This window comes from Danaus plexippus, chromosome 19 (genome assembly GCF_018135715.1).
Source record: "Danaus plexippus chromosome 19, MEX_DaPlex, whole genome shotgun sequence".
Lineage (NCBI taxonomy): Eukaryota > Metazoa > Arthropoda > Insecta > Lepidoptera > Nymphalidae > Danaus > Danaus plexippus.
In genome coordinates, this window is record NC_083549.1 from 6,397,162 (window position 1) to 6,675,913 (window position 278,752).

General features: G+C 32.0%; 18 protein-coding genes and 3 long non-coding RNA genes across 56 annotated transcripts; 10 read left to right on the plus strand and 11 right to left on the minus strand.

Annotated features, from left to right (window-relative positions):
* Window positions 1-14,690: 14,690 nt before the first annotated feature.
* On the minus strand, window positions 14,691-17,294 carry LOC116768121 (NAD-dependent protein deacetylase Sirt6). Its single transcript, XM_032658768.2, has 6 exons — window positions 16,969-17,294; window positions 16,763-16,890; window positions 16,255-16,497; window positions 15,552-15,725; window positions 15,270-15,393; window positions 14,691-15,042 (listed from the first exon to the last, which is right to left on the minus strand). The coding sequence occupies exons 1-6, from the start codon at window positions 17,032-17,034 to the stop codon at window positions 14,707-14,709; spliced, it is 1,071 nt and encodes a 356-aa protein (XP_032514659.2). The 5' UTR covers window positions 17,035-17,294; the 3' UTR covers window positions 14,691-14,706.
* Window positions 17,295-17,548: 254 nt separating this feature from the next.
* On the plus strand, window positions 17,549-30,094 carry LOC116767845 (nuclear cap-binding protein subunit 1). The gene is made up of 10 exons (XM_032658339.2): window positions 17,549-17,712; window positions 17,802-18,583; window positions 18,827-19,245; window positions 19,539-19,676; window positions 19,960-20,063; window positions 27,998-28,245; window positions 28,448-28,691; window positions 28,766-28,881; window positions 29,253-29,441; window positions 29,693-30,094. The coding sequence occupies exons 1-10, from the start codon at window positions 17,673-17,675 to the stop codon at window positions 29,804-29,806; spliced, it is 2,394 nt and encodes a 797-aa protein (XP_032514230.1). The 5' UTR covers window positions 17,549-17,672; the 3' UTR covers window positions 29,807-30,094.
* LOC116767844 (mucin-2-like) lies at window positions 20,090-25,650 on the minus strand. The gene is made up of 2 exons (XM_032658338.2): window positions 25,428-25,650; window positions 20,090-23,364 (listed from the first exon to the last, which is right to left on the minus strand). Exons 1-2 carry the CDS (start codon window positions 25,458-25,460, stop codon window positions 20,239-20,241), a joined length of 3,159 nt encoding a protein of 1,052 aa, XP_032514229.2. The 5' UTR covers window positions 25,461-25,650; the 3' UTR covers window positions 20,090-20,238.
* LOC116767846 (fructose-1,6-bisphosphatase 1) lies at window positions 30,074-33,547 on the minus strand. The gene is made up of 6 exons (XM_032658340.2): window positions 33,230-33,547; window positions 32,846-32,990; window positions 31,594-31,700; window positions 31,033-31,259; window positions 30,616-30,794; window positions 30,074-30,296 (listed from the first exon to the last, which is right to left on the minus strand). Exons 1-6 carry the CDS (start codon window positions 33,403-33,405, stop codon window positions 30,120-30,122), a joined length of 1,011 nt encoding a protein of 336 aa, XP_032514231.1. The 5' UTR covers window positions 33,406-33,547; the 3' UTR covers window positions 30,074-30,119.
* Window positions 33,548-34,447: 900 nt separating this feature from the next.
* Window positions 34,448-36,948, plus strand: LOC116767940 (mortality factor 4-like protein 1). The gene is made up of 6 exons (XM_032658521.2): window positions 34,448-34,598; window positions 34,664-34,781; window positions 34,982-35,094; window positions 35,327-35,407; window positions 35,835-35,925; window positions 36,259-36,948. The coding sequence occupies exons 1-6, from the start codon at window positions 34,571-34,573 to the stop codon at window positions 36,830-36,832; spliced, it is 1,005 nt and encodes a 334-aa protein (XP_032514412.2). The 5' UTR covers window positions 34,448-34,570; the 3' UTR covers window positions 36,833-36,948.
* On the minus strand, window positions 35,100-38,579 carry LOC133319373 (uncharacterized). Its single transcript, XR_009753007.1, has 2 exons — window positions 38,295-38,579; window positions 35,100-35,401 (listed from the first exon to the last, which is right to left on the minus strand). It is a non-coding gene; the product is annotated as an uncharacterized LOC133319373 (long non-coding RNA).
* Window positions 38,580-42,465: 3,886 nt separating this feature from the next.
* LOC116767939 (tropomyosin-2) lies at window positions 42,466-61,571 on the plus strand. Of its 26 annotated transcripts, none has more exons than XM_032658505.2 (10): window positions 42,466-42,593; window positions 45,255-45,405; window positions 46,149-46,274; window positions 53,048-53,181; window positions 53,604-53,721; window positions 55,859-55,929; window positions 56,614-56,689; window positions 56,839-56,901; window positions 58,604-58,673; window positions 60,599-60,974. In XM_032658505.2, the coding sequence occupies exons 2-10, from the start codon at window positions 45,292-45,294 to the stop codon at window positions 60,910-60,912; spliced, it is 1,086 nt and encodes a 361-aa protein (XP_032514396.1). In that variant the 5' UTR covers window positions 42,466-42,593; window positions 45,255-45,291; the 3' UTR covers window positions 60,913-60,974. The 26 variants fall into 26 exon arrangements, with proteins under 26 accessions (XP_032514396.1, XP_061379490.1, XP_032514405.1 ...); XM_061523506.1 differs by lacking the exon at window positions 56,839-56,901 and adding an exon at window positions 57,280-57,342; XM_032658514.2 differs by lacking the exons at window positions 56,839-56,901; window positions 60,599-60,974 and adding exons at window positions 57,280-57,342; window positions 59,265-60,321.
* LOC133319374 (uncharacterized) lies at window positions 50,536-51,918 on the minus strand. The gene is made up of 2 exons (XR_009753008.1): window positions 51,838-51,918; window positions 50,536-51,576 (listed from the first exon to the last, which is right to left on the minus strand). It is a non-coding gene; the product is annotated as an uncharacterized LOC133319374 (long non-coding RNA).
* Window positions 61,572-66,033: 4,462 nt separating the features above from the next.
* Window positions 66,034-71,294, plus strand: LOC116768265 (tropomyosin-1). Of its 2 annotated transcripts, XR_004353366.2 has the most exons (8): window positions 66,034-66,188; window positions 68,165-68,329; window positions 69,035-69,294; window positions 69,511-69,628; window positions 69,740-69,841; window positions 69,992-70,169; window positions 70,468-70,861; window positions 71,077-71,294. XR_004353366.2 is itself a non-coding variant. In XM_032658953.2 (7 exons), the coding sequence occupies exons 2-7, from the start codon at window positions 68,216-68,218 to the stop codon at window positions 71,157-71,159; spliced, it is 855 nt and encodes a 284-aa protein (XP_032514844.1). In that variant the 5' UTR covers window positions 66,035-66,188; window positions 68,165-68,215; the 3' UTR covers window positions 71,160-71,294. The 2 variants fall into 2 exon arrangements, 1 of the variants encoding a protein (XP_032514844.1); XM_032658953.2 differs by lacking the exon at window positions 70,468-70,861 and having other exon boundaries at window positions 66,035-66,188.
* A 371-nt stretch (window positions 71,295-71,665) lies between these two features.
* On the plus strand, window positions 71,666-91,612 carry LOC116768264 (synaptotagmin-4). The gene is made up of 10 exons (XM_032658952.2): window positions 71,666-71,934; window positions 79,523-79,648; window positions 79,974-80,146; window positions 82,068-82,219; window positions 86,551-86,685; window positions 86,943-87,056; window positions 87,469-87,580; window positions 87,895-88,022; window positions 88,430-88,622; window positions 88,758-91,612. The coding sequence occupies exons 1-10, from the start codon at window positions 71,883-71,885 to the stop codon at window positions 88,872-88,874; spliced, it is 1,302 nt and encodes a 433-aa protein (XP_032514843.2). The 5' UTR covers window positions 71,666-71,882; the 3' UTR covers window positions 88,875-91,612.
* Window positions 91,613-93,136: 1,524 nt separating this feature from the next.
* LOC116767973 (tumor necrosis factor alpha-induced protein 8-like protein) lies at window positions 93,137-122,235 on the minus strand. Of its 2 annotated transcripts, XM_061523485.1 has the most exons (6): window positions 121,881-122,234; window positions 110,556-110,629; window positions 97,275-97,408; window positions 96,022-96,180; window positions 95,845-95,942; window positions 93,137-95,446 (listed from the first exon to the last, which is right to left on the minus strand). In XM_061523485.1, the coding sequence occupies exons 2-6, from the start codon at window positions 110,566-110,568 to the stop codon at window positions 95,275-95,277; spliced, it is 576 nt and encodes a 191-aa protein (XP_061379469.1). In that variant the 5' UTR covers window positions 110,569-110,629; window positions 121,881-122,234; the 3' UTR covers window positions 93,137-95,274. The 2 variants fall into 2 exon arrangements, with proteins under 2 accessions (XP_061379469.1, XP_032514467.1); XM_032658576.2 differs by lacking the exon at window positions 110,556-110,629 and having other exon boundaries at window positions 121,881-122,235.
* Window positions 122,236-122,917: 682 nt separating this feature from the next.
* Window positions 122,918-137,720, plus strand: LOC116768262 (OTU domain-containing protein 7B-like). 5 transcript variants are annotated; one of them, XM_061523517.1, is made up of 9 exons: window positions 122,918-123,105; window positions 130,317-130,375; window positions 132,903-133,025; window positions 133,540-133,690; window positions 134,296-134,546; window positions 134,716-134,957; window positions 135,313-135,518; window positions 135,628-136,065; window positions 136,317-137,720. In XM_061523517.1, exons 2-9 carry the CDS (start codon window positions 130,333-130,335, stop codon window positions 136,606-136,608), a joined length of 1,746 nt encoding a protein of 581 aa, XP_061379501.1. In that variant the 5' UTR covers window positions 122,918-123,105; window positions 130,317-130,332; the 3' UTR covers window positions 136,609-137,720. The 5 variants fall into 5 exon arrangements, with proteins under 5 accessions (XP_061379501.1, XP_032514840.1, XP_061379503.1 ...); XM_032658949.2 differs by having other exon boundaries at window positions 122,919-123,105; window positions 133,528-133,690; XM_061523519.1 differs by lacking the exon at window positions 130,317-130,375 and having other exon boundaries at window positions 122,919-123,105; window positions 133,528-133,690.
* Window positions 137,414-143,985, minus strand: LOC116768261 (mucin-5AC-like). The gene is made up of 8 exons (XM_032658946.2): window positions 143,806-143,985; window positions 142,811-143,731; window positions 142,585-142,686; window positions 142,270-142,341; window positions 141,743-141,846; window positions 141,192-141,247; window positions 139,861-139,948; window positions 137,414-139,397 (listed from the first exon to the last, which is right to left on the minus strand). Exons 1-8 carry the CDS (start codon window positions 143,890-143,892, stop codon window positions 138,011-138,013), a joined length of 2,817 nt encoding a protein of 938 aa, XP_032514837.2. The 5' UTR covers window positions 143,893-143,985; the 3' UTR covers window positions 137,414-138,010.
* A 183-nt stretch (window positions 143,986-144,168) lies between these two features.
* LOC116768117 (V-type proton ATPase subunit D-like) lies at window positions 144,169-145,530 on the plus strand. 2 transcript variants are annotated; one of them, XM_032658763.2, is made up of 5 exons: window positions 144,169-144,558; window positions 144,645-144,883; window positions 144,956-145,037; window positions 145,121-145,258; window positions 145,341-145,433. In XM_032658763.2, exons 1-4 carry the CDS (start codon window positions 144,292-144,294, stop codon window positions 145,247-145,249), a joined length of 717 nt encoding a protein of 238 aa, XP_032514654.1. In that variant the 5' UTR covers window positions 144,169-144,291; the 3' UTR covers window positions 145,250-145,258; window positions 145,341-145,433. The 2 variants fall into 2 exon arrangements, with proteins under 2 accessions (XP_032514654.1, XP_032514653.1); XM_032658762.2 differs by having other exon boundaries at window positions 144,177-144,558; window positions 145,121-145,226; window positions 145,341-145,530.
* LOC116768118 (uncharacterized) lies at window positions 145,529-146,790 on the minus strand. The gene is made up of 4 exons (XM_032658765.2): window positions 146,496-146,790; window positions 145,897-146,066; window positions 145,748-145,828; window positions 145,529-145,684 (listed from the first exon to the last, which is right to left on the minus strand). The coding sequence occupies exons 1-4, from the start codon at window positions 146,731-146,733 to the stop codon at window positions 145,601-145,603; spliced, it is 573 nt and encodes a 190-aa protein (XP_032514656.1). The 5' UTR covers window positions 146,734-146,790; the 3' UTR covers window positions 145,529-145,600.
* Window positions 146,791-147,052: 262 nt separating this feature from the next.
* On the plus strand, window positions 147,053-148,087 carry LOC116768119 (NADH dehydrogenase [ubiquinone] 1 alpha subcomplex subunit 13). The gene is made up of 3 exons (XM_032658766.2): window positions 147,053-147,211; window positions 147,335-147,555; window positions 147,744-148,087. The coding sequence occupies exons 1-3, from the start codon at window positions 147,109-147,111 to the stop codon at window positions 147,879-147,881; spliced, it is 462 nt and encodes a 153-aa protein (XP_032514657.2). The 5' UTR covers window positions 147,053-147,108; the 3' UTR covers window positions 147,882-148,087.
* A 434-nt stretch (window positions 148,088-148,521) lies between these two features.
* Window positions 148,522-151,726, minus strand: LOC116768092 (very-long-chain (3R)-3-hydroxyacyl-CoA dehydratase). 2 transcript variants are annotated; one of them, XM_032658728.2, is made up of 6 exons: window positions 151,235-151,726; window positions 150,970-151,089; window positions 150,645-150,765; window positions 150,066-150,268; window positions 149,626-149,765; window positions 148,522-149,302 (listed from the first exon to the last, which is right to left on the minus strand). In XM_032658728.2, exons 1-6 carry the CDS (start codon window positions 151,427-151,429, stop codon window positions 148,978-148,980), a joined length of 1,104 nt encoding a protein of 367 aa, XP_032514619.1. In that variant the 5' UTR covers window positions 151,430-151,726; the 3' UTR covers window positions 148,522-148,977. The 2 variants fall into 2 exon arrangements, with proteins under 2 accessions (XP_032514619.1, XP_032514618.1); XM_032658727.2 differs by having other exon boundaries at window positions 150,066-150,271; window positions 151,235-151,721.
* Window positions 151,727-157,934: 6,208 nt separating this feature from the next.
* Window positions 157,935-165,309, minus strand: LOC116768267 (alpha-(1,3)-fucosyltransferase C-like). The gene is made up of 2 exons (XM_032658956.2): window positions 164,250-165,309; window positions 157,935-159,438 (listed from the first exon to the last, which is right to left on the minus strand). Exons 1-2 carry the CDS (start codon window positions 165,191-165,193, stop codon window positions 159,171-159,173), a joined length of 1,212 nt encoding a protein of 403 aa, XP_032514847.2. The 5' UTR covers window positions 165,194-165,309; the 3' UTR covers window positions 157,935-159,170.
* Window positions 165,310-170,149: 4,840 nt separating this feature from the next.
* LOC116768266 (alpha-(1,3)-fucosyltransferase C-like) lies at window positions 170,150-176,464 on the minus strand. Of its 3 annotated transcripts, none has more exons than XM_032658955.2 (3): window positions 175,893-176,464; window positions 175,193-175,571; window positions 170,150-172,163 (listed from the first exon to the last, which is right to left on the minus strand). In XM_032658955.2, exons 1-3 carry the CDS (start codon window positions 176,104-176,106, stop codon window positions 171,893-171,895), a joined length of 864 nt encoding a protein of 287 aa, XP_032514846.2. In that variant the 5' UTR covers window positions 176,107-176,464; the 3' UTR covers window positions 170,150-171,892. The 3 variants fall into 3 exon arrangements, with proteins under 3 accessions (XP_032514846.2, XP_061379609.1, XP_032514845.2); XM_061523625.1 differs by lacking the exon at window positions 175,893-176,464 and having other exon boundaries at window positions 175,193-175,360; window positions 175,485-175,626; XM_032658954.2 differs by having other exon boundaries at window positions 175,193-176,461.
* A 26,156-nt stretch (window positions 176,465-202,620) lies between these two features.
* Window positions 202,621-214,086, plus strand: LOC116768034 (adipokinetic hormone/corazonin-related peptide receptor variant I-like). Its single transcript, XM_032658649.2, has 8 exons — window positions 202,621-203,332; window positions 206,985-207,106; window positions 209,857-209,962; window positions 210,785-210,989; window positions 211,707-211,857; window positions 212,263-212,450; window positions 212,648-212,718; window positions 213,308-214,086. The coding sequence occupies exons 1-8, from the start codon at window positions 203,033-203,035 to the stop codon at window positions 213,419-213,421; spliced, it is 1,257 nt and encodes a 418-aa protein (XP_032514540.1). The 5' UTR covers window positions 202,621-203,032; the 3' UTR covers window positions 213,422-214,086.
* A 27,962-nt stretch (window positions 214,087-242,048) lies between these two features.
* LOC133319408 (uncharacterized) lies at window positions 242,049-247,950 on the plus strand. The gene is made up of 3 exons (XR_009753028.1): window positions 242,049-242,184; window positions 246,774-246,869; window positions 247,821-247,950. It is a non-coding gene; the product is annotated as an uncharacterized LOC133319408 (long non-coding RNA).
* The last annotated feature ends 30,802 nt before the right edge of the window (window positions 247,951-278,752 follow it).

Sequence of the window (278,752 nt, forward strand, 5' to 3'; positions counted from 1 at the left end):
CGACGCAGCCGCTTGCCCCCAGCACGTGTGCCCTCTCTGCTTTGCCAGCAGCCTCGCACAAGAGGCAGTTTGGCGCTGCCTCGCACTCGGCCGCCTTGTGACCCGAAGTCCCGCACCGGAAACATCTCCGGCTACGGTCCTCCGGGTGCTGGCACTTCACCGCCACGTGGCCGGTGTCAAGGCAGCGGAAGCAGCGCTTAGGCCTCGCGGCCAGCAGCACCACCCTCGCCGACACCCAGCCGACCATCAGCCGCCCGGAGCTGCTGAGCTTCTTGGCGGCTGCGACCGGGACGCGCATCCATACGGACGCGTCGCCCCGTGGCCCGACCACCAGTTTACCCGCCCGAATGTCCCCAACCGAGCACCCTCCTTCCTTTGCGACCGCTTGGATGACGTCGGCGGTCGCTACGGACTCGTCCAGCCCGGCGATGCGGATCTCCGCACTCCGAACCGGACGGGCGACTTTCACGACGTCTGAGGGCAGGACGGACCTCAGCCGCTCAGCGAAGGCGTCCGCCTTTTCCTGCGCTCCCTCACCGTCGATGGTGAGGACGCGCGCACCAGTTTCGGCTAAGCGGAAACCGAGCCTGGGGATGCCGAGTTCCCCCAAGTCGATCGCCGCCTTAGCCTGCGTCAGCAAGCCGACATATGTCACCCCTTTCTCCGCGGCGTCCGCTGCTAAGGTGAGCGTGACTGCCGCGGTGGTCGGTGAACGAAGCTTCACCTTCCTCTTCTTCTTTTTCTTCTTCTTTGGGGTGGCTTTAGCTGGAGTAGCCACCCCCTTCTTCTTGCTCGCCTTTCGTGACCCGTCTGTAATGTGCGGGCCTTCGGCGGTAGAGGGACTGGATGTGGCCCCTTCATTTCTCTGCGCCGCCTCTTGAGCAGCCAATGATGGCTGCTTTGTTTGATGTCGCCTCCTGGCCGGCGCAGGGCGGGCCGCTTTCGCGGCTGCAGCGGTTGTTGTAACCGCAGCGATGTCTGCATATGTGGGGGCAGCCGTCACCTTTTGGGGCTCTGGGCCCTTCCGCTTCGGTGCCTCTATGGCACCTGTTACTTCTACGGCCAGAGCAGGCCGTCTTCGAGGCTCCGGCAGAAGGCGGTCCTCAATGCCGGCCAGCCTGGCGTCCAGCATTGTGCCGAGGGTCTGGAGGTTTTTTCTCGAAACCTCGTCCATCAGCTGGCGAATTTCTTTTTCGGCCGGGCGGTAGGCCTGTCGGCGCAACTCCTCCATCTCTCGGCGCAGGTCCGCCACCTGTGCGAGGAGTTGCGTATTTTGCGCCTCCAACCGCTTGATCTCCTCCGAAGAGGAGCGCTCCCTCAACTCCGAGACGGCCGTCCTTATATTGACGACCGCCTCTTTGAGGCATTTTGTGAAGGTGCCCTTCAAATTTCCTGACCTCGTGGCGACCATCAGAATGTTCGCCAACGAGGCCTCGACACTTTTAGTCAGAGCGGCATTGGTTTGCGCTGACACATTCTCAATTGTAGCAGCGTTCGGTACAGGGCTTGCGCTCCTTGACGCGCTTCTCTCTTTCGCTCTCTTAACTATTTCGGCCACATCCTTCTCGGCCTGAAGCCGAAGGGCCTCCTCCTTCGCCTTGTTGTAGGCAGCTTGGGCCGTCGCGAGGCCGACATACTGGCCAGGCATTGGTGGCCGCCTACGTCCCTTTTTAGAAGTGGGTGCCGCCCCTCTGCTCAAGGCGTGCATCCCGTCACTTTCTGTTTTCCTCTTGCGAGGCCTGTCTGCTCCGGTCATTGATGACCTTCCGGACTCCAGCGACATAGCGCTGAAGGCCGAGGAGTCAGAGAGATCGTCGTCACTATCTCTATCACTTCTGTCCAGTCCGATTGGTAGCCGTGTGAGTAGAACGCGCGGAATGCGCGACGCGGCTCCGAGGCCCAACTCGCGCTCAAACTGATTGCGAGCGTTGGTCTCTTCGACATCGCTTACAGGGTCCGGTCTCGACACGGTAAGGTGCGCCGAGCCCGGCCTAATGCCCAAAGCCGAAACGTTTTGCAAGTCGGAATCCGTTGTCATATTGCCATGGTCGTTACTTCTCCTCTCTTCTTCTCCTCCGATCGTATTGGTGGCACCCCCCGTATACATGGGCCGACCCCCCGCCGAAGCGGGAGTGTGGGATTCCCCGGCAATAATACCGGGACCCACCCGGGGACTATTTTTCTCAACACGATTTTCCATTTTTTGTTTTGACCCTTTGAGGTAGGGCCAGACCTGGTGCCCTTGGGACGAGCCGCCTGCTCGCCATGCATCCCAAGGCCGGGCACCAGAACCAAAGATTAGGGGCCGTATAAGCCCATCCATCAGCATTCATCCATCACACATTCACAAGCCTTTCATTCTACGGGCTGTTCCCCCAGCCCGGACCGAGACCCCAAAACGAGGTCAAGGTCCCCCTCCCCGTGACTGACTGCACCGGAAAAGCCGGTGGGCGATGGGGTCGTCACGTCCCGACGCCGGATCAAATGTTAAGCCTGCCATAGCCATATTCATCATTCTAGAGAAAGAGCTGGGACTGGTTTTAAGACCCATTGGCATTCTGGTCATCTGGTATTGACCAGAACAGAATGCTGTATACCTACGGCTTTTTGGATCTAATTCTACATTATAGAAACCTTGATTTAAGTCTAAATGTGTATAATATATACAACCTGAAAGAGAGTCGAGTATTTCTGTAATATTCGGCAAAAGAAACTTATCATCAACTATGGAATTATTTAATTTACGATAATCGATTACTGATCTCCATTTTTTATCGTTACTTTCCGATTTTTTAGGTACTAGTAGAATGGGACTTGACCATTCACTCTTACAAGGTCCAATAATTCCTTGATTTAACATTTTATGTAATTGCCTTTTTATTTCTACTTTTTGAGAATCGGGTAATCTGTATGGTTTTACATAGACTGGATCTACATTGGGTTTTAATGTAATTGTATGTTTATAGATATCAGTCACAGTCAAGCTGTCTCCGGGTAAATAAAAGATATCACAGTATTTCGCACATATGTTTTCGATTGATACCTGTTCTTCCCCCTTTAGATATTCGTGTCATTTTAAAATAGAAAATAATTGATTTACGCGTTCCGAATCATATTCGATTTTCCAAACATACATATATTATACTCACTCGCACTATAAATGTTAGGGCTTACGTCACTCAAACAAAAATCTCCGTCGGTTGAATTTATTATTCGAATCGGTATTTTCCCTCTAATTGGACTTACTAACATACTGGCTAAGTAAACACCTTCCGATAACTCTTTCGAACATACCACACAATCATCTTTCATATCAGTATTTATAAAATGTATAGATTCCGATCGCGACGGAATATACAAAACCTCATTATTAATATTACTAAAAGTAGGTAAATAAATTCGATCATTATTTGAATCAATCAATGAATAATAATTGTTTTCATAATCAATTATCGCCGCATACTTTTTGCAAAAGTCATCGCCAATTATAGCAGAAACTTTAGTAGGTAGAGTATCAAATACAAAGAATTTATGTTTAAAAGATCCTTGGGGCACTTCCAAATTAAGAAAGACATATCCAATTGCTTCAACACTACCTCCAATTCCGCTAAACTCACATTTCTCTTTATGGAATGGAATGTTATAAGTATAAACAAGTTTCGATTCTAGCGCAGAATTTGATGCGCCGGTGTCAATTAAACAATGTGAAGCAAAACAATTGTTAAAAGTAAATTGAACTAAACGCGAATGATTATTACATGAAAATATATGACCTTTACTCACGAAAAAACTCATTATTATTATCAACAGATGGGGTGGGTTGGGACTGTGAATTATTTCGATCGATGATGTTTACATCACTTTGATTTTGCCCAACGTTTAAGCTATTGTTTTTATTTTTCATACCTCTATTCTGGTACGGGCGGGGGTTACCACGCCATGATCTACCTCGCTGTGTGCCACGCCACGTTGGTTGTTGGCCTCTGCTCATACCACCGCCGTGCTGTGGGTGGGCACGGTACCCTCGATATTGATTACCTCGGTAATTATAACGTCCCCATATTCTTCGATGGTCAACTCATTCTGCTTAAAATTCAGCAATCGTGTTTGGATGGCCGTAGCAGATTTTTTCGGCAAAAGCTCTTTTTTCATATCATGAATTAAGTCTGAAATACTAGAATAGCTTGGATGTAATTTAAGTTTTGCTGATTGCGATAAACGATTTTTTAACACAAAATTTATTAATTGGGGCTTAGAATCGGCAGTAAGGGTGGTTTCATAATATTCAACGGAATCTATTAATTGTTTAGTTACAGATAAGTCGTCGTCATTCATAACCGGTAACAAACTCAGAGCAACTTTAAAATCAAATTTTTCCATGTTTATAGTTTCTATAGTCTGACCTGAATTACTAATAAATTCTTTCGAATCGGATGACGTTGAAGAGTATCTAACAATATCTTTATACAATGAAAGAAATTGCTGTGAATAATCGACAATCAATTCACTATCGCTAGCACTAATATTACCACAATTTACTTTTTTTTGCAAATATGAATTTAATGTTAAATATTGGCTATACAAACTATTTGCTTCGCTTAACTTAACAATGTAAATGTTACCCTTTCTACGCTCAGGACCAATTTTCCTTAAGTATTCTTTAAACAAATTTTAACTCTTGGCACAATATTTTTAAATCATCTGCCATATCAATATCAATATAAAAATTATACATATTACTAAAATTCATTATTACTAATTACGTATTTTGAAGTTATACAAAAATAATATGAATACTTTAACACTAATTATCTAGTTATTACAAATATATCGCTACATAATATGTATTATTATTATTATATAAAACTATCAAAGTCCGTCTCTACGTTGCATCCCTTATATAGGCATGTTCTGCATTCTGGAGTCACGTTACTCGCGCACTGTTTGGACAAATCACAAATTTTTCTTTCTTGAATATTAACAATTTTTAGACGCGGCTCCAATCCAAAATCACTTCAATTTATGTTTCTTGTTCAGCAACAGCTGGAGAACCGTGTAGGGTAGCCCGTTGACGTCTGAACGATGCACGAAGTACATATTGATGTATACCCTGCTGGACCCAGCGATGATGCATTTTTCGGTATACTCTCCATACAACGTAGATGATAAACAGACTCGTCAACAGTAATATTATAAGTAAAAGAATGTTTGTGGTGGACGCATGGAATTTCAATTCTTTTATATATGCATTATTTTCGGCAGCTACAGAATTTTGGTTTATAAAAATGTCCTCCTTTTCTACTTTCAAATTACACATATTTTAAACTACAGTGACCATTATTAACTTTGAACTTTGGCGAGTTTGAATTTACACGTGTCGGCAATTTAAATTAATGGATCTCGCGTTACCGATGCGCATACTGCGCTGGCAGGGTCGCCATATAAGGACGAGGGAAATGAAACGCCCGAATGTTGATATAAGACTGCTTTATTAACGTTACTGGTGTGGGTTTTATATTATGATGGCACTAAACATGTGTATATCTAGATAGATACCACATCATTCTTGATATCGACATAAGTACCAGAATCCAAAAAATAACTAAAAATCGGTCATTTATAAATACGACATCACGGCGGATTTCCCTGTTGAATAATTTTAGATAAAACTATTATCACTCGGTAGTAGAAACGAGAAGTGTCGAACATTATAATGATGAATGTCCTTTGTCTTTTGTTTTAAGATAATTGGGGTTTATATTTATGAACAGTAGAAAAAGAACAGGACCTGCAGGAAATAATAAAATTATGTTAAGTTATGTAAGTATTATAACTCAGAAAAATAATCACACTGTATTGACAGTCAAAAATGATAGGTGTCCAAATGACTCTTTAAATTATCTTCTGCTTCTTAAATATTTGAAGCACGAGAAAATTTATTGTAATAATGTCTCGTTTGAGGAATTTTTAAAAAATTGCAGGTAGTTATGATTCGCTGTAAGCAAAGCAAAGCTCAAGCAAATTTTCTTCATAAGCCAAACCAGTTAATTTGAATTAAGTCTCATTAAATGCATAGTCTCATTCATAGACCGAAAACTGGTGTATTCACGACACTCGACTCCCATACACTATTATTAAAGTATATGTGAAAAACAAGACGAGCACATTTCATCTGGACTCTAAATTCTTGCACAGGTCTTATGGTAAAAGGACAAGATTTTTTGAAAAACATTTTCGGAAATTGGTATATAAGAAAAATGGTATATAAGGAAAATTGGTATATAAGGAAAATTGTATATAAGGAAAATGGTATATAAGGAAAATTGTATACAAGGAAAATTGTATATAAGGAAAATTGTATATAAGGAAAATGGTATATAAGGAAAATTGGTATATAAGGGAAATGTATATAAGGGAAATTGGTATATAAGGGAAATTGGTATATAAGGGAAATTGGTATATAAGGAAAATTGGTATATAAGGGAAATGTATATAAGGGAAATTGGTATATAAGGGAAATTGGTATATAAGGGAAATGGTATATAAGGAAAATTGTATATAAGGAAAATTGTATATAAGGAAAATTGTATATAAGGAAATTTGGTATATAAGGGAAATTGGTATATAAGGGAAATTGGTATATAAGGAAAATTGTATGTAAGGAACATTGTATATAAGGAAAATTGTATATAAGGAAAATGGTATATAAGGAAAATTGTATATAAGGAAAATGGTATATAAGGGAAATTGGTATATAAGGAAAATTGGTATATAAGGGAAATTGGTATATAAGGGAAATGTATATAAGGAAAATTGGTATATAAGGGAAATTGGTATATAAGGGAAATGGTATATAAGGAAAATTGTATATAAGGAAAATTGTATATAAGGAAATTTGGTATATAAGGGAAATTGGTATATAAGGAAAATTGTATATAAGGAACATTGTATATAAGGAAAATTGTATATAAGAAAAATTGTATATAAGGAAAATTGGTATATAAGGAAAATTGTATATAAGGAAAATGTTATATAAGGGAAATTGTATATAAGGAAAATGGTATATAAGGGAAATTGGTATATAAGGAAAATTGGTATATAAGGGAAATTGGTATATAAGGGAAATTGGTATATAAGGAAAATTGGTATATAAGGGAAATTGGTATATAAGGGAAATGGTATATAAGGAAATTTGGTATATAAGGGAAATTGGTATATAAGGGAAATTGGTATATAAGGAAAATTGTATATAAGGAACATTGTATATAAGGAAAATTGTATATAAGGAAATTTGGTATATAAGGGAAATTGGTTTATAAGGGAAATGGTATATAAGGAAAATTGTATATAAGGAAAATTGTATATAAGGAAAATTGGTATATAAGGGAAATGTATATAAGGAAAATTGGTATATAAGGGAAATTGGTATATAAGGGAAATGGTATATAAGGAAAATTGTATATAAGGAAAATTGTATATAAGGAAATTTGGTATATAAGGGAAATTGGTATATAAGGGAAATTGTATATAAGGAACATTGTATATAAGGAAAATTGTATATAAGAAAAATTGTATATAAGGAAATTTGGTATATAAGGGAAATTGGTATATAAGGGAAATTGGTATATAAGGGAAATGGTATATAAGGAAAATGGTATATAAGGAAAATTGTATATAAGGAAAATGGTATATAAGGGAAATTGGTATATAAGGAAAATTGGTATATAAGGGAAATTGGTATATAAGGGAAATGTATATAAGGAAAATTGGTATATAAGGGAAATTGGTATATAAGGGAAATGGTATATAAGGAAAATTGTATATAAGGAAAATTGTATATAAGGAAATTTGGTATATAAGGGAAATTGGTATATAAGGGAAATTGTATATAAGGAACATTGTATATAAGGAAAATTGTATATAAGAAAAATTGTATATAAGGAAATTTGGTATATAAGGGAAATTGGTATATAAGGGAAATTGGTATATAAGGGAAATGGTATATAAGGAAAATTGTATATAAGGAAAATTGTATATAAGGAAATTTGGTATATAAGGGAAATTGGTATATAAGGGAAATTGGTATATAAGGAAAATTGTATATAAGGAACATTGTATATAAGGAAAATTGTATATAAGGAAATTTGGTATATAAGGGAAATTGGTTTATAAGGGAAATGGTATATAAGGAAAATTGTATATAAGGAAAATTGTATATAAGGAAAATTGGTATATAAGGGAAATGTATATAAGGAAAATTGGTATATAAGGGAAATTGGTATATAAGGGAAATGGTATATAAGGAAAATTGTATATAAGGAAAATTGTATATAAGGAAATTTGGTATATAAGGGAAATTGGTATATAAGGGAAATTGTATATAAGGAACATTGTATATAAGGAAAATTGTATATAAGAAAAATTGTATATAAGGAAATTTGGTATATAAGGGAAATTGGTATATAAGGGAAATTGGTATATAAGGGAAATGGTATATAAGGAAAATTGTATATAAGGAAAATGGTATATAAGGAAAATTGTATATAAGGAAAATGGTATATAAGGGAAATTGGTATATAAGGAAAATTGGTATATAAGGGAAATTGGTATATAAGGGAAATGTATATAAGGAAAATTGGTATATAAGGGAAATTGGTATATAAGGGAAATGGTATATAAGGAAAATTGTATATAAGGAAAATTGTATATAAGGAAATTTGGTATATAAGGGAAATTGGTATATAAGGAAAATTGTATATAAGGAACATTGTATATAAGGAAAATTGTATATAAGGAAATTTGGTATATAAGGGAAATTGGTATATAAGGAAAATTGTATATAAGGAACATTGTATATAAGGAAAATTGTATATAAGAAAAATTGTATATAAGGAAATTTGGTATATAAGGGAAATTGGTTTATAAGGGAAATGGTATATAAGGAAAATTGTATATAAGGAAAATTGTATATAAGGAAAATTGGTATATAAGGGAAATGTATATAAGGAAAATTGGTATATAAGGGAAAATGGTATATAAGGGAAATGGTATATAAGGAAAATTGTATATAAGGAAAATGGTATATAAGGAAAATTGGTATATAAGGAAAATGGTATATAAGGAAAATGGTATATAAGGAAAATGGTATATAAGGAAAATTGGTATATAAGGAAAATGGTATATAAGGAAAATGGTATATAAGGAAAATGGTATATAAGGAAAATTGTATATAAGGAAAATGGTATATAAGGGAAAATGGTATATAAGGAAAATTGGTATATAAGGGAAAATGGTATATAAGGAAAATGGTATATAAGGGAAATTGGTATGTCATCCCTTATGAACCTCCGTAAGTGAGACTGCTGCTTATCTATACCTCTATAAGCGACAGTCGATTTCTTTATATTATTTAGGAGGAACTATAGCTACAATAAAAATACATACATACATACATAAAAGATACACACGTACAGTAACAAATGACAAAACAAATTTATTATCTGCTATTTTATGACTCATTCTTAACTTTCGTGGAACTTTCTACCATTGATTTGTATTGATTTCTCGCATTCTTTTCGCATTATTTTTGAATGGACACGTGTGCCTGTGTACCTTGGGACTTACTCAGTTTATATTTAATCGATTGCGAAGGAAAGTTGTGTTCTGCATCATGCCAAAACGGAAAATTACAGTACTGTCATTAAGTGATAAACTTAAAATAGAGAATGAGTTTGAATCTGGAAAGTCGCGAAATGAAATTCAGAGGGACTTTAATTTACTAGAATCCACCTATTATAAAATCAAAAGACTATAAAGTCTGAGTGCTCTGACGGATATAGAAATATTAAGAGGGCTAGAGTATCTGAATTCCCTCATATTGAAAAGTGCCTTTTGGAATAGATAAAACAAACTCTTGACAAGAACATTCCCTTAGATGGACTTTTGTTGAAAGAAAAATCAAAAGAGATTGCTACAAAACTGGGAATCCAGAACTTTTCTGCTAGCAACGGCTGGTTAGAGGGTTTTAAAAGACGTCATGATATAGCTTTCAAAAAAGCAGCTGGGGAAAGTAAATCTATGGACCAAGGTGTGTGTAATCACTGGACTAAAGATCTGCCAAATCTTTTAGAAGGGAATGAATCAGACGATATTTACAACGCGGATGAAACGGCTTTGTTTTTCAAGTGCCTTCCGGATAAAACATTTACCTTTAAAGGCGAAAAATGCCTTGGAGGAAAACAAAGCAAGGAACGCCTTACACTTCTCCAGTGTGTAAACATGAGTGGTACGGACAAACTCCCACTTCTCATCATCGGGAAATCAAAACGACATAGATGTTTTAAAGGTGTCAAGACTCTACCCGTTGATTATGCCAATAATACAAAAGCTTGGATGACCAAAATATTATTTAAAGCAATCTTTTTTCCAACCAATGTTGAAAAAAGTTGACAAACAAATGAAGATAAACCGTAAAAAATTCTGCTATTCATTGACAACTGTGCTGCCCATACGGACTTACCAACACTTGCAAACGTAAAAGTAATGTTTTTACCTGCTAACACCACTAGTAGACTTCAACCATTAGATCAAGGCATCATTCACACTTTCAAACGCTTTTATCGCAGAGAAGTCGTTAAACATATTCTTACGAGTCTGGAAGAAAACAGTAGCCTTGACATTAACGTACTTCTAGCTATGAAATTTGCTAGAAAAGCATAGTACTAGTCAGTGACGTTACTGTTAAAAACTGCTTCAAGAAAGCTGGGTTTTGGAAAAGTACAGATGAGCAAGACTTGCAAAAGGAAAACGATGTTGAAGTTGGACCTAGCAACGAGGAATGAACTAAGCTTGTGTCTCACGAATCCAATTTCTTAATGCCGAGCTTCTAAGATTATGTTCAAATTGACGACGACGTACTTCCGCTAGAGAACTAACTGACGACGATATCATTAAGAATTGTGTAAACACCTGTATTGCTGGAAATTACAGTGAACACGAGGCACAGATTCCGGAAACAGAAATAAAGATCATTCCAATGAAGCTAGCTTTAAATGCGTTGGAGACGGTCCATCAGTACTTTGAATACGCGGCGGTTGTTGATCAAGCAATATTTGACAAAATTTATGAGTTAGAAAAACACATTCAAAATACAATAACAGAAACTCAAACGAAATTGACGGATTTTTTAAATTGTAAATAAGTTCTAAATAAAATAATTATATAGTGCATGAATTTTTGATTTGTTTTCGTAAGCATCTTGTTACCTACTCTTATAAAGTACTTATAGTACGACTGGGGTTTAACTGCCCATCCACCAGTTTTTGTTTTAGAGAGTGAGTTTTCTCGTCAGAAGCCTGAGCAACTTACGCCCAATTTAACGGTCTCTTAATGGTACATAAGTTTACCGGATTGCGGCTAAGATAATCTGCATGGGACAAAAAACAACCTTTTCTATATTCTAGGTTAGAACCGAATTCTTGGAGGTATACCCACCACCGAGCCACCCTTGGCAACAAGTCTCTCTTACGTTGGGTAAATTTTAACGCGTTACAGTCAGTAACCACGATGAAGTGTGCAACCACGAGATAATGCCTGAAATACTCTAATGCCTTAATCACTGCCAGCGTCTTCAGTTCGTACGAGTGCTACTTCCTTTCAGCTCCCTGAGTGAGTCTACTACAATAAGACAGTACTCGTTTACGATTTCCCTTATGCACTCTCATCATGACGACTCCGTAACCAATCGAGCTCGCATCTGTGTAGTATTTCTATTGGCAGCGTAGGATCATAAATGGCGAGTACTGGCTCACTTGTAAGACAATCTATGATGTAGTCACGAGCGGCCTGTTTTTCAGCACCTCAATGAAAGTTAATTTTTAGTAAGTGCCGCTATGCAAGCAGCCCTATGGGCAAACCCAACTATATACCGCCTAAAATAGCTAGCTAACCCCAGAAATTGCCTTACTTGCTTAAGATTTTTTTTTTTGTTCGGTTGAATCAATTAAGGCACGCACTTTCTGATGACTTGGCCTATCCTGACCTTTACTAATCGTACGACCCAGGTAGGTAGGTTCAATAGTGGTAGCTAAAAACGAGCATTCCTTTATTATTTGCTTTTCAAGCAAATCTGTTATTATGTCACGACCACGGATCGTTTCAGCGTGTGAGAGTTGATATGACCGATTATACACAGGAATGCTGGATTTAAGTTTAATTGACATGCTGCCTATGTTTACGGTTGATGTAGCAGTTCCCGTAACAATGTACCGAGAGAATTCATTAATTATCCTCTTAGTAACCCTCTCTAAATAGTTACCTACCAGAGGTGTATCAATTGTCATCGAAACATCAGACTGAACAATCATCACCATTCATTCATAAAATATGTGCATGATTCGAGCCTAGATAACTTAACGCCCTCACTATTTGATAAACTCCCTGACAACCGTTCGATTTTGGGTCTCTTACTACACAAAGCTTCTTTTTGCCCCAACTGCCCACAGAAAAAGCACCTGATATTACTCAGATTACGTTTACGTGAATACTCCAGAGATCGTCTATCTGTCGTAACGTTTCACAATTCCGAACGCGAGCATAGTTGTCTCGAAATACTAATTGTATTTGGTTTAACATAGATTGAAAAGAATTCGACTAAATCATTCGGAAATAGTTTAGCATTTGTCGCCGTAGCCCTAATATTTGGATCAGTAAGCAAAGTAACGACCGGCGTACATATTACGCGTACGTTGGATGGTGATCGGAATTCTTAGTCATAACTTCAAACAATATTCCAGCAAAATCTGGTACTTCAGGACATAAAGGTTTGAATTCCTTCTTAGAATTGGTCCAACTACGGTAGCTAGACACCCATTCATTGAGCCAAGATTTCGCATCCCCTAACAAACAATTTCCTATTCGCGAAAGGCATTCTAAATCATTCCAATTGTTTAAAACTTTCGCGCAATCAACTTATATGCACCAATCGTCAAAGTTGTGTAGATTTGGGTCAAAGTTCGAAATATAGTAATACCGAGATTTTTCAGCCGTACTAATTGATCTGATGGCACTAGCAATGCAATCGGTAACACTCGCCTGTACTAATTCCAACGGTATACCCGCGTCGCCTACTTGTCGTGATCGAGCGAGGTCTCGGATCCTGATGATGATAACATTCTGAATGGTAGCTTCACGTCAAGTCACATGCGTCGGAGAAACCAGATGCCCTATCGACGATAATTCACGCATTCTATAGGGTACACGACGATCGGAAACGCGAGATATATCGCGGACGCGCGTTGGTGTCTGCAACTGTCGTGATGACTGCCTATTACAAACGCTACCTTTGTAACGCAATTCCTCATAGTCGTGTGAATTCACCGACGCGCGGCGCGGCATGGACGAAGCCCTTGTTTTCGCCTCTAACGTTTTAAGACGAGACATCATTGCCTCCATATCAAGTCTCAACATGTTATTCTCATCAAAGGATTGCTCACGGGAACTATTACCCTGACTCTAGCTACGATCACGACGAGGATTACTATCAAGACCACTGCGGCTACAATTGCGTTCACGTTCAGACATTTTAGTAACAAAATAAAATAATTAAATAAGTATGATCGCTAGAAATTAACGTATCAACAAACAAACGCAATAAAAGCTTACTCACCGCTTAATCAAAGTAATTAACACAAATTAATATTCTCGATAATAACGTAACACGATATTTAAAATAACTCAGTGTCTAAAAAAAAGTTATAATGAAATATTTAACAAAACACAAAAAAAAATGATGTGTGGGTAAATTGAAATAACAAGGCCTTACCAAACGGGGTTCTCAAGGTACGTATCGCACTTCTGATCTTAGAAACAAGGTAAGAATTGACTTTTTAAAAAATAACATTCGATACAATTCCACCGCAAATTTATTAAATTTACACAAAAATAAAAACAATTCTAAATGAATAACTTTCAACTATCTTGATTTAAACTAATCGTTAAATGTAATCCGAATATAACACAATCGAAAGATTTAAACACACTTCTAAAATCTACTAACGACTAAACTATCACACCAACGCGCGTTACGAACGAAAAAGAGCCCTGATGTCCTCTGACAACTGCTTATATGTCGTTTGAGTCTCTCCTACCCTCTCATGTTCCTACATTGATTCTCTCCTACCCTCTCATATTCCTACAATATGGTATAAAATATATATGGTATAAAATATATATGGTATAAAATATATATGGTATAAAATATATATGGTATAAAATATATATGGTATAAAATATATATGGTATAAAATATATATGGTATAAAATATATATGGTATAAAATATATATGGTATAAAATATATATGGTATAAAATATATATGGTATAAAATATATATGGTATAAAATAAATATGGTATAAAACTAAATTATTATTCAGTGTACTATTAATCATGTTTGAAAATACATACATACTTAAATTATAATGGCTAAGATTTTCGCGTGTATACGTTTAAAATTAAGCCGTGTTTACTATATTTACACTGTAATCGAAACGGCGGGAAAATTTAAATATAGAATAAATATATCGAATAGTTTTCCAAAAACCTAGTTTTATATATAAATTGTATTGTATTAAATATACTTAATAAAAAATATAGTTCTTGCTGGTTTTATGAATAAAACAAAAAAAAAATATTAAAGTTTATAATATTTAAAAAGCAAGAATCTCTTTTGTATTACTAAGATCTTTGTCGTCTGCTTCCAGTTTCATCATTTTCGTGTTATCATCATTTTTGTTCACATCCGTAATGTTTCTCTTCTTTATTAGAACACGTTTCTTTTTAACACCTTTACATTTCGCTTTGAATATTTTCTCCATTTCTAAAACGTCCTTTCTGCTTATCGTCCAATCTATTATAGATGTTTCTGCCTTTATCAGTAAATTATCTCCTTCATTATGTTGTGGGATCTCTATTTTCATAATGTTCATGACTTTCTCTAACACGTCATCCACATAGTAGTTTATAACTAAATCCGCTTTGTTATCCTAAAATTTATTTACAAACATTTTAATTCAGTGTCATGTAACCATCAAGGTATGTTAGCACACACCTACATATATACAAACTGTGATAATTAATTGATTCTTCATTAAGAAATTACTGTTATCGCATACATACATTTTCAATAAAACTTTTTTTATAATATTATATATAAATACAGGATGTCTAAATCATCAGTAAGTTTTCACCGAGTTACATCTGTGACACTCACATGTTTTGTCGGCTGCAAATTGCATATAACCAATTTTCCACCATATTTCACAGTATCCAATGGTAGGTTACCGCTTGGCACAATTTGTAGGGTTGTACCTAAACATATACTCAAGTCAGCGACACTGGAACAATTAAAAAGAAATGAAACAAATCTTAATTAAGATTTAAATATAATTGAACTTTAGTTAACAAACTAGAACTTATTAGAATGATATTAATAATAACACAATATTGTCTTAAAAATTTGGTAATAAAATCCATTTCAATTCCTATATATCACCTGGAATGCCACTCGGCCATTAACAAATCATTTTCCGGCAGACTGTGCTCCCAATCCAATACTCCGTCATACAAACGACCTCTACAGGGTCTACCACCGGCATGAGCGGAAGCACAAGGCACTCCGCTGCATTTCTTACCAACCGTTTCAACGGGACTGCTTCTTACAAACTGTCTGAAATTATAACAATTACAAGTTATTATAGAAGTCAATATTAATCAGTTACGGATATTGTTTGTGGGAAAAATCTCAATAGATTTAAAGATAACTAATATTTTCGTTTTATTATTTTGAACTACACACTTTTGATGTTTCGGGTACTTTGCAGCATTCTCGATCACGGACGGACAAGATGAGAATTTCTGTTCAAAATAATAAAATAATGGAGAGTAATTAGAAAATATTAGTTTTCTTTTAATGATATTATTACTTAAAACATTTTTTCAAACTAAATTAATTATTATAATGGTGTCTAAGGTTTTTAGGATGTAACTGGATTTTATATTAACATTTTTCTGGCAATTCAATTACTTTACATCATCTGTGATATATGGCTGGAGAGACGGAAGTATCTTATAAATCTTATGTTTGTATGTATGAAAATAATTTTTAAATCAGGTTTTTCAACATTAATCTCGGTAAATAAACTATTTGGATGTTCAAATTAATGCCGATCTAAGATTGAGTTATTTAAATTACTCACTTTTTACACAGGTTACATTCATCAATGAACATATTGCCATGCAGTTCCGACAGGTATTTCCTTGGTAACCCTGACTTCAAATGCAGACCGTCAATGTTTTGGCTGATTATGTACTGAACTTTGTTGCATTCGACTAGATTTTTTAGTATCATGTGTGTTTTTGTTGGTTTAGCATCGGTAAATGATATGTTAATTGAGGGCTTCTTACCCTTCTTTTCTAACGTCCACACGCCGTTTGGCCCTCTGAAATATTGTCAAAAATCAACAGTTGTTGTAAAGAAATGTTAATATTATTGATTATTAAAGTTAAACATTTTTAATAAGAACCAGGATATAAATCTGTATAATTAGGTAGTTTCGAAAACGCTAGTCACATTGCTTTTTATTAAAAATTCTAAAGGAAGAATAATTTAACAAGAACTAGTTGAGAATTTTATTGACTGATAAAAAATGGATTTGTTTTAAATATATACAACTTTCATGAAAGTAAATCAATGATAGATTTTACCTGAAATCTGGAATCCCAGCTGTGGTACTTATACCAGCCCCAGTGTGAACTACTATGTGTTTACTTGTTTCTATAAGTTCCGCTAAGATTTTACACTTCTCATTTAATTTCTCTATAGAGTCAAATTTCTAAAAGAAACATATTTTTGTCATTTATAAATCAAAAGTTTGTTAATATCAATAGTAATATAACATTTATTAGCTTACCTCAGGTATACCGAGAACTCCTTTATCTTCATATGGCGAAAGGCCCTCCGCATAATTACAGGACATTTTTATTCTTATAACAAAGTTACAAGATATATGAATATTTATTCATTAAAATGTATTTTTCGAACCCCACAATACTTTTAATAACATTAAATAAAAGTTATAAATTATGATTTAAATCGTAGTTGTAGATAGATGATAAACTTTTTGAATATAGCAAACTCATTCATAAAGTCAAAATAATTGTTCTATATTAAAATAAAAAAATCGATTTTATATAATTCTCAAACAACATTCTTAGTCTTCTTTGCCTTTTTGTACTTAATACTCCCCACTTTTATTTAAGTATTACCACACGTTATTTAAAATAAAATTGCCACTTAATAAAAAGGAAGCGACAAGTTATGATTATTTAAAGTTATATCTACATATGTGTAAAAATAATGCAGTTTGAATGTAAAAAAATGACTTAAATTTTAGTCAATGTTCTTAATGATATAAATTATGTTGATCAAAATACAATTGAAGATTCATTGTTATTTTAATGGAGCATCGAAATCTCTTCTGATACGTCAAATCTGTGAAGCGTCAAAATTTTACGGCTTGAGTCTTGACGCTTATGTCGTTTACGTTTGCATTTTATTTAATGATAGTTTTTGTCCTCATTCAAAGTATTACACTTTATTTATAAGTTAACCATTATGAATCGTAGAAGGGCACATGAAGAAGAAGACGGTTATGGTAAATGAAATGAATTTTAGGTTAATTTTTATATACGAAAACTGTCTTAGTTGCGGCTTCATTTAATGTTTTCTTATTTGAAATTACAGAACGTCTGCATAGAAAACGCCGGAGGGTTTCAGAAAATCAAGAAATTGAGGATAGATTAGAATCCCTTATTTTAAGAGTAGGAGAGAAAAGTAGTTCTAGCTTAGAGAGCAATTTAGAAGGCTTGGCGAGTGTGTTGGAAGCCGATTTGAGTACATTTAGAGTGAAAATATTACGTATTTTAACAGAATGTGCTATACGAATGCCAGAGAAATGTACTATTTATGCAACATTAGTTGGATTGCTAAACGCAAAAAATTATAACTTTGGTGGCGAATTTGTGGATTACATAGTCAAAACGTTTAAAGAAAATCTCAAAACTGGTAAATGGAACGCAGCCCGTTATTGCTTGAGGTTTATAGCTGATCTAGTTAACTGTCATGTGTTGGCTGCATCATCTCTATTGACATTGTTAGAAACATTGGTTGACTGTGCTAATGAAGATGGTGTGCCACAAGTCCGACGTGATTGGTTTGTGTTTGCCGTACTTGCTACTTTGCCATGGGTTGGTAGAGAATTGTATGAAAAGAAAGAATCACAATTAGATCACTTGCTGGTAACCATAGAGGTGTTTTTAAACAAGAGAAGTAAAAAACATTGGCCAGCTCTAAAAGTATGGTCGGCAGATTCACCGCATCTTCAAGAAGAATATTTGGATTGTTTGTGGGCTCAAATCAAAAAGTTAAGACAGGATAACTGGTCAGAAAAACATATACCTAGGCCTTATCTTGCTTTTGATTCTATATTGTGTGAGGCCTTACAACACACACTACCTACAATTCAGGTAAATAAATAATTTTGTAGAAATATATTTTTTTGCATTTTGTTAAGACTTTATTAAAGTTTTTAAACTGTTGTTATAATATTAACCTTTTCAGAATATTCGTAAATCAAATAATTTTTTTTTTCTCTGTTCAGTTATATATATATTTTTCTGTAATGCTATCATGCATAATGTTGAGCATCAACAACAAAAAAGCCCATTGCTCAAGAGTTTTAATTAATTTATGAATATTTTTCTTCATAGCCTCCACCTCACAATGATGGCGACACATATCCAATGCCCCGAGTTATATTCCGTATGTTCGACTACACCGATTGTCCCGACGGCCCTGTACTGCCAGGTGCCCACTCCATAGAAAGGTTCCTTATAGAGGAACACCTCCATAATATCGTTGAAGCATACCATCTAGAGCGAAAGGAATGTGCCGCTCAACTCCTATGTTTTCCGTATAAATCTAAAATCCCACTAGAGTACTGTATCGTTGAAGTTATATTTGCTGAGCTGTTCAATTTGCCGAGACCGAGATATTTGGAGATATGTTATGGATCTATTCTAATTGAGCTCTGTAAGCTGCAACCGTCCACGATGCCGCAAGTTTTGGCACAAGCTACTGAGATTCTTTTCATGAGAATCGATACAATGAATATAGCATGTTTTGACAGGTAGGACGTAGAAGTGTCTAAGTATATTGTTAATATTTTTTATTATACAGAGAAACTAAATCTAAATATTTTAATTTCAATAGAAATCATTTTTTTTTTATTCTAATAATGTTATTTAAATGTGTTCCAGTGTCTTCTCTTATTAAAATACGTACACACTAATTAAGATTATTGTTTATAACTGTTTCTTATACAATCATTAAAATTATCTATGTATTTATATTTAGAATAATGAATGCTGGAGTATTTATATATTTCTGGATCTAATTTCTTTAATAATTTATATTTTATAGATTAGTGAACTGGTTTTCGTATCACTTGAGTAACTTCCAATATCGTTGGTCCTGGGAAGATTGGGAGGGATGCGCTCAGCTAGACCCTGAACATCCTAAGCCGAGATTCATCAGGGAGGTGCTCGGCAAGTGTCTTAGGTATGTCAAAAATTTTTACAACTCTATAAAACTTTATTAACATTAGCCAAATTTAAAACAGTTGATTCCATTTTGAAGCGATTTTCAAATGATTTATTAAATAATTACTAATGCTATATTCATGGGCTTTATGTTATCTTAAAGCATATCTTACAAATATATTAATATATATAAATTATCCTTGAGAGACAATGAAAATATTCAAGCATTCTCAGTAACAAGTATGTTGTCAATTTTATATTTTATTTTAATATCGAATCATTGGAAAAAATTTTCATTCAAGGTTGTCATATCATCAAAGGATCAAAGACATGACACCGGAATCGCTAGCAGCATACGTCCCTCTCAAACCTGAACCCATTTACAAATATGCCATGGAAGGAGCGGGTAAGTCATAGAATAATTTAATTCAATCATTTACAAAACATTTAATTACAGTTAACCTACTTATTAAGTATATAAATATTTACACTGGATGTAACAATATATGCACAAGTGTCTTAAATGCCTCTAACATTGTTTTTTCGTATACCTGATTATAAATTAAAGCAATAAGTTCAGTCTATGACATAGCCATTAACTCCAAGAAGCTGAACGGCGCTTTGTGGGCCATTTCTACGTCATCATCAAATTCAGTGTCATCATCGCGTTCATCATCATGATCATTATTGTCATCATCATCATCGTCATCATCATAATTGTCATGATCAGATTGGCTTTGTTTATCGTCTAATAAACTGAATATATCTTCAAAGTCGTCTCCGCTTTTAGTAAAATTATCATAGCTGTAATCTTGATCGGTCTTGCTTCCATCATTTTGTTGTGCATCATCATCAAAGTTGAAATTAATTATTTCTTCTATATTACTTGCTGATGCGACTGTACCTGTTCTGCCTATAAGGCTCTGTGAAGTTATTTCTTCAGTAATAGATTCTGATTCGTCTACTTTTTCTGTTGTTACCGTATTATTTTTCTTCTTTTTACATTTAGTTTTATTTTTTGCGTTTCCATTTGGTGTTATTTTTATGGAAGTTGAAGATTTTTTGATATCTTCATTGTCTTCTGTTAGTGACGGATCTACTTTGGAATTGTTGGATTCACCAAATAAATTATCGTCTTCGTTTGATGCTTGGAAGGGTACAACACTATTTGTTTCATATTGGTCTACAATCTCTTCGATAGACTGATTAATTTGTGATGTTGCTTCGCTTGCTTTAGTGACACTTGATTCTGTTGTAGTGGTGGACGTTCTGTCCGCGTGGTCTTTTTCTCTAGCCTCGTCAATCGGTCGAGGAGTAGAGGACATATAGCCCTGGAAATTAGAACCTTTCCTTCTGTGCGATGATGTTGTTGATGTCAATGTTGCTGTTGACTGGTTTCTTTGACTTGTATTCCATCGATCGTGTTTGACTGACGTCCCTTTGAGTATTAATGTCGACTGTCGGAAGCGATTTTGGTTTCTAGGTTCCGTAGACGTTAGTTTTTTTGGTAAAACTGTTGTTTCTGAAGATGCTGTTGTAGTTGTTGGCTTGGTTGTTGTTGATGTCGTTGTAGTGGAACTTGAAGTTGTTGTGGGTTGTGTCTGGTTGTGTGATTCTTTGTAAGTTTTCGTGGTTTCCGTTGGGATACCTGTTGCAACGGAACTTGCTTGAGATGACAGATCGTGTGCTGGTCTTTTTTTAATGTCCTCAGGTGCATTCGTAGTTGTCGATGTTGTTGTTGTTGTTATTCTCTTGTGCTTTTTAACCTTTTCTTCTTTTTTTAACTTTGGTGGCGGTCGCGTCCTTTTTTTAGTCGGAGTTTTCGTGGTTGTGCTGGTGCTTGGGATCTTCTCCGTTGTAGGCGTTACCTTTTTTGTGGTTGTTACTGTAGTAGACATCGGAGTTGTTGTTTCAGCAACACGTACAGTCTCTGTTTGTGTCACCATTGGTGTTGTTTTTGTAAATGCTCCTAAAATATTTGCCCATTCCATTGTGTCCATTTCATCGGAAGTTAAAGTCTGTGCTGTTATAATATCAGGAACTGTTGTACTAACGTGTTGAGATTTTGGTGTTTCATGTTTTTTTAACGGTTTTTTTCCATGTGATGACGGTTTCCTACTTTTAGTATCTTTCTTCTTATTGGTTAATTCTACATTGTTTGTTTTGTTGTTTTCCGCGTAACCAACTGTTATTGGTCTAAATGCAGTATCCCCAAATGAATCAGGATCAGAGAACTGAACGTCCATGACTTGGGGGCTGGGTCGAAAATCTGTCGGTCTGTTAGGTCTATTTGGCTTGGACATGTGCAGATATTTTAATGGTGGCATGGGTTTAAACGGTTTCTTATCCATCGTAACAAAAACTCCCGGTGGTGCATTGTATACTGGTGGCCTTATATGGTCTGAGAAATAATTCGCCTTATAGGGCTTATGTTTGTTATGCGTTATCGGATAATTCAGAGTGTCCGACGCATGTGTTGTGTTATCAAAATTTTCAAAAGAAATTGGTTGAGTCGCTTCTATCGAAAAATCTCGTATGGGTGAAATTGGTGGTAATGGAGTTGGTAATACAGCTGGGCGTGTCGTCTTCGGGCCCTGGGCTGGCCGTGGTTCCGTTCTTTGGTCAAATGGGTACAACGAAAATAGGTTACTGTTCGCAGTCGTGAATGTACTTAAGTCCTGGTACTGCTGATTTGGATTAAGTGGTGGAAGGATTGGTGGTGCTTGAATTGGCACGTTAAAGTTCGGTTTGTAGGGATATGGTATTTGATGATGATCATTGTGAACGCCACCATGATTTATCTTCGGGTTTTGGTAAGCAGCTTGTGCACCATATGGGTTATGTTTGTATTTTGTGGGTGGAACATTATAAGCATTTGAATTTTCGTTAGAGAAAAACGATGAGAATAATGAGTCAAAACCTTGGAAGAACTGTCTCCTACCGATTTGTTTGTCGGGTGCTATATTTTTGTGAAACCATATTGCCCTCTCAGGTCTTCTGGTTTGAATTTTCGGTGTGTCAAATTTTCGGTATTCTTGGGGCTTATCTACTATTCTTCTTGGATAATTTTCGCGCACTGTATAGGTTATTATAGGATTTTCTTGGACCTTTTTCGGTTTCTTAGGTGTCTGAGATGAAACGGAAAATGTTAACTCATAATGATATTTCCCTGGAGATGTTTCGTGATCTCTCTGTCTCACTCTCTTAACTGACCAGAATGCTCTGACGCCTTGCTTGCATTTATCATCGATGCAGGTTTCTTTAGATTTTTCGTCTTCAGCGAAGGAGAATCCTTTCTTATCTTCTAAAAGTCGTCCCTTCGCCATGATGGTGACGTCACCAACAACCGGGTCTTCTTCCGGTAATCTTTTGAATGGTGCATTTTTTATTTTGTCCCAAAGCCCTTGGTCCTCGGTCTCTTTCGAATCGTAATTTCCGGTTTTGCTGTCAGATGTTTCGATGTCAACTTTTGTCATGAGTTGTTTAATTTTGTCTTTAACTAGGGTCAGGTAAACGCTATGTCTAAGAGCGTCTTCCCAGTAATGTGCTGGTACGGCTGCTACCGACGGCGGAGTTTCCGTCACAAAGGTCTCATGTAATGTTCCGGCCCGACTTTCACGTCTGTAGTTGGTGTTGTGATGCCATTCATCAAGCGGGATAGGAGTCGGCCGGAAATCATAGTTCTGCCCGCGTATCCCGACTTGTGTCTGCAACGAAATAATTTTTTTTTTATATATAATAATAATAAATCAGCACTAATCGTATATGAGATTGCGATTAGTATTGTAATTGCTGTTAAGTTATTCTAATATGCGTTCGAAAGTAAAATGGCGGTTGGCGGGAAAGTGCGCTAAGATAGCGTGCAGCTATCGTTGCGTGTTCGACGAACGAAACATCCCTCGCGATTTCCCATCTCGTTAATACAATAAATATATTTAGAACGTACTCTTTGGCTGCATATTTGTTGAACGGATGACATTCATAATTAAATAGATTTATAACTTAATTATGCTATATTAAATGTTTTTTTTTTCTGACGGTACTTCGATGGTATGTTAGCGTTTTGTAACGCTTTATTTATTTTCATCTAAGATAACATCTGCACCTAGATGCTTAAGCTCCGTGGAGTTGAATCGTAGTAACGAAGACGAAATTTGCATTTCATTTTCATGTCAAGGGTGTGGTTATATTTACGTTTTTTTTTCTTCTTCTACCTCTGTCTCTAATTTAAACTTTGATTCCCGAAAACTCCGAATCTATTAAATCAGTGTAATAAATTTTTAGTACATGTCTAATTTAATGTCAGTAAGAAAAAAAAATATTTAAATCAAAGAGCTTTATTGTCTCATTTTATTGCTATAAAATTTTTCATTAGCACTGAAACCGTGGAATATTTTGCCAATGTCAGAGCTTACGTGTCATTGATTGAAACGCACACGTTTCAATTTCTTATTTAAGACGTCACTATTCAAGTAATTGACGTAGGAAATTAATTTTCACCAATTTTCATCTCGATTATAATTGACTGAAAATAATGTACCACGTTCCTAATTTACTGTCTCTTATAGTATTTATATAGAATTTCAGATTAATCTGTCAGTGTTTCATCTCAACACACGAACTCATTATTATAGTAACAAGCATTCAGAGATTAATATACTAATATACAGTTAAAAATATATATTTTTTCATTGGATGTATATCACCGATTTTAATTAAAAATTGCCCTAGTTTTATGGGAATAACGCAAGCAAAGACAATGCCCTGAGGCCACTCGTATCTTGACATGTGCCGTGTGATTGGAGGCGAGACTGCTCTGTAAAGCCTGATTTGTAACAAGTAAAATTAATACATCATTATAGTATTAGTAAAATTATGTTTGTAATGAAGATATTGCACCAAGTGTTGATGATTTCTGGATCGAATAATATGTATAAACAAAATTGAACCGTGTGTATAGCATGAAGAAAATGCTATATATATATAGTTATAATAAAAATATCATTGAAGTAAATCCGTCTGTTTGTTTAGATTTTCGGTTTCTCAGTAAACTTAGTCTGAAAATATTACTGAGGGATAAGAAATTTGCGATCTAAGACTTTCGCAAGTATTCATTTAAATAAAACTAATATTTTTCGGAATTACTACGCGTATTTTGTTATTATAAAAGCTACGGTTACTTTTCAGCGACCGTGGTCACGGGCTTCACGGCTTCGTGGTGACGTGAGATTCACATCTCGTCTGCCCGTGATCACGGTTGCTGAAAAGTAACCGAAACGTCGGGATTATGTAGTTTTTAAAATAATAAAATACGCGTAGTAATTCCGAAAAATATTAGTTTTATTCGGATAAGAAATTTTTTCTTTTTTATAATAGTAATATCAGAATAAAAAAAAATAAAAATTTCATCGTAATGTAAATTCTTTAGACAAGTAACAGATCGACGTGTGCTGTATCCACGCCACGAGTGTTTCTCTCCCAGCACGGAAATGGGAGTCGCTAACAAATATTAATCACAGAAAACAATTTAAAACAACACAAACAAGTCTGCGTCAATACGTAACATATAGACGTCAAAATACCTCCTCGCTGAGATAGATTAATTATAACTATTGGAAAAAAATTGTATTTAAATAATTATTGTATTGTTAAAGATATTAGGAATTCGTGAAAGATTTGGAAATAAGAAATGTATATATAAATGTATAAATAAACACGCACACACGCACATATAACAAAATATTTATAAATATTCCGTATGGGTACTCACAATGATGATGATGACACAGAACAAAGTGCTCATATTAAACACGCCTCGAACGGACCGCAAGCTACGTCGAACTGACGGTTTAAACTGAGAGTTACGTTGTGTTACGATTGTGATGCACTATTGGTTAGATCAAATATAAAGGCTTAAATATTTTTACATATGTATACGAAAATGAAACATACCAGCCTCTACACACGAACGATTAAGTCGGGTGACGGAGGTTATGCCAAAACAGCGATATATTTTAAACAATTATATAATATATTACATATTTCAGTTCAATAAAAAAAAATTACATCTATTGGAGTTGATGAAAACGTATTCTTTGTTTGGATACGAAATTTTTTAACTAAACAGTTAAATATCCAAATAAAATAAATCGTATCTAATACAAAACTTCTCATCTGTATTGTGTTTCTTAAAATTCTCATTCACGCTAGATCTGTTTTGCGGGTAATGAATTACAGGAGGTCATGTAATTGCCAGGTGTGTATTAAGTTAGAAGTAACATCCTCTTGAGGAAATGCGTTTGATTTTACTATAGCTATAAGGATCTACGCGGTGTTAGTAAGATACTGTGGTTTTCCTTTGTTTTGTAATCATTTTAATTTCGTCGACTAGCAGACATACTGTAACTTAAAAATATAACTGTATAATTTAATTCGGACATTTAGTTTTGCGGGCGTTTTAAAGTAGGTATGTTATTTTGACTAACTAAATTAATAGCTGAGGTTTTATGAATAAAATGAAAACCGGATGTTTAAATTTAAATTAGAAGATATAGATTGCAAAATTCATCAATAAGCAAGATCGGACTCGCAATCATCGGGATATCGTACGAATAGCTTTACCAACTAAGCTGTCCCATCCTATGTCCTTATCCCAGACAGTATAAGCTGTCTATATACTTGAACAATCCATATTTTTTTCACTCACAAACTTTCCCTTTGGAATCCATCCAATCCATGAACAGGTCGATGTTGTAATACACCTATTTTCACTAATGATACATGCCTTGATGTCACGATATTGGATCATTAATATTTTAAGGAAGTCATTGTATAGTTTGTTTGTTGTCTGCGATTTTTTCAAAGAAGAATTGTTGTTATTGTTGTTATATAAACAGCTCTAGGACATGCGAGTGAAATCGTCTCGCACTTTCAGTGTCTCGGGCGGAATGCTTTGGAAGAAATGATATTTACGTTAATTTATACTATTGGTTTTTGGACTGAAAAGACGTTTTCATTAGGTATTAGGCGTATAAATATAAAATTTGTCTTGTGTCAATTTTTGGGTTTTAAAAGAATTAGTTTCGGGAGTAGGCCCCTGAACTGTTTTTTGTGACTAATATACAGCCACTTTCAAAAAGATGTCTCTTAAATGACATATTTAGTATGGTATCTATTATACGATTTAATTTTATAATTTATGTTACAATTCTAAGTGTTTACTATAAAAAATCTTATATAATATATACCTACAAAGTTAACATAGTATACAGAACTTTTGAAAGACATACTTTTAATTTCTAAATAGTTTTTCAAAAAGGTTAATTTATAGACTTTTTTAAATAAGTAAGTATTAAGTTTTTGTGCTGTAGTTTCTGTGATAGTTTAATTTAAAAAAAAATACATTGAATATTGCTTAAGTTTAGGTTTAGTCGAGAAAATTTCAGGAAAGGCAAAGTTAGCTGTCCCTAAGACTGAGAGTTCAACATAAAGTAGCTAAACTAGTGGCATTATATCGAAAGAGAGTGGTTTTAATTAATTCTATTCTTTATTCTCAAAGGTCAATGTCATAATCTGCAGATTGACTAATGCTCTGACCATTACAGTATTACGCCATGCTGTGCATAGTGTGCTCTTTTAAACACAATAAACCAAAAATATCTTATCTCTATAAGGAAAGCTATTAAGAAAAACTATCTATCAGGCCATTACACTTTAGTACTAATAATATTAATTATTAGATAAACACCTACAGACCTAAAGTTTACATTCATGAACTAATAGTATTATTAGAACTATAAACTATAAGTATTGAGTTGTATATAGTAACGAGTCCTAATGCACTAGTTGATAATTCCAGCCAGAATGCCTTAATTCCCACAGCTACGTGGTAACGTTACCAAATCATTTATTTTTACATTCACAAGCCATTAACTCTGTGAATTATATCTGATATAAATCACACTGAAGTATTCAATTTTTTTTTTGTTTTATACTGTCTAGTATTATGCCACATTTTTTAACACCTTTGTTGGAGACACTAATGTGAATATCAAAGATTGTGTTTCGCTCGAAACATTTTTTTCTACTTTTGGCTTTTAATAACTGTTTGTCATGGATACTATTCATAATATCTGTAGTTTTTTTTATTATTTAAACAACAAAGGAATAAAGATAACTATCCAAATAAATAAACAAAAAAAAAGTGGAAAGTGTCATATTCGTGAACCGTAAACGTCTCGTATAATCGTTTTTATTTTGACGATGTTTTATACAGCAGTACGAGCAGAATTCTTGGAACTGATCAATAATAATAATATACTTAATATCTATCTCTCGCAGCCTCTCTCCCAGGAACAGAAGCTGCTCATCAATTAGTTGTCTGCGTCCGTAATAAATGTACGCCCGAAGAGGCGTTGAACGTGCTCCGGGAACTACCGAACCCTTTACGCGAGGGTGAAGCCAATGCCGCTCATACAGCCTACAACCCGCTCAAGATTGACGTGTTTGTCCAAACGCTGCTAAACCTCGGCAGCAAGAGCATCTCCCACAGCTTCGCCGCTATATCTAAGTTCCATTACGTTTTCAAGGTATATATCCAATATTATTACGAGCTCTTTGTCCAAACTGCTGTCTTTAACTAAGAGGTTCAAATTTAAGGTATATCATATCATTGAGTTCGTCAATGTGAAAAAATTTTAATGTTTTGTTTCGACTAATTAAATTATTTACATCAATTTAAGTAATGATTGCTTTCTGTTTATTAAATTTGAGTGAAACTGTTTAAAACAGATTCTAGCGGAGTCAGAAGAAGCCCAGATCTGTGTTCTTCGCAACGTTTGGGAGTTATGGCAGAGGCACAGTCAGATGGTGTGCGTTCTGGTCGATAAAATGTTGAAGACTCAGATCGTTGAATGCAGCGCTGTCGCTACGTGGCTGTTCTCTAAGGAAATGGCGCCATACTTCACCCACGGATATCTATGGGAGATATTACATCTCACCATAGACAAGATGAACAAACACGTCTCCAAATTGAGTAAGTTTAATTTCGCCGATGGCGAAATAAAAATATTTTTGAAGCGGATTACGAATTTGGTGATGAATTCACAGGCAAGGAATTACAAGAAGCAAGGGAGGCGTTGGCGAGAGCCGATTCAAGCAGTTCCGAATCAGAAGACGAGAGCGGCAGCAAGAAGAAGAAAGACCAAGACAAACCCACGGAAGAGGTAAACATATAAATATTATATAAAGATTAAGTAAAATTAAATCTAGCTACCGACGAAACTCTCAATATAAACGGTCAAGTGGAGACTAACTGAGCTACCAATTAAATGAATTAAAGTTAAGCATCCATATTAGTGTTTAGTAAAGTAAAATAGTCACGTGACTTAAAAAACGACCAAATATTACAGTATTTGCTAAGCATTTAGTATCTGTACTTGTCTTGGCCAATTTTTGTAAGTCCAAAATTAGTGTAATTTCTCATTTCTATGTCACGGCAGTCGTTTTTTTGTCTGCGGCATATATTTTTTTTCTTCTCAGAATTCCATTATAATAAATTACATTCCAGATCTACATGTATCAATATTTTTTCCAGGCGGTGGAGCGTATGGAGGAACGCCTGGAGATGGCGCACACGGACCAGAAGCGTCTGTTCCTGATAGTGTTCCAGAGGTTCATCATGATCCTGTCCGAACACCTGGTGAGAGCCGACACCGACGCGAGGGATCCCCACACCCACTGGTACAGGGCCACCCTCGCCCGGCTGCGACAGGTGTTCCTGCTTGTGAGTATCGGCTTACATACAGTCGCCATGAGATGGTCCCTCATACAGAAGTTTCAATTTTTCGTATGAACCAACCGGTATAAACGAATTTTATACACTTCATCTGATCCTTGGTACCTTTAATGCTTATGCATTCAAATATGGACTTAAGATATTTAATTTTAATGTCATCGAGTATATTAGAAATTAATTTATTAAAAATATAAAACTGCACTAAAACTTCCAGAATAATTAAATGTATTGTTTTCCAGCACCACGAACAGGTCCAGAAGTACAGCAGTACGTTGGAAACGCTTCTGTTCACTCAAGACCTGGACCCACACATTCTGGACGTCTTCCATCAATTCGTAGCTCTCACCGCATAATCTCATACAACCGCAAAAATATCAAAAAAACTACGAAGGTCATCAAAATTTCATAAATTATTTTAAATCAATAAATAACCAGTTTAAAAAGAACTATGGTAGTATGTATTGGGGTCATCCATTGAAAGAGGAAGGAGATATGATAATACTACTGGACTGACGCGTGCTTATAAGGAAGCGCTCGCTAACAAATACTTATGATATTCATCGCGGCAGTTAGAATTCCCGACGGAAACCAGGTGATGAAAGCCTTACAATAAATGTAAATAAATTTGAATGGAAAATATATCGATTCTGTTTTATTATGAAAGACTCATTCAAGGAAAGACAGCAGCTCCTGAACGTCGTGCTTGGATCCCAGGTAGCACGGGGATCGCTGGTGGATGGAGGTGGGTTCGATGTCCAGGATGGGTATGTGGCCGTTGGAAGCCAAGCCACCCGCCTCGGTTACGAGGAACGCCATCGGATTGCACTCGTACAGCAGGCGGAGCTGGGGATCGAACCATAGTTCGTTCTTAATAAAACACCCTACACATTGTGTATGGCATAAAGCATTCGAGACGCTGGTGCCAGCGAAGCTAGGTTAGGTTAGGTTAGGGAGCTGTATTTTTTTACATATAATTTAAAATGGACCGGTACTTTTAACTTATACAAAATTTTAACCATACAATGATTTTTATGTCCATCTAAAAAATAGTAAATAAGCAATATTGAAAAATATTACTCGGAAATAAGATCACTGCAAGCGGTTACTAAGAGTTGGAAGAGAAGGTAGCTGATGTAAAGGTATTTTTTGTATCGGAACGTACTTTTCCCTTGGGCGCGGACGTGGTCGCTGGGTACATAAAAATGCCCCCATACTTGATCGTCCTGTGTACGTCAGCTACCATGGACCCCACGTATCTCGCACCGTAAGCCTTCCCTGTCTTGGGACGCTTCTTCTCTTCTATGTAGCTCTTCAGCCCCTCCGACCACTCCGCCGCATACCCTGGCCAGGTTTTAATACAGAATGTAAGCGGAGGGACGCACATTGTATTTCACAATCACGATGGACGTAGCGAAAGTTTTTGTGCAATTTCTTTTATAAAAACGTACTTCTTATATATAGACATATTACTTGTTTTGAAACCTAAATATATATATATATATATATATATATATATATATATATATATCAAGGTTGACATTGACGAAACTGTCATATCGTAACAAATTTATCAACCTACCCTCATTTATGGAATATATTTTTCCTTTCTCTGGTATTCTCATATTGGGGTCTGTGAGGATGAATTCTCCGATGGAGGGGTCGTACATGAAGCCATTGACTCCCTTGCCCCGTCCTATACCGAGCACCATCATGGTTGCCGAGCCATACAGAGCGTAACCAGCTGCGACCAACTGGTTGCCAGGTCTGAGAGCGTCGGCCTCTATAGGCTCACCTTCAGATGACTTTCTAAAATAATTTTTAAATATAGACGATCAGTACGGAACGTATTTGATATACGTAGTAAGGTTTTTATGCAGGCTTAAGATCTCTAGTCTCCATAAATGTACAAATTAAATTAATAAAAAATATGTATATAAAAGTAATATTTGGTGCTGAACATATCGTACCCTTAACACTAGTACTATTTTCTAAACAAATAGTCGGTTCCCATTCATACAACTACGTTGATAGAATCGAGTGAGTAGAGTAAATGACAAAATGTAAACTCTCTTTATTTATTGAGACGAGAGACGCCTCGTAAGCATGTATATAATGTTGCGCTCAGTTTCATCAAACCTACTTGTAAATAGCGAAGATTGACCCGACAGAGACCAGGCAGTCGATGTTGGAAGAACCGTCTAACGGGTCGAAGCACACTATGTATTTGCCGCGTCTTTCCGTTTCCACCTATTAGTAAAATAACATATAATTTTATATCAATATGAAACATAATAAGATGATTTATATGTTATAAAAATAGTGAATATTTTAAGTCTGCTGTCGATGCGCGTAATGTTAGGTATTTATGAAATAAAAGTGACCTGTGTTGAGGGGTTTTATTATATTAAGTAATTTGAATAAAAAAATTGAGTTAATCAGATTAGTACTTTTCGCGTTAGTCAGTGACAAACATACATACTCTCAATTACAATTTCAATCAGATTTGATGTAAATTTTTATTTCGACAATTACATTTAAGAGCGAAGGTATAAATAAATTAAATTAGAGGTATAGATAACAAAAATAATACAATTTTGATGATAGTTAAAAAATATACGGAAGTGAAAAAAGTTTACCTATAAAAACTATTAAATCATTGAGCTGATACAACATCTTTAACTTTAATATTTTTTATAAAGCGTCCCGTAATTAATATTTTTATACTTACAATAATAAAACATAATAGTAACCTGATGTGATTAATTAAGTTTGTAATATGTGTTATCACATATACATTAATATAATGAGGTAAATATTATGTTGTTGGACAATGATAGCCGGATGTGAGGTCCAGCGAGGTGAAATTTCGTCATAACACTTCGACTTTGACCGATTATGACTATGAAATAAACGAATTGTGATATTTTAACCGAATAAACAAGATATCTTCGGTTATTTTCTTAAATTTGTTATTGTAGACGCGTCTTAATTACACATGACATTATATCGAAGTCAAGGTCATCGGCTTTCCAATGTATTTTCATAACAGGATTTTTTTTTTTAATTTTATAAAGCACCCTTAAGCAAACGTTCAAAATATTAAACTCAGACATTGCAATATATTCTTCTTATTTAATTTTTTTATATTTGTACAAGGTTTATCAGACAAGTATTATTTTTAAATAATTTTAGTAATTTTATTTAACTATGAAATATAACGAAACAGATATATATAGTTTGTATAAAAAATAACCCAGTTCCGACTTATTCTTTAATAACAAACTTGTTTTCTTCAGTTATATATAGACATTAATATTAATTTCCTTGAATTATTTCTATTTCGTTACCTACTATACTTTTTTTAGCATGAAAACAAAAATAAAGATGCACACCTGAATAGCGGTTGTGTTTTCTTCAGAAACAAGCAGGCACGTTGTGAAAGATGACTTGAGCATATTGATAAATAGATCATTAGACAGTACATCGAGTTTCTTAACTTCCTCGCCTTGAACGTTTGTGTTGCCTGAGATTCCATGGCTGTCAATTTAACAATAAATAAGATTAAATTTCTCAAAACGGTTGCTCGAAACGCATTCATCAAACAAAGAGCAACCTCGATACCTAGTTAATGATATTAAAGTATTTTTAAAGTGAAAGGTAACATTTATGTGTAAAGTTCTTTTAAAATATGTTCCATTGTTTAAAACTAGTGTACTAATTGCACTTAAAACTATAGCGTAAAAGCGCTACATAGTTGAACATAGTAAAAAACTAACAGTTTTGCAATGCCGGCTTTCCTCACAGCGGATTGTATAGCCTTCACGGCTGTTTGTATTGAATTCAAAAGTTGTGTCAGGTCTCCGGTAGCAGAGGGCGCCGTCCGCTGCTGTGCCAAAACCCATCGGGTCAAGGTCATAGCGTTCACGTCAAACGCCGGCCCTTGTTGCGACATTTTAATTTAATATTATTACACTATCACAAAATGGCAGCACGTTGTATTGACGGCGCGGCACTGGCGGTGTCGTTGTTACCACTCAAAAAATAGAATGTTATTATCATTTATTAAAGTTATCTAGTCAGTTGTACTACATGTTCAACCAGTTTTTTCGTAATAAAAGCTTTAATATATAATGGATTGTATTCCGTAGGAGTAAAGTGCATTTTTGGAAACACTGAAAAAATGGGCGTGTGTCTGACGCAAGTTTTTGAATGTTGTGATGTTTTGCTTATTTAAATACTAGTTCTTCTCTTATACCAGATATATTGAGCTTAATAAATTAATGTGGTAGCAAGGCGGAGCTCTGACAGGTGATCTTTAAAAAATATCTAATTTAGAACATAAGAGAATTATCTTATAAGTTTAAAATACAATGTAATAAAAATTTTACATTAAGAATTTTCATATATTCGATGAAAGATATCCTTTAATCTACAATTCACAAATATGCGGTATAAATTTTACACATAGTGTGCCTATACCAACTAAAGGCCAAACTAAAAATTTTAAATGATTCATGAATTATTAAATTACTACATTTCTGAAAAAAAAAAACTATTTATGATTGGAATGAATAGATGTTTCACATAGTTTTTGATGTTTATTAAAGAAAAGCACACTTCATTTATTTGTTAGCGAAAATATAGTTATTGTGACAATTCATATCTTTTAACATCAATTACTCTTCGCATACATACATATTTCATTGATTTTGTTATTCTCATTTATTTTTATGATGAATTAATATTTTACATAAAATACTTTATAAATGCAACAAAATATATATTATTATTTTGCCCTTTAAAGTATCTCCAAGAGAAAATAAAAAGATTCAAATATAATTACAAAGACTAGCACTAATTACACCGAAATATTAAAAAAAAATCATATTTTTGTAATTTTAAATACATAAACATATATTATTTATTCCTTTTGTACTTGTGAGAGTCATCGGAGAAATAATTTACAGCCACAATTTCTTTTTAATCTTTAACCAAATTGTCAAATATAATATCAAATCGATCTTTATATGTCAGACGTCAGTTGTCAAAAAGGCTGTAATTGAAAGTTTTGAGTTTTTTCGAGTCAGTAAATAAATAATAAAAGGATTGTAATAAAAATGGCACCGAAACTGAAATTTGCTGAAGGTAATTATGTGATATTTTAATTAGGTTCTGTTTAAACACCGCTAACGATTTATGTCATGTTTCAGGGGAAAAAGTGTTGTGTTTTCATGGTCCCCTCATATATGAAGCCAAATGTCTTAAAAGTTCAGTTACAAAGGACAAGCATGTCCGATATTTGATACATTACGCCGGTTGGAACAAAAAGTGAGTTACTAATGGTATTTGTATCCCTTTTTACAATTTGAATCCCGAGTAATCGCCATTTCTGTTATTGTCACTCATTTCCGCTTTGGAAGTCTTTGTTGTTGTAACTTATATCTCTAACGAGATATGTAAATTCATTCAAGATATGAATTTACAAAATTTGATATAAATTACACTTACATATATTTGTTGCCTTATAGTTGGGACGAGTGGGTTCCTGAGAGCAGAGTATTGAAATACAATGAAGCAAATGTCCAACGACAGAAGGAAGTACAGAGAGCACATTCTGCACAACCAGCCAAGACGAAGAAAAGTTAGTACAAATTTATTGTAATTATATTACTTTATGAACAAAAATATACACATAAGGTCTGATGAGAAGCTAAGTATTAAGTATAATTTTACAAATTAAGAAACATGTCATTGAGGTATGAGACTGTGACCTAAAAACTAACAATGTCATATTTTGTTGCATATTCCTATGAAAATATTTAAGTCACTTATTAAATTATTATGATTAAATAAACATATTCTATCATCTTCAGCGCCGGCGAAGGGTCGAAGATCAGAGGCAGCTGCAAATTCTACACCAGCCAGAGAGGAATCCAGAGCTTCAACACCTGCTGGTAATAAAATACTTTAATATGAATACCCAACACTATTAAAATTATATATCTAATATACATACAGCACAAAACAATAATGAGTTTCTATAGAAAATTCTATGTTATCAAATAAAAACCGCAGAAAACCCAAAAATATATCTTCTTATTTAAATTTATTGACATAAAATTTGATTTAAAGTTTAAAATAATATACCTATGCATGTTTAAAAATCGATAAGGTCTTAAAAAATTTTAATATTTTTCTTAGATATTTTTTTTTTCTCTATTTTCCTAAGATTTTCTTGTTCAATCTATGAATTTTATGTTTCACATAGTTAAATGGACCAGCTTTTTATGTAATATGATAAAAAAATTATTAAGATGCCTATTTAACTGTTTTTAATGCTTAGTAAAATTGAGAGATGTGTTGTATTTAATATTTTTGTAGGAAAAGATGTTGAATCAACTCCCGCCCCGACTAAAGCCTCAAAATCTCAGAGTAAGGACATTCAAGCTGACTCCGGCTCGGATCAGCCCAAGTGAGTATTGTTTTAAAGTATTTTATATAGATAACAATGTTTTTTATAAATTGTCATATTTTTATATAGTGGTCACTTAACATCAAGCAGACACTGATATGCATGTTTACCAGAAATATAGTGTAAAAAAAAAATTAATAAAAATGATCCAAGATTAATTTAAATCTTAATATATATTAAGATAAGTTTTATTCTCGTCGTTTCTTGAAAATCTACATAGGCTTTACAATACCCTTATATATTTATATTAAGAGGTAAATAATGTCAGATTTTCTCTCACTTGACAAAACAAAAATGTTGATATAAAATGTTAAAATTATTTCAATTTCACAGGAAAAAACGAGGACGTCTCGATCTATCAATAGAATCAGAGGAGCAATACCTAGCGAAGGTTGAGGTCAAGATTAAAATACCAGAGGAATTGAAAGTGTGGCTCGTGGACGACTGGGACGTGATAACGAGACAGCAGAAGCTGGCTATATTACCAGCAAAACTGACTGTATCCCAAATAGTAGACAACTATCTAGCATTTAAGAAGTCAAGTAAACTGCACAATCAGGCAAAAGAATCAGTATTAGTTGATATAACGGAGGGTATCAAGGAATATTTCAATGCAACAATTGGTTCACAATTATTATACAAATTCGAAAGACCTCAGTATAGCGAGATACTACAGGAATATCCGGACACACCGCTGTCCCAAATATACGGATCAATACATTTGTTGAGATTGTTCGCCAAAATGGGACCGATGTTGGCTTACACAGCGCTCGATGAGAAATCCTTACAACACGTGCTGTCCCATATCCAAGACTTCCTAAAGTACATGGTCACAAACAGATCTACGCTATTCAACTTGCAAGACTATGGCAACGCTACACCCGAGTATCATAGGAAAGTGCAGTAACGTTCAAAATACTTTTTAAGGGAATAAATTGTATCGACTGAATCCTGTTTTAAATGATTTGTCTGTGTGTAACAAATATGTCTCGATTATGACAATACAAACACTACTACCAATAATGTCTTATTATATTCTCAACGTAGTGATAATCTTATCCTGTTATTGTGAGAGAAACAGAAGAAATCACTTCGAAGGTTGTCATAGAAGTGAATTACTTGGGGCTTAAAAGTTTTACAATCTCACTATTTATCGTTTATTGAAAGCGAGAGAGTTTAAGAATAAATAAAAGGTCGCACATGACTCATGCGTAATAAACTTGATTTTTTACAATGTTCAGCACAAACATGACCTACATGTGAAAATGTTTTTAATAAAGATTACAGAACTTAAAAACTCCACGATAAAAAAATTATTATTTGTAAATAGCAATAAAAATCTATTCAAACATACATACGTATAACATTTGATCAAATCAATGTATAATTAGTACTAATTCCTAACAAGAGATGGCGCTAGTTACATCAAATATCTGAAAACTTGTTTGTTCGAAACATGAAAATACTCTGTCCGTTTTCAATACAACTCTTAAAATACTTGTATCAAAATGTCATACTGTAGTTCGATTCACTTTGAATAGAAAATCAAGGATTTAAGCCATATGGTTCCACTTAAATACTCGGTCGCTAGTTGAATTTATTGTATATTATGTATTTTATTGAGATTTCTACGTTCAATTAATTAAATACATTACTCGGTCTGATACACGTTATATAATGAAGTCATTGTACTATTTCCAGGTTATTTTTTTTTTATTTTTCTTAATTTGGTTTATGACACTCCAAGAGAACTGTCCTTGCTTGACCTAATTATAATAAATAAGCGTATCCATTTTAGTACACACAAAAGAAAGAAAGAATATCATACTGGTGTTGCATCACAGCGACTCGTTCGTGTTTTATCACAATGTGTCAAGAATAAAGCATTCGTGTCCTGACTTCTGAGGCAATTGTTATCAGCCTGCTTACCTTTAAAGGCAGGGTTATACAAGGTCAGTGGTCGCTGGTCGGTGGTACGCGACAGGGCGGCGGCATTACGACACTACCACTTATGGATGAACTACGAACATATGGCCTCTGACGACTCGTTTCTCGAACGATTTCAATTTTCAAGTCATTTAAACTTTAATGTCACAGTAATTACTAAATTAAGACAATATTGGGGGTTACATAAACATTATCATGTCGTAAATATGTTCTTATTAATATACTTCAGTAATTATTATTACAACAGTCGATTACAAGGGATCGGCCTAAACGTTTTTGTCTTATTATTTTATTTTACAAGCAGTTGGATAAATGTATGCTAAGAATTCGTTTTTGATATCCTCTACAAATGAAGTGAAACTTAATAAAAACTCTTTATATTGCAAACTGGATTTTTTTTTACTGTTACGTCTAGATCTTACCTTTTAGCCAAGGCATTCAAAGGTTCAGACTTCAGATGGTCGTGTGAACGTGCTGGCTTCAGTGTGAGTCACCGTAGGTCTGAGCGTGTGTCAAGTAAAACATGGCCCTAAATGTATTGCAAGGTTGTATCTGAGATCTAATGTGTTGAGTTATGGTAAATATGTATGCTCAGTGATTTGTCATTGCTTTGTACCTTATAACGGCGCGTCACAATAAATGCTTTGTGTTGCACATTTAGAATTTAAATTTTATAAGGAAACTACGACTATATTCGTAGCATTAAAATAGTATGTGAATCGAAATTCAAATGAAAAATTCATCGACTAAGGAGGATTGGATTCTTCAACCTCCATGGTGCCGCATTCCGGTTGCTTTCCAATTAAGCTGTCGTGTCCCGACTCGTGTCGATATTTAATGTAACATTCTGTATGAATTTTAGTTCAAACATTTTACTATTACTCTAAAACGTAATTAAAATTAATATCTAAGGATACTCTCTCATTTTTTATTTTTACTCTATGCCGTCATTCGCATTGGAAACGTGGAATATATTGCCTATGTCAACGTTTTTATTCGTTGGACGAATAATCTTGAGTACAGTGTGGAGAAACCACGAAGAAATACTTACTCATTATTGGTCACTGATATGATTATTTAATCAGAGTATTTTAATTGGACATTTATGTTTGTCCAATAATTCTGAATACCTAGATCATATAGTGATAAAAACATCTTTAACTTTTCCGACGATAGTTAATATAATAAGAAATAACTCCGTGCTAATTGAAGTTTTCTGTTACTTGTTTTTTATTCTAGAAATTTCGTATCAGCTGATGCAAATTTCTTAGAGTATAGACCTATAACTTGTAGTTGAAATCTAGGATTTATATAATAACACAAGACATCCATTAGTTCATCATACTTCATCCAATCGATTGAGCAAAAAATATCTCTACAGTCAAAGAAAACGACTCCAGACCCCGTAATAACAGCCGACTACAAAAATAACTCTGAACGTACCATCGCCATCTGTTTCCTCTCACAGTTTAGTTTTATTTATAGCTTTATAAATACTAGTATATAATGTTACATTATCTCGTAACTTTATAATTTCAAATAACTTTCATTAGTGAATACATATATGACACATTAAATACCTAAGTTATTTAACATGTATTCGAACGTAAGGAATTCGGTGCAAATAAGGTAAATGTAAAACAATATGATTCACACTAGCTTTCATCTTAAAACTGATTCATGGCGAGGCTTATTTAATTGATATTTATTCATGAGGTCACAAAATACTGTAAAAATCGAGTCATATTTAAAACATTCGACGTATAAAGTTCACTTAATTCTTTCATTTTTTGTTTCGCGGCTTTCGGCTGTGTCAATTTGACACATCGTTTAAAGAAAATTATCTTCTACATTTGCTTTGTTTCCGATTTATTTGACAGTTAAATTTGTTTACAAAGGAAATAATAATTATTATTAGTTAGCTAAGAAATTCCTAAATTTGTGTAGTATCTATTTAAAACTTGGTGATCTTTTTCAAATTATGATTTATTGTAATTAAATAAGCATTTTTAGCCACTGGTACAGATACAATATAGATTTTAATCAGTAATTAATATTATTTAATTATTTATAGAAAGATTTATTGCGGGGTTATAAAAACCGCGTAACATGATATTCACAATTTTATGCGTATAACAGAAGTCAGAAGGCGTAAAAGAATAAGCATTGATGATACTGACACTGACTATAATTTTTTTTTACATTATATTTATTATCTGTGACTTTAAAAAATATTATGAAGGTTCTTTTTGTATCAATAGATAATATGTGAAAATAGGTTTAATTGTGTTTAAATTTAAATATGAAAAATATGAAGAAAGACATATTAGTTCCTATTTTAATTATTTTTCATTATTACATTTTATTTTGTATCCCTTTATTTCAAAGCATTGATTCGTGAAGTTAAATGCATAAGTTTTGAATCGTTAGTTAAAAATTCCATAATTTTTTGGAAAATGACATTTAGATTTTTATATTTTTAATTGCTGTAAAAAACCAACATATTATATATAATATACACCTGTTGTTTTTACAATCAATTGTAATGACGAGTGACACAATATATTGTTAATAAAACGTTGTCTTGTTTATTTAAGACTCGCTCCCGGACAAACTTAGTTCTGTCAAAAGTCAATATAGCAATAAAAAATTCATACTATATTACAATATTATTATAATAGGTGATTATCATTTTTTTAATGTTAAAATTATATTCAAACAGTCCAATCAACTTGAACGTATATGCCATAGAATATGGATTGTTGTTTATATTGACGGTGATAATTGAGGACAACTGTTTGATAGAAAATATTAACTTTTTTAAAAGAGTTGTTTTGACGATTGTCCACACAATTTTTGTCTTTTATTTTATTTATTTCTTTTCTTTCCGTGGTCCTTATGGAACACACAAACAAAAAAATGCTCAAGTAGTCTAGTTATTTTCAAGTAACGCGCTTAGCAGCATTCATTTTCATTCATATAGATAAGTTTTCGACATATTTCATAGTGTGGAACTTTCAAACTGTAAGTTTGTTTGTGAAACCTTGATATCTCGACTTCGGGCGTTACTTGTCAATGTTGTCACCTCTCCATAGAAGGTTTTATACGCTCTTAGTATAAGTACTTCATAATTTCATACCAATTAATTTATTGGAAATAAATTATTGCAATTAACGAATGGATTGACACAGCTGTTGTATACGTGATATTAAAAACTTATAGAATGTGCCTTCATTTTTTATTATTAAAAAAAATATTTTTAATTACGGTTTTCTTATAAAAATATATTGAATTACGTTTTGATATCGATTTTATTTGGTTCTAAATCGTAAAAATACGGTTCATTTAGATGTTAGAGGTCCATCACTATATAATGTTGTGAAATTAATTAGATGTGTTCAAAGAATATCTTAATCGGTATAAAATAGTATATTTACTAATTAAGTTAAAACAGTAATTAGTGGAAGCAAGCGATAGAATAAAAGTGGGTCAATTTTATTCTCGCACATGACTCATATTATCTGCCGTTTTGTTTAAATTTCAATATAAATCGTCTGTTTAAACGTAATTCGTCTCACAATTACATATAATTACGCGGTTATAATAGTTTTCATGAAATACGTAACACTTCACTGCTATTATTAAATTCAGTGTCAATTTTAGGAACGTGTGATCTTGCGTTTGAACTATCAAGTAATATGAACACGACATATTTACGAAATGTAGGTATTTTAATTAAATTTAATAATAATCGATAATTTTTATGTTATACATTTATTCGTATTTGGTATCGTTATAATTTTTAGGGATGGCACTTGGCAGTATTATATATATTAATTAATATATATTCTAAATATATATATGTATGTATTATCTGTAGTTTTTTTATAAATCAAAGTTCTTTTAGTTATATATTTACTGTTAATCGCGTTTTTAACTGATAATATGTTCTAAAGACTCTTAATACACAGTTTATAAGTTAGTTTATGAGTTATTTCATTAAAGTTTTCTAAAACCAACATACAATACAATTTTATACAAAACTTTATTTATAATCTACTAACTAATAGACAGATATATTATTTTCTTTGTATTCACTATTATTAGATAAATATTCATATATTATATGTATATAATACAAGATATATTTAAAGTTACATTATTTTATGTAGTAATTAAATTATTATATAACATATAACTTTGTGTATTTATTTAATATATATAATTGCCGTCATGTAAAATATAAAATACGAGTCCTTGAACGTATTGTAAAGTGGGTTAATTTGCTACCGTTTCCTAACCGGTTTTGAACGACTCGGATAGCTTCCACAAGCTCCTCGACAGGAGCTTATTCCTAGGAATGCTGGTAGGCTTATATTATATTAAGTTTGAGACACGTTGGAATCGCAATAGATATAGAAGTAGGCAATTTCAGGGAATTTTGTCATAAGTCATATTAAAATTAGCATTTCTTAATGATATTTAGTTATAATTATATGTCAGTTCTTAATAATTTTGATATTACCATTAAAATTAAAAGGCGTAATTAATAAGGTCTTTGAAAAAGACGTGATTACAGGATTATGTTCACAATATAATATTTTATTAAGAGGCGAAGCTTGCGCTATACTGGGAGCGGGGTTCTCCTTAAGCGGCCAGGCGACACCGGAGACCAGCGGACGTTCTCGCCAGTCGCACCACAGCACGCGTCGACTCGACATGTAAGTACCAATGTGCAGTGTTGTGAGTGAATTTATATAGGTGATTTTTTTTTTTAATAAAGTTCCGTTCGGTGAGTAAAGGTTGAGTGCAAGGAGGTTCTAGTCGAAGGTTAAATGGGTTTTATTATATTAAACGAATAATTTTAATATTATTCATTTATTTTTTAAATAATTATTCTTATTTTTTTAAAGAATGTGAACCTTTATTTACTGAGTTATTTAGACGTAATTTTATATTTTTATACGATTACATACCATTTATTGCTTCTGTGCCTGTTTCTATTTTTAAATATCGCGGTGCTCGGTTACGTTCCCGGTAGCCAATGGGAACGTTTCTTGTTAGAGTTTTCCCGCGCTTTGGCCAAATGCCATATACTGACCAATGGCGAGACCGAGCGTGAAGCAAAGACCGCGGGTTCATGTTCCTATAGAAAATCTTAAATTTATAATATCCTCCTTAATCTAGCCTCTTCCGATATTAAACAAAACGGTTTTAAGTTACTGTTCAATGGCAAAACTATTTTTGTTGTGATATTTTTTATTATTATTTGTTAATTCCGTTCATGAATTATTTTTCCATGTTCATTTTTATGTTGCAATTACATATTAGATTGTCTTTCTATTTATTCAAAAAATTCCGTTTGGTTTTTGCTTGATTATAATTGCTTAGTTAAAAAAATGAAAGAATTTTTATTTATAATATCGTATTCTTTTAAGAAAAAGCGTTTTATTCTGAATAAAGAAATAAATTCAAAAATGAAGAAAAAAAAAATCTATTTTATAATGTTTTATCTTCGATGCTAATAATAACGCCTATAAATAAAAATTTCGTCACAAATTCTGTAACATTCTTCAGAATCGTGCCAACTATTTCAGTTGCTATACAAATAACTAAAGACTGGCTGGTGGCGCGCGAGCAAAGTTTAATGATTAGACATTAAAAACCTTGTTATAGGTTCTATCACTTTACCTATTTACCTATGCGATAATTAATACTGTTTGTCTTATGCTATAATTTTTTTTTATTATACAACTTGCAGCCAGTTTTACTTTGTACAGTAAAAAAAAGGAAACGGAATTTTAAATCAAATGGTCTCGACTATTCCTTACAGCTTAAAAATAAGAATATAGTGGAAAAATATATACATACTCCTTCGATTACAACACGTTATATATATTTTAGGTGTAATAAATTCATTGATAATAAAAATGTGTGACAAAGACTTATTTTATACGTTCTGTTGGAAAGGTTTCGTAATTGTTTACGAATTCTATGAAGCTATCTCAAAATATAATTGACTTTATCATATTCATTGCCTACCTTATATGAGAATTTATGTTAAAACCGCGGTATAAACAATGGTCCATAATTACACAGAATAAACGACTAAGGACAACAGTGCTGCCAACATAACAAATATAAATAGTTTGTATTATTTGTTAGCTGTCAACTATAAACAAATATGGCTACCACAATAAAGTTTATTTAAATTTATTGTAAATCAAAGTAGGAAATGAAATTTAATAAATAAAAACGCTGGATAATATTCTTATTGTTATACGGAATAAGGTTGAAGATTTGGCATCCATTTTGTTTTGAAAATAAAAATAAAATTACACCTTTGTTGGTTAAACTGAAACGTGCTTTAACAGCTGTACGGTAACAAAAAGAATTTCGATATACACAGCCATACAATAAAGTACGTTCTTTAAGACAAGAATAATATAATTTATAATTTAGTGATAAAATATTTTTAAACAAGGATGCAAGCGGACATTCAATGTATTAACATTACACGGTATTATTATTACGATGGCATGCCAATACCTCGGCTAAGGATTGCACGGTTACTTAGGACCGGTCAGAGCCGACATTTTTGCGAAATATGAATCACACAAAGGAATGCTTTCCATTTGGTTCACGATCGCGGATGTCCGATATTTTTCTTTTTAGTAAATATCTGCAGTGGATACCAAGTTTATTAAATTATTTCTTATGGTAATAAATTTTATTTAAACAATATTTCGTATCGGTAATTTTGTTTATTTATTTCTTGTTCTGGGTATGTAAATATTTGTTCTTTAAAAAAATACATTCTTATTATGTTTATGTAATATAAACAAGTTTAGACGTTCAAGAAAGTAATAAAAATCTAGCTCTTTCATTTTGGGTTCACTCCCATTGGTTAGTTATCCTAAAAATACAAGAACACTAGAAAGCTATGAAACTTTGCTAAATTATTCCTAAAGGCGAATATTCAATTATTAGTATGTCGTTATAAAAAAGTTGGCTATAAGTGATAGAAAAGGTTACTTTAGATTATTGATAAATCTATTAATGAAGATTTTGACTGTTAACCTAAGTATTGTTGGTACTAATTAAAAAAGTCAATGTAAAGATTGTATTTAGTTTTTTTTTTCCTTTTTTAATGAATACATTATTTGTTTTTTATCTCAAATCTCAATCATAAATTATTATGCGTCTTTATAGGTTGGATAAGTTGGAACGCGTTCAATGGCATAACATTTTAAAATGTTTTTTTCCTGTATGAGCTTTAAATCCAACAATCTTAGTGTAGCATTGATGTTAAGTTCGTAAAAATAACTTGATCGGACATAGACAAAAAAATGCGTTATATTATTACCAATTTTTGTGTTTAGTTTTCATCAAGAGGAGTAAAAACAAAAAGCCGCAACCATGGACGCGATCAAGAAGAAGATGCAGGCGATGAAGCTGGAGAAGGACAACGCACTGGACCGCGCCGCCATGTGCGAACAGCAGGCCAAGGATGCCAACCTTCGCGCTGAAAAGGTACTTCCGGAGTCATTTCACTACTAACACAAGCATGTCCCCCTAGTCTTTGTAAACATCACTTCAACAAAACCAGTATAAAATGAACTTGACAGATTTATTAATACCTCCTGACTTAAGCTATTCTCCTGGTACTTTCTATTTATGAAATATGAAATGTTTTCCTGGTATGGGCAATTTATTAAAATGATGTAATTTGTAAATGATCTATCGGATAAAATAAATCGAATTTTTTTACCGATTCTCATCTTTTAAATAACACTTATTATACTAATTTATTTAGGGAGACTTCTTTTAAAAAATTCTTTCTTACTTATGCGCTCCTGGTAGGATTTGATAATATGTATAATGTATACCCAAAGGGAAAAAAGTGGATTTTTTTAGTCTCTAATAATATTGTTTGTTCCTTTATGATTTCCTGGTACTTGAAGTTTACGTAACTTGAATATTTTATCAATATGGTTTTAATTAAATGGCGCCTGCATGTATAATCAAACAAATTGTTTGCCTTGTGAACAGGATAAGGCTAATAAGGCTTGTTTACAACATGTCTTGAATAAAGGCTTTTTCCATTGTCTTGTAATTAATTGAAAATGTTTTAAGTATTGTGTCAGGATACTGTATAATTTGTATTTATCAGATGTTTTAGTGATAATTTTTCTCTTATTGTTTTATTATTTCCATTTTCAAAGCTTTATTTTTAACTAAGTTTTTATTATTATGTTATTATTATCTGTGCAAAGGCTGAAGAAGAAGCCAGACAGCTCCAGAAGAAGATTCAGACCATTGAGAACGACCTCGACCAGACACAGGAAGGTCTCATGCAGGTTAACGCCAAGCTTGAGGAGAAGGAGAAGGCACTACAGAACGTAAGTCATTTAATAAATACATTATATTTTTCCCTTTGACCCGATTTCCGAACGTTTCATTTTATTCTATCAACCTTGACACGTTTCTACGAAAATATAAATCATGTCATTAAAATAAATAAATCGAATGTCGTCAATGGCGATTATTTATAAGAATATATTAAAGTATAAACAGAAAAGGTTTGTTTCTTACATCGATTGCATATTATACACTTCTTTGGATGTACTCGGGTCTTGTTTGTGTACCGTTATTTGATAGTTTTTGTATTCGATGTTTTGTGATGTCTCCTTTTTGGTACCGAAACAATTTCGTTTCGATCTAACGGAAGATATGAAGCAGGAATATATTATTAAAAATAATAGCAACAGTATATTTGACAACAAAAAAATATCATTTAAAAGCATGACGTACCTATTACGTATTTTTAAATCGGCCAAGAAAATTAATTAATACAGCTATTAATTCAATTATTTCATAGTTACTTATGAGCTATAACATTAACGATCGTTATTTTATAAATTCGGTCATAACTACTTCATTATTTCATAGAAGTCGAAGTAATTAAAAAAATATACATTAAACACTATAAATTATCTTGCTGTACTGTATAACATTGTGTAGACATTTGAGTAATTAAGTTCTCGAACCTAATTGATAACATTAAGTAATACAACTGGACCTTTGCCATGTTACAAACTAAGAGTAAGAAAACAAAATATAACCATTCAATTGAATTTACTATGAGTGCCATTCTTACATAGACTATACATAAAAATTATACCAAGAATGCTGAAGAATAAAGTGGTATTGTAAACGATGAAAATATCGCATTCAGACGTGCACATGTTTATGTTAGCGTGGGGTAACGTTACGAGCCGAGCGGCGCGTGCGTCAGTTATTATTAGAGTACACCTAATATGGGCTCGGTGCCCGGTCTTTCGGTAAAATTAGACGACTACGGATCAACCGCTCCCAATTCAGTTTATGTATCGATTTTTATCGAAGTTTTACCCTTGAATAATACTTATCCATCCACAACTATTTAATTTTTATCACTTCACGTGGATTATTTTAGTTGGTTATTATAATTATCATTGATTATTGCGACTGGATTTAAACTAAAGTTAGATTACCTACTTCTATTAGATGGTGTAGTTGCGTTTTACACTTTCCCGCGTGTTAAACCAAAACAGTTCGAAATGTCGGTAAGCTTCGAATAAAATCCGAGAGATGGCGGTAGTCGACGACGGCAGCGCCACGTTATTGTTATTGTAAGTGACACTGACAGCGAGTCAGTAAAGATGGCGGCGGGCGCTGCGCGGCCGGCAGGAGCGCGCGGTGTGCAGTAATGTCCGCGCCCGCGCCCCACGCCCACGGGCGCGCCCCCGTGCGGCGCAGGGGGCACCAACACCACCCGCGGCTCAGGGGCGACCGGACACCCGCCCCCGACCCGCAACCTCCGTCCGCGGTGACCCTAGACAATGTTGTGCCTTGTGACAGTGTTAGTGAATCTCAATCGACAAGGACGAATAGTGACGATGCACTTTCGAATCGAATCGAGGACTCGATTGATGATGAAATCGATTTCGGTGTCAACGTCGAGTCTAACTTCAGTTCGGACGAAGAGTTTTCTTTCCACGAGGAGCGTTCGGCCGGCGACGGGGCGGAGGTCGTGACTCTGCCCTCTGACATATCTGATGACGACCCAGAGACGGTGGAACTCGCCAAGTTGCGGTGTCCCAGCGAGTGTACCGAGGTGTTAGCGGCCAGAGAGAACCGCCGCCGCCGAAGATGTGCGGACTACCCCGGCCTAGCGTTCGGCAGCTCCATATTCTCCTCCGACACTATGATGAAGTTTTCTATTATTAAGAATGAGTTGCAGAATATAAAGAACACGGCGTTAAAAAGGGTAACGACCTACAAATTTAGATTTTTTTGTATGTGTGTGTTCACGTCGGGCGCCAAATGCGCCAGGGGACTATTTATAAACGCGTTCTATACTAAATGTCTTGAGATTGTTCTATTAAACGGCTGTAACCCGCGCGTGGCGATCAGCTGAGCCATTGACGTTTCGTTTTACTTGTTTACGCTTTCGATTGCAATCTTTACCGCTAGATGTCGCCAGTTTGGCCTAACATAACGTTACTTTTAATTTGGACCTTATTGCATATTGAAATAAATTTATTTGGATGAAACTAATACCATTTCCAGCGAATATAATATCTGATGAGCCTGGGTAATAAGATTCTCATAGAGCACATTTTCCTTTATCGAAATCTCTACTGTCCTACTTTATTAATCAGATAACAGAAAAATCTTATACAAGCGTCGTGAATTTTTCTTACTCATAACGATTTTAACATCTTAAACGATGATTTTAAGTTATCCGCAACTTTCTTTTTATCTACGTCTCGATTTTAGTGATGCACGCTGTACATAGAACTCAATTTATATATTGATTTATTTATAGATACATTTTACATTAAGAATTTATAAGGAAAATACATGTTAATGTATTGATAAATTGATATTCCAAAACTAGTCCGATCGTTTTATGTAATTATATAATTTTCAATATATATGTAACATTTAATAAACCTTACAAATGGTTTTTATTAGTACGGTTTTCATATAATTTAAAATACAATTAATTTTAAACAAGCATATGATTATTAGTTACGACATTCTAATTGCTTTAAATCGACATCAAAATATTGTTAAGAATCCAATAGACAAGGTCGTTGGTAAAATAATTGCTTGAAACAAAAATGCCTATTAAATTAAAATGAGTACACTTCGTAGGAATATATCGTTTATAACATTTCCATACTACTGTTAAGTAGTTATATTTCATTATAATGTATTTATATTAGGCATTAGGTTTTTTTATCTCTATTGAAATAAAAGTATTAAAACCTTTTTTGTCTTTTGTGAATAGTGACATTTAATTTTTATCTGTAGTAATAGATTGTCAAGTACCTACCTACGCAATATGTCATACTATTTTACGTCTTGGTAAATTTAATTCTGTTACTTATTATCTTAATCTGACCTTTACTCATTGTAGAAGCCACATAAGTTTGACAGGAGATTATACCGCGTTTTGCATAACGAAGAAAATGTTCTATATTCAAAATTGTTTGTTCTTATTATGAGGGAATTTTAAATAACTGCACGTAAATTTCATTCCATTAGTTATATCGCAGTGTTACAGATATAAGCAATATATGTCGTCACAGAGCTGTAATGTTACCAAGGTTAATTGATATATCCTCTGTAGCCTCAGTGAATCAGGTCATGCTCAATAAGTAAAAATGAGATCATTTTTCGTCAGCCCACCTGTTTAGAAATCGTACGGTAAAATTTTTACTTTATTTAACTCTGTTATAATCATAACATTACATGAACACTACGTTTCAAGTAGTTTCGGAATAATTATTTACCAGAATTTTAAGTAGACGCATACTTTCTAAATTGCGTCATACAATGAATTTGGGCTACAGAGCACAGGCCTGTTTGTGGTTTGTTCATTAATATTATCTCGAAACTCGTTACACACTCGATTCCTTAATAGTTCGCAAAATATTGGCTAGATGGCGCTGAATTAAAACGACGGCCTAGGTGATAAAATACATATTTTTATTCAATGTGTTCTTTTGATTAAAGAACAATGGGATAATATGAAATGTATTCTATGTAGAGTGTTATAATGTATAGTTCTATATAAATAATTTAAAACACAAACAAAAACTCAATAGATCTATTTATGAGCATAAAATTTATAACCGTTCCCACTATTGTTATTCATAAATAAAATACTATTATGGAGTAGCATCCGTAGTTTTGTGTGAAGCCTTTGGACCGTTTCACCCACCGAATATTTTGGCTTTTCTTTAGTCCCTACAGGATATTACTTCCACACACATTTAACAGGTGGAGCTAGTGCGAGCCGCGAGGTTGGCTGTGTGTGACGTTTACTGTTCTTTTAAAGTTCGCTGTCATCGGTCACTTGTTAAATAATGTTAAATAGTGTGGCAAAATAATTAAATTATTATATCTGAATCATATCGTTATCATTAATAATCGTTATCATTTGAAGTCGTTGCATACAAGCGTGTCATTAGTGAATTGCGATAAAGTTGCAGCGTCAAGTTGGTGGCGGCCATTTTATTCGCCGGCTGTGATCATTCGTGCTTAGGTATCGCTGTGATACGAAGCGGTAACGAACGGGCCAGTCAGTTGGTATTTTCGCGAGTAGAGCGAAGGTGTCTATAGTTTTAGCTTTTAGGCATTTGTTATAAGAAAAAGTAGTCAAAATGACGACGAATATGCAACAAGGAACCATTTTAGATGTTCTTAAAAAGAAAATGCGTCAAACTAAAGAAGAAATGGAGAAATATAAAGACGAATGTGAGGAGTATCACAAACGATTACAAGTGGAAATAATGCGGAGAGAAGAAGTAAGATATTATGTGCAATTTATTGGTGTCGTGTTATGTGTTTTATTTTAGTTAATACGTGTCTGTATAATGTGTTTAGAAAGATTTTACTGTGATCCTAGCATTTATCAGTGGCTCTGTACAAGTTACATTACTATCTACCTATTATAGTGAGTAATGTCCGGCCATAGTTAGGTGTGCCGGCGACGTACGCATATTTGCCTCTCTTTTCATTTCATCTTTCCGTAATTTGTCGGAGCGAGAGAGATGATTTTTATTTCTTACATATTGCTACCGTGTTCCGTTTGTCGAGAAAGATATGTTATTCGTTAAAAAAAAGCGTAGATTAATGCAATATTAATACGGATAAGTGTAAATGAATCGATCTTTACATAATTTAGCGGTACACGATGTGCTAGTTTCTGTTACAAGTAACAGGTTTGCGTTGGAGGTCGTTCGCCAGGCTTGTGTGCCACATGATGTAGACCGAGCCGGTTAGTGTGATACTCTGGACCCTTCAATGCATTTCTCTTATTCGGTGAGCCTCAGACGTCCCCAAAGGTTCGCGCCGGCGCCAGAAAGGCGTGTCCGATTCCTTGCTTTTATCGCCTCATGACGTAATTTTTAAGCCTAAAAACATAACACATAGAAAATATACGAATCTATAATTGAATCCTGAATCATATACGTTTTCCTTCCCGACGTTAATGCCATTTGCTTCTGGCTAATTATTAATTTTGAATAATTTTATTTCCTTGAAAGAAGAAGCGTTATCAGGCTCGTATATCGAGGTGATAAGGAATTGTTCACAGTGAAATCAGGTTGGTTACTAATCTCACATATTCACGTTGGATTACATCACCTGAAACATTGAAATAAATTTTTACATTTCTTTACTGTTATAAACAAGTTCCAGAGCGAATGCTGAGGGCGTTCCATTCAAAAATATTTGTTTATAGTTTAGAGGCTGAAGTAGGAAAAATGTTAACACAAAATTTTTGCAGGTTATTAAATAGTGTACGTAGTTACATCTATCGCGATGATGATTTCTAAAGGAAGATATTTCTTTAGTTTTCTTAGGTATCCCATTAACGACATGCAATGTTCTACAATGTATACTAACAGTACCGGACGTAGCTAATTAGCGAAACGTTTAGGATTTCAAACTCGATAATGTTTTAGATTTGTTTTTTAACTAAAGTCCTTGGTCAGCTAGGAATTCGTTCCCTACGAGGTCCGGTAGTTGATTGTTTGGGAGAGCCATTGTTGAAGTTTGAACAAAAAGTTTTGAACAATATGTCCGCCCTTCCATACATACATTACTTAGTGTAGTGATGTGTAACCTATAATGAAACCTTATCGATGCACGGATCAGTTAACAAAGGAAAATTAACTGTCCTTACTTTACGTTCTTCGCTACCAAACTGAGGTTGTTGACACTAAATTCTGAGCCGAAATCTCCACTTACTCACACTGTATTGCTTCTAATGCCTCGAGGCATTTGAATACGTTCGAGTTCAAGGCGACTATGGAAATATTTGATTATCATTCAACACATACAGGATTGTGTTTTTTTTTATCGTTAAGTCGTTTATAAAATGAATATATAAAACTAGATTCTATATTTAGAATTGTAATAAAAATAAGAAACTGGGACTCGTTCTATCTTCCCGACAAGAAGGACATGATGTCAGTAACATGTGCGGATGCGAATACAAACGACACTGGCGAAATATTTCAAATATCCCATTCCCTTCACGTATGATCTTGACGTTTAACTATGCAGTGTCGATGTTTAACATATAAAAGTAGCGAAAAAATTCATGTACGGTACAATCGATAACTGTAAAGTCACATGACTTGAACATCACTAATGAATAATTGTCACGTGATAATCAAATTAGCCGCGTTTTTTCATTTTTTGTACTTTTTGTTTTTTTGTTGTGACGAACATTCAGAATATAATGCATCATTATGTTCTATACGGATCTGTGGCCGTGCACATTACTTTCTGATCGTGTGTTGTAAATGTAAAACAGTACATTTATTAACGCTTATTCGGTAATGTATTTGTGTTCGTCATCGATTGTACTGGACGCACTTGATAGGAATACTTGATGATATGAACTCTGTTTTAATTAAAAAGTTCTTATATTTTAGGTAAAGCTTATATATGATATAGTCAGGTTGAAATGCTCGTAAAAATACACATGAATAGTATAAAAAATGGTTATTTAATCAAACGTTTCAAGTAGGTTTTATATATTACTAAGAAAGTATCATATAGCATTGAGTCAAGTGGTGCGTGACGATGATGAGGCATATATTTCCAGGCCGAGTCCGAGGTCGCAGCTCTTAACAGACGCATCCAACTGCTGGAGGAGGACCTTGAGAGGTCTGAGGAGCGTCTCGCCACCGCTACCGCTAAGCTCGCCGAGGCCAGCCAGGCAGCTGATGAGTCCGAACGGTGAGACCTTTGCCAGCTTATAAAAAATATATATATTTTTGAAATTAGAATAATGAAGTTTCTAACAAAGAAATTACATTCGTTTAACTTTCGAATAGAGAAAAATTATATGTATGATTAGGAATCGATTGTACACGCAAGAGAAATTGTGTGGCAATTATGAATACATTTTGTACAATGATTATATACTGAATAAGTTTCTTAAATATTAAAGTCATATTGATTTTATTTTTAATATTTTATTTCAATATGTGCATGAGTGTTGTGTTCTTAGAAAACATGTTTTCATGTGTGACCTCTTTATCTGTGTTAATTTAAAATTTTCCCATATTCTAACTTAAATCATCATATTTTTCGTTTTAAATTTACAAAAAAAAAAAAATCGATGTATAACACGCATGTGTTTGCTCCGCACTAACCAGAATACGCAAGGCGTTGGAGAATCGTACCAATATGGAGGACGACCGCGTCGCCATTTTGGAAGCTCAACTGTCACAGGCGAAGCTCATCGCTGAGGAGTCTGACAAGAAATACGAAGAGGTGAAGACATGTCCATCATGACGTTACCTTACCTTAGTGTTGCTATATTAAAAAAAACTCAGTTCAAAAACGAAATATTTTTGGTCATAAGTATTAGTTCCGTAAACATTTTGAATGCTAAAGATTTCTTTCATATAGCAACAATATTAATTCTAATCTTATAATGCACCATTTCCTTAAAACGTAAATTTATTTTTATCTTCCCTTTAAATGGATGGTTAATTTTTAAGTAAATGGTGTAAAACTAGTTTTAACTGTAACAGGTATCCTGTTTAATCGTTGCTTATAAACAGGATGCTGTGTCCTCTATAACTTCTTCCCCAGCAGGTATTCTCCAGTGTTCCGCTTTGATCGTTTCTTGATTGTGTTGTCGTTGCATGTCTTCTTGTTCGGGTCACCCTTGATATTATCACTTGTTATATAATTGTTTGTTACGGCCAGCGCCCGCAAGGTTTTGGAGAACAGGTCGCTGGCTGATGAAGAACGTATGGACGCTCTGGAGAACCAGCTGAAGGAGGCCAGGTTCCTCGCTGAGGAGGCCGACAAGAAATACGATGAGGTCCATTTATGTGGTCGTTTGTTTTTGTTTTGCTTCTGCCGCAATTATATCCTGACACCTCAGCTCAAATATTAAAAGTCATATTAATACCGTTTTTCTAATTCTATCGCGTTTTGTTGTGTGTCGTTGTATTATTCCTATTGAGTCTGACTCTCAAAGGACTTCCCACTAATATATAATGAGATACTGTTTTGTGTTGACTAATTTTTGTTTTCTAAGTTTTTTTTTTTACACTAATGTAAATCCAATCGCGTTTTTTCCGCGCATGATCCAACGTTCATTGCTATCGATAAACTTCAAATTAATCATTACCCTCAACAAGATAAGATATCCTTATAACCTTGGCTTTTTTAATGAGTTACGCTGTATCAATTTAAAGCGACAGATGTTATGTGTCCTAATTCCTCTCGAATGACCCCGTGTGAAGGCCTCAATGACCCAACATGGCGACCGTCCGATCGTACGTTTCTTTCCCATAAAAGGACTCGCAAGTCCACGAGTTCGTTTCATAATACGGCCATATAGGGTTGACCTTTAGTACCGAAATCTGATAACGAGCGTCGTCTAAAGCTGTTTGTGTGTTCAGGTCGCTCGTAAGCTGGCCATGGTTGAAGCTGATCTGGAGCGTGCCGAGGAACGCGCCGAGGCTGGCGAATCGTAGGTCCCATTGTATTTACGTAGAACGTTAATGTTACCTTATACCGTATTTTAACATCTCGGCCCGTTTATGCCGAGAGGTTCGGACGTGTCGGGTATCAAGTAACATTGGTCGTACGCTGTACCACGTTTTGCATGGTTGTTGATTTTTTTTTTTTTGCATTAACTCAGCACTTAACCCAGGTCGTTTCGGTTTCTAACTTGTCGTGCTGCATGATACAGGTCCAACGGCTGCGGAGATCTCCATTTGGGAGTCTAGTTTATAATGTGTTGTTTTTTTTATAAGTAATTAGTTTTCCATAACTTAGTATTAGGTCCCAAGTGAAAGCGACTCTAGCAATATTCAGTGTACTGCCAGGGTCGTTCTCATATAAGTTAGAAACAAGGGTTGCCCCATCTCATGGATACTTGTAGTGCTATTAACTATCGTGTACGTGTCTGTACTCAGTACCTGTCTTCAGTGTGTGTTCCGTGGCGTAGGCTAGTCTGAGCCGGTCGATATGTGTGGTATAGGGAAGTTTTCGTTTTCAGATATGCACCGCATTACACCAGAATTACTGGCCGTATGCGTGCCGCACATATGCAAGCGCACACATCACATAAATTCAAAACGAACGCACTAGATAGCACGTAGAATATAATCATTAAAATTTTTACTAATAGTTTATTAAAAAAAATTATATATATAAATATTAAATGTTATGGGACAACCCTCGTTTACTAGCGCTCTCGGCCTCTCGCTTTGTGTGATCTCCGGCCTGTGGAGCCAATCCATTCTCCCCCGTTCTCCCCTCCCCCCAGCCTCCCTCCCCTCCCCACCCCCGGTGCACTCCATTCCGAACTCTATCGTATAAGCACAAAGCACATAGCGTGTTGCCGAGAGCGGCGTGTTGTGTGCGCGTGTACTAACGCGGTCGGTAGGTGGCGCGCAAGCTCGTGCTGATGGAGACGGACCTCGAGCGGGCCGAGGAGAGGGCGGAGCAGAGCGAGTGGTGAGTACGGTGACGGTGACACTACCACATGTGACGGATGTATACACACACACACACAGATACATATACAGACACATATACACACACAGACATACAGAGAGAGAAGACAGGATCACGCACACATGTAATGAGAGAGAGAGTCATAGAAGTAAAAAAGTAATATGAAATGATGAAAAGTAAATAGTTTCTACGATCTGACACATCTTGTAGTGTTACGTCCGAAATATTAACGAACACAACGATATTTTAATTTTCAGTTTCAGGTTTGTTGACTTTGAACTACGTATATATAGCCTGTAATCTTAAAATATAGTTAAATAAAATATCGTTGTAGATGGCTTAACTTATTTTGCATGCTTCGTCAATTTTTACATTTTACTGCGAAGAGAATTGTTGTAATAATTACACAAGGAATAATGTAAGCATTGACGAATATTTTAATAACTCGCATGTTCTTACACAATAATCAATGAGCGCACTATATTTATTTGATTTAATTGAAAAGTAAGTGGGACATATTAATTTGCAAGTCACTACAGTGACTGTCATATATAATTGATGAAGCAATATCAATTCTTCTATAATTCCAATGAAAAAAAAAATAATGATAAATTTAAAAATAGAGCCCAATTTCAATGTGGCGTCCAATAAAGATGCGTTCTGATTATATATCTCTGATTCCAGCAAAATCGTCGAGCTTGAGGAGGAGCTCCGCGTTGTCGGCAACAACCTGAAATCCCTCGAAGTCTCCGAAGAGAAGGTATGAGACTCTCCACCAGTTAGTCATAAGAGCTAGGCTAAGCTAATTATCATGAAATATTGATTATATTTTATGACGCACCAACCAATCATGACGTGAAAGAACATTCGATATGAGAGTTAGAAATAATTTATTGTGAACGTTAACAGGCCAACCAACGCGAAGAGGAGTACAAAAACCAGATCAAAACTCTCACCACCCGTCTAAAGGAGGTGTGATGTTTGGGAACACGAATGTTTGCGAGTGTCGTACGCTTGCTAACACTATTGTGTCGCTGTCACGCCCCATTTATTGTATAAAGCATTGACTAATCGACATTCCAAATTTGAATTCCTCACCGGCCAGTGATGTCCTAAATTTAAATAAGGAAATATTTTATCACTAGTCTAAGCTCGGTGTTCGAAATTCAAAATTCAAATGTTTATAATAAATTGGGTGTGCAGTACCGATTTAAATATAACGATGGCAGACGAGTTACTGTTCTGTTAACAGTCATGTTTGTGTATAGTATAGTTGTTAACTAAGTTATCTACAGTGTAGATACAGCATGGAGTTTAGTTTTGATATTCGTTAACATAAAATAATCACAGGCGACGCAAAGGGAAGAGACATACGAGGGTCAGGTGAAGCTGCTCGACGCACAGCTCAAAGAGGTAACTTCGAAGGAGTTTGGTTGTAGTAGGAGTCGCTATCTTGTTAGACACACCCTCTATATAATCTGTGCTAATATTGTATGGGTTGGTCCAGCGGTTGGTGCTTCATCTATGTTTATCTCGGTCTATTGTTATTTACTTTCTGTATTTATATTATTTATACATTGCCTGTGTTGTGATCGTACGCTTTTTGGGATTTATAGCGCTCTTTGAGTTCAGCTTGGCTGGAGTAGTATAGTATTTTTTTTTATTATGTATATGACGTCCATCGAGGTCGATTCTCCAAGGAGGTTGTCCTTTGTGAGTTTTCGTCTACACTATAATTGTCCCCTGTCTCCGCTCGCTACCCAATTGGCGTACCTTTACAAGTCTGAATGCGTGTACATGTAGTATGTGTGTCAGGCGATGGCGTCCCGTGATCACGTCGAGGATAAGATACACAGCCTCACGCAGAAACTCACGCAAGTAAGTGCTTATCAATTTGGTCACCATGGAGTATCATAGCAGATGTCATAATTAAAAAAATATCTAAATTGCCAATTACAACAGGACATTTGAAAAAGGAAGATTAATGTCCTCTTTATTTCTATGATAATTTTTTAAACTTATTAATTATTAGGTCTCACAAAAAAGACACTTTCAAAAATTACTTTTGTGACTTTTCTTAGATTTCAATGATATTTTTATGTCATTCTAAATTAAGCAATAAATAAATATGAGCTTATGTTATTACAAAAATTGCATTCCTTAAACACGTTAGGTATACTGTTTTTTTTTTTTACCGTAATATTCAGCCTCCTTGGTGACCAGTTTCCTTCCTTTCCATTATTTATTATATTTAAATATATATCTTGTTATTAGTGGAGGGTATTATTTTGTGGTTTAATTTGTAGATCAGTTCAGCACATAGAGGCTTTGGTGAAGGTAATGCATGTTGTGTGGCTTGTACATTGTTGATTTTAATGTCTATAGTTTTTTTTTTCCTCACTAAAATTACGTTTTGAAAGAAAAAAAAAAATTAATTATTAAAATTCTTTGTTGTAAATTCTTTAAACTAATTTTTGATTACTAAATATTTGTAAAAATTTTAAACATTTTTATTTTTAAACTAAAACTAAATTCAGAATAGTGTTGCATGCACAAAAAAATTTGTACGATCTTTTTCTTTGCTATCATTTTTTTTAAATGGTATCGTTGCTATTCAAAGAAAAAGGTCGTCCACTTGTAGTGCTTATAATAATATTTTATTATAAATTTACAGGCTGAGGCTCGCGCTGAGTTCGCTGAGCGCTCTGTCCAGAAACTGCAAAAGGAGGTCGACAGGCTTGAAGGTAAATAAAAAATATATTATCTGTCCGAGAAATACAGATTAAAAAATATATTAATATCAAGTATAAAATGATTTGAAAAGTTTTCAAGGTTCCGCAGTTATTATTTCCAGTACAGCAGTCGGTTGAGTGATAGTTGTTTATATCTCTGAAGTCAAGTTTTATTAAAATAACCAAAGCTTGGACATAACCGCACCGATACCATCTCGAGCTGTGTTCTTGAGTTTCAAAGCTGTACTATAGATTTTTGAAGCTTTTTTTTTTTTTTACTTTCATTACGCTATTTCTAGCTTAATATTTTCTTATTTCATAGTAACATGTATAGATTTTTTTTTTTTCGTATGGGCACAATTGCGAATATTACTGTGATTTTTATTTTGTCATATATTTTCAATTGTGTTATGTTTATTAGCATGGAGTTCTCGTCCTGCTAGAGTAGTAGATGTCTTTTTTTTTTTAATCGATGTTTTTGCATGGTTTTATATAAATGTTGTTGCCTGAATTCGCCTCGAACAATCTTTATGTTTATCAAAATAAATGTCAGGACTGTTCGTTTTATGTGTTGTGTGACTGACGTGGGCGCGTCGCTTGCAGACGACCTGGTGGCCGAGCGCGAAAAGAGCAAAATCCTTCAGGAGGAGATGGAGGCCACGCTCCACGACATCCAGAACATGTGAACATTCCCCTACCCTCCCGACTCTATCGATATCGATGAACTTTACGACCCCGCGACAACCCCTCACTATATGGATGTCATTCCTGACACTTGTCAATTTTGACGTCTGTCAAACTTGACAATTGTCGCTATGACATTTGGTCACTTGTATATGGTTAGGTCGGGCATACGTCATTATTTATTGAATGTTTTTTTTGATACTTTTACAATATGACTAGGTATCGAGCGAGGCGGACGGGTGTAACTGTAAAGTAATTGCCAGCCGCTTTTTTTTTTATGTCTGAAGATCGAGCGTTCGCTACGACACCACTGCCATGTGCAATTCTTTTTATATATCGTACACAGTTTACTAATACTTCTATATATTTTTTTTGCCATTAAGTATACCTTTCATTCGTCGTTTCTATTAAGTATAATTTTGATATTTATAAGGCATCTCGACATTCCGTAACCGGGACCAAGGTAGTCGTGAATACTGTCAAAATTCATAGCAATTGAAAGACAAGCTGTAAAGACATTCCTCAAGTCATTCCTACTCAATACCGACGTAATATACGCTGCACTGTTTGCGGTTTAATAATGAGTTTTTTGTATTTTTTTTTTTTTAATAGTAGAGATTTTTTTATTTCCGAGTGAAGGTAACGCTAAAGTAATGATATTTATGCTTAATGAATTATAATACTTTAATTTTCTCGTGTCATATTCCGGCGCTGTTATTTATTGAAGTAAATACGAATGATGACATCAAATGAAGTAGCTTTTGTAATTCCAGCTGGCATTTAGCCTCCGCGGAGGTTCGCGTTATTCAGTAAAGTAAATAAAATGTTATAAAAACACGATCGAGGGTAATCCGTCTTTTTTTTTTTTAATGTTGTCGATTAATGGATTGAGAGATAAGTTCGTGAGAAATAAATTAATAATTTTAAGAGTATTCTAACACAAGTGTTTATAAATATATTATATTATTATTTTTAACCCGTTGTGTTTTTACTAATACCCTCCATACCCCCCGAGAAACGCGCTTCCACCAGCTATCATAACAACAGTTAATAAGAGGATTTCTTTTGTAAATACCATTGGAACGAACACTTCACTTGTAACTACCATAACGGAACTATAACGCATGTGAACGGGGACCGAGTCACGGGGACCTCTGTGATAACATACCGAAGCATGGGAGAGGAACCGACACCCATACAAAAACGCATGTCCCGCAAACCCATGGCATGACTGACGCGGATGACTGACACAGATGACCTGATCAACGAGAAGGAGAAGCTTAACGGCATCGCCGACGACATTGACGACACCGTCGTGGAACTCATCCCCGGTATAGACATGACGAGCAGGCAGGTGGAGGCGGCGCGCCTGGCGCTGGAGAAGAAGAAGAACGCGCCGCCACCGCCGCCGCCCAAGGAGAAGACGCCACCGCCACCACCCAAAGAAAAGACCCCCCCACCGCCACCGCCCAAAGAACCTACTCCTCCCCCACCAAAAGAACCAACCCCCCCACCACCGAAAGAACCAACTCCCCCCCCACCGGCTGAACCAGCCGCAACCGAATAGGAAACTGTTTATAGTGAAATAATTACCAAATAAAATAGGAATATCGTAGCTGGTGGAATAAATAGTCTTTGATTTGCATGCGTGTGGTCATAACGTTGCGAGGGTTCCAGACGTTACCGAGGAAGCGTGCGCCGTGAACGGAGACCTACTAGCCGTTCGATAACCGCTTAATAAATATCACGCTTTGTTTGTACTAAGAATATCTCCGTTATTACGTGGCTCTAGCGCCAGATATCGCATGCGTTATTCGACGCATGGCTTCGGATTAACCGGACCGCAACATGTAAGCATAATTTTTATTATATTATATCACGACGCTGTATCGCTTAAACTTGACTTTGAGGAACGAAAAGTTATATTAGGCTAGGTGTACAATGAGGTATATTGTGTGTTGGCTGTTACTATAACGTTTGGTGATGTGCAGACGAGCTCGTCGCTGAGAAGGAGAAGTACAAGGACATCGGTGACGACCTTGACACGGCCTTCGTGGAACTTATCCTCAAAGAATAAGGCATTATCATTATATCTCGCTTCCAAAGCCGGCGCCATACGCGTTATATGTATAGACATAAAATATTTAACACTCCTTATTTAAAGTTACATCTACATTACGGCGATATTTATTATAAATTTTTTAAAATAAATCATTTATTATTTTATATTGTTTTTAATTTTTTTTATATCCTTTTTTTTATATATATCCTGCTGTCTATATTTACATATGTCCTTAATGTTTTACTTTTTTTTTTTTAATATTATGTTTATAGAACGCACCTTTAAAGTAATCATTGGATACATACGTGTTCCATTTCTATTCTGCCTTAATTCATGTCATATTTTTATTTTTATTTAAATTAAAAAAAAAAAACTTTCGTTAAAACTGTAAATACTAGATTGCATACAGTAAATAGTTTCACGCCTGGAAGATAATATAGGAGGCGGCTTCTGACAGACCTATTATATTTTTATTTTCACAAGTATATCACTGAATTAATTTATAATGACGTAAGTATTCATTGCCACTCTGTAGATAGTTGCTTATAGACGAGTAGTCTGCATCCAGTCTTGCTCATACATACTAGATATATTTACACTGCATCCATATAATTGATTTTGTAGATGCTTTATTTTTAAGTAATTTTGAAACTCAAAAATCTGTATGCTTAACTATTAACAAAAAATTAATAGTGCGCGGAAGAAGTGAAACTTCGTAATGTTGGAATGGAAACAGGAAGGGGTAGAAAATGATTTTTAAGGAGTTTTTAGTGTTTCTTTAAGTCAAACTTTACCAACATTACTTACAAGTCACATTTGATTGTCCGCATGTTTTCGAGCGCGACACATTCCCTCTCGCTCTGTCTTATCTCCCCCCCCTCCCCTCAGGAGCTTTAAACGTTTAAAGCAAAGTTGTTGAAAGTCGCATAAGAAGTTTCACTTCAATAATCGTTAACAAAAATAATATTTAAACTAGATATAAATCTAACTGGATGAGCTAACTAACAATTTTTTAACAGATGAAGTCCTGGAAGAGAGGAGTAAGTATAAAGCTATCGCCGAAGAAGTAGATCAGACCTTCGCTGATCTATCAGGTTATTGAATAACATCGATTTAAGATATAATGTAACAGTTATGCTTATGTATAATTTGCTGGCACATTGAGAAGGTGAATTTAAATATTTTATACCACCACATCTTGTATCTTATTCCGTAGTGTAAGGGTAAAATAATTAAAGTGAATTAGTCCACTTGCGTGCCTTTCATAGCCGTGTTGTAGAACGTGGTTTCAGTCCGCAAGTAAACAGTATTGTTGAACTAAGACGCTGATTTTGCAGGCTTTTGTATCGAGCAATAAAATGACGTTTCTTTGACGTTTTTATTGTTTTGACTTTTGACATTCCAATAATGTAATGTAACAAGATAAAAAATAAAAGTAATAGATTAGAGAATAAACATAGAGTCGTTTGTAATTACATATTTTTTATAAGGTAAATTAAATGTAACTATCCTTTCCATAACACTGCCGTTATCAAATGAATATTTTGGCAAGTCGTTAAACATGAATTAGGTCTTAATTATGAAGCATTTGTATGTATTTTGTATGACAGACCGTTTATAAATAGGAGTCCATTTTTTGTAACTAATGTCGAGTAAAATTGAATGGACATATGTATTTTTTATGTCAACTATTTTCATGAAATGAGATAATTGTATTTTTCGAAGATTTAAATTAGGATTGCTGGTTGGAAAATCAATGAAACACCCTTGTTACTAATTTAGTGTTGAATAAGACAGTTTAATGTGTTCGCAAAAGTACAATTATCTTGATTGTGCATTACTTTGAGCCACCTAACAATCTTTTTTAAGCTATGTAGTAATATGACTTTATGTTTTCAATTGTATTGTTATAACAGCTTGTTTCATAAATAACAGCTTATATATAAAGTGTGTCAAGGGCTTTCTTTAACTGTTTCATTTCCACAATTATACGTTTGTAATGAAAACATCTTTTATTTGTTACACCCTTTATTATAACCCCAAATGAAAAATTTTGATATAGTCTTGTAAGTAGGTATTTACATTAATGTTTTGTCAAATATAATTTTCGATCAACATAAGCGTCGTCATTACGAAAGTTTATAGTATTTTTTTTGTAATCCCCCCTTTCTAATATTATTTATAGTACATGTATATATTTTCTTATAACGTCTACTTTAATTAGTAACTAGTTCTGTATAATAAACAAATATACATTTGGAAAACATGTGTTGTAGTTATCGGAGTGACTCATGTACTTAATTGTAAGTATCTGTTAATAGCTTCCATATAAGCAATATTATATTGATTATATTTAGTGTTACAAGCAATATAGCATATCTTGTCTTATAAAAGCTAAATAGAAATATGTTAAAAAGATTTAGTGTATAACTCGGTCAATTAAGAGAAGTTTCATAATAAAATTGCTTTGTTTTGCTATTCCTTAAATTTTCAAAATGAACTTTACGATTGTATGAAGAATTAAGGTAAACAAACTTACATGTCTATATAAAGCTTTACTTAGAAATACCAATAATAACATATGATATTACGTGTACGTCAAACTGCTATAAATGTCACAAACTGATATTGGATAAAAAAAAACTATGAAGATGTTTAATCAAGAAGAAGTTACAAGTTATTTTAGATAATTGTGATGACTTAAATTTATATAATAAAGTTTTTGATAGCAATCCTAAATTTTTTGATGATTTAAATTTTTTCTTTGTCTTACTTTGTTTAAAGCCCCACCTGGTGTTACAATGACGTACTAAAAATAAATGAGTTCTTTACGTAATGTTGATTAGGATTTAATTAGTTGGAAATTTAATAGGTACTTAAATTGTATCTCACCAATGTTACGCAGCATATTAAATTTCAAATAATTTTATGATTAATGAGACAAAAAATATTAAAACATAAAAATCTATGGCTACAATTCAAAAATACAACGTTTATTACAACTACAACTATTAATAAAAAATTCAAAATTTCTTTTGATTGCTGTCGTGACCTGTCAAGAGACGAAGACATTGTTGTTTTTACATCCAAAAAAAATCTAGAAGATTCTTATGAGATGTATAAAATAACTCGTTTCTTCTATTCGTCTTAAAATCCCCAAAACGTCGAGGAGTCCAGGATATGACAATTTAGTTACGTATACAATAAGTAGCAATAAATATAAAGAGGGACTAAACACAAATACTATAAATTCTTTATACATTATATATTCATAGCATTTTGCTCATGAATGTAAATATTGAAATTGGCTGTATGTCTCGATCAGTGTTTTGTATGTTTAGTAAAACATACAACTGTAGATTTCAAAGGTTAAATAATTTTCAAAGATCAGCAGTAGATGTAATTTAATAACTTTTATGTCTATTTCAGCCATTGCTGCTTTTATAGCTTAGTAACGGGTTTAAATTTCAATAGTTATTTCATAGAAGCCTGCTACTGGCAGCTCCTCATTCTGAATTTTATATTTTAAAGACGAAAGTTTATCCATGTAATTACTAAATATAGAGGTGACGGTAGCTCAAGGTTCGCTATATTAAACTTAAACACACTATCTTTAATAAAAACCGATATAATAATGTTTTTATTCATAGTTGACTTCATTTTATAAATACGGGCTCCTCTCTAAACTCATCAGGTGATTATTTTATATTTTTTCATGAATATTTGACATAAGTTTTTATTATTCGTCTCAGTTGTCACCAAATAAATTTTTTATTGTTGTATTTTATTTTTAATTTAAATTGTAATAGTAATGAGATATTACAATAAAACTATAACAAAATCTTTTTCATATTTATATATACATTTACATACGTATATATATACTCGTCTTCTCTTTTTTCGTGTTCTTCAGAAATTTTTATTTATAAGTTGTCTTTGAATATGATTTTAAAGAAATGATTGTTATTTAAATCAAACTAATATTGTTCGGTTTACTACGCTATTTTATTAGTTTAAAAAGTTACATACTACGAGACATCTCGTCTGTCCGTGATCACGGTTGCTAAGAAGTAACCGAAACGTTGGATGTTTGCAGTTTTTTTAAATAATAAAATACGCGTAGTAATACTAGTTTCATTTAAATGAATACTCGCGAGTCTTAGATCTCATAATGATTGTTATTATTTAAAAATGAATATAGAAATCAGCAAATCCGTGCGAATATGGTTGACACGGATAAGCCATCAAATGTATTAGTTATACAGCGAGTTCTTAAAGACTTTCTAAAAAATCTTGAATTATTGGGAAAATATCCATTTTCACTATACCAATTTATTTGTTTCCAATCAGTTGTTTTTTCGCTGTAAATATTTTATTATTTTCCCCGTACTTAAACATATCTGGAATTCATTGAGGAGGTGGAAACGGGATGAAAGATCTTGACTAATGACTGCTAACAATTTGATCATCTCTTTGTTAAGAAATATTAAATTATTTATAGACTTAGGCTGTAGACTTCAAGAAGTTACTTAATATTCAAGCAAGCAACAAGGAGAGTAGAGATTACAATAATGAGTTATTACATTCTCGTCATCCTTTAAGGTAAGTCATTATTCTTTAACCTGTTATACCCAAACAAACTCGGGTAAGCGTACACCGATGTGGGAGTGTGCATTAGAATGGAATCCTGGATTTTTGGCACCGAAAATAGCGGGCGGGCGGCGCTGGCGCTGGGCGGCGCGCGCAGTGCGTGTCGCTCCGCCGTGTGAACAGCCCGCTAGGTGAGTGATTTGGAATAAAAATCTGAAGGGGTTTCTGGCTATCGAAAAACGGGTCCCGAACCCCACGTAACCACGTCGACCCTACGTGAGTGCAGTGCAGTGGCGTACAAGCCTTTTAGGATGTGATTTTTTTATCTGTGTTTATCTGACGCGATGTTCCCGCCGAGTGACTCGGGTTTCACTCTCACTGAAAATAGTGCGCGGTCGTGCTCTCAGACTATTTGCGGCATTCGTCCGTATTTATTTAGCGATATGGGGAAACTAGTTTTTTTAGTACGTCCATTGATTCGGGATAACCATAAATGAGAGTAGCGTAAGGTGTCCCATTACACGTCTGCATTTAGACATGAATATTGAATATTACTCACAAACACCCACACAGCGCCATAATCGTAACATTTATACACAGAATTACATAAGCAAATTATTAAAGACGACAGAAAGAAAGAAAGACGAGGACGATATAACATCAAAAAAACAAATTTTATGTAATACAACCTATTAATAAAGACAGAATTAGCTCTTAAATTATGTTAATATAATTAACGTTGAAAATATATTTAATGATTTATGTGACGAATCTGTATGTTTTTAATAAAATAACTTAGGTAAATTGAAAAGAATTGTAAAAATGTATATATAAAGTTATACGTACAATTCTAATCGCAATTACACCGACCTAATCCAAGCTTCATACAAATTAATACAATAGCAAATCTTTTGAATAAAAAAATATATCACGTTATATTTAAAAAAAAAAGGATTAGATTGATAGGAAAAAAAAATCAGTTTGTATTTAATACTTGTCTCGCGGCCCTCCTCTTTAGCGTTTTTATAAAGTTAGAACGAAATTTCCATGCAGTTTCCATTTAAAAAAAAACCTAAATCTAAAACGAAAAACGTCATAAAAATAATTTAAAGAAAAATTAATAAAAAAATATCTATATCTTTTTGGAATCGTCTTAAAAACTTCCAACCAAATTCAGTCATCGGATTAATGCTGTCGAAACTTGTCAAAAACACGAGCACGGAGATCAAATTTTTATCTTTGATTTAAGGTTAAGATAAATTCAAAATAAGACTAGAAACGTTCAACTTAAAATATTTCAACAATCGGTAGTTTGAAATACAGGCGACATAAACTTTCTCCAAATACATTCGAAAAGATTGATTCGCACCGAGCAAATATAAAAAAAAATTAGCAAAGTCTCGATTACGAAATATTTAACATTCATGTGTTAAACCGAAATGTTGCTTTAATCCTCATTCGTGTATTACTAAATACCGCCATGTTTGTGGACCAGCTGGTAGCGATATTTATTTCTGCTAACAATATCTTGATGCTTGGCCAAAAATACTCGCACGTCATCGGCGTCTCTTATTTTCGCAACCGGATTGACCGACACATAAAACTCCGTGTATCTGTTTTAAGACGTACCGAATTTATATTTAAATAAAACAAACCGATTTTAATAGATGACCTATTTAGATTTATATCGAAGACAGTAAACGAGACGATTTGATAATTTAAAACGGATTTAAATTGCGTTATTATCGAAAATGGCCTGACTTGGGACAGTATATCACTTAACATCTTGATATCATATACATTATAAACGCCAGTTATTTCCCATGCATATCATAATTGGCGGCCAGCCAACTATGAGCGAGCGTTTAGAATAAAATAGCTTTCATACTATCGTGTACACATATCAACTTTTAGAGGTTGCCAAAAGCTTTGGGCCGTTAAAAATAGAATTTGAAAAACGCTCATACATTTTTCAGTATAGAGAGCTGATCGATGATTTAACCTAGAGGTACAATCGGATGTTATAATTTTTAATTAAAACACACAACACTGATATAAGACCTTACCAAGACGTACACATATACAACCTAATTGATATTAGGGTTAAAATATATATATTCAGTACATTAATATATTAATTTTAATTGTAATTTTTGATTTTGTTAAGGCCAGTTGGCGTATTATTTTGAACGGACCGTGAAAACAAAAAACAGCCACAATGGACGCGATCAAGAAGAAGATGCAGGCGATGAAGCTGGAGAAGGATAATGCCATGGACAAGGCAGATACCTGCGAACAGCAGGCCAGGGATGCCAACCTCCGCGCCGAGAAGGTAAATACATTTTTTTTTTTTTTTATGGTAAAAGAGGAAAACGAGTAGGCCTACTTGATGGGAAGTAGTTACCGTTGCCCGTGGACATCTGCAATATCTTGTTGCGGATGCGTTTTCGACCTTGAGGTGAAAGGAAGGATAGAAAGGATGATGGTGGTCGAATAACCATCCGGTCAAAGGGTATTGACCTTGGTCTTAACTGAGTATTGAGTTTTGTGCGTTACTGGTATGGGTAAGGAAGGGCATCCGATTCATCCCGCACGAACTCCCTGGACCCCTTACCAATGAAAAACGCTCAACATCTAAATAGACAACATCTGATACAGGATAGAATATCATTGCGCATATCAACATCCCGGGATAGGAGAGGGTGGTAAAAAGAAAAGGCCAACCGGCTCTCTCGGTCTTCGGACGAAAAGCAGCCTTTAAAAGACTAATTGACGTCCTTTAACCCTATTCTGTAAGAGGGTGATACTTCCCCGGTCGATCAGCCCATGTACGATATGTAGTTACTTGACCACATCTAGCCTCTACTACCTGAAGTTTAACAACTACAAACATAATAGCAGTCTATAAAAATTTAAAATATTTACTTTATAAGACACGAAGGTATATTTTTAAAGAAACAGACGTAATGATCACTAGAGTCAAGTAAACTAATAAAAACTTGATATACTTAAAGCATAATCTTCACTTCTATTTCAGGTCAACGAGGAAGTCCGTGAGCTCCAGAAGAAGCTCGCCCAAGTCGAGGAGGACCTCGTCCTTAACAAGAACAAACTGGAGCAAGCCAACAAGGACCTGGAAGAGAAGGAGAAGCAACTGACCGCCACCGAGGCGGAGGTGGCCGCCCTCAACAGGAAGGTGCAGCAGATTGAAGAGGACCTCGAAAAGTCCGAGGAGAGGTCCGGCACCGCCCAGCAGAAACTGCTCGAGGCCCAGCAGTCTGCTGACGAAAACAACCGGTAATTAATAAATATAATCTCTTCTGCCCGTAATCACGGCTTCTGATAAGTAATTGAAGCTATGGAAACATATAGAAATAAAATAAAAAAAAACGTGTAGTATCCAAAAACAATACTATATGTTGGTTTTTTGTGTTTATAAGCACTATAGAGCTTCGTCTAAACATTTTCATAAGATTTATTCAATTGGTATTTATAACATTTATTTGTTTGCAGTATGTGCAAAGTATTGGAGAACAGGGCACAACAGGACGAGGAGCGTATGGACCAGCTCACCAACCAACTGAAGGAAGCTCGTCTTCTCGCTGAGGACGCTGACGGTAAATCTGATGAGGTAAGCCAATTGCCACGTATTTGTCCAATATTGTTTATGTTTATGCCAAAACTTAAACAAACACCTTGGGATAATTGCTTATATAATTGATAAATATGTCTCGAATCTCAGGTTTCACGCAAGTTAGCCTTCGTTGAAGACGAACTCGAAGTCGCTGAGGACCGTGTCAAGTCTGGTGACGCAAAGATCTCAGAACTTGAGGAAGAATTGAAGGTACTGAATTCTTCATTTATTTATAGAATGTTTTATAAAATGTGAAATTGTTTTATTCACAGGCAAAAAAATATAGATATTATGAGAAAAATATGTTTTTTTAAATGACAAGGTTATGAGTATTATCTTAATCACTATCCCCACCCACAGGTTGTAGGTAACTCCCTTAAATCACTTGAAGTATCAGAAGAGAAGGCCAACCAGCGCGTAGAAGAATTCAAAAAGCAGCTAAAGACCCTGACCTCCAAACTCAAGGAAGCCGAGGCCCGCGCTGAGTACGCCGAGAAGACTGTGAAGAAACTGCAGAAGGAAGTCGACAGGCTTGAAGGTAATGTCTCGGGGACCAACTCACTAATATATATTAATATATAAACATAATAATCAGAGACAGTTCTTGTTATTTCATCGATTGAATACCAACGACGATGAATTCCAAGTCTCGTCTTATTAAAAGGAATGGTAATGTTTTTCAAAATTTTATTTAAAAACCACAAACGATAAACAATAATCCTAACAGTTTGAACGGAGATGCTATCACAGCTGACGGAAGGCCAAGCCTATAATCGTGACCGATCATCTTTCAGGGTTTTCTTTCTTCACATTTATCTATTAACAAAATTTTACAGACGCTTTGTTCAACGAGAAGGAGAAATACAAGGCGATATGCGATGACTTGGACGGCACATTCGCCGAGCTCACCGGATACTAACAAAGCTTGCTAGTTTAAGACATCAAAATCCCACAGGAACACCCAAAACCGTATCTCACCCTCGTACCCCTCTGTACAAAACCAATAGGATATAGTCAATCCGCACGTCTTATAAGTCTTAGATGTAGGATCGCCTTAATATCTACTTCTTATCAAATAACCCAACCATAACCTTTGGGATTGACGTTTCACAGAGCCTGTGAGCTTCTGTTTTCGTCAATCCTCGTCAATTCATATCAAACCTAGCTTTATTCGTTGTGTTTAACATGTCTTATGCTTTGCTGCTACCGACGTGGATCAGTGCTTTCAAGGTACATTGTATTCTTTAATCTATAATATTTTTATAAACTATATAATAAAGCTCTTCCGTGCTTATGCCTTAATATAATTATTAAATGTGTTACCTAAATCATTAACTTTAATATAGGAACGCGACCGAATTGAATTACGCGCAGCGGATTTTGTTAGAGACTTAGAGTTTTGTTTTATATTTGAATGTGTGTGTAACGTTTCGTACGTGTTACAGACGAGCTGGGCATCAACAAAGACAGATACAAGAGCTTGGCTGACGAGATGGACTCCACCTTCGCCGAACTTGCCGGTTATTAGACACTTCAGTAGTACACGCGCTACCAACGACGCTATCAAATTAATACACGTGATGTAATATTTATTAATATTATATGTAAATTTATTTACGATTTTCAAATAAAAATAATTTATAACAACTTTTATTCATATAAAGTAGTTTTTTTTTTAATTTCTGACGAGTAATGTGTGAGGTGAATATTGCGGTGAATATAAACTAATGAATTAGCCTGTCTTCACTTTTTATTCTGACTTTTCTATTTATTTTATTTCACCGTAAATAGCGGAAAACTAGTAACTATATAATTTTACTGAAAACTAAGATGAAAGTCAGTTAATGAACAAATGACTTGCTTATGTACGAGACGCTTAACAACTTTTTTGGCAACTTCACTTTCCAAAGTGGTAATTTAGCATAACCCAGCCTCTGCCAAATTAATTAATCGGAGACTACAAACCTTATGTATGAAACTAAGTTATTTTTTAAACATCAATAGACGTATAGTCTGTCAGTTGTCAAATGACGTCATTACCGTTAGGGTTGCCAGGGCGCATGCGTCCCCGGGCTTTCAAAACGCCTGCGCCACAACCCTGAGTCAATCGATAGTGCAGTACATACTATATCGCGTTCGGTGAAACATACATTTGCGTCGTATTAACAAAAAAATACATTTTTCCCAACTCACGGCCAACCAAAGCGTCAAGGTGTCTGTTTCAAGCAGCGTGTTGCCTGGTGCCATCACTATGAAGATGCTGTCACCTCATGATGGACCAGATATCTCGCCAGTCGAGTCCGGTGAGTTAAATCGCTATAAGATAAGACAACTACATTGCTATCCATTACTGGGTACATAATGAGCAATTGTATGTGACGAAGAAATGACGCGCAGAATGTCCAACAACAACGCTTTAAGCTTTTACGATTGTCACAACACAAAGACTATTGTCGATGTTTTTAAGACGGGGAATTTTAAAGCGTTATATTTTTTTTAGAGATTTTTTATCGTTCACTATGTAAGTTTTGTCTGTTCAACCAAATGTAGTACAAAAGTATTTTTGTGACGTTACTGTTATTAGCTAGCTTTTAGAAGAATCGATTAACAGTGGATAAGTGGGCGATCATTTGCGTCATAATTTTGACGTTATTGTAACTAGCACGTGAAGAAAAAAAAATTACGCTTATATAGTAAACATTTTGTTTGTATTAAGCTTATATTAATATTCAAATTATGTATATTATTTTTAAATATTTTTTGTTATTATATAAAAATGGCATTCGTAAATGAGATGAAAAATAACAGTCCATTACAAAACTAATTGCTCGGTAATTATAGCGAGCGTCCAAGAGAGTGAGTAAGGTGAATGTTTGGCTTATTTTTCCGAGCAAAAAAGGATCAAGTGTTCTGAAAACCACGTATGATATAGTAGATAAAAACATTAAAACCTTTATATCAATATCGAAATAAATAATCGTAAAAAAATATATAATAATATGAAATATCAATGAAATGAAATACCAAATTTGGTTACAAAAAAAACCGTTACTTTTCACGGCGTAGGTACTTCTCTATATTATGTCGTCTTTTTTTAATGTCGTAAGACAACAGATGTTACGATTTAATAGCTTAATATATTTTATAACATTCCGCCGCACGTGTCTCCAAGGATCGCGTTAGGTTTATGTATTTTAATCAAATGTAAATTTTACTGCAAAATACGTTTTCTTTGTAAGCAGCACTGAAATTACATACCATTTCCGATTTAAAAGCTTCAATTTGTCGATTTCGTATTGAAATTCGTGTCAGATGCGTAAAAAATCAAGAAATAAATAAATAAATAGAAACTGATAACAATAATACAAAAACAAAAACTGTCGTATGCATTGCAATTAACGTTAACAAATCTTGTGTGTTTATAAAACTGTAAAAATATTGTCGTAGGTATTGCTAGAGGCGAAAAAAGGGAATATCTAAGCTATCTACATAAGTCAAAAACATAATCTAATCAGGAATACCAGTAAAGAAATTTTAATCTTCAATAAAATAAAATAAAAACAAATAAAATAGACCCCAGAAGTCTTTGAAACGACTGAAGTTAAATGAGATGACTTAAAGTAAACATTAAGCCTCTCGTATACACTATACGGATTTTATTTGCGGTTATGAAATTTTAATATTCTTTTTTTTTTATTTACTTTTAGTATATGTTTAAGATATTCAGCCTAGCAAATGTTGAAACGATAGAAGAAAACTTTTTAGATAATGATTTATTCACTGTTTGTTATTATCTAATTCTATTTCTTTTTCGAAGTTGTTTTTTTTATTTGACAGAATAATAGCATTGTTTACTTCATTCAACCTTTAAATTTTATAACAGTTCAAAGACAACGGTCAGAATTAATTATTAATTTAATTATTATTAAGAACAACGAATCTTATAAACATTGTTTTAAAATTGACAAAAACAAGTATACAGTATCAATGAAATAATGTATAAGACATATTCTTCATAACTTTGAAGAAAAAGTTACCAAAAATTATAAATGGATATCTTATATAATAAATTATTATATTAAACGTCAAGTGAGATCAACCATTTTTTAATTAAAATATTCAAAATATATATAAAAGTACCGTTTTCCATTTCACCCTAAACATTTTATTAATAAAATGTCATATATATTAAATGTTGCAAGTTAAAAAAAAAACTTAATTTTAATTACAAAGTGACAGCACCAGAAAGTGTTGTTATAAAACATATAGAGTGATGAGAATACAGAATGATAATCAACGTAAAAAAACCATTGAGTGGTAATATATTTTTACAATTTTTAATTATTTTCAATGAATAAATGTTGAGGAATATAACATTTTATTAATGTGTACTGACATTAGGCGTAATTAAAACATTATTTTTAAATGACGTCATACCAAAGACATTACGTAATATGAAAGGCCATTAATTTATTTGCTTGGTAAGAGGATTAAAAGATTTATTCTCTGTATCTGTGGGCATATCTTTCAATGGGAATTAAGACAATGGGCTTAAGTATGCTTCATTGTGAACTTTAAAAAATTATCAGTAATATATGTATGGAGAGATGAATGAGAGAATTTTTTTAACTATTGATATTAAATGCTAATTTATAAAAAGTTTATAAAACAAACTTGTCTTTTAAATTACATTTAATATATAAAGTTGATTACCCAGTCTTAAAATCTTAATTGGATTTAAGAATATTTTTCAAGAAATTAATTATTATTAACGCGGTCTCGTCATGTAATTCAAAAGGTTATTCAAACCTAAAGCATGTCGTGAATGTCAACCAAAATATCGAATTATCTTTAAAGCCCCCGCCGTCTCGTAGCGACATATAAATTTCAATCGTGATTACGAATAGACATTTTTTATACCCCTATTTTCGTTCACGTCAGCGTTACGAGTTACTTTTTTTTTTTGCAATATTTAAAAATAGAATTATTTTATGTTTTTAATCTGTCAAAAATTATACCAAATTAACAGCTAATCTTTGAATATTTTTACGTTTATATTATTAATTGTTCGTGTTTAATAATTTTACTGTTTATATAGCCGTAATTGTATAGGCTTTTTATTATATATATATTTTTTTATTGAATAGAATATATATCTTTCTTATAAACTAATAATGATGTAAAAATCTTAAGATGAGACGTGAATCTAAATTCTTGGAGTTACTCCCCGTAGTCTTCGTCGTAGTCTGTCTTAGGATCAACTTGATGCCTACGTCTGAGCTAGACAAAATAAAGTCGTTTCAAGACTCTCTGCTGAGACTCATCGAAGATTATTCGTGTAGCGAACGACTTTTATGTACCTGATGGCATCTACGTCTCCCAAGGAACAAGTTTAAATCTATGTATTGGTAGTTAAAAACTTTGCATACATAATGATTATGTTCTTTATTGCCAATTGTCCTTATCAAATCTGTTTTTCCAATGTGATTTCATTTATCTCGATCGACAAAAACGTTGGTATATATTAATCTCACATTAATCTTCTTCGCATCGTAATGTGATATTTCATAAGGAATTAAAAAAAAATATTTTATTCAGTAATAAACAGTTAGTCGCTTTAAAATATGTAACTGTGTGATCTATGTATATAAAGCATTATAATTATTTTAACGTCATCCATAAATACTATAAAATAGACCTACATACTAAAAGAAACAGTGCGCGGAATCCCTCCGCGGGGATGAAGTGAAACATCATAATTATAAACAATTCTTGTCCACTAAATTTTAAAATAAAATACTAAAAAAATAATGAATACTATAAATAAATTAATATTTAACAAGTACGTATTTCAGCTAATTTCACGACAATCACACTGTTTACTAAGCTGCATAGCAAGAATACCATGCGCATGCGCTTGGAATCTACCGACTCACTCTTTCTCTCTCCTACTTTTTACATTTGTGTATCTTTCTTTCTCCTAACTTAGCGTCAAAAGCTTAACGCAACCTTGTTGGATGTAGCATAAGTTTCGCTTCAATAATTTAAGCAATTTGTAATATATCCAAGTTCCGTACTAAATTCTGGTTAAGTTGACCTTTAATTATATTTTAGATTAGTTGTAATTTTGTGAACGCAACAAAAAACTGTTAAGAGATGATTATTGAGGCAAGTTTTATCAAAAAAAAAACATTACCTATTACAATACAGAAAAGTCTAAAAAGTCTAGAAACAGAATTTAAGTTCGCCTGTGATAGTTATAGTTTCTTTTTTAATCTGTGTTTACGTACACGAGGAGAGAAAGGTTATTTTTAATATAAGATATCAAGATATATATATATTTTAATATTTTATGATAATATTATAAATTAACAAATATTATATGAACACTAGTGATATATATTTAAAGTTACGGATGAAAAAAACTTTATATATATTAAATGTGATCGGAAAAATGTGTGAATAATTTAAGTATTCCATTCTGTCTTAGAATGTCCGTTCTCATTCACCAGACTTTCAGAATAAAGCATTAGTATGAAAAGAAATCTACAGAATGTTTGGAACTATACAAAAGTCTAGAACTTTACTCTTATTTTTATTTCTGTTTCAATTCCCATATTGATCTGTCTCAGACTATTATATGTTCGGTATCTTGCGACGCTGAGAATTATAAAAAAGAAAATATAACTTTGACATATTGTATGCTTAAGTAACAGTGTATTAATATAATAAAAAAATTACATAGTCTGTGGTCTTGTTGACATTAATAGTCCCCTCGACTGTCGAGTTGACGTTCGCACGTGCGTTTACAAAGGGCGTTCTTAAATGACGGCGTAATTGATTTATACAATAAACAATTTCAATTACGATTTAAAAATGGAAAAGAAAGCATTTAATTTTTCAAGCTTTTGTATCTTTAATTGGTTATGTTCCTTTTAAACATCTTTTGGGATTAATAAAGAAATTAAAAGATCTTTATAAAATATATTTATAGATATAACTTCTTTTAGTTCTTAAGTAAGTTTAGATAGAAATTTAATATATTAGAATACATTTTGTGAATAATAACAGCTGAAAACACTTTTTTGAATGTACAATAAAATTTTACAACAATTAAATTGAATTAGCCATAAAATCTTTCACATTGTCGGTTACACGCAAATAAAAAATATATATAAACTATAAATGTCCAGCACGCAAAATACATTATACTTTGAGGAACAGCCCTTGAAAAGTAAAAAAAAATGGTGACAACATCAGGTAGAAGATATTCAGTAATTTTAATCATTTCATCTTTACACTGGCACGCGTGAAGTAACAACCCTACTCAATACATTAATTCACATTCCGAAATTATGTAAAGCATTTGTATGCCTTACATAATTTCGAAAAAAACAAACAGAATATCGTACACTACTGGGCCATTAGGTATTAACCAAATTATCTGCTACCACAGCAAGGCAAGACTATCAAATGAAACAATCCCATCGAAATCCGATAGGATTGACATAATTACAAGAACTATACACCGGCAATACATTATACTAAAAAGTTTTAAAAGGGAGACTAAAAATATATGTATCACGCTTACTATCATATAAAACAAAGAAACTTGTGGATTTATATGTACGGTAAAGGAATTAGTAATTTTATATGTAATTTTATCTGATACTAATGTTTTCTGTCCTTGCAGTAAGGCCAGATGAGAATAATTCAGATTACGCACATATACTACAACAGCCTGTTTGGTAGTGTAATTATTGTCAACAATTATTAAACTATTTTTTATTAAATACAAATATTACGGTTACTGTCTTAAACTGTTTTTATAAAAACAAAAAAAAAAAATATTAAAAAAATATTACGGTTTCTGTCTCTTTAAATAAATAAGGTGTGAATCGTATGATGTTAATGATATCAATTGATATGTTTTGTTGAAGTAGACATCAGACAAAATGGCTCTAAGTTATCACTGTAACTTGTTAGATTAGAAATGGGTTAAGATTATTTTCAAAGCTATTTTTTATTATATAGCATGTATGTTTGTTAGGATGAAAACTTGCAAGTTAATTTTAAATTATCATTTTTAATCGATTGAGATAAACGTGTAATTTTGAAGGCATTATATGTCGTTGATTGACGACAGCCTAAATTCAATATGGTGGCAGATCCAAAATGGCGGACAAGTTGTTTTAAATCGTTCCAACAATAGATGTCAAATGAAAGGTCTAGCTTAGAAGGATCAATAGAAAAACTAGTTTGTAAACAAACCTGTAATAATAATTGAAATATATATAAAAGATTTATAGTATTTTAACTAAACATGTATATTTTTACTCTTATTTACTTTTGTAGAAATTAAAGTAGTTTTTATTTATATTGAAGTTTGTTATTTAATATGATTTTTCTATAGGAAATGGTATGTTTGTAATCAAACCTTTTAAACTTTAAGATTGACATTATTTATAATGCTTTAATAGTTAATATAATCGGCTCAGGTTATGTTAGGTATATTTGTGCTTGGTAAACTGTATAAGGTATTAACTGCTATAACAGGTGGGACGGTATAATGCAATCCATTATATTGAGGTGTTGGATAAGTGCTTTAGCCCAATTAGTCTAGCATAATGCGCTTCACACGTTAAATTATATTGAATAGATTTTAACGCAATTCTGTTAAGAACTATCTGCTTTCTTGCAGTAAATTCCCTATATGCAAATTGTGGATAAAATAAGTGACGCATTTATATGTTTACGTCAGTTTTATTTTGGTACCAAATTGATTAGTTTTTTTTTTAATGAAAGATAAGGAAATATTAATTTAAACTTTGTGTTATTAAATAAATATAGTACCGAATCTTTGTTATAAATTCAGTTTCAATTACACCTGAGTCCGTATGATGGCAATACCGCACAGGCCTCATAAATACGAAGATAACAAAGACGATCTCGTTCAAGAGACTTCTGAGCTTTACGAGTTTATTTCTTGGTCCCGAATGTTTTGTGGAATGTTCGGCTTATAATGAAATTCGAAAGATATTGGATGAAAACTGCGTTAAAGGAAAATTACTTCTTGTTTGTTATAAGAGGACTCTACCTTCAGTATTTCCAGATGCTATTGAGACGAATATTGGTGTCCATCACCTCCTGTTACATATTTTTTTTTAATTACTCTTGATATGATAAATATGATGGGCATAAATTAATTAAATATATGTTACAGTAGCGGTTTTCGCTGTCTATGTAAGCTTTTATCCTCTTTCTACTTTTAACTTTAAGGCTTAGTTATACTTAAGAAATAAGATGCCACCGTGACATTGGCAAGATATTCCAGTGCGAATGAAGCGTCTTTATTTGGTAAGATCCTTAAAGATCCAAGTTCAGAGAGAAAATTATAAAACGTTTATGCTTTATTACATCAAAGTACACTTTGATCCATTTGATGAATTCAATATGAGACTAATTTATATTCGCCATAAATCATGTATAATTTAATTTATGAAAATTAATGCGATTTGTAACAGAATATCCATTTTTAACTATATCTTCTGACAATTTAGAATAATTATATGTATAGGATACAATTATAAATAAGGTTTTCGGGTGTACTCATTTAAATGGCATTCATTCAGATGACAAATAACGAGACTGACAGACACACGCTTTCATCTCGTCTGCCCGTGATCACGTCTGTAAAGGAACAGAAGCGACTGGATCATGTAATAATCATGGGATATTAAGTAATAAAAAACGTGTATTATCAGAAAAACTTAGTTCAATTTAAGATTAGGACACATTTAAGTAATATTATTAGTTAAGAAATGAAATTGCAAGTTTTTCGTAAGTCCAATAGTAAAATAAGAATAGTCTCATAGTTAGATTGTGTTGTAGCTGGTGAATGGCACAGCCCCACATTCTGGGTGCTGGTGATTGGAGCGTCAGCGCTGGTTGCTGTCGTGATTGCTGTGCTCGCTTGCTGGGTCGCTCGCAGACGGGCATCGCTTGCTCACAAACTTGGTGAGTACACTGCTATTGAGTTAAATTTAAAGAATGTATTCTCATATCCTTTCCTATTTAATAATTTTGGAACATTCTTTTACTATTCTTTTAGTGTAGGCTTGCACAAACATGGTCTATTGATGATAACGTAATATTTTTTGCTACTATATGTAATAAAATGTAATGTTTTCACAAAAGGTTCTTTAATAACTCTTCCTTTATCATCAATGTCAGTTAGAACGAAGGCCCCCGTTTTTATATTACGATTGGATACTTGTCTACGCGCCTGATTTGAACTGAGATTGATGCAAGGTTAACTAATCGGACTAAACTTACTGTGTAGGTGGTAAGCGTGGTCCGGACAAGGCGTTGGTCTTCCAACCTCCGCGCCGAGCGACCGCTGTTCGCTCTCCTGGCTCCGCTACTCATTATCTTCGCAAGTCACCCTCACCAACGGCCGCCGCACCCCCAGCGTCTTCCCCACCTCAGCCTCAACCACCAGCTACAGTCGTTGTTGTAAGATTATCCCATTTATGTTGTAAAAACGGAAGTTATTGAGGGTTCACGGACTTATTGCTCTGTCACATTAAAGATACTGGAGAGATTCTGATGAAAATTTTTATAAAACGCAGTTTAAAGATCACAATAACTTATAGGCTTATAATTTTTATTTCATTCCTTACAGTTTATGCGGTAACGCATTATGACAGTTGTGTTTAGTATGAGGTCACGTAAGACGTACGAGATGTCGTTAGCAGTTCGTTAACATACAAATTAATTTAAACATTATTTTTCTCTGATTAATAACATAGACCAGCATAGACAAAGTCGGAGAAAATACTTGTATTAATATATGTTACTGATAATTTGTAATAAATATATACATTGTAAATTCTTACCGAAAATATTTATTTACAACGTTGGCGACTTTGTTAGCCGCCATTTTGTTTGTCGGGGGTAATAAGATAACATTCTGAATAGTGTTTCGCATTTTTTTTAAAGTAAAGGTTCTTTATAAACCACACATTATTGTTAATTTTAATAACGCGAGGAAATTCACGGCTTTTTTGTCACTATCAATAATCGATAATGTGTAAAATGAGGACAATGTGTTTATCGTACGTCTAACATTTTAATAAATAGGCAAAAACCTTTATCGAAAGGTCGTTAGAGCGGATATTAAGAAACGTGGGAAAACAATCATGTCCTTGTTGTTTTCAGTCTTTGAAGTACATTAAATTTGCGTTATAAAGACGATCTGACGTAAAGTTAATACTTTACGTATTGTCAAAAGTTTGGTAAAACATGTCAAATACATAATCCAGATAACGAGTAACAATAGACAGACAGACATCAAATTTAATTTTGCGTGCGACGAAGATGTTTACCCTTGTTTGACTTTGACATAAAGACGTTGACAAAGAAGAAAATTTCGTAAATATAACGTTCAAGTGTAACGTTTCTGAGTGTACATTGAATACATTAATAAAGTAACAGACGAATCCTCTTTATTTTTTATTATAATACAATAAAAAATATATATATTTTTTTTTTAATTCTTTCAATAAATTTCATTCATATATTTTTATCCATTTTGGATTATACATATGAAATATAAAATCTCCTTTGAGTGAAATATATGCAACCTCCTTTATACTATAATATAACAATAAAATGATTTCAGACAGCCCAGCTTTGGATGTAATATGTTAAGCTAAACTGATATACGTGCATTTTATTCTAAATTTACGTCCTTTTTAAAATAAAACAGCTGTATAAGTAGAGAATATTGAATTTTCTTCTACGATACATGCCTTTAGATTTCTTAGCTGATAGAATAAAAACAAACAATGTCCTCTATTTGTAATAAATACAATTAAATTAGAAACTATTTATAACACATATAATTTAATTCAAGAATAATTTTCTAGACATTGGAAAGTTTTTTTAATATATTTTGTTATTATATATTGAAAAATGTAATTATAGTTCCGTCCTTGTTTAGTTCGGGTGGTATAATGTGGTGTACTTGTTAAGTTCTCCAATTTTTTAATTAAAAATAGAGCACTTTGTTTCGAGTCACAAAGAGGAATCGATCGATGATATAGGTAGGATTTAGTAACTCATTTTTCGGATCACCGTCTTCTCAGATGTATCTATAAAATGTCTTTTGAACATTTTCTTCAATGTCTTTACGTCTTTACATAATGTATTACGGTGAATATAACGCATAGTTCTTCTTTATTAAAGAATACTAAGGATATGTTTTTAATCATCGTTTTTATTTATAAACTTCCATGTGGCTAGAATATTACCTTTATTAAAATATATAAGATTAATTTATTCCTTAACATTCGGCCGACATAAACATAAACAGACTGTATTTATTTTATATCCCTGAACTTTTGTATAATTTAAGAATAAAATATGTATACAGGCGTCGGGCGGCAACAGCCCTCATACTCCAACTGCCCCTGAACCAGCTCCTCTCAGCAAGGAGTTAGCTGATGCCAACGCCACTGAGAAGCCCAAGCCTTCCGAACCAGAGAGCAACAACAGCAGCCTCGGAGATTTGCACTTTAAGCTGAGGTAAGAAAAGATCCTTTTATTTTCATTTACAACTCTTTTTAAAGATGTACACCTAACGTGAGTTTTCACTTAAATGAAACTAAAACCTTTAGATTACTATGCGTTATTTTTATAATTACATTCACATCTCTTCCGCCCGTGATCACGATTGCTGCAAAGTAACCGAAACGTCGGGAGTGTGTAGTTTAACAAAATAATAAAATAATGCGTAGTAATCCGAAAATATTAGTTACTTTTTACAGAAAGAAAATTTTATCATTAGAGAATACGTTCAATAAATGTTACTACAACAATTATGTTTTAACTTTAGAAAAATCTTGTTTAAATTTTAAAAAATTATGTATAGTCTGTTGAACTTTTGGAAGGAGACTGAGTTTTATTTAATATTTAACATGTTTTATCTGTCTGAATTATATAAGTTCTTTTTTACACTGGCTCCTTACTAGTCATTATAAATATATAATGTCAACTGTCAACTAAAATATACATATGTCTTGATTTTACTGTCTGTGGAAAAGGTCACTTTTTATCTGTGTCAAAGCGTGGGACTGTCATTAAAATAGAATAAAATAGTACTCTTAGCATAGATTGAACCTTTACTTCTTATAATATAACTTAACTTTGACAAAATCCACCTTTCAAAGGCACTAATTAGAAGTTTTTAAAACAAACAAAAAAGTTTTTTTAGGTCAATACTCCTTTTAAAGACTCGTGGAATATAAGATTTCATATTAATAGATTCAGTTGTTCTTGCATAACGTACTTGCATTTATAATACCGATTTCTAAATTTAACTTCTCTTTGTTAGTTATGGAATATTTAGGTCCCGTCTGAAGAGCTCATGAAGGATTCATGTCACGTGACTCACTTCGCTGAGTGCTAGTTTTAGCTCGTGGCTTCAACAATGTAAATGCCCTTTATGTTCTTCGTTTCATTGATAATAAAATCGTTTGTCATTCAAATTATAATGATATGATACAACTAATGATATCTTTTGATAAAAATTTATTAATTAAGTTATAAAAGAAGAAATACTGTGCCGACGACATTATCCGCGAGGAATTGTTATTTTTTTTTAATAATAAAAAAATCCAAAACTAAAATAGTTAAGTTACTCCTTAAAAGTTGTGGTAGCCTGGATGTTTAAGGCCCGCTCATACATGAGGGTGCGAAGCCTGGCAAGTTACTATGTCAATTTTCCGAGTTATATATATTTTCTATGTGTATTTAGAGACCCCTGAGAGGTGGTGAAGGAAAACTTTGTGAGGAAACCTGGACTTATAATTTCAAAATGTAAGTTTGAAACCACCACTCCGCATTGAGCAAGCGTGGTGATTAATGCTCTAATCTTCTCCATGTGTGACTAGGTCTTTGCTCAGCAGTGGGCACCAATAGGCTGATGATGGCTCCTTAATGCTTGAATCTGCCAGTGAATATCCAATCAAAATCGACTCTATCGTTTCAGTGCTTAACACGAACATACAAATATTACAATCAAACAATATTCTGGTATACGTAATCATTCCATAGTTTAAGTTCAGAAAAAGGTTCAGTGGAAAGTTAAAATTTTGTATAGTTATTTGTATAGATTATTAACGAACGCGCAGACTGAAGTCGTACAAAACTAGCTGGTCATGTGGACACGTGTATCGCGTCTTTATGAGCCATTCAATACTCCCACACCCCTTCCCTGTAGAGAAATTGATTACAGATTAATAAAATGCAATTAGCAGTGTCAACTGAACTTTTATAACTGTGGCTTTGTCGTTAACTCGAAAAAAAATTGATACAATTATGCAATACCCTTACAAGTTCGCCGTTTTCCAATTGTTCTGTCTCGTGTAACATATTTTTAATTCATATATCTTCGTATAAAGTATTAACGTACGTTATTAAGTGAGTAACGGGAAACGCTTCGTACGTAAGGTTCTGATGAGAACTTGTGTTAAGGATACTAAAAATTGTCATATAATTAATGGTTTTAATTAACCAATTATATTGAAAACCTTTGATTAAATGAAATAAACCATAAGTTAATCTTATAACCAACTCCAATCACTAACTTATTTAATAAAATCAAAGTGATTCAAAGACATTAAATCGCTTGATCGTCTGTTAATGAATATAGTCAGGTTAGAGAATCTATTGAATAAATATTGTTAAGGTAACATTGATTTAACTTTGACCTAGACTTGAATTAACCCAGACATTGCTGAGCAAATCCAATTAGGTCCATGCATCCCTTCACAGAATTTCCACGGTCAGCTTTTTACGCGATCCATTAACCTTTTATGAGCAGGAATTTATTTTGAATTAATGAATAATATGATAAATAACGATAGAAAAAAACACCTAACCCATAAAATGTATTTGTATTTTATAGGTATATAAATTTATATCTATTAATTTCTATGTTTAAACACGGATCTATGAAACCTATTCTGGAGTTTTTTTATCTGTTGCGTGTCGGTCTAGTAGCGCTAGCAGATGACATAAAAGTAGGTATTATTTACTGTCATAACCTTTGCGAGGGTCGCGTCGTGAACGTTCAGGTTTACGAGCTGTGTGTTGGGGCGATAAAATAACGGACAATTTATTTAACTGTGTAACTTAAGATGTATGTACATCAGTATGTTTATTATCTGTACTTTGTAGAAATGAATTCAAAGATTACATTAGTCTTACGAGTGGCGCCATCTGTGCCGTACTAGTTATAACAAACTATAATCCTTAGAATTCTTTTTATGACTGATTATAATTAATTATAACACTGGACCAGTTTAATTTTGTAATGGCAACATTTAAAAGTATCGACTTGTATACCAGAGCCGTAAAAACATTTAGAAAAAAAAAATACGACTTCTATTTGAAAACTATGAATACTGGCTTCAGCCATTTTGTAACACATTACTGGAAGTAACTCTGAACATTGAAAAATCAAGTCTCAAACTGTACCTCGAACGAATGAAATTTGCTTTGGGATAATTTAAAAATACATAAAGACAAGCTTAAATATTACATCACATTTTTTTTTTTGGTTTTGGTTTTTTTTTTGTATTTTACAACAAATTGATTGGAATCTTTTTAATTCCTTCCTACAGTTTGTTTCCTTCATTTGTCCTTCCCGCATACCCATCATTACCACCATATGTTTACACGACTGGATTTCTTTCATTGGCCATTAATCAAGGAGTTCACAGTGGAACTGGCTCCATAAATTAGTAATATGAGATGACATTACTTAAATCCTAAAGCCAGGTATCGTCCGGTCTTTCGATATTCTATATTTGACAGGTTACTAGAAAATTATTTTTCTTTTTCAGTTTGAATTCAGTAATTTTAATTTGTTCTGATAAATAAAGATACAATTTTTATTATGATATGAAATATATTGAAAAAAACATCTCGTTTTACTTAGAATGACTTTTTGAAACGAGATGTCTCACACTCGACGGGTGTTTTATGAAACACGACTACTTACTTACAAAAGCACTTGAGACTTATCAAAAGAAAAACTACGTGTATGATATTGCTGCTGTATCATTTTAGGAAATAGCGCTGATTGAATTTAGAGTTGACTTGTAGAATACATCGAGTTAATTTCAAATAACAAAAATAATTAATTTGCGAAAAGACTTCAAAATAATTTACTACATCTTATATGTAAATCTAAATATATGCTTGGAACTTAGATTTATATTAAAAACTATTAATTAACAACTATATATAGCAATCGATCCTACCGATAATTTACCTAAACTTTAATGATTCAAAGAAAGAAATAGTATGAAATTAGAACCACATAGAAAAATTTTAATTAACACAATTATAATTAAAACGATACAACTTTCACTCATATATCAGAATTACTCTAATTACAGAGAAATATATGAACGTTGACGGCTTTCATTTACGCTGAGTGTCGTTATGAATATTCATTTAAAGTTGCTCATACATAACCAAGTATCTATTAACGTAGAGGTGAAGCGGTACCAGGACGTTACCAGAACCTGCCACGAGATGGCGCTGTGCTAATACAGGCCAGCTTCATCGATTTACAGTTCTCGGTCTATGAATATGGAAACACTAAATACGGTTATATTTTGAAATTGTACTTGTCATTCCTATGATATTTTGAGCTATTTTGTTGTTTTTGAACTAGGAGTGCATATCGTTCAGTCTCTTTGTCTTTCTTTTCCAATAAAGATTTCATTTCAGCCTTAATGATCAAAGTTCCTAGTTTGAAACTTTGATTTGTTATCAGTGAGACATTTTGAAAATGTACACATTCGAGCACAGCTCTTAAAGTTGACTTATTTTTTAACAACCAGACATGACAATGAGAAGAGCGCTCTGGTTGTGTCCGTGGTGTCCTGCCAGGGTCTCCCAGGTCGTGAGCCAGCTGGGCCCGACCCTTACGTGAAGCTGCAACTTCTGCCGGACAAACAGCACAAAGTTAAGACCAGGTAAACACAGTAAACATACATATCCATGATAACGTTGACATTTAAAAAGCTATTACATTTGTGAAAAGGAACAGTTAAGTACTTATTAATTTTTTCTCTGACATACTTGGCACTTATAGATTGCTTTAAGACGAAACTGCCTAGCATTCAATGAATGATTTGAGGGTGCCGGTGCGTTGTAGGGAGAGGCGCTTCAACAGTGCCTTGGACTTGCGAAGGAAAATCTAATGACTAAACCGTAATTTTTTATATCATAGGGTTGTCCGAAAGACCCGTTGTCCAGTCTACGATGAAGACTTTACCTTCTACGGCATCGCTCCACATGAACTCGCTTCCATCACCCTACACTTTGTAGTCCTCAGTTTTGACAGGTAACATATGAATAAAGTGACTAAATTTAGAAAGTTAAATTCATTCATCTTTAGTTTGATTGGCGAATGGTGTGTCTTGTTACCGGTTACTCAGACGTCTTTGAAGAGGCAGTACTGTGTCAATATTCTGCCATATGCCTTGTTTAATTATCATTATTGGACTTTTATCTAACCCAATTTTTTTCAAAGTTTAAGCTAGCTAAGCTAAGGCTTAATTAAGCTGCACTAATTGGTTTGGATTGGAGAATATTATTATATGACAACTAATAAATAACTTATTTAACCTATAAGATTCTGTAAATAATTGAGCTATTTCTTGTTTATAGATCCTAAATAATACACTGTAAATGACATAAATGATGACATAATATAGAAAAGGATTGAAACGATATTTTTTGTTACATTTCATCAGATACTCCCGCGATGAGATCATCGGAGAAGTCGTGGCGCCGCTGTCAGCTCTTCAACTGCAGTCCGGAGAGGCCATGGCCCTCTGCCGCGAAATACAGCCAAGAAGTTTGAAGGTATGATAAGGCGATTGAGTCCGTTTTTATTTGTCTTATAACAATTTTTTGCTATGTGTTTCTAATTTAATACTTATTTACCTTTCGTCGCGTCCTTTTGCAATTGAAAAACGTTAAATTGGTATATTAATAAAAAATACATAAATATACAAATATTAATATTTTTGTCAGCGATATATGCGTATAGGAATGTGCTCTTTATGATTGTTTTATATTCACTACATATTCTTCAATTTGCAACTGACTATTTTGTACTCCAAGACTTGGAGTAAAAAATGTGCACTAGAAGTACTTACTTATTGTTTCATACACAGATGCGTTCCGTTGGTCGTGGTGAAGTGCTGGTGTCTTTGTGCTGGCAGCCAGCTGCAGCCCGTCTGACCGTAGTACTCCTGAAGGCTCGCAATCTGCCAAAGATGGACGTCACAGGACTCGCTGATCCGTGAGTTTGAACAAGTTTAAATCATTGCGACGTTAAAAATAGGTTTTGTAACTATCAATATGGAAAAAGTCCTGGTTTTTAAATAGAGATATTGTTTGAGGTAATGTTTCAGTCTTGATTTTTAATGTTCAGCGTTACTTCCAATAATGTCCTACAAAATGGCTGAAGACAGTATTCATAGTTATCAAATACAAGTTGATACTGAAATGTTGCCAGTACAAAATTACACTGGTTAAGTACTGTAATTAATTATAATCAGCCATAAAAATAATTCTAAGGATTTTATTATATTATAATTAGTACGGCACGGATGACGCTACTTGCAACAGTGTGTCTTTAATAAAAAATAAAATTCATGTTTGAAAATTCTTTACACTATTTCAACAGATAATAATTCTTTCCACCAGTTATGTCAAGATGTATCTGCTGTACAACGGTCAACGCATCGCCAAGAAGAAAACTCATGTAAAGAAGCGCACTCTGAATCCAGTTTTCAACGAGTCATTCGTCTTTGAAGTGCCGGCTGCTCCTAACGCCACGCTCGACCACGTCTCTCTGGAACTGCTGGTCCTCGACTGGGATAGGGTCACTAAGAACGAGGTTTGAATAGCACATCATATTCTATAACATAACAAGGGATAGCATTTACAATCATTATAAACTATGGAGTTTTTTGTTTTAAAAAAACTTTTACAACAAAACTTTGTAATGGATATAAATTATATATTTGATTAGGTGATCGGACGGTTGGAACTTGGTTCGGAAGGTGTCGGAAGCGCACGACACCACTGGCGCGAGGTGCAGGCGGCCCCACGACGACAGATCGCCGACTGGCACAAACTCAAGGAGTGAACCGCTTAAATACTCCTCTCCCCTCCACGCACCCGCCTTCCCCTCACAACCGTGCTGTATTAAACCCATTATGTAACACATTTTACACATACTGTGAAAAGGATAACTTTACATACAAATTTAGTCTTCTAGAAGTTGTTTTCGTTAATTTTGCCTAAATTGTTTAAAAAATTGCTTCTTAAAATTCAACGAAACAGATTAATATTAAATAACAACGATGTAATATTTTAGATTACAGTAACTTCTACCTACCTCTTCCCATCCCTATCCCACTTAAGCCTTTTTTCTGCACAAATTCATTACTTTCCTACATTAAGAAATATTATATCGGATAAAACCTTTCATATAACAAGAAAACTATTAAAGGAAATGTAGCCAAGATATGCCTTGAAAACTATTAATTCATTTGTACTCTACATTGCAATACTCACTCGAACTTATAAAATATTTAAAATAATTTTCATCAGCGACGGGTAAGTGGAAAAAATTTAGCCAAAATCCAAAAACAGGTATAATTTCTCTTTAGTGATAATTGAAAAAAAAAAATTAGAAAACTAGTAATATTTTTATTAGATAGATAATATATCACGTAGTATTTCATTTTTGTAAAATCTATTTATTTATAAAACTTACTTTATTTTGTGTTGGTAACATCGAGAATCGAACAATATGTTCAGTTTATTAATTTGTTTCATCGCAAGAAAAGTTATAGAAAAGTTATAAACGTAATAATCATAGTTAATGTAATATTTATTATGTTTTAAACATCAATTCTAAATTAACATATCCAATCTTAAAACGTCTCCGCTAGTCTAAAATCTTATTTATTTAATTCCATGTATTCTTTATCTTACCATCATCTTCTGTAATGTATGATATTAATAGTATATTTTAAGTCATCCATGTTGTTGATATTTCAACAAAAATAGTATGTAATTATGTGTCTTGTGTATAGGATTATTATTTAAACATTCTTATAGACCAAGAGCCCACGACGGCGACTTATGTTATTTTATAATTAATTTTTCGTTGTGTATGTCTTCTATACGTCTAATAAGGACCACTGACTGCGGTTTGAGGTTACTGAGACAGATAGTAGAAGGTAGAGATGATTAAAATGGCACCTTGTTTTCCTTGTATGTTTTCGTTAAGACACTTTTAGAGATGTCGTCCGTATAGCCGGACCTTATAGCTTTATAAACAACGAAGGTCTGGCCGTCGTGAGCTCTTATTCCATCACAAGATGAACGAAATTTAGTAAACAAATTTATTGATAATATATTTTTAAAATAGTCAATATATATTTAAAAAAAAAACACAGGAAACTGTCGAGAACAGTGTTTTTGGTCGCCTTGTTTTATTTTAAACTAACACTGTTGTGAATGTCTCTCGCAATAATGCGAAGGCATTGTCACAACGAGGGACATTTGTAATAGTGACTGCAATAAGGAATACTCATGAAAATTATACGGACTATAAATTATAACTACAGATAAGGTTAGAAAGAATATCTATTTTATACTGTAGTACTTGTAAGTAAAGGTAACAGCTCTATAGACGAAGCTGCGAGCTTTTAGCCTTTGTACCCATTAGTGGCATCCACATAGTTGCTTCAATGACCCACGTTTCCTCAAAAATGAAGTCTAGCAGAATTATTTAACGGAATAATAATGAATGCATCTTCGGAACACGTAAAAGTAAATAGGAAATTCTCTTACTCTTAGAAATTCTGCTAGACTTCCCCCAATATGCGACGTCGTTGCTATGAAACACGCGTAAATGCCGTATTAGATGTGTTACTTATCGATGTTTATCTTATTGTAGAGACAATAAGGTTACGTGTTGTATTTATATAGATAACCCTCTTCAATGTTTAATTCTAAATAAATAAGTAATAAGTAAAAAATCACCGAGTGTATCTAATAAGCACATAAAATACCGACGTGCAATGAAAAATTTGCTTTTATATTTCGATGTTTTGTTTTATTATTATTATTATTTAAGTTTATCATATATTTTTCATTTATCAAAACCATATGCTGTATCCTTAGACTAAATTTACACCGTCTTTACATACGAGGCTATTACAGTGTCTGTCAAGACTATTTACAAGTGAAAAACTGTTTACGCTACGTCTGTACGACGATGCTAACTTGGACTAAGTTAACTGTGTCCTATTTCGAAGGGCAGATGAATTTTCAGCTCGTTTTTGATCAATAAAAAAATGTATTCCATACTCTTACATTCCAAATGTACTTTGTAAATATTTCAAACCTTACGATCTCTTATTTCTAAGGCGTGTAATCGTAAGCAAATACATGTTTTATTTTCTTATTATAAATATGTTTCATTCTAAATGTTTAATGTAGTGGATGCGAGCAACCTCACCTTGATTGTGAACCTTGTTAAATCACCACCCAGCTGTGCCGAGAGATTGGTGTAAAATAAAATTTATTTTATATCTCAATAGCTCAACGGCTGTATTATTTTTATTGATAAATTATTTTCCTATCTCGGCACAGTCTTGTTCACATTAAACCTCAATTATTATCTTATTAAAGTTTCTTGATATATTTCTTTCATTTAAGTTCGTAAATAATTGTCACTTGATATAATTTTCTAAGGTAATAATTGGGATTTATGTGGACATTAGCACGTCAGTACCATTGGTCACGAATATCAGATTTGTATACTAAGGATTATAGTAAATAAATTATTGACTGGTGCTTTCACAATAACTGTACCTTTTATTTATAAAAACCAGAACACATTTTACGTAAATCAGACTAACCAAAGAGTTAATGGACAGAAAAGGCTTCTAGAGAACGAAATGTTGTTTAATATTTGTTCTAGTAATACTTTGATTATAAGTATAATGTAGGAACATCCAAATAACAAAGCTTGTAAGTTGCAAGTACAATCAGATCTTAGTATAATGTTACCGAATACTAAGTTTGTTTAAACATAATAGTGAAGAGCTGGATATTAACAATTCAATCCACAGTTGAAGTTTAACCTACTTCACGAATTCATAAAAAAAAAAATGAAACTACAATCAACATTTTCGTTTGTCAATTCGATTGCGTGTATTTATTAATTATTTAAGTGATATTACTAGAGAAATGTAAGAAGCGTAACTTAACTGTGTATTATTAAAACTTTAATTATTTTATATTTGGAAACTATTTGGATGTGATTTTTCTCATTAACATAAAATTATAGTTTACAGCTGACCCAAGATTATAACGACGTTTGAGACAGTATTTTTGTGACTTGCTATGTGATGCCTCCACTTGGAACTAGATGGCGCTTTCATAAAAAATTTCAACAGCAGTTATGATTCAGACATTTCAAATGACTGACAGGTCTTAGTTTTACTTACAATAATAATAAATAGAAAAATATTTTCTCGTATGAGAAAAGTACTTTTCTTTCATACAAAGTTTTTCAAATATTTCTGATGTGGGAATTGGAGAACAATTAATATTTTTCAATAAAACTATTGTGCGGAAGAAGTGAAACTTATTAATGTTGGAATGGAAACAGGAAGGGATAGAAATGGATTTTTAGGGAATTTTTACTGTTTAAGACCAACTTTATTAACATTAGTTACAAGTCACAAGTGGTCAGTGTTGCCAGAATATTTTTTTCTCGAATAGTCTTACCGGAGCGCGCGTGTAGTCCCGAGATATCCCCTTTCATGGCGCACCGGTAGTTAATCCATATGACATGTACATAAAAACTATAGAAAATGATTGTTGCTGTAAAAATTTTTTTTTCTCCATAAAAATGATTTGTTAATTAAATATTTCTGAAAAAAAAAATAGGCAAAATCGGCAACCTGTAGCCAGTGGATGAAATATTAACAGTGCCGGTAAGGGAGATAGTCTCATCGGCGCTAAATAGCCCCATCTGCCAACACTTGAAGTGATTGTCCGCATGTGTTCGAACTCCATGCATCCCCTCTCGCTGTCTTTTTAACCCCCCCCCCCCCCCTGGAGCATTAGGTATTTAACACAACCTTGTTGGAAGTAGCATAAGAAGTTTCAATAACAAATTTTCACCTTCGCATTCTTCATATAGATGTCATTAAAAATATAGTTCCAACTTTAATACTTTTAAATGGAAAAAACAAATATGAGAGCAAATAACTCACAAGGAATACTTTTTGTTTTACACAAAGTGTTATATTGAACTAAAGAATTGAACAAGTATTTTTGAAACAAAGCATTAGTAACATAGGTACATAGTAAAAAACCAAGTCCTTTTCATCACTTGTATATTTTTGATATCAAACCTTAATGTAAACACAGCTTAATGTCCAAATGTACATTTAATTTCATTGACTGAACAACATACAGACAAATAAATTGAGATCCTTATATTTATGTCATGTGTATCGGATTATTAAATGAATTAAACAGTTATAACAAGTCATTAAAATTGTATAAACATTTTGAACACCAGTCGGATGAAAAGTTAGTTTTAGAGCCAAGTTATGAAGTATTACAAAAACTGAAATAATAACAAATATAGGTAGGTATTACAAATACAAGCACAGATGTTAAGTATTTCAAATTCAGTGCAGATTCTTCTAAATAAAAATATCATAACACAGCTATATTTTGTCACAAGAATAATAAAAATTACAAACATAAGACGTTCCTTACCATTATAACAAAGCCAATTATGTCTAAACACATTGCAACTAATTTTAAATTGATATGACGTACACAAATACATTTAACAGCCATTGTCTTAGAGAGACACGTGAATTTTTATAAAATATTGTCATTACATCAGATGTCTTTGATTTCATCTAGCTTAATAAGCAATAATAATTTAATTTTATACGTCTCGCAATAATTAGATTCCTCGTAAACATTAGGTTAGGTTGTTTTAAATCGTAGACATTATAAGTTTTGACAGTTCATACGTCAAAGTCATTTTTTTGTAAATGTTTTTACGGCTCTGGATACGAGTCCTATTGAGCCTACGTCAAAGTCAAAATTCAAAACAATACCAGACTTATGAAACACAATCAATTTGTATGATGGCAATAAATAAAAATTGTTATAAATTTTGGACCATAACTCACTCTCCACCAACTACGGGCAAGTTTGTGCGGAGATATAAAAATTATGCTACGTTTTATAATAAATTAAAACTATTAATAATTTCTTTTATTGCTAATTAATGGCAGATATGACGTTAGTTCAGATATGTTTGAACTATACTAGATTTTGGTCCGACTTGCCGTGTCATATCATTTATATAACACATGTATTATTAAGGAGATTCAAAAATACGCGGCTACTGTAAAAAGATTTTCAGACATTTTTTTTTGTATATTTATAAAATCGTATCCTAATTGTAACTTGTATTCGTAAGTTTTAGGAAATTATAAAAAGTTACGGTGCTCTATACTCGCGTGTGTGATATAATTAGGCAAGCCTAAAACACCTTAGTAAGAAAACAGGATATAGGAAAATATTATCAAATACGATGATACATTAACCTATAGATATATCTCAGAAAGAGAGAAAGTGAGATAGAGGTACAAGCGAATTCATAGAAATAAAATATTGTCACAAAGTGCTCTTATAATATAACGATATTATTGTAACGATTGCTTATTTTTTACATTTGCTATTGGTGATTTTAAATCTAACGCAAAAAAATATTACACAATATAATAACATTTGGGCAAAAAAAGTCTTTGTGGCAAGTTTAGCTTGTACAGGAATAAACAACTTTCAGTACGTTTACGATCCTTTGAATTACAACATTAAAATAAATTTCAATCTGAGATTCCAAAACTTTTTGTTTCTATCAAATATCAATCTTTTTATATATAAAAAACTGTTAAATATACATTGCAATTTTGTAAAATTTGTTCAGTAACAAATTAACTCGCCTAACAAACGATATAACACCTACACAATCAACACTTAATACTGGCATAAAATAGGGCAAGTACGTTATTTGACGGATGTTATGAACGAACACTTGTACCGAGCTTTGTCACGTTCTATTAAAAATTAAAAAAAAAAAAAGTTCAATATTAAACACATGTTATTGTAATATAAACTAAACTAGATGTTAGTTCTAAGTAAATCGTGCGGTCTTTATCGTGGCTGTATCCATGTAAAAGTAGTCAGCACTTCATTCGTAAACCAATTTATGATTTAAGATTTACGAATGAAACTGAATTATTATATTATAGTGCGCCGATGCACTTGTTAGGTACTTATAAAACCGAGTGCACACCGTTGTAGAGAGCTTTAGTTTAAAGACATCTCAGTGCTGTGTGGAAGCGGTACTATGTGCAGAGATATATGTATATCCCTAAAAGATTATGCACAGCTTAGGACGGCACATGTGTGTATGTCGTTTAGCATTACAGTAGACCACGGTCCAATTCTTTCCTTATCATTTTTGTTAGTTTTAAAACGTCATCGTCGATTTGTCCAGCGAACAGCGAGTCTAAGAGCTCACCTCGGGACGCCAACGCGAAAACACCGCCCAGGCGGGATACTGATTTGTCGGATAAGTGCCTTTCGACAACCGATCTGAAAGATTTGAGACGGGATGTGAGGAAGACATATTGGATGACCTTGAATACATTTGACAAGGACGAGAGAAGAAAAAGTATAATTATTTGTTAGTGCATAATAAATAAAATGAAATAAAAAGCCTTTTATTTCTTATAAGAAATACACGATTTCAAAATTAATTGTTTTGTTAGTATCACATTTTTTTTTCTATTTTTTTTTTTTATTTTAAGTGCATAACCAAACCGTTTTATCCTTTTTAAACAATCAAACAGAATATCCAACACCAACAATACTCTTAAACTTCTGCTTCTGCTTTGTAATATAAGAGAGAAGAAGACGACAGGAGCTTTAACACAGCCATTTTTTTAAATCTAACTATCGTATACTAAGTAATTGTTACAATAAATGCTTACTTGAGTGACTGGTGAGAATCTCGTAAAGCATCTTGAAGGAAGCCGCGATCGTAAGAGAAATCGACCTCGCAGAATGATATTACAGCCATCAACACAGTCTGAAGTATAAATATTACTAATAAGTTATATTAACATATATATTATATAAAATTTTTTAATTGAATCCATTACACTTACGTAAAATTTAGACCTGAAAGCAGCTAAAGCGCGTTCATCAGCGGCTGAAAGCTGTCCGTGTCGTCTTAACACTCCAAGCTTTACAGCCGCTTTAATTACATGTTTCACCACCTTCTCCGCCTCCCGCTTATCAACCCTCTGTCGGAGTACTGTTAAAAACTGGAAGAACAAGAAATATATATACAATTTAAAATAATATCTTTATAATTCTTCTTGGGTATGTTGTGAAAGAGTTATTCTCGGTTTAACTTACTGTAGTTGAATTATAGGTTGTATTAATTACTTGCCTTGTAATACAAACTATGAGTAGTTTTCAAAGATGTTGTCATACTTCATATATATATTGAATAATATATCACCATAAACCCATTAACATAGAAAAATAGTTTAAGTATGGCTTAGTTTAGTCGCCACACAATATTTCTCATAAATCGTATTTTCAAAGAGCTGTTTGTTGTCACGTCATTACCACAGTGTAAACATAATCAATGTAAGTTTAATACTATACCTAACTTAATACAATAATTTAAATAAAACTAATGTTTTCAAATGTACGACGCGTTTTTTTTTGCCAGTGAAAAGGCCAGCGATCTTAGTTGCTGCAAGGTAACCGAAACGTCGGGAGTGTCGTCTAAAATAACGAAATACGCGTAGTAATCCGAAAACATTAATATTATTTAAATGAATACTCGCGAAAGTCTTAGATATCATTAATACAATAATGTTGCTTCCGCATACAAAAATATTCACGTTCGAAGGTAATTAGTGTGCTTAGTCTAAGTTTATGTAGTCGCTACATTCACCGTTTTTCTTTCATAAATAATCACACATTATAGTATCATTAGGTTATTCGGAAACGTGATATACTTCGTATGTAGAAGATGAAAACTTGGACTAAGAATACATAATGTGATGAGATCTAAGATTTTCGCGAGTTTTATTCATTTAAATGAAACTAATATTTTTCGGATAAACTACGCGGATTTTTATTATTAAAATGATAAATAACAAGGACCAACCGACAGACGTTCACATCTCGTCTGCCCGTGATCACGGTTGCTGAAAAGTAACCGAAACGTCGGGATTGTGTAGTTTTTTAAAATAATAAAAATCCTCGTAGTTTATCCGAAAAATATTATTTCATTTAAATACATAATTTGCTTGACCGAATAAAATATAAATCAAATTAGGTAAATCGATAGACCGGTATTTATCCTCTCGATTGAAGGTTTATTCATAAAGAATTACTTTACCTGGTCTAGTAATTTAGCGGCATGTTCGTCTAGGACGAGAGCACGTGCGCTGGCTGCGCCGCCGACCTTTGAGAGGAATTTTTTTTGGGCCCGCAGTGAAATGTCGCGGGCGCACCACGCGCCGCCTTCCATTGCTAAAAAGAATAAATGATTCAAGATATTTGAAGTAATTAATACGATATAAACACCCTCTAGAATATTACAGATTTAATCTTGAGGTACTAATATATATGCATCTATGTTTTTTGATAATTAAGTCATTTTATTGTTTTATTTTCTGCTTTGCGCGTCGTTTCGATCGCTTTACTGTAACATTGATCACAGGAATAAAAAAAATTTTAAGACGTATCCGAAAATATGTTTTTTTTTTTAATGTGTACTCACGTAAATCTAAAAGTAAACTAAAGTGTTGGTCAATTGTTTGTCATGACGAAACAAAAACTATTGTTGAATGGCCACATTTTTGAACCATGGTTAAATTTAACTAGGAATCTAAAAGCAACCAAACCAGACAGCTTTCAGAATATTGTGATTTAAATTTCAGTTTAGTATAGAAATCAGACTATAAATATATTATATACATTAACTTTATCAGTTCATTCATAAATAGATGTAGATTTCTCGGATTAGACGCACAAAGAAGGTTGGTAAAGATATAAAATTACTAAACGCATTTAAAATATATTAAGTTAAAATTATAATTCCAGTGTTTCAAGAGATCATATTTGTTCTCTTAAGAAAATGTTATAACATATATATCAAAAATCCTTTCATGAAGAAAAAAAACGGTCTTTTTTTTAGTACATTTTTGTTATAAATGTTAAATATTTATGAACACGAGAAAATGTAACTTTCATACAAACTGAAAAATAACAATACAATCTTAAAATTATAAAATGTATAATGATCACAGATATTAAATAAACACTAAATCTTTTTTTCTTTTTCGAAGGATTTTTCCAAGGAGGTCGTAAGTAGAAAGAAAAATCTTCATGTTCATTTATATCATATTTTTAAATAACAATAAAAATGATTTAGTTCCAGAACATTGACTTGATAGCTTTTTAACTCGTGCAAAAACCTTTTTATAATGGTTCCCTTCCCTTATTTAAGAAATACTTTTCCTTAAAAAAAAAATATAATATTTACCATCAAATCGTCATTAGCTCTAAAAAAATTTCTAAACTAAAGAAATTATAAAAGTATTATGATTATATCAGAGATCATTTTGTAAATAATTAACGATAAAAAATTTCTGACCTTTAATACCAGTTAAATAAATTAAACCATATGTATATATATTTCAATTTACAATAGTATTCATTATTGATAGTAAATAGCAATATGATAATATTTATTCTTTGCCACACTCACCAAATTAATACACAGCGTCTTAAAATGTAATAGAAATTCTTTATAATAATATATCTATCAAACTAACAATAATAATTAATATCATTGAAAAATTTTAAAAAATATATACATCGTTAGCTGTTTACACTGCAAACAAAACACGCCAGGAAAGCTGATGCATTCAAACAAACGATGCGGGTGATTACTGTATTGATAATCGATTAAACGTAGCGTTGTTCTAAAAATAATAATGGATCAAGAACATCGCTATAATTTAGTGAAATACACACACACGCACACACACACACACACACACACACATATATATATATAACAAAACAAATATTCATTGTTAAACTTATGACATGTTAGTCATCTAGAAAAGCAGAGGTATTCCCGGAGGAAATAATAAAACATCAAACAGACCGAGTCGCGGGCAAAACCTTGTATTGTTTATTTAAACAAACCAGAGGGAATTTATTGATAATTCTATTTGGAAACAGAATATTATGTGTCAGATTCGTTGAAGGGCTCCCCACGTCGTATAAAAGCACTTGACTTACTGTTACACAAGGGCCAATTATAATAGAAGCGAACACAATGTATAGCGAGACTTCATCGTGGTTAAAATGATCGGAATTAAAATATTCCCTTCATGTGTATATATATATGTATATATATATTTGTTTTATTAATAAGTATATATAAATTAGTTAACTTTGTTATATTTTGTAGAGATTTCTTTAAGGAAATACTTAAAATATGGATTATTGCGTACAGAATCTTGTTTTATAACGACAATCAAATCAAAAGCACTTCATTTTATGTACAAAGTCTAAAAAAATATAAAACCATCGAATAATACATGTATGTATAAATTATTCCTTTCATAAAATAAAATAAAACTTTCTTTAAAGATAAGTAAATTATGCCTTTTATGTTAGTTGAATAATAATATTAAAGTATGACGAACACTTCGCGTCTATGTCAAAACATATTAATTATAAATGAATCATTAAAATCCTTTAACATAAATTAAATTTTCAAATAAATAAAAGATTTTGTATCCTTTTGGATAGTCTTGATGTCATAAATAAAACAGTATAAAGTCCTAATCAAAAATGGACTATAAGACAAATATTGATCACAGAATATTTTTATATATTTTTTTATGTTAAAGGTAGCAAACGAGCAGACGGCCTACATGATGGGCAGTAGCCAACGTAGCCCATGAACGACCGCAACATCTCTGTTGCGGATGCGTTGTCAACCTTGTTTTTTTTAGGGAAAGGGAAGGGTGGGAATAAGGGAATGTCAGGAAAAGGTGGGAATAGGAAAAGGGCAATTGGCTCTCTCACTCATAGGACGAAACGCAGCCATTAAAGGCTACTTCACGCCGATCTTCTGTGAGAGGGTGGTACTTCCCCAATCGAGCCAGCCCATGTTCGATCTCTAGTTACATGACTACAGCTAGGCTCTACCGCCTTCAAAATAATTGATAAATTACTTACTTCATAAATTTTCTCTACGACACATTTCTTACGAGCAGTATGTATGTTTAGTACAAGTTTGCAACGTCACACTATACACGAAGAGTTTTATATTTCTGACCTAATAAAGTGCGTTAATACTATAATATAAGAACTGTTACGAAGGTAAAACTGTTAGTTATCCGTATGAAATTAACGACGCGAACGTGAGGTAAGCGCACATTTAGTTTAGCGTTTTCTATTAACAGTATTCCCTCGAGGATTATGAGGATTTTAGACAAAGAGAATCGTATCCAGCAATAAGCGGAACTGTTTTTTCTTAATATTTTAATGTGACATACGCATAGACAAAAAAAAATTTGACACCTGAATATGTAAACGATTGAACGACAGACATTTATAATATTATTAAGTTATAACTTCCTCATACATGAATGTTCACTTTTCCTTGTAATTAAGCCTAACATATAACCAATTTTCTTTGCCAACTTCGCCCTTGAAAGAAATGATGAGTCAGGCCGGCAATTTCCTCAGCGCATTGAGTGATCATGACTTTCGTTCTGGTGATTAAAATCGTTGCAGCAAAATTGACTTTATGTTTCATGGTGTAGGTTTTAATTTTGCGTGTTTGTGTACTGGACGGAAACGTCGGTATTAGCATATCGCATGTTAACCCGTCCTTGGGACTGTTACAATCGAGCAATGTCAAGTTAACCGTCCCGCAGTACGAATGTCTGTGAAGTCGTAAAACCATCTTTGCCACTTTAATGACCGCCGTATATAAATAAGTAGTTTTTGCGGGCGACATCGTAAGCGTGGATTACATAATTAGTACAGTTTTTAAATAGATTTATAACCCAACCGGCAATGTCATCTTTGGTCTACGTCACGTGATTACGTAAACAATACAACTGTTATATCTTGATGCTAGGGTAACAACTTAAAATATAGGGATTATTATAACCCATGTCTTATTCTGATGTAAAGTTACATTAAAATCCGTGTCGTAAACATTGCTTGAAAGAGCAACAAACAGACGTACATAAGTAGTTAAATAGATAGTTAAGTACACGTGGTAATACTTAACTGAATATAAATTTAATACGAATTTTGATATATTAATTAAATACCAGAAACGGACTTACTCAAAGTATATTTTACTCAAAGTATATGTGTGAAGATTTATCAATGGAAAACTGTAAACGCTCCGTATGTAGTAAGAAAATGCGGACGTGTGTTAAACATACTGTACAACGTGAAATAAATTGACCTGTAACAACTCACTGCAAGTCCGTACATGAAGTTAATATAAGCACTTAACGTGTGATTACAATTTAATAACAGTTTTATTGCTCTATCGGGCGATAAGTTCCTACGTCCAAGTTTGACGGTAAGACTACAAACTATTCGTGTTCCGTTACCTATACAATAACCTGCTAATAAGTTAATACGGCAATGTGAGAAGGTTTTTGAATGAAAACCTGAAAACTCTCCGTGTGTAGTGTTACGATGCCAACTTGGACTAAGAATACAAGTATATAATTTGCTTGTTTACACATATAGTATTGAATTTTCAGTTTGTTCTGTAAGTGTATATTAAATATGAAATTCTCAACGGGCTCACCTTCACTCCTTATAAGAATAGATGGCCGTAATTACTGTGAAAGCAAACTCATTACGGGTAATCCTGAGAGAGCGTCGTTACTCCATTAATAATAATGTAACTTATAACTAATTAACTCGTAAGTAATTACATATATGAAAATATAAATTTTTAAACTTATTTAACATACAAAAATAATGTACATTCTTTGAACTGGAACTAATAAGAACTAGAAAGAAGAAGAAGAAGAAACTTTTCGCATTTGTATACTGTAATAAAATAAGTTGTAAATATATTTGAACTCGTCTTTGCCTGGCTTTGTTCGTCATGAAATGTTTAAGTTACACATAAATAATAATGCGTATAACGAGATCTGTAACTGTGTCCATAGTATGAGACGGCACGGCCGGAATACCCACGGACACTACAGTTTTTCATATGTAACTTGATATAGATTTTCTAAAGTAAAATGACGGCCCCCAATACTTTTTTATTTGATTTAGATGTGTGAGTGCGAATATTGATGATGTTTGTATGTGTGGGTGCGTCGACTGTATTGCGTATATATTTTGTGTGTGCGTGTTTGTGTGTGTTTGTTAATGCAGTGGTGACGCGCGAAATTTTAGCTAACAATAAGACAATCTCTACTATCATAATTCGATAATCTAAATCAAAAACTACCGACAGTCCGTATTTAGTTTGACGGTGTTGACTCGTCTTAAGGATATGTGCTAAAGATTTCAGGTTCGCGTTAATGTCATATTATTTGTGTAATTGAAGACTTGTACCAATCATTATTTTGCTATAAACTGGTGATTTCTGTTTCTGCCTGGTCTCCGTTGCGAGGTGTTATATAGTAACGGAAATTTAGATTTCGCATTTGATACGACTTAGATCCTTCTCCGATATTTAATATATAATTTACAAAAACTATTTAAAATATGTACTACTACTTATTAATATCTATATATATATATATATATATATATATATATATATATATATACTGTCAAAGTAAAAAGAAAATGCAAATAAATAACTTAAATGCTGTACAGATTGATTAAGTTCTTAATGAAAGAGATTTTAAGAGAATCCTTTGTAGAGCTTGATGCAAAAAATAACTAAAATACTTAATAATAAAGAATATTAGAACAGAATGTGAAGTGGTTTATATTGATTGGATATATGAATTGAGGGATTTACAGTAATTGCTGTGCCCTTTCCGAAACTCCGTTGTAAGGACCCTTTCCTAAATTGGACCTTGTCACGTAACTCGACCTTATAAAACTTTGTTTGACTAGAAATTTAATAAAGGTATGTATTGCTATTTACACAAACTAGACTCTATGTGGCATTATTGTAAGAACTAATTTTGTATGTCATGGTTTTTATGACTCGAACAGCTCCATGCGAATAGAAATATTGTACTAAAAGATGAACTCATATATTTTTAATGAAATACTCCAAAGAGGTTTAATACTTTTATATAATCAAAGGAGGTTGGTATGAAATGAATGAAAACTCTATGGACTAAGAAATAAAAGTCCATTGACTTACACAACCTGAATTCAAGACTCGTACCTACACATGTAACAAACATGATTGGACATGTGTCCATAAAATGGAATATTTATGTACACCTGTCCCCATAAGCACCAACCCTGGACTTACGGTAACTAATGACATGGGAATATATTATGTTGCTGATTGTACGTAACTTACACAAGATATTTTATATATAGGAAATTGTACATTATGAACCATTTTACATTATATTAAAGATATGATTCTTTAAGTGTATTTTATCAACAATACACGAAGATGTTTTATACGGTTAAACATTAACCAGTTTATGGTCCAATTAGTCAGTTTTATGGATCTTAAAGAGTTTTGTGAATCGTAAAGTTGACCGACCTAAATGGAGCGAGTGAAACAATGTCTTAGGTTTTCCGTTGAATAGAGTAAGTTGTGTGAGTACAGACAAGGACATATAAAAATATGAACCAAATTCCGATTTAAAAATATGTGCCACTATAAAAACATAGGAAACAAAGACCTTTCTTATATATTTAGCTGAGTAGTTCGGAAAAATTAATCTATTGATATCATAAAAATAATTCCCCTCCACGACCCGCTGTAATGCGACATGCGATAATGCGACATAAATATTGAGTCAATGCAATCAATGTTTCTTTTCGATACGATAATATAAATTTATTAAGATTGCCAGTGAACGTCGTAGTAGAAACCATAGCAGGTGCCGCGCTGTCTGTCAATACTCTTAGATTATTGAGTATGGGAATAAAATTAGCTTAACTGCGATTGTTATTTTGTTAAAACTAAATATGACAACATAATACAATATTTTCTCCTTATGGAAGCGAAATTTAACAATTAAATAACTTCCAACCAGGTTAAGAATGTTTAAAATAAAGTGACGCCTTTATACATTTGCGATAACCTCAAATAAGATTGCACGATATTAGGGTTGAAACGTGTACATTCAATTCTACCCACAGGTTTGTTCGCGTGAGAGTTAACTATGAAACTCGTTCACATTTTTAATTTATGAGACAAAAGCACCCTGTCCTTTGTTCCACATCAATAGTTATAGACAAAAAATTTATTAATATCAAGTAAGACATTATTGCGTGATTGATTACCAAAAATGAAAAAAACACATGTAGGTATGTGGACAAATTCACAAACTTCCAAATTTTTTTGTTTTGTTAGAATGAATAAAAGAAACTTCCGAAATTACTTTATAATGTACGTATTATCTAATCCTAATTATAATAAATATCTTATTATAATAAAACAGCTAAAAAAGCCGCTGCTGTCTGTTAAAATAAAATTTTAATTGAAAACCTCTACCTCTTTGGAGGTAATCTCAAAACAAGATTTAGAGCGAGCGAATAAAACAAAAAGCGTTCTAGATTCGAATTGAAACTTCGTATATTAATTATATTACTACATTTTTTTAGTTTTTATCGCTTCAATAAAACCTTATTTGTTTTGTTTAGTGAACAATGGATAGCAAAATTGATTATTTTCATAATCATACCCGCGAATGATGTGAATGTTATCGACAGGTCTTCCTATTATTATCACAGAATATTGAGAGACAAAGGGAAAATATTATGTTTATGGATACAAAAAAAAGATATAGATTCTAGATGAAAAATAAAACAAAGTCAAATTAATTTACAGCGAATATTTTGGTTATATTTGGAGTTTAGATTTTCAGTTCACTTAAGATCTGCTACGATTGAGAATTTCACAAGCCACCTTTCAAATGAATTTATCTTTTGTTTTTGTTCATTAATGAGGTGTTTAACTGTATTTATAAGCAATGACAGTTTTCACGGACCCTTTAAACTGCTTTTTTTTAAACTGTCAGTTTGAAAGATGTCATTGAAGGATGTTTGACATTTAGAATGAAGGAAAGCAAATTGTTCACTACCATTAAAAATAAATTGAATTGAATTTAATTAAATTAGATTTATATCATGAGAAAAAAATCAAAGGTCAAATAAACTATAAAATATCCGCATTTCTATAATTCATTATGGACGCAGTCATAGATCAATTATAGCACCTCCTTGGTTACTTCCGTCACCAACATAAAAGGGTTTTATACATTAAGTAATTCTGCAAGTTAATCCGGTTGTCCAGAAATAGAAGTGACCTTGAAACCTGACATTGAATTATACCGACTGTAAACAATTTATCTGTGGATTGTGACATGTCAAAGACGGAGTTGTAATATGTGTTGATATGTAAAAAAATTATCATTTGAATATTAGATCGAATTTAAAATGACTTCGTCCCTTCTGTAATACGATGTTATAGAATTTAGAGGGTGCTGCGTTGCTTGCTGTTTCCCATTTTGATTATCTCCATCACTCCTGTACCACCTGTATGCTGACGACCTACAGTTATAAAAGCATTGCGAAGTCGATACAGTTCCCTCAATCCGTTTGAGATCTCGCCATAGTCTGCAAATTTCATCATAGATATCAATTAATAAATTACAACTCCTTATTATCGGCAGTTCGCGACCATTGGTCAAAATTTACAAAAGAATTCTAGCACAAAATATTTTTTAAATGACTTTACTTGAAACATGACAGACATTAATATAAACAGTTCTCACAGCTGGGATGTCTTGTTATATAATGTCCGAGAAGTATCTCGTCATTTTTATAGTATATTGCACCCTCTGTTAAACCTCAAACAATTTCTTCCGTATAAAACGAGACTTTATTTTGTATATTCCTTATTTCTTCCCGTAATTGATTATGCTGATGTATATTGCTCTAGCATGAAAGGCATTTCAGTCAATAATTCCAAACGCTCGCTTAACACCTTTACAAGATTTGCGAAATTGATTTACTGTGGCTATCAAAATCAACTGCTATGGTTACCAATTCGGGATCGCAGAAATCTTATGATATTTTGTCAGCTAAATTCAATTTTAATGTATAATGTGTGTCTCAATTGTAGATTTTTATTTTTCGTCTACGTTCATGACGACACCTTCCCTCTTTGAAACATCTTGGTGCTTCACACTCGTCTCCATCGATCTGGGTTAATCTGTCTAGTTCGAATTAAGAGCTGGATGACCTTGGAGTGACTTGTCGGAGTCAATTCGAAAAGCTTCTTCACGGCATTGCTTTTAAAGTTAAGTTAAGGGTTTGATAGAAGTTGATTGCGTGATTATTATTTTTTTTGACCTAGTTCTTCTTCTTTCATAATTTTTGTATTTCTTTTTTAGTATTAGTTGTTTGTATATATTGTTAAGTACATATTTTTTATTCAAACAATGTGTTTTTTGGTATTATTTTTTATCATGATTTCCATTGTTTTTTATAAGCCCTGAACGATCCTCTCTACTTTTGAAGGTGATCTGCCAGAGAGTGCATTTTATGTAGCATTTACCTCGTCTTTTGTGTATAAAGAGAAATTAATAAATAAATAATATAAGATATCAACATTTCTAAGCAAAATTTAACAAAACCAAATATACTTCGTTAACCGGTAAACGGTGGAATAGAATTTACAAAATATTTAAGCTTTCTGACAAAGAATATAGTTCTACTTTTGCGGAAGAGAAATTTTAAATGAACTTTAAATGAGTGATCCATTCTATGAAAAGTTTGAGCCTAATTAGCATCTCATGGAGAAGTAAAAAGCTGACTTAGAAAATAGATTAATTTGAATTGGCAGACGAAAGGTAAATATTATGAAATAATATTGTACGAAAGAGGGTCTTTTTCTATCCTCATCGAGATAACCCAGTGTACCTGTATGGCCAAAATAAAATAACAAACGGTTACTTTTTAAAGCCTTTACTGTGGTTATAAAATAACTCTATAGATGAAATTGTCAATTACAATGTTATTATCTATAAAATCTATCGTGATTTCAGTGCTATTTGTACTGACGGATGTCAATGACCTGGGATTTGTGAAATAGGAGTAACCTGGCAGATCCGTTTAAGCATTGGCCATGTTCACAACAGAAATGCGCTTGGCCAGAATCGGGATTAAAAATCACTTATAGTGTGAGTGTAGACTTGGTGAGAGTTCAATTTGTCATATATTTACCAAAAACAATAACCTCTTATATGTTTTCTTTCATAATATATCCCGACCAATAAATATTAAGAGCTAAGTTTGCTTTATAGTCAAGCCTGGTATAGTAGTAGTATACATAAATTAGTAGTAGTATATATAAAGCTAGTATACATATTTATTAAATTTAATAACCGAAAATTTTTGTTTCCCTTAACAAATTACTACATACTAACTCGCTTAGATTATTATTTATATATATATTTGATGTTCCAGGTGTTAGTAAAAATTTAAATGTATTAAAAACCACAATTGTCCCGTTACAAAAACTCCTCCGTGTTTTTCTTTACACAGTGTTCAAAATCATAATTAGTTACAATTAGTGAAAACGTTGTTATTGGCAAAATAATCCGTAATTCGGTGTGAATGTTGCCATAGCTATACCAAAAAAAAAATTATGAAAAGGGTTTTCTTATCAGTTGTGCACATTAAAACATTGTACCTAATATACTATATATTGGAATATATGTAATATAATATCATTATATGGGAATCTTTAGATATAAGTATTTATTAATTTTCATTTATTTTCGACATGGTGATATTTATCTTTTAAATATTATTACGTAAAGAGGTTTCATAGAATAATTAATGACAGCCCCGAGTCAACGAACCTTCCCGGACGAGCATCGAATTACGCGAGGGATTTGTTTTTATTGCAGAAGCAAACAAATTTATATTATTAATACGTTTTAGCATCTTAATCGAAGTCCTTTAAAGATACTTAATGATGTAAGAAATGTATAAAGTATATATGTTTTTGGATAACTAAGTAATTTTATTTTTACGTTTTCCCGTTGTTTCGTTACTTTGCATCAACCGTAATCAGTGACGGACGAGATGATAATATCTCAGATATGTGTGTGTGTGTGTGTGTGTGTGTGTGTGTGTGTGTGTGTTATATATAAAACTAAAACGCAAAGGAGAATCTGGGGGCTTATCACCCTTATCAGGTATGAATTTCATATAGTAATTACCAAGACAAGAATTTCGTATGTTCCAAAATACTGTTATTTAAGATGTATTTGTATGTATTCGTGACTCCAAATATTTACGTCTTGTTATTTATCTCTTAGAATTTTCTTTTATGAAATTCTAAAGTACGTTCTTATGTTCCATTTTATTAAAAATAAGCAAGACAGAAACCAATATTACTTATAAACGGGCTCTTTATATTTATATAATATAATCAGCGTCTCACATGACATTAGTATCATGGTGATATTGCTTTGAAGATCTTATTTTATCGAATGAGATGAATTCCAACCCCTTCTAAGAAATTCTCATCAAAGGGAAAATTGCGTCGAAGGTTCTAGGCGTTGTCATGGCGACCGTAAGAAGCTTATTTGATCTCAACGTTTTGTGTTTGAGTGCATATCATTGTACAGTGTACTTATAACCATTGCCTACTAACTATTTAGAAGCGAGACTTGCATTTTAAATATGCCAGGGAGGTATGTAGTAGGTATCTTATACATATGTATACTGTCGCCAGTGTAAATGGTCGGTTTGTAAGTACATTTAACTAAATAAGCCTTCGTCAGAGCTATTTTATTTTTCTTTCACAAATATTTTATTTAATATTATAACACACAGACTTACACGGAGGAGTTTTGTACGACTAGATATTGTTATATTGTCAAACAAAGAGTACTGAATAGATTTATATTCTCGTACAACAGAATAACATTGTAAAATTTTATTTTGCTTCCTCTTCAGTCGTATTTTAAACGAAGTCACGAAACACACAACAGATGGCGCTGTCCACTAGTTGCCGTATTTTTTTTCAACCACAACTTCCTTCTGCTCTGTGTACTTAGTCCGAGTACGCATCACACTACATACGAAGCGTTTATCGTTTCTCATTCAATAGCCTCGGTTAAAAATCTAATGTGCGAAGATTAATGAATGAAAAACTTTTTACACTTTGTGTATATATAATAGACTGAGTATACTGAACGTAATTTCGAATTAAAGACGGGCAGTGTCGGATGTAAAGCCAGTGGAAGATAATTGTGGATTAACCTTCATCCAATTTGAATAAATGAGGCTCCAAGGGCCACGCCTACACCTTGACCGGTGTGAACCGGGACACGGTGAAAGACGTAAAATATAGTGAACACTGATCCAAACATGTTATATAAGTATTGCAATAAAAATTGTTATATTAAACAAATTAAAACATTTATATGTATAAATATTATTAGGCAAAAAAAAAGACGTTTTAGAACCAATAATTTAAATAATCGATTTGCATTATCTTGAACGCGATATTATTTTTAAATCTTATTAAGTAATCCTAATACGGAATACATTAATCAATAAATCGATGTTGTGTATATAACAAAATACACAGTGAACCCTTTGAGCGAGCTAATCTAACTTTATTTGCAAGTTTCACTTCACGGTCCAACTGAATGTTGCTTTCATGAGATTTTATACAAACAAATATGGCGGACGGGAGCCTGGGAGCGGAAAATAACATTAATTTAAATAATTTCGTTTATATTTTGATGTAGTTATGTTATTATCCTGAATATGTTTAATATATATCGGTGTTCTGATGTTTTATAATAATGTAACACTTTTTGTACACTTTTATTTGAATAAGGAAATTTCATGTTAACAGAACGTTTGTTGTCTTGAGATTTTTTTTATATTATTTATTTATATAGCACCAGTATTGTCAATCGTTTTGTTGTAATGAATATTTTTTATGCTATTGTGGCATTGATTTTGACAACTTGTATATTATATGTCTAACCTTGTGTTACACACGAGAAGATTGCGTATACAAAGAAATAATTCTCGCACAATAGTTATATCATTCGTCGATTAAGATAACCGATTAAAAGGTTTTTTTTTTTTTTTGAAAAATCGATTAAAAAATTTGTGAAGCTATATATATTATATATTTTTTAATAAAGTCTTATTTCCTTACATATAAGATTCCTCGTTTATTTAATATTAAATATTATTGTTTTGTTTGTTCTGTTTATTGTAAGTGTAGGACATGGTGCGTGTACAAAATAATACAGGAAAATACAAAATAACATGATGATGACGAAAAATAAGGAAAATACAAACATAAAATACGATAAAGGAATTACTTTAAATAATAACCAATAATATATAAAGGAATAGAAAATAAAATTAAAAATAAAAAAAAAAAAACAAAAAAATAAAAAAAAAAACTTACAAGCGGCTACCATGAAGGAAACTTAAAAAAACTCGAGCCAAAATATATTTTGGTTAAAGTCGTTAAATCAGCTCCTGCAAAAAAAAAAAGAAAAATCATGAAACAAAAAAAAATGTGACTAATGTAGCATGCAGTTAAAAATTAAATATATACAAATACTCTGCTTGTAAACAGATCGTTAGTCGAAAACAAATATGAATAAATGAGGAAAAAATTACAAATAATACGTGAAAAAGCGTGTTTTTAAACCAACTTAGTATCTCAATTAGACATTCAAATAAAATAGTACTTGTATATTTTTATCGCCATACTTCAAAGTATAATTTTTTTAATTAGTATGATAAAAAAAAATACACGTTTATACTAAAAATAGGACAATAAAGGTGTGCAATAAATTATTCTAGGAAGATAGAGCGTAAGGAACACACTGTAAATTAACATTTATTGCACGTATATAAGGTCTAAAGTTGAGGAATACTGGGTCCGCATTATCTAAAGACGCAGGGTATTTTCCACATAATTTACTAGGGTCGCAGAAAGGTTGGCCTTTTAATAGAAACGGCTTGAAGAATTTCTATTTAAAAAAACGATCCTTAGCGGCTTAAATCTAGCTTACTTAAATTGATAAATACTTTTGATATGCGACCTTCTTTTAAATTGTTGCATAAAAAGGACTATATAAAAAAAAAATCACAAAATTACGCTTTTCATTGGTAAAGAAATAAAGGTAGGTGCACACACAAACAAGCAAACTATGCTAGTGCAATGGGATTGCTTAGCAAACAATTTTCCACAGACAAACGCTACTTACCAGAAAAATACACATTTTGATATAATATTCATAGCTTTATAACAATTATTTGTTATCCTGCCAAAGTTCATTGACCCAAGAATGTTTAAAATTTTAGAGCGTTTATTAATCAAGGTATTTGACCGGTTTAGGATATAAATACAAGGATATTAACCCCGAGAGACGGCGGTGCAAGTCGCGCTCATTACTCAAAACATAACAAAAACGACTGAGATTGAAAAAATATTCTTACTGCTATATATAATTTGAATTGTTTTCTTAATTAATTAATACATCCAATTCATTAATGAATAAACACGTAATTCTGTAGTAAAGTAATCATACATACAAAAGCATAGACAATCTCAGTCCTAAGAGCGAACCAAAAAGGTTCAGTGCTGTCAGATAATTAAACTTAACAAGTTTTATGACACTTACTGTAGTTAGAATAAAATTTTCACTTATAATATTGATTTTATCGATACTCCACGTCAATATTTTTTTGCTTGGTGAGGATGAGACGTAAAAATTTTAAAACATTATAAGAACAAAATACATGTATTTATTATATAAGAAACGACTAATTTAAGATGAATATTGAAGCATAAATAGATTGTTTATATAACTTCATATGTATTAAAAACGAAAAAAAAATTTATTAAACTTCCGAATTTAAATAGCTTTCATTTAAAAATTAGACAAGCGCCCTAACTGTAGGACTCGCAAATCAATGACGATAGCCACGGTTAGTTCCGTGTTAAAAAATGCAACCATGACCACGCTTACAGAGAAGTAACTTTGGTTTAAATATGTCGGTTTATAATGCAAGACATTTAGTTTAGTTAGCTCAATGTAAATCTAAAAATAATGTTATTTTAATATCAATATTGTCTGTTAATCTAACATTATATAAACAATGTCGGGCAAACAAAAATTCAAAACTGGCTCCAAATATATTGATAGCAGACTACGTTATAGAGATAGTATGTCTTTAAAAGATATATAATTATTTCTTTATCTCTATAATTTTGAACACAATTAAGTCATTTTTTAAATCCGCGGAAGTGGTATAATAAAATTTTGACAAGTTAAAACACATAGTTTAGTATCTGGTTATAATTTTGTTCGGTTTTAACAGAAGAAAACTTAGATACACCTTACCGAACTGTAAGTTCTTACTGTTCGTCGTTTGAAAGACCTCGTCGTTATTTGTAACTACTAGCGATATATTACACGTAGAGAGACGAGAGTTTGCTTAGGTAAGATTGAGATAGCTTTAAAAAATCGATTTCATCCTAAACATTACAAAAAAAAACGATTTTATCCGAAAATTTATGAAATGTTGCCCCATTTTTATCTTCAAAATGGGCTCAAATTTCATAACTTTTCGTATAACGATATATTTTTTAACTACCGCCATATTGGATTGAACTTACTAAGACATTCAAATGACGTGTCGCTTTAAAGCGTTTCCATAGAAAACTTAAGCTCGCGTAAAAAGATTTAAATCGTCCTTCGTTAACATCATTACCCTCTTTTACTACAGTAGTGTAATCGGACTTCTGTACTTTCTACAATTCATTATATATAACGGCACGTCAATTGGTTTTATAATAATAACATATAATGATGCTTACTTACGACATACGTCAAACAATGACGACGTCATGCGGTCAGTCTATTAATACTCTTTAATTGAATTTTACTCAACATTTACTCCGAATCATTCCACCTTGTTATATTAAATATATTTTTATTTTTAAAATGGCTTTATGCTAATGATTTTATAATTCAGATTGAAGTTGGCTGAGTGCAACTGCGTTCACAACTTGTAAAAATTTTTTTTTTTTTTAAACGAATGCTACTTAAGTCTTATGTTTTGAAATTTTTATCACGAGTGCCATTAGTTATGAGAAAATATTTTGTGGTTTATATTAAGCAAACTCTAAGTTAAAGTTAAGGGTGATTAATGAATATTTTTGCATCACATTAATTGAATGTTTATCAATCAGTTTGTAAATTAACGTCCTTAAATCACTACACACCAAGAAGGTACAAGCGGAAAATTTTCATCTACTAATGTTATTTTTTCATACATGTGTTCCTGTCTTAATAAACAGCATTCCAGCAGGAAATTACTAATTTAGTACTTAAAACCTAGCTGTTGTTAAAATACTTCTGCTTCCAATAACTACTCTCACATAATACTAGCGTCAATATATGTATTATAACTATGTTTAGTTTTATAAAGAGAGAAATAAAACTTCCTGCCATAACATACAAATTCTGTCTTTCGTTCTTCTGTTCTAAAACCTTCAATACATACACCGAACACCATCAGGAGTATTAATAAATATTCAGTATGCTTAACACAAGTTCCCATCGGCATACTACGTACGAAGCGTCTCCCGTTACTCAGTCAATAACCTATGTTAATGCTATATGCGATGTATATGAATGAAAAACGCTTAAATCTCTGTAAGTACTGTGAAGAAAACTTGAGTTAATCTAAAGAACAACAGCCTAAAAATATTTTAATGTTCTAATACATATGTTTCTCATTGTTAAGCGAAATCATCAAGTTTTGTAACAATGGAATAAATATTATCTAACGGACGCAAAACTAAAATTTTCACAGCTTTCGAGTAAAATCGTGGGATCCGAACACAATGGTTGGTTCTTACTGGTAAAGAAATTGTCATAACTTGTTTACGAACAAACATTAATATAAACAATATTCTTTAACGGAGTATTTTTTTTAAATTTACGCTTTGGCTTTATTCGCACTGGATTCGTGGAATATTTTGCTAATGTCAACGTTTTTGAGTATTACATTAAAATGTGACAGTTCATGTTTGACATTCGTTTAAGCAAAAAGATTTTACTAGAATTTTAATAAAACATCAAGATATTGAGGATGACATGTAGGCTATTATTTATCAACGTAACATAATTAAGGCAAGAGCTTTATATGAAAACTAAAATGAGTCGATTTTTATATATTTTTTCGAGTGAATGAAAATAAATTAAATAATCACTTTACTACTATGATTGCGATAGATTGTATGTTGGAGTCGGAACTAGACAATTTTAGCAATTCAGTAATTGGCTGAATAGCTTTGGGTGCTAGTGTTTACTAAGATTTGGTATATCAAATAATATGTAATAGAATATTAATAACAGTAAAATTTTGAAAAGACTTTATAAAAACACTTGAAATTAATAAAATACACAATATTTACATTTGAATCCACCGTAAGTAAATGAGTCACAATGGCTTTCCCCGTCGCCATAGCAACGGAACCAAAATGTCCGCTGGCTTTATTAATTTTTAAAAGAAGACCTTTAAAAGGCGGAGGGTTTCTTGTTCCAGCATTTACTTACAACTAGAAAATTCATTTCTTTTTAAATATTTCTAACCTATTCGTCTAGTACGCGTATAGTATAAAGTCTAGTTTGAATTCATTAAATTTGTTTCTAGAACATTCGAAACCAGATTAAAACCAGAATGATGAGCTGTATTATAAAGATATTTTTATTTAGTTTTTTTCTTGTTTCTTTAAATATACAATTTTGACATCTCAAATAAAAAGAAATAAATATGCAGACGTCTCAATTCTACCTTTCATTGGCTGTATATATAGTGCACATTTTTGTACTAACGAAGGCCGCAACTATAAAAAAATAGACAAAGCAGGGGATAATACTATTTTTTTAATAACAATAATTGAATACAAGCATTTAGAATATCCTTGGAGTTGGCGTGGAATAAATCTTTATGTATTAAAAAGAAACCTCACAACGTAATGAAGTACAAAGGTAATATTATATCAGGAACAAGGACTTAGAGAAAATGACTTGGAAATATCATATCACGACTTCTACAATAACATTATTACTGTGTATTAAGCAGTGTTAACATTAGTTTTAAAGAAAAGAATAATATAGTCTTAACATCCTGATTACAAAACGTAATAAAACATATTTGGTGACGAATTTAACTGAGAAAAAACGCTTCCCAAGAACTAGATGAAACGTAAAAGTCAAATAAAAACTTCTATATAATATAAAGAAACTAAATAGTTGAATAACAGCTTAGAAATAAAAATGTTCTATAAAAAGACTAAGTGACAGTGAAACTTTGAAATTCAATTTAAGTTGTCAGACTTGTAGACTTTGTAGCGATATCGGTTGATCTCAAGAACAATCTGTCCGCTTAGTACGAGTTTGTATTTCACAATGCACTATATAGCCTCCGCTTATAATATTAACATAGGTTATTGAATGATAAACGGGAAACGCTTCGTATGTAGTGAGGTGATCTCTTACAGAACGTACTCACTAGTCAACTATCAACCATCCTTATTAAAACGTGCACCGAAATATTGAGTCCATTGTGAAATTTATTTTGTATAAATTTGTTTACAAAAAATAGATTTCATTTCAATTGCCCTTTCAAGGACATTTATTAATCGAATATACACATGCAAACATATATTAGGTGTATATATATATATATATACATAATATACGCGTATACATATAATTCACAGCGGTAACCTATCCATATATACTGGTATTGTAAAAATCAAAGCAAATAGTTCTTCTGTTTCAAGGTCAATGCTTTCGCAATTATGACAGTAAATATATTTTTAATATATATTTTTTTAATCTGTGAACAGTTCTGTTTTTAATGTATTTTTGTAAACATATTCCACCAATTAGGAAATTAATGGAACCGCAAGGTCGCAATGTTAATAAACAAAATTAATTAAGTTTAATTAATTATTTTGGGCCATCAGACATAAACTAAATGGATCCTTCCTTCCTCTCAAATTACGACGGACAGATAATAAATTAAATCGTTCAAACAAAGAATTTCAATAGAAACGTTAAGGATACGGAAGTTGTAGACATTTTTAACCTATAATGGTATACAACTTGAGTGGTATAAACTAAACTACGAGTTATTTTTTTGATTTTTAACCCGAGATTTATACTGGAAGTAATCAATGGGACGTGATGATTACTTTTTGTTGGGTTTTGTTATTTACTGTAAAAGTTTATATGGATTTAATTAAGTGTCAACTCGTATAAATCTTGTAATAATTTTCCTCTTTTATGGTTTAGGTAAAGGCTGTTAGTCGCGATTCCGTTCCCCATATTTCTTTGTTTGATTTTTTAATTTTTTTCTTTATGCTATAGCTTCATTCGCACTGGAATCGTGGAATATTTTGCCAATGTCCACGTTTTTATTTGTTGGACGAAATATAATCTTGTTAATTTGTGTTTAGTCACATAACAAAAAAATTGTCAAAAAACTATCTACACGTCACATTTCAGTATAAATGTCACTTTGACATCACTAGCTTAATATACAAAAGAAGTTCGCATAGCAATACACTGCGTTTTTTTTAAACATACAAGCATTAACAACGTGCACATGATCAAAAATGTATTCAGCTCAAATAATACATGAAGGCATTTTGATCGAAACCGTTGCTAACGACCTAACCGTTAGTGCTGTGATTTTGATACACGATACAGTTATCGATATTTTGATTTATTCGATGTTCCCCCGTGATTCAAACTGATGACTATATATTGGTGTATCGTGTGGGTGTGCACAATGTGTTATAATCAATTCATCACTATCTGATTTCCACAGCTCTGGTATCCGTTATGTCTCCGCGTGTATAAATTCTACTTAGTACTATTCTGTATTAATACTAACGGTTAGTAATATATATAACAATGTAACAGAAAAAAAATAGGTACTTTTTAAAAGTACTTTCAACTTGAATATTTAAGTATTTGATGTTATATGCAAAGCGGTTATTTGTTTGTAAATGTCAAAGAAATAATAATTATTAATAAATCTACTATAATTGGAATGTTTGTGAGCTTGTTTGGACTTATGAACGGATACATGTATGTTGCACTTACAAGCAAAAACTATTAGGCCGATTTTGATACAATTTTGCAATAATGTAGCTAAAGCATTACTATAAGACAACAGCTATAATTTATGCTGAAATTCTTTGCACATCCCGCGGGATCACGTTTTAATAGTTATGTATAAAATCACATTAAGTCGCGTGACACAAACTTGAACCTAATATTCAACTTGTATATCTAACTTATGCGTATTTAATCATAATTATATATGTATACGTAATTACGTCAAAGCTAACAGTGATTGTTACTTGAGGTGATGATTCATGTCTGTTTTTGAATCACACACCGGTTTCCGAGTAATGGTCTTCAGTATTCGCACAATTTAATATAATTAAGTATATCTATATAATATATTGTACCTAAGTTAAAAATTTATTACATTGATGTTTCTTTAAATTAAAATCAAGTAATTTCTCACGCACCATAAGAGGAAGTGTACAGATGTTTAATTTCAATAATCATTAAGCAAGTATGCTTACCCTTAGTTTAATCCGTCAATTGCAAACTTCATAGTTAATAGTTTTCATTCATAAACGTCATCACGTTATAGTATTAACGTAGGTTATTGTTTGAGAAACGGGCAAACGTTTCGTATACAGTTAAATGGATACTTACGGTGAGAGTAAAAATTTTAACTTAACTAAATTCGCGAAATGTATACCCTTTCTTATGATATGTACTTTTGAAGAATTAGGTTTTGAACTATCACATCGGAATATAACAGGTCACCTAGCTTCCTAATCTGATGCTCATTGATCTTAGCGCAGTACTACCATATATATATATTTATATTTATATATATATATATGGTAGTACTGTAATTCAATAGAATTAATTATTTAAATTGTTGAACCTGATAAATTAATATAAGCTAACTCAATGACTGATTACAACTATGTAATTTACAAACATAATTTCATAGCAAGGCAGCCTAATTTTATATGTATATCATAAATATATAATTGTTTATTTTATTTATTTAATTATAAAAAGCAATGTTATAATTTCGTATCTTATACCCGCGTAATAATTGCCTATGTTTAATCTAGCATTAATTGGTGCTATCACATGTAACGTATTATAAAATTACTAATATTTGAAGTAACACTCATTGCTTACGCGTAATTCTGCTTGTGTACGCGTAATTCTTATCCATTCACAGAATATACTGAATGGTCTTAGACAGAAAGCTGCATATAGATTAAGGATGAACACGTAGCACAAGGAAAACTACAGGAAATACTTAGTATAGGACTAAAGAAGTTATTTTTGATATATCACAACAACCCTTAAAGATATATATAACTTTTGACTTCTATATAACATTGGTCTATTTTTCTTTTACAAGCAGGGAATCGAACCTATAACATGACATACTAGTTTTTCGTACAAACTGAACAATTGGTAGTGTTCAACCTTTTTTTCAAACCAGCACACGTCCAGCCCATCAATACCACAGTGTAGACTGCCAGCGAATTAATTACGGACATATGGAGGGTTTATTAATATTAATTAAGGATTTATCGTCTATCGATACACGATTTACATATATGATATATGCAAACTTCTTGCTGTCATATTCCAGATTTAAAATAATTAAAAAGTTTTAATTTCTTCCGTTTTTATCTCTAATAATGGAATGGCAGAATTAATTTATATGATTCTATTTATATAACTAACAATAATACCGCTTTACATAACGTGAGTGAATATCCGTTAAAGTAAGATATAATTTAAGGACTATTATTACTTTTTTTATCGACATGACATTGACAGATAGGGTTGCTTCCTGTTATTTAAGCGCCCCGTCGCGTCGTCCGATTCATACATTGAACAATGACTATTCACACTTTTTAAAGATAGCGTTCATAATAACTCAGCAAGTTAAACCTATTATATTATTCCAAATTGAATTCTTATATGAAATGAAATATGTACTATATAAGTAAACGGTTGGTATATTCAAAAATGACAACCCTTGTTATATTATTAAAATTTGTTATGTAAAGACAATGTCAAAAATTGAAAACTTTCAAATAGTGCTACCATAAAGCGTGATGAATATTTAAAAAAAATCTACGTAAGTTTGTATCGCTATGCGCTGAAAATATTGTGAAAGGTAAGTTTTAATTATGCAAATGTTTTTAAAAAGTCAATGCTACGTTGAACAAAAACATTACTTCCATTTTTATTCTTTGTTTCATTTATTATTTTTTTTCTTAATTAAATCTTGATATTGCAACAGATTACAAAAATATAGCCATAAAAAGTTCTCTTTCAGCCTTAATAACGGCTCAAAGGAGCTTTTCGGTGTCACTAGTAATCTTCTTTCTGCGTTTTATTCAATATTATAAAGAAACACGTTCGTTTTGTTCGTCTTGAATTCACCCTATTACATAATAAAGTAAAAACTACAAGGGTGACAGCCGTTAGCCAACAGCTGTTAACCCACCTGCCGCCGGCTGCGTCTTAATAATTTAATACCGACGCCATCTTGTTATTAACGTCTTAAGTTCAGGAATTGTATATGAATATGTCACTTAATTGCACTTGCTTACAAGTATAGCCTGTCCCATATATATATAATTTAATAAACTCTGTAAAAGTATGCATTGAATATGATTTATTCATGTAATATTCGTATTATTTTTTTAATGAAATACAATCAAGGAATTCCGATCACAAGGTCTTAACCTTCGGAATCCATTCATTCATCACAACGTTTGTTCTGTTCATAATAACAGACGGCGGCATTATTATATGGAAAAATAAATAACATTACTTTCAATGGAAAATAAATCTAATATATATGATTTTTATTAAAAAATATATATATGCCCGTTATATACCGGTTAAATAATCTGTCGGGTGTAAATTATTGTAATCAAAAAAGAGTAATGTAATATGATATTGTCTACTTTTATTATTGTATTATATAATATGGGTATAATCTAGGGAAAATCACGGGGTCATAATCTGTGTACTTTGGGGGGAAGCTATTACGATTTACGACTGAGTAAATAAATTTAAGATTTGATCTCAACTTATGAAGGAGTTACGTAATAACGGAGTATATATATTTTTTAAGTATACGAAACTAAAACGTCCAAGAATGAGAATATTCATTTAATATATTGCAAATATAATATTATTGAACATTTGAAAGACTTGTATATCTTAAAATTATAGTTATAATGTAAGGTAAATCTAAATTTTATATTATATTATACAAAGTTTCTGTATCCATTACACATAACAAGTTTTGAAATATTTAATATACAAAGAGATAATCCAATTAAAAGAGTACTAGGGGTTCATAAGTGGTTTGGTGTAAATATTAAAGATGTAAACACGCTTTACTTCACGTTGTTTATGTCTTACGGCTTCGGAATGCAAAACATTTCTTGAAACGTGTCCATTAAAAGACATTTTTCGATTGGATTTTATTATTAAATGACATTTAAAATATTTAGGTATTTATGTTTCAGAAGGATTGTTTTAGTAAAAAAATTATTAAAAACATAGCATTATATGTATCGGTATTATAAATATAAAATTTTAAAGTTTCAGATCGCATTGAAACTTATATTATCTGTGTGAAGTACGGAAGTTTCATGGCCGCGTCCTTGAAGATGTTTTGAGGCGTGACAAAGTCGAAATCGATTTATATTTAATATAAAAACATATGAGTTCGTAACAAATATATAAAGCTCCTAAATAATTATCCAATATATTTTATGTATTCAAACGAAATGATATAAATTTACGTACTTATATCTCAATTTACGTACTTCATATACGTAATAAAGAAAAATAGAATTGAAGTGATTTTTAGGCAGTGTTATAGAAATTAAGTGCTAAATACATAATTGCTTATTATTTCTTTTTCATTATCTGGAATTAACTGTAATTGAATCATCAATTTGAGTATATATATTATTAATAACGTATTATTAATAGACATACTCTTCTGTCATTTAGTTCTTAAAATAATTACTACAGGCATTAGTCATTGCCGGATGAAGCTAAGTGCTAAGTGAACCTATTGAGCTGAAATATCAAAGCAACGAGATAATGCTTGAAACTTTAATATGAGTAATAACTGAATTAGGACGTGTGCTGTGTTTAGACCGGAAGTGGTATACGATTCGTCATAATATCGTTATATAGAACATACAAACGTTTATGGTTAATATGTACAAACTAAGCTTCATTTGATATTAATTAAAATTAATCGGCCGTATATAGTCTGACTGTCGCGGTCCATTAATTATTAACATCTGCTCAAACGTTAGTTTAAAACACCATCACTAATTAACTTAAATTAAACCAGCAAAGCCGTTTTATACTTGAGTTTTTTTTTTGCCTTTAACGAACACGCAACATTTAAATGATTAATCTTCTTGTGAGCAATAATTTAATATTAGCATTATTTATAACAAAAATGTTATAGAGTATTTACTAGGTATAATTGTAAATAAATTTATATAAAATGTTACACATAATATTCTTATATAATTAAATATATTTTTTTATAAAAATAAATATGACGATATTATATTTAAAATATTACATACATGAACTGGAGACATGACACTCATTTAGAACACACTGGTAAATTATCCAGGACTCAAGTTCAATCATAGTAGATGCTGTCATTATTAATGAAATACACAAATGTCAATAATACTGAAAATCCCAACACTAATGCCTTTCACTGCACTCGTATTAAATTCACAATATTTTTTTTTAATAATTTTAATTCATATAGTTCTGTGGACCGTAAACATGCGATGCCTACTCAATGTTTTGATACCGCCCACGTAGGTCAGTAGCTTAGCTTAGTAATATTACGATTTGATTAGACTCTCTCGCTAGTTGTGCTCTTGAAACACTAGAGTATTTCTGAGCCAACCGCCCAGCCGGAATCGGATATGTTAGGTATTGCCAGACTAATAAATTACATAATGTCTTTAATAGAAATGTCAGATTGGACATATGGATAATTGCCTTTATCTGTATTGCGATTTTATTATTCATTAAATTCACTCACAGCAATTACTTTAGAGAAATATTTATCTTTCATTAGGAGCTTAAAAGATATTGTGTTTTGCTTTAAACAACAGAAAACCAATTAATTACAATTTGAATGACAAAATTAAAATTAAAAAACCGCCATGGTTCAGTGTTTTATCATTAAACATGATTATATTTTAAGAAAACAACATTGATTAAATCTAATACGTTTTATCAAAATGAGAATAGGTACTTTTTTAATTTTATATAATATATTTTTATGTAAAATAGTAATATTAAAAACATCTAAATAATTTAATCATAAAAATTAATTTAATATAACTTTATGCATAATTTGTTTTCAACTCATATTTGATTAATGTTGTTGCAAGAATGATAGTACTTGCAAGTTTGTCATCCAATCGGGAAATTAACTGTTAAGAAATGATTCTTATTCATTAATTCTTTATTTTATGTTATATATTTTTAATTTAATTATTTGAAGCATTTCTAGCAACAAATAATTTTACTCTGAGAAGAAGAGAGTAAAGTTATATTTTTCGCAACACCTGTACGTCATTGTAAATGACATCTGTCATTTCAAGTACTCTATGGTTTTTACAAGTGTTTCGTCCGTGTCGTAGAAAGTGTTCTATTTGTAAATATTGTTAAATTGTAAATACGGAGAGCGTACTTTAATTTTACACAAGTTACTTGTTTTAAATATATAAGTGGAATTGTTTATGGATACAGATCAACTTAACTGAGGAGTATAAGCCCTTAAAGGTAAAAAAGTTTATCTTGCGCACTTATTTTATACCACCTGCTAGCCTATTTTGGCTGTATACAAATAAGGAAGAGCATTTTTTTACTACCATTTGGCGTTACTTTGTCGCAAAATCTATAAAATAAAGAGATTTCCGCTTAACCTTGAGCGGGTATAGGTGTGCCATCCTAAAAATCGACATTGGATAGCTACATCTGTCGCTTTTATTACACTGACCTTCGTGTAAATGGAAAACATCTACCTTCCGTATTCTAAATGCATTGTCTGAATTTATTACCGTTGAACGATTAAGAAACCTAGACGATATTTAGAATAATAACTTAAAAGCATTCTCCACTAAGTAAATTTTAATTTTAATGTCTAATTTAATTTCGTTTAATAAATTTAAATTACTGACAAATATACATATATATACATAAACATAAATATATATATATATATATATATATATTATTTTTGTTATTATTTAATGACCTGTTTGGAATAACAATGCCAATTGGAATTTGATTACCCGACGAAATATCAAAATGATAACAATTAACAAAAAAATGTGATCACATTTTCATATAAAATAATTTTACTTAAAAAATATATATAATTTAAACAGTTCTTTATTGTATTTTCTATTACTGTTATATAAAATGTTAAAATGCTTATCTCTTCTAACATTCCATTTCAATAGAAACAATATAAAAGTAATAAAGAATAATGCGCTGATAACAATAGTATTGCTAACAGAAGTTTTTCAGATCGTTGCAAAATGTGTACGATATAAACAATAGAAATAAATTGAAAATACTTCGATAAATAATTTATTTCACTTACAATTTATAGTCAAATAAAAGTTTTTTAATAGGATTATAAATAAAAATGTGTGTTGAAACTCAAAATACTAAGGAATTTAAGATTCCTTGCACTACAATCTCATTAATTATATTATTTTTATCATTTTTTAATACAAGCAGCGGGATGTAATAAGTTTCACATTTGTATGTTTGTTTGTCCGTCCGTGCCATTGTAGTTCTCAAACAGATCGACAGTTTTTTATGTGGTTGTTTTCATTTGATGAGAGATTTCTTGTGGTGGGTTAGAGGATCGGCTTCCCAAAACAATGTTAGGTATTTATGCTATAAGATTACTTTATTAAGAACTTGACTCGAGCCTGTGAAATTGTGTGCTTAGAATTAAGGCATTGAGCATTTTTTATTTTAACAAATTTTCTTATCATTGAACACCTTAATTGTATTTGGGTAATATAATGACAACACTGAGTTTGGTCAAATTTACCATTAATTTAGACTTAACTTTTGAAGAGAAATGACTATATTTTTTTTAATTTATTTATTTTAATAGGTCTTATATATAAATCATTTGATGTGATGTGTTATCTGACATTCAAAATATTTTTTTTTTATATATAATTGTCTATAATAATGCTAATCAGCATTTAATCTTGTACTAACTATTAATTCCCTTCACATTGAACATGTAATGTCTCTGTTAGAATTTTTTTTATCAAAATTGACTTAGCTTATTTATTACTAAATAATTTACTAAACAGGCTATGATAGGAAAATAACTTATATATGTACCTCTAAACATATATATATGTATATAACATATGACTCCCAATTTTCTAGATCTTTCACAGTACTATTAAAGAAAAATTAACAAAATATAACTTTTAAATTACATATTTTTTAAATCTGCAATTTGTTTATCATCTTAAAAATATATATTACTTAGAAAATATTTTTATATAAAAGAAAGTTGTTTTAGTAACGCTATATATACCACAGGAACGTCTGTACGGGTTTGTATGAAAATAAGTCGGGAGGTAGTTTAGAACCGGGACACACATGGCATCACATTCGATACAAAAAAAAACTTAATAAAATCCAGAACCCGCGTATTTACTGCCAGTAAGGTTGAACAGATTTTTACTTTTGAAGTTGAAACTAAAGTCGCGGGCAAAAACTAGTATCAAAAGTATAATATAACAAAAAAATACTAGGTATGTGTTATTTTCGTAACAATAGTTGTAATTTTAAACCACGTGTGAATCATTATTAAGTATGTGTGATGGGTGTCATTAACGTGGGGTATGCAAACAGTCATTGTTTCAGTACCGACTGTAATCAAATAGGTTTTATGTTATTAAAAACATTATAATATTATCATAAATCATATTTGATTTTTTTTTTTTTTTGTCAATTCAAAATACTCTGTGGGTATAGGATTATTCTGTGGCTGTCTTGTTTTTGATACGATTTTATTTATATAAAAACCATATATTCGGATTACTAGTTACTACGAGTTATTTGAGTCGTGGTTGCCTGGAGGTTAAAGGCCCGCCTCTCATACGTGAGGGCGTGGGTTCGAAACCTGGCAAGTACCAATGTGATCTTTTCCGAATTATATGTATTTTCTAAGAGTATTTAGACACCACTGACGGACGGTGAAGGAAAACATCGTGAGGAAACCTGGTCTTATAATTTCAAATTATAAGATTGAAATCGCCAACCCGTCATGAGCAAGCGTGGTGATTAATGCTCTAACCTTCTCCATGTGAGAAGAGGCCTTTGCTCAGCAGTGGGTTCCTATAAGCTGATGATGATGATGACGAGTTATTTTATTATTTCAAAATTGCGTACACCCGACGTTTCGGTTACTTTGCAGCAACCGTGATCACGGGCAGGCGAGATGAAAGCGTCGACACCCAGTAATAAAAAAACGCTCAATAACCAAACACTCATTTCCATTTCTTTATTATTTTTCTTGTAATTTAAATATATCTACAAATTTAATTGCACTTTAAATTCTTTTGTTAGAAACGATTCCATTTTTGATTATTTTAAGTTAAAAGCTCTTAACAATAAAGTTGATTTCATAAAAAAAAAATATATTATTCACATGAAAAATAGATTAATCACATCAAACACGACCCAAAAAATTTCGGGGTCATAAATTACGCTGAATAAATTATACTATGTACAGGTCACAAAAAAAAACTTTTTTCATCGTTGACGTATAAATGTCAACAAAGTTATTTTTTATATACTAATATAAATATATTCTTTAGAGTTAAGTCAATGGTATGACTAAAATAAATCTATATATGTAGCACATATAAAATAATTGAAACATATTTTCCTAACCCTCATTACTTAGTCTACATTACCTTATAAGAACGTACACGCTATTTATGTACATTAAATTAGTTAAATTAATTATAAATATAAAGTTTTTTTTTTATTCCCTTAGAAAATAAGGTGAAAACGAAATTAAGGTTTTCGGATACTATCTGATTTTTTATTATTTTTTAAGTACATAATCCCGACGTATCAAATTGATCACGGTTCCCGTAAAGGGGTTAATAAAGTTATTCTGTCTACCGCCCACTTTGATAGTGAATTATTTTGTAGTGCCCCATTTTTCGCCCACTGAAACCTTATCCCAGCTAAATAAAATTACATATCACAACACCCCCGTTTTTTTCTGGGACTCTTACCGCCCTCCTTAAGCCTGCATCGCCCACAATGGGGGGTTATCACCCACTTTGATAAAGGCTGTAAAGGAACCGAAACGTCGGGATTATGGAGTAAAAAAAGCTTAGTGTAATTTAAATGAGTACACGCGAAATCTTAAATATCGTTAAATAAGGACAAACATCTCTCCGATTTATCTGAATGATTTCTTTAGTACTTTGAGAACCCAGACATTGTTTGTGAGTTTGTTTTTTTAATATAAATTAATTTTAATTAATAAAAGCCTTATCATACAGTTGAAGCTAATGAGTCACAAGGATATTTTTTTATTCAGAGATAAAAACGACATGAAGCACAAGTGATGAACAATTTTATGCACTTATTACGAACTAAAAATATAGAAACTAGCTATTGACCGCGACTTAGCTCGGGCGGACGTCGGAATTAAACTAAGAGAGATGTGTATGTATGTATGTATGTTTAGACAAGATACGGTAATCAATCCGCTGCTATAGCCACGAGTCACGACATCATACACAACACAGCTGCCTTGATCCGACGGCAGTTATATAGATTTTCAGGAGACATTTGGCTTACATTTTATTCTATGTCTAAACTACATTAAAACCAATTTAGTACTTTCCGGGTGAAAGGGCAATATCATCCGTACATTCTCACATTATTTCGCATTTATAGTAGATGTTTCTGAATAACTTTCAAGAGTTACCTGTTTATTCATTTACAACTGTCAAATAATAATGAAAAATAAAATATTAAATTTCAGATAAGATACCTTTAGATAAATCGTGATTCACATAAAATACATTGCATAATATTTAGTTAGTATATTAGAAATAACTCATAGCTTATTTATAACTTTCATAGTTTTATAAATATTTGATACTATCTCAATCCCGCGACGTCGTTCGAGTGGTTACATTTAAAAACAAAGTTTTCAGTGACGCGTAACGTTTATAAATAAGTATAGTTGTTTGTTTAAACTGCGATAAGTTTATCAAGTGAAGTTATTTATAATGGTTGTGTCAGAAATAAGAATTTTTAATATTATTGGAATATATACATTAGTTTCGCTGTTATGATCTTACAACTCTATGAACAAGTTGGTGGTAGAGACTAGTATGGTTAAGTTACTACAGCTCGAACATGGGCTGGCTCTACCGGCGAAGTACCACCCTCTCACAGAAGATAGGTGAAGTAGTCTTTAAAAGCTGCGTTTTGAGAGAGCCAGTTGCCCTTTGCTTTTTCCACCCTTTCCTATTTCGGGATGTTGATGTATGCAATAGCCTTCCGTCCTGCTTCAGCCTAAGGCTGTTTTGAGGTGTTGAGCGTTTTTCATTGGCATGTCCAAGAAGACCCAGCAACTCCGGGTCGGATCGGGGGCAACTCCGTAGCCTGTGCCAGCGACGCACAAAACTGGACTCTCAGTTCAAAACAAAGTCTAAGCTCTTTGACAGGATGGTTATTGGACCATCAGCATCCTTTCACCTTCCCTTCACCTCAAGGCCGGCAACGCTTCAACATCACCACGTTGCAGATGTCCATCGTCGACGGCAATTAATTCCCATCAAGTAGACCATCCGCTCGTTTGAAACCTTTACCATAAAAAGAGTGTGTTCCGTTACACTGCATACGAAGCGCTAACAGTTTTTTATTCACATATCTTCATTATAGTATTAACGTAGGTTATTCAATGAGAAACGAGACACACTTTGTAGTATAATGTAAACTTGTACTAAGCATACAGGGTGTCCCAAAGTGACCACGTCCCAGTGACACAGGATATAGAGGAGCTCGAGGACTATCAGAAAATTGAAAATTTGACCTCAGTAATAATATCACGGTTTTCGAGATATTCGCACTTTTTTAATTTTTTTAAAAATCTCTACCTTGTGACGGATTTTCTGCTATTGTTGCCTGGAATAGCTTCGGATTGTAATTTTTTTTTATTGTTCTGACATTGTCATTATCTCCACTTCATTTTTATTAACTGAATTATTAACAACAAATAAAAACAGTAAATCGTGAACGTATTGTTTAATCTGATTCACTGAATTCAATTTAAATTACATATTTGAATATTCTTAACCCAAAACCTTTTTCTGGAATAAGAATAAAAAAAATCTTCATGAATTCTTTTAGATATAAATAAAAAATATATATTAATATTCTCTTGCATTCTAGTATTATATAAAATGTGTGTATGTGGGTGTGTGTGTCTTGATCAAAGTATGTAGAATGCTGTCATTCCAAACTACGCTTTGCCGAAATAACACTAGCTGCAGTCATGGGTTACACTTTCTTTTCAGTTCATTGACCTCATTATGATTTTTTAGGAAGCAGAAACCATTAAAGTTTTCCAATTCTTTGCTTCTATATTTATATTATCATAACATCAATATTTTAAGCGAAAAGTTCCTGACCGATTTCAAAAGAATAACGTGCTGAGCTTGGAAATTAATACAGTCGAAGTGTATATAGTTATTTTTACAGACATATGTGTGTGTATAATGTATTATATATACATTAAATAATTTAAAATAAACACACACACACACATGGTAGTGATGGGACTATAACACATTATATATATGACACATCATACATCAATGTGTTTTGTCACTGAATTCAATATATAATTGTTCCTAACTTTGACATTGGCAAAATATTATAGTTTGTAAAATTACAAAACATCAAACACTATTTTCCTCGTGTTGTAATTGTGATTTTTCAAAGTACCTAATAACACTTCAGTATCCACATTAGTTTTTTTAGTATAAAGCAAAAGTTTTTTTATTTCTCTTATATTTACCATCGATAAAATACTTCACACGAATTTGACTTTGAAACGGACTTTGAACCCCTACCCCCGTCCTTGTCACAGGTTGTCACATTTTTATAACCCCCTCCCCTCCTGGTGTGACGTCACACATTTTGTTTTATTTATGCATATATATAGAAATAATCGAGAGAAAACAGCTATTGTAATTTTTTTCTTACTTTTTATTAAATAATAACCTAGATAATATCAACATAAAGTCAAGCACTTCATAAAACCTATTTAGATCCTTATCTCATAGCGAGAATGCTAAATTATTAATAAATATAGATACTGTTCGTAAAAATTCTAAATATTCAATTCTTTGCGTTTTAGTATTTTAAATTTTAATATGTGACGTCATAAAACTATTGACCCCCCCCCGATGCCCCTTGTCACAAGATGTCACTTCGGTGATACCCTCCCTCCCCATTAACGTGTGACGTACTTTATGGATGGCCCTCTGAAATTTTAAGATTTTCGAGTATTTTATTTTGATCAACGTAAGTTTCGTAACCTAACTTACATAAGAAAATGATGAAAACCTCTTGAGAACTGTAGGCAATCTTACGAAGTGATATTTATAAAGAATGTTTTGTAAGAGTTATATAATATATATATATTTACTAGCTTCCCGTCCATGCTTCGCACGGGCTTACATAAGATTTTTTTCATATTCTTACCTTATAGTTTAAAAATTATTCTAACAATAAATACCGCCTGTGCTATCAGGATGAATGTAGCCTTCTAATGGTGAAAGAATTTCTCAAATCTTCACAGTACTTTTTGAGTTTATACATTACAAACATACACACAAAAAAAACATCCTCCATATAATATTAGTACATGTATTATGTATGAATAAATACAGTTTCTTTTGCTCCAGGCTTATTCCAGTCATCATGGTTATGGAAGCGAATCCCATTAATGAAAAACGAACAGATGGTAAGATATATATATATATATATATAGTAAGCATTACATATGTCACACACAACACTTAGTGGTTTTTCATCGTAAATTTTCATGAACATCCTCATTTCGTGTATTTACCTATAAAAAAATCTATATTCATGTAATCAGTTCAAAACATTATATTATTATCCGACAATTAGTATTAATACGAGGGTTCACGATATGAAGAATATGAATTCGTTCTGAATAGACTGCGGACACTTTCGCGTGACTTCGTTCTAAGAATTAATAAAGTTTAATCAAAATCGACAAACCAAGACGTGGACTAACGTCTAATATACCCGAATACACGAAAAACATCACGCTCCTATTTAAAAATCGGTCAATAGCTGGACTTAAAACAATCGGAATTATAAAACAAAAAATATTTTTATAATACATTCAACAATACTAAATGAGATTAAAGCCATTTGGAGGTTGTAATACATGTGTGGAGCCTTGGATTTACTTATTAATGCTGGTCATTTAATTGGCTTGGATACTTGTAAACCTCTTGTCAGTCGGAGACAGTTAGTTTTAGTGCAATCGGTTTAATAAACATGTTAATTTTATTAATTAAACCATGAGACTGAAGATCTGAAATATTTAATACAACTAACGTATGAGGAATTTTTTATTATAATTTTTTAGTTACATTATTGAAAACTAATTATATTTAGCAAAACCAAACAAGAAACATGAAATAAAGTACATTTAATACGAGATCATAAAATCTCCATGTCTCAAAAAAGTAATATTTTACACGCAATTTTAGGACTACATATAATCGCACTTAGGATTTGACACAGTTTAAAAGAAAAGTATGGAATTAACCAACTGCGTGTTTAATTTATACTCTGTGTGACGCTATTTATACGAAATACATGACTTATATGTTTCATTGATAAATCATCCCACATGGATCAAGGCACGTGAAGGGAAAAGCAGGAACAAATATCGTCTATTCGTTTCACTGAGTACCTGCTCTACTGTTACGAGATATTCCCTTGCGAATTGCATGTAATCGCAGATAATTACTATATAATAAATATATATCTATATGTTTTCCACTAATATATATTCAGTAGTTTTTACGTATGAGTAACAAATATCCACACACACACATATATATATATATATATATGTGTGTGTGTGTGTGTGTAATCTAGATCGGTCGTTCAGCGTTACCATGTGCATGATAACGTTTAAGTGACTAATAGTTTTTTTTTAAACAGCGTTTATTTTCTTTGTTCTATTTAAAGTCCAACGACTCCCCGTTTGTCATCTGCGTTATATTAATTCGTTAAAATATATATCAAAAGATATGAGAAGCGATAAACATAATGTTATATAAATTTGTTTGTTTGTCCATTTGAATTTATTATTAAAAAAAAATAACTAATAATTCTTTTACATAATTTATGTTGAACAAATTTTTTAATGGAATCTTATCTAAGAATATTCGCGAGTATTGATTTAAATATGAATTTTCATCTCGTCTGTCCGTGATCACGTTGCTGTTGTTGCTGTCGTCGTTGCTGCAAGTAACCGAAACGTCGGGAGTGTGTTGAAAATAATCAAAAAATTTGCATATCATTAACATATCAATTAGCAAATTGTTTAAGATTTTTAACAATAAACATTCATTTTCTTTATATCCGGCTATATTTGGAGTGCCTCTCAAATAGTTCTGAAGAAAATTTAAATTGATACATAATATAATAAAAATATTAATTAATTATCTCGAACAAACTGTAATACTAATTGATTTTATTTAAAATACTATTTCGTCATCGTTCCATGATATAATACTGTGAAATATTTTTATGTCTTTGACAATATTAAGTGAGATTTAATTACACACAAGTCAAGTGTAACAATTAATATGATATAAATTTACTTTAGAATTAATTGAAATTCTTGCTCGTAAAACCTTAACGAGATCTAAGACTTGCCCCAGTATTCATATAAATAAAACGATTATTTTTCGCTTTATTTTATTATTTGAAAACTACATACTCCCGACTTTTCGGTTACTTCCAACTACCACTAAGTAGTACTAAGAAAATATTAGTTTTACTCTCCGTGGGACCTTATCTGTTTCTCCAATACAACTATGAGTATATCGTGACCCATTCTGAAATCATATATGGAACATTCCGTTTCGTACAAACTAAATCTTGGCTATAAGACAGGAGAAAGACGTGGCGGTTGTAAAAATATCTTAATACCAAAATTACTTGTGACTCATGATGTATGCTATATACCATTCTAAAGTGGTTGCACCGTGGGTGGGAGCGTTCATAATATAAACGATTACGTTTTGTTACGTTACTGGAGTGCAAGTCGACACTATCACACAGATTATAACCAACTTATAAATAATAAAAAAAAAACAAAAGAGTATTCAGCAAAAAGTATTTAATATTTCTCTTTTTATACTGCATGTTTCATTTCATTGTTTTGTTTGAGAGTTAAGTTATTAGGTTAAGATGAGATCCTAAAGATTTTTTTCTAGATCGCGTCCACGCTATACGCACGCGAGCTGGTGGGGATGTGATTCCAGAACGTTCCGTGGGAACCTTGGACCTAAATATGTCATTCACACCATCGAATCTAGTCTTGACCCCGGCACCTGAATGTAAGTCTATAAGCCTCGCTGTAGGGATCTAATGTAATATTTATATATATATATATTATTATTAGTATAAATTTCATATGACACGTGAAAATCCCTTGTGTATTTCGTTTTGATTCTATCAATCCAGCCACTGAAATGGGAGCACGTATACATTTTCCCAACCTAGAAATAATCCCACGTGATTATATTTATAGAACGAGTGAATTGAATATTACGTTTCTGTTTGATTTACTTTGTATGGAAGTATATTCAACAATCAGTTCAGTTGAGCAAAATGTATTCATAAGTCATGCTACTCAACAGTAATACCAAATTAGGTTTGTCTGAGCTTTGAAATTAATGAACGAAGGGAATATACTAAGAACACGATATAACTAATCTTAAAATTAAAATAACTTTCATTTTTCTAATATTATATTAGATAAAATATCTGCAAAAATAGATTATCCCAAGCAATAAGCAATACGAGAGGCTTCCGATACAATTATTAATGTTTGAGCAGTGTCAACCCTAGGTCGGAAGCTGTCCCGTGGCATATCAAGAGCCACGGACAACGAGGGTCTGGTCTGGGCCTTGAGAAGCAACACTGAACCTCAACCGAATACCTTATCATCAGACCATATACTGTTATTGCCAGATATATCCGTCTACCCCCCAGATTTTAGGTAAGTTGATTTTATCATGACTTTATTGACATCCATATTATTCTGGCAACACTTCAAAATACTAACATCATGACTAATTTTAGTAAACATAAAAAACGTCTTCATTGTAGGACGAAAACGGAGCCAAATTATTCTCTTGTCACCTTTCCAGAAACTTTATGTTTATTTTGGTATTTCTGTATCGGATTCATCTGGAAGATGACGCTTCATGATGAATAGAATATCACCAAATAAGCAATGTCATCGTTGTATAATAAACTAGAAGTAAAAATGTACCTCGGAATCAGACCACAGTAGGCCATTGAAATAAATTTTCAGTCTACCTTAGGTTACACGAGTCATGACATTGATTTTGTATCGCTCAACGCCGCGCCCAAAACGACTCGGTCAATGAACTCCACAGAAAACCCTTTGATATTCGGACAATTTATGGCATTATGGGCTGCTACGCCATTTCATCATATTCGACCTTGAGAATAAACAATGCGTAGCGTATAAAGTAACGTGCAACTTTGTTTCAATGGGCGTTAGAATATTTTGTTCGGTAACGAGAAATAATTAAGATTCAACAATATAGTGATAGACATGTTTTCAATTTTGTTTAGAATATTCATCGAAAAAGATCTCCTAGAGACAGCGACTCTAGTCACGTTAGAGTCTGCTAATATACTCAACTGGTGGCGCCACGGTCGCGTTCCGGGCGCCCCACGGTTGCTGCCCCTGGCAACTTCCGGGGACGGCAACTGTCTCCCGCACGCGGCGTCGCTCGCAGCATATGGCTTCCATGACAGATTACTGGCTTTAAGGACCAAAGTCCAAGCTCTGCTCTCTGGAGAATGTGGCGATGTACTTACTAGTGAGTGACTATTTAGGAGGCATTAACGTTTACATTTGTATTAATTACCAAAATACTTTGCTGATACTAGAAAAACATAATTAAATAATTAATGACTAGAAATGAAAATATTACTCCATTGGTTCTAGTACTTCGTTAGTCTTTTTTAAACTAGCGATATTAATAACAGAGGCTATAAAACGTCGATGGCGCTGGTCGGAGAGCATCTCGCTTAGGACAGCAGGGTTGTCACCGTCGGAGGCGGAATGGGAGCGCGAGTGGCAGGACTCTATAGTGGCGGCGTCGGCTGAGCCTAGGCCGCACCAACCCTCAGCAGCTCCGCACTACGCCGGCTTGGAGCAGCTACACGTGTTCGCATTGGCCCACGTCATGAAACGACCGGTTATCGTGTTCGCGGACGTCGCGTTGAGAGTAAGTCATAAAACACGCGTGATGGAATATAGACAAAAAAGGTGAAGGTGTAGAGCCTAGCTGGTCAAATTACTGCAGCCCGAACATGGCCCTCTCACAGAAGATAGGTGAAGTAGTCTTTAATGGCTGCGTTTCGTCCGATACATGAGAGAGTCGGTTGCCCTCTCCCTTTTTCCCACCCATTCCTCTCCCTTTTCCACAATCAAGGTCGGCAAAGCATCCGCATAACTTTGTTTCCCAGAAGATGTTTGAAAAATATACCTTTCTAATTTTATAACCGTCAAAAAATCTTCAATTAAGGTTATATTTTGAATGTTAGTGTGATTGTTGATTATCCTAAATTTAAACATTCCAGGATTTCAGAGGCGATCCGATAGCCCCTATTCCATTCGGTGGTATATACCTGCCCTTGGAACTGCAACCGGAAGTGTGCAGTAAAGCGCCGATACTGCTGGCTTACGACGCCGGTCACTTCTCAGCGCTAGTACCGTGCGAGCCTCTTCCCACAGACGGCGCTAGAGTACCCTTGGAAGACCGCATCGGAAACCCAATGCCTATACGGTATAAATTTATAACTCCTATCACTCGTCATAAAACATTAGAAGCCAAGAAACTGATGAAAAGTAAATAAATATCTTGAAAAAATTAATGAATAGTACTTTTTTTGCAGATTCAACGTAGACCCGGGCGAGGACTTCCGATGGGACGTTGAACCGGAACAGAAGACTATCAACAACCTGCTCCCAGATGAATACCAACGGTCGGCCATGTTGTCCGCTTATTTGGACTTGGAGAGAGTCGAATGTCTATCTCAGGGTCAACCGTCGGAGGAGCTGAGGAGGTCCCTCGACGCTTTGTCCACTAAGAGTTCCAAGCAGTTGAACTCCGTCGCCAAACAATTTGGCAGCATCGGGAGGTCAATGAGCAGCAAGTTGAAGAGCTTCGGATCTATGGCCAAGTTAACGAAGACCGGAAGCCAGTCGAACCCGGAAGACGGTCTGATGCGGCGGCAGTCCACTTGCGAAGTACTGTGCTGTAGGGTCCTAGCGGCTAGAGCGCCCGTACAGGAAGAGATGGTCAAGAATTACCTGAATGAAGCTTGGATCGGGTATGTGGCTCTGTGCATACAAATTGTAACTGAACGCAATATTTTATAGCAAAATGTAAAATAAAGATAAATTTTTGATCTCTATTATGTACATTATTTAAGTACTTGTTGGTTTAAAAACCAAATTAATATTAATATAAAAAAATCTATCATATTTTGCATCTAGTAGTTCATACATAAGTGTAGCTACCTTCCTACCCTCATTATCACATGTACAACATACAAAGACATCATAGCAATATTAATTACAGATACACAGCGGAAATGAATAGGAAAGAAGAATGCCAGGCTCCAGCGAAGCCTCGCTATGGCACCGGTCGGTCGCAGTTCTACGCGGAAGCTGATAGGAACGCTCATGAGAACGCTAGAACATTGACCACTAAGTCCGCGAAACCGGCCCAAGATCGAACCTTGTACCTCTCCAAATCCACTTTCTACGACGACCGCCCTCCTTCCCCCAAACCCTGCAAGGCCCCGCTCTGTATGTACTACGGCAGCCCCGAAAATAACGACTACTGTTCTCGTTGCAGCAAACTCCAATGAGCTGGAGTTTGATCAGTTTCGATACAGTCCAGGGGCGATTTCACCGGTGACAAAATATATTTCTGCTATGACCTTACCTTCAGCGTAGCTTATACGGTTTTAATACAACCTTAGAATTCGTCACATATTATTAAAAGTCCAATACATATGTTTTAAATAAGTCTCGGACTAAGTGACCGGTGAAATTGACCTTAAGATTTGATTGATGTTTTATATTTTAATTCAGCACCCCTCAAGTACTCTAACAACCCCGCTACACTGCTGTACAGGTCATTTGACCGACTGTATCGAATCCTAACTTCTAAACTCCTAGTATTACTAATACATAAGTATTTTTATAACAGAATAATTATTTGTTTAGGTTATATTTTTTTATAGAACAGATAAAAAATTTGTAATGTTCAAAATCAGGACTATTTTGTGAAATGTATTTTACGATAAGAGCGACCCGCAGTACAACAGTGTGGAAATAGAGAAAAAAAAAAACTATTTTTTTAAAGGATCTTCCATTGTAAAAATGATATTATGAAACAGGTTGAATTAGTTCTTAAACTATTGAAATATAGATAAAAAATGTTACGTCGGTATATTTTTTATTACAGATGACAATGTTTGTAAAAGCTTTATAGATATGAGCCAAATGCGATCGTCAAGTGCCAAGGACGTTTGGAACGTGCGAAAGTATTAAGGCCTTATACTTAAATTGTTACTATGTTACTGTAAGTGTTTACGTAGGTTTATATATTTACCTAAGAGTATATAGTTGTTTAGTTGACGTTCGATCGTTTTGTTTTTGGACTCAGGGTAACGCTTGGTAATATATTTTTATATCAAAGAGCTTGGAGTCTCACTCCGTCCTAACATCAAAAACAATTAGATGTTCTAGTCTCGTTAATGTTTAGGTTATTCGTTAACATAAGGTTTTATTTTGTTACAAAAATCGCATAAACCTAACTCCCACCATTTTTTTTATTCCGTCATTATGTTTCAATGTTCTGCGAAGTGAGATCACGTGACATAAGTGTTGGACATTTATATATAATAAAATATATGTTGGGACTATACCTGTCTGGTCATATCATGTTTTGTAGAACTATAAACGGTTACACGATTTAAGTCTTTTATTTACACAGACTATATTAACATATTTATATTTAGATACATTCCGATACATTTCATAAATGTAATAAAATATTAAAGCAGTCTTAAAATATACAGTTTACAGTTTCCTGGCACGATCCTAGCTGCTGTGGTCGTTGCGGGTAGTATATAAATTTACACTTATACTACACTGTATTGTTCGTTTCGTCACGGGCGCACATGTTGTCGGTGTTTAACCGAGGAAAATGTCAAAACCCAACTGTCAGGATTCAGGTAGATCCGTATCGATGATCTCCAAATCTCAACTGTCCTGCCAATAGTTGTAATTGGCAGGCGGAGGGACCGGCATTGGAGGAACGTTGTTGGAACTGTATGGAGAGCCTTGAGGTGATCCGTACCGCGCTCTGAACCACGGCCTGCTCGTGTATTGGTACTGGTTGCTGGCGTATGCCGCCAGATTCTGTCCTGTAGCATTCGGATACGGGTTCTGTCCGTTCTGATTCGGATATCCCAGGTTCGGTATGCTGGGATACGTCTGGTTAGGCGCTGGCGTTGAAGACGGCGAGAAGTTCGCTTGCGAGGTGTTCGATATCGTAGTGTATTGGCTGGTTTGATTGGATCCGTTCGTGGGATAACTCGGCGGCGCCGTAGCTTGGTTGCTGTAGGTTGTGTTGCTTCCGTTTTGTGTATAATTCTGCTGGTTGACGGTTTGGTTGCTGGCCGTGTATGTGCCTGATTGTGTCGTACTTCCGTCTGATGAGAAATTCTGCTGTCCGTTATTCTGTACCGGCGTGGTACCTGATATGGCGTAATTGTTTTCTTGGGACGATGACGAAATGTAATTAGTTTGGTTGCTGCCTCCGTTTGTTGAATCCGATTCCGCGGCTGGTGTTTGACCGTTGCCGTTGGTGGGTGCTGGGTTCGTAGCTTGATTTGTGGGCATCGTGTACTGGACGTTCTGGTTAGAAGCTGGCATTGTGATCGCTCCGGAGTTAGCTTGCATGACGTATTGAGGCGGCATGCCCGCGTACTGAGAGGTCGGTGTGATGAAACTAGACTGTTGTGGAACTATCTGATGTACCGGTGGAGGTTGTGAGACTGGTATAGTTTGTGTGTTCGTCATAGGCGAAGCCGACGGCGGGGCTTGTACTATAGGTATGGTCCCGGAAACCGCTAAGTTAGAGTTAGCCAACTGCTGCCCAGCCAAAGCTGCGTTCAATTGTTGGGCTGAGAGTTGCGCGTTCAGGTTTATGCCTTGCATGTACTGCGAATTGGCTTGCATGTTCATTGGCATCAAAGGCATGTTGTATTGCACTCCACCCGGCATGCCGAGTTGATTTGGTTGCATGACCGTTACGTTTTGTCCCGGTTGTAGAACTTGTTGGCTGATCAAACCCGGCGGGAGTCCTCCTTGGACGAGATTCGGATGATTCGTTGGTATCATGTACACTTGGCTGTTGGGTTGACCTATCACGGTCGGCATTTGACTTATGTTCAGCGGATTCTGCAGCACGGTCATGCCCTGAGGCACAGTTATCATTTGCAGGTTCTGTGCTGTGTTCTGTATCTTATTAGTGGTCAGCTCTTGTTTCTGTCCGTCTTTGCTCGTCTGTATCTGTATGGCGTTCCTGTCGATCTGCTTAATGTACATTCCGCTGCCATCTTGAGCTACGGAAGATGCTGAAACGCTGTGAAACGAAACGATAGCAGAGTTTTTACATTGTAACGATATTGAATGGGGGCCATCCATAAAGTACGTCACACGTTAATGGGTTGGGAGGGTATCGCTTAAGTTACATCGTGTGACAAGTTGGGGGGGGAGGTTCAATAGTTTTGTGACGTCACATATTAAATACTAAAACCCAAAGGTTGGATGTGAAAAGATAATTTAAAAATAATTTTCGGTTTTGAAATGTTGGACTTTATGTTGATTTTATTAGATCATTATTTAATAAAAATAAGTTAAAAAATTAAAATAGCTGTTTCCTCTCCATTATTTTTAAATAGAAACATAATTTTAAACAACGCGTGAGGGCACATCGGGAAGGGTTATAAAAAGGTGACAAGGGCCGATGGAGGGGTTCAAAAGTCCTAAAATTCGTGTGAACTACTCTATGAATGGCCCCATAAGAAATCGAAGATGCAACTCACTTCGTCTGTTGGCCTGAAGAAACGTGGATGATGGTGCCGTGGGCTGGGTTTATTTTCATCCCCATGCTGACAATAGTGTTGTCTCTAGCTACGGGAACATTCAAAGTTTTTAATCTAATTAAATTGTACGCTTCGCATGATATTTACGCTTCGTCTCGCTATACGCATGTAAATTTAATGGTAGGGTTTATACGCATGAAAAAAAAAATTAATGCTGCCGGCTTAATATTCTCACTGGGGGTCCTTGATAAGTCGCAATCTGTAAAGATAGCATGCGTCTAATCGAAAACTATTTAGCGATCGATTATTTCAGGATGACTTATGAATAAATACACCAGCTTTGTGTTTTAACGCGACCAAATACTGATGAGAACTCTTTGCGCTCACATCCCCAGACTAAAATGTTCCTGTGCGAGCTGAACAGAAAGGCCGGTAAGCTATGCGATAAGCATTCAGTTACAATACTTCATGGTCCTGAAACTACTAAAATCGTTTTCCTGCAACATGCAATGAAAGTCATTTATTCGTCGATTAGTAATTTCGGTGACAAAGTTTAAGATAGTCCTGAACTTTGTAAAGTAACGCCTGAAAACTGTCCTACAAAAAAAAAAAAAGTTGTCTTCTAGATAAGAATAGCTGCTTTGAAGGACTGCGTTCCCGAAGTCTATGGTAGTATTTCTGGAATTACGGCATTATCGAAGCAAATTAAAATTAAGGAGTTTGCTTATTTCACCCGACTTTTGAAACTGCTTGCAGAAAAAAAAAACATTGTAGATAAAAAAAAACATTTTCAGGAGTTAGGAAACGGCTAACGAAAATCGCTCGATTACTCTTCCCAAGACTGCAGTCTCCTTTCGCTATGAGAATATCTGGAAATATGTTAGCCACGAACAATTCTTGTTTGTATAAGCCAGTACAAAATTACGCCCAAGCTTATGCCTTAATGAATGACGATTTTGTTTCTACGCAAACGCAAAAAAAGCCTTTATATTCGTGTAATTTTACGCTGCAGAGTAAAAAATGTGCATGCCCATACACCAAACACGAAAGCAAAAATAAATCTGAAATATTTCCTGCACAGAAACCGCTTCCGGTAATCACGAACAATATTCTGCAATGAAAGAATTAAACAACGAAAATACAAATGTACTACGCGGCTCGCTTTAAAACTTAAAGTTAAGGCTGTGTTGAATTTATATTCGGGACCACTTCGAAACAATGAGACGCGAGAATTGATCTTCTAGGATTCCTTCATAAATGTTAAGATATTGATTTTTTTAGACGAATTCCAAGTGGTTCCGGATATAATTCTTTAATTCATTCTTATATACCTGCAGTCCACGAGCGGGAATCTCTCGACGACGTCTTGTCTTGGCTTACATGCGACCTGCGGTTTTATTTGATTCATTAAAACATCCGATCAAATATATAAATGTCGTTACTAAGCGAGCTTAATGTCAATAGTAGGGGACCAATTAATAGTAGGGGAGACGAAAAACTGCGAACTTGGCACACGGTATTACGATGAGCATCATTAGCGCCCACTACACGCTAATAGCTTCGATAATTTGATCACCGCGAGGGGCTAAAATATGTGAAATTTTGGAAAATCTCTATTTATTGTATGGAAAACCAAGGAAGATTAGGATTATATGGAACGACAGAGAAAAATAAAGTGAAGTCAGCTCGACCAAACATCGTGCCACACTCTACCATACGAATAGTGTAGTGGGCGCGCAAAAGGAACTCATACCTGGAAGACACGTTGGTACAATGCTGAAGATCTTTATACTATTCGGTAATTCTGTGGACTAGCCCTAATTGTGATTCTGATATTAATATCTGAAATGATAACTTATTAATTCAGTCAGTCTCCACTCACCCGGCCGGCGCTATAGGACGTAATTGCAATTGACTCGGAGTGCCATCGGACAATCTCTTCTGTCCTCTTGATTCTTGACCAGAATTTTTAGTCGGCGTTGAACTCTGAAATATATAAAAAAAAAATCATTCCAGAAAAAACTGGCAGCGAACCAACTACCAAATTAGAATGTAGAAAAAAATGATGGGTTAGGGCAACTTATGAGAAAAACGGCTTGAAGTAAAGCGTTCGGAAAGAAATACATCTACTTTAGAGTAAATTTTAGGTGTAGGAGGAAATTAATCATGCTTTTAAAAGCTTGTTTTGGGATTTTCATCCAAACGAGTAGGAAAAGGCGTTTCATTAACAACTTCATTAAAGTCAACTCGCGTAAGAAATCAGACAACGTTACGTATTACGCGAATTGTCTTTAAAAAAGTTTAATTTAATGAAAAAAAAATATATATTAAAGAAAAGCAAACAATAACACGATGGGATGAAAGTAATTATTAGTGTAAACGAAATGATAATATATTTCATTTGCTCACAGATATGATTTGTGGCGAAGATGCTTGGCCAGTTGATATTATATTTATTAATGAGGCACTGCTCACTATTGGCTGTTAAAAAACGTTCAATATTACAAATTTAAAACCATCAAACAATTCCATTTATGAAAAATATTAAAAATTTACAAACTCCTGTAAGAACACACGTTTCGGAACATAACCCAGCTAGACTGTCATTTACATATACCAGCTAATGTTGGTAACCTAAAATGTCGCCTTGGGGAAGTCCCAAACAATATTTACGAATAGTCTAGTCGAAGTATTGTAACAGACTGTATGAGATGAAGTTCCTACCTTCTGATTGAACTGCATTATAGTACCAGTGGTTTGTAATTGTTGTAGCTGTAGTGCGGATAGAGGGAGTGATGTCTGTTGGAAGCTGTTTGCTGGTGCGATCTACGCGGGACATGAATTAAATAATTTTAAATCATTATTAACTTACAATATACTCGACAGGACTACGTCCTTATGAAAACACATTCATATCAAAATTACAGGCAGAAACTGAAAACCGGCTTACTGATACAAATTGCTGTGGTTGAAGATTGGCTAATCCGGTCTGGTTTGATGTTAAATCTTGCAGTTGTTGGTATGGTATTAACATTGTTTGGGATCCCGGAACCGTCCATTGCATTGTCTCAGCTCCTTGGATATGGTATTTGACTTCCTTATCACCCTTCTCCGTGTATAGAATCTTCTGTGATGAATTTGTGCTTTGTGCTGCACACACCACTGGAGTTGATGTCGCTGAACTGACTGTGGTTGTGTCAGCACCAGTCAAAGTCGCTTGAGGGAAGGAGAGACCGTTCGGCAATAACATCGACATTGAAGATGGGACTCCACTAAGCCTCAATTGAGTTACCGGCTGCATATTAGATATATCAACTATCTGTGTTCCAAAATTTGGTTGTTGGATTGTATTCAGCTGTTGAGCTATTGGCAGTGATGTGAAGTTTGTATTGGAGACTTGCATTCCGGGCTGAACAATAGGTATGAGCTGCCCGCTCTCTTGATTGAGGACATATTGTTGTTGAGGCAGAAGTTGTAGCACTGTGGGTTGACGGACAGTCATCAGGGGTGTGGAAGCTGGTGCTACACTCACTACGGGAGGTACCACTTGTTGGGTAGATGTGGTTAACGTGGTTGGATTGGATAGAGCGACCGATACTATAGGTGCGGGCACAGGAGGAGGTGCAGCGGTTGTTGTTAGCGCTGGTGGTGGAACATTAAGCGCAGGCGGCGGTCCACCTGCCTGCGCTGCGCTCCACTGAGCCAATTCGGCCCGTATTGTCTCTATAAGATTTTGCGCCAAAGACCTAGCCGCAGCTAAAGCCTCCGAACGCGTGTGGTGCAAGGCAAGATGCAATGGTTCAAACTTATCACTTTTCAACACAGCGACCACACCAGTCTCGGATCTTATATACTCCAAATTGGTTCCATTCTGAAAATAAGCCACCATATCAAGTTTAAAGAATATTTTTTTATAACATATCATTTGAAGATAGTAATGCTTACAGGTCCGAGTATCCGTGATTTTATATCAAATGCGGCAGGCGCATTATCCAAGCCTATGAAAACTTTTTCCATAAGGCCTCCGGACATTATTTATCAAAAGAATACACTATTATCAAATATATTTAGGTGATTCTTGATGAATGCATCTTTTCCTAAAAGCGCAGAGACAGTGTTTTGAGTTTTGACATTAGCAACAACCGTTCAAAAACTTTAGAAGAACGAAATTACTTATACACCTTGTATTGCATTAAAATATTTAATATTAACTAAAATTATAAAAAATTAATATAAGAATTGTAATAATGATGCTTTTTTATATGCCTCGATTAAAAGTAACCTTCATTATACGTTACAAAGACTTTCAACATCCACCTCTTTTGATGTTGACATAAAATTTCTAGTTTTAAATTGTCCTTGACAGATTTAAATTAAAAAAAGTTTAAAGGATATAAATTAATATATTAAATTGTTAAACCCTTATTAATAATGAATTCGGAAAACCGTTATCCTGTAACGGCATCTTTATTTATGTTACGTGAAATAAAAAATCGACAAGAAAAGGTCAGCAGAGGATATCAGCTTCTTAAGAAAAAAGCAGAAGCTCTCCGTATCCGCGGCCGTCAGGCAGCTGCTGAATTGGCTACGACACAAGCGATTTTGGGACACGCTTTAAGAGAAGCTTATATATCTTTGGCTGCTATTAAATTCACCAACGGCGAATCCAATGCCTTAGTTTTAGAAAATGTTGGCGAAGTAAGTTTTTTGTCCTATCAAATTTAATATATTAGTTTATTATCTTAATTTTGTTGGATAGCCATCATTATGCAATTTTGTTATAGGCTCAAATCCGAGTACAACGTGTGCCGGAAAATATTTCGGGAGTTGCTACCGTGTCTTTGCAGGTATTGGAAGATACTACAGCAAACGATTCATTGCGATATGCAGGACTGGGTGCTGGAGGGCATCGTACCACCGAAACCAAAAAGGCTTTTCGAGAAGCCATTAAGATATTAATAAGATTTGCTTCCCTGAGAAGTAACTGTGTGTTGCTAGATGAAGCTATAAAATCTGCCTTGAGGTAAGATATTAGTCGCTTTAAATTAGCGTGAAAAAGTATAAAAAGCTAAAAATGGTTGGGAAATATTTTCAGAAAAGTTAATGGCATAGAAAAAGTAATAATGCCTAAGCTACGAAATACTGAAAATTACATTTTAATGGAAATGGATGAAAGGGTAAATTTTTCTTAAAGAAAAGTTAACCTACTTTTAAGGTTATTTATTTGAAAACAACATAAAAATAAACTTTTATTCAAAAGGAACGTGAAGAATTTCATAGACTAAAAATGGTGAAAGCTAAGAAAAACCTTGGACAGCCACTTTTAAAGTCGAAGTCGAACAGGAAATTTCCCTTTGGTGACAGTGGTAAAAAAATCTTGGGTTGTTGAAAAAGCACAGTATAAACATTTTTATGACTTTCGAGTTCTAAATTTGAATAGATGCAATTATTACTACGCTTATAGTTTGTATTTGTTGTAGATAAAGCTAAATCCTCTTTGGAGTCTATAGATAATCATCTGGAATCTTTGGAGATCTGTTCTTGCCCAACATTATCGACAACCACTGTGTCAGCTGGAGACTTTAAACCAGTGTGCTATCCTCATAATTGGGATGACGAGGATTTACTATTTTAATAATTTATTTAAACAATTAAACAAATTTCAAGAAACTTTTAAAGTAATTTTATTTGCTGGCATGTATTAAACATGTTTAAATAAAATGCACATCAAATATGTTGTTCACAAAACCCAGCCGACGTCCAACCTTTCCTCCATGGGCTTGGTAAAGTATTGACATCGTCGGAATTTCTCTAATATTTCACCCTGTGAACAAAATAACGTTAAATTTATGGTCGCATATAATTAGCGGTTTCGGCGTATACTTACAGGGCCTGTCTTTTTGATATTTTCGCTATAATACGTAATTGCACTAGAGCCAGTTCCGTAAAGGGGATATTTTAAGTGCATCTGTAACCAAAAATGTATAAATTGTATTTATTTTATATTTAACTTAAATTTTAACGTGACATTCTCACATTTTTGTCAGCTGTAACTTCGAGATTACGTGGTTCGAATTGATCTTTTATAAAATTTGCATCGTATTCCGAACAATATTCGGTTACTGGTTGCGACGTTGCAAGTTCGTCTATGACTTCATCCAACATCTGTTCCCAGAAGAAATCGGTCAGCATACGTTTTCGAATACCTATTTAATAAGACATTAATATTTCATAGAACTTTATCGCATGAACTACAGTTGAATGCCTAGTATCTATGAAGTGAAGGGCATACGGAAGAACTTAGCTCAACAGGCAATTAACTTATTTTCGCCAATAATCGTTTGTTTTGATTATCGTTATGTATATTGTACTGGTTATTAATATAGGTCTATCATTTAAATTCCTGTAATTATTATACCATACCCTATTACAGATTGAAATCAAAATTAATAGTTGGATATCTTAATTACTGCTTATTTCTAATTATCGATCTCATTTTTAAAATGTAAGTGTTAATTTAAATATTCAGTTACACTTTTATGATCCAAAAAAAGTACTTGCAATAAAGTTTTATAAAATCACATTACACATTTTAAAAATTAGCTCATTATTATTAGTTATAATATTTAATTTACCATCAGATTCGTAAGGTTTCTTTGGAATTCTATAGCAGTCACGCATTTCACTGCCTTTTCCAGGAACTTCTCGCCCATCTTGAAGAATCCATGGACGGCTAAAGTTTTTACCCTTTCCGTAAGCTGAGGGTTCAATTGGAACTTTAGGATAAAGTTTAATGCGTTCTAAAGGTCTTATTTTTAATTCGGTTTCTTCAGTTGTTAGTTCTGGGAGATCAGCTTGTACCTCTTCGTCCATTTTTAGGTAATATGAGTAAAAAAACTAATAGAATGATTTCGACTAGTTGTTGCTATGGTTGCGGAAACAATATTCTCTACTTAATAATTGTTTGAGTTAATATAGGCATAAAATACATATTGAGATTTTAAATTATTTTATTTAGAATTCATAAACTTATAACATTAATTGTGGATTCCATAACTTATAGCATTTGAGCACATTTGAGTTCTTTAAGAGAATAAATATCGAATATTTTTTTATTCGTTTATAAGAATGATTTCCATATTGTCAAAGTCAGATATTAAACATTTGACGTTGACAATTTCATATATTTGTTATGTTGTTTGTCAAAAGTCAAAACTAGAACAGACATAGCCAGATTCAGTCAGAAAAATGGCTGAAGCATGTCAGGTAGCCCGAAAACAAGATTTGCCTCCTCCGGGAGGCTACAAACCCATACCATACAAAAGGCTACCTGCAAGGCAACTTTTCAGCGGTGAGTATGATAACAGAATATTGAATGTATTAATACAAACCAATGTATTATGTAACGTTGTTTAGGTTAAGTTCTAAAACCAACTATCTTAATATTTATTATTGTTTGTTAAACTGCCGTTAGGTTACACAATGTTCGCTGGGTTCGTGGGTGTGACTGTATTTAGTTCATACCTATACTATTTAACTAGCAAAAAGATCAGCAAACAAGAGATTGAGATGCGATCAGCCAAAATGGCAATATATCCAATGTTATTGGCGGAGAGGGACCGAGAGTTCTTGAAACAGCTACGCAAAAACCGTGACGCCGAAGCTGAACTCATGCGCGATGTTCCTGGATGGGAGGTAATAGACAACTTAATTATTTTCAAACAATGCCTTTATGGCCAGTTATATTTTGTAATTGCCAATAAAAACTAAAAAAAAAAACTATTATAACTGTGCTCTATTTGTGACTATTTCCCACTAAATTTTCAGTCTATAAACAATGATAATAACAATATAAAAAATACGATGAGAAATCTATTTTTCAGGTTGGCACCTACTATGGTGAGCGTGTTTACAAGAATATACCTCCAGATACTTTGGTACAGCCTATTTTCCATGAGTACTACGCACATTGCAACCCAACCGACTGGTTCCAGAGAGCTTATATCAAGTTACGCTCATAAAGATTTTTAAACAGGAATTTGTTAGTAAAAATCACAGCCAGGTCGGAACAAATCTAATCAAAAATAAGTTATTTTAATTTCTTTCTCCGATAGTTCAATATTAAATTGTTATTAAGACATTGGCTTTTACTAACGAAATGGAATGTGAGTTTAGTTGAAGTTATGTTCAGTTGTAGTCGGTCTGAATAAATAAAAGTTGCAATTAATTATCTTTTATTTTTTTCATCCATTGTCACCAATTTTTTTTTATAATACAAGTCATTTCATAAAAATAATATTCTAAGTTACTTTTAAGGGTTTTAGGTAAAGTCATATCATACATATTATTTTTAATAATGAATTTATTGACATGATTATGTCAATTTTGCAATTTTTCTTAACAATCTTTATACTATAGACATCAAATGTTTTGTTGAAGGCGTTGATTGTATCATTTTGATCGTAGGAAGTGCTCATTAAGTCGCTTGTTAAGTTATAACAATAAAACCGAAACTTATAAAGAGCTAGTTAACACTGTTATTAATTTTTCACTATATTTCTTAGTATTTCAAAGCTTCCAGACACTTCTAATAAACTAATAAGGGCAGAGATTATACACTATTATTCAAGTTCAAACTAGACTGGTTCAGTGAAAGAGATATTTACAAAAATCCATTTATTTTAACAAGCCACAGAATATAAAATTGTATACATAACAGATGTAAAATTTAAAACAAGTCCGCATCTATTTACAGATATACCTTTAATACACAGACAAACAATAACTTGTGAATGGGAAATGAAATGTATCATGAAACTTTAATCAAAAAACAAAAAAACTTAAACCCCATATTCCTAAATAATTGACATTTTATTTAAAGAAATAGCCACTTCCGGTCGTAGTTATTTATGGTTCCAATTTTGAAATTAAAAAAAAATTATATAATACCATAACACATAGATAATATATTTATTGTGTCTGTAATTAACGGAGAATTTATCATAACATAACTACAACATGTGCTTTATTAGGAAGGTTCCGTTGAAAACAATTTTTTTTAACTATCAAAATCACATTTAAAAATAAAATCTTCTTTTTATCGTACATGTACTATTTTTATTTACATTTCTTTATAACAATCTTTGGTTTCAATTTCACCGTTCTCAATTTATGCATATGACTCATAACAAAGTACATGCCGGGGAATGTGAGTACTAACAGGTAGACTCGTAGAAATGTCGGCATGTGGAAAGCGAAATTCCATTCATTGGGCATGGATACCGTAAATTTCAATGTTTCCTCAAAGTACGGTATGTTCCTTAAAATAACTATGGCCTCGCACAGTATGCCCAAAGGGTATAACGGTATCCACATAGTATAACGTAGCCAGGTCAGTACATATATTTCCTTCTTATATAACTGAGCTATGTAGAATGGATATCTGGAAGGGAGAATATATATAAATATAATTGTATTATTAATTATTAAATTAGTAGCTTTAATATTAAACTACAATCTTCATTGTTGATCTATTGCCAATATAATTAAATTTAGATAACAGGCAATTAAGTATGTACATTCCATGAAATTGCCCAGCAAAATATTATATGTAAAGCATTTTTTTAACGTGTCATACGATTTAAAATAAAATTAGTCAGAAATCCATTCAGATTTAAAACCAAATAAAATTTTACAACTAATTTATTTGATGTCGAACTAATTCAAGAGATGAATTTTATAAGGACCTATTAAAATATAATTTACCTGACTATTTCAATAGTACTCCATAGTATGAAGAGATAAAATACAACAGGCTTCGTCTGCATCCGAGGCTCAGATTCTATCATAACAAAAAGTATAAATGCCCTACCGCCGACTTGAAGAAATGGTACCAGAACTCCACCCTGGAATTTGAGGATACACAATTATATGTAGAATAACCAACAAATTCATTAACCAACTTTAAAAAGGAAGTATTTAAAAATATGTAGATAAGACATAGATAGTGGAAATGTTTTAATATTTTTGCATCTAGTCAATTATGTTATGCTTCTGACTAAATTTTCTAAGAGTGCTTATTAGAAATAATAGTGCATGAATGTTATCAAATCTAGGAATCGATGCCATAAATTATTTGGTGCAAAATTTTTATTCACATACATAGAAAATATGTTTGATCGATTAATATGGTACATAGTATATACCTTTGTGTAACCGAACATAGGGTGCATGACCTCCAAAAACATCATCAGTTGAAGGAATTTCATGGCCGGACCGACGTGTTCGTATGTATCAGCAACTGAATCATATTCCAACTTGGCATACCGTATTCCGATGACACACAATATATAAGTATATCCAATAAATTGGAACAGATTGTATATCACTAGGTAAACTTTCTTCAAATCTTCTGAAAGAAACATATCGGTATTGGCTTAATAACTTTGCATATTAAAATACTGTGGTAAAGTATGTACATGTAATTAAGATTAATAAATTAAATTACCAAATCTTATCTATCATTACAAATAGGTTTGAATTTGATAAGAATTTTATAGAGATAAATGGATATTATTAAATAATAATGCCACAAAATTAATGTGTGCAAACGGCAGTATAAAGTGTAGTATACATTAATCATACAGAAAATATAAATATATATAGATTTTGTTTAAAAGAAATCTTAATTAGGAGCTTTGTTCATGGTTCAAATGGAATCTTCTTAAATGACTATATAATTAAAGTTATGGGTTATAACTGTTGTGTGTAATTTGTCAGTGCACCTTTCCGATATCCCATTTCTTCCTTTTGCAACGTATCATACAGACCGGGGTAGTCCTGCATAACATTCCGTTCCTCTTCACTTTCCTGTCCATCCTCGGATTTCCATAGATCAAAGTTGATCTGAAAATTATTTATTATTAATTGTTATTGTTACACAATCTTGTTTTTAACTTTAGGGGTAATAAGAGAATCTGGAAAAACATTAGAACAATTACATAGTGTTTCTAAGTGCACATAAATGATAACCTGACATATTGCACAGGCAATATTATTATTTTTTTTATACTCTAGCGCCAGTTAAGATTATATCAGATTTTTGGGTACCTTAAGCCAGGCTGGCTTCTGTGGCTGAGCGGTGAGACGTGGCCACCAGGACGGCTTCTCTTTCTGTATGACGACATCTACTCTATTGTCGAAAATGCGAACTGTTGTAGCTTCGTTTATCTACAAAATTTATTATAAAATCATACACTTCATTCAACTTAATAAGATACCATGTAATTTAAAAGCTAAATTTCATACCACTTTTGAAATTATCACTTTAATTTTAATGTTTCTTATATTGTTTTGATAAATCATTAATATTTACCGGTTTAACAGATGAAAATAAATCCAAACTGAACTCATAATGGGTTTCTCCGTGGGCACCGATACCTTTAGTCTTAAACTTTATATTATTATCGCCTACACTAATATCGGGTTTGATCACATTTTTTAAATCAATTTTTAGTGATATAGTTTTGTCTGTTTGGGCCCAATAAACGAATGGGCTCGGGATAACCATTATTCAATAAGCACTCTTGTGTTGAGGAAATATTTAACAATGTATTGGTATTTATAAAATAACTTATATTAAATTCTAGTAATAAATCCCAGGTATACAGTTTGGCTATTTAGAACACCTTTAACAAATATAGCACAATAATAATGAATATTGAATATGTACTCGCTGGACGATGACACTTTTGACAGCAATCGTTCAAATTACATTCCTAAGTCCAAATATTTACATCCACATAATCTGTTTCCTGTGGGTCAACATAGTCGGAGTAATTTATTATAAAATAATTAAATATTATCTTAAAAATTGTAAAGTGAGGATTTTTACACTTTACACTTATAAAATTAATTCAACTGTATTAGGGTAATAAACTAAAAGTGATGTTCATTATTCATTTTATTTGTTGTTGAGCATTAAAAATATAAAAATAAATATATTGGTATAAGTAATAGAAAAGGGACTGGTGTCTGGAACTGGGAAACGACGTGAATATCACTCTTGCCACTTCTTGACGTTTAGTATGAGTGAATGATGAATTCAGACCGGTTGGATCTCGGAGGGTCAAGGGTATATTTTCATACAAATTTTGTGTGGGGATTGAAGACAAATTAATTATTTTATAGAAGCATTTTTCATAATTTTCCGTAATACTTTAAAATCGGCGTCATATTTGAGACTACCGCCAAAACTTTACATACATTTATATGCTTGCTTATGATTTAAATTAAATAAATTTTCAAAAACTTATTACAAATTGTCTGTAAAATACTGAAGGTCTTCTTCATCATAATGTATTTCCGCATCGCTAAACTAGTCTTACGCCTGTGTAATGTACGCCTGTAAGAAATAAAACAGCAAAAAGAGAGTGATTCACTCAACAACGATAAGATGAGCAAACAAAAAATGTACTCAATTTGAAAAAGGATTATTTACGGGGGTTTAAGAATAGTTCAAGTTTATTTGAGGTTTTTTAATCTCAATATAGTTTTACGGTTTAAGAATGAACCTATGTTTTTCAAAGCATTAAGATTTAAGACTTCAAGACTATCTTTAGCATTTAAATGTTACTGCTTTTCTTCTTATAATATAACTTTGTCAATTCCAATGTTTTTTTCTCTGGGTAATGGCTCGAGTTTTAATTTTAATTTATTTCGTTTTCATCAAACCAATGTTTTGCTTACTTCACAGCAGCTGTGACTATAATTGCTATTATTATACAGTTAATTATATTTTTTTTACGAAAGCTTAAGTTGTATGCGTCCGTGTTAAGCTTTCAAATGATTCTTTTATTAATTTTAAGAAGAAGAATGAGATCTAAGATTTTCGCGAGTATTCATTTAAATGAAACTAGTATTATTCGGATTTACTACGCGTATTTTATTATTTAAAAAACTACATAATGTATAAAGCTGCAAAGTAACCGAAACGTCGGGATTATGTAGTTTTTAAATAATAAAATCCGCGTAGTAAATCCGAATAATACTAGTTTCATTTAAGAAGAAGAAATCAGAAACGTATTGAATTAATTTAACCATTGTGATAATGTAACAGATAATGTATTTTTCAAAGATTGATATGAAATAAATCTTATTTATATCGTGAATGTTTTAATACGAAAGTGAATAAATTATAAAATGAGATTTTCATTACACTCGCAATGTATATTCATACTCACAATATTAAATACGTGAAGTGAAAACTTTGGATCCCATTCCCTGTGGAAACGGTCTCATAAATTCTCATAACTGATAGATTCTTGTAGAAATCTGTATCAGAATATTTTTTCAATCTTATAATTTTTTTTTAACTGATAAATTCTGATACCCAGTTAGCTGTTTTGTATCAGGATTTATAAGACTTTTTCCACAGGGTTGTAACAGAATTGTACGAACGTTGAATTTAATAAAGTCAAAGTTTATATAGATAAGTATAAAGCTGTTTTTGTTCTCTAAATTGTATTAGAAATGTCTGTCTACGTTAAATTATTTAACACTACCATCACACACATTACCATAACCTTTAAACACGTGTAATGTGTTAGTCCGTGAACTTTCCTAATGTGTGTATCGTCACTAAATGATGTAAGCGACTAACATTATGATATTTATGTTATATTATTTACTACACATATTTATTTGTTCAGATATTATCCTCCGAGTCAAGTTTTGTGTTATAAATTTAGTGTGGGTGATAGCAGAAGTAAGCAGTGTGACGTCATTTTAAATCGAACATGGCGGACTAGTTGTTTTGAATGTTTTTTTTTTTTTACAATAAAGGCATTAAATCATAGCCCATGCTTAATAAGTCTGAAAAATAAAGCTCTCGTCACTTTAAATTATTACATTCTATTTAAGCCTGTTTTTAAGATCATTAAGAAAAAAAAAATGTTTTCATTCTCCTTGCATAAAATAGCTTATATGTTCGGCATTATATTTAGGATCTTACAATTAGCTTAATTTTTACTATCGATTTAGTCAAACATATATCAAATCGAGCGATGTCAATTGCTTGTTTGAAATTACCAAAAATTACATTTCCTTCGTCCATACATTATCTTATCTTAAATATGTAATGATAAAATATGTTTTATAGGTCACTGTTTCACACAAAAATTTATTCAAGCAAACATATATGTTTGCAAAAGGATCCCGTACGAGAATCTCGTAAGAGCTTTCGTGTGTTAGCAATAGGGACCATTTAACGGAATTATAGGGGTTCCAATATTTACCAAATACTTCGTACAAAAATACGTATCTACCTATTTAGAAAACGTATTGGGTAACATACATGACAAGAAGATAAAATGCTCCATATCCGGTAACATATATCCAATATCCGTCGTATTCTTTAATAAAGGAAGGTTTGTGCACTAATGTAATTACACAACAAGGAATGTCTGTGTTTCCTTGAAACGACTGGATTGGTTTAGGAAAATTATTGCGAGAAATTTTTTTTTTTTACCGATATGAGTTTAAAAATAATGCCCATCCCTAAATCTTTTTATTGGTCACATGAACAATAATAATAAAATTTATTTATTCTTTTACGATCTTTAAGTAAACGTAACTTTTCTCATCTTCTCTTAAAACAAACTTGAAATATCAAGCGGACCGTTTTACTTTTAGTTTGCCGTTTGTAAAATATGATGAAAGAAGATTTTTAATTTTACTTTTTGTGTTTAATACTAAATAATTATATTGAAATTAGTATGTTTTTTTACTCCAATAATAAGTTTTAAATGAAACTAGCATTTTCGGATAAACTACGCGTGATTTATTTTTGTAAAAAACTACATACTCCCGACGTTTCGGTTACTTTTCAGCAACCGTGATCACGGTTACTTATCCGAAAAATACTAGTTTCATTTAAATGAATAAAACTCGCGAAAATCTTAGATCTCATTATCCAATAATAACTACTGGTGAGTAAAGTTAGTTGCTGGATTTGTAGTCCGAAGGTAATGGAACTAAGTATAAATCACTTTCTACATTTGAACCGTTTTAACAGTTTTAATAAGATATCTTAGAGTTGTTTTGTTTTTAAATAATAGTAAAGATTTATGCTGAGATAACCTGGGGTAAGTTATAATGGGAATTGGTATAACTAACTTTACACATTTCAATGTTTTGTCTATATATATATACCTATATATAAGGTCTATATAATATATTTTCTAATATATATAGTCTAATTTAAAGTGTATATATATATTGTATTATTATAATTTATATAGCATTTTTTTGCTAAATATAAACAAGGATGCCAACATATGGCAATATGTCACTTATAAATTTCGTAGCCAAAAAGTCATAATGTTTGTGGATTTATGTTTATTTAGGTACAAAATGTAATTCTACAAGATATCCTCAATTCATCAGTTGAATAACCACAGACACGATTTACCAAGGAAAACAGGAAAAAAAAATACGAAAATTCCAGTCAGTTGATGCATGATAGCTGTTATATTATGACATGATGAAATATATTAAAAAGGAAGGTAGCGTATCTTTGTCGGTTTTCCTTATTCGCAGTAACTAAGGAACGAAATAAATACCCTTTTTTTACGATTCGTAAATGCTTGTTTGTCTGGATAGTCTTTTTAGCACGCCAATAATCCGAAAATATTAGTTTCATTTAAACATTGATAATATTCGCGCATAAAGTTATATCAGTCCGAGCAGAACGATTATGTATATATTTTATAAATCTATCAACTTCCTCTGAGCCACGAAAGTAGCTTCAAACGATTACGATCTGTTCATCACCGCTTTATAAGTTATATAAATCGGAATATCCAGTTGAGATCCAAACATTTTTATTATTATTATATGAAAACAACAAACAAGGAAAACAAAATAACTTATTTGTGTGTACACAACATGCTAGCTAATTAAAACTATCATAATACTTTTTATTAAAACGAATAACATTACCTTTCTTTAGTTCACTCTCAACTGGTCACACACCTTCCCTTTGTAATTATTTTAATTGTATTATCAAATAACAACAAACGACAACGACAAATTCAAAACTCAAACGACAATTGAAAATGTAGTTGTAATTAATTTCGTTACACACATCAGCAGTTATTATTTTCCATATTTCGTTAATAAATTAATTTACTGTTTCCTAATTAGCTAATTAATACTTATTCACTTGCGCTTAGAAGGACAAATGACAATATTCAATAATAACAAAATGGCGAAAAAAATATATGAACAGTTTACCGACCAATCAGACAGTCCCGTTTCAATTGACAATTAACGGACTTTCTATGTAATTTTAAACGAAAAAAAGTATGCAGTGCTTCTCGAATACAACCCAACATAGATTTTCGCACACACACATGCAAACATTTTCTGCATATAACACGAGTTTTGTAGATCGTCCTTGCAATTCTTTGTATGGAAAATAAGCACCGAGTAGTTGTGCCTGCCGCCGCTCTGGCTGCATAGCGGCGCTAGCAGTTAGCAGCGGCCGATCGATAATGTTTGGTTTTCTGTTTATAGATGGATCTTTTAACAAATTATTCTGTGAATGACTTAAATTTTATTTTGAGGTGATTAATTATGAGTGATTGTTTGACCTTCTACTACTGTAATTTAATTTCTTTGTAAATGAAAATTATTTTCTATCTTTTAGGCCGGTTAGCTGTATAAGTATGTTTTTTTAGTTATTTAAACTATGGCTTAATTCGCACTGGAATCGTGGAACATTTTGCCAATGTCAACGTTTTTGTTTGTCGAACGAATAAAATAATATAATATATATCGGATTTAATACAAATTCATTATTTTAAAGACAGGACGCCAGCCTCGCTGACGTCACTAATGTCACTTGTTTCAGTACGTTCCAGATATTTTAAAATGAAACTTCAATTCTTCTAAATGTTCTTGTATTTCTGGAAGGTTCTTCATAATCACATTCTTTATGATCCGCACTCGCTGAACTCTGCAGTCCGCTTTCGTGCGTCCAGACGTCATATTTATACCAGAATTCAAACATAGTTCTATTCTCTTTGATTTCGTTTTACTTTTAACAATAGTAACGACGACCAATAAGTTGTTATAGTAATTGATGCCAGCCTTGAGTTATTTTCATGTTACATCCGTCATTGAAGCTGCTTGCGTCGATATATAATAATCTTGAGTAGGTACTGTGTTGAGAAAACACGAAGGAGTTTGTCGAATGTAATAAAGGCGTTCATTAATTATTATTGTGGATAAAGTATTATTTGTATCGACTTGTTCAGACAATTATATTTGCGACGGCTGAATGACGACAAATGATCTTTAATTCACAAATTACATATATTTACGTGATAACAATTATCTTAATATAGGTATAGGAACGACCCTAAATGTAACAATATTATTATTGTTGTTTGTAACATTGTGATTGAAAATAGGAGTTGACAGTATTCAAACTTTAAATTGTCTGTCGTATGGCAATAATAACAGTTGTTTAACCTATGTAGATCCACCTTCTTATTTAATTATAGTAATTACTGACGTTTATCAAAAACAATGTGTGGTTTGTTGTGTGTGTGTGTGTGTGCGTGTGTGCGTGCGTGCGTGCGTGCGTGCGTGTGTGTATTTACGATTTATTGTAAATGTGTGAGAATGCCCGTGATCGCCGCGCCGCCTAAACAAATTAGAATTTCTGAATGGAATGAAAGTTATATAAAATTCTTAGAAAGAATGAGGAATTTTTACTTTTTAACTTTCTATTAGGTTTGGAAGTAAGGGGCAGTTTGAGATTGTTCTGTTGGATTTGCTATTGGGAAAAACTTTTAAGTGTTTTAAACAATTTAGGACTTTTCTGAATATATTATGCTTCTTATATTCTTGTGGCCAAAAAAAATTATATCTCATTGTAATTGTATATTTTCTTTTAGGTAATACGATACGTCTATACCATCGTTTTCTTGAAACAACACCACCTTTGAGAGTATTGAATCTATTAAATAGAAAAAAACATTTCCTTGATTAAATTACTGAATTAATATCCATTATTTAATTTTCATGTTTGCAACATTTTTGATTAGATTGTATTAATTATATACCAATAACATAAATTATTATTTTTTTGAATTTTTAGATAAGGTTAATAAGCATCAGTAAAACTATAAATATATTAAAAGCGTTTAATTTAAGGTTCACTAGTTTTTGCTCGTGGTTTTGTCTACGTGAACTTCAGATTAGGTTCAAAGCATTAGTCATATATAATCTGCATCTCGGTTTTTCATACAAAATATAGAATACAAGGATAAATTATAGTCTATATCTCATTTCGATATCTAAGCTATGTTAATGTAAAGTTTAATAAAAATCAATCGAGTAGTTTTTGAGTCAAACAGCAACAAACACCCATACGTAATCCCAAACATTTGTATTATTAATATAAGTTGTGTTATTTTTGATTTTATTCAGAAAATAAAAACTAAACGGCGGAGGAAATATCTTATAAAGTCAACTAAATTAATGTTATATGTACAGAGTGTAATTAAATACATGTATAGTATCTAAATTAAAGATATTTTATATCTTTTAAATGAATCATATGTTATATATTAAATTGCTTTATAAAACAAAAAATAAATGTCATACTAACAAGGTTAAAATGTAGCAAAACTTAGTTTCAAAATGTCAACTTTAAAGTGTTTCGTTATCCGTATACTAAGCCTCGTACGGTTTGACTGACGTTAAATCTGTTACTTGCGTCCGGACAGTTCTCACGGCACAATTGCGTTGATATTCCAAACTTTAAGTTAAAAATAAGCATTCTGTGTTTAAAGCAAAGCATCACACAGAATCTTTCGTTTGTTCTGTGAGTTTATCAATTGTCAGTCGTCTCGAGAACAATACCCACACAGTTGATTTAAGTTAACCAATAAGAATGTTAAAAGTGGAATGTTAAAATCATAGTAACAATAATTATTTTCTATAACTTTATGAGTCGGTTTAAAGTTATGAATCTTCTTCAATTAAAACTATTAATTTGTCAAAATTTGTTTTTTTTTTGGGCTTCCGGTGATAGCAGTTAAATTAGGAAAGTATCGGTCATTTTATAGACCTATATTTTAGGCTAATATAATTCGAATTTTAGTAAAAAATATATAATATTAAAAGAGCATTCGAAAAAGAGCCCTTATTTCAAATGGGACGAATATTTATATGAAGTATTAAATTACAAAATTATGCACGATTATGTACAATTTTAAAACTTACACTAACAAATAATATTAACAATTGTCTCTATATCTCTCTCCGTTCCACCACCTCCTAAAGTCGGGCCATTCACTAATTTCCGAAACTTTCTCTTCGTTGTTCAACATCTCACACAATTTACAAATATCTTCTTTGGACGAAGTTTCCTTGTAAACGAAGTGGTTCCTCCAACGGAAATAGTCGTAGAACAATGTTCTGTTCGTGATTATTTCATTCATTTTTTCTGCCAAAACTCTTGGACCCAACAACAAACCGTCCAGATAGCTCCCGGGCGGCAGAAATCTGAAAAGTTGAAATATATTATCCAACAAATATAGGCGGTTTAAACGCTGGTTTTAAATAGTCTGGGACTGAAGCTGTAATGTTCGAGTTAATGTTACAGTCCTGATTTTTAATGTTCAGCGTTACTTACAGTAATGTACTTACAAAATGGCTGAAGACAGTATTCATAGTTTTCAAATACAAGGTGATACTTAAAAGTTTACAGTACAAAATTGCAATGGTTCAGTATTATAACTTATTGTAATCCGCCATAAAAATAATTCTAAGGATTATAGAATATTATAATTAGTACTGCACGGGTGGCGCCACTTATAACGGTAACGAAGATAAAACGTTTTGTTGCCAGAGAGAAAAACAAATTAAATATAAAGGGGATTGATAATTATGCGTATTTGGAAGTTCTTTACCTGGAATTGAGACAGAATTTTTGATAAGTATGTTTTATATTTTCTAATGAGGTATAAAAGAGCGAGGGAAGAAGAGCTGAATTCATACAAATTATCATCACAATTAACAAAATATATTTCTGAGTATTTTTGTTTAAATTGTCGTAATGTTAACATAAAAAGGATGTTTCATAAAGAATTATTTAATGCCTACTAATATTATAAATGCGAAAGTAACTCTGTCTGAGTGTAACAGATATACATTTGTTACGTTTTCTCACCTAAACAACTGAACCGATTTTGATGAATTTTGGTATAGAAATAGATGGTACCCTGGAGATGGACATAGGCTGCCTTTTATCAAGATCAGAATCCCCATCCCTTTCCTTATTCATAAACCACAGGGGTAGAACCATGAGATGCTGTTCGGATAGAGTGATCGTAGTGACAGAGAACAACTCTGATGTTCACTAGGATGAAGTCGCGGGCAAAAGCTAGTACGTAATATTTTGTCTTGATTCATACAGTTCGTAAAGTACTAACCTGTTTATTTCACTTTTTTGTAATCCGATATCCAAGAAGACTAATTTAAACGTATAATATAATGTAATATAACAAAAATTGTTAGCACAAAGGTTATTATTATACGCTGAAAACGTGTTTAAAAATGTGCTCCTGTGATGCCAATTCCACCAACAAAAGTTAATGACTAATTATTAAAATGATTAAAAGTCGTTTGTGAAGTTTCACGATTTATCTTTAAGTCTCCGAATATAACAGACGTTACGACTTAGTCAAACGTTATGTTATTTTTATAACATATTTGGAAAACAAGTTTGTGTAAATTTTTATTGCCATATACTTAATAAAATAAAAATCTTTAAAACTAAATATGTATTGTAAAAATATATTTAATTGGAATTTTATATCGGTCTGCTAGATAAACAATTTTCATCGTAACTTACAGGAACTTGATGCCATACAGCATCAAATTATATGAAAGTAAATCAATTAATTTATTGGTGACAGCACCATGACCGTGTGTTTGAGCGCTGATCTGAGTGCTTTCTAAGTTAAAAACCACTTTGCTTTACGTAAATAAACTAGTGTCTATGTCTGTTTTTGTGAAAATATCACAAAGTTACTCGATATTTTTACGACCTACCTTAATTATGGTAATTTTTTTTTATTGTTTAAGCTTTTATTAGCTGTTTCATATTAAAGAAGCGGTTAGGCTCTATATCTTGATTAGGTATCGTCCCATTAAATATCCCAATTAAGGTCCCATTTGTTCTATGTTTAGTTTTATCGTTAAATACATTAATTATGACTACTATTATTAACATTTCATTTGGATTGTTTGTAAACATTAAAACTCTCGATTAATATTTTCTTTCTTGCTTATTTTTTATCATGATATTATTAAGAATTAAAATGCTTTATGTGTTAAACCACAAAATTCGAGATGGACTCATGTCACAGAGTCAGAGGTTGATATACAGTTCAAAAATCACATTAATAAAAAATAATAAAATAGATAAATAACTAATTTTAGGTGTATCCAATATATATTCATTAAAATACATTTTAATAGCGACTACCATGCTATATCGAACTTCCTGTATTTAAAAGCACGTAATGTTTCAGTAACGGCGGGTGAATGAGGTTTTTAACGTTATAAAGACAAAGATATCAAGGATACATTATTATCGATTAGGACAGCAAAAAGTATTTTATAGGAAATGCCAAAATATTTACGGTTACTGTTTGATGGGCTTAGGCCTTGGATTCATATATATGAATATATACATTACATATGATATTATACTTGGATTTCGATATTCATACAGAATGTACGTATATAGGAGCGAATATCTTTTATTTAGGTAATCAATTATTCATATAGTTAAAATTATCACGTGTCACCTGCATAATCACTTGCGTAGCCACCTGTGCAAGTGCAGTCACAACAGGAAGTGTCGGTCGGTATAAATACAGACGAGGGTAAAAATCAAAAGCATTCTCGCTCGAGCCATTAAGCCGGGATACGTCAAACCATCTATCTTCAATAACCTGAGATTCTGACGATTACCAAGAAAGGTATTTGTGACGTCAGTAATTCTGACGTCACTCTTTTTAAAAAACAATGAAATAGTTCTAAATCCGACATATACAGCATGCAATTCAATCTAAAATATATAAATATTAAATAACAAACTCCTGTATCACACACACACTGAATTGTCATGTCTCAGTACAATTAAAATTAAACCAAAAACTATCCCATATTATTTCCATTATACATCAAAATAACTCATTAAAGAGCTAATCTTATGTTTAACTAGTATTAAAAATTCTCTCACTGATACAGAAACACTTCATCGAGACAACTAGGCTGAGTTTTATACACTATCAATCGTCGACCAATTGCTATGCTGTATCCTTCATATAAATATATAGATATCATAAAATATTATTTACATAATGATATGGTAAGATCCAGTAATTTCACCTAACAAATAAATATAACATTGCAATGTATCTATAAACTAAAAAGCCAGTAATTATATGAGATTATGCTGGTGTAGATGCCTTTTAATTGAATATCGAACCTAATAAATAATAATATACATTTAATTATTTTGAAATTGCTATTTCCAATATAGTGGAATTACCAATACAATAGATTTTCACATCAATTATATTTTATTGGAGAATAATTGAAGGTGCTATTATTAATGTATTGATTAAAAATTCTTGATCGACGACAATTTGGTCATTAGTTTTAAGTAATATTATAGTAGAAGAGAGACGTTTATCCTAAAAACATGGTACGCTCAAAGACAGAAAATGCTCAGTGAGCGAAAAAATAGCTCACAGCGCGTTGTGCTCACAGTAAGACATCAATATGGATATAATAATATTTTTCTAATGAAAATTCAAACGACGCGTTGAAAGACCAAACAGATATTCTTGTCGTGGCTGACTAAAATGCTGACGAAAATGCAACTCACAATGCCACAACAATAGTTCCCGTAAAAACAGTTATTTTTCACAACTATAGTATGTTTTTGTTGAATATTTTTATTACTTGAAAGAATTTTAATTATCGTAAAAAAAAATATATCTTTTGTTATTTTAAATGGATCGTAAGTAATTTAATTTAATAGTAATTTTGTGTTCAGTAATTTATGACAATCACGTTATGCAGTGATTTTATAAAATAAAAATATGTCCTAAGGACATCTACCAAATCGTTTCCAGCCTAAGAAAGTGGCTAGTAGGATCCATATCGGAAAATAGTGTGCGCCGTAATAAAATAATATTCCATATGTGGCTTTTCTTCATTGCCACAACGCTCTGAGATCGAATGGCATGTCAGCCACAACACGAACTTCCCTATTTGGTCTTTCTGTGGTTGCCACAATGCGACGTGCGCGTTTTTAATAAAGCCATAACACGAATTTCGCCATATTAATGTTTTACTGTGACTAAAACGCGTCGTGAGCTATTTTTCCGCTCGTTGAGCGTTTTTGATCTTTAAGCGTAACACATACATTATATTTAGTGCATATAATGTTTAGAATAGTATAGAAGTATTGATTAAGTAATTATTCCATATTGATTGAGTAATTATTCCATATTCGTTCTAATATCAGTTTATATCAAGGCTATAAGAAAAATATTTAATTTGTCATAAATTATAGTTACATAGCCGATATTCAGCAAGATTTTTTATAATTAAGATAAATAAGATGTTTTAATTACGTAATTTGCGATGAAAATTTATTTACGCAGTTATCCGATGCACATTTATTAATAACCAAAAAATGACGTGTGATCTTTTGTGAAATAAAATACCTACTTTTGTACCAACTAGAAATCATTGTATGAGTAAATACTACAGTATATACATTTTGATTGTATAAAACAAAAAAATTGCGCGTTATTGGTCTTGACAGCGGACGTAGGTTACGGAGACTGCTTGCGCAGGCAGTCGTAATTTTGTGCTTCACAGACGTGGTATAAGGCTCTGTAATATTTCTAAGATATAGGGAGCTCTGTGAATCGCATAGTTGGCCGTGCGGACCAGAAGACTCCTGATACCATACAAGCAATTTGATGGCATTGCTATACCTACTAACATTAGGATATTTCTGTGTTTTAGATATAGGTTAGAAAGTTTTAGAAATGTTTTTTTTATTATAAGAGACGAAACCTCTTAGTGGGGTTGCCGGGTCCATCGCGTTGCAAGGACAGGAGTTTCATATCTTTAAATATCGATTTTTAAAACTTAGCTTTAACATGAAATAACTAAATAATCCTAAAATATAATTTAAAATTTCAACTTTATCATAAATTGTTATTATTTCAAGTTTAATCGAATTAAGTAAACAAATGTGTTCATAATCAATATTTATTTACCTTGTGTAATCTGCAGCGCCGAACACCACTGGTATTGCATTGTTGTTCAAAGCCGTCAACAATTTCTCAGTCACGTAATCCTCGGAGAAAGAATTCTCCAAAGAAAAGTAAAAGTAATAATCACTTTTTACTAAATCAAAACACGCTTTAGCTTTAGTCTTTGGACAACTGAAAGTGCCACAGGCACCGTACACGTCTATTGACAGACTATATTTTTTAAGTTCTTGTTGAACGGAATTCACGAACATTTCTCTTCTGCCTTTGGAATTACAATTCGATACAAACCAGGCGGCTGCCTTCTTTTTTTTTGACAAACTCCTTTTCAATTCAACACTGATAGGATCTAACTTTTCCGGCCACTTCATATTGACAGACGGACCCACAACGGTGCCATTCAGATCGTAAATAGTGATATAGCCGAAACGAAAATCCGAATCTAATTTGTACGTCCAAGTCCAATTGAAAAAACCGTCATAAATTGGATTGCAGACTGGGAAATTGTCGGGCGATTCCATTGCACCGAAAATGTATTTCTGTTTTGGGGAGCGATCCGTCGGCAGAAGCCAAAGATGTTCAACATCGCGTCCATTAAAAGCGATCGCGTCGAATTCAGAGTGATTCAAAAAATAATTGTTGTCGTCTGTCACAAAACAATTGTTGTACACACATTCGTTTTTGATGAACGCAGAATTTCCTTCTCCCATGAAGTCGAATGGCGCACTGAAACGTCGAGTCCATTGGAGTATGTACTTTATCTCTTTGTTGTTAACGTACGATATGTAATGCGAGGTTGTCCTTATTTCTCGTAATTTCGCACTGTATATTTGTATAAGTGACAAAATGTATATAACTACGATCAAAATAACAAGCTTTCCTAAGCCAATGAATCTTAAAACACTATATATTTTTGTCAACATCGCGTGTGTCCTTGCGACCAGTTGCATCAAACTTAGTAAAATTACTGATATTATCTTCTATTATCGGTTATTCGTAACGATTCGTTCCTATCGTGTCCGAATTTTTTACCTATATACGTGAGGCCGATTATGACAGAATAGATTACTTTCCTTAATATTGAATGTAGTGTCAATCGAAACTACCGTTGACATTTAATAGATGTAAAAATACTTTTTGAACAATTACTCGATATAGTCGATAAATAGTGTATATATATATATATATTTAATATTTCGTGAAATCGTATTTTATAATAAAAAAAAATAAGGGTTTTTTTTAGAACTTTATCTAGTTGTTGCAAATTTTTATTTCATCAGATAGAATTAGTTTAATTACAGCAAAAGTAGTAAAAGTTACAAACAAGATTACTGATTATATATTCTCAGCTATTTTATCCTTTGTAATATATATCCAATAATCTACAATAATTATAGTGAAATGCTGATTTTCAGTCTTCATCCCATTGTTTTAACTAGGGGCCTAGTCATAGATATTTTATGTTTTTACGTACATTGTATATAACTTTTTAAAAGACATATTTATTAAATTTGTTACAACTAGCTCTATTTTAGGTCGGAAGTACTTAAAGGGATTTTTTTTTATATCATATCAATCTAGTGTTATATTCTATCTTTACGATTACAAATTTAAGATATTGTAGTGAATTATGCGTTGGATATGAAGGGAGTTTTAGGGCAGGGAAATGTCAATCTAGGTTTTTCCTTTGAAAATTTTTGCATCTCACTAAAAAGTAAAAACTTTTTGGTAAATTATAAACAGTTTTGTATAATTAATTCTAATTTTAAAACAAATTAAATTTTATTGTGTCAATTATTACTTTTCTTTTATATGTTATTGCTCTGCAGTCACATTTTTTTTTAATAATGCATTCATTCATTTGGATAATATTGTAATTAATTATATTCAAATTTTACTCGATACCTTTATCTTTCATCCAGTTTTTCTTATTTTATCTAGTAAATGTAAGTTTGAAATTAACTGTTATAGTGATTCGTTAAAATTATCGTGATCGTAATGTAAGTATCCCATTCGTTTGAACATTTTTGTCTCAATTTATATACAACTTACTTACCTACATTATATTTTTTTTTTAATTTATAAATTTTTTAAGACATGTATAATATATTAGGCATTGAAACTTTATTGGGATATAGGTATTCAGCGATTATTCTTTATCATCATTATTGTACTTCTGTATTCTAAACAATATTTTATTGTAAAATCCGTTTAAAAATATATATTACTGCATCTCAAAGCCATTAGGTATTATCAAGTCTTCAGGTATTTAAAATATTTAATAATAAAGTTTGTTTATTAACTATACACAATATGGAATATTTTAACATATGATGATTTTCGTCACATCGAAGATTTTGTGTATTTAGTATATAACATAGGTGAATTTGTGTATGAAAACTGAGCTTCTGTGTGCATTATATATCCTTGCAAGGTTCACAGGCTGAGAGACACACAAATATTAGCTTTTGTAACTCTCTATATATGGTCTAGAGATGTGAAATAACTAAAATTTGACAATAAATTTATTACTTTATAAAACAATTAATTGTGTATTGTTCCATTAACTTTCTCTGTATTTTTTTATATGTAACAGACTAATAAATTAATAAATAAATATATAAATATTATAGTAATAAATAATTTGTATAGTGAATTTAATGTATATTTACATAGATATGATCCAAAGGAGTACAAAATGTGGACATCAAACATAGTTTCTGTTAAGGCCAAAAATGACCGAGGTCGAGGAAGATAATGAGGATATGTGTATCATTTTACAAACAAACGAGTTGATAGTGTTCAAGTAATGTACAAATGGCCTTACTTGCATTATTGTAAGCTGATTTAATCTATGTCTATCCTTTAAACCTTTGGTAAACTAAAAAATAATCCAATAAGGTTTTATCCAGGTTCTTTTGTACATAAGAACCTTTACATTAGCAAAATGTTATTAATATATTATACCAGTTTATAATATTTCAGAACAATAATAAAATATTATTCTGTGAAGGTGGTAACTAAAGTGTGAAAATTCAAATTATAATTTGGCTATATATAATAATAAAAGCCTTTATTCACTGACATTTACAGATTTAAATCTTATTTACTGTATATATTTATATGACTTAAATCCTAATAATATTATGTATGATAGAATTGTAACAGTCGGTCAGACTGTGTCTATTAAGCATCTCCCCATTTCTTCCACTTCTCTCTATCTCTGAATATCGTTTTCCATCCTTTTGGTAAAATATTTTCCCATCGTTAAACTCAGATTCCTTGTTCCCTTTTTCCATTCCTTGGACACCATACAATTGTTACCAATTCTTCTCACCCCTCACTGTACATATAGTCCAGTACCATTTAGGTTTCCTCAATGTTTGTCACACGCACCTGCCTTTATTTTTGAAGCTATCCATCTATCCTATAGTCTTACATTAAGCCTATTTCTTTCCATGCTGTGTGGCAGTTTGGCAGACTAAAGTTTATATAGCAGCCAAAGTTGAACATCCATGCATAAAGCAATGTTATGCATTTCTTACTTAGTAGGTCTAATTGATATAGAAATAATTTCGCTAACTATTTCTTTTAAATTACCAGTGTTGCTTATTCTTTTATCTATTTTTTTAGAATACTGGTCTTTAACTGACATATTTTTTGCTATATAATTTTTTTTTTCTTTATAGTATTCGTCAATAACATTGTCTGCTTAAGATACGTCGTTTAACCTGTTTCTCTGCTATCACAAACAAATTTTTGCAACATACGTTGTAGTGTACCTAATTATAAATATAGCAGAAACTGATTATAATCATTAATATTAAGTATGCGAAAGTTTGTACTGTGTAGGATGGACACAAGTGGGTGGGATAAAGTTTTATACTATGTAGATACATAGCTATAGCTGGAATAACATATATTTAAAGTTTTCTTATAATAAATAACTTTCAAAGCTAACCCCCGGTTCATAACTTGTACCTACAATATAAAAAGCCTGATAAATTATAATACTACATTTCGAAGTATCTTTGTATTTAAGGTAAGTTTGGGTGGGGCCCTAGATGGTTTAAATTACCTAATCGGCCCGGCGATGGCGCGGGCAGTGCAATCGTTATCTGGTCGTTATCGTTACTCACACAGTGTTAACACACTAAAAACTTGTTTGAGTTCAACTCTGATATTCACTGGGATGCAGTCGTAACAAGTATATGTATCACTATAGGTGGTTATATATTTTGAAGGTGGCAGAGCCTAGATGAGGTCAAGTTACTACAGCTCGAATATGGGCTGGCTCGACCGGGGAAGTACTACACTCTCACAGAAGATCGGCGTGAAATAGCCTTTAGTGGCTGCGTTTCGTCCGATGAGTGAGAGAGCCGGTTGTTCTTTCCCCTTTTCCACCCTTTCCTGCCATTTCCTTATTCTCACCCCTCCCTTTTCCTCAAAAATCATGGTTGGCAACGCATTCGCAACATCTCTGTTGCGGATGTCCATGGGCGACGATTACTTATGTCCATCAAGTAGGCCGTCTGCTTATTTGCCACCTTTCACATAAAAAAAAAATAGTACTCACAAAATAAATTTTTCTTTTGCTTTATTGAAAGGAAGAAATATCTGTCAGAGTAGTGAAGTCATCACGACTATCTTATACCCGGGTGGTCTAGAATACTTACATTATTCTCCTAATATTAACAGCTGTATATATAATAAGAAGAAACTTGTTTAATATTTACATAAATAATACATAATAAATGTATCAAAACAGAAATCATATATGTTTACATGTGGTTACAAAGACATGCGGTCAAGTGAGCAACACAGACATGATTTTTCAGCATATATATATATGGAAATTTTATTTAAAAATCTATTACCCGTAATTTTATTAAAATACGTAACGGTAATATTTTAATGGGCCATAAAAATGTATAAGATTTTTTAACAACCCCTCGATGAACGCACTTATTCTGCAGATTGATTTTAGATTGAGTTTTAAAAATTAGACTTTAGTAACAAACATTTTTTTAGTCTTAATTCAAATACGATAGCGATGTTCCTTCCCATTGCATATGTTTTACGAATCTTAAGAAATTTTTCAACTAACATTTTAGTTTGGAATTTTAACATGATAGATTTATAATGTTTTATTAATTAATTAAAAAAAAAAGCCGCCCGAATGATTTCAAATTTCGCTGTCACAACAGAAGGGTATCAAAAAGTTAATGTGATTAGAAAACTGCGACAATTGTTTGAATAATAGCATGTTTTAAATTATTAAAGTGGATTTAATTTGTAATGAAAAAAGCGGGTGACTGAATTATTATAATCTAACAGGTGCCCGACCCGGCTTTGCACGGGCTCTTTAAAAATATATAAAATACCCTTTTTTTATGTAAAGTTGGTTGACTACTTAATTTTTAAGTAAAATCAAGACAAACAAATTTTTCATCATCTTTCTTGTTTAACATATTTTAAGTTTAAACGAAACAATATTATATTTTGATGTTAATAATAGTTTGTTAATATAAAAAAATACAATATTTCTTTGTATACAACATTAATGACGTGATCCTGTGAAGAAATGAACAAATTTTGTTAAGAAGCAGCGTGTGATATGGCAACATTCAACAACAGGAAAAGGTTTTCTTTAAATTGACGATTCTGAATCTTGTGCCGTTGCACAGTTTTGGCGGCCACAAAATTCTTAATAATATGATAGGGGCACCTACTTTTAATGTTAACTTATGTGGCGGGATTCCTGGAGGTGTTACAGATTGAAACTGTTACACGTCATTATTCGATTGTAAGCTGAACCTAACCTGATCTGCACACTGCACTGCACAATTCTATGTTCACATGTACATCGCAGATCTTTCATAAAATTCAGAATGTTTCGGGTGACTTCCTTCAAGGAGCAACTTTACAGGCTGTCGTGGCCAAACTATCTGTCTATCTTCATCTTGCCATTAGCAAAGCAATATTGGTCGAATCGACGGAGCGCCTTTCGAATTATTTTGAAAAATTGTAATGCATCGCAGATTATTCTTCAATGGACCATGAATTAGTTTTTTGCGTTCCACTGCATTTATTTCGTGAAGCATTCCTTAAATGTCTATGCCGTATATGGTCGTTACCCATGCGGACCTGTTTTTCTTCGGGCGTTTCTGTTTGTTTTTAAACATGATGCCTATCACGATCCAACGATAATCGAAGAGTATGATCTAGCGAAATGTCTCGTGCTTCAACAAATATCGTTAATGTACACACAAATACACGAGAAACACGCTATCGAGTGGTGAAAACTGTAAAACTGTAAAATAATTGGTGCAGTATTTTTTCAGTTTATCGCGAACAGACAGACACCGCGGGGGACTTTATTTTATAGTATGTATTGGATATTGATTGATGATAAGAAAGTATCAAATAGTAATATTATGTAAATAGCTATGTCATGTTATCTGTTATCTATGTTAATAGCCGTGAGCTGTGAAGTTATTAAAAAAAATGTTAAAAACAGCAACAACTTACCACTATTTAAAACCTCTGTTGTGTTCATGTAAAAATATGGATAAGTAAAACACCGAATTACTAAAGATGCTATATGCTATTCATTTCTGAAGTCTATTAAGTTTTTTTAAACTGTGGCTTCATTCGCACTGGAATCGTGAAAAAGTTTTATAATGTTAACGTTTTTTTGTTGGAAGGCAGCATATTATCCTATGTTCATTGAAAAAAACTGTCAAAAATCTTTCACTTGCACATATGAACATTGAGTATAAGGTGACATTTATATAGAATGCGAAACATTGATACTAATCAATGTTAATAAAGTAAGAGCAATAATAATAATAATTAAATAAATGCCTTTACTCCATTCGACAAACTCCTTCGTGTTTTCTCCAAACACTACTCAAGATTGTAATTCGTTCAACAGACAAAAACGTTGAAACAGTCAAAATATTCCACGATTCCAGTGCGAATGAAGCCTTTGCACATTACAAAAAGTAAGAGCAAACGATTTTAAAATAACCGAGCAGATACTCATCTCGGTTGATTTATTTTCAAACCAAATAAAACATAATACAATAAACCTTTCATTATTATTGACACTACGGAAAAAACTGTTATTTTTGAATTAATCGGTACTAAGAAAATTTTTTATTGATAGTAAGGATATTGTTCCTAAATAAATTTAGTCAAATATATCTGAATAGTTTTTTAAAGTTTATAAAGTAGAAAAATATTTTATATAAAATTACATTGCATTCATTAAAATATTCATAAATAAATGTATCTGGCCATCCAGAAATATAGCCTAACGCTTTAGAAGCATAATCTAAGAAAGAGGTTTTGTTTGGTTTTTGGTGTAACAGTAAAAAAAATCCCTATCAATGACATTTAAATTATACCTGTATAAATTTTCTACAGTTGTTATTATATACAACTCTTTGAATTGTGAATTTTTTATCTTCATTCTTATGCGTAAATAGATATAAGGTTTAAATTAACTTTATACTTTCACATATAAATTATCTTTGTATATAAATCGTAACATCTGGCATTGTTAGACCTAAAAGGACTCTCCTCACTACCCGTTTATTAATAGTAATATGTTTTAAATTTTAACTACTCAAGTTAATTTAACTCTATGGACAATTGTCTCTATATCTCTCTCCGTTCCACCACCTCCTAAAGTCGGGCCATTCACTAATTTCCGAAACTTTCTCTTCGTTGTTCAACATCTCACACAATTTACAAATATCTTCTTTGGACGAAGTTTCCTTGTAAACAAAGTGGTTCCTCCAACGGAAATAGTCGTAGAACAATGTTTTGTTCGTGATTATTTCATACATTTTCTGCGCCAATGCTGTAACACCTAGTTGTTTTCCATTTAAGTAGCTCCCGGGCGGTAAAAATCTGCAAGGAAAAATTAATACTATATAAATATATATTTTTTCTGATCACTGAATTAAATATCGATTCTACGTTATAATTGGCTTGATATATATTTTATCGATTTAAACATAGTATTATGGGTAAGAATTCTGTATTCACTAGCAATATGGGTTGATATTTGTGAATCGGTTTAAAATTTTTAGCTTTAATAGTTTAGCATTAAACTTCTGTTATTACTGATTGAAAAGTGCCCGAACAATTCTAAGGCATTTTTTTTTAAATATAAATGCTTTGTCTTAAATGACTAAATCGTCCTCTTCTTGATGTAGCATTTCTTTTTCCAAAAAATGAAATCATCGCTAAAACTGAGAAGAATTTTTTTTCATCCTCAAAACTAAGTCCCTAAAATAATTTGTAAGTCTTTAGTAAATTGTAGTTTGCTGTCTGAGTCAAACAAGCAAATAGACTGATTACGTGATGTGTGGCCGTGGTGAGGCACGACACGCCCCTTAGTCAGAAAATTTGAACATCCACATAATTCAGTCAACGAGATAGTAACGAGTATTGGTTGATATAAATCACATGCTGCTGTGTCATAAATTTAATTTGGTTTTTTCTTTCAATTTAAAGCATTTGTTTTAAAGTGACCTTTGTTTATTAAAGTCTGGTCTAATATTCTAATATTCATAGCCTAATTAAGTTAACAATAAAACATTTTTTTTCCTACTGTTGGGTTGTGCATTTTTTTCGAAATCTATATTTTAACAACTTTTCATGTTAAAAATTACACGATCGTATATAAAAAATATAGATACGACGGCTAGACAATCTCTATATTAGCGTGGGTTTATCAAATTTTATCTGTGAGAAAATAGCAATATAGTAAGGTAAGATATAAAAACGCTTATTTTTTATTGGACTCCCGTTTTAGTGTTTATTGGTAAGAGAAGTACAAGAAGTATTATTGCTTTATTAGTAAATTAAAAAAAAAACAACGACTAGTTAAATATGAATGTAAATCCAGGTTAGTTTTTCCAAAAATGCTTAGTTTTTTATGTATTTACATTATTTTATAAACAAAATACAAGTCATTTGTTAACATCTAAAAATAAAATAAAGGGATACAGATGTCTTTGTTTCTGTATTTGAGATATTAAAATTAAAAACACTGCTAGTATTTTTATGTTGCAATTTTGCAAATTGAATATTATTTGCAATCTTGACTAAATTTTATTAATAAATTATGGTTTATAAATAGTTTTGTACCGTGGTTCCGTATCAAGCAAACAGTTGCGCTATAAGGCTGCTGCCTAAAGTAGAGGAGAAATCAACACAAAGCAAATTCCAGCCAAGGGCACTTTGTTGCGAGTCCATGCCCCCATGGTATGGCAGACAATAAGTTTGGACCTTTAAAATGAGTTCCTACAGTTGTGGAAGGGACACAATTGAAAGAACCAAGTTGAGTGGGATAGGTGGGGCATATAGTTACTGTGCCTGTGGAGTTAAACATTACCTACTGGCTTTTTCTGGTGCACAAGCATATCGCTTTCCTACAAGTATAAAAAAGAACGTTAAACAAGCTACTTAAAGCTTTTTTAAATAATCGATCTGAATTTAAAAAGCCGGTCTCAATTTTATCTGTTAAATTATTATATAAATAGCTAAGACTAGCTAAGTTAAAGCTAAAGGCATGCGTATTTTTATCTAGTTATGAAAGATATTTTCAAAAGTGTTATCTTATAAATATGATAATCATCATCATCATCAGCCTATTGGTGTCCACTGCTGAGCAAAGGCATCTTCTCACATGGAGAAGATAAGAGCATTAATCCCCACGCTTGCTGAAGGCGGGTTGGCGATTTGAAAATTAATATATGAAATTATAAGTCCAGGTTTCCTCACGATGTTTTCCTTCACCGTCCGTCAGTGGTGGCTAAATGATCTTAGAAAGTACATATGATTCGGAAAAGATCATATTGGCACTTGCTAGGTTTTGAACCCGCGCCCTCACGTATGAGAGGCGGGCCTTTAACCTCCAGGCCACCACGACTATAATAGGATAATGATAATGAAAAAATAAATAATAATTAAAAAATAATATTAACTAGTTCCAGCAACAAGCATCGTTTGATTTGTTTCCACTAACTCATTAAACTCTGAAGCAGTCAGTCAGTAAATGAGAATTAATAGTTCGATAAGGCGCAGCAAAAAAAACATTTATGCAAAATGATTACTAGTATAATCAAACTGAACGGAGATTATTGGTACTTAAAATTTTATTATGAATTAAAGAAATCAATAAAAACTATCGAAGGTTGACAAAAGTCTTAACAATCACGCTAATGTTGCGAAAATATACAAAAACATAATATTGTCGCTCTTAGAGGTCTTAGTTGTAAGTTACAAGTAGATTTATAGATGAAAAATGTTTGTACCTATTAAGTTGTTCTAGAGGTAATTAATTAATCTGTATAAATTTCTAACCTTACATAATTCTATTGATTAAGATTTTCTAAGGTTTTTAGTCGCATTTTCATTCAAGATTTACACCAAATTAGAATTATATATCTAAAACGGTATACTTTTTGTTATTCTGTGATGAAGACAATATTATTTTTGAGTTTCATATGATTCAGTTTAATTGTTTTTTTCGTGACTGCTATGTAGATATGACATTATGTATATTCATTGAAAAATATATAATTAATACGCAGATTCTAAAAAAACAAGTAAAAGAATAAGACATTACTCAGATGGAGGGTCAATTTAATTCACTTCCTAAATAACTATTGAAGTTTATTCAATTTATATGTAAGGGATTGAGGGAATTTTTATTCCATTATGCCTTAACTCACCCACAATATAACGGTATAATACAGTAAGCGTTAGTTCAAAAGTGTTTATAAGGGTTTATACTGTCAATATGTTTGATCTAAAAGATGATAATGATTACATGATTAAATTCTAAAAACTAGGCTTTTAGTCTGTGGTCACATTTTTTTTTTATACTATTTGTTTCAGTCGTATATTTGAGAAAGGAAATTCTTTACCTTGTGTAGTCTGCAGCGCCGAACACCACTGGTATGGCGTAGTTGTTCAAAGCCGTCAACAATTTCTCAGTCACGTAATCCTCGGAGAAAGAGTTCTCCATAGAAAAATAGAAGTAATAGTCTTCTTGCAACAACTTAGCACATGCTTTATACATTTTTCTTGGACAACTGAAACGACCACACGAACCATACACATCGACGCTTAAATTATACTGCTTTAGTTCATTTTGCAAATAATTCATGAATATTTCCCTCTTACTTTTAGAACTGCAATTTGAAACAAACCACGCACCTGTCCTCTTTTTTTTCGCTAGCTTCTCTTTTAATTCATCACTTACGGGGTCCAAGTGCTCCGGCCATTTCATATCCATAGCGGGACCTACAACAGTACCGTTCAGATCGTATATCGTTATGTAGCCGAAACGAAAATCAGAATCCAGTCTGTAAGTCCACGTCCAATTGAAGAACCCGTCGAATATCGGATTGCAGATCGGATAATTATCTGCAGATTCCATTGCACCGAAAATGTATTTTTGTTCTATCGTACGTACTTTTGGTATTTCTAGATTATTTAGATCTCGTCCGTTGAATGCTATCGCGTCGAAGTCACCCAGATCCATCAAGGTGTCGGCGATGTGGTCGGTTACAAAACAGTTTGTATATTTGCAATTATTTTTAACGAACGCCGAATTGCCCTCACCCATGAAGTTGAACGGAGCAAGGTCTCCCGATGTCCACTGCAGGATATTCTTCACATTTGTTTTCATTGTATATGGATTAAAATCGGTCGTCATCTTAATTTCGCGTAACTTGTGATTATATGTATAGAATAAGGTCGAAACGCAGAATAATGCTCCCAGAACAATGAACCGCGTCAAGTTGGTAATGTTCAAAATATTTTTTGTTTTAAACATATTTTCCGGTGATTGTGAGCAGATACGACCGCTCGCTTCGTGTCACCGGCTGTTTTTAATACGCATAAATTCAGATTATCTAACGCTATCAGTAAAATATTATTCGTCACGTTTTATTGGTAACTCTGTTCACCTGATTGTTTGTATACGATGTGCTAATATAACTATTAATGTTGAATAATTATTCAATGTTCTTTAATTTTTTTACTATGTGGGTTTTTTCTTGGTAGTGTTAAAAAAAATGTAATGAACAATTACTTTAATTTTAATACATTAAATAATAAATTGAATATGGTTTAGTGAAAGTTTGTAGCACAGGAGTAAACGATTAAAGGGGGCAATTTAAATTAGCTTATATCATTTTTTTTTTATTATAAAATATGGCATTTACTTGAATTTTCTTGTCGAATAAATAGCACACAAATATTTCACAGTTATTAGTAATGACGTATAAAAGTGAATGAAGTTGTGTTATTTATCATATATTAGTTCTTACTTGTCTATTATATTATATATATAGTATATACAGAAAGTGTTTTACCATTGTTCAAAGCAATTATGATAAATACAGAAAATACAAGTTGAGTTAGTTTTATACTTTATCTACCTTTTGCTTTCGCCATATCTATGACTAACGTAGAGTATTTATTGATATTAATATATATATACATATATATATATATATATATATATATGTTTATATATATATAGAGTTCATATTGACGAGGAACTGGGTTTTCGTTTTGAGATATTAAATTTAATGGAACGTTTAAGCGAGTCAAGGGCACAGTAAGTAAAATTTTTGCAAAAGTTACTCACGTCTCTATAATTGGTTTTCCTAAAAGAATTCTCATATTTTCAGTTTAAGCACAAAAAAAAAAAAATTTATTTTTCAATACCTTTTAGTTTTCTAATGTATGATTGGTAATGTTAAGATATTGTTTAGAAGTGTTTAGTCTAACGAATGTTTCTGTATTCCAAGTAATTTGTTTCAGATATTATTTATATACTAAGTAATTACGAAATGTTACAAGACAATAGATAATTAATTTGGAAGTCCTCATTGTAGGTAATGTGTGCCAGCAGATGATATTTTTTGCATACAGACTTTATGAATCTTAAAAAAAAAAGTCACTGAATAACTTCCACGATTTTAAGGAATAATTTTAGATTGTATTAATATTAAAGTGTAGTTCTTGACAATAATTGTAAAACAAGTATAAAAAAAATTGAGATTTTCAGTTGAAATTATCACTTTTTTTTAATGAGATATCTGTAAATAAGTGGTGGAATTATTATATAATATAAATCTGATTTAAATTTTTGTTTGGCTAACTACAACGGGGTTATCTGTTACTTGATAACTAAATGTATTTTATGTGTAAATTCAATTTATAAATCTATCTTAAAAGCATTTTTATGTTCTTTTTTTGTAGTATAATAATAATTACATTAAAATAATATCTGATATCTAGATAATATAAGAATTGATAAGGGAAAAATTTAACTGTACTGTATGTAATCGTATATGTCTAAATGTATTATATTGGTTGCAATTAAGTTACGTATCATTAAATGTTATCTTGCACACTAGTATAGTATAGTATAGTAGTAAAAAGAAAGTGTTTCCACGTCCGTATATAGTAAAGCTTAAAAAATCAATATCTTTCTAAGTACAACCTGGTCAGGGACGTGTTTTAATGAACAAAAGAGAATTACATATGTTATCAAACAAATAATTAGGACGAGGTCTCTGGGTGTGAGTCAGTAAGTTTTGATTTAAAATAAAATGTTGATTTTTGTTTAGTTTAGATTGCTAAAAATGTTGAACTGACTTGTCAGTACATGTTATAAGATCTGACACCCTTGGCTTCAATCCCTGTTTGCTCTCTCTTCACTTAAGCCAGTGTGGATTAAAGAGTATTGTTTTGCTAAGAACAGATTTATTCTTTTGTATGGAATTGTGGAGGATGTATGTCTGTATTTATAGCGGTTGAAGTTTTAAAAGCTTTGTACTTCCCAAAACTTCATTATACACGGTCGTATTCTCATAAAAATGCCTTCAAGGACGCCTTTGAAAGACCTCCTCTTAGACCCTTGGGACGCACGTACCTTCAGGAGAGCATTTCAAGATTTTATTTCTTTGATTTAATATCGTCAGTTAGGATATGACAGGATATCTGTTTCATCCAAAATGTTATAACAAATTAAGTTCTACGAAAAATCATCACTATATATAAAGTTATAGCCAATGTTGTAAACCTGTTAATAATAATGAGAAAGAAACAAAAGAGGTTTTGAAATAGATTTTGAGGCGGAAATTATTATTTAAGTATTATCTGAGTTACTGAAATTTCTAAACTAAGATTAAAAGTAAAGGTACTATTATTTGAAACCTATCGTGGTTGTGATAACCCGAACATACTTATAAGACTAAATTTTAGTAAAATAAGATAAATTTTCTATACAGCTCGTTGAATTATACTAACCATAATAAGCCCATGATAAAAATTTCAATAATATAAAACACTTTTAAAAATCCTTCATAAACTTCCATAAAATGTTTTAAAAACAAAAACTTCTAGAAATTGTAATTCACTGTAGCATCTAGCTATAAATGAATAAAATATGTTGTGCTCATTCTTTTAAAACAATAATCACAAGAAAAACTCATGCTACAAAAGACAATGCAGCATCAACGTCGTGATAATATGCAACAGGATATTACCCAGTATTACTCAGGCCCAGAACAATGTTGTTTGTTCCTTGAAGTAACACAAAACGTATTCATTTGTGCTAGCATTATTTAGCTATATGTCTACTTATTAATTTTACAGCCAACATTTACAATCTGATTTTAAATGGACGGAATGTTATTGGAATTTAAAAATTCGGTAAAATATTTTAAAATTCTTATTTATACAAATACGATTATTTAAAACTGAAAAATTAAATTTCGGCTTCACATCTGTTTGTTTATTTCTCTATATTTTCGGATTTATTGCAAATTAATTATTTTAAAGAGAGGACGCCAGCCTCGCTGACGTCACTAATTTCACTTGTTTCAGTACGTTCCAGATATTTTAAAATGAAACTTCAATTCTTCTAAATGTTCTTGTATTTCTGGAAGGTTCTTCATAATCACATTCTTTATGATCCGCACTCGCTGAACTCTGCAGTCCGCTGTCGTGCGTCCAGACGTCATATTTATACCAGAATTCAAACATAGTTCTATTCTCTTTGATTTCGTTTTACTTTTAACAATAGTAACGACGACCAATAAGTTGTTATAGTAATTGATGACAGCCCTGAGTTATTTTCATGTTGCATCCGTCATTGAAGCTGCTTGCGCCGATATATATATATATGTCTCGCGACTATTTAGTCAAGCATAAATGTATAGTATAAACACCAACATACTGAGGAACAGCAATTTAAGGAACTCATTGTGACATTTTACCAAATTTTAGGCTCTCTTAAGTTTAACCTATCAAGTCAGTTGTAATACCTTTAATTTCATGTTCCAAAAGACTTGGATCGCTAATAACGTTGAATTACAGCAAGGAAGTGTTGAGATTATGTTGAAGAAAGTAAAATTGTTCCAGATTATACCAGTTTATATATTTCACTAGTTTTTGCACGCGAATTCGTCCGCGTTAATTTCGGCATTAGTAATATATGTATAGCTGACCGGGCGAACTCTATTAAGATATAGAGGCCATAAATAACCAGTTATTGGAATTTATTAGGTTTTTTTCTTTTTCGATCGAACAGGATTAAATATCCTATGTCCGTCTCCTGGTTCTAAGCTGTCTTCCCGCCAATTTTCCACCATATCCCTAAAGCCGTTCTTAAGTTATAAATAGTGTAACTAACACATCTTTCTTTTATATATAATATATTTAGGTTTCTAACAAAATTATAAAAAAAATAAAGTTGTCTTATAAAGCCAGTATTTTTAACTAGAACAAACTCGTTATTATCTTAAATCAAAACACCTTAAATAAGTTAAATTCAATTTACAAAGACACAAGTCACGTCGACAAAATACTTTCCCGCGTAAAAGTGAGCAAACCAGATGTTATCGCTTTAACGTCACTTCGGGTACGTTCGGGAATTTTAAGGTTCGGTTCAAATTAAATTTGCGTTCCCTAAATATATATATTCGTTATAAATCCATCAAATTTCAGTTTAATTGGAAGTCATAATCCTGTGCAAATGAGAAGCTCTAGTAGATTCTGAAACAAAATATATAAATTACCCTTTCATAATGAAGCTTCACAACTTATAAGCCATTAAAAGCAGTTTACGTAACTAATTGGTTTTTTGTTTTAAAACGAAATCCTAGATTGATGGCATTTATTGTTCATATTGTTTTTTACATGTATTCAGAAAAAGAAGTAGAGCAAAATGTTAAAAGAGAATTATGTCGCAGAGTCAATCATCTTCGTTTATCTCGTACTACCTTACAAAATACGACCCTCGAATAATTCTTAACTAAGAGGTGGTAGATCCTAGCTGGGATCAATTAACTACAGATTGAACGTGGGCTGCCTCGACCGGCGAATCACCCTCTCACAGAAGATCGGCGTGAAGTAATCTTTAATGGCTGCGTTTCGTTTGATGAGTGGAGAGCAGGTTGAACTTTCGTTTTTCTCACCCTTTCCTCTGCCGGGATATTGATGTGTGCAATGACCATCTGTTTTAGATCAGCCTGAGATGTTTTGAGGTGTTAAGCGTGTTTCATTGGCATGAGGTTCAGGGTGAGCCTGCAACTGTGGGTCGGAACCTGGACCCTTACGAACCTCGTGCCAGTGAGACACAAAACTCGACTCTACGGGCAATGCTCTTTGACAGGATGATTAATGGACTATCAGCATGCCACATTCTTTTCGCCTTAAAGGTGGTAACGTATTCGCGATATCATGTGGCACATGTCCATAGATGAGAATAACTAGGTCCTATCTGGTAGATGACTACTCATTTACCCCTTTACCATAAAAAAATACTAAAGACAATTAAATTATGCAGCTGTTTTTGGAATTAATGAGATTTTTTATATTTTTCATTAGCTAGGCCATTTAAGATAATATGACTGGGCTTGGCTTCCTTAATACAGAATTCTATACAAAAAACAAATCAAATTTTTGGTTTGAAAAACCATCCCAATCCTTTAATTCCCAATGAATAAATTCCTACAGCTTCCAATATTTAATTGACTATATCGTCTATCCTAATTACTGTATCGTAATTAGTGAACATGGAAATTAAATTTCATCATTAAAACTTCACGGTCTTGTTTTTGGCATTATCTTATATGCCAAATAATTAATTTCTTCAACGTCTGTATCGTCTAATTTTTCACGGAAAGACGTATACAGAAATCCGTACAAAGTTAATTAAATTAAGTTAAATAAAACCATGAAATATTTTTTATAAACAGACCTTGTTAGATTTTACTATAAATTCATACAGACTATTTATGATATTTTAACAAATTCACTTATTATATATGTTTCAAATGAGTTTCTTAATATATAAACGATACAGTAATCGGAGAGCGTATGTCATTTTTTCATTTGGATTATGGAATAGCCTTAACTCTCTGGACTGTACCTACTCTGTGCTTTACGTTGAGCAGCTTTTATTAATAATCCCGATACCTTGCAAGGCAATGCAATGCACACGAACATGACACTGTTTCCATTGTGTATCGCAACAACAATGTTTTTTTTATTGTTTAGTGATAAGTCATCACCATTAATTTCTCCCTTACAAACGCTCACAAAAAATATAATTAAATGTATTGAAAATTGCCAAAGATTATCATAATTTGATTTATTATACCAAATACGTATGCGCTTCTATCGTAGCTGATTCAATATAGTTTTATATAATTGAATGTTTCTAACAATTAGCTAACGCACCCGTAATAGTCCTTAAGTTTCCCTAAATATTCAAATATTCTCCGCAATTTTTTAAATATTTCCTTTTGGTGTAAACCTTTTATGAAACTGTAGAAAATATCAAATAGATGTAAATGATATCGGTGAACCCATTTGACGTTTAATAGTTATATACATAGATTAAAGCAGTATAAGGCCCATTGACAGAGTAGAAAAATCTTATAGTTCTGATACAACATCTGAAGTGGAGTCGTTTTATTAAAGGTAAAGGTAACATTTTGCATCATTAATATGCAAAGTTCTTTTCCAAGTAATTCCAATATTCGAGGAAGGGAATTGAGAAGAATAACATATCAACATTGATGCGAAATATTTTTAATGCATCGTGTTTTTTTTATTTAGTATAGTAAATATATTTAGAAAATTTAGTTTAAAGTTTTTTCGTTTCGCAAAATTAAACATTACAAAATATGTAATATTCTTATAAAGTTCTGGTTACACTTCTGACGGGGTGTCGAGATGCACATAAAAATCGCTGTAACTCATGGAGTTAATTTGAGACAATGCTAAGGGGCGTAAGAGCTTAGTAAGAACGTGAAGGACACATAATTTAAAATATTACGCCGTTATAATAAATACATTTTCTTCAATGTGACCTATTTATTATAAATAAAGAAAAAAATGAGCGTCAAGTACCACATAAATATTAAGAAATATAAAAGAACAAGGAACAAAAAGTTTTATTACACCATCAATTAACGTTAACTGGTTGCTTTTGTGATGCAAATCAGTAATTTTTACAATTAAACCTCTTTACATTTTAATTTCTTGAAAAAACAGAAAGACGTTTAGAAGAAAAAAGATTTAGAGAAAAGAAAACTATTATTCTTAATATTTGTAGCAAAAACATACTAATTTCTTTGTTTGACAGCTATTTTTGTCTAGATAATAAGAATGTAAGACATATATTTTTTTTTATAGAAAGTAATTTCTTACCTTCTGAGAAATGTTTCGGTCGTAAGATAATAACGAGTCCTTTTGTGGAATAATTAAAGTCCTGTATTCGCTAATTATTACTTATCCCTGCTAATTAATTTTTTTAGAATTTTTGAAACATTAAAATTAATTGCTGTGATAAAACAGGAACCAAATGACATGAAAATGAACATGTTTTGAAACGAAAATGTTTTTTATTCGTATCAGTCAAGTTTTAGCGAACCACTTTATATAATAAAATACGTTTTGCGCGAACAATTTGGTCGGGACTTACACAAGAGATCAATCTCGACTGATTTTTCATTAATCATTGGATTTCTCGTTCCTTATTACTTTTCAATAGATGTTGATACTTTCCTTAAAAGTAATGTATATATTTCTAAAACCTCTGTTAAAGTCGTCATTCTTATGTGAGCCTAACAACTTACACAAATCACAGTGACAGGTAGAATGTCTTAAACTTTTTCGATCATAAGCTATACGGGATAGAATTTAGCTGTACTACTCAGCAGCAGCTTGTTTTGGCAAGCGTCAGTGGCGAAGAGTATGCCAATAAAAAAGCTATTATGTGAGTTTTATGTGTGAGAGAGTCAGAAGACCATTTGCTTAATGTAATTATTTTATCAGCTCACACTAATAATTCCACTCAAGGCGCCAATTACTCGTTATTCCCCTTTTGCTATAATAATATTGAAGCAATAGACGAAAGTGAAATACTACAAGTGTCAATAATACCCGGGGATGTTACGTTTTTTAAGATTTTCGTATCAAAAACTTCACTGAAATTGAGTTCATTGGAATACTAAATGGAAATTACATTTTAATGTAAGTAAAAAACGAAACGTAAACTCTTACACTGCAGTAAATGTCAAACATAAAAAAATCGAGTAAATTTGAGTAACATATACTTCAACACGTACGAGTATGTGTAATTTAGGGCAAAGGAACAAATTTAATTTTCTTTACTAAGTAGAAAAACTGTTTCTTACTTAAAACATAATCATAATAATAGATTGGTTAGACAGGGGTTAATTTGGCTTTCTGTTTTCTCAGTAAATTTGATTTCGTACTCGTTACTCAATTTCAAATTGTTGCTTTGAATGAAACAGTTTCAGCGAATGCTAATTATTTTAATATTAACATCAATTCGTAAAATTTAATCAAGAATTCTATATTTAATGAAGTCGTTTTTAGATATGTATTCATCAATGAGATCTAAGATTTTCGCGAGTTTTATTCATTTAAATGAAACTAGTATTATTCGTCATCCCGTCTGCCCGTGATCACGGTTGCTGCAAAGTAACCGAAACGTCGGGAGTATGTAGTTCTTTACAAAAATAAATCACGCGTAGTTTATCCGAATAATACTAGTTTCATTTAAATGTATTCATTAATACAGTATATAATAATAAAAACAAATGTTAGCAAAGAAAGAACATATACTTCTTACGAGAATAAATAATAGCAATAAAATTTTGTCAAATATTTTACCTTTACACTATATTAATATGTTAAGACCCAGTTTCACCAATCAATGTTAAATAAATAACGTCTTGTTACGGCGTTTGATTGACTGTTAGATGTATCGAGCGTCCCACCACGCACTAATGTCTGTTTAAATGTCTTAATAAAACATTAATATTAATTTCTGCTCTAGAGGTCCGTCAAATGACTAACGACTGTTAATCTATTGTATTGTCAAAATCCAAATGTCCAATCGCACCGATGTTTTTTTGTAGCCTTAGTAACGGCAGCTGTTTTGTCAGCTTTTACTATTTCCTTCTATTTATTAATAAGGTGAATTAAAATTTCTTTTTCATATGATAAAAAATTTTTCCTCCGGCATTTCTATGATATTGTAAAATTTAATTCTCTCTTCGTCTCTTATAACTTGAACACAATTTATGCCTATATGTATAACACTTTTTATTGACAACACGATTTTGACAGGTTACACCTGGTAAAGTGAAAAGAAAGCTTTTTGTTTGTCAATTCTATGCAATCAGCGATATATAAAATTTGGTGGCATTAGCTAACAAGTGACGTATCATGGATAGATACGATCAAGGGCTAAGTGGTGCATCTTAGCAAATATCACATTAAACGTGAATACTTCAATTTGGACGTCTTAGAACGAATAATTTGGTAACCGGTCATTTAACGTGTCATTTAGTAATGCCTTGTTAAATTTTAATCGTGGGACGTAAACATTTTGACAGACAATTATATTTTTGAAGGTTCGTTAGTAAATGCCTCGTTTAGATTTAACAGACAGAGCTTGGTGAAACTGGTTTTTAGCCTTCTAATTTAAAACCATTTAATTATCCACAACTTTCATAGTTATCTTGTTTTACGATCTTTTATGGACTTCTAAATAAATAGTATAAAGATGCACAAACAAAACATGTGACACTTTAATTTCTTGATCAATTTAATTTAGAAGAAAGTATACTAAATTTTAGTATTTCAGAAACATACTTGCTGTTTTTCAAATTTTGTTTTTTCACACACAATACCACATTAAACATTTTCATAGTAGCTCCGGTGGGCTTTAAAGGGTTAGGGTGATCTGACATGCCAACCTCCATGACAATACTTACCTACATAAAAATACTACTACGGTTACAATCAAACTATTCCTATACATCAATACAGTTGCGACTATCACTGAGAATGAGCTATCAGGTCTATCTGAACGTAACCACAACAGAAATTCAAGTCAGAACAGCAGTGGTGGTATTGTGCTGGTGCCTCTCGCCGTGTTCCACTTTATATCCCCATAAGTGTTCATTGTATAACGTGTTCCGGAATGCCAGTATAAGTGATGCACTCTCCTCTTTCCTTTAACTTATACTTCGAAGTAAAGAAGCTTACTTTCCTCTTCCTTTGTTTCTCTTTTTCTTCCTTCATACGTAAGGTTTGAAAATAGAACGGCTCTAACATGGAAACGTTAAATCCCGAAGGAAAATGCCTGTATATGACAAAATGTAATAAGCCAAAAGTGTTTTTTTTAATTTTCTATGGTAAAGTTAGTTAAAAAGATATAAATGTAAATATTTAAATAAAATAATAATTAACGCAGTTTCAGTGTGATATGAAATTGCACATTTTAATGCAAGATCCAATTTTTGCCATGGAATAACAAGACCTCCACTCTTTCTTTCTAGATCTTACTTTCATTAGGATGAAGCGATATATTTTGTCCGTATTGAATCAGAATAAATTAATATATTTCTATAAGATGTTGGTATGTTTTCTATTCAAAATATATAAATATATTTGGACGTACCGTGTCTTCATACGAATTCCAAGAAAAGCTTTCACCTGTATCCTACAAAACGTGGCATCGTTATCCCGGGCCGAAGTATTGGGCTGTCATACACTATGGGCGTATTATTATATCTGAAAGTGTAGTTTTGAAAGACTTTTTAAGGTACAGCTGCACTAAATAAATAAAATTTTAAGTTTGTATTGCGTACATATGTCTATGTACACAAATGACCTAAATCACCGTCTAAAAACACATCGATCTATAAAATGAAAATCTCGATTCTTCTGTAACAAAAAAAAATATATATTGTTACTGACAGAAATGTATAATATCTTCCGATTATTTATTATAAATACTTCACTTACTGATAACTAGATAAAAAAGTTTTCATAAGCACATTTCTGTAAAGAGGAAAGTGCGCGGTGTTGTTGAAAGGCTGTCAGAGCTAAGCTACAAACTGTTCTTTTCACTTAATTATAGACCGTCGTACTTAATTATAAATAAAAATCTTTTAAAGTTTCACTGAATGAAATTATAAAAGCAGTATTTGAAGTAAAACGACAGAAGTGTAGCCTTTGTAAAAAAAGCTCAAGCTCAGACTACAGATGTCTCGTTATACTATACATATGTAGGTATACAGCTATACTTAGCTGTTGAAGCTCTTAATAATTTAACTAAGTAAGGTGCAGCCAACCAAACCAAGTTCGAACCGACCTGTATTAATTTTGTTTGTTGAATTCTAAAACTGTCAATGAACAAACAGTATTGACCGCTGGAAAATCATTTTAACTTATATATTTGCTGAAAACCAATAAATTAAGAAGATTTAATGAAACCCTTTTGAAAACAGACCCGACAAACTCTCAACTCTCGGCTTACACTTTGTTTGAACTTTATAAGAGGTTGTACGATGTGTTATTTAAATAATAATGGTATAAATAATATCTCTTAACACGTACTGCAATTACTAATTGATAACTAAATAATATTGTTTAAAACTGTAAATCAATCAAAGGCTAAGTTTTCTCGATAATATTGGAAACACCACAAAGACAGCAATATCCACGCAATGACCCTTATCATATTTGAAATAAATACATAAATATAGTCGATGTTTGACTGATAATAACTTAAAAATAAATTAAAACTCCGCTTCGTTACTTTATCATGCCTGTGGCCTATAAAGAAGTTTCTTTGACATCACTTGAGAGAAAGTTGAGATTGTTTTGTAATTATAAAAAAAAAAATCTTTTTAAGGTCAGGTGTGGGAGGGATAAACGTATCTTATTTGGACATTGACTGAAAGTAAGAAGCTACGAGTAGGCTTTAGACTTAGGTTATTCATCCACGGAGATGGATTTATAAAAATAAAATTAAGATCGGACCACTAATTTTAATTCTAAGTCCGGAAAACGGAATTCATGTCCAAAAAAATTTATCGGTACCGAAACGTTGGCGACGCTTCACTTAACTTGCAATAAGAGCTTTACTACGAACGAAGCGAGAAAAAAACTCAAAGATGCATCACGTTTTAGTAATATAGGTATACATGGTTGGCATTGTACTATTTTAATAACAATTATATACTATTAGCAGCAATTGAATTATCTGATAATAAACAAGAGGAGATACAATAAAATAGCTTAGAAGTTTTGACATAGAATTATTAATATGTATATTTAACATACTCGAAATGAACAAACATTGGTAAACGAATTCCATGGAACGCTTGCCTCATTAAAAAGTTTTAGTTTGAAAACAAAGATGAATTGCCATCAACATTTACAATATGTTACACTGTATAAAATATAAATATTATAAAAAATCCATCATCATAAAATATGAATATTATACAAAATCGCTTGTAATTTGAACTATCTCTACATCACTAACAAGGAGTGAGTTAATTGTTTTGACTGATACGGTATCGTATTTAACGGATTTGGACGCTTATATTTTAAGGACATTGGTTTTCACTTAGGACATTAGTTTTCAACAGTCAAGATCACACTCCTCGTCTTCAGCTACTTCATGATCAGAGACGATAAGTGAAAAGTTTTTACTTAAGAGCAAATTGTTTTGATCGAGTTTTTGCACAATTCGTGTGACAATAACTAAGATTCTGTCCTTCCAGCTGTATATTCTTCGAGAAAAACTCACTTAACTTACTTAATTACATATTCCGAATACAAACAGAATAATGGGACTCTGTAATTCAAGTATGGTTTTATTTTATTTTCTTTTCATTATTTACTCAAAGTACTGTCGTTTTATATCTATGTCATGGAATATATCACAAACAGAATATTTTAATATGCTCCCATTATACGAAATGCTTTGAAAAATAACATTAACAATGGCGAAAATATTATTGAAATTTTTGCTTTAAAGTTGTCGTTGCAGTGAAAGATAATTAATTAATTTGTTATAATGTTTACTAATCTGTACCTATCAAATAAATTTAATTGTCTGTTTGTGACTTTAAATTAACTGCTCTTCATTTAAGGCTTTGAAAGTATATACGACATATGCATCAACTATAAATCATTATTTGTAACCGTAACCATAAACGTAACTGTATAAAAAATATTTACGTGTTTAATCTTTATTACGTTGTATCAAATTAGCTGACATAATAATAAGGATGTTATACCCGGTTCAGTATACAGGCAGATAGATAAATATTTTTTTATAATTATTTAACCTACTTTTAGATTTATTGACAGTTCTTTGTATTTTATTAACATGCTTTTATAAGTTTGGGTTATGTCTATATAATCTTACTAGTACTACCCTATTTAATTTCATCCATAATGCTAACCTAACTCCTTCAATGGAACTGTAAAAGCATTCATCACAAGAAAGTTGAAGTGCTCTCCCTTTTCTGTTCCTACAAACCTGCCATTGTTGCCACCTCACAAGCATGGCTACGTCCTGGCTCTCGGTTTCGAGTTCCAGGATATTCTTGTCTACGGGATGACAGAATAGATGGGTATGGTGGTTGTGCCATTCTTATACGTCACTCACTACCTTATTTCCTATTGCCCTTCGTCCCCATAGTCGAGAGTTTAATGTTATCGCTGTACGAGCTCTAGATATATCCCTTGTTTCTAACTTTCTATATACAATCCCCATCCCAACACTCTCTTTTTTATGAAATTATTTCATATTTACTTCACTTCCCAGTCCTGTTCTGATTATGGGAGATTTTAATACTCATCACATTGTGTGGGGGTGTTCCTCATAGTTAACATTTCCCAGAGTCGCCTTTGACTCTATCTACAGATAAAATGGACTCTCCATTATCTATTTCTGAGATTAATTGTGCACTTTATGGCTGGAAAGATTCAACTCCTGTTGAAGATAGGGTTCCTTATTCTTTTTTAACAAAGGTTAAAAATCGTCTGGATTTGATAGTGGAGAGTAGAAAAGTAATTGTTGCTACACAGTTCTGTTTCAGAAAAGGTTTGAGTACTACCAATAGCGATGGCACTTTGATTTCGGACATTCGTTTGGCCTTTTCTAAAAAAGAGTACCTTGTGCGTGTCTTCCTAGAGGAAGACACACACTCGAAGTATTCCTTCGAGGATGACACATTTTATTTGCAATGTTTTTTCATGTGGATCAATAGTGGTAAAATATCAATCAACAACTCTTTCATCCAGACTTGTTTGAAAAGGTCTCCTTCAATGTGCAGTTCTTAGTTCAATCACATTGTGTATTTAATCCCATGGCCTTGAATTGTCCATTAATAGTTTTTGTAACATCTTCCAGTACGCTGATGATATTGTTACCTACTACAGCTCTCCTTCTGTCGAGGATATTTCTTACAGGTTTTCTACAGCTCTTCGCTATCTAAAGCAGTGGCTCTCCAACTATAGTTTATCTTTGGCGGTTTCCAAATATCAAGATGTTGTTTTCTCTAAAAAACGTTCCATTCCTTCTCTCTCCTTACCTTGTGAAGATCAACACATTAAGTTCCTCTCAGGTCAAATTCTTAGGCTTAGTTCTTGATCATAAATTATTTCATGTTCCGCATATTGTGTACGATATAAAAAATGTGAAAAGGGTCAAATGTTCCTCGCGCCTTGTCCGGTGTGGTGCGGTTCTCATCCTTATTCTGAAAAAAATTATACAACGCCATAGTCGTAGCGTTATGGACTATGGTTTGTTTTTCTTGGACCCTTTTGAAAAAGCGGCTTCGAAAGAATTCGACAAATTATAATTGAAATGCCTAAGAATTATCCTAGGGGCAATTAAATCGTCTCCATCGATGGGATTGCAGGTCACATGTATTGATGCCCCCTTAATATTCGTCACCAGCTCCGGTGCAATAAATTTATGTGTAGAATGCTGCAATTATCTTCTCATTCCCTTTTTAATCTTCTACGTCTTTTTTCTCAGCTCCACAACTCCAACTCAAATTAGTCATTTCGACCGGTTTAGCTTCCTATTGTAAAATCCCATCAAAAGATCTTTGTACTTTGCTAAAAGATATCAAAATTCATCTTGGCATAAATTATGGGTTTCTTCAAATTGTAGAGATAAAGTTTACGGAAATATCCAACTTAATATACCGACTCTACCTTAGTTCTCCTCCCAAAAATCATCCTCTAGATGGATAATTTCCACTCTTTGCAATGTGTGTTTGGGTCATGCATGTTTTGCTACACATTTATACAGGATTAGGATCAGGGACCATTCTGTTCGTGAATGTGGCCTTGACGAAGGTTCCGTCTCCCATCTTCTCTTGAATTGTCCTAAACTTCTTCACCTCCTATATGATGTCTCCCCTTCAACATTCCCCGCCCTTAAAAACCGAATTTTTGCTGTCGTTGGTGATAGGTCTCTCTTGTAAATTTATATGTAAATATATTAAAATCAATAGAATTATGTTGTAATAAATTGTTTTACCTTTATATAATAATAGTATTTATTTTTACATTTTTTTATACAATATATATCTCCTATGTTTGCATTTAATTGGATCTGTGTTGTTTTAGATCTACTAACAAAGTTCCTAATTGTGATTTAAATTTTATAACATTCCTAAGTTAATCCCGGGTCGTGTCTCCTCCATTCTACACGACACTGGCAGAAAATACTGTGCACGTCTTTGCACGGACGAAGGCCATATTTAAAAAACCGATCATTGAATGATGATAACAAGTATGTAAGTAAGAATTAAACAACGTAGGTTTAGTTGTTGTATGGGTGGGGTAAGCAGTGCTTATTTGCATCTAAAGTGTGCACTCCAATAGTAGTTAGAGTGTTTTACGTATATTTATATATATTTTATATCACAATGGCAAGAGCAACCTTAATTTAAGGCATTAAAATAAAGGTTAGATTTCACTCTTTTGTGTAAAGTATTTTGATTTATATATAGTAAATAAATTAAAGAAAGAAAGTAATTAAAACAAAGACGTGTACGTGAAGATTTTTCCAAACTTGTTTTTTTTTATTGAGTACCGAATTCAGATCTCTTAATACTACATATATTCTTGAGGAAAGCAGTAATAAATATACGTTTCCAAAAGCCTACCACAGAGCTTTGTTGTAATAAGTAGGTTATTCTATTATGTTAACATTTTTAATTTCTTGTGTGTTATATATCAAGGTTCATCAGTTAAGAACATGCTCCCATTGTTATAAATAATGAGATAAGTGTTGCCTTCGTTTCTATAACGTATTAAATAACGTTTTTGGTTCACAAAGAAAAAAATATTATTTGTTTTCTCAATAAAAATATATATATATTTTTTACTTCCTCTTTGAGTTATTTATCTTAAGTATTCCATTGTTTGCTCACGTAATAATGAATCAAAAGGACTTTATAACAATGTTACTAATTAAGTAATTAATTAAAAAACCACAGGAAAATCACTCTTTACACATTTTTCATCAGCAAAAATAACACGATAATGCTTATTTTTTATTATAAAAAATTGTTAAATGAACCTAATACTATATACCGATAAATGTATATAATACTTTATAATATACTGATAAATGTATATAATACTATATAATAAATGTAAAAAAAAAGTTACGTTAAATTAAGATATAGACGTTTAATTTATAATAAACATTCAGCCAGCTCTATACCCTGAAATATCGTATGTTCGAGACATTAATTAACAGGAAGACTCAGTTTTGCTTACAGAATATTTTATATAAGATGAGAATATTTAATTATAAGGTCTTATTACCATCAAAGTCACTAAAATTTTGTATTTTGACGTTATACAGTCTCGAACCAAATTCAATATAGCATTATTTATTTTATTTCAATTTCTTAGTTGTAGATGTATAACTTTTTTGTATTAAAAAAGGAGTCGTATAGAATAGTTGAGGAAAACAAAGAGACTCCCATATTTATGGCAGTTTTTAAATTCATGAATTTAAAAATGGCTATTTGCAAGCATCGCTCCAAACTTAAAGGAAATTCCGGTTAGAATCTCAAAAAGGTGATCTAAGAGAGATATTTCATAGAAACTGGCTTAGAACCGCTTAAGTTGGCATCCGTTACCCTGAAACGTAAAGTCAGAAAGCGGTATCCGAACTATGCAGCAATGTTGGTAATGCACCCATAAATTTACTGAAAACCTGATTTACTTCCAGTTAAAGAGTTTAGTATAGGTGTGATCTTGAAAGTAGAAATATTATCAAGCGTAGCTAATCTTAAAACATCATTATAAAATGAATTCATATTTTTAACAGATTTTGCAAAAATAATTTAACTTTTAACATAAATAATATATATTATATGATAATCGTTACTATTTTTATATATAATCGTAATATAAAACAGGAATGTATAAGAACTTTTTGACTGAATTGTGTTTGGAAAACAGTAACATTTAAATCAGTCAAACTTCTACGAGTTCCATACTACAGCAATTTTGAATTTCTTCACTTATACGAAGTTATGTTTTTATTATCTGTGCCTTCAAAAAAGGATGAATAGGCTGATAATGAGATGATTACCTTCCAACGGGTGGAACGATAGTCAATCGCTATTCAATCGAATAAAAAAAAACTTGTGTTTTTATTATCTGTGAAAGTTCTCGTCTCTTATTCATATTACGTCAGACAAGTTTTTTATACTGTACACAAATAAGGATCTCTTTAAAGGGCTTTAAAAATAAGATTGCTCTGTAAACTCTCACTTAGACTTAAGACTAATACAAAATATTATTCCTATAGCTCTCTGGCTTTTGATATTAAAAAATTCGGTAATTTTGACTTTGTTACAAATTGGGCTAACAAAGTAATTAACATGTGTTTATTATTTGCGAACATTGTCTCAAAGTAACGTATGTTATGATTATAGTATATTAATTTAACGGAAAAAAATACTGATATCGAGCGAGTTAACGTTATATGAATGTGACTAAAGCGAAAGGTGACAGAACTATAATTATAAAGTAGAATGCATTTACTTCGAGTGTCTTATATGAAATTCAATTCTTTTAGATGTTTTAAAGTAAATTAGACGTCTAGATCCTCTTCATTCCAGACACTACTCCTTCAGTTTCAAATTAAAATTCTCAAATTGTATTTTATAGTCGAGAAATTATAGTAATGCGAGGAGGAACATTGCTCTCTGATAATTATGTTATTATAAATTTTTAATCGAGTACAAAAGTGATTTTTGTTTTGGTAATTCATTATGAATATTATTTTAATTATAATGTTAAGTGGAATAATTTCCAATTTTAATTTATTCAAAACGATCTTCCTTCTGATGGTTATTGGTGCCGACACCCAATAAAACTGGGACCCAATATATATCAGCCCTTCTTCTGCTGCTTTCGAAACCATAGCAAAAACGCTTTACTTGGTTTAAACGAGGTCATTTAAAATACAAAATTTATGTGTAAATAAATATAACGCTCCATGTATAGCTTGATGGGGAAATTCATTCAAATGACGTCACTTTTACACTTTAAACTTTGACGTCTCAAAACTAACACTACCGGATAATTTATTAGATTTCTTTTTACTTTAATAGAGGACACATAAATTTGGACTTGTGGTTTTCCAACGCTTCACGGCTGAATCACAATTTACGACAGCCAAGATTTTCGCGTGTATTTATTTAAGTAAAGCGTTTTTTATTAATTTATAGACGTTTCGGTTACTTTGCAGCGACCATGATCAAGGGCAGACGAGATGAAAGTGTCTGTCAGTTAGTCTTGTTAGTCTATCATCTACCGCCAATGATATCTTAATTTTCTCATTCTATATTCGTGTTATCGGGATCGTGTATAAAATTTATAAAATAATTAAAAATGCGTATTATCCGAATACTTTAGTTTCATTTAAATATAAGAGTCAATTTCTGATCTCTCAATGAGGATATGCACGCAATCTCATGTAACAAAATAGGTATTTGTTTATTCCTATTTATATCGAACACTGATCTGAATTATTTATTCAATAATTTATTATAATTCTATCTTTATGTACACAAAAACTTAAATATGCAAAAGAAATGTGTATATATTTTTAATGTATCGATTATGAAATGCGTATTTTTTACGACCGTAATAGTAAGAAGTAGGTGCTTACAAAAAAATCAATACCTAATGTAATTTAATGGTTAGTAGAGAAGGTGATATGTTAATTTATTTCGTAATCTTCATTCAATTTAACCATGTTTTAATAATATATACCTCTAAAATACATAAGTGAATATTTACTTAAACAATACATGTATAGCCAACACGACTGAGAGTATCCTTACAAACTTTGGAAGCTGTAACTTGTAAAAACTAAAGATGCTTTTCATTTAATTCAATAAAAAACCTGCGTTATTTGTTTTAAAGTTTTAATCAATGTTTTTTTTTATTTTTGTGTTGTTATTATAAATACAAGAAGCTAATTTCCGTGTATATATTACAGATATATATATCTATATATATATATATATATATATATATATATATATAGATATCTGTAATACTTCAGGAAACTGAATGTATGTGGGAGATATATGTAAGGCTAATACTATTGATTTTCAGAGTCGTGTCCTCAAAAACAAATATTATTTGAACTTTATATTTCCTCCCCCATAACCTTATATAACCAATTAAATGAAACTAATATTTTTCGGATTACTACGCGTATTTTATTATTTTAAAAAACTACACACTCCCGACGTTTTTAGTTTGCAGCGAGCGTGATCACGGGCAGACGAGATATGATTTCGATCTCATTACATAACCAATTTCCCTCTTATGGAGTCTGAAGAAGTTAGAAGGTCACAATGTATACTCCTGTCGTGTAGTCACGTGGCGTACTTGTAAGGCTTTCTTTTGATCTTTCTAACAAATATGCAGCTCTGAATGTTATTAAATCTATAATAGATAGTTCGTCGACTAGTGTTGTGCCAATAAATAAAAGTAACTATTGTCTTAACGATTTTTAATAATGAATTATTCTTTTACCATAAAAGGTGCTAAATCTATCTCAGGACACGAGCTAGTTGGAAACTATGTTATTTAATTATTAGAAAATGTTAATATTTCCTTGACTGTCACTTAGAAGTTAATTTATAACTTGTAACTCTATTAGTGAAAGCGCCGTACAATAACTGTTTGAGGGTAAAAGGGTCAATCTTTGAAAGTAACTTGGGCTTTTATAGCCTATCGATTTTGGATAATTGTATTAGAATAAATTTATTGAATGTCAGCTGGTTTTATCTTGTAAGTATAATTTTCTTATCTAATTGTGCTCTTTGTAAAATCGGTTTTATGAAAAGAAAAACTAGAACTTCCAAAAACCAGAACCAACTATGGAAAGAAAAACATTTTATTTGAAGGAGTTCAAATTTATAATAAATTATCAGACTTAATCATCATAGCAAGAGTTTTCCTATATTCAAAAAACGTGTAATGGAATATGTGCAAAATAATTTATAAGTTAATGTAACCCCTACCTAAACATGTTTGTGTAATATAACTACCCGCAACATTTCATTTTACTGTATATAATTCATAAGGCAGACTTTTAAATGTACCCTCAAGCAAAATTATTGCAATTTCTTATTATAAGTGAACTTTTGTGTTCTTTATGAGAAATAAATGTCTTTAAACCGAACCGAAAAATTCATGCATTATAAATAATAATAATACAATAAACATTTTATTGTTATTTAGACCAATATTTAAATATATATATATGTAATAGATTCCAATGTATTTGTTTTAATAAATTCTTAAAATAAAGAAGAGTTAAGACATACCTTCATAGAAGATATTATCATTTATTTCTTTTACGTACCAAGGATTCTATTGACTCTATTTCCCTTCCTAGTTTTTCTTTAGTCTCGCTCAGTTTATCCTTATTTCAATCGTTTTATGTAAATTGAACAGCTGTAGCAGTAAATTATTCATTAAGCATTATTTTTTCACAGCCCTCACTTTGTTGATAACAGATTATATTATAATGTGACAGATTATAAAAATGACAAAGTAAATGTAAATAGATCTAATTACAAATAAATGGACATTCTGAAATATTCAATTCTATTTGAAAATCTTGTAGAAAACGGAATCTTTAAAGGCATAATATTGAAGAATCCGTCTTCTCTCTTCAGCCATGTGAGATCCACTGCTGGACAGAGGCCTCCCTCATCGACTTCCAAGCGGTCTTGAATCCGTCTTACGTAAAATAAAAATTCATTTTTTAATTTAAAAATATATTAGCGTATATGTTTGTATCGGGAATTAATCTTGTAATTTATTTGGTGAATAAGAGAATCTTTCTAGATGAAAATACTAGATAATTGAAAAGAATGCAACGTGATTATAATAAAATAATATATGTATTTCCAGGTTTATTTTTGTTAACAATTTTGTACTAAAACAAACAGACACTACAATTTTATTTATAGGTATAGATTTAACCAGCTATGTATAAAGAATTTTGAAGATATACGTTTCTAAACAGCACAAATTTTTGTATTTTACATGAAAAGTAACATATGTTATAAAACATTGAAAAAAATATATTTTTTTCAACTTTTGAGGTTACAGGTTACACTACCTCAGTAGTCCACTACTAAAAAAATCCACTCTTTACAAACAAAGGGTTATTTTCATCTCCACTCAACGATAACCAAAAACTAGGAATGATAGACATAAAATGATCCCAAGTACACATTTGATATTTAACTCTAAACCCATTTATTATTTAATTCTAAAATTTTAACTACTTTTTTTCGCTTTCCAGCAGCGGTTATAAATATAATTTTTCATCTCATTTTCCTGCGTGGGGTAAACTTTAAAAATAGAATAATAAAAGCTCGTAATATATCCGAAAATCGTAGTTAATTTAAAATTAATAGCAACTGTAAAACGGGTTTTTCGTAACAATTTATAATTATAAATAGAAACGGTAAACAATTAAACAAAATAACAATTGGCGCAAAGCGAATTACGGTCATCGAATAAATATGAATGGTGTATGGCGTGTTGCGATAATTTTTGTGTGAGTATTAATTAAATACGTTATTTACAATAAAATATAATCTTTTTAAAATTGCGAACAATACGAACAGTAACATTACTTATAATCATCATCACGTGTTTATTAAACTTGTGCTCTAATGTTGTTTCAGTGTTTACTTCGTTTTGGAAATTTTGAAAATTTATTCTTTTAAATAATTTAATGTAATAATGAGAACATGGTTATTATTCTATTGTTTTTCTGTTTCAAATATTTCATAATATCACTTTCTTTTAAATTTTTCTTTCTTGTTATAAAACATTGTATGAGTTGCGTAATGACTTCGAAATACTATCATCTAACTGTGAGTTTCAATGAGAATATCGACCGCAAAGAAAATTTAGAGACATTAAAATTCAAACAACTAAACATTCCTATAGGCTCATCTATTTCTTTTCCTTTTTGTTTTCTTGTGACACTCAGATTACTCTAAAAGTTAGTAAGTTATAAACTGAATAACTTATAAGAATTTAACAGCATTTTAGGTGGGAGAGCCTATTCATGTAACTACAGATCGAACATTGGCTGGTTCGACTGGAAATGCACCACCCTCTCACAGAAGATCGGCGTGAAGTAGTCTTTAATGGCTGCGTTTCGTCCGATAAGTGAGAGAGCCGGTTGCCCTTTCCCCATTTCCACCTTTTCCTGACATTCCCTTATTCCCACCCTTCCCTATTCCTAAAAAACCAAGGTTGGCAACGCATCCGCAAAAAATATATATATATTTGACTGCTTAAACTTTGAAATAACTTTGTGAATAACATTACAACCATCTTGTTCGAGGTACAGTTTCGGTCTTATTTTTTAATGTTCAGCGTTACTTATATAATAAGTAACTCACTTATTACTGGAGTAATGTCCTACAAAATGCCAAGCCAGTATTTATGGTTTTCAAATATAAGGCGATACTTAAATGTTGCCATTATAAAATTGCAATGACTCAGTATTGTAATAAATTACAATCAGTTACGAAAATAATTCTAAGCATTATAGTATATTATAATTAGTCCGGCACGGATGGCGACATTCACCACGATTTTCAGTTCTAGGCAATCGCCTTATTTGAATTCCATTTGTATTAATTTTGCATTATTTAATTTTCTTGTTTAAAGAAATAAACTCGTGGATTATTCATAATAAGATTTTACTTGTAGAAGTATTAAAAAAAAAATAAGTTCATTGACGACAATAAATTTTTTAAAATTATTTTAATGTTAACAAATATAAATGAATTTATTGTAATGAAAGCGTTTTTTATTATATTGAAACTACTTTGAACAACTACCCACGAACGCAAGTAAAAATATGATACATATATCTCCGATCTATTATGACCCTGGTGGTTTTGAAAGATTATGATATCAGCATTACTAACGTCACTAATGCCTTTTTTCTTAATTATCATCAGGCTCTCGGACTATTGAAGGTGACCTCGTAGACGGTTAAACGAGTTCTTTATTTTGAAGCCGTCCGACCCCTGCGACGGCTCGAGCGAGAATGTTTTTAATTTGTACCCCCGCCTCTATTTATACCAACAAACACTCATTGCTATGACTGCGCTTGCACAGGTGGCTAGCAGGTGGTTTTACAGGTGACACCTGATAATTTTGACCATACATAATTATTTATTACGTCACACATTATATGTCACAATCAAGGCAATAAGTTATGGATTTAAAGAGAACAAATAATTTTTAACAAAAAAAAAACAGACTTCAAGCAGAGTCCTAAGAAGCAAAAAATCTTAGGTTTCATTCGCAAACTTAATTTAAACAGTCATATTACTTATATTGTCTGGTCCAAGTGATTTTGTGATCATACTTGCTTTAAATATATCCATGAAATTTTGAGTACATATTTTCATTTTTGTAAATTCTTTTGTTTTATTTCTTATGTCATATTCCAATTTGAGTATTTACATTTGTTATGTAAATACTAGTTTTCTTTCATTATTCATTATCAGTAGTTCGTAAGCCAGTACTTCGGTACTGTTAATATATTTTTCAAATACTGTTGTTGTTTTGTATTTGCTTTAATTAATATAATCAATTATTATTATACGTTATTAGTTATTTGATATTGTTGTATCATTTACTTGGAACCGAATTCAAAATTATAAAAAAAATATATTTAATATCATTTTCTATTTAACTAAATGTAAATACGTATTACTTTGTACGAAGTAAAATTAATTTTTTGCTTTTTAGTTCACTGCTTGAGGTCGGTTTTTTTGTTAAAAAAAATATTTTTGTCACGATTTTAAGTGATGGATAGACCGAGCAAGCTCCATCATCAGATATACTGCAGACCTTCATTATAATCCATATAAATGCAAAGTTCTCATCAATATAAATGAATTAAGTCCAAACACAAGGTAACTACTGTAAACCGTTAAGGAGTTCCCTGCAATATCCTTCGTCTTCATCATCAGACCCCTCATGACAGTCCCCTTTATCTATCTGTTAAGTTCTTATATAAATTAATGAAGCTGAAACACAAAGTATTTGCTATTAATCGTTGAAAAGTTCCGTCGACCATCACTCATCTCCATCCTCAGATCTACCCCAGACCTTCATCAAATGCTTTAAAATACTTAATGAAAAAACATACAAACGTTCTAGTTGCTCCTACAATTTTTGATAGTTCCCTCTATTTCTCTGTTCTGCCATCACCAGACCCTGGTTTTCTTATCATGGGTTCACCTGTAAAATATCTCCTTTCCAATAAAAAAACAATCATCAAAATCGGTTCATAAACTACGAAGTTATTCGCGAACAAACATTAAAAAAAAAAACAAAAAAAGCGTTTCTACCGTCGAATTGAGAAACCTAATCCTTTTTGAAGTCGGTTAAAGAGAAATGAAAAACGTATTCAGGAAAAAATATTTTCTGAATTAAATTTATATTAGTTAGTTTTGTCGTCCATGTTTAAAACCCTGCACTGAATATTGATGATGCATCAGTTTGTAAATTAATTGCCATAGAGTAAATAAATAAGAGTAAATGAATATTTTTCTTGCCTTAAAAACTATTTTGGTTGTGCGCTGGACTGTCGTGTTATATTGTACTATATATATATATATATATATATATATATATATATATATATATATATATATGTCGGAGAAACACTTTTCTCAACGACATCATCTATAGTGGTTGAGGACTTGGTGGGCGTCATGAGGGTAAAGTGCGAACACAAAACACGTTGATTATAGTTTTCACAATATTTAATTTAGTTTCAGCACGTTTAAATCACAAAATCACTGTACACATTCAAGCCGATAATTAATAATCAGAAAGAGAAGTTTTAACTGTTAAGACCGAGCAGTGAGTTCAAAGCGCCACTTCTTAACACCACCAATAAACCAACTTCAAGGATCCAACTCGATCCATCCCCAATTTACACCTCCACCCGTGACCACTGTCAAACTGCCTTATATAAAGATGACGCCTCGACCTCACTCAAGCTACGTGCTCTGCTCTGATTGGTCGTTACTTAAATTACGATAATAATGTTATTTAATCTGTGAAAAACGTAACTTAATAAGTAAGATCAAATTAAAAGTTATTAGAAGCTTTTACAATTTCAATAAATATTAAACATTGCACACTATGCGTTAAACAGTAATTCAGTTGACAATGGCTACTTAATAACTTCCTACTTTAAATATAATCACAAATCCGTTATTAGAAACATGTTTTAGGCTTTACAACAATGTAAAAATGCGTATTAAATTATATTAAGATTTCTAAAATGTGTTTAGATGATAAAGAGACAATTTTATGCAGTATCGTACAATCAACAAGCAACTCCATCAATGGCTTCCTCCGACATATATGTGTGTTTTATTTTTCATTCTGATAGTTAAACAATACATAATAACTCTTGGGCATTTCAGTGTTTCATATAAATAATCACAATCAAGCAGTAATAATATTTTATACAAAATTAATCATCGCTTGCAGACTGTTATGTCGAATATAGCTTTAGGGTGCGATTTAAATACGTGATAATGTCACAATATTATAGACACGGATGTCTAATTTAATTTCTATGCACATTAGATTAATATATAAAAAATATTATAGTAGTGTAATGTTATTTTATACATTTTTTATCTTTATCAAAACATACACATGTTGTTATTGCGAGAGCAAAGTAAAGAAGCAATCTAAACAAAAATGAGACAGCGATTCCACATCATACAATTCTTTTCATATTCAACGCTTAATATTTGGTTTATGTTTTTTGGGACCAGATCACAGGATTTATATTACGGAAAATAAAATATACTTTTTTAGTTCAAAGGATTCTTATATTATATACATTTAGATAAAAATGTATTATCATCAAATAAATGATGAGTACATACTTGGTATCCTTGTTGAAATATCAGCTCACTAAAACATCAAACATGTGAGTTGATAAGAATAAATGATTTTTCAAAAAAATTCCAAACAATATGTAAATATTTTGTAATTATTCCGCCTAACTTCTCACTGAACTACATATTCCAGTACAATCATCAGAATATTGTAATTAAATTTTGATATATTACGTGAATCGTATAACGTTGAATTAAAAACGTGACTTGTCGTTATATAAATTTACAATTATATTTGCGTTGTATTTCCTTTATAGACTGCATCCACTTTTTAGTATTGGAATAAGAGTTGTAATGAAAACTTCATTCCTACCGTTTCATTTAAGCTCTTAGCTCTTTGAACTTGAGAGACGGCTCTAGTTGCTGATAAAAAGTGCTTTAGTTACAATCAACGCACAAACCCGTAAAGCTGGAACGTTGTGCGACAGTTAGTGATAGCAGACGCTAAAGAGAGGACGTCTTGAACTCTCTGCCTCTGAAAACTACGAAACGTGTTCGAAGTTTATAATGTTTGATTATCTTTAGGATAAACAATAAAAGTATTGAGTTATTGTGCTATTTACGACCGCTTACTGGAAGTTTTAAAAATTTACTTATTTTTTATCTGGTGATAATTTGTGTTAATGAGTGATTTTTTTTTATATGAATATAATATAAATATTAATTAAGTATATAAAAAACGCTACAATATTTTTGGGATTTTTTTGTTTTTTTTCTTTTTGTTAGGTGATGTTAATACTCTGTCAAACATAATTTTCGTTTGGATAATGGACTATAAAAAGTGATACTGCTTTGAATAATCAATGTCTTTGATTAATAATATAACAACAATTAATTAATAATATAACAATGGAGGTGTCAAACTCGAATAACATAACGAACGGTGAGTCTACAACTTCGTCTGTAGATCGTCAGTTTTGGGAGTATTTCGATACTGAAGAACGTAACATCACTTGGGATGATATTGGAAGACAACAGGGTGCTGTGCTCAGTGTGTACGGTGTCCTGATGATGGTGGGCGCCGCTGGGAACCTGGCAGTGCTGATAGCACTCTCTCGTACTCGGAGGAGACGCTCCAGGGTTGATCTACTCATGACACATCTAGCTATTGCTGATGTCTGTGTCACCTGTGGAGTAATTCCACTTGAGGTAATATATTTGTGTCGCAATAATCTGCTATTGCGACTAGACTATCTTTTTAAGAAGATAACTTACACGACGTAACGTATTGCCCTATATTACAGTTAAAATAGTTATTTTAATGTGCTTTATTTTAACAGTAAGATTTTACTAACAGTAAGTCAACACCAAAAAAGGAAGAAGTCAAAGCAAAAAAAATCATTATTTTTGATAACATCGTCCAGGATTAAGAGATTTGTCAGTAATCAGGAGTTCGTCTCGTTTAAGTCTATTATCAGTTGGAGGCAGAATAATTTGCCTCCTGGGAAATAAAGATGAGAGCTCGTCGGGATTCTAAATTTGTGTAAAAAAATAATTCTTATATATTATATGTTAATTTTTCAAAACAAGGTTCAACATATTCCGATGTCATAATTAATATTTGAAATTATTATGAAAAGAACCTTTTAAATTTTAAAATATGCCAATAATTGTATTTCATATAACTGTGAATATAGCAGCTATAATTGAATGTAATTTTCAATGAATTGATTCTATACAAATTAATAGTGCTTGGTTGAAGCTGGCTTGTAAAGTGATATTAGTATTTATATATATACTTTACCACATGATCTTTGGACGATAAATTATTAAATATTTTTTTACGATTTGTAAACTCATTATTTTTCTATTTTGCAAGGCTATGAATTTATCCCTTCACTTTAATATGAAAGAGAGATTTTTCTTGTATTAATATTAAACATCATATAAGTATAAGTTAAGGGCTGTTTAGGTTTTTCAATAGTGTCACAATGAATTGTGAACTAGCAAAAACATTGAGATATTTTTTTTAATTTCAATTGATTACTTTATTCTAGAATGTTTTATCTTCGTTTTTTAAATAATATCAAAATTAAAGGTTTAACATATTATACTAAATATTCTCATACCAAACAATAGTTCCAATATATTCTTAAGAAGTTACTAGCGAATATAAAATGGGTTGTCAAGTTGTAGGTTACTTTTAAACAAAGCTATATTCGGGATTGGGACATGTGTTATTTGTTTTTAATTCAAGGTTTTAAATAATTTGAAATAACTTTGTTGGTGGAAAATTTACATCTAAATGTTTATCAGTCAGAAAGTGTTGATATCGAGCTGAGGTTAGGTTGTTTTAAATATGGCCTTCGTCCGTGCACAGACGTGCACAGCATATTCTGCCAGTGTGGTGTAGAATGGAGGCTTAATTTAGGAATGTAATAAAAAACAGACTGGACTGAGTCAAATTGTTAGTAGATCTAAAACATCATAAATTCAATTAAATGCAAACGTTGATATCGAGAAAAGTGTATGTCAGTCTTGTTATTGACATCAACTGTCAATGATTTCCTTATTTAAATTGACTGCCAGTTTGTTCAAAAATAAAAAGAAAAAAGTAACCAAAATGTATTCTAAATACGAAAAGATAGTTTTATTTAAATGTATATTCCTTGTAAGTCTTTAAAATATTTTTTTCTTATTCACTCACTATAGTTTTATGAAATAAATTAATGTCACTCGAATAACACAATAACTCCGATTTAAATTTTAAAATAAGTCTTTCTACGAATTGTTGAACGAAAACTATTATGCGTGAAACAAAATAATAGGACACTTAATATAATAAAAAGACTATATATTTCAATTCAGAATCTTTTTTTCAGTAGAAGTTTCTGACTATGAGTTAAAAAAAATCTTTATCCTTAACTCGTTGTATTTATTAAGACAAAGGAAATTGAGAAGAGGTTGTTTATTCCTCCGTGATTTTGCTACTCTGTGGCTGCATAGAATTTAATTATAATTCCTCTGTATGGTAGAACATTTGTAAGACAAGACCAAGCAAAACAAGTAATAAGAATAGTTAAGAAACATTACAGATTTTATTTAGAAAATTGAAATCGTTTTAAATATACACGATATTATTACTACGCTTTCTCAACAGTCAACCAATGTTAGTCCTATAAAATGACTAACAATTTTCAAACTCACACTCAAAATATTTACGGTAACATAACAGAAATTTATTACATTATTAAGATATGGGAAGATATGTTTTAAGTTCATGATATAGGCGCATTATTTGAATAGATTTCGAATGAATAATCGTAGATTTGGAGAAATTATCACCGATTCCATATATATTTTTTATGATTATTTGTAATCGTATCCTCGTCTTTTGTCACATTGTAGGCTAAGGTCACTTCATGAGGCGTCACCAGGTTTTTATCTAGGCTATTTGACAACACATAATTCATATTAATCGTCACATTATTTGTATAAACGTGAATATTTTCATTAGTATGTCGCTGTATATAATATTTTTGTAATTTAGTTTTTCGTGCCACTCCCGTAAAAGGCAAGTTCTGGTCTAAGTTCGATAAAATTCGGTTAAAAATTTATCATAAAGAATTTGAAAACAGATTATCAAACGAAATTCTGTTAAAGTTTAAAACTTTTCCTCGCTTTTAGCGTTGCAACGCTCGAAATATATTAGATTTTTTATGTCACAAAAATTCTTTATTTCATTGGGATATTTTAAATAATACAAGTTGAAAAAAATACAAGTTCTCTTTAATTTTTCCTTTGTCGTAGCAAAAGATCTTCGTAATAAAGTATTTTGTGGATGTATTTCATATGTATAAAGTATTTTGTGGATGTATTTCAACGTATGTGCTCGATACATCAATCATTTAAGTAATAAATCAAAGTTCTTAACCAAACAACTTACTTTGTAACCTTTTCGTATATTCTGTAGCATAAGTTTATTGATAAGTGTTATGTAACAATCTTAATTGTCATTCAATCATTCATTCACTCAAATTACGTTCCAAATTTAAAGATTTATGGGTGCAAAATCAAAGGCAACCATGACAGTGCCGTTTTGTTAATGAACTGTTGCAGTTGATGATATTGGGCTATGATACATCAGCGTGATAGGAGATTTTATATTTTTCGTGCTAATATAATACTTATAAAAGGGTGTGTTGAATTTATTGTTTTTAATAGTATTCAAATGTTTTTGTTTTTTAATATCAGAACTCTAAAATGACAATAAAAATATGAAGAAAAAAGCGAAATCAAATAAAATGAATATCCACTAGTAATGGACATCTTTTCTCAAGCGCTTAAATTTAATGTCGTATTCGAAAAACCTAGCTGTCGATAGACAGAACTGACAGCTTAATTTATATATAAACTGTCTGAGCTGTCGTAAAAGTTCTTTAAGCTCTTTATGGTCAACCATTCGCTTTGTGTACGAGTGACAAGTTCATGTATCATCAGCGTGTGCAAATTGGAGGAGAAACAACTGTCGAGCAGAGATCAAAGGAGCATCGTTTGTATGTAGTAGATTTGCCAAAACAATGTTCGTTAGGCCTTGGTTAATTTCGTTATTTGTTTTAAAAGGCAACATAGTTAAGGTACCTTTTTCTTATATATTATTGAGTGTTTTATAACCGCGGAGTTCTTATTTACTCTCACGTACATTTTTTGTACCTGAATAATGTATTTAGTCCGTTATTGCTATATAGTTTGACATGAATCTTTCAATAGCTTTCTCGCGAAACCATTAATTTATACACTGTACCGAAATATCTATATTTTCATAATTTCCCGTGTAATCACCGTATTTGCTTTGTTCCAGATTGGTTGGAAATACACGAACGCATGGCTCGTCGGCAATCTTCTGTGTAAAATCCTCCTCGTGATGAGAGCTTTTGGTTTGTATCTGAGCTCCAACGTATTAGTCTGCATTTCCATTGACAGGTTTGTTATTGAGTACATGCCTCTGTCTTTGTTATCGTCGCTTTATTACTGATTTTAGGAAGGATGACGCTTTCAAATAAATTAATTTGTATAGCAAATACATTTAGGTCATTAAGGTTTTTATTATAATTTTAAAAGTTCATTTCATCGTTCGTTATCATTAATTTTAATTGGGAGATGGTTCAGGAAGTAGTTTTTAGTTGAACTTCGACCTTCAGTAGTTCAAATATTAGTTGTAGCTAATAATTTTTGGTTTGATTAATTTTCTTCATTTTGTACAGCAAATCTATTTTTAGTCCATCTGCGTTGCTTGCATTGAATAGAATTTTGTTTCGATTAGATATACGACGTAGGAATTTGATGTTTTTGTCAAAGTATTCTAATAATATTGACTAGCCAAAATATAAACAAATAGGGATATAAAGAAGCGATGCTATAAATATTTTTTACTTTGACGTATAAAGTGGGTTAGATGCAAATTTAAAAACTATAAAAAGTTGCGAAACGAAGAAGGTGTATCAAAGTTTCTGAGTGCGTTTTATAAAATAAAGTTTAAGACAGGTTTTTTGATCATTCGTTCAAGCTGTCTTTTCTCTTTTTATCACAATTATATTATAAAATATGTATAATGATGATGAGGATGTGTGTGTGGGTGCGAGAATTTGTGGGTTGTGGATATGTGGATGTGTGGGTGTAAAACTGTACGGGTTACGGATTTACGGATTTTTGTTGCACTTTAACGCATAAATAGCCTAACGTATTTTGATGCAACGTCACGATTACATAACCTACACATCAGAATAACACGTGTACTATAATTTATTAAGAAATTCCATGTAGTTACTACAGGATCAAGGCATACCAACTGTTTTGTGTTTATGAAAAATTTATGACGCGGATGATCTTCCAAGAAAACTAGAATGATATAAATAAAAAAGTTCTAAGGTCCTTAAGTAAGTCCTTAAGTAAGCCACCGTTAGTATTAAAAACGAAAAGAAAAATTTTAAACAGTTAAGATTTCACAGAGGCTTCTTATGATCTAGTTTCTTACAAACTACTACTTCGTCCTTATAACGGGCGGAAAGCTTTTGAACTTTGTCTTATTCTAATGAGATCTAAGATTTTCGCGAGTTTTATTCACTTAAATGAAACTAATATTTTTCGGATAAACTACGCGGATTTTTATTATTTTAAAAAACTACATAATCCCGAGACGAGATGTATCTCGTCTGCCTGTGATCACGGTTGCTGAAAAGTGACCGAAACGTCGGTAAAAACGAAGTAATTTATTTTGATAAGACTTAATACTGTATTTATGTAAATAGGTTTTCAATAAACGCTTTAGAATGTCAATTTTTAAAAGTTGTAAAATGAATATAGTATGTTATCCTTAAGAGATAGACATATGCCATCGCGGACTTTTCTATATAAAATACACAATTCCACCAGACATTGTTTTCTTATATCTCAAGGGGTTTTGGCAGCGTTTTCGTTAAAAGCTCACAGATGGCTCATGTTTTTCCGACACCTTCAACAAATATCGTTAATGTACACACAGATCAATACAAAACCTTGACAAATTATATATTAAAACCTTTTTCGACAATCACGCTATAGAGTGGTGAAAACCGTTTGGCAATCGGTGCATTAGTTTTTCTGTTTATTGCGAACAGACAGACAGATGCAGCGAGGTACTTTATCTATACATATAATAAGACAGTAAAAATCGAATGTCTGTACATGAAATATTTATCCAAAAAACTGATAGGAGGCAATTAAAGAAGAGTCATAGAAACCAAAAAAAACAATTTTTGGTTTTTTTGTCTGTCTGTCTGGTACGTTATAACTTCAAAACTACTCAACGGATTTGAACGCGGTTTTCACAGTTGGATTACATATAATTCGGAGTATTGTTAAAACTTTGTTTCGTCAATATCGCTTAAGGGAAAAAGAAGTTACGGTCAATTGAAAATTTACTTCAAGGACTGCTTCAAAACTTTTAAACACTACAACTTAATATTGATTAGTTATATATTATATATTAGTTAAGTTAAGTTGTATATAATATATTAGTAACTAAAAAAATATGTTCTTATATATGTTAATCTTATTATTAAAACTTATGAGAGGTAACAAAAATAACAAATAAGAAAGTGCGCGCGGGCGCGCGGGCGCGGTTGTAGTGTTGAACACTGTGCTCGATAGATGGAGTTGATAAAATACGTCATCAACCTAGATCCCGGTGTTAAGATTCTCCGTTGTGTAATGACTACGAGGCGGTTCGAAAATTCATAGTCGTTTGTTGGTTGTGGTTGTCTATCAATGGTTTTCTTTTGTTTGTTGGTTGTGGTGTGTTTGGTCATTTGTTATCATCTGTTTTCTGTATGTTATTATTTTAAGTTTGATATATTGTATATGGTTATGCAAAAAGCGACTAAGACGCGGGCGGAGCCGCGGGCAACAGCTAGTTTTATAATATGTATAGATAGATGAAATCAAATAGAAAAAAATATATTTTGTATAACACAAATAACGAACAACAAATAGTAAAAAAATGAAAAAATGCAATGAAAATTTAGGCTACCAACGTGAATAAATGAAAAACTTTAATAAACGTATTTAAAGATTACAATTTCTATAGAAATTAATCACCAACATTTGATATAAAGTTTAAATTAGAACGGCATGTCTGCTTCATATTTATATTGTTACATATTAAAATATAGTTATGGCATATGAATTTTTCGCAGATTCTTTGCTGTTTTATATCCTCTAAAACTGTCTGTGGCTAGAAAGAGAAGCAGACAAATGTTGTATGCTGCATGGACCGTAGCACTGTGCTGTAGTCTGCCTCAGGTAAGGATTTTAAATAAAAAATACCCATCGAATCTAATTGGATGCAAGTTTGTCGCTTTAGAAACATGTTCTGAATAACTCAAAAGTTAATTATAATTACTATCACACATAAAAGATGAGTCTAGTGTTCGTTTTTATTGCCAAGACTTTTTATAAGATTTAGAGGAATCATCAAAGAATAAGATAATCCCAAAAACCGGAAATGTAAAAAGGGGCATTTGTTTTTATGAATGGGATGAATCTATAAATCTTTTAAGGCCCCACAGAAATCGTTGGTATGAAGGGTTTTGTTTAAAGTTTGATGGCGCGAAATTGCAAATGATGTTGAGATGTTAGTAAAAATTAGAACTGGTTGCACATTGGTTAAATCAACGAATCCTCTAATACCAACGAAATGCTGACAGCTTCCGTCTTCTGAACCCCTATTCAGACGGGAGCTCAGCTGGGGAAGAAAGTAACAGTGCTATTTAACAAAGTTTATAATATTTACCATAAATTCTAAATCCAACTTTACTCAATTTCTATAAATACTGTTATATAATGCGTGACACAGATTAATTGTCCGTTTATTTTTTACACAAAATATTTCTGCAAGAAGAATATGTTGATTTATTGTTCGAAATTACTTGTTGGACATTTGTAAAACCACTTGACGCGGAGTATCTTACTATACTTTATGATATATCTTAATATTATCTTCCTTCCTTTATAAAATAATTTAATTGATACAAAAATTACTTTTTTCTTTATAACAAATCTCTCAGTCAGTCCGATTGTTATTGTTGAGGGATTATAGTCCGTTTGATCTAGTTTTTATTCCAGAGCGCTGTGTTTCGTGTGATGCATCACCCGTACGTGTCTGGCTTCGAGCAGTGCGTGTCCTTCGACGCTTTCTCAAGTGTCCGTTTGGAAGTGGCGTACAACGTGTTTTGTTTGTGCGCCATGTATTTCGTGCCTTTGTTAGTAATCACAGTATGCTATGTGTGCATTTTCTGTGAAATACGAAGGAGCAGCGATGAAATTAACGGTATAATATCATCGTTTCGTTTAATTTTTTGGTTTCTATATTAACAGTTTGTTGTGTATTAAAAATATTATGAATAAAGTATTTCTCTGTAACTTTTTTATATACATACAGAATGATAAACTCGCTGTTTGATATAGCGAATAGCTTCGTTAGTAAATCGACTAGGACCTGACTTCATGACAGTCATGACTTGTAAAGCCGATGTTAATGAAATTTTTCCTGAATGCTCAAATTTTTATTCAAATAAAAATCTGTAATCTAAAACAATAAGAAACTATTTTAAATCATAGTATATTAATATATAATAACAGACGAAAGGAAAAATTTTGTCTTGATTTGACATTCACTTAAAATTATTTTTCCGTTTCGATTGCTAGCAACAAAAATATATTTGAATTAACTTTTTGAACGATCGAGTAGCTTTGGACTTGTGACTGTATCAGTAAAGCAAAAATGCATGTTGCAAAGACATATCATCTTTACGTTAAGCTATTCTCTCCTTACACATGAGATAGATGAGATAAAGATTTTGTATAAATGTTTTTCACAAACAAAATTCCATACACACACATATTAAGAAGTAGTGTGATTGTGTCAATATAAACACTACAATATGTCAGTTTTTCTATTCAGCAATTTCATAATTTACTCTTTATTGTCTTTAATTTCCAGTCTATATAATGACATATTTTAATAGCATATATTTGTGTTAATCAGCTAAATGTCGAAGCAGTATAAACAGTGTTCGTCTACGGCGATCCGATGGACGGATGCTGGAGAGAGCTCGCCGTCGAACTCTTCGGATGACTGTCATCATAGTCACAGTGTTCGCGCTGTGTTGGCTACCGTACGCGACAATGGCTATGTGGTAAGAAAGTTGTACTATTGTAAGACAGAGTCCATGTACATTAATATGGATCAAAGTCATCATAAATACAGTATAAAGGAACATTTAAATAAAAAAATTACACAATTTTTCTATGATTACTATGCGTTTTTTATTATTTTAAACTACATGATCCCGACGTTGCGGTTACTTTGAGCGACCGTGATCACAGACAGACATCTCGTCTGTTGATCACGGTTGCAACAAAATAACCGAACTTCAGGAGTGTGTAGTTTTTAGAATAATAAAATACGCGTAGTAATCCGAAAAATATAAGTTTCATTAATGGGGGGGGGATTATTAGCGGCACTTCTTTATTTCTCCTTTGCAATAATAGCAATAGACGTGTTATATACTCGATGATGATGATGCTAAACTGTATCACAGGTATATGGTTGATCGCGAGTCTGCATCCCGAGTCGCTCCTCAGGTTCAGGACCTCTTGTTCGCGATGGCTGTGTCCAACTCCTGTATGAATCCCCTCGTGTATGGTTCATATGTGTTACGACTTAGCGGCGTAATACACAGAGTTTTTAAGAAAATCTGTTGTAGATCCACAACTTCTGATACCGTTGGTAAGTTCAGAGTTATTTTATTTGCAACACACACACAAAGAGAATATGCACACATACACACATAAATTTACACATAGGAACTATACAGTCTGGTTTTGGTCTGCTGATCTAAAGTGTACGTTTGCAACAAATTTTTCTCTTTTTCTGCTTACAATATTGTTTTTTCATTATAGTTTATTTACTTATTATTTTATTAGGTAACTCGGGTTCAAGTTCCTTGAAGAACAGGAACAACGTTCCAGTAACATGCTTGACTAAATCTGTTAAGGTAATATGGTGAAAATAAAATTAGAAGTTTAATTAATCTAATCGGTTAAGGGGGCTTTCATAAATTACGTGAGGTGTGTTTTTTTTTTATTTTCTGTCCCTCCCTCCCCCTTGGTGAGATTTCGTGAGATTCTCTTCAAGCCCCTCTACCATCCCTCACTCTCACTTGAGATTTTTCAAAATGTGGGTTTCTTACGTAATCGCATTATTATTGTAAAAAGAAAAAAACGCCTTGGGTTCTTATTTACGACTAGTTAACACTAATAAATAATCAATCGAATTAGGGAATTATCTTAATCGTGTTACGCTACGCTTAAGATCAAATCTTAAGCATGTACAATCTGGATTAAATGGACCAAAATAGTATACATTTTTTTGTTTCATTCGGAAAAAAAATTGTGTGATAATTGCCGAGACCTCCCCTCTCTCCAACGTAAGATTAGATGAGATTTGAGACTCGACCTCCTCCTCCCCCTTAAACATCTCTCGTAATTTATGAACGCCCCTTAAAGAAATAAAAAATATATATAAATACGTTTGCAAAGATAAAATAGAATGCCTATATATAAATCTTGTTGGAAAACATCTAGAACGGTCGCGTTGGACCTAGATTGGGCGTGCGATTCGCGGAGACGACGCTTACTCCACCTCCAGAACGTGGAGAAGTCAAGTCGGGTCAAGTGAAGTGTCGTGGTCGCGCCTGACATCCACCTGCTAGGCTATACTGCGCTCCAAGCGAGCGAAGTCGAGTGCTCAGCGAATACTGTAAATCCCGATCAACAGCCGTGTGAACACTCGTTACGATAGTGTATAGGACAGAACTGTTATAGACAAGGAAGTGTAAAGGAGACTGATACAACGTTAAAAGCAGGGTTTTGTTTAAGGGATATTGTAGACTTTAATTTATTGATATTGTAAAAAGATATTTATTCCTGTTCTTTGGTAATGCTACTTATGTCTCACTGAAGTTTATGATGTGTCTTGAAAATATATCGATGTGAAATATTCCAATATTTATTTACCTTTAAGAAAACAGTTTTATTAAATAGAAACTAGTATTATTCGGATATACTACGCGGATTTTATTATTTAAAAACTACATAATCACATCTCGTCTGCCCGTGATCACGGTTGTTGCAAAATAACCGAAACGTCGGGATTATGTAGTTTTTAAATAATAAAATCCGCGTAGTATATCCGAATAATACTAGTTTCATTTAAATGAATAAAACTCGCGAAAATCTTAGATCTCTTTATTAAATAGCATTTATTGTTGAAGTGATGTCTGAAAAATACCTAAACTTTTATGCAGTCAAATATTTTTTCTATAAAAACTATATCTCGTTCAATTGTAAGAGTAATCATGGTTTCACAAAAGTGCGTTGAATTAAATAAAAAATTAAATTTTGGTATAAAATATTTTATGAACGAACGAATTGAAGTGTATTTTATCTAATAAGTACTATAATTTTGGATTTGTCTATTTTTAATATCATGTAAATATTATTTTTATTGATAACCCCTCAAGGTTAATGTTCTTTTAAATCGACGATGTTTCTTTAAATGTTCATTCTTTCCGAGAAGAATTCTAAAAGTAATCAAGATCTTTTTAAGAAAAATTAAAACTACCGTCACCTATATTGAAGGTAGAATTTTCTTTGAGATCATCAACACCTTATGTTATGTATTTTTAAATTAATTTTGGCTGAATAATAAAATTAAAAGCTTAAAACTATTATTAAGTATTTTTTATTATATCTCCTGCCCCCTTGTTGAAATGTATTTGTATGGTTTTGTAATCATTGATTATTGAAATCTATATTTACTTATCATTTCATATATTAATAATCTTTAATTCTACGAAATTTTTTAAACTTTGAAATTACTTGATACAGATTTAAAATTTATTATTTAATAATCATTTATTTTGCCCGTATAATAAATACTCGACTTAACTTGCTCCAACCACATAAATAACTGACTTCTGCAAAATACAATACTTTAAATTATTGTGGTTATGCAATAACTAGAAAATGGTAAGATCTGTGTTTCATCTTGTATGCGGACTGATGAAGAAAGCTGATAGCACCAGCTACTCGACGAGGCACTGGCTAATGTGCATCAACGTGGATCGGGAAAATATAAAAGAAAAAATATATTTCCTTTGTTTTTATTAAACATAAAACAAGCGTTTTATTATCTCATTATATTCACTGACAAATAGCGAAAAGCTTACAGAGAACCTTCGCTGTATCAAATGGCTCTAGGGTATTGTAAAAGGCTTTATTAATTTTAATAAGTTTAGTTAGTTTTAAATACAGACAAAAATCATTACAGTCTATCATTTGAAGGTGGAGAGGCAGGGTATGTTTATATTATGTTTGTTGTAGATACAAGGATAGTAAAAATTCAATCTCAGCTACTTCAATAGCTTTCGTTATTTGCATTATTTTAAAAGTCAAAGGATGATATCAGTTACGAGAGGCGCTTTTGCTGACATTGAATAGAAATGAAATCTTAAACAGTTACAGACTGAAACAAATAAAAATATATAATATTACCTTATATTGCCTGAGCTGTATTCTTGTCTTTTTGTTTTAAGATTTTATAGTTATAATAAAATTTTTTTTTAAACATTAGTGATATTTTCATGATTCATCTTTAAGTTTTCAACACTGTTAAAGATTAAAAATGGGTTTTATCTCCTTTAATATAAAATTATTTTTATTTTATCATGTTCGGGTAGGTATTGACAGTATGGTTTAAGTGAAGTCTTTGTGAAGTTATATTTGTGTATAAGTTTTTGATGTATGTGACGATGGGTGTAGTCTGTTTGAACTAGAGTGGGGCAAGCTCGTGTAATATGTTGTGTATTTTCTGGCTTTCTGCGACATTTTGGACATAAATCTGATTCTGTGATACTTTAAGTATATATTTTTTTATAATTTATTTTATTGTTAACCTGGTCTTGAATGGCAATTAGAAAGCTCTCTGTTTCGGGGAACAGGTAAGCTTTTTGTAACCATTTATTTGACGGTGTGAAATTATTATGAACTTGTACAGTAGCTGCGTGTGTCTGACTAGTATTTACTTCATTGTTAAAAAAAAAATTTGAATGTTTTGTATTTGATTTCGCCAAAGTATTTTTAAATCAATTACCCCTCTTCCCCCTAATTGCCTTTTCATTGTTATCTTTCTATAGCTGATTTCAGATGGAGATAATTATATTTAGTTTGTGTGAGTCTAGTTTTTATTTCCAAATTCTTTATCTGTCTGAGACCATCTGATTACCACGAAGAAGTTAGTGAGAACCGGAATAGCAAAAGTATTAATAGCTTTTATGAGGTTTTACGAATAAAGTTGTTTTTTGCACAGCTGGTTTACTCTTTTGATATATTCAGTAGTAAGAAATTGTTTTAATTTTGAGTGATTAACATCCTTAGCTTGAAGTATACCCAAATATTGATAAAAATCCTCTTCTGACATCCCGGTTATATTTATTTCCTCACTTATATCAATTTTTTCTTAAATAACTTCCCTCTTTTTATAATTGAAGTTTTGCATATACTATCTAAAATTCATATTTTTACTGAATAGCGTTGAAATTTTTTATGTGATGATTTACTAAATAGTTTTATGTCATCCATGTACATCAAATGAGAAACGGCTGTATGACGTGTCAATCGATATCCAAATTTAGAATCTGATATTATTCTAGATAGAGGATTTAGGGCGAGACAAAACCACAAAGGACTGCGAGAATCTTCCTGGAAGATGTCATTTCTAGTATGAATTTCCACACAACAGATTTTAGATGTTTTTGGTATTAAAGTTACTGTGGTTCACCAGTTAGACAAGGCCTCTCTCAGAATATTTTAGAATATTAGGATGAATCTTGTGTGTATGTAAAATTTGAACTAACCATGAATGTGGGACACTATCAAAAGCTTTTTTGAAATAAATATAAGTGACATACAAATATCTATTAAATTTCTTTGAATGTTTTAGCATAGTTGAATCTATGATTAATTGTTCTTTGCATCCTCTGGTTTCGCCTGCATCCCTTTTGTTCCTCTGACATTACATTATGTGCTTCCAGGTGTGATACTATTTTGTTGGTAAATCAGGATGTGATTATTTTATATATTGTTGGTAGGCATGTTATAGGACGGCACTGTGATGGATCTTGGGATTTTTGGCTTTTTGTTAGCATGTAGGTGAAACCGGTTATTATAAAATTTGGGTATGGAGTTCTAAAATTAATTAGATCTGAAATTGTTTTCGTTAGAATATCATGTCAGGACGTAATTTTTTTATATACCAGAAATTATGTATCTGGTCTATTCCAGCAGCTTTCCAATTTTTCGTCTTCTTTAAAACTACGGTTAAATCATCTAATTTTAATTTTATAAATTCCGTCTGTTCCATATTACCCCGTTTCTCATTCTCTTATTCAATCCATTTTGCCCGTAAATTGCATCCGCTCCTTTTTCCCAAATCCCTGCCCAGTAGTTTTAAGTTCATCTTTATTTGGTATCAGTTCTTCATTGTTTGTATTATTCGAGGTAGTACTATTCAATGATCTATAGAAAACTTTTTGTGTTTTCTATTAAGAGCTTTCCTTTATCTTGCAAGTCTATGTGCTTTCAAAGATAGTTTCTGCTTAAGAGTGTCTATATATTCTTCTGGTTTCTTGTTTTCTTGTTCGTGCAATTTCGTATTTTTAAATATTATCTCCACTTTGTCTATTAGTTTTTTAGATCTATCGCCTCTTATATATTGAGTTAACCTACTAATATTTGCTGTAAAGTCTAAGCTTTTTAATATCGTTTTCTAATCTATATTCCCAAGCTGGCTTATGATTCTTTTTCTTCTGCATCTTCAACATTTTCTGACTTAATTTTATAGCCAAGTTTTGTTATTATTACGAAAGCAGAACAATATATTAATGCAATAAACCGGAATCCGATGAAAAAAAGTAGGTATTATACGATTATTAAGGGTGTAGATTAGATCATAAAGTAATTTACCCTCTTTTAATAGCGGTAATTTTGGTCGGCTTTTAGGATCAGTACCTTGAAATGTTATTAGTGCCGTTTCTAAAAGATTCTTCAATGTTTTCTTGTTGTGGGATTTCTAAGCTTAGAGTGTATTCTACTTCTGTGTCGTGAACTAGCGATATCAAATTTGTCTGTGTAGAAGCATCAGTTTGTGTAATAGTGCAAGTTGTGGGGCCATTAACTGTATTATGTGTCTTAATTAACGGGTGTGATTGTGAATGGGGTGAATGCGATGATGTATCTATTTGATTGTTTAAATCCGCTTCCCTTCTTAATTGTTCAATAATATCCGTTTTAAGCTGCGCTATTTCATCCTCACCTATTAATACTCTTCTTTGATCTGCGATACGTTGTTGACTTACATTCCAACCCGGATATTGTGTTTTAAATTTGTCGAATAGCCGTTTAGGGCACATAACTTTACCAGTGTCTAATTTTGTAATATAAAGATAAGTACGTATAATAAACAAATTAGCTTCTTTGTCCCACTTCATGCGTACTCTGGACTTGCCAGCTTTGGTGATCGCAGGTTGTAAGCTAGAAGCTCCCTGCGAGACATCCTCAGTTGGCCTGTTAAAACTAACAGCAGAATTTTGACTAGCACTAATAACGGATGAACTAGGTTCGGCTGTAGATAATTGTTAGGGGGAAACCCGCCTGCTCAGTCCCTCACCGCCAGTGGATCGCATACTGTAACACCACTGGCTTCAGGTGTGCCCCGAGGGACATCAAACTATCTCCATACTGAGAATAAAAATGAATTATATTATGTAGCAAAATAATAAGTAATAAAAATTTAAAGCCACTACAACAATGTACCTGTATTGCTTTATATCCTAAAGAACCATTAAAAAATTCTTGAATACAATTGATATACCCTTAGCATATAATTATTTTTAATATATGTACTCAATAAAATTATATTTTACATACATAGTATATTTATGTTATTTCAAGAATATCATACTTCCTGAGCCAACATAATAACGAATGTACGCAAACAGAAATAATATAAAACGTTTAAAGGTCTTGTGTGCTATCATTATTTACTCTGTGACCCTCCAACCTAAAACAAAGACCAAATAAAGAGATTAAAGCCTCAGAGCAGTTACCAAACTGTACTTTTGGAGCCGAAATAATACTTTGTATCATTTTTAATGCAAAAATTGTTTCAATTTTAAATTTCCTTTCAATCATTTGCAGCATCAGATTGAAAGCATGTGAATTTGTCATGTACTATTGTGAGACCTTAAAAGTCTATATTTGAGACCTCTAAGCACAATATAAATGTACATATATTTTTTGATGTTAAATAAGTGTGTTCCCATAAACGTTCGTAGTAAGAGGTCATTATATGAAAGCATTATAATATTATTACACCTCCACCAACGTTACAATAATGACTAGAGTTAATTATATTACTTTTAACGTAATCCATTAAATTTGAAAGTCTGTAAATTGTACTGAAGATGTTCAGGGTCACGACGACATTTGTGAATAATGTATAAACATACATAATATAGGGATAGAGAGATTAGGGGAGACGTATTGACGTAGGAAGCATCGGCTTTCAGTGCTATTCAAGAAACAAAGATAAATGACTTATTTATATAATGGTATTATTCTACTTATCATATAAGAAGTAGGAATACTTTCGTATCATAACACTTCCTATTAAATTGATAATTAAATACAAATGTTTTATTACATTTGAAATATGAGTTTCATTAAGGTGGCCCTGGGGTCCGTACGTTCTTTTGACTGAAGAACAAAAGATTATAGGTCCAATCCTGACAGAGTTTACTTATTGTTAGTATAAATTTAGCCGGTCGTATATCGAACGATTTCTTTTTTGAAATTTTTTTGTTAACGCTGATTAGAAATTCCTTAATTTGTCAATAAAAATTAAAATAACAGCAATGTACAGTGAATACATTTTCAAGTTACATCTAGGTGACGTAACAATACAAAAAAAGCACTATTTTATTTTTATTAAAGTGAAGATTTTGGGATAAGGATTGGAATTGGAATTCGGTCCTACAAGCAATGTGTTAAATTATTGATAGTGAGAATAATATGGACTTATCTTGTGAACATTTTATCGACAAAAAATACTTTGATTGGTTGTTTGGCTGATTTTTCACTCACCTTCGTTGTTACTTCTATTTGGAGAAAATACATTCTACAGTATGTTAATATATCAGAGTCAATGCTAGTCTCACATGTAAATAAACTGATAATGTTTTATCAGGTTGCGTTCAGTTTGAAAAACCTTTCGTTAAAACGAGTTATTTTAAATTCTCGTAACGATCTTGATTTAAATTAATAAATAAAGATAGTTATGAAAATAATCCAGGTTTATTTTTTCTATTAATGCCTCGATTAGGGACGGCCATTCTTAAACGTAAAGAAACATATCTCTTAAATTATTATTCATATACAATACTGTGGTAGTTCTCTCTTACTATAAAGGTCTAGTTATGGGACATTCCGATCACCACACAGAAGTTTAGACATTAATAAAATAAAACGAACTAAAGTATAAAATAAATATAAAATTTCGTTTATGTATTCTGGTCAATTATATAAGGTGGCAACCGGAGGTTTCAGGAAAACTACGAAACTTACTTATATGTATATTATAATAAGAATTACATATTAAAACTTATAACCTATACCTAAGACTACATGATTGCCGCGATGTTAGGATAGCTAGCATTCCATAGCTTTGTGGTATCAGGAATGTTCTGGTTCACACGGCTGGGTGTTCGTTACCGGAGTCAGCGGCGTCACTCGTAATATGATATTTTGTCCAAACAATGATGTCGTCCTGGCGATGTTCATCTATTTTTTTAATATGTGGCGCGTACGTAACAGGCCTAGCACGAGACGAGCTAAACAGTTTTTAAAATGTTCATACATATATTTTATAAGCACATTGTTGTATTGTAACTTATATTCTTAGTAACGATCTTACCTAGCTCTCAACATTATATCCTATAAAATATTTAAAGGCTATATGCCCGTTTTAAAATGTGAAGAAATCTCTGAATATAAAGAAGTATAAGCCTTTTAAATATTAATTATTATTGTCTAACCACATGACGTCTCGTTTCAAAAATTAAAAGTCATTAAAACTTCGTAGCCCTGAATGTCATGTTCAGAATTATTACGTATTTTGTAAAAGTGAGAATTAATTATAGACGTCTTTAAATAAGATAGCGTGGGCTGATGATATCTGTATTATGATTTTATTTGTATGGTGTAGATTATGTTAGCTGATTTATTTAGTCTAAGTACAATCTACATTAATGTCAGTACATTTGTTTCTAAAGAAGAGAATTATATATATTTTTAAAATATCTGTTTTGTTAATTTATGTTAGATTACAAGTATTAAATGAATGAATCCTCACAAATTTTGTTCATTAACTGTTTTAGCTGATGTAATTTTAATATATTAACGGATGAAACAGTAAATGTGGCAGTCCAATTGAGATTTTTCTTAAGCACTAGATTTTATTGCTTAGATTTTTATTCAAGAAATTATAAATTATTAATAAATGTTATCTCTGTGATATTTTACAAAATTATTCACAGTAAAGTCATAAGAGTACGGATATTACATCAAAAACAGAGTGCCCCTACATACAAATATATTTAAATCTCTGTAAGTTATTTCACGTCGTCTTCTTGTTGTCAATGTGCGTCGAATAAGCCGAAACTTGAGGTAAATAATATTAAAAAAGTAAAATGCAAGACGGCGTATCATCCCATATGAATTAGTTATTGAAAATAATAATTTATTCTGATTTTAAACTTTATTTTTAAACATTTTATTGCTTCATGAATATCCGTTATAGATATAAAATTTTCATCGCTCTCATTAAAATCCATAGATTGATATGTTAATATATTTTTTCTATATTGATTATATTTTCTATTACTATACATACTGAATTGAGTTTATATCATAGAAATTACGCTCTCATCATCAAATAGACTTCTAAAAGACTGGTAGTATTCACGAAAAAAAAATACTAAAAAAATTAATGAATTAACTTCATGAATGAATTTACAAAAGTATAGTTCAATTTATCAGGACGCAGTAAACACAGAAGTGGCGACTATTTAAATAAATAATACATTCAACCCCACGTAGTCGTAAATGTAATTTATACGTAACCTAGTTCGTGCCCACGACTTCATCAATGTGAATTTCGAAATTGGATTTAAAGATATATTAATAATGTCTAATAATATAAAATATAGTAACCGTCTGCACTTGGCAAATATAATGACACGTGGCTTCAAACAAAACATAACTTTTATACCGTGTAATAAGATTTTACTTAGGAGGAGTATCGCTGATTTTCTTTAAAAAAAAATTAATATTGCATATGCAGCTCAGAAGCTGAACCCCTCTAAGGTTTCATCCAAATATGTTCTGTAGCTTTGGTGTGAAGGACATAAAACATTTGTACACACATGCACGCTCACGAAATACCCGAATTTATATAATTTTATTAAAATTTTACTATTTAAATATACAAAATAATATAACCCGGTATTTTTATCACATAAACATTTTATGTTAACCAATAAACAGTTTAAGGTGATTCTGAGATTTATTTTTAGTGATAATAGTCTTCATTTTTCATCGATTTCAGACAAAAAGATGAAATAAGGATAGGTGTATAGAAAAAGACACGTTTTAAATAAATTAAAAAATAACAGTTATTTAAGACAAAACCCTTAAATAAATTATAAATTTTCTGTATTGTATCCGTGTTGGTGAATTTTTTCTTATCATTCGTATTATTTCTGTATAGATATATCATTTTTTTTGATAGATCAAGTGTGTGTGAGAATCTATTTTAGTGTGTAAGGAAACCTACACATCTGTATAATCTATTATGTCACAAACATCAATGGATATGCGCAATAAAATACTGTAACACGAACATGCTGTTATACGACCAAAAGCAAAAATATCTAACAGAAAATATTGTTTGAGTACCAAATATATATTAACTATCTCAAATTCAAAGTTTGATGAAATCAAAGCGTCTCTTTACCGTAGCAAATTCCATTGATCTCACGCGACCGCCGAAAACAAATTAGCTTGTGTTATTTTAATCAAGAGTTGACATCGCCTTAATCAACATTCAGTTTTATTTACGTAATAGAAACTTTACGCTACTTGCCCTTAAATAACTTTCTTGATCTTGTTATGTTATATATTTAGCAGTAAACATATCATTCTATATATTTTTAAAATACTTAGGCAATTTAGATTATGATTTAAAAATAGAATGGACATCAGCACGTGCGGGATTTGAATCACTGACTTGCGGAATGTCGCGTTGCGGTTGCTTTAACATCTAAGCAATCGTGCACTGACTCGAGCCTGTGAATCGAGCGTTATATTTTCCACATCCACACGGGAGAGTCCTCTGTTTAACCTATCACTATGGAATATGTCAAGAAATACAGATATATTGTAGCGTAAAAAGAAGTCAAGAACACTGTCTTTGTATCAATTCCTTCGACTGACTTCTAGTAGACCGGGATTATCAACAGAAATTTTATAGAAAATAATATAACAGACTAAGAGAAATTCGGTATAATAATAATGTGGAGTTAAATAATTGAGGAATGCATAATTTGAATCGCACTTACATTTCTTTTAATAAATTAAAATAGTCTTAATATTTTTGCTAATACTGCCTCTTATTTGATATACGAGAAAAGATTGTTAATATTTTAAGAGACCGTAGGCGTAGCCAGACTAATTAGGCTTTCTCTCTGTATGCGTTTCTTAATCCTTACCTTAATCAACTTGTTAAGCCTCACTTGGATGCTTATATTAATTTTTCTGAGAAGCTTTTAATTTCTAGACATGCAAATTTATATAAAATCACTGTAAAATTATTTGTTTATAAAATTATGTCACATTGCACGACCTTAGCCGGGCAAATGTTAATTTATATTGTGATTTTCCGTATTATGTGTACTTTGTAAGAGATACCACTGCCAGACGGTGAAGAAAGACGTCGTGAGGAAACCTGGAGATATAATTTCAAATTATAAGTTTGAAATCGCCGATCCGGATTGAGCAAGCGTGGCGATTAATGCTCTAACCTTCTCCATGTGGGAACAGGTCTTTGCTCAGCTGTGGGCCCCGATAGGCTGATGATGATGATGAACCAAATTATGTTTTGGTTCTATGGAAGTGGTTGTGTCTTAAAATATGCCGACATAAAATATTAATGGTAAATAAAAAAAAATAAGTTTATTATCATAAAGATTATACTTGTAAGTAAAATATAGAAAAAATTAAGCTATCATTGGATGTCGGCTGGCAGAAGACAATGTTATTTTAATGTTTATATCTAAAAAACGGTAAAATAATACAACTTTAACTAAACTAAGACCAGCTACGTTTTTACAAACAACTAAATTTTAATATAAAATGATCATATTTATAGTTTTCAATATAAAAGTATCTAAAATTTCCGCTTATAAGAAAATAGCTTCAATGTTCTATTCAATAACATTATCTTATAAACATGATGCAGACAATAAACTAACAAGCGGCAGGTTCTTTGTGTTTAACGTTTTTTTTAAACCTTTAATATAAAACGGTTACTGCATTATATGTTCTTCCCAATAAACTAAATTTTATTTTATTTTACTGTAATACATTTAATTCCCAGAGTCTTTATTATGCTGCACTTGTTGTAGACTTCACGATCACTCTGCACGTTAATCCAGAACTAAGTCCAATAAAGTAAAAAAAAAAATATATATTAAAATCGGATAATAGATAAAAATTTGTTTTCGAATTTATTTTTCTTAATAAAAGCTTAAAATTTTAACTGGGAGATTTGACGTGGCTTAAATTCGTGGGCCTTAATTTAATTACAGTGACCATTTACATTTAATTAAAAACAAACTCGTCACAGAAAAGATCATAATACAATTTTCTCGACATTATATTTGGGGAGATCCCTAAAGCATATAAATTTGTCATCATTTGAAAAATAAAAATATGATAAAGAACTTGTAAATATTACAACTGATACTCATAGAACGGAAGTCACTCGATATGAATAGTTTTAAGTAAAAAAAAGTAAATTTTATTCTATACAAAAATATAATATTAATATAGGGGAGCAACAAGAATATTATCCGTTAAAAGGATCAAAGTTTTCCGGAGAATATAGTAACTTTAATGTTGGTCATAAGTTTTGATGAGGGCTTTTATACTGAACTTACACTTGATAGATGTGACGTACAATATACATTATTTAAATTTGCACTTCTCAGAAGCTAAATTTAGTACATCGATCTCATTTCTTAAGATTGCTGTCCTAGGGCCAATACCATCCAACGCAAGGCATAAGTTTTTTACGTAGACCTGAATTTTAATGTACTTTTGTATTAGTCTTCGTTGTCTTCCTGGATACTCTGGCTTACTATGGTTTGCACTTAACTGGTGCAGTGACGTTAGTGCAGTAAATGTTTAAATATTTTTTAGTGACACCTTACATCATAGAAGGTTTAAAATTAAAGTGGTTAGGGAGTGTCATATTTCCAATGTTTCTTAAGATGTATAAAAAATATAAATCTTTAAGCAAGACGAAGATTTTTACACATGATTCTTTCTAATAAATGGATCGACCCGGCAACCGCACTGTGAATCCACGGAATGCTGAGAGGTTTCGTCTCCTTATAAGAAAAAAATATTGTTATGGATTATAGTTTTTTATTTTTATTTAGTACAAAACTTAGAAACAAAAGCAGATACAATGTTTGGTGTTGATGTTAGCAAGAAAACGAAAAGGATTTTAAACTATAAGAACAATATAAATTTCTTCACTTTCGTAGCAGTTGTTTGTGGTTTATTTTAAGTGCTTAGCCATTCATTAATGATCAACCTAAGTGAAAGTGGGAACTCTCAGTAATGTTAACAAAAATAACATATAAGAAATAAACAGTACGGCTATATTACGTTCGTTTACTCATTAAGTGTGTCGTCAGCGAATACCAATGGCAAAAATATAGTTTATATATTTAATATGTAATAACGAATTAAACGAGTGAGTTCAAGCGATTATGAATTTAATTTTATCAACGCTGAAATAAAAACACAAAGAGATCAAAGGTTTTATTAAAAACAGGGCATCAGATTGATGAAGGGTCTACTAATACTTTGATATTAAAACCACATGATATTAAAGCTTTGTGACGTCACATCCGCTACGCGACACCAGGAAGTGAGTTAACTATTTTGATCCTCTCTTATATTCCCCTTAGTGTTTATCTTGATTCATACAACATTTTAAGTTTCGTTTATTTTCTTTAAGGTTGCGTAATAGATATCCAAATTAATTCTGAATTTTAGTAACACTTTATGTAAAATATAATTAATTGTTATTTATTTATACTGAAAGAGAAATATTTTTATATATGTTGTCGAATGATTTTCTGCCCGAGGTTTTCCCAGAGACCTAGAACATTGGTTCTTTCAAACATCAAGTGTTCATGGCTCCTCCACAAGCAAGGTCGGCAACGCATCTACAACACCTCTTATGTTGCAGATGTCTATGCACGACGGTAACTACTTTTCATCAGGTAGATCATAGACCGTTTGAACCTTTGGGTCACATAAAAAAATAATTATACTACCTCTGCTCACGAGGTTAGTCCCTCAGAATAGTTAGTTATTTTTATATAATAAAACTAAATAAAATTTCGTAACAGAAAGTATCTGCTTATGTGTTTTTCACCTTATTACATCAACCACTTCCGAGTGAAAGTCCAGTCACAATCGGTATAGCTGATTCGGAGATAAGCCGAAACATTCAGACAAACTGACAAAAATCGAAAAATTTTTTATATCGTTTAGTAAAAAGCTGTCAACTTCAAATAAGATACAGACACTTCAATTTGAATCATATACACATCGGTCAGATAAAATACAGTAATCACCCCCTAATACACGGTCTATTTGTTCCGCGTTATAGGAAAACGCGTTGTACGAAAATTCTCGTAAAACGCGCTCGTATGACCTCGTATAACGCGTTATATACAAATGATTCACGTTTAACTTTTCTTGTTAAAGAGGGTTTAAATCGAATATAAAGGAAAAACTATGTTATGAACGAAATATATGCGTTTTATTAAAATCAAACCAAGAACATTTTCAATAAAAAACTTATACATATGTAACTAAAAAACAGGTAATTTCAAATAAGTCAAATAGTTCCAAAAACAGTTTTAATACATATTTATTCGTGTTATATGGGGGAAAACACGTGTTATACGACAGACATGAAATCGCGTTATATGAAAACGCGTTATAAGAGTACCGTGTTATAGGGGGGATTAAGAGTACCGTGTTATAGGGGGGATTACTTAATAAATTTTTAACTTTAGATAAAATCTTTTTATTAAAGTGGTCTATTACAATGTAAAATATAAAATTTGAATATAAGATAAGCCTAACTATATAAAAACGGAAATAACATAAAATGTTTGAAGGGTTTTTAATCTGTCAATGTTTACTTTGCCAACCCACAAATAACTGCAAGAAAGTTCTTAATGCTAAGCTGAACAAAAACGCTTAAAAGTTAACCATATTTATTAGTTAAACATATAATATATAACATATTTATGGAAACATGATTTATTAGAAATAATTTTCGGGACCACGTTAAAATGATTTTGCATATTATTAATAGATCTCCACGTCTGTAAAAATTAGAATTAAACTCTGTGCACAGAAAAACACGATGTTTTTTTTAATATCCTTACGGTTTTTTTAATAAGTTATAAAATAAAGAAAACCCTCAGAGGAATATTATTATGAAAATTATATGAGTTTTCTTTCTGGAAGCTTCGAAAAATGTATTTACGTATACTTTCAAAAACATCCTCAGTGGTATTTTTGTGAAACGTCCCACACAAGAAAACTTTGTTCCACTTTCATAGAATTTGAGGCACATAATTTTATATTATAAATGTACCTAAGTAGTGACATAAAAATATATATTTTATAAGTATTTTAATATTTTTGTGAAATAAAATCGTCCCATTAACTTTCAAATTGAAAAGTTAGTAAGATCGAATCACAACACTTAAAATGAGAGCTGACGTTGCTGTGAAATCTTAAGAAATTCATTAAAATATTAATCGAATATTGGAAATTATAAAACTATAAAGAATATTTAATATTTAAATGGAATTTAATTTAAAAAATTTAATTATCGTCATAACGATAAATAAATGATAATTAAATTGTTATAATTAAATTGGATTTTCAATGTTTTGACAAATCCAATCAATAAAATTATGTTTAATCAACTTTACAACATGAATACATGTTTTTAAATTTAATTAATAATCTCGTTATTATTACTGTATTGAGATCAAATAAATATTCCGATATGATAGTCGTGGTGGCCTGGAGGTTAAGGTCCCATCTTTTATACGTGAGGGCGCGGGTTCAAAACCTGACAAGTATCATTGTGATCTTTTCTGAGTTATATGTACTTTCTAAGAGTATTTAGACACCACTGAGAGACGGTGAAGCAAAACATTGTGAGGAAACCTGGTCTTATAATTTTAAATTATAAGATTGAAATCGCCAACCCGTCTTGAGCAAGCGTGGTGATTAATACTCTAACCTTTTCCATGTGAGAAGAGGCCTTTGATCAGCAGTGGGCTCCGATAGGCTGATGATGATGATGATGATGATGATGAATATTCCGATAATTACTTCATATGTAGAATTATTTAAAATTAAATGGGGAAAATAATAAAGCATATTTAATTATATATTTTGAAACAGAAAAACTAATAAGATAAGAACATATCAAGACTGCAAGAACGTTAAAGAAGGAAACCAATTGGTTTGATTTCACTCATTTTAAATATCTATGAAATTAATTCTTAATCGAGTAACATTTCACCTCAATTGTCATCAACATTTCACTAACTAAAATTTTATTATAATTAAGGAATCACCTTATTTACAAAAAACAAAATAGATTATTCAACCTCACTCAACTGAGCTCACTTATTAATAGAAAATCGTCGGTCAAATAGATTTTATTAAGTCAATAAGATCAGTTTTTTTTAAATATTTTTCGTGACAGCTGTCTGGTTATATTTTTATCTTGACACAATAAAAAAGTGTCAAAACGAATGTCATTTATTTGAAGACATTTATGTATTTACAAATAATGACCCTTTTTCAATTTAATAACTAAAATAATTCATATATTAACAAACTAAAAAATTAATATTATTTACAATCATATTAAAAAAAAGAATACAACCAATAAATACTACTTATAAGTATATTTACAAAATAATTAACTAATTTCAATAAAAATAAAATTAGCTTTAGCTCGGAAATTTTTAACTTTTATTGTTAACGTCAGACCCCGCAATCCATATTGGGAGTAGATTGTCATAAAATCCACTCTGAAACCATTTTTACCTTGATTATAACATATACTTATCAAAGGAGCCTTTAGAGCTATAGCTTAGAGATTTTAAATTTTAATTATTAACACACACCTCAACAACTCCCTGTGGGGAGTGATATCGGAATATTGGTTGATAAATTATTTTTAAATCACTAAGTTAAAATTCATACAAAACTAGGAGTCTTTAGGAGCTGGCTCGGAAATTGAAAATGTTCATTTTCTTATTCTGAGCGATGCGAGCTATGGGTTAAAATTTTGGTTTCTTCATTGTCTACGTCCCCCGTCCCCCAACCCCCCTGTGGGTGGAATTCCATAAAATCCGTTCTTAGCTGACCTCTCCTCGGCAAAAGCAATATTCCTACCAAATTTCAAGCCGCTACGTCTTATAGTTCCAGATATATATATTTGTATATACGAGTACATTATGATACGAACGTATTTAATGACACTTCAGAAACACACTGAATTAAAGTTGTTCTTGAAATTTAAAAACAAATATATTAAAATTAATATATAATAAGAAAATTAAAATAAATACAATTATTGTAAACATACTCTTCATTATTGTCTTCACTCTTATATGACAGATCGGAAAAATTCTTACAATTTACGTAATTATTTCGCTTCAATTGCAATTCATACTAGCAAGCTAATAAGAGTGTTGCTCGGTTTTGCTCAAGTTTAGAAATAAATATGTCTAAACCATTGGTTGTAATTGTATATGCATATACCTAATACCTACATCCACTTATTTATTATGTTACTTAACAAAACAATTACATATATTTTCGACGGTTATTGTTTCATAATGTCTACAAATACTTTTTATTTGTTTACGTAGATTTTAATAAATATTTATATATAAAAAATTTTATTACCCCTGACGCGAATTCATACGGGTGAACGGAAAATGCTACGTGGGCGTCCTGTGGCTGGCCATACCTACCCAAAATTCGATTGCAGCGGTCACTCGCGTTGCAAAAATTCGACAATACAATATCAAATAATCTGCCAATAGTCTGTTTATAGTTACCAAACTTAGTATTGTTACTATATAGTTACTTGAGAACTAAGACGAGTAGCGTGGTCCTGTCCGATAAGGACGACATCTTCAACTTATGGTGGCTAACCCGGAGTTGCCTACTTTGGTGAAATTGCAGCGTAAAAACGGATGTTTCGTACTTGATAGGTTCCTCGCAATTAATGAAAGAAAACTGTTTCATAGGCCAGGCCTCTGCAGAACAACATATTCAAGGTGTACGTTCTGCTAAAGCTCGTGCAATGACTATGAGAAGTCAAGTGACAAGAGACAAATTATCCCTGGGATTTTTAAAACCATTCACATGGTAAAAATTGTGAGAATGCAAGTTCTCCTGATACTAACCGAATATATAACTGACAAATACCGACCAAAGATGCTGAAAAAAATTGATCCAAGTATAGTGTAAAAAACCTTGAGGCTGAAAAAACATAAATAACAATAGGAAACGCTATCATGCAAAGTCTTTTGTAAACTAAAGTTCTAAGATTTGTACCTGTTGTCCAAAAACAAAGTTTGAGAAACCTTTGATTTACAGCGTGTACACCCACCCATTGGTTGTTAGAAAATGTATAGATCTTAATGTACGTTCCTTAAATTAAACCAATTAACTAATTCTAAGAATGTAACATCTTGCGATTGTAAATAAATATTATGCAATAGTATAAATCTTGTTACGTAACCGCTAAAATAAGTGAACGTCGCCGGGGCAACATCGTTGTATGTATAAAATATCATATAACGAGTGACATATATATTCCTGACACCAAATAAGCTATGGAATGCTAGCTATCCTAACATCGGGGCAATTATGTAGTCTTAGGTATAGGTTATAAGTTTTAATATGTAATTCTTATTATATACATATAAGTATGTTTCGTAGTTTTCCTGGAACCTCCGGTTGCCACCCTATTTAACTATCTGAAAAATAGCAAGGTATATTTTTATTGTTAATAGATATAACATTTCGTAGATTTTACTAATAAGAGAACTATTTTCGCTAGCTTTGCTAGTAGTGCGAGGGAAATCATTCATATGAATTTGAAGTGATAATGCACTGTGTTCTAAATAACTAGGCACCCTCAATATTTATGTATAGACATGATTATGACAGTGGCGTACACATCCTATGGTTAAGCAATGTTTACTTGCATATAAACGCAAATAAACACTGCTAATCTATCCACGCAACAACTAAACGTGTATTGTTTAATTCTTATTTAAATACTTTTAATCATACATTAGGCAATACGAATTATTACAAACGTTTGATAAGTCATTTGATTCACGTTTTGGTAAAAATGTTAAAAGTGCCATCTATCAATTTAAAAACTAAACTTTCGATCGGCCGCTGTTAGTGGCTAGCGCCGTTTCCCAGACAAAGTGGCCGTAAGCAAAACAACTACTACTGCATTTATTCCTTACAAATAATCTCAAGGACGATCTACAAATCTTGTGTTGTATACAGGAAACATTTGCATGTGTGTGTGCAAAAACTAAGCATGTGTTAGTGTTCCAGAAACACAGCTTTCTTAAACCGACTCGTTTAAAACGTCATAAAAACTTAGTTGATTGTCAAATGATAAGGAACTATTTAATTTGTCGGTAAACCGTTCAAATTTTTTTCTCGTCATTTTGTTACTATTGAATATTTTCGGTTCTCTTTCGAAACGCAAGTGAATAAGTTTAAAGTAGCTAATTAGTGAATTAATTACCAAATTATAAAAAATTATAGCTTTGAGCTGTGCACTGGTAATGTGTGTTTAACAAAATTAAATAAAGAGTACAATTTCAATGTTGTCGTTTGATGATAAAATTAAACTAATTACAAAGGGAAGGTGTGTCATGTGTGACCAGCTTAGATTTACCTAGAAAAAAGGTAATGTTCCTCATTTTAACAAAAAGTATTATGATAGCAGGTCGTGTACACACAAATAAATTATTTTTTCCTTGTTTGTTGTTTTCAAATAATAATAAGAATGTTTGGATCTCCACTGGATATTCCGATTTAAATAACTTTAACAAGCGGGTGATGAACAGCTCGTTCGTTTTAAGGTACTTTCGTGGCTCAGAGGAAGTTGATAGATTTATAAAATATATAGATATTAGCTCTGATAGGACCGCTGTAACTTTTTGCGCGAATATTATCAACATTTTAGAGGAGCAAATTATTATGAAAATTGTCTTTTTCAAACTTAACCTGTTTACCCTAACCCAAATAGCTGTGCATGTCCCTGAATTATAATTTGTATGCACTACTATATATCATAGCATATATAGAAGTCCACTGAAATTATGGTTTTTCTAATGAGTTTGTGACATAGTTTTATGATCCACAACAATACCATACAGCTTTGTAGTTTATACCGTTAGTTTAATGTATTGTCAGAGCTTCTTATTCTTATACACGTTTTTATAATATCTTAAGAGACAAATTTTTATTTTATAGGTATAAAAAAAAATATATATATACTAGCTGTTACCCGCGACTTCGTCTGCGTAAGAAAAATAATGAGAAACTGTGACAAAACTTTAAAGCCCCGTATGCGCCCTGCCTCCCACTCGCGCGTTATAATTTCGGGATGGTCATTCGGGATCTTGAAAAATGTACCCTAAGCTACTTTTTATTACATCTACCTGCCAATAAGTCCCGTTAAACGCGGTTCAGACATTGTAGATATAAGTCGAAACAAACATACACTGGTATTGTGTTTACATATACATAAAAAAATAGGGGTTGGTGATAAAAAAGCAAAAATTTAGGGTTGTATGTATTTTTTGATGCCACATTATAAAAAAATAAAAACAAAAAATTTTGTTCAAAAATAAAAAAAAGTTAAGGGTGAACACCCTTATCACTAAGGGGTATGAAAATAGACGTTGGCCGATTCTCAGACCTACTCAATATACTCACAAAATTTCAAACGAATCGGTCAAGCCGTTTCGGAGGAGTACGGGAACGAACATTGTGACACGAGAATTTTATATATAAGATATATTAAGAAGAAATTTAATAAAGAAAACATACACTAAAAGATAAAGACCCATAACTCTGTTGGATATAGAAGACTCGGCCGCAGGAGAGCAATGTTCACGTCTATTTCACGACAGGGTTTAATGTTGTGGCATTAATACTTTGGAATACTTTGGAACACTTTGGAACACTTTGGGCCGCAGTTTGCCAAAGACTGCAACAGGGAAACAATATTGCTGTAGATTTCAGATTTCAACTATTCAGATTTTGATATATAACAACAATTTGTTAAGCAATAAAGGTTTATTGAGACTGATAAAAAAATCTTTTGAGTTATATCATTAAAAATAATCAAATAAAGAAACTGTACCAACTACAGTCAAAGGTATATATTTTCGGAAAAATCTTTTCAATATAATCAAATATAATCTTGGACTGGGAATTCTTGTATTAAGGTAGGTATAATTTATATAAAATTTATATGTAATATTTAAATAACTATAGTATAGGGTATGCTGTAGTTTATTATTGATTAGGAGCTCTAGATTTCTTTCCAAAGTTTTTTTTTTTACTTTATACACCTACGCAATTCAGCCAGTATTTATAAAATAGCGATGGCCAGACATGTTGATTGAGATGAATAGAATACGTGAATAAAATGTAATATAGTCACAACAATGAGTGTCGGTTGGTATAGATAAAGGCGGGAGTACACTCTTTTTAAAAACCACGGCTTAGACTCTACTCCGACACATATATATATATATATATATATATATATATATATATGTCGGACTTATACACATAACAATTCAGTCTTGTTTGCTTCATTAAGTCCTACTGTCCCACGAGAGTGACATGAATTTAGATTTAGCCTGAGGCTGTTATTGGGTTTGACGACATAATTGCTGTCCTTGTTCTATATAAATGTACATACCTTTAAGTATTTATATACATATGTTGAATATACTATAATTTTTACTTACTAAATACAAACATACACATATATATGTAGTATAGTGTATTGTTTTTTAATATAAAACTACATTTTATATATCTTAATATAATCTACTTCAAAAATGTATGAAATTTTATTATTTATCATAGTAATCTGAAATGTTTTTATGTATCCTAAAATAGGTTCTATTTGGACGTACATAGATTTGAACGAGTATTTTAATAGTCGACGTTTAAGTTAATAAAAATAAACATTAATTGATAAATAGGAGTTAGTTTCAGAGAATTTATATAGTCAATAAGTGTATTTTTAATTATACCATACGGTAATCGTTTAAGTAACCAGCATTTTGATAGTAGATAAGTATAACAGGATAACAGTTATTTATAATAAACAGTCAAGTTACTTTCAGGTTTTCTTTTAAATATACTATACAGTCAATATCATTCATATTACACTAAGAATAGGTCCGTGGTAAGTTTGTATGCGGTGGAAATGGGAGCGAGAGGTGTAACAGCTAAATCTCTCTAAAACTTACCAAAAACTTGGGCCTGTCCAGAAATAACATCAGTTCATTCTTGGGACGTGCGTCGAAGGCAGCCTTAGTAGGTTCGTTTCAAATTTTGGTTGGGTAGAGAGAGGAGCTTGGACGGTGGAGGTGAAGGTTTAGCGCGCGTTAGATAGGGCTCCTTAAACCTGCACCTGGATCGTAAGTCCCAGCCACTGTTGAAGCTCCTCTCGCTGCAACGCGATGGACCCGGCCCCCGCGCAATAAATCCATGTAATGCTGAGAAGGTATCAGTCGTGCCATTTGCCTAAAGTATAGTGAGACAAAACCTTTCAACAATAATAAAATGGAATGGAATTCTTCAAGGTCAATGTCAACAATATGGCACATATCCTATGTTACATACAAACTAAGTACCTTTATATCTCTACACATAAAAGTGTATTTTAATATAAATATATACTAATTTGAGCTCAGAAAAAAAATACCGTTCAATGAGGATCGGTAAAAGTTTATTGATTAGTCTTTAACATGTTTAAATTTAATATAAGAATAATTTGGTTTAGTACTACTTTTAAATCTTTTTTCTCGTTGAAATTTCTAATAAACATTTGCTGTAATCATAAAACTTGTTGCTATATTAAATTCGATGGCAGTAAAAAATTTTACCAAGCTACATAGGTATTAACAATAAAGTGAATCTGAAATGAAAAAATAAATTTTTCGTGGAGGTTTTTAAGTAATTTTTAGTTTTTCTTTATGAAAAAACGCATTCGAGCTCGAGTTCGAGAGCCGAGCATTCTTTTTATACCCCCCCCCCTCCCCCCTCCCAAGAAGCGGTAAACGTTTAACGCAACTTTGTTGGAAGTCGCATAATAAGTTTCACTACAAAAATACTTCGAAAACTATTTTAATCTCAAGTAGAACACGAATTTGTTATACAGACATGTAAAAGCCAACATTCAAAAACATTATTCCAATAGGAAGTTTCATTCTCCCCGAAATGGAGCCTTATATACAATATAACCGTCTCGTATAAACTATGCATGTATTGTCTAACTAAGTGAATGCAACTTCATGAAGTTGTAACATGGGTTTACAATTTATTATACAGTTTGAAAACACGTGTCTGGTAGAGGATTTTAAGCAAAATGGCTTCTGATAGTAAATTGTGTTCGTTGTACAGTTTATATTAAATTCACTGCTTTATAAAATTATAGTTTGAGTATACCAAATGATGACTTGAGTGGAGCGAGCAGAACGCTGTATTGCTGGCTTAGGTCAAAGCAGATACGAAAGTGATCTCGGCAACCGAATGTCCAATCGAATCGAGGATTTTTGTTCAATCCAGAATCTTCGATTAATTGTTCATCCCAGTTATCTGGGATGGTTTTTGGCAAAAAAAAAAAATTTAAATCGGACCACCAATTTAAATTTTTCAAAACCACCAACCAAAGATCTGCACAATCATCATTTCAATATTTTCCTCGTTTTGTTACTTACATTTTTTAAAAGTTATCACATTTGAGAGACAACATTATTCCACCTTAAAAAATTATAACTATCAAACTAAATTTAATTGCAACACGTAATTCCGAAACTCTTCAAGTAAACAAATATAGACAAACTAATACATTAAGGTTTTCCACCCGAGAGCCACTCGAATAGAAAGCAGTTCTGTATTAAAACCTTGGCGTAGGCAATGAATGATCGTGACGAACAAGTCACTGTTTCACCATGTAGATTGGATACACCATGTGATGAGAAAATTCCACCAAAAGAACATACTCGTAGATTATGTTATCTACTGCAAAATTCAATTTAATTTACTTTGATTTTATTTATTTTTATCAAATATATCAAATTTCAAATATTCATTCGTAGCATCGTATTTTTTAACATCATCGTAATGCTAATTTGTTTGTCGCCTACCTAATTTAATTATATTGTAGTCGTCTGATAATAATTATTTTTTAGTTTTATTTTGTTTTCCTCTACCATGTTAGTGACCGGGGTATTCTTTGAGCAGAAAGTTCCTATGTTAGGACACCATAAATGAGCAGACACAGTTTCATGACCAGAAAGTTTCTGGAAAGATTAATGAACGGACTTCAAAAGATGTTAAAAAAGAGAGGAATACAATATTATTTTAAATAGGTTAAGCAGAACATTGAAGTCTTGAAAGACATTATAATATACTTATTGTCTTTGTCCTATAACACACCCTCGCGTGAGTATTGAAGAGAGAGTTAGGTACAAATGTATTATACATTTATCAGGTCGTAGTTAATAGTCAAATTAAATGTTAGGTTTGATGTTAGTTAGTATTCAATGTATATAAAACTATTTAGATCATAATAAAAATAAGTATCCGGAATACCATTTTTTATTACTTTAGTGACAATAGCAGTTATCTTGTAAGCCTTTGAATATAATTTAAAACCAAATATAACAAATTTCATGATTGAAAAAATGAAAGAGGTTTGTTTAAGGAGATTGTATATATATGTGTATAAATTGTGCTAGCAACAAAAGAAAACTAAAACACACTAAGATCTGAAAGAAAATTAACATCAATTTATTTTTAAATTCTACTTTTAAAGATCTCCGACTAGTTCTTTTATGTGAATTTATTAAATACACGTTTTCCTAACTCACCAGTTCATTTCAAAGTTCAATTTATTCGCTTTCAATTTAATAATACAACATGGTTTCAAAGTGTACGAGTACTGTCGATTGCATCTACCAAGTCTATTTTAAAATACCTCCTTATTTTCCCCTTAATATATATATTAATCAATACTTTTAAAATATGTTTGTCATATAAAAACAATATACTGTATAGTTTATTTCTTATTTGCCTTTTCTTTATTCTTATCTGTAAATCTATATCTAATATTCTAAATAATTATAAGTAAGTTATCGTCTCTCGGTCATCGACGTACAGAGATACAGCGCGCAATTTATTCGGAACAGTGCGCAATTAGGCAGCACGTCTGTTTAATTCACTTTCAAGTGTCCTCTGAATCCGGCCTTCATTGGATTCATATCAAAATGGATTAGAATTGCATTATGTCCCTAATTCTAAAATTGCAATTGCGTTTGAATTTATAAAGTATTTATATTATAAATTCCTTTTGATTTTGTTAATAATTTTATACATATAATTTACTAAAGAATATTCCGCTGTGATAATAATATAATATAAAATTGATTTTTCCGAACAAACTTACTATTTAAAAAAATATTACAGCTTTGTATCTGTTGATAATTTAATATATCACTTGAATGTTCATTGTATTTATCGTCGTAAATGTTAGTGACTCGTGTTCGGGCTGCACAAGACAAGCCAACCACCATCAACTCCACCACTTCAGAACGGCCTGCACGGAAGTTTAAATTGTATGAGAGGCAAATACAGATTTAAATGGTATTTTTAATAGAATTAATGATGGCGAGAATCTTGGCGACATAGTGATTACGTCTTTTAAATTAATTATGGCTCAATTTACACTGGATTGGGGATTAAGTTGCACGTCTCAAAGTTTTTTTTTAAACGAATTTTGAATATTACGTCGAAAAACGACGAAGGAGTTTGACTATTGGAATAATGACGACTTTTTTATAAGACTAGGTATTTATATTTTTACTAGCAAATTAATCAAGCGTAGTATTGCAAATCTCACTAAATCCAGCTCAGCGACAGAAAGAACTTTATTAACTAAGTTAGTTATAACTTAGAAAAGCGTAGAAAGTATTTAGTTAAATTCTAAACTCAAACTTCATTTTCCACAGCCAAACTCCTAATTCCGTACAAAATCACAGGATTACATCTGTCAAGTTTGTTGGCATCTGATGAGAAAATGTTGGTAAAAAGTTTCGTAATAATATTCTACTGATATACAAAAACTATCTCAAAAATTCAGTGCAATAAAACCACAGCTTAAATTAAATAGATAAATAAATATCCCACAGTTTACAGATACAATAGCATATTTTTTGAATAAAATAAAAAAAAAAATTAATTCAAATGAAACTAGTATTATTCGGATTTCCTACGCGGTTTTTAAATAAAAAAAAAATCCGCGTAGTAAATCCGAATAATACTAGTTTCATTTAAATGAATACTCGCGAAAATCTTAGATCTCAAAAAATTTAATTAATAAAACTGACCACAATTACATTTTTGTTTTCTTCAATTCACGATTCCATTACATAATGATAATGAAAATTAAGTTATTGTATGCAGATACCTGTTATTAAGGCTTGCAAGTAGTTAGAATATTTTTAAAGAAAAATTAGTATAGAAGAGAATGAAAAGATATGGGCTTAGATGAAACTAGTATTATTCGGATATACTACGCGGATTTTATTATTTTAAAAACTACATAATCCCGACGTTTCGATTACTTTGCAGCAACCCTGATCACGGGCAGACGAGGTGTGTAGTTTTTAAATAATAAAATCCGCGTAGTATATCCCAATAATACTAGTTTCATTTAAATGAATAAAACTCGCGAAAATCTTAGATCTCATTATATGGGCTTAGGATTCTGAAACTTTACTTCAATTAATAAAACGAAGTACTGAAGCTATCTCATGTAATTCATCTGATAGCATTTAATTAGTGAAATTGAAGTATTGCATGTGTTAATAAAATTTTTGGATTTATGTCATTTCTTGATATTTATTGTCTCGTTATATTGGCCAGCCATAAGTCATAAGCCAGAGGTTTCAGGAAAACTTCGAAACTTACTCATGTATATTATATTAATAATTCTATGATTAAAACTTATAACCTATACCTAAGACTATACGATTGCCCCGATGTTACGATAACAATGCCTTTCACTCCATTGTTTGTGTGGTATCAGGAATCTTCTGGCTGAAAACTCTTTGAACATAGCGGTTACGGAACGTGTATTTCGGTCCAACAATTTTAGACTTAATATATTTATACCCAAAACCATATAAAAGAAATGAAAATGCTTCCTCTGAAAAGTGCATGCTAAAGCGAAAAAAATAATCATTTGAATGGACTAGAACTAATAACTTAAATATACTAAAGTAATTGAAAAATCTGTACTTAGTGGAGATGTTACTCTGATGCCAATAACGTTTAAAAGTCCTTTAATGACAATTTTTATCGATGCGTATTATAAAACTTTTATATTAATATAAAATAAGTAATAAGCCCGTCTGTGAGATTTAAAAAACAAGTATTATATACAGTAAGTAACCAAAAAATATCTAACTTCTCAGGCTTCATATTTAAATGAATCTATGATGTTGGTCTTGAAGTTTCTATATAATATTGAGATTGTACTTATGACATAAAGATTGCTATGAAAAAATAATTGTAACTTGACATCACACCTACACTATCCGTGTACTCACACAAATGCAAAGCTCATATGCCTCCCAAACTATACTTTTATGTCAAAAACTGTGTTAACCCGAACAAATCGTCTGTCAATTCAAGAAGCTCAGATATTAACTTAGATAAGTAATCTTTAATATATTATATATTATATTATAAGCAACCCCCCTCTTTGATTTATTAAGGTACCCACTAATTATTTTTAAAAGGACCTGTAGTCTTGTATCGAGTGTTTTCATTGCTTGTGCACGGTCTGAACAGTCGGAGCTCTGTAAATTCGCAGCGTGAGTCATTTCATAATCACATCGTTAGATTCTGTAAGATATCAATCATCATTGTGTATTTGTAAGAGTTTTGAAATTGTTTTGTTTTTAATTAGTAGTTTTTTTAGTTATTTATTCTTCTGAACTTAAAATTATATTATATATTAGATGTTTCTTAATTTTAAACACCAAAAGATGTTAATTAATACTAAATGTCCCTAACTGGCAAAGTAATCTTATTCTGTATCTCTGAAAGTTTTCATTGAAAGTTTGTGAGAACTTAGTTATTTTCTTAAGTAATGTTAAAAAAAATAAACTTACACTATCATTTAAATTATTGCTGTATTATTTTAAACCCATTTATCTCATACGACTTTATTTGAAACAAATATGAACATGAAAATAAAATATTAACTTCAAAGTATCGAGTTAATATTACAGATGATTTTACATATAATCGTTTATTCTGTTTGTAATGGAACCTAAAAAAAATATTATTGGTTATTCGTAGAACAAAAAATGGAGTTGAAATTATTTTGATAACATTTTCATATTTTCATAAAAGTGTGCGAAAATGATCACCAAATATATTAGTCAAAAATATTCCACTATCGTCAAGTCCCTTGCGAGCGCAGAAGTGAGAACAGCTATCTTTAAAATTGAGATCAACCTATTCGTTCCGGGTCAGAACATCTGTCCTGTGGCTATACTGAGGCCCACTGACATTCCTTAGTTGACAAAAAGCGGCTGATTCGATTGATTGATCAGAATCAACATTTAATTATTCTGTATTGTTGTAAAATGTTTGTTTTGAAATGTTTTCACTGGAATTATTATTCAATTATTTTATTTGCATTTGCATTTTATCTGCTACTGTTTGTTCATATCGAGTATTTTAAGCACACTCAATACAAATTGCACGACAAAATATGTATTATTAGAATATAAAATGCTTTCAAAAGCATTTTATGTTGAAATATAAAATGTTTTTGAAAGAATATACTAAGAATGTTGTGTAAAAACAACGTTTTCAAAAATAACTGCATATGCCACTTCCAATGCCTTTGTTAATCTTTGTATGTATAAAACAAATATATGTGAATGTCCTTAAACTAATCCTAAACCCCAGGACCAATTTGAAACAATTTTTGTATGCGTTTGGGTTGCGCCCCAGATGGTTCAGGGTTTTTAAAGGTTTAGATTATTTAAAATGGAATTACTGCAATGTTCACTATACATCAATGTACATATTCAGACTTTATACAGCTCGTCTGAACGCAACTCTGATGTACACGCGGACGGAGTCGCGGACAAAAACTACTATAGATATATTTTTCATTCCTCTTTACTTTACTGTAACCATTATTCAGGTAAAGCAAGAAAATCGTCGGCATTACAAAAAGTTTTAGGGTCACTTCACACTAAAGGATCTTTTTTAAAGCGGCGAGCCCGCAAACCAAAATTAAGTATTAGGGTAAAATTTTAATTTGTATTTCAGCTGATGTGAAAATATATGTGTAAATTAGTTTTTTAAATGTATATATTAATCATAACTGAGGGTTTTAAATATTTTATTAATGGTATTTAATGTAACAGCGATTGAATACTTGAGTGGATGTTTCTTATAGTAGATTTACACTCGCGTACGAGTCGCGAAACGAGGCACAAGCCGAAGCTCAGGGTGAGAGTGTAAATAGTCGCGCACAGCACGCCTCGTAGCGCTCGCGTCCGGAGGTGCGAGCGAGCGAGGTGCGAGCTGTGATACGAGACGAAGCACAAGACGAGGTACGAGGCGACAGTGTAAATGTAGTATTAATAGTAGCGGTAGGTCCTAACCCGAACGTGATATGCATTCTCCGATTTTGTACATTACAATTTAGGTGGACATTGTGAGAATAGTTCAAGCACTTCTTGAGAGAGTCATTATAACTTTAACACCTCCAATCCTCTTACAAAGTTGAATGTGCGTCTTAACCGTAGTTAAGTCGTTAGTCTGCTTTGAAAATATTGCGTGAAATCCTCTTATTATGTCGACACCACACAAACAGTGATAATATTATACAGTGATTTAAATCATAAATTATTCTTAGAATATGTGTGTGTCAGAAAATATTGTCATTGGTTGGGTAATGACGGTCCTTGAATGCCAATCATCATGTATGTGTATAAAGACTAATACTAAACTATATACTAAACTAAAACTAACTAATATGGTCATTATTTATTAAGTTTACAAAACAAAATAAAACAAGACATAAAGAAATTATAACTTCGTTTTAATATAGATACTAAACTTTGTGATTTTTTTTTAATAATTTTCTGTACATTTTATTATCACAACTAAATATTGAAAGTACATAATAGATACAGATCCGTTATACCGTGAAATTAAAAATCATTTTTACGACTACATTTGGTTGTTTAATTATAAACAAATATTATATAATTTCATAACTTTCCTCTTATTGTGAATAATGTAATGCAAAACTAATTTAAACAAAAAATTCTTTAGACGGAACTTGCAATGTAATTAATCTTAATTCGTTCTTTAAAGTTATGCGAAGCGAATATCTGCACAACACATGATTTTATAGTTAATTGATCACTCACGAACAACACATTCAAAATTCTCCACAACACGTCATATTCAAAACTAATTGGACACTAATGAGGATCATTGTAGTATTTTAAAAAACAACTTAAACTGAAGCCTAAATTGGCCACCTATTTTTAAACATATTCCCTGAATAACAGATACATATTATAGCAAATAAAGTTCCGATTCTCATAACGTATTCTATTCATTGTATAAAAACGTATATTACGTGAATATGTTATGCACTTAAGCTCAGTGATATTTAAATCAAAACAGACATTTACATTTTTGTACCACGTAAGATTAAATAAAAATATAAACAGATTTGAAACCTGGCATGTACCAATGTGATTTTTTCCGATTCATATGTACTTTCTAAGAGTATTTAGACACCACTGAGGGACGGTGAAGGAAAACATCATGAGGAAACCTGGTCTTATAATTTCAAATTATAAGATTCAAATCGCTAACCCGTGTTGAGCAGGCGTGGTGATTAATGCTCTAACCTTCTCATGTGATAAGAGGCCTTTGCTCAGCAGTGGGCTCCGATAGGCTGATGATGATGATGATGACGATAAACAGATTCACCACCATTAATTGGTTCTCAATTTGTAGTTAAAATCGATCTTCTTTTGTATCGCATTAACAAACAAAACATAAATATTAATTTCTGATATTTTATTTATACACATTCAAATTTAAAATTTTATATGTTTTTGTAACAAAGTGCTAATGGAGTATGAGGACAGAGGTTTTTTATTATTCCTTTTGTACAACTTCGCGTCAGGAATATATATTTTTATCATGACACTACATATTGTTTACAATGAGAACCCGCAGGGAATTCAATTAAATCTTTATCGATCTCGACTTTGGTTTGATCTGAATTTCACTAAACTATACATCATAAAATAAGCTATAGTTTTTGTACCGCAACACAATATATATGCGATTCGAAATCAAATATATATACAATTTTGCTTAACGAAAAGCCTCGTTTAAAACCATTTGTAACTTTAAACTAACCCAAAATTTATACCTTATAATGTAATACATACAATTTTTCTTCCTAGATTTTTTGAATTGTTCTAACATTTTTCCTACCTTTTTTATATATCAGAAAAACGTTTCCTAAAGCTTCATACATTTTATTAGAAATATATCTATTCAAACGACGCTGATTTAGAAATGTAGGGAGAGATTAATGAGAATAAAACTTCCCTATAACACAACTGTTCTTATAAATTCAAGTAAAGTCGGTATAAAATATATGTGTGTATATTTCGTTCATTTTCGAACAATTGTTCAGTGTACGAGTGATACAAACATTACGCAGTTCTCTGATTGGTATAAATAGCTACTTGATAAATGACATCGGGCGAACGGTATTTGAACACTATGTAAATCAAAATCAGAAACCCATCCAATATTAATGACTGGCTTTATGGTGTTTGTCGATCTATTTTCGTACGAAATTGTACGCATATCTGTACTACATTTAGCTTCGAGCCGTCACAGTCGTTTATAGACGAGAAATGTTCAGTTAAATCTAGGACAGTGATGACTGTATTTTTTTTTACCAAACCCTTGCGATATCTTTAATTATTCAATAGTTTCAAATTAAATACAATCATTATATAGTAAAAAGGGCTTAGTACCCCAGGGAAACCACATAAAAAAACTCGCTAAGTATACTTAAGGGGCTATTGAAACGTGGGTATATTGCGACGTCCACAATTCTCTTAACTTAATAGTTGCATCTCAAAAACTGTGGCTCTTGGGAAAAAATATAAGATTTATTTTATAGACCGGATCGATTATTTTGTTATGTGCTACATTGATGACAAAACTTACAATTTTGCCGAAAATTGCAAAAAACCTTTTACACATTTCATTTATAATAGAGTTTTGAATGTTTCGACTCATTTTCATCCTTGTGTGATTTGTTAAAGTTTTTGGTCTAATTTGAGGGGGCTATTAGGTCATTTTAAAACATACTTTTTACATTAGAGAAGTCTACTGATTGTAACAAATTATTTCGTATTAGTTTTAAGCATTTGACGGGCTGTAAACAATGTTTTTTTTTTTGTATTTTCTCTACTAATAATTTTAATTACGAAAAAGGAAGTCTCCCAGATGAGTGCGCAGACCTTTAGTGTCAGCACCGTTTGCCGTTAAATAGCTCTTTCTGCCTATTCATTACTCTGTAAAAGATAACGATTATAAGAGATTCAAGACAATATTATGAAAATTTAAGTAATCTCCTTAAAAAAAACACGATTTTTAATTGATTAAGTACAATTAAAAAAGAGAAAAACATTTTGAGAAATAAACGACGAAAAGTAAAGACGCGCTAGGTTTCATAACATGTTCTCCCTCTTGCGGTTTTTTATAGACGTTCAAATTAAGTACCCCATATTAAATTTTTATTTTAATTTATATGTTAGCCAAGCATTGCTTTAATTTTAAAAACAAAATTTCACATCTTCAATAAAGTTGGCACCATTAAAATATTTCTTCTATATTGCAAAATTAGAAGACATTAATGATGATTTTTGTGAGAAAAACTAAAAAATGACCTCGGGGGGAATCCCCCATAACTATTAAATTCACCTGCTAGAGTCAGGGCACGATAGTTTTATAAGTAAAGCAACCAAATCAGAGGTTCAGAGTAAAATTCTGCTCGTGTCTATGATTTTTTCAATCTGTATTTACTAATTTTAATTTAGTCAACCATTTTTTATATAAAGAAATATAAATTTCTGTTCGTCATTCTCCTTAATTTTTCGATTCATTTGTTTTGCTTTGAAGTAACAGAAAAATTAGACGTAATTGTTTTTAAATTATTACTTTTTTTTATTATTTTTAAAAAGTTAATATTGAAAAAGACACAGCTAAGATAATCAAGATATGTTACACATAATAAAGATTTAAACAAAGAAAAGAATTTAAGATTATTTTTTCGAGATTATTGTTAAAATACCGATTATTTATATTCTGTATAATCTTTAAAAAACATTCTGTAAGTTATTTTTAATAATTAGGGACAAAGAAACAATTTCTTCCCCGGACTGGCGCCTTGACTCAATTCATTATAAATGTACCTTTATGAATTAATAATTTTTTTTGAGTACTCACCCAATTACTTGGAAACAATTTACTTGGAGTATGAATATACTTACATAATACAATTTTAATTAAATATTATATATTTTTTCATTTTATTTTTTTACAAATAAATCTCTCATAGTCTGTTTAATCTCGTTGTTTGCTTCAACGACATTAAACATCGGTATGCACTCAAGCATTTACAATATTATATTCAAAATCGGTTGTTTGGTTTGGCTTGCTTATTTTATTTACGAACGAAGCCAGACGAAATAAAAAATAAAATATTTTCACAGACCACAAATAATCGCACATTGATGCATAAATATAAACACGTCAGCGGTTATGACTATAAGAATAAATGAATCAAAATAAATCTTTAATTAGTTAATCACTTTATCAGTAAGATTGTAAGTTTAATTCAAATAACTATTAAAGTTGAATAATAATTTTAGTTTTATTTATGAAAAATCAGCCTGAGTCATATAATTTTGTATAAAATTATAGTGGTATTTATTAAACGACGGTAATAAATCTATGTGTCATGTTTGTGTTTTACATAAATGGATAAAATTTTGAAATCATCAGAATTTATAACCACCTTCCTCGTAAAAACCGTGACGCCACATCCGCCCTAAATGTATACGCTACCTTTTTTTTTATGACGCAGGGAAACTCTTTCTACGAACCGTCTAACCGGCCTTGGTGGGGCCGGAGAGGATGTGTGAGACTCGGCCTGGAAATGTATACACTACCTACATTAAAGGTTAGTATGTAGTCATGAATGATTTATTCATTCGCCAAATAACTACAGTCTTCATTGTACTAATAATAGCATCAGTCAAAGATCAAGGGATGATAAAAATTAATATTACATTTTTAATGTGATCAGTGTTTATAATAGTAGAAGTGTAAAGTTGCGTAAGAATATGGTTTTATGTAAATATGTGCATATGAGAAACAGAACGATTATAACTTAATATTTAACTTTGGAGTGAAAATTTAATGGATTTTATTAAAACTACTAACCGGCACGTAAATTGGCAAGAGACGATAGATGCGTGGCATACTATTTTTAGATGTCGTAGCATGATACGGGACGGGAGTACACTGGCGAGCATTTAAATTGAATCCTTTGTCTTCATTACTGTAACCAGTTCTTGTTGTTGATAAGCTTCTAAAGTGATCAATTTGTTGCACACAGTGTACATGCAGAAACTTATCCCCACTACGCCAAAACCTTGCCCAGTTTACAAGTGCCTTGTTTACAAGTGCCTTGGCAACTAACTATATTTAGTAATGTTAAGTTCTAAACTACAGTATCAGTTACAAAGTGCACGCGTAGAGATACATACAAATATGTATTACTATACACGTACATACACAGTTTAAACTGGTCTATTAGATATGGTTTCAAGTAAATTGATCTTACATTATTCTATTCATTTGTTTATTCTATATAATATATAAACATGCAATAAAAAAAAAATGTTGAAATTTTTACTTTTGGATGGTATTAAACATTCAGTCGGTAAAATATCAACTGACATTTTTCGCAAATTACATCAAAACATTATTTATCCCAACTTAACCGAGGCTAGCTGAGAATTAATGGAACAGAAAACGTGTTTCAAATCTGTAAATCCAGATAAAAATTATAGCCCCAGCGATGTGTCTCTTCAAAGATCTAACTAGTACAACTTTATTATTGTTTCAGCTTTAAACTTCATACCTTTAATAATATACATCTCGTCTGCCCGTGATCACGGTTGCTGCAAAGTGACCGAAACGTCGGGAGTATGTAGTTTTATGAAAATAATAAAATAGGCGTAGTATAATCGGAAAAATTATTAGTTTTATGGGGTTTTCCAATAGGGACGCTTGAACTTTGACAGCTGATTGCGGCCATGTTGTTTGAGTGACAGCTGTCAAATGCAGTGTGTTATATTCATTCCGTCCTCCCAAACCACCATGGCAGGTTACAGTGTCGAGCAGCACGTGCAAATCATAAAATTGTTTTATGAAAATGGGTCTTCAGTTCGAGCAACGTTCCGCGCACTTCGCCCGTTTTACGGTCGCGATGATCGTCCTGCCGAGTCGACTATCCGTCGATTGGTGGACAAATTCGAGTCAACCGGGTCAGTTAACAATCAGCCGGTTCCCGTGCGTCAACGTAACGCGAGATCTGCCGAGAATATCGCCGCTGTGCGCGACAGTGTCCTCGAAAACCCGCGGCAGTCAATTCCGCGTCGCGCACAGGAACTCGGCCTTTCGCAGACGACAACTTGGCGAATTTTGCGTTGTGACTTGAGCCTGCACCCGTACAAGATCCAGCTGACCCAAGAGCTCAAGGTTAATGACCATAGACAGCGCCGTGTGTTCGCTGACTGGGCATTAGAGCAGTTGGAAGTTGACGCCGATTTTGGCAAAAAAATCATCTTCAGCGACGAGGCGCATTTTTGAATGAATGGCTATGTCAACAAGCAAAATTGCCGTATTTGGGACGAGACCAATCCACACGAGGTTCACCAAGTGGCAATGCACCCGCAGAAAGTGACTGTTTGGTGCGGATTTTGGGCCGGAGGCGTGATTGGTCCGTATTTTTTCGAAAACGATAATGGTGTGGCCGTCACCGTCAATGGTGAGCGATACCGGTCGATGATAACCAACTTCTTTTGGCCTGAAATCGAGAATATGGATCTGGACAACATGTGGTTTCAACAGGACGGCGCTACGTGCCACACAGCACACGCTACGATGGAAGTTCTGCACGAGCAATTTCTGGACATGGTCATCTCGCGCGGAGGCGACGTGAACTGGCCACCGAGATCGTGCGATTTGACCCCGCTGGACTTTTTCTTGTGGGGTTTTCTTAAGTCGCAGGTCTATGCCAACAAGCCGCAAACCACCGCTGCCCTCAAAGTCAACATACGCCACGCCATCGATCAAATACAGCCCGATTTGTGCGCCAGAGTCATCGAAAATTGGACCTTTCGTGTGCGCGCCACCAACCGAAGCCGTGGCGGTCATTTGAATGATGTCATATTCCATACATAATGGGGTCGATAGACCTTCCAAATAAAAAAAAAATTTCGCAAATATCTTTTCTACATGTATTTTTTTTTTTGCATTTCAAAGATCAAGCGCCCTTAATGGAAAACCCTATATTTACACATACCTGCTTGATAATAATTAAATAAATGCGGAATTATTAAAATGAAATTGTTATATTTTTTTCTGCAATAAATAAGTTATTTGGTGGAAATTTATTATAGAATATAACATGATATGTAAAAAAATTGTTTTATGTGAATGTCAATGTCAATGAAAATGAAAATGAAAAATGCTTCGTTGTTAATACACATTTCGGATAAATTGTTCGGCTCTTCTGGCGATCTCGCTTTCTCTGAGAGACATAGACTAATATTACCCTAAAACGCGATGAATTAGGAATTACATTAAAAAAAAATCTTACAAGGGATGTCTGTGTTCATTTACTTCATTGAACACGTAATCTTTAATCATAAAAGCATTACTTTTCACTTCTTAAGTCATAAAAAATATGAATTCGATTTTTAAAAATTTGTAATAAAATTGTTGCTGAAATAAAAAAGACAACATAACTTCAAAAAATATACCTGACTTAACTTTTTAGGTACTGTAAAGAAAATTAATACCGTTATGGTTTTTCAAGTTATTTGAACATATTTCGCAAAACCAAATGATTATCTTACTTTCTTTAATTGATTAACTAATTGTTTATCTTACTTTCTTTAATTGATTAACTTATTGTTTATTAATTTCTTTCTTTCTTTATATTACTTTGTTTATCTTTATGTATGTCTATCATATATAACGTCAATAACAGTGTCAGAGGTTAGGACTTAAATAGAACGTGCACGGAGTTCACGTGCCAGATAATCAAATAAGAGATATCGCAGACTATTAATAGTAGTGATTAGTAAGCTAGATTAAATCTCGCATTGGTATTTAATTATTACTATTCTAGCTTTGATACATATATGAAATTTATTTAAGGCTGTATACCAGATACTGTGATTGTAAATAGTTTTTAACGAGTTACGAGCTATTACAAGTAATCTTAAAAAATCTTGCTATTCTGTGTGTATGTTTGTAGGTATGTTACAATTTTCTTAATTTATTAAAATATCATATTCTCCAGTCAGATATACTTTCGACTAATATATTGTGTAAGTATTTTATAGTATAAAAATAGAAAAATCAACCTCGGCCACATATTTCGTTTCAAAGCATTTTTTTTTTTTAAAGATATGTATGAATGAATTAAAACATACAAACCGGATTAAATGTTGCGTGACGGATTCATAACACCAATTACGTGTGCAAATCAGTGGCTTAACGTAACTAATGCAATTAATTTATAACACACTGTAATAAGATTTATGTATTAACACGTTGAATCTCTATATTAAAAACTTCTTTTTTAATCACAATAATTTCACTGTTTCACTTTATATAATCATCATCATCATCAGCCTATCGAAGCCCACTGTTGGGCAAAGGCCTCTTCTCACAAGGAGAAGGTTAAAGCATTAATCACCACGCTTGCTCCAGGCGGATTGGCGATTTCAAACTTATTATTACTTTAATTACAAAACACAACTGACTCTTTAAAGAAAAAAATTAAACAGTACGACTTCTTGGTAAATCACTGGTTTATTTCCAATTTCACAAAATAATTAATAATTACATCCAAAAATGATCTTTAAATAATCTCTCCTCCCCTCTCCTCTCCTCTCCTCACCACACGTCTCCCCACCTCGATACATCACACCACTCCACACCTCGCCCGCCGCCAACTCACCCCTTAGTCAATACAGCTCCTCTTATTTTTTGTTACAGTCGGCCATCCTGGAACAATTGCACCGCAATTGGCGCAAACATTCGATTAGCTTTCCAATAAATCAATAAGATCATCTCTAGTTACAACGTCATCATCACTACTAGCTTCACTGCAGTCTGGAGCACTGCGATATAGTCTAAGAGAATCTGCTGCAACAGTTCCCGAAAACTTTTTATACCCCCTCATTCCTTTAACGCTACGGATTTCATACCGCCCATTATCAAGAACCTTTTGTACAATGTAAGACCCAGAATACAACACTCGCAACTTACTATTTACATTCTTAACTCCACTTCCCGTGGGCGATTGCTTCCAGAGAACTAAATCAGCCTTGTTAAATTTATTCTCAGGTTTACGAAGCTTTTCATATTTTTTCTTTATAACTATGGCTTTACGTTTTAATCGCTCGGAAGCATGTTTACGTTTCTCGTCAACCGGCTTAAAATTTTTGTTCCCGATCAAATTAGGCATGAGTCGGCCTCTATGACTAAACATAATTTCATAAGGGTGATAACCTAGACTTTCGTTAATTGTATTATTAATTCCCCAAACCTCATCAGGTATACACTCTGTCCACATGTTAGGATCTATATTACGACTACGCATAGCATCCAATAATGTACGGTTGTATCGTTCAACCTGTCCATTGGCGCGCGGACATACTATAGCATTTAACGTATGGCGAAAATTATGATTTGTTGAAAACTCTTTGAAAATTCTACTAGTAAAAGCCAAATTTCTATCCGATACTACTCTTCTCGGATAACCGAACAAACTAAACATATCTTTTAAAGTTGTAACAGTCTCTACGAAATTCATTGTTCTAGATGGTAGCGCTAACAAAAACTTTGAAAAGGAATCTACTATCATTAAAATATATTGATGACCCTTTTTAGTTTTACGAAAAGGCCCGAGATGATCAATGTGTACTACTTCCATAGGGATGGAAGGCTTAGGAATGGGATGTAACTCACCACTTCGTTTACCATAATCTCCTTTTGAATATGAACACTCCAAGCAATGATTCACATTTTTTTTAATAAAACGAGCCATCTTAGGAAACCAATAATCCGATTTATTAATTCCTCACATCTTCAAAACTTCCACCTTGCAAAGGAAGGAACGACTAACCTATCACCATTTATAGTTTTCCTGTATAATCGATTATTTTCAATTTTATAATCATTTTTAACATCAGTACAAGCCGGACCTTCTGATAATTGCTTTATTATGCTATTTAATTTATCATCTTGCAGCTGAATAGTCAAATACCAGTCATCAGCAGATAACATATTTATATTAGTATCGAACACTTGAGAATACTGAATGTCTTTTGTTGACTTAGTTTCACCTATTATCGGATTGCGACTGAGAGCATCAACATACTTCATACGATCTCCCGGTCTATATGCGATCTGAATATCGTATTCCTGGATCGTAAGCCACCACCTTGCTATCCGAGGGATTAAATCCTTTTTGAGCAATGTATACCTTACAGCTGAACAATCGGTAACAACTTTAATTAATTGTCCATAAACATATATACGAATATTTTTTTTTTAAGAATCAACGACGGCTAACGTCTCAAGTTCATAACTATGATACATACTTTCTTCGAGAGAAGTAACTACTATAATAAAACACTGGTTTTAATTCGCCATCCGTTTGGAGTTGGAATAAAATTCCCGCTACCCCTATTTTATTTGCGTCTGTATGTATCTCACAAGGTAGTAATGGGTCGTATAAAGCCAACACAGGTCGGGGAACATAACCTTTGTTTTAATAAATCCAAATAATCTTCATGTTTCCTATCTCAGATCCATTCAGATTTCTTTTTTGTTAGATCTGTCAACGGCTTCGCTATGATTGCAAATTTATTAATGAACTTTCTGAAGTAACTACACAGTCCTAAAAATTTTCGTAATTGATGTAGACTATTTAGCTTAGAGAAATTCTCCACGGCGTGTATTTTATGATGTCCGGGTCTAAAACCCTCCGAACTAATCTCATAACCCAGAAATGAAACTTTTCTTTTAAGAAATGAACACTTTTTAAGGTTTAATTTTAAATCTGCTTTACGCAACTGAGATAGTACCTTTTCTAATAATTTTAAACCATCAGATACGCTTGAAGTTGATAATAACATGTCATCCATAAAGGTTACAATTTCATCACTACCCACAAGTTTCACAAATTTTTGGATTACCCTCATGAAAACTGACGGGACATTGGCTAAGCCGAATGGTACCCTCAAATATTCATAAAGACCATCAGGAGTAATGAATGCCGTTTTATGGATAGAATCTGCTCTAATTGATAAATGATGGTAGCCGGAAAATAAGTCTAAATTTGTAAATTTTGTTTACCCGACAACTTAGTTAATTGGTCATCCATATGAGGCATAAGGAATCTATCTTTAATAGTAATCCTATTTAACTCCCTGTAATCGACACACAATCTATAATCGCCATTTTTTTTTTCGTACTAATATAATCGGAGATGCGTATTGCGAATTCGATTCTCTAATAATACCCCCTTTTATTAAATCATTTACCATTGTCGTTACAACTTCCCTTTCCGTAAGCTCTAATCTATACGGCTTTCGAACTACCGGTTTGTTTATTTCGAGCTCAATAGCCATTTCACCTAAATTAGTACACCCTATGTCGCCAATATTTTTAGCAAAACAATCCCCATACGACTTTAAAAGATTAACTAACGTTACTTGATCATTATTTACAATATCACCGACATCAATATTTTCAAGTTCATTATAATTATCAGAACACTCTCCTCTCAAAGTAAAACAGTGTGATCTCACCTCTGGGTCCAATATGCACTTTTCAGCTCTTGTGATCGTTGTTCCTTTTTTCCAAACAATGGTACGGGAACCAATGTTGCAGACTCTTATGAAGCCGTTCCCATTTCGTAGCACGGAGCTGGCTACGTCATACACTACGTTACCCATGCTGAACTATCTGGGCCTCGTACAATAATCTCCGCAATCGGCGTCACGTATGGTAACTTGAACCAAGTTATCCCCAATCGGTACAGAAGTGTCTTCGACTAATTCTACTCTGAAATAGCTAGCATCATCACACACGTCGATATTATACAAGTCATTGGGGGTAGTTGTTGCCCGTGATAAGTGAGCGCCAAACTGAGATACTTTTAGCGTTATGTCATTTTGATTTACAACGGTCTGGCCTATTATAAGAGAAATATCATCCAAATCGACGTTTGTTACTACAGCAGATGTTTTGACGTGAACCTCGTCGATTGATAATTCAAACTGTACCTCTCCTAATGCTCGAACCGAATCACCGTTAAATCCTTTTAACACTGTATTTGTGGGCATTAGTTTGTGTTTAAGGGCATCAGATGCTCCCTTGAATAGTATATTAAGCTCGCTACATGTATCTAAATAAGCCTTGATAAAAACCTCATTTACCCTCACACTGTTTTCTTATACACATCATTCAACTGTGATATCAATTGAACTTTCCTAACAGGATTCGGTTCTACTTCTGTCGGAATTGCACATGTTCGCCAAGTGACCTAGTTTACCACACCTGAAACACTTTGTTTATCGGGTAATTTACATGTTGTAGCCACGTGCCCTGTTTCTTTACAGCGATAACAGATCGGTGATTTTTTGAATATACTGTCTTCTGCATGTGATGTGTCGAGGTCCTTCTGCATGTGTTACTCTTGGTATATTATTTGATTTAGAGGGTAGATATGAATCAAAAGCTGACAAAAATCCTTCATATAACTCATCCGGAGTAGAATACTGAAAAGCTTGGGCGTTAGCACGTAGTTCATTAGGTAATCCTCGTACAACACAAGATACCGAAGCCTGGTCACTTAACTGACATCTATAACACATGGCTACCTTCTCTTGAAAATATTTGTTCATAGATTAATTCATCTAATAAAAAGGCGTTGTCATGATGACGAGGAAAAGCTCTAATAATCATGGATTTACATTCTTCCCATGTATATTCATAAGAATCTAATCTATTAAACCAAATTCTAGCTTGTCCTTGCAACTTTGATTGTAGAATAAATGATTTAGTCTCATCGTTCCAACAGTAAATGATATCCAATTGTTCAATTTTGTTAATCCAATTTTTTATATTTAAATCACAGTTGTCTGGATCAAAATCGGGAACCAATTTTTCAGAATTTTGTAATTTTGTTGTTTTTAGTTGTAATACTTACCGATTATAATTTATATATTCTTTAACTGCTTCACTAACTTTTTTATTGATCAATGATTTAAATGACGGAGAATAGTTGTCACTTACTTGAACATTTCTACTCTTTTTTGATCGTACGTAATATCCTTGATGCCCTCCGGATCTCTTCATTTTTATATTCTTTTTTTTTGTAGGTAAACCCACTTCTGACTATTACTTTAATTACAAAACACAACTGACTCTTTAAAGAAAATAATTAAAACAGTACGACTTCTTGGTAAATCACTGGTTTATTTCAATTTCACAAAATAATTAATAATTACATCCAAAAATGCTCTTTAAATAATCTCTCCTCCCCTCTCCTTTCCTCCCCTCTCCTCTCCTCTCCTCTCCTCACCACACCTCTCCCCACCTCGATACATCACACCACTCCACACCTCGCCCGCCGCCAACTCACCCCTTAGTCAATACAGCTCCTCTTATTTTTTTGTTACATTATAATTTGAAATAATAAGTCCAGGTTTCCTCACAATGTTTTCCTTCACCGTCTATCAATGGTGTCCAAATAGTCTTAGAAAGTACATATGACTTAATATAATACAGTACAACTATACTCTACTTTAGAACAAACAGCCTGATCAATAATTGAAGTTGGGCAGTCCAGAATAATCTTTTAATGTTTTAAATACCCAGCTGGCTACTAAATAAGCCGAGGTTAGTTTAAATTATCAGGCGATAAGTGAAAAAACATTACCTTTTAAATATATTATAATTATTAGCCTTAGTTTTCGATTTATTTAACAAATTGTAATAGCAGAGGATAACATGAATAGGTTACTTATAAAAAAACATACCTATAGGTAGTTACAAGACCCGCTTTCCTGTATTATTAATTACCTACATGTTAATTATAATAGCAACTTTAGGTGTATGTGAGTATTCCAAGGATGGAATTATTGAAAAATAACAATATAATCTATATTTATTATTTATTTTAACTTTAAAACTATGTTTATTTTGTTCTGGCAACATTAAGTCGATCAATATATTGAAGCTGTAAACACTGGTTTCAACCACGTCGTATGCTATTGGTAAAATAAACATTAAAAATGTATTTTTTATTATTGAATATACCAAAAATGTTTTTGAATTATATACAACGTTTTTCTTAAGCTTCTTTTTCTTTTTATTGAACTCTGGTTAAAAAATCCGCTTGTTTAGACTTTTTGTAAACATTTTCTATTAATAGATGACGTGTCATTATGACCGACAACCAGACATCAGGAGTAAATAAACCCTGGAGCGTCTCCTGCGAGTACGAGAGAGCGCTATCAGCACTGCCGGGTTCCCAGCGGCGCCCACCGTCATCAGCACACCGTACACACTGAGCACAGCACCCTGTTGTCTTCCGATCTCATCCCAAGTGATGTTACGTTCTTCAGTATCGAAATACTCTCAAAACTGACGATCTACAGACGAATTTATCGACTCTCCGTTCGTTATGTTAGTTGACTTTGACACCTCCATTGTTATATTATTAATCTATTATAAGTTTGAATAAAAAAAAAACAGAGTAATGAATTTTAAAACATCATAATAATATTACTATTGCTTTATGATTTTAATGTTGTACGAAAAAATACACTTAAGAATAAATAAAACATATTAAAAATATTTCATCTTTTAAACTTTTTTAATTGATTTACATTAACATACAATAAAAACAATATCTAAAGGTTTAGTAGAAAACTAAGAATGAGTAATTCATTAATTTAATTTAAAGCACGATGTCTTGACTGGCAAAGTAACTACACACGATTGCTACTGTCAATAATGTTTTTATATCAAATAGAGTTATATTCATCTTATTTACATACTTAATTTTAGTCATTAAAAAAGGTATTTAAAAAAAATCTAATCTATTAATGTGTTTCTTCATTGTTTCGCAATAATCAATAGTTACAGGTAAATTTTATACTCTTTAGGAGTAAAAACATAGTACTACATTCGAGAATACTTATTTAAAGTCATTATTGTTATAATCTGTATATAAAAAAAAACTGTACGTTAAGTCAAAATTTTCATCGACTACTTTCATTTACTGCGAGAAATAAATTTAGGCAGTACTTCCACTTAGATGTTTATTGCTCCCACAACTCATCACAGAATCCCCAGTCTAGCACTTGCATTCTATTTATAATATTCAAGGTAACATATTTAGGTAAGGCCAAGTTACAATATCATACAGAGGGCGCTAGTTTCCCTCATAAGAGTTTCCATTAAATAATAAAACACTGAACAGTGCGTAAAACATGTTAAGGCTCTAATTATAAATTATAAAACCAACTTTTAAGTATTTGGACATTTAAGTTACTGTACAGAAACATTATTTACATTAATTTACATTATTATAACAAATATACAGGTGGCGCTAGTTTAACTATCATAAGAATATCCAATAAATATCAGAATATAAATAAAGTTAAGCTTAGAATTATAAAGTACATCACATATTAAATTATTAAAAATGATTATTACTAACAATACGTATGGAGAGTTAAAGCTTTTATTTATTTATTTATTTATTTATTTGTTTATTTAAAGGCTCCTCAACAATATAAACACAAACATTTATCATAATATAAAAACAGCAATGCCCTATCCTAAACACGTGTTACAAACAATATAACAATTTAATAATAATGATAAACATACTCAAAAAAAATATTAAAAAAGTGAGGAATACAAAAAAAAAAAAAAAAGTCTATACATAAACTTAAACTTGCATGCAAACTAACTAATTATTAAGGGATCATAATATTGTTTCATACCTAAATAGTCGAGGATTATCATTAAAGATATCTAAGCCCAGTTCTCACCACCGACTATTGTATACTTCCATTAATATCACGACCGGGGATTGCATTCCTAGGTTAGGTCTAAACCTAGGAATATTAAAAAAGATACGTATCTACTTCGAGCATAAAATTTAGGGACTTTAATAGGGAAATAGGGAAATTTATCTTGATAATAAGAAGAGCCCATGACTATCTTCTGTAGGAACATTAAATCAATCATACGTCTTCGATTTTGCAGCGTGCACGTATCAAAACAGGACAGCCTATCGTTATAAGAGCATCTGCTACTGATACCAGTCGTACGGTAGGCGAGATGTCTGATGAAAGACCTCTGAACAATTTCTGTACAGTTCGAATGTACTGCGTAATTTGGATTCCATACAACTCAACCGAATTCAAGTACGCTCCTAGCTAACGCATTAAATAAAATTATTTTAGAGGTTGTTCGTTTAAATCCTTTGGTGTCGCGTTTCATGAACCAAAACATTTTAGTGGCTTTGTTGATCATGGGGTCATAATGAGATGAAACTTAATTTAGAATCGAGGATTACGATCAAGTCCCAAATTTGGGACACAACTTCGATCTAAATCTCAATCTAATCTCCAAGACTTTTCTTTTCCTCGTAAATCGTTTATGCTGACATTTTGAGGTGTTAAGTAACATCCCGTTTTTGCAACACGACTTTTGAACTGATATTTACCCAATATTTATAAGAATATAAATTGAACGTTCCAGATCTTCAATACAGTTTTTTCGTTAGATCGACGTACATCGTCTGTTATAGCTACAAAGTAAATAGTTTAAAGCATTCAGCTGAATGTTACAAGAAAATACCCGCCGGTTATTCTTGGTATTTAGACATAAAACCGTAACCATACCAAACAAATATTCCTTCACTAACCGCTGTCGTTTTTATGTCAGCTTATATTTATTAATGTGTAACTGGAAGAGGATTCACTTATTACATCAGAACCAATTTGGTGGTAGAACAAGAATATGACGTAATCAACACCACTACTAGATAATCCTAAGGTTTGTCTTTTAATTAAAATTAAGTTCACTAAATACATATATATGAAAATGTAGATTTAACAGAACTTTAACGTTGACATCGAGTTTATATTTTGACGAAAACTTATTAATTTTTATGTATATTTTAAAACGAACAAATAAAAATGAATAAAAATATTGTTAAACTTAACCGATGAACAAAGGTTAAGGAAATAAGGGAAGTTAATTAGTCTGGTACGCCTGCAGCAAATATGTAGCCCCACTATCTTAAGGATTTGATAAACAAAGATAATGTTACCGAATAAGAAATATTGAAGGATATTTTTAAACTATTTTATTAATTATAAATAAATTTAATATTTTTTAAATGCGTATTCTTCAAAATTTATTACGAAAAATCTATCCAACTTTCGCTGTAAATGGGTAAAATAATATATTGATATATTTAGTTGGAAATCCTCTGATGCACGTCACACACTAAAAGCGAAAGGTTCTAAAGAACAACTATTTAGTTCTCTAAGTTAAACTTGATGTCTCTAAAGAATAATCTTAAACAATAGCCTTATTGGTCTCTCTATCTATGACGTCGTGGTTTGATTGCCTTGATTCCTAACTTGCTAAGGCCCGTTTTTTATAGGCAATTGTTAATGGCAACTCGATTGAACCAATGGCGATCAAAACAGGGCTCATGAGTCTGTCCTCACTGCAACTGTATTTTGCTGCTCATTTACAACCTGCTAATACAAGGTGATTATGATTACGCATATGACAGAACAGTTGTGGAGTGACAGCAGGCCATCTCTAGGTAGGTGGTAGGTAGACAGGCTCAAAAAGATTCGGAAAAAAATTATGGTACAGTGTGTTAGTTTTGCTTTTCAGACAGTCTCTGATTGAAGCGATGCTAAGCATGGGTAATTTAAAATAATAAAAATAGAAGCGTATCTTTTACCGCCAAGTGCTATCAATTCAGAATGTAGATGAGCTAAATAAAAATATGTAAAATTATAAAAAGGTTATAAACATGCTATTTACTTTATTTAATACAAGAATTGAAATAAATTTATTATTAATCTAAACATACTAATTTGAATACAATAATCTTTCCACCATTTACCACTCAAACGTTCAATAAACGAATCACAACGTATTTTTGTTTTTATACACAGTACGAGTACATGAAATATTTTAATGAACGTGTACTTTCAATTTATTTTTACAATCTTTCGCAATTAATATTAATCAGTTAAATAATTAAAAACTTTTCATACATAACAGCTTTAAACAAAAATCGCATATAAACAAGAAAACAAACGAAACGTCAGTGTTTTAGTAAACAATGTTTAAAACGTACTATGGATAATGAAGCAATCGTTTTACACGCAACATGAATACAGCAATTAACTTTTAAAATGAACGACTTGAGCTTAACCCAGACTCGACTTATATAATAATAAATTTACATAAAAACATATGTATGTATTTTCAATGTAAAGGATCAATCCTTTAGCAGGAATTACAAAATATTTGCCTTTTCAATATATCGTATGTTTTCCAAGTTATGTTTGGATTACAAAACTATTTTTAAATATAATAAAATAGTTTCCATTGCAGTGGTAACAGAGTTCTACGAAGCGCTGATGCTAATAATTTTAAATATTACCTCTTTTCCGTTTTGGATTAAAATATACGGCGAATTTGGCTGTATTGCTACGGAAATGCACGGACAATTTAATGGTACCTCATTTGGAAATCGTCGAAAGGCTTTGAAAGGCTTCTTTTCAAAGGTTTATATAGCATGTTTTACTCCTTTTTATAGAGTTTTTATCATAAAACATATAGCTCGGATAAAATTTATCAGTTTCGACCGCAAAATGTTTATTCCACAACATGTTTATGCATGTTTCACCCTGTAGAATTTGAGTTGTATAAATTAATCTTTAGAAGTAAGTGTAAAGTGTTCTAGGTACACTTTGAGTCTTGATTTTTAACGTTCAGCGTTACTTTCAGTAATGTCCTACAAGATGGCTGAAGCAAGTATTAATACATTCAAATATAAGTCGATACTCAAATGTTGCCATTACTAAATTACAATGTTTCTATATTATTATAAATTATAATCAGTCAGAAAAATGATTCTAAGAATTATAGTATATAATAATTTTTCAGCTCGACCTAACAAGCTTGGACACCTTGTTAGGTCAAGCTGAAAAACGTAATATTATAGCTTGACCTATAAACGATTAGTGCATACAAACAACTCGAGTATGCTACATTGACACTCGCCGCCGGGCCTGTGATACCCACAATTGCATTGCACCAGCCATCCTTGTGCCCCAGCTATCGTAACTCAACAAACATAAATCACATTCATAATTAAATTTAAATTCTTAATTACATAATTTGATTTTTTATCTTACGTACTCCACTTAATGTTATAAAATAAATTAACTCCGAAAAATTATATTTTCATCCAACTGTCATGCACAAAACGCAATAACTGATAAAACAAGCGAAATTATTATAAGAACAAAACAAAGAGCCTCATCACCGGTATTCATATTCGTTTATAAGTATGAAATTTTAAATAATTTGACATTCATTAACATACAAATAACGTTTTTCAACCGCGGGAACTGAATATATCATTTATTTAAATCGGGGAAATGCAAAATGTCCATTGGATTGCTACTATTTGTTTAAACTTCCAATACTATTGAATATTCAACTTACATCTTAAGGAGTAATTTACGCATTATTTTGTTTGGTTTTTTTTGGCAAATATATTGCATATACCACACTTAAAGTCATGGCGTTTCGATGATTGTTGCGGTTCTTATTTTATAATTACTTAAAATACACATGATCAGGACAAAGAAGTTAATGAAGTTATTCTTATGACTATTAAACTTTTAGTTTCTTTATATTTTAATATAAAGAAACTGAAAGTTTATACGTAATGACTTGTGAAACCCTAACATTTTTTTTTCATTAGAACTACGAGTGCACGAAATATTGTTCACATAAATTATTTCTTTTGTGAAAATCTAAGCATGCTACAAGTAGAGTTAAAATGTTATCCGTTCTGTAGTATACGCATTATAATAATAGTCTATAATAAAAATATCCTCCGAAATAGAGCCTTGCGCATATTATATCCGCCTCGTACAAACTCAGCATACAGTAATGTCTGACAAACTATATGCCATTAAAACTTCACACCGCTGTTACACGTGTTTATAATTTATTTTATAGTTCCACAAAACATGCATCGTTCAAGTATTAAACAATATACGAATAGATATAACAGTATCTGTTAATATAATGTTTCAGTAGTGTTATTTTAAAACAATATTTATAGTCTCTGCGCGGTTATGGACAAGCTGTTACAGTGATGTATTATCACACATTATATTCTTTATTTTTTTTTCTAACTCTACCGGTTATATTGACTAGTAGTATAATACTAATATGTACAGTACGCAAATATATATATATTTAATAATCATAATTAAAAAACTCTTAAAATATTATTGATAGTGAATATTATAATATGAACTAGAACTATAGTTCTTGTTGTTGAGTCTGTAAGTTGTATTGTCAGGTTGCTCTCTTTTGTAGTTATCGAAAACTTAAATTTTCCGTGACCTTTGATAATTTCAGTAATATGTTACTATTAAAGTCCACGATCAAAGCCTTCGACTTATTTTCTTTAACCTTTCTCAGAAAAAAAAAAACATTATTCTTAAAACAATTTTGCTTCTCAATTTAACATAAATTCTCTTAATTTACGTAACAAAAAATATAAATTTAAGCAGATTCTAAGTATACAGGTTATAATAAAAAGGTCATCTGGAAAATAAAACAAAGGTTTAATTTATGTTTTACACGAAAGAAAAAAGTATACATAAATATAATACTGAATCACTCGTAACCACATTTCCACTTGACTTCTTGTCTGTTAGAGAACTTGAAAAGGGTAACAAGATAAGATATTATTTTATTAGTTAAATATGCTTACTTAGAAATAAAGAATTCAATACAAAAAAAATATTAAAAATAAATGATTATTTATTAAAATGAAACTAATATTTTTCGGATAAACTACGCGTGATTTATTTTTGTATAAAACTACATACTCCCGTGTACATACATATGTACATACTCCCGTCATCTCGTCTGCCCGTGATCACGGTTGCTGAAAAGTAACCGAAACGTCGGGAGTATGTAGTTTTTTACAAAAATAAATCACGCGTAGTTTATCCGAAAAATACTAGTTTCATTTAAATGAATAAAACTCGCGAAAATCTTAGATCTCATAAATGATTATTTTCCAGAGTATACATTAAGATATAACTCATTTGGTTGTTCCGGCGACACGATCGCTGGAAAGCAATCGGAATTTCCGCTTAGTGCTGAATGAGTTACTTTAGTTTCTGAAAAAAAGGAAGGCCGAAGGTAAATCAAAAACATCTTTAAAATACTTTTTTAATTAAATCTAACTTAAAGCTACTGAATAATGACCTATGACTTGCGATCTAAGACCTGAGAGCTGTGAGCTGTGACTGACCTATGGTTGTGACCTATCTAAAGTAGTCCTGCAGAATACGATAGTTGACCTATCCAAACTGAACCTGAAGAATAGGCTCGATAGTTGGTATAAAACACGTAACTTGCAGTTCGGCGTCCGGTTAGACGCACATTATTGTTATCATACTTCCTAAGGCACAGAAAATAATTATAATAAAAGAAATAACTAATAATAAAAAAATTAGAATTCTTAATAAAGACGTATCAATGTTTTTGCAACAAATGCAACAAATTATCTTCGTAGAGAATGTATGCCTAACTATCAGATAAACCAGAAAAATAATTGAGGGACATTTTTACTGTGAGCTCATGAACTTTTATAATAGAAGTATAAGTCAAAACCAATAATGAAAAAACTCCTAGTGTTTCGTAAATCAAATTAAATGAATCTCCTTTGAGTATTATCTAATTTATTTGAAAGATTGTGTTATAATAGTATAAAAGTTATTGTTGAAAAGGACAATTTAAAAATACTTTTTTATATATATCCATCGATGGATATTTATATATATCCATCGACATATTGACTCATCGTGATATTCCTGGAACCATGAAGTGTAGGGACTTGAAATTTGGTAGGAATATTAGTTTCGCCGAAATTAGATCAGCTAACAACGAATTTTATGACATTCCACCCCCAAGGTTTTGCGTTGGCGTCATCAACGAAAAATTCTCTTTTTATATATAACTCCCACATACTAATATGTTAGGAACCGTCTAAATGTAATGTAGACATTATTTACAAGCGAATTTTATAACAAATCATCCCCAATAATAATTGCAGATGTGGGTGCTAACAATGAAAATTTCAAATTTCTGTATTCTATGCCACAGAAAGCAGACGGGAAACTGCTAGACTTTTATAAGCCTCAAGCAATTATATTTTTACTTTCAAACAGATTGCTTTTTTAAATTACTCGAGTATTATCGATGTTGACATAAAAAGAAAGCAAGTCAGTGAAAAGTTATTTTGTGGTGACGGAAATAGGTGGAAATCTTTTGCATTCATACTTTTATTAATATCTCATCAGATCATTCCTAGGGAAGTGGCTTCGTGTGTTTTATGCTTTAATCTGTTGCTGCTCGATTTATATATAAAGCATGTTATGAAAACTACATGAAAGACATCGATAAAGTTATTCCCTTCAAAAAATATTCGCCTTCGACAGTCAGATGTACGGACGCACTTTTTCGTCTATTTTCTGGTATAACATATAATGTTTTGTAAGGATTATATATGTAAGGATATTAACAATCCTTTTCTGTGCTTTTATCACAATACACTCGTTGAGAAATCTACGAGTATATGTGTGTGTCAAAGTTATATTAGTGTGTGTAACGTTCATTTTAAATAATTGAATATCTATACTCAACTGCGACACCTAAAAAGGGGTAGAAAGTTTGAGTAACAAATATTAATATTATGCTAATTATTTTTCGATTGTCATGTCTAACCACATTTAGCTCTATCTTCTGTATACGTGGCAAAGGTGACATAATCATCATCATACGGTGAGTTATTAGATTTTCATTCAAAAACTAAATTTATAACTTCATGTGCAATGTTTTATGAATGAACAACGGGAAACTTTCCGTATTTAGTATGCAGCATGACACTTGTACTAATGATATAGGTCGCGGCACAGATGGGGTTTATAATTGTAGAATTGAAATGAACTCGACACATCTCCATATAAAGCGTAGTCAGTCTCTTTGATAAATCTCGTTTTATAAATGAAAAACGTCCTATTTTTATTGAAAAAGAGTTTTACGCCAGATGTTACAAACACCACATGGCTTTTGCAATTATTATGTTGAACCTTTATGTTTTTATACAAAAGCAATTTAAAAAGCAATATTCTATGACGGATCAAATCATAATGACATTATGTCGCTAATATGTATATATATATATACCTCTATATAAAATGTATTTGTGTCCGTCAGTCTATCTTAAACTGGAGCACTGCTGGACCATTATGCTTGATTTTAGTTTTAAATTAATTCCAGAAGTCCAGAAAAGACCAGCAGGAGACAGATGATTATCATACTTGGATTGGTAACTGTGAATTAAAGTGGTTTATAGAATGTAACGAGATTGTGCAAATTAAATACAACAACAGTGAGCTCGGTAGGACAAAACTGAGTTATCCTGCCATCTCAATACGTCTGTGACTTTTATGCGACTAGAATTATAGTACTAATGCTGTGTTACATTGATCAACCTCATCAGTGCAATGGAAAAAGAGTGTCTGTGAAACAAATAATGAATAAGGCCCTCGAGGGAACGATCTAAAAGGGAAAATACTAAGGATATCTCGATTTCTAGATTTCAACATTTTAGAATAGGCTTCTAAATTTCCCAAATAGAATGCCCATTATTAGAAGTTTATGGAATTCAGCTTGAAGTGTTCCTAACGCATTTAAACATTAGACGTCGCAGGCTTACACAGTCATTTTTATTTATTAACGCACAATTAAATTAAAATAAAACAAAATATGGTTTATCAGGAATCTGTAAATTGAATCACTTCGTGTCTTCGAAGTCTAACTGAAAGTGTAAAATAAGCCGGTATCATAGGGAAAAACTTATTTAACTATATTTTCTGTGTTTGAGATAACACTGTAACTTTTTTTAAGCTCCTAATCATTTTAACTAATTTAATTTAAGTCTAAAGATATAATATAAATGTATGTTTTGATTCGTATATTTGTATACAAACAATCTTGAATAGAATAAACACCAAAATGGACATTCATTTTATCTAAATTGAATATTGTGTTGTTACAAAAACGGGCTTTTTTGATCATCGTTTTATAAACGAACCGTTTTGAGAGGTATCTCGCCATTCATTATGTTTCTGAGGTTTAATTTTATTATACCAATACTCAATTTAGATAAAATGCTTTCGGTTTAAATTGTTTTTTCGAATTCTGATTTATGTTTCGTTGTATTTGTAATGATATTGTACTATAATGTTTCATTATATATACATTTTCTTTTAGATAAAAGGTCTTTTAGATAAAAGGTCATCTACTGACCACTAAAAGTCAAAATACTGACAAATCCAATTGGCTTAAAAATTTAGTAGAACGGCAGTCTTTGGGGATGTTCATTATCTTACAATATTTTCATCAACCTTGGCATTACAGTAAAATAAAATACTATTGTTGAGTGTAACATTTACCACAACAAAATATTTATGAATTCAAACGGTTTACTGATACGCGTAGGTAAAAATTTGATTATATATTAAATTTCTCTTTGCAAAAGTCGTTTAAAGTATCGTCACGCCTACCTCCTCAGCTGTTAATTTAAACAGTCATTTACGATAATAACTAACGTCTGTTTTAATACAGTTATTTCGCATTTAAGGAACAAGATAAAATTAAACCGAAAGAAAAATTATGTTATAACTTTTATTTCCTTGTAGGTTGATTAAAAAGTTTTATATTCTTTATACGGTAATGACGTGAAGTTAACAAATAAATTGTTTTCCTTAACATACTAATTTTAGCTTATATCTTTATAACTCGTGAGAGCTATAAGTTAAATTTTTTTTCTTTAGTCAAAGAGTTTAAGAGACTAAGATGACTTCATCTATTTCTCATTTCACTGCCAATACTTCGTTTCACTTCACTACAAAACAGCGTTTTATAAAAATGAAATAATTCGTTTTGAAGTTAAAGCTTAGATTGGCTATTATTCTAGAACGAAGGAGACATTTTTTTGCCACCAGTGCACGGTTAGAACAGGGAAATAAAAATCAAAATCCACTTGACAGGCGTCAACGATATGTTCAAGGTAGGTTCATAGTTCATAGGTATGTTTAAGATAGTAAAAGGAATTTGGTATTTGCACAGAGAAATTATGAAAAAGAAAATGTATATCGCTACTCTCTACATAGCAAAAAAAAAATAAGTAAATTATCCTAGACACAAATTAACACTCAGAATCTCTGAATTTTCTTACCAGTAATTATTCTTTTTAATTGATGCTCACAATGAACGGGCCTGAATACAAGCAAAACCTATATATCTTAAAAGATTATGAGCAAAATGGATCTTAAAAAAACACGAGGCTAACAATGGGGAGTTTATTTTGATTAAGAAATTCATAATAAGAATATGCTGTTTGTTTTTTATTGTGACATATCAGATGACATTACTTAAAACGATTGTAGAGTACAGTCATATATAAGAAATCAGGTGACGTAAAATCTCTAAGCCATAATAACGTAATTCATTTGATTAAGTCATCTCTAAAATGGAAGTTCAACTGTGAGACATTTATTGATTTTTATTAAGTTAATATCAATAATGGGTAATACTCAAAAGTTGCTTGCTGTTAATTCAGCGTGAACGTATCAAAGAGACTCCGCATATTGAGATATATAAACGATCTGCTTGAACAGAAACAATAATAGTTTGTGACTTATACGAAAAACATTAGGATGGATAGCTTCCTTTTACAATTTATATATATATACATATATATATAAAACAGTACTCGTAAATACCTATCGTAATAATGGCACGGAATACAAATTTGAAGTTAAAATAGATGTTAACTTAGCTATAAAGCCTGATTTTACTGAGTTGTATGTAACATTTAAATACGAATACTTAAAACATCAGGGTAGTTCCTGTTATAAACATTTATAAGAATTAATTTGTTTGATGTCTTTACAATGCAAATATTCTTATAACTCATGATCATCCCGATGCTTTTCAGATGATGCGAAAAAATATTAATTTTCAATATATTTGTACAACGTTATACTGGTAAAAATATCAGCTTTATATTATTCTTGATTCTTAGTAATTCTGTAGTTTTATTTAAATAGAATAACAATAGAAATTTCTTATATTTTCATACTCACTAGTTGCTAGTACTCACATACGTTAGTTTTGTCTTCAAAAAACACTCATTACAAATTATAATGTGTGTTTGTTTGGTATCATTTTATGTTTACAACGTATGATTATTCAACCTTTATTAAACAAACAGGTTGTTTTTATCTGTTTATAAGTACTGATATATATATATGTGTGTGTGTGTGTGCGTGTGTGTGTTTGTATTTCCGGGCCTTATATATTTTGTGGTATACTGGTTTCCTTACATATAATAATTAAATTCATTTATAGAATAAATTTCTGAAAAATTATTAATATGTTAAAATCAGACACATCATTTGCTGGTATCATATAATATTTTCTTAAGGAAATTCATCTTATTCAAACCCAGAGGACTTGCCCCACTTCTATGGATAACTGAATTGATATTCTCCTATTAATGATCGCAAACATGCTGGGAGAACGATTCAAGGCAAATCTGTTTACAATGTTTATCTGCTTTCGTATTTAACATCGAAGTTAAACATTAAAGCTCTGCTTCAATTTACACAACATGAAACAGTGTTTATGATATTCCAAAAATTTTTACTATTGACTTAATTTTTATACTCGAAATAACAACTATATTTCACTTTTAATCGACTTATTCAAAGTGTATCCCGTTTTGATATATATAAATATTACGAAACAAAAAGAAACAAAGCAATAAGTCTATAAAATTCAGCAGGAAACTTAATATATTAGTAATAATATTGAATGTGGAAGTTTTACAGACGTCTTTTAAGACTCGATAAGCAAATTTCATTTCATATCGTTCAATTTAAAATTTGTCAAAATGAACATAGCTCTCGGATTTATTGCCTTACTCAAAATTCACTGCTCTACCTAATTTGAAGATATTAATCAAATGATTATTTTACTATAACTATAATTATAACGTGCATAGAAAATATGTCGCAATCGGTTATATAGAATTATTATACGAATAAACACAAATTCTTAATAGACAATTAAACAGTGTAACTCACAACAGACAGACATAAGTCACTCGAGATTTTTTGTCAAAGATTATTTTTAATTATTGAAAATTTTAAACACGAAATGTGACCGATTAAGTAATAAATCTTTTTATTATATTATATTCAGAATATTTATCATTTCAAGGATTTTGTCAAAATCAAAGACTTAATACAGTAATCCCCCCTATAACACGATACTCTTATAACGCGTTTTCATATAACGCGATTTCATGTCCCTCGTATAACACGTGTTTTCCCCCGTATAACACGGGGATTCCCAAATGTTCTTGGTTTGATTTTAATAAAACGCATATATTTCGTTCATAACATAGTTTTACCTTAATATTCGATTTAAACCCTCTTTAACAAGAAAAGTTAAACGTGAATCATTTGTATATAACGCGTTATACGAGGTCATACGAGCGCGTTTTACGAGAATTTTCGTACAACGCGTTTTCCTATAACGCGGAACAAATATACCGTGTAATAGGGGGGATTACTGTACTTAAATAAAAATTAGACAGAAATTCAATTACAGAAATAAAGCTTCTTTTTTAATACTATTGAGTGGATTAGTATTATATATTTCAAGGATTTTGTTTGACAAAAGACCAAAGACTTAACGGATAAAAAATAAAAACGAAATTCATTAGAAAAAATTTTCTTAAAAAAATTACATTTCTGATTCCGTGTTGTCCCTTTTAGTTTAGGTGTTATAAAGCTTTGATTAGTACATTATCCATGTATGTTTGTAAACCAAATATATATTTTTGGTAACTCGCTGTAAATTAATACTTAAATTTATTTCATTGAGTAATAATGATATAATATTATTTTTTTTACACGCACGCAAGACTATTGCGAGATTCACTGTGTTTAGTGATGTAACAATATGCCAACTTTATATTTACATGCTTTTATTTAGCTACATATGTATGTATGTATGTATGTATGTTTGTTACCGACTTCTTCCAACTCGATTTTGACCGATTTTAAACGGACCGATGTCGCTCAAATTTTGTAGGCTTACCAAGGACCGGTGGCAAATTAATACCTCATAGAAATTATATCAATTTCATCATTAGGATTGCCAGGATCATCATATCATATCATAGACGCTTTACATGAGAGTGAGAGAGATAGAGCGTGCTCTCTCAAGCGCTACTGTATTTGTTGGTAAGCTACGTAGCTGCATTATCAGCAGCAAAAAATCAAAAACTTTTGATAAGTAGAATTTTATATTTAATTTCTAAGTGACTGAGCTGATACTAACTAACTTAATCGCGATAATTACCAAAAAATTGCCGTGTCACAAATATGACTACTGGCAGGATCAACCAGGGAGATGTGTTCCGGAATCTAACTTCGTGAATATATATATATATATATATATATATATTCATCGTATGAAACCGTATTTATCGTATGATAAAAGTAATAGTTCAAACATAGCATGAAAGATATGGTACAAAGTGCCACATGCTTTTCTCATAACAATACTAATATTTTCCGCCCACTGTTATTGTTAATGTTAAAGGTTATTTTTTACTTTTTAGTTGGGTTAATTAGAAAAGCATGTTTTTAGTTTTTTTTTTATATATATATTTTATTTAGTAAAATTTTATAAGAAATAGAAAAATTTTGGCTTGAACGTTCATTACTTGTATTGATTTATGAGTATTTTTACAACAGTCTGTGGCCTTTTTCAGAACAACTCTTTATTATTACCGTTGAAGGGAAATTTGAAATCAGAATGTTTTTACTACATTCCGATTTCCAGCATGGACTTTGATTTACATTTTCTCAACTTTACACACGTGAAACTAAAATAATAATACGTTTTTTATCTAAGCTATAAAATAATCCCTTTCTCCGAGAATCTTGCAGAATAAACTGTCATTTACAAGTTTTTACTATAACTTTAACGTTTCCCTCAAGTTCGTTGGTCTTTCAAATATTTTTGATAACATTAATATTAGAATTAATTATAATTTTTTATAGCTAAACCATTAAGAATTCGTGCATTTTCTTCTGTGCCCAAAAATTAGCATACTTTTCAAAAATTCAAATAACGTGTATCAAAACAATTTTTATAATGAAATGTGACGTTGTTTTATTTCTTCTACAAATTACATTAGTCACTGTAATGAAACTTAAAGCTTAGTTGCAGTTATTTTAGGATGGAGGGTCGAAAAGCAAATATTGACAAACCCAAGCCTACAAACGTGTGGTATTGATCACGTCAGCGATAACCGGAGGATTGAGGAACCAAAATTATCGTACGACATATTTAACATTTAAAAATACAATTGAAACTTATTCCGATTTAAAATGAAATACAAAAAAATCAAATATTTTATGTCACTTGGTGATAAAAATCAGATTAGTGTCTGGTGATGAGACTAAGATTGTTCGTGCAGCAAAAACCATGTGACTTCGCAGTTAGTTAGTTGTATCGTATACTAAGTATTAATTGAAGTAGAACCGGCCACTCGATGGCTTAACAGAATCGTCATTGCCCAATAGTTACCTATATTACATAACCTTTTCTATACCTTATTAGTTTATTTCAGGAGTATCCTATTTTAGAAACGAAGTGCACGTATCTAATAGAACTTTACTGAAATATCGTTGTTCAGTGTAAACATATTTCGACTGTAAAATAAAATGTCAGTTTACCGAGACACAAATAATGAATTTAGCTTTACTCCAAAATATTATTAGTCACTCACAAAACAAAAAAATTAATTTGGTAAGATACTAAAGCACAAAAAAAATATAAAAATATATAGCTTACATGAAAGAAAGTAAAAGTTTGATAAGAACAGGCGACATCAAATAGTATACTTAGATCATTGTTTGAATGACCAAGAATGCAGTTAAATATAAAATTTACAGTAATCCCCCCTATAACACGGTAATCTTATAACGCGTTTTCATATAACGCGATTTCATGTCCCTCGTATAACACGTGTTTTCCCCCATATAACACGGGGATTCCCCACGTGATTTTCCTCATTTAACTCGGGGATTCCAAGACGAACAAGAAAATATGCTCTTAAGTAAAGAATATAATAAAAATTCGAAAGGTGAAACCTTTGAACATTCCGTTAAAAAAAGATGTCGGTGGAACGTTATTTCAGATAGCTCCGACAGCGAATAAATATGTAATAAAACTGTTTTTGGAACTATTTGATTTATTTGAAATTACCTGTTTTTTAGTTACATATGTATAAGTTTTTTATTGAAAATGTTCTTGGTTTGATTTTAATAAAACGCATATATTTCGTTCATAACATAGTTTTTCCTTAATATTCGATTTAAACCCTCTTTAACAAGAAAAGTTAAACGTGAATCATTTGTATATAACGCGTTATACGAGGTCATACGAGCGCGTTTTACGAGAATTTTCGTACAACGCGTTTTCCTATAACGCGGAACGAATATACCGTGTAATAGGGGGGATTACTGTACTTAAATAAAAATTAGACAGAAATTCAATTACAGAAATAAAGCTTCTTTTTTAATACTATTGAGTGGATTAGTATTATATATTTCAAGGATTTTGTTTGACAAAAGACCAAAGACTTAACAGATAAAAAATAAAAACGAAATTCATTAGAAAAAATTTTCTTAAAAAAATTACATTTCTGATTCCGTGTTGTCTCTTTTAGTTTAGTTTTACTTTATTTATTTATTATTCTTTTAGTTTAGTTTTACTTTATTTTTTTTTTATTACAAAAAAATTGCTGTCACAAATATTACTACTGGCAGGATAAACCAGGGAGATGTGTTCCGGAATCTTACTTCGTATATATATATATATATATTCACTGTATGAAACGGTATTTAACGTATGAAAAAAGTAATAGTTCAAACATAGCATGAAAGATATGGTAGAAAGCGCCCCATGCTTTTCTCATAACAATACTAATATTTCCGCCCACTGTTATTGTTAATGTTAAAGATTATTATTTAATTTTTTGTTGGGTTAATTAGAATAGCATGTTTTTAGTTTCATAAAATTATATTTTATTTAGTAAAATTTTATAAGAAATAGAAAAATTTTGGCTTGAACGTTCATTATTTGTATTGATTTAAGAGTATTTTTACAACAGTCTGTGGCCTTTTTCAGAACAACTCTTTATTATTACCGTTGAGGGGAAATTTGGAAACAGAATGTTTTTACTACATTCCGATTTCCAGCATGGACTTTGATTTACATTTTCTCAACTTTACACACGGGAAACTAACATAATAGTACGTATTTTTTATCTAAGCTACGAGTATAAAACAATCCCTTTCTCCGAGAATCTTGCAGAATAAACTGTCATTTACAAGTTTTTACTTTAATTTTAACGTTTCCCTCAAGTTCGTTGGTCTTTCAAATATTTTTGATAACATTAATATTAGAATTAATTATAAATTTTTATAGCTAAACCATTAAGAATTCGTGCATTTTCTTCTGTGCCCAAAAATTAGCATACTTTTCAAAAATTCAAATAACGTGTATCAAAACAATTTTTATAATGAAATGTGACGTTGTTTTATTTCTTCTACAAATTACATTAGTCACTGTAATGAAACTTAAAGCTTAGTTGCAGTTATTTTAGGATGGAGGGTCGAAAAGCAAATATTGACAAACCCAAGCCTACAAACGTGTGGTATTGATCACGTCAGCGATAACCGGAGGATTGAGGAACCAAAATTATCGTACGACATATTTAACATTTAAAAATACAATTGAAACTTATTCCGATTTAAAATGAAATACAAAAAAATCAAATATTTTATGTCACTTGGTGATAAAAATCAGATTAGTGTCTGGTGATGAGACTAAGATTGTTCGTGCAGCAAAAACCATGTGACTTCCTAGTTAGTTAGTTGTATCGTATACTAAGTATTAATTGAAGTAGAACCGGCCACTTGATGGCTTAACAGAATCGTCATTGCCCAATAGTTACCTATATTACATAACCTTTTCTATATCTTATTAGTTTATTTCAGGAGTATCCTATTTTAGAAACGAAGTGCACGTATCTAATAGAACTTTACTGAAATATCGTTGTTCAGTGTAAACATATTTCGAGTTTAAAATAAAATGTCAGTTTACCGAGACACAAATAATGAATTTAGCTTTACTCCAAAATATTATTAGTCACTCACAAAACAAAAAAATTAATTTGGTAAGATACTAAAGCACAAAAAAAATATAAAAATATATAGCTTACATGAAAGAAAGTAAAAGTTTGATAAGAACAGGCGACATCAAATAGTATACTTAGATCATTGTTTGAATGACCAAGAATGCAGTTAAATATAAAATTTACAGTAATCCCCCCTATAACACGGTAATCTTATAAGGCGTTTTCATATAACGCGATTTCATGTCCCTCGTATAACACGTGTTTTCCCCCATATAACACGGGGATTCCCCACGTGATTTTCCTCATTTAACTCGGGGATTCCAAGACGAACAAGAAAATATGCTCTTAAGTAAAGAATATAATAAAAATTCGAAAGGTGAAACCTTTGAACATTCCGTTAAAAAAAGATGTCGGTGGAACGTTATTTCAGATAGCTCCGACAGCGAATAAATATGTAATAAAACTGTTTTTGGAACTATTTGATTTATTTGAAATTACCTGTTTTTTAGTTACATATGTATGAGTTTTTTATTGAAAATGTTCTTGGTTTGATTTTAATGAAACGCATATATTTCGTTCATAACATAGGTTTTCCTTAATATTCGATTTAAACCCTCTTTAACAAGAAAAGTTAAACGTGAATCATTTGTATATAACGCGTTATACGAGGTCATACGAGCGCGTTTTACGAGAATTTTCGTACAACGCGTTTTCCTATAACTCGGAACAAATATACCGTGTAATAGGGGGGATTACTGTATCTTCATCCTTGATATACAAACACAGCAGACGTTTCTAACTTCACAAATAGTTTCAATATGTGTTCAATGTTACGTATTTTTAATTATTGCTTTGTTATTTATTCGCTAGATGGCACTAGGGGTTCAATAAATCACGCCAGCAGTGGCACTTCGCTGAATCTGTAAAGGCCCTAATATTTATGCCAATAACATTTTCGCGCTCACGCTATTATGTATTTTATGGTGTTCCCAAGTCTGAGAATTAGAGGATTGTTCAATATTCAACCATCGATCGTTATTCAAAATTGTTTGTGTAATGCTTAAAACCGGCTTTCATTTTCGTTCTGAAAACTGTATTACACTTTTCATTGAAATACTGCCAGAGGTAAGTTTATTTTAAGTTGAAAGTTATAGTCATGTTAAATTTCACAATATTGTCATGTGTTATGATCAATTGAACAATCTAATTAGATGTAATCTTAATTGAAATATGAAAAAAAAATCTCGTACACCTATTAAAACAATTGAATATTCTTATATAGTAAGGTTCCAAAATTTTTTTAATAATATTTTTGAAAAGCATAAAGTCATTCGTATTTTAATCACACAAGTAGAGATAATATTTAGTTCCTTTTTTAACAATAATTACATTTGGTTTGACAATGTTAAAAACAAGCGTATTAACAAAATCCAATTTATACCTATACATAAACGTGAATATATATATATATATATTTAAAGGAAGATATTCTGTAATACTTAAACACAAAGATACAATAAAGATCAAAGTTTTCCACAGTAACTTAAACAAACCACGGATAAAATGATGAATTGTTAAAATTGCTGTTTTGTGATCTTTTGTTAAATATTTAATCTCCATTCAAAGTTAACAAAAGTACTTTCCCCAACTTGAAATCATTCGCGGATTTATGAAAATTACCTAATAACGATGGCTATTAATGTAACTGATATTAAATATTTTTATTTTTCTTACACAATAAAAGGTAAAGTTACCAGATGTATTTTGTACCAATTTTCATTTATTTCTTTGAAGAAAAGACATTTTTTGAAGAAACCTTTTTATTATTTTTATTCTATTTCATAAAATAGCGTCGAATAAATAGCTGCTTTTATTTCATTTTACATAAATATAGAGTCCAGAACTAATATCAATTCATTCTTGGAACGTACTTCGAAGGCAGCCCTATTAGATTCTTTTGAAATTCGGTTAGGTAGTGAGAGGAGCTTGGACGGTGCAGGTGAGGGTTTAACCCGCGTTAGATAAACCTACACCTGGGTAGCAAGTCCTAGGTAATATTGAAGCTTCTCTCCCTGCAACGCGATGGACCTGGAACCAGCACGGTAAATCCATTAAATGCTAAGAGGTTTCGTCTCTTTGTATGTCCCTGTCTTCTTGTTCAGAAGGTTCTTTGAGTGACTAACTTAATTTAAGAATTAATTATTTAAATAGTGTTAATATTGAAGCTTCTCTCCCTGCAACGCGATGGACCTGGCACCAGCACAGTAAATCCATTGAATGCTAAGAGGTTTCGTCTCTATGTATGTCCCTGTCTTCTTGTTCAGAAAGTTCTTTGAGACACTTACTTAATTTAAGAACTAATATTTTAAAAAGTGTTCTATATTGAAGAAAAATGAAGGAAACCTAGATTTTAAAGAAGTTATGATAGTAGTGAGATTTTTTACTAGGAAATGAGAATAGAGATTTATCCAAAGAGTACAAGCTCTTTCATCGTCTTCCTTGAAATCAACTTAAAAGGTCGCTGCTTAGACTACATCAAATGTATTGAATTTAGTTATAGATATTATTAATAATAATAGATTTAAATTTTAATAAAATTACGGTTAAAATTTACTGTATGACGATTTTTAGTCAGTTAGTTACAACAGTAAGTTGAATATACTGTTACGGAAATAGTACGTTCACACCCAACGACTTCATTTCCGCAGCGCACGGATATTGGACGAATATACGTGGTCAGGTCCAACCGACAATGTAATAAAAAAATATTAACATGTCACATACACTCGGTCACAAACGAAAGGTTAATTGAATCACTTTTAAAGTTATCCTATATAGAGCAATGACTTTTTTTATTTAAATTTAAGACGAAAAACTTTGGTAAATAATTAAAGTAATAGTTGTGGCTTAAGGCTTATAGCTTGTTCGGTTTGTTAAAATTTCGTCCCCGAAATTCAGGCCATACTGCGGGTTAAGTGGGTTGAGAAATATGTATAAGTTTTGGAAAAAAAAAACAATATAATGGAATTTGAAAAAATTGTTGTAACTATTTTATAATCAAACCATTTATTTTCATATTAAAAATTAATTATTTCATCGTGTTTAAGATTAATTTTATCATCACTTTGAATTTTCACGTCTTCTTTGATAAGTTGCTATGTAGTTCATAACAAAGGCGCTGGGGAAAGCTGATATGGACGTAATGAAACATAGCCTGGAATAAGAATTTATGATACAGTCTTGTCTTTTATAGATTGCTTTTTATCACACCCATTTTAATGATTGAGGTTTAATGAAAAATACGATATCAATTAAATAATTTGAAAATACAAAATCAGAAATATTTACAATCCGAAAAAAGTTTTCAATTGCCTTACAATTTCTTAAAAACATTATGTGAGACAAATAAAATTCAGAAAAATTATTTCTAAGATAAAACATCGGGATATTTATGAAATTGTAATCAAATTTAAATAATATTATGATCTCTGAATAAACAGTTAATTTGCAGGCAAGTTTCATTTTAAATACATACTTTTTATTTTTCTGTATTCCAAAATTTTTTAATGTGTTTTATTATTAAATTATTATATTGTTTGTAACACGTGTTGTGTAAATGTCGAGCTCGTCTGTAATAAATATAAACACCAGGATTAGGCAATACTGTTATTATATTTGATAAATGTTTGTGTTTATATTGTTGAAGAGCCTTTAAATAAATAAAAAAATGAGTGAGTGAGCGAGCGAGTGAGTGAGTGAGAGAGTGAGTGAGTGACTAATAAAAATCGGAATGGAAATGAGAACACATAAATACAATAATCTCTAATAAATGTAGATGTATGATTCGGTTTCAAATTAATATACATACAAAATATATTTTTCCTTAACTAGAGATATAATTTATCAGTAAAAGTTCGGTAAAAAACCAAATTTACAATGAAACCTAAATAAATGCATCGGAAACAATAAACCCGCAAAATGTTTTAGACCTTCCTGATTTATATAATTATTATTACAATAAAACAACTTAAATAAGAAATAATTTTACAATTGAAACATGGAAAAGTTAACAACGATGGATG

Coding starts and splice junctions, on each gene's coding strand:
- LOC116768264 (XM_032658952.2), top strand. CDS start 71,883: ATGAAGATGCTGTCACCTCATGATGGACCAGATATCTCGCCAGTCGAG. Junction 71,935..79,522: donor TATCTCGCCAGTCGAGTCCG/GTGAGTTAAATC, acceptor ATTGTGTTGTAG/CTGGTGAATGGCACAGCCCC. Junction 86,686..86,942: donor CAGCACAAAGTTAAGACCAG/GTAAACACAGTA, acceptor TTTATATCATAG/GGTTGTCCGAAAGACCCGTT.
- LOC116768261 (XM_032658946.2), bottom strand. CDS start 143,892: ATGTCCGGAGGCCTTATGGAAAAAGTTTTCATAGGCTTGGATAATGCG. Junction 139,949..141,191: donor TTCCCGCTCGTGGACTGCAG/GTATATAAGAAT, acceptor ATGTTCCCGTAG/CTAGAGACAACACTATTGTC. Junction 139,398..139,860: donor TCTTCAGGCCAACAGACGAA/GTGAGTTGCATC, acceptor TTCGTTTCACAG/CGTTTCAGCATCTTCCGTAG.
- LOC116768118 (XM_032658765.2), bottom strand. CDS start 146,733: ATGGACGAAGAGGTACAAGCTGATCTCCCAGAACTAACAACTGAAGAA. Junction 145,829..145,896: donor AAGTTACAGCTGACAAAAAT/GTGAGAATGTCA, acceptor TTTTGGTTACAG/ATGCACTTAAAATATCCCCT. Junction 145,685..145,747: donor ATATCAAAAAGACAGGCCCT/GTAAGTATACGC, acceptor TTTTGTTCACAG/GGTGAAATATTAGAGAAATT.
- LOC116768267 (XM_032658956.2), bottom strand. CDS start 165,193: ATGCAACTGGTCGCAAGGACACACGCGATGTTGACAAAAATATATAGT. Junction 159,439..164,249: donor GGCGCTGCAGATTACACAAG/GTAAATAAATAT, acceptor TCAACTTTTCAG/ATTTCTGCCGCCCGGGAGCT.
- LOC116768121 (XM_032658768.2), bottom strand. CDS start 17,034: ATGTCCTGTAATTATGCGGAGGGCCTTTCGCCATATGAAGATAAAGGA. Junction 16,498..16,762: donor GCTGGGATTCCAGATTTCAG/GTAAAATCTATC, acceptor ACAATATTTCAG/AGGGCCAAACGGCGTGTGGA. Junction 15,043..15,269: donor ATTTGCAGCCGACAAAACAT/GTGAGTGTCACA, acceptor AATAAATTTTAG/GATAACAAAGCGGATTTAGT.
- LOC116767844 (XM_032658338.2), bottom strand. CDS start 25,460: ATGAGCACTTTGTTCTGTGTCATCATCATCATT. Junction 23,365..25,427: donor TCTGTGTCATCATCATCATT/GTGAGTACCCAT, acceptor ATTTCGTTGCAG/ACACAAGTCGGGATACGCGG.
- LOC116767845 (XM_032658339.2), top strand. CDS start 17,673: ATGAATCGTAGAAGGGCACATGAAGAAGAAGACGGTTATG. Junction 20,064..27,997: donor ATATGCCATGGAAGGAGCGG/GTAAGTCATAGA, acceptor TATCTCTCGCAG/CCTCTCTCCCAGGAACAGAA. Junction 28,692..28,765: donor CAAACACGTCTCCAAATTGA/GTAAGTTTAATT, acceptor ATGAATTCACAG/GCAAGGAATTACAAGAAGCA.
- LOC116767940 (XM_032658521.2), top strand. CDS start 34,571: ATGGCACCGAAACTGAAATTTGCTGAAG. Junction 34,782..34,981: donor TACGCCGGTTGGAACAAAAA/GTGAGTTACTAA, acceptor GTTGCCTTATAG/TTGGGACGAGTGGGTTCCTG. Junction 35,095..35,326: donor ACCAGCCAAGACGAAGAAAA/GTTAGTACAAAT, acceptor TATCATCTTCAG/CGCCGGCGAAGGGTCGAAGA.
- LOC116768119 (XM_032658766.2), top strand. CDS start 147,109: ATGGCTGAAGCATGTCAGGTAGCCCGAAAACAAGATTTGCCTCCTCCG. Junction 147,212..147,334: donor TGCAAGGCAACTTTTCAGCG/GTGAGTATGATA, acceptor AACTGCCGTTAG/GTTACACAATGTTCGCTGGG. Junction 147,556..147,743: donor GCGATGTTCCTGGATGGGAG/GTAATAGACAAC, acceptor TCTATTTTTCAG/GTTGGCACCTACTATGGTGA.
- LOC116767973 (XM_032658576.2), bottom strand. CDS start 121,962: ATGACAGCATCTACTATGATTGAACTTGAGTCCTGGATAATTTACCAG. Junction 97,409..121,880: donor GTGTCATGTCTCCAGTTCAT/GTATGTAATATT, acceptor TATTCTTTTTAG/CAATGGAAGGCGGCGCGTGG. Junction 95,447..95,844: donor GATTCTCACCAGTCACTCAA/GTAAGCATTTAT, acceptor CAAATCTTTCAG/ATCGGTTGTCGAAAGGCACT.
- LOC116767939 (XM_061523504.1), top strand. CDS start 47,624: ATGTCCGCGCCCGCGCCCCACGCCCACGGGCGCGCCCCCGTGCGGCGC. Junction 53,182..53,603: donor GCAGCTGATGAGTCCGAACG/GTGAGACCTTTG, acceptor CGCACTAACCAG/AATACGCAAGGCGTTGGAGA. Junction 55,930..56,613: donor AGGGCGGAGCAGAGCGAGTG/GTGAGTACGGTG, acceptor CTCTGATTCCAG/CAAAATCGTCGAGCTTGAGG.
- LOC116768092 (XM_032658727.2), bottom strand. CDS start 151,429: ATGGTTATCCCGAGCCCATTCGTTTATTGGGCCCAAACAGACAAAACT. Junction 150,766..150,969: donor AGAAGCCAGCCTGGCTTAAG/GTACCCAAAAAT, acceptor AATAATTTTCAG/ATCAACTTTGATCTATGGAA. Junction 150,272..150,644: donor AGAAATGGGATATCGGAAAG/GTGCACTGACAA, acceptor TGTTTCTTTCAG/AAGATTTGAAGAAAGTTTAC.
- LOC116768266 (XM_032658954.2), bottom strand. CDS start 176,106: ATGTTTAAAACAAAAAATATTTTGAACATTACCAACTTGACGCGGTTC. Junction 172,164..175,192: donor GGCGCTGCAGACTACACAAG/GTAAAGAATTTC, acceptor TTTTCCTTGCAG/ATTTTTACCGCCCGGGAGCT.
- LOC116767846 (XM_032658340.2), bottom strand. CDS start 33,405: ATGTCGCAACAAGGGCCGGCGTTTGACGTGAACGCTATGACCTTGACC. Junction 31,701..32,845: donor AAAACACAACCGCTATTCAG/GTGTGCATCTTT, acceptor TTTTACTAATAG/GTGGAAACGGAAAGACGCGG. Junction 30,297..30,615: donor CGTCCGCGCCCAAGGGAAAA/GTACGTTCCGAT, acceptor TTCGATCCCCAG/CTCCGCCTGCTGTACGAGTG.
- LOC116768117 (XM_032658762.2), top strand. CDS start 144,292: ATGAATTCGGAAAACCGTTATCCTGTAACGGCATCTTTATTTATGTTA. Junction 144,884..144,955: donor GCTATAAAATCTGCCTTGAG/GTAAGATATTAG, acceptor AAATATTTTCAG/AAAAGTTAATGGCATAGAAA. Junction 145,038..145,120: donor TAATGGAAATGGATGAAAGG/GTAAATTTTTCT, acceptor TTTATTCAAAAG/GAACGTGAAGAATTTCATAG.
- LOC116768262 (XM_032658949.2), top strand. CDS start 130,333: ATGGTTATGGAAGCGAATCCCATTAATGAAAAACGAACAGATG. Junction 130,376..132,902: donor TAATGAAAAACGAACAGATG/GTAAGATATATA, acceptor ATTTTTTTCTAG/ATCGCGTCCACGCTATACGC. Junction 134,958..135,312: donor TCGCGGACGTCGCGTTGAGA/GTAAGTCATAAA, acceptor TAAACATTCCAG/GATTTCAGAGGCGATCCGAT.
- LOC116768265 (XM_032658953.2), top strand. CDS start 68,216: ATGGACGCGATCAAGAAGAAGATGCAGGCGATGAAGCTGGAGAAGGAT. Junction 68,330..69,034: donor CCAACCTCCGCGCCGAGAAG/GTAAATACATTT, acceptor CTTCTATTTCAG/GTCAACGAGGAAGTCCGTGA. Junction 70,170..71,076: donor GGAAGTCGACAGGCTTGAAG/GTAATGTCTCGG, acceptor TACGTGTTACAG/ACGAGCTGGGCATCAACAAA.
- LOC116768034 (XM_032658649.2), top strand. CDS start 203,033: ATGGAGGTGTCAAACTCGAATAACATAACGAACGGTGAGTCTACAACT. Junction 210,990..211,706: donor GAGCAGCGATGAAATTAACG/GTATAATATCAT, acceptor TGTGTTAATCAG/CTAAATGTCGAAGCAGTATA. Junction 212,451..212,647: donor CACAACTTCTGATACCGTTG/GTAAGTTCAGAG, acceptor TTATTTTATTAG/GTAACTCGGGTTCAAGTTCC.